The 288,358-nt window shown below is 37.3% G+C and overlaps 5 protein-coding genes, 5 long non-coding RNA genes and 3 other non-coding genes across 17 annotated transcripts; 10 read left to right on the plus strand and 3 right to left on the minus strand.

Annotated features, from left to right (window-relative positions):
- The first annotated feature begins 7,441 nt into the window (after positions 1-7,441).
- Positions 7,442-31,431, plus strand: LOC105446445. 2 transcript variants are annotated; one of them, XR_973752.2, is made up of 3 exons: positions 7,442-8,073; positions 27,614-27,708; positions 31,051-31,431. It is a non-coding gene; the product is annotated as an uncharacterized LOC105446445 (long non-coding RNA). The 2 variants fall into 2 exon arrangements; XR_973753.2 differs by lacking the exon at positions 7,442-8,073 and adding an exon at positions 16,400-17,198.
- Positions 31,432-44,092: 12,661 nt separating this feature from the next.
- On the plus strand, positions 44,093-44,182 carry Mir2003 (microRNA mir-2003). The gene has a single exon (NR_036420.1). It is a non-coding gene; the product is annotated as a microRNA mir-2003 (primary transcript).
- A 13,132-nt stretch (positions 44,183-57,314) lies between these two features.
- On the plus strand, positions 57,315-60,205 carry LOC105442092. Its single transcript, XR_972290.2, has 3 exons — positions 57,315-57,407; positions 58,000-58,193; positions 60,047-60,205. It is a non-coding gene; the product is annotated as an uncharacterized LOC105442092 (long non-coding RNA).
- A 3,459-nt stretch (positions 60,206-63,664) lies between these two features.
- On the plus strand, positions 63,665-63,765 carry Mirlet7 (microRNA let-7). The gene has a single exon (NR_036389.1). It is a non-coding gene; the product is annotated as a microRNA let-7 (primary transcript).
- An 863-nt stretch (positions 63,766-64,628) lies between these two features.
- Mir125 (microRNA mir-125) lies at positions 64,629-64,729 on the plus strand. Its single transcript, NR_036406.1, has one exon. It is a non-coding gene; the product is annotated as a microRNA mir-125 (primary transcript).
- Positions 64,730-74,230: 9,501 nt separating this feature from the next.
- Positions 74,231-86,155, minus strand: LOC575810 (Golgi pH regulator). The gene is made up of 13 exons (XM_030977912.1): positions 85,997-86,155; positions 84,741-84,800; positions 83,605-83,708; positions 82,786-82,892; positions 81,633-81,740; positions 80,986-81,106; positions 80,261-80,341; positions 78,737-78,840; positions 78,124-78,212; positions 76,863-77,051; positions 75,855-75,944; positions 75,220-75,285; positions 74,231-74,593 (listed from the first exon to the last, which is right to left on the minus strand). Exons 1-13 carry the CDS (start codon positions 86,036-86,038, stop codon positions 74,384-74,386), a joined length of 1,371 nt encoding a protein of 456 aa, XP_030833772.1. The 5' UTR covers positions 86,039-86,155; the 3' UTR covers positions 74,231-74,383.
- Positions 86,156-86,628: 473 nt separating this feature from the next.
- On the plus strand, positions 86,629-121,770 carry LOC100889886 (ubiquitin carboxyl-terminal hydrolase 25). Of its 3 annotated transcripts, none has more exons than XM_030977913.1 (22): positions 86,629-86,779; positions 96,685-96,988; positions 97,577-97,721; positions 100,893-101,046; positions 101,911-102,003; positions 102,604-102,747; positions 104,058-104,146; positions 104,607-104,838; positions 108,043-108,170; positions 108,821-108,916; positions 109,909-110,118; positions 110,843-111,183; positions 112,152-112,222; positions 113,024-113,252; positions 114,224-114,384; positions 115,362-115,539; positions 116,394-116,500; positions 117,500-117,681; positions 118,602-118,763; positions 119,531-119,654; positions 120,599-120,788; positions 121,124-121,770. In XM_030977913.1, exons 1-22 carry the CDS (start codon positions 86,735-86,737, stop codon positions 121,309-121,311), a joined length of 3,573 nt encoding a protein of 1,190 aa, XP_030833773.1. In that variant the 5' UTR covers positions 86,629-86,734; the 3' UTR covers positions 121,312-121,770. The 3 variants fall into 3 exon arrangements, with proteins under 3 accessions (XP_030833773.1, XP_030833774.1, XP_030833775.1); XM_030977914.1 differs by having other exon boundaries at positions 115,365-115,539; XM_030977915.1 differs by having other exon boundaries at positions 96,691-96,988.
- Positions 121,771-124,555: 2,785 nt separating this feature from the next.
- Positions 124,556-125,506, plus strand: LOC115921010. The gene is made up of 2 exons (XR_004062674.1): positions 124,556-124,960; positions 125,398-125,506. It is a non-coding gene; the product is annotated as an uncharacterized LOC115921010 (long non-coding RNA).
- A 9,699-nt stretch (positions 125,507-135,205) lies between these two features.
- LOC105441737 lies at positions 135,206-150,727 on the plus strand. Of its 2 annotated transcripts, none has more exons than XM_030977916.1 (9): positions 135,206-135,398; positions 136,455-136,805; positions 137,768-138,109; positions 142,021-142,308; positions 143,239-143,259; positions 145,009-145,329; positions 147,614-147,703; positions 149,077-149,186; positions 150,380-150,727. In XM_030977916.1, the coding sequence occupies exons 1-9, from the start codon at positions 135,344-135,346 to the stop codon at positions 150,617-150,619; spliced, it is 1,818 nt and encodes a 605-aa protein (XP_030833776.1). In that variant the 5' UTR covers positions 135,206-135,343; the 3' UTR covers positions 150,620-150,727. The 2 variants fall into 2 exon arrangements, with proteins under 2 accessions (XP_030833776.1, XP_030833777.1); XM_030977917.1 differs by having other exon boundaries at positions 145,009-145,281.
- Positions 150,728-261,033: 110,306 nt separating this feature from the next.
- On the plus strand, positions 261,034-262,332 carry LOC115921012. The gene is made up of 2 exons (XR_004062675.1): positions 261,034-261,461; positions 261,940-262,332. It is a non-coding gene; the product is annotated as an uncharacterized LOC115921012 (long non-coding RNA).
- A 1,310-nt stretch (positions 262,333-263,642) lies between these two features.
- LOC115921013 lies at positions 263,643-265,580 on the minus strand. Its single transcript, XR_004062676.1, has 3 exons — positions 265,430-265,580; positions 264,866-264,886; positions 263,643-263,703 (listed from the first exon to the last, which is right to left on the minus strand). It is a non-coding gene; the product is annotated as an uncharacterized LOC115921013 (long non-coding RNA).
- A 1,157-nt stretch (positions 265,581-266,737) lies between these two features.
- Positions 266,738-275,831, minus strand: LOC105442103. The gene is made up of 5 exons (XM_030978657.1): positions 275,728-275,831; positions 275,473-275,635; positions 274,876-274,903; positions 267,823-268,170; positions 266,738-267,150 (listed from the first exon to the last, which is right to left on the minus strand). Exons 1-5 carry the CDS (start codon positions 275,829-275,831, stop codon positions 266,807-266,809), a joined length of 987 nt encoding a protein of 328 aa, XP_030834517.1. The 3' UTR covers positions 266,738-266,806.
- A 10-nt stretch (positions 275,832-275,841) lies between these two features.
- LOC105444931 (integumentary mucin C.1-like) lies at positions 275,842-276,213 on the plus strand. The gene has a single exon (XM_011679820.2). The coding sequence runs from the start codon at positions 275,842-275,844 to the stop codon at positions 276,211-276,213; it is 372 nt and encodes a 123-aa protein (XP_011678122.2).
- The last annotated feature ends 12,145 nt before the right edge of the window (positions 276,214-288,358 follow it).

Consider the following 288,358-nt stretch of genomic DNA (forward strand, 5'->3'; position numbering starts at 1 on the left):
GATGATAGAAAATATTCATGCACTCAACAAATGAACACTTATCTAGTATTGTATTGTTTCATTTTGTTTTAATGTGAGGGGACCCCTAAGGAAAATGACCCCACAAGTGGTAAAACGATATATTAATAAATGAATATGAGAAAGTAAAGATACCAGTAATGTAAGTAAATCCATTAATAAATTGCAAGATATTGACCCGTTCTCAAAGGATGCAATATATTTATATTGTCTGCTCTTATGTGTATTAAAATCATGCTTTTTACAAATAACAGTCTCTTCAATCAAAGATGGATGCTCATTTTGTGTAAAGACGAGTTACGTAATCGTTCCATATTGATAACATCTTTGGTCCTATCACAATTCACGATACCAGATTTAGTCACGGATGTCCAAAATATGACGCCACTGCTAGAAATGTCACCCTCATTAACTAGGTCATACGTAATCGCTAATCCTGAAAGGTCGAATCTAATACATTTGACCCCAACGTCTGTCTAGCATGCGTAACGTAAAAGGAGTGCCGTCCTTGAAAAGCCCGCCTCTGAATCGCCGCATCTTACAAGAAAACGCGCGGAAGATTATACACATGTCTACATTGTATTGTCAATGAATCGAATGTTCATGCGTACGATAATGTACGAATAATGTGTCGTTCCATATAGACACGTGGTGGTACGTTGGAGTTCGTCGTCTTTTGGGCTTTGTGACGGCAATTTTTGTTGGGAGAGTTTTGAGGAAAGAGTCATTTTCTAAGGATTTATTGACGGAATAATCATGATTCCAGTGTGAAGTCGCGATGTAAGTATTACATCTGAGTGAGATTTGTGTTCTAATGTCACGTTAATCGAATGGTGTTTCGAAATTCGAGAATGGGTAGGAAATTTGCACACCCATGGCCATGTTAACTTGCAGACAACACTGGACGAGCCATCGGCATCGAAGTGGTATCTTTGAGTGATTTAGCAGTTTGCGATCGAAGTTTATTTTCGTAAAGTTGGGATGAAATTATATTTTGACTTGACTTTTCTATTGTCTAGTGATGTAATAATTGTAATTACAGTTTAAGTACTAAACTGAAGTGAAGTTAAAGAAGGGGGGGGGGGGAGAAACTTTTAGTTTTACTGGTAGTGGTACAGTGGTAGGAAAGCCGCACGCAAATTCGATTCTTGGTAACTTCATTTTCTTTCTGTTTTGTTTATATTTTTATGACAATTCGACATTTGGTAACTGCATTTTCTTTCTGTTTTGTTTATATTGTTATGACAATTCAATATTTGGTATTACTTACTTGGTATACTTGTTAGATTAGCCCTCTTTTTCTCAAGGGAAGGGCTCTCAATTGACTCTTAAAAGTCGCCCCTTTTCTTTCTGTTTTGTTTATATTTTAATGACCACAATATGTGTTGTTTCATACTCAAAATATAGTGACCATGTGACTTGAATTGACTGGTCTTTGAGTTTGAGTTTGACTTTACTAAATTATATTCAAATAAAATAGTAAATTATTATAGACAAAACAGTAGACCCTAAGCCACTAAGTGAATGTTTGCTTCATAAATAGATGGACTCTGTCTCTAGTAATAATTGAATATATTTATTTTATTTTGTAAATAGATTTGATTTTGTTTTGAAGACTTGTCTAGACAAAGTTTGTGATCTTACTTGTTAGATTTTTATCTACAAGACTGCAGATAAACTATTCTAGATCTCTACCTATTTTGTTTTGTAAACTTTTTCAGAAGAGAGACCAGGCCATTGTCAATATGGTGAAAGCAAAAGAAAAGCTTCTAGATCTACATGTAGGTCTAGATAATAAAAGGCCCACTTAAATAGACCCCCTATAAAAGGCTATATATTTATTTTTTCATTTAAAAAAAGAAAAGATTAGATTCTCACTTACAGTAGTCTAGAATATCTAATCTTTCTACAAGTTGTAGAAATATAACTTTGCATGTGACAACTGATATTATAAGTTTTATTTCAATTTTTTTTTAAATCAAAGAAAGCCTTCCTGGAAAATAAATGTTGAGATCTAGACCCTACATGTACATTTATGTCATAATCATAATTATAATCATAATTATAATCATATGCATATTTTCTTTCTTAAATACAACAGATCATGTCCCTTCAACTGTAAATATAGAATAGATCCATTTATAAAATGTACCTTCCCTACTTGTTTTTTTCATTTTTCATGAACCACCCTAATAAAGCCTCTCCAAAAAGATGCAAACTGCTCATTTCTTTGTCCTCTGCTCTAGCTTGTTTTGCACTTTCTTTAGCATTCCAACAGCAAGGCTACACCGTGGTATGCAGTATTTATTTGTACAGGGCTAGGGGATTGGAAGGGGAAAATCAGAGACTGGTGTATCATAACATGTCATATTTGGAGAAATGTGGGACACATTCATTGAATTATCTGGTAACAATCTCCCATCAAGGCATCAATGTTTTTTTGTAAAGAATGCACAGTGATGACATTAGTGAAATATTCTTTTAAGAACATTTTTATTGATTTTATGTTTTGCAACCATTTACAATTTGGATTCCATGTTGATTGTTCTCAATTTCATCTTTATGATAATACCAATAGATATTTGCACTATTCAGTATCCATCATATCATGTGTGTTGCAGTATAGTGCAAGACATGCAATGAGACACAAATAGAAAATTGAATTGGTGATTTGTAAAGCTGATTATAGAATTGAAATTGGATTAATGAAAATGTGAAGAAAAAAATAAAGACAGAAGATACATGTACATATTGTATGTAATGAAATTTATTCAATGTACTTTTTGCCTAATTGGACATTGCATTGTGCAGTACTTTCTCTAATCCTTGTACATGTACATGCTATTTAGATGTTTAGAAAATGTACTTGGTACATAACTTTGCTGAATAGGGCAAGTCGAATTGCCAGATATTGGTATATTTTCTTTGCCAAACTGACACAAACACAGAAAGAAATACAATAACATTTTTGGAAAACATTGAAACATTTGCTGAACTTTCAAGCATATATGTACAGTTCATGTATATGAAAATTTCAAGCACTCAGAAAATAGGACTTAGACATTAAAATCACTCAAACCTTTGGAACATAGGCCAGTAGACACTCTTGGTCTGAATACAATATAAACTTCATGATATAGACTTTAAATACTTGCAAATTAAAACCTTTAACAAAACTGTGAGAACAGTTAGAAATAAAAGAAAGTTTGGTGTCGCTTTTTCATAGCCAAATTAACACACAGCTATAGGTACTTGTCTTTATTTTATAGTACAAATTATGGTAAAAATCAGAAATTTAGGAATATTTTGCAAGTTTTTCAACACCTGTTTTTTCATGTGCATGTCTATCATTATTGTTCTGAATGGAAATGATTTTGATTTTATTTGATACTAAATGATTCTTGTTAATTTGTCACTGATCCAAGAATGACTGAATTTGCCGAATCCATCTACATTTACAGGTTCATGTACATGTACATGTAATGGGGACAAAAGGCAAGATGCTGATCAAGATTTCACAAACTTGTCTGGCGCCATCACTTGACAAGAAACTGGCATCCCAAAGAAAGGTTTCTGAAGAAAAAAACTCTTTCATGAAAATCCCAAAATTAGGGAGAAGTATGTAATTTTGTTCAATACTTGCTTTACCCTTGAAGTCCAAGGTTAGGATATAAGACTCACTGATCTTAAAGTATGGAGATAACTTGCCAGAATAGTACCTCACCTAGCATTTGAACTGGGGTACAGTAGTTGAACAATTTTGAAGGCCTTTTAATGAATTTCTTACTTTTTGAAATATCATTTCATCAGTCTCATGTTTTTAATGCATGTCACAATTTTTTTCCATGACCCAAAAAACTGTTATTTCACTGTTTTGCCCCAATAGCTGTTTTTGTTGTGGCTATTTATTATTGAGTATTTTTCTTATATAATATTTAGTTATCTGGAAACTAGCCCCCAAGTTAGGTCAAGTACCCCCCCCCCCCAAAAAAAAAAAAAAAAAAATTAAACTCCCACCCTATACAATTTGTAAAAAGTGATGTGTTTCTTGTTTGAAAGGTGTCATGTTCTGAAAATAGTATATTAGAAAAAAAGTGGATACACATTGATGAAATGAAATAGTTGTTGATTGACTTTTGATTTTACCAATTGAAAAAAACCTCTTGAGGGGAAAAAAAGAGAGTAAAGAGACCAGTAATAAAGAAAGATAGAATCTATCCAAATGTAAATATCTAACATGTTTTGGCTACCTCTGTAAAGCATGGTTAACAAATTGATTGACTTCTTTTTCTTTTTTGGCAGCTAGGATACAGTTGAGAAGTAAACAAGATTTTTCCCAGTATTTGGAGCAGAGAAACATAGCATGCGTTCAGTCTAGCAGTATTTATTGTATAGCTACATGTATCAGAGAATTGTATACGGTAGCAACATTTTTTCAATTACTAATTACTTTTTTTGTAGTCTTAATGTTGAATAAAGAAACATAACATGATTTATAACCTTTTCAAACAAAAGCTTGATTAAGAATCAGTGTCGTGCTTAAGTCTTACTCTTAACGTCATATCGTACAAATATTGAATAACTTGGCAGGGCTTGTAACAAGCATGCACTGATGATAGGATAGCTGTCATATTGGTTCACCTCTTCAAAATTGGTTTCTTTATGTGACGTTTCTTTACATTTTGTTGTTTTCTAATCTGTACCTGAACATGTAGCTCCTTTCAATACATGTGCATTTGTATGAACATGAGTTGTCATATCAATTTTGTAATAGTCTGAACTGGCTAATTTTGACAATACTATCAGTCTTGGATCCCATAACATGGCTTTTATTATGTCTACACTTATTAGTATCTTATCTTTCCTGCTCCATCTGTATCGAAAGTGTTTTGTAAACCTTCCACCCTGGCACCTCCTTTTGTGTGAGAACAACGTCGCGGATTTATTATGACTTTTTCAAGATGGCAGCCCTAATTATGGGCCTCGCCTCTGCGTAGCTTCCCCCGCCTGCAATCATTTATGACCAGACAATTTCACCCCTCAGCCCCTCCCATACACATCCATGTCCAGACGATTCCCTGACACTTGAGCCGTTTGAAATTAAGGGACCTCGTTCCAGATCGACTTGAGAAATTATAGAAAGCAGCTTCAAGTTTTTATGTCATGAGAGAGGTGACTTGTCATCTTTTCTTTCTTTAATTTTATAAGGAATTGGATATCGAGAATGCTTGATTCGTTACAGTCTATTACAATTATTTTGGTTCGCTTTCTGAAAGTGGCCCCCTGCTACTTCACATGACACATATATTGAAGATGATGAGGGGGAGGGGGGCTATATTCATCGTAGGCAATGGCATAGCTATGGGGGAGCATGGGGCACTTGCCCTGGTTGGCCCTCCGGAAGAGCTCTAAATTTGCTTTGCTGAGGCTACCCCGGGTGAAGAAAGGCCGTAATATTATTCTTAATCTAATTATTGAGATATTGTTGTTATTATTTGTGTGTGTACCAGGCTGCTGTTCATAAATTGAAATGTTATGGGTATGCAGTGCAGGAGGTGGGGGGGGGGGGGGGGGGGGGGAGACCCTTGTGTATTAAAAAAAGTGGCGGTGTTGGATACTTAACTTTGCTTTAACACACCAAAGTACAACATCTCTTCAAACTATTCCCCCTTCCGAATGGCAGCATGGTTTATGCATAACTCAACAAGAGGGGGGGGGGGGGGGGGGGGGTAGTATTCTGCTAAAGTGATGCCCCAAAAATGGAAACAAAAAATGAAATGAACTGAACGAACCTTTACATACACATGTACATTTACATATTAGATGGGTGATTTTATTATTTTGTTTGTGCTATAATTTTTTGTTGCACGATTAATCTTTACCCTTTGTCCAAGTTTTGATTCAATGTCTTTCCCTATTTTTGTTGGGGCTATTGACCCGGTTATAAATGCAAACAATATTTATTGTTGATCTGTTTGTTGTTCATGAAAGTTACAGAAGGTTTGTGTTGTGCTTTTAAATATAAAAAATTATCTCAAATTAGCTGCAATCGACTACTCTCCTTCTTACTTGTATGTTAGCTGGCCATTTATGGAAGCGGGAAGAAATGCTATCAGCATGTAATATATCATGGTATCTTCTCCCAGTTTATAATGAAACCGATATCAAAATGGAAATCATTGTAGATGGAAAAAAAAAAATATAAAGGTCAGAAGCATTGCATAGTAGTGTTGTGAGTGATTAAACCATAGTCTCATTCAGAGACAGAAGGTCAATAAATTACATACAGGTGTACATGTACCTGTATGTCAGAGACCCTTTTATGTACAGTCTGTACACGTATCTTTTTTCTGAATAATTGTTTTTCTATGAAAAACCATGAATAAGTAATGAGATGCATTACCAAAAGCTGTTTTTGTTACTGGTTGTTGATGAACTACACATCGGCTTAACATGATAGTCGTAAAAATGTGATGGTACAAATATAGTTTCAAAAAATGATGGCATTATTTTGCCTCTGATTAAACAAACTTTTGATATAGCTTATATTCCTTTCATGTGCACATGTATGTTTTTTTTTCTTCCAATAAATGTTTTTTTATGAAAAGTCATGAATAAATAATGAGATGCATTACCAACTCTGATACCAAGAGCTGTTTTTTTGCTGGTAAAACACATGGATCGGGTTATAGTCATAAAAATGCGAAGATACAAATATACTTTCAAATTATGATGGCATTATTTTGCCTTGGATTTGAACAACCTTTCAATAAAGCTCATGAATGTCTTGCCTTACAATGTGTCTATTTTTGGTGGAAGTTAAAAGTATACTTATTAAATGTCCTGATACTTTTGTACCATGCTCATGATTATTTACTGTGAAGTTTAGTGCATTTTAAAATCAGACCCAGTGAGGTGGTTGTTCAAGGACTTGGGGAAAGTTTATGAAGACCATAGCCCAGATAAATTTGAACTAAAACATTAACTGTATTTGAGGCAGATGTTTTAATTCTTCTGAAAGTTTTTCTTTGGTTTTGTTCTGTATCATGTAATGAAATAAGGGGGATAATTGTTTGTGTGTGCATGTGGGGGGGGGGGGGGGGGGGGGGGGGAGGTTAGCAGCATCATGGTAATGCCAATAATGATGTTTTGTTTCAGGTTAAGAGATGCCATTCTTTGGATATTCTGGAGAAGGGGAAGGCAAGATTAATACGACAAGGATGTGGCCAGTTTAGGTCAGGTAGGGGGGAAAACAAAATTGTTTTGAAATCAGAGATTCTGAGAGGTAATGTTCAAAAGAAACTTGAATCCCTCTCTTCATCTTAAGATTTCATGCATATGTAACATTGACGATTTGAAAGTAATCGAATATTTCTTTTGCCACGTAGACAACGCGGGCAGCTAACGAACCTACTCGCTTTTTTTTCCTCCATATTTACAGGTGCTTGGATGGGGAATCGTCAACGGCAAAGAACCGCTCCCAAAAGTAAGAAACGCACCATACTGTAGGAAACGCGTGGAGAATCTACAAGAAGTCAAACCGAATTGCAGACAGCACCTCGTAAAAAATCAGTGCGCATGTCGGCTGCCATCTTATCAATACAGAGCTATCCCAGCATGCTTTGTTACGTGTACATGCACTAGCTGGAATGGCGGTCTGGCTTTGGACAATGTGTCTAGGTGCTAATGTGTCTGCATTTCCTCGTTAAAAGTGTCTGAGGGCGGTTTGAATCGGAGGAAGGCAGGAGGGTGAGGCTTACGGACCGATGAGGAGTTTGTGGTGGTGGCGGCCGGGGCTCAGGGCAGGGGCGTGATTCAAGAAAATGAACTGGTCGATGCCGTCGCAATCCGGACATTGCACGTAGGCCGTTGAACAGCCAGAGTACTAGAACAACCCCATGTGCCTTGGCCGAGACGGAGGGAGAGAAGCAGGCCACAGCCAGGCACTCTGATGGGCTGTGCAACAAGGGGGAACCTGGGCCCCAACTGCAGGTCACATGACTTGCCCCGCTGCCATTTACTACGCGGACGTGAAGGGTCAAAGTTCGCGATGAGGTAAGTCGGTGTAAAAAAGACGCATGGCACATGAATGGGGCTATGTGTGAGAAGAATAGGCATCTGAGAGCATGTGGGGTGATGTGATGCCGGATTGCTGCCATTTTTGGCACTATTGTTCCCTCCTTGTATGTGCTGCAAATAAAATCTGACTTTACGATCCCACTCGCTGCTAGTGTTGTGTTGGAGGGCATCCACCTTTATGATCATAAAGTAAGTATTTGTAACCGAGCCATTTGCTGTAGTTGTTGTGAATCCATCATCCCTGTGCAGTCTCCCAAATGATCTTTGCCCGCAAACCTTTTTTTGCCGCCAGGCTGCCAAGTCTCGCCTTATGGCGAACATGGCCGCCATTTTGTTTTTCCGCATTCGAACAGAAGTGATCCAAATTCCAAATTATATAGCATGGTACATGTAGATACCAATATGTAGAGGCACTTATAGAATAATCTTTGCACGTGATGCCAAATGCATGACCAAATCATGAAGGATTTGATTTATTGATAACGCATGGTTAAACGTAATAGTGATATGTCACATGGTTGGGTACATGTCAGTATAATTCCATGTACATTGTACCTGTATAGCCAACCAGTAGCATTAGCCTGAAAGCTCTCGGCTATCAAAGTATAACGGAATAAATTCACCATACCGCATTCACATGTAGCAAGCAGACATTTCTCTTCATCAAGATTGAACAACTTTTTATGTAATTGTGGTCCTCCGTTTACGTGTTTCCAAAAGCGCCTGCATGCTAGTAATTCCATTTAGTTTAGAAAGTTGAATACTGTAGTTATCGGTGTAATTGCCTGGATGAAATATTAATGAGTCAATACATAAATTATTCAAATAGAACAGTCTGTATCAAGGCACTGTATATATTGCTCATAATATTTCATTATACTATGTACATGTATATGTTTTGATTGTTTTTGTGTCTGTCCTTGTGTTTGTGTGTGCATTGCATTTTATAATTTTTTTCTTTCTTTTTTTGAAAATATTTCCCATCAACGTACAGCAACTTGTGATTCTTTCCTTTACACAAATACCAGCCTTGTTTTAACACTGGACCCAAAATCACAGTGAAACTTATTATTGAAGACGTGCTTCGCCAAGTGCACTGTAAGTTTAATGTGGTGATCTCAGTAATTGCTTTATTTCACGCCAGCGTAGCCGCAGACAACTCAGGCTATTTAAAAAGCACCAACTTGGCAGCATATGGTAGACAGAATACTGGTGTTTAGCTCGTCAAGAGTCTTCCTCTTTCAATATTATAACCGTAGCCAAGCGATGATTAACGGGCAATTAATTACCAGCGACAGATATAAAGTACAAGGGCAGAATAGAACAAAAGGCCATCATTAACATGTTGGCACGTGCAGGTGTCTATGCCTGTCATAATGCGGCAAGAAGATCCTTAGAAGCATGTGTATGCGAAAAAAGCTATTAAATTGGCAACATATCCAGACAGCCTAGCCTGTAATGTAAATATAATGAAAAGAACAAAAGATTTTGAAATTTCAATGTGAAGGCCATCGCGTCTTGGCATGAGGATCGAATAACAGGCGTGTGTATTAAAGCGTGACTGCACTACTTGTAGCTACTTGTGCCCTCTATATAGCAAAAATTGCCCAAGCGGTCCCCCATGATCATCTTTTTCTTATGTTAATTAAGAGTTGATTTGATGAGAAAACCAAATTGCCAGTGACCATGCAGGGAGGTATAATCCCTCCTGGCTATTAAAAGTAGTGCAGATAGGCTTTAAAGTAAAATGTACAATATGATATAGCAAATAGGCAGCCTTAAATGAGATTTTATTAAGTAGACTGATGGAAATTGAATTGTTTAACAGTTTCAAATTCATCCAGAAATCTGTCTGTAAATTACAATCTACTTGGGTAGAGAATTTGTGCAAGTACTGTACACGTGAGCAAGAATTGGCAACAAGAATTAACCATTCAAGATTGATATTGAGGTAGTCCTAACTGGGGAGGATTACATTATGCAACCTTTAAATCCAGATCGTTATGTGTGGAGAAAAGTTGAAATGATTAAATTGACAACATGCACACAAGCCCATACAATCATAGAAACCTAAGGGGTGTTTCACAAAGACTAAGATCGACTTTAAGTTGGACTTAACCTTGTTTTTGCTCTCACTTTGTACTGGCATTGGTCTCTCAAGGGACATGCAAATCATGGTGTCAAATCTACAGAATTTACATTTTTTGATAGTTCATTATTGAAGGAAAGATATATCTAAAGGTCAGAATGGTGAGAGTAAACGGTGGCATGAACAGCCTGCCATACTAAAGTCCAACTTAAAGTCGATCTTAGTCCTCGTAAAACACCCCCCCCCCCCAGATGTATAGATCTCTGTGACACAAAAATGTCAACAATTTCACAAAATATTAATAACATTTACATTGTATAAGTACATGTTCGTTGAGTTATGAACATAAATTTCCCTCATTTTGAGTAAAAAATGTATAAAACTATACTTGTCTGTAATCATCTCATGAGTCTCAGACAGATAGCCCAAATGTCTGGTTATTTTGTTGTACATTTTTGCTGCTATCAGTGGGCATTATCTAAAAATAGTTAATCTCTATTTGACATTTGTCTGTTGTATTGTCTCTTTCCCTGCATCAATAGCTACATGTATGCCCCTTCCAGCCTCTATTAATTGTTTTTTCTGCAGAAGAATGCGTAGGCTCCCTTTTTAAGAGGCCCTAATGCAAGTAGTAGAGACAGTATTGTGTTTGTTTTATTTCTTTCTTTCAAAGGAAAAGATTAGGGAAAATAAGTGAAGCTCTGGAAAGATTTGTTTTTGGTTTTGAAATATGTTTCAGTTAAAATGTAATTGATCAGGCCTATGTATTTTAAAGTTTTTCAGCGAGGATATTTTACTTCTTATGATAATCATAATAATTCTGTACTAACATGACGCACAAATCTGCCTGAAAAAGGCACCCTTGGTGCACAATCAATGAATTATAAATCAATGTACTGTAAAAGCGTGAACAATTACCAAGTGTTTAAATTTACAAAAATAACAATTAAAGGGATCCGGTAACTTTGTCTCAGATTCTAAAACAAATCCTGGATTTAGCTCATGATGCAATGATAATTATAAACCTTTAGGTCAGTCAGAAACCCCAGGACTTTTTGAGTCCATGGAAAGGGCAGGGTGTTTCAGGCATGTGGGGGCAGCAACAGAGAATTACCGTCACCCCAAGATCTCATGGACCAGTTCTCTGAACTGGTGTATGTTTCCTGAGCGGAGACCAGGTCTTGAAGGTTTCATCAACTCCATCATGTACATGTAGCTCAGAGCCTGATGTGACTTGATCTTGAACTTGGTAGTTAGTATTTTATTGATCAAGTGTCTGTCTCACTGGGAGCCAGTGTAGTTGTTTTGGCACTGGAGGATTGATGGGGTTTTCTGCCTCCTTCAATGCTGAAGATTCATGTAGCTTTACATGTAACTTCTATAGTAATTGGTAACTTCAAAGAAAATAAAAAATCCTGTTAACATTAAAATTAAGGGACTTTGTAAAAATAGACTTTACCCTCACAAAAAAACCTGCAGTGGTTTATCGGGCCATTTCTGAACAAGCCTCAACAGGATTCCAAATTTAAAACCTGCATCAGACTCTGTGACTAACCCTGACCCTAAACCTATCCTAAAACCCAATTGCAAGCCTAAGCCTAACCCTATATAGTTGTAGCACTTGCAGCGTACAACTCCGGCAACCCAACACTCTCCTGCAGTTGGTTACCGGGCCATTTCTGAACAAGCCTCCAGGGGATTCCAAAACTCCAAACTCTATAACTAATCCTGACTTTAGATTTAACAATCCCTTACCCTGAACCTATCCTAAAATCTAATTGTATCAAACCCTAATCCTTGATAGTTGCAGCACTTGCCGCTGAAGCATTGTTGGATCAACAGCGTACAACTCCTGCAGAGTAATGACAGGGCCTCGAATTGCAGACTGAGTTAGACCTACACTGTCACCTATGTTACGTTGCGTCCAATCAGCAGAAGTGTCGTCCAGATTGGCATGTCATATCAGCTTTCTTGCAATGTTAATTGAAAGGGACACAGCGAGCATCCCAGCATTGGCTGGGGTCCATGTTCTGTGAACTCGCTTGCAAATCTTGGTCACTGACTGAGAGAGAGAGAGAGAGAGAGAGAGAGAGAGAGAGATACCCGATTATAGAACAGTTCTCCAGCACATGTTCAAGAAGAAATGGCAACAATTACCTAAGAACTACACTAACCATAAACCCAATGGAAATCACAACCCAAGCCCTAAACCCATGGTAATTAAGACTACAAATGACCAATGAGATAACACACTTTTTCAGTGTCAAGTTTTATATTGAGGAAGAATCAGGATTCAATGCCAAACAAATTGCTTTCCTGGTCCACCAAACACTTTATCCTAGAATTTTGACCTAGCCCTAACCCAAAACCCAATCTCAATATATACATGTAAGCCCTTGCCCTGTACTTTTATTGAAATGAACCTGTAGGATGTAATACAGGGAGAAAAAAATAAACAGGGACTCGGGGCGAAGTAGTCCCTGAAATGCCCCAAAGAGCCCCAGAAAGTCATAAAAGAGCCCCCCAAACTTTGCATAGAGTTCAATGCAAAACAAAATAAAGAATGTAATTTTAATGCAAGCAAGCTTGAAAAGTAGCCCCCCCCCCCCCCCCCCCCCCCCCCCGATTTGTTAAATATTTGTTTGCCTGATGTAATAGCTAATCACCTTGTTGAGTGCATAAAGATGGCTGCTTGGTCTGGAAAGTAAGACAAAAAATGACCAGTCAGACTTGGAAGATGGTCAGGGACAGTGGTTGACCTAAACCCTAGCCTAAAACCCAAGAGCAACTCAAACACTAGTCCTAGCAAATATAACAGCATCATGATCTTGTTGAGATCAGAAGATGAGTTTTGATCTGGGAAAACGACTAACTGACCAGTCCACTAGAGTCGATGGTCAGTGGATAGTTGTTGACCCAAACCTACTCTAAAACCCCAAAGCAACTCAAACACTAGTCCTAGCAAATATCTCTGAAGCCAAGAGCAAATATCTCAGCATTTTGGCTTTATTGAGAGTAGAAGAAGAAGTTTGGTCTGGGAAAATGAATGTGACTGACCAGTCAGGCTTGGAAGATGGTCAATGAACAGTGGTAGACCTAGTCCTAACCTGAAACATAACTGAGACCATACAGTAGTCCTAGCAGATATATTTGAAGCCAACAGCAAACTTAGAGCATACAAATTAACACTTGGTCTGGAAAATGGACTACCTACAACAAAAGTATGTGGCCAATGTCTTAGATGGGTCAGTTTTCAAGACCAATCAAATTTATTTCCTTTGTCTCACACCATCTTACTCTAGCCTTGCAAACCCATTAAGGCATTAAGTTGACAAATTGGTCTGGAAAACAAGACTATGACTGACCAGTCCAGTGGAGTGGATGGTCAGTGTCAAATCTAGGACAAGGCTATCTAAAGGTCAAGCATAATGCCTCTAATCATGTCTGGCCTTCGCTAGTCTCAGCTTCCAGACCTTTCTATTTCTTTCTCCTTGCTTCTGTTGTTAATGTACATGTTAGAATCCAGACACATGATGTATTGAAACAAATTTCTTGGAAAGCAACATGCCAAGAACCAACATTTGATGAAAAGACTTTTTGTAATTAAGGAATGTAATTAAAAGAAAGTAGTGAAGGAAAGTCAAGATAAATAGAGATTTATACAGAACCCCTTTTTAATTATTTCCAATTCTGAGAATAAAATTGTCTTTTGATAGCTTTGGTTGCTGTGAATTATGAGGCAAAATAAATGTATACATGTATTGCCTATGTTGTGTGTTTGTAAGCCTTGTTTTTCATAGAACAAAGTGCCCTGTTTGTCCCATTGAATAATCCTATGTGTCATTGTCTTGGTAGAAGATGTATGATAAAGTATTCATACCATTTCCACGTTGTGTAATTTTTTTAATTTGATGAAAAATTGATTTGTCCCGATGTACAGTGTGTTTCTTGAGAAAGTAACAATAATGTACTGTACTTCTACTAAAGCTTACATCTTAAAGTATTCATCAAAGGTCTTAATTCAACAAATATACCTTTCATTATTGAGTTACGAAGACCCCCCCCCCCCACCCCCATCAAATTTATAGGGGAATATTAAATCTACATTTCAGCTACAAATGTACATTATCACCAGGCAGGAAGAAGGGTCTGAAAACTAATATGTATTTGAAAAAAGAAAAAAAATTTGAATGGTTTCAGTGTTTCCTATTTAAGAGCCCTGCCTGAAAGGTTGAAGCCAATTCGTGCCGCAATATCTAGTCTTTAGAATTTATTATTGATATTGGGGGTGTATAGTCCCTCGTGGGCATATGTGGGAGGTTTTTTTGTTGGAACTAGAAGCAGAATGTTCTCTTGACATCTTCTCTTTCAAAATGCCTTTTTTTCAAGTACTTAATATTTCATTGACTGTTATGCTTCTCTTTGAACAGAACATTACATTAATATGAAATGGCTTGCATAGATTAGTTTTCTTATCTCTCCAATGCATGTATAATTGCAGTAACATTCATGAATTTGTTTGAAAAAAGCAACTACTCACAAATGGTGTGGGCTTTGTATTGCCATTATACATTACATGGGTGTGGAAATAAATGAATTATTGACAATTTTAAAACATATCCTGGAAGTGGACACAAAACTATAAATTGTATGTCTTTCAGTGGGAGAAGAGGCAATTCCAATTCTTTGTTAAAGATGTTCATGCGTGGGTATATAGTCCTTCGTGAAGAAGGCAACTTGGCGATCACTACAAACACTGAGCCAACGGGTATCACCGGTACGCTCCTGTGCGTACGTCTGTGTGCTGCCCTCTATAAACCCATGCATGAGCAACTTTAAGATTACAAGTTTGTCTTATTAGCGCTTTCTCATTCATTTTTGAAGAGTGGTCTTTGGTCAAATATTCTCTCCTTCCCTGGTTTAGAAGCTTTCTTGTTCTTTGCATTTTGTTATTTTTATCTTTATATGATTGCAAGTTAGGCCAATGTTTTAATGTTCGTCTGATTTTTACATCCTTTATTCCAATTTTGTTGTACGTGTATGTGTGTTTATTATATAGCTAGCCTTTCTTTAAGGATTATGCGAGCAAACCGACCGCCCCTGTGTGGAAAGTGAGGTCAGCCGAGTCTGGATTGTAGACTACAGTGAACATCCCCTTCTAGTCTACCAGTCCAGACTCTGTACAACTGATTTTATTCAATGGGGGAAACTGCATTTAACCTGGTACTCTATACTGTATGTAAGCCTAGCATTTCCAGTACAAATGCTGGTGTCTAGCTTAATGGGTCTGAGAATAGAGACTACCATGGTGCATTGTTGAAAGGCTGGAATGCTCCGTGCTGAAGAGGCCTGCATATTGTACATGTTACCGCGTCAATGTGCATTACATTCACCGCTATGTGTTCTATACCTAAGCCCAGACTGTCGAGTTCAAGTGGAAATAGTCTTGCTCTTCAGCCTCGAATCCACTTATGTCCACTCTACGATATATTCAGACTTGACACGTACACACGTCTGAATAATTGTTAAATTTGTTTTTTTAATTGTGTATAGCTTCCTTTTATATTGTGCCAGCTTGTTCAAACATCCCCCTTACTTGAATAGCCAGCAATGATGGGCATTTTATTGATTTTATTGCCATTGAGAATCGTCAATCCATCATTTTGTTACTGATTTTTTGTCAAAGCTTTGACAATTTTATTGGGTTGTGTGATTTTTTTATTGCCATTTTTAGACTTGACTAAATGGTATTCCGAGCGTTCCGAGGTGGGGCTGTTTTTGTTCAGAGAGCGGCTTGAACATCGGACCTGGCTGGATTGAACTGCAAATACGCATTGTCTCGAGCAGGCAGCGAATATAGACGATTGGCTAGACTATTATTTGACTAGGTGTGTGTCGCACGCGTGTGTGTGTGTGTGTGTGTGTGAGAGAGAGAAAGAGAGGGAGAAAATCCAAGTGCACTTTCGCATGCAGCCAGGCAAGACGGGCTCAATATGTACTCTTTTCCGCTCCCAAGTCCCCAGTTGCATTTTCCATCGTGTTGGCACAGTCAGTGCGTACATACATGTAGATGAATGCTTGCACCAAGCTAGGTAGAGGCCCCTCCAATACTAGTTCATACACAATGTGCACATAGCCTGTGTGATACAGTGAGAGAGAAAGAGAGAGGGAAAGAGAGAGAGAGAGAAAGAAAGAGAAAGAGGGAGAGAGAGATAAACTACTGTGTCTGTAGTGGTAGAGGATTGGTGTAATCCGTCTATACCTGTGTTGAACAGCTACTGAGGATAACTACGGTCTTATACTCTTGGAGTAGGCACCCTAAAATGTTCCCCGCTCGATGGAACATTCAAATTCAGGTCACAACTCCGTCAGGTTAATGCCGCTCTGCTGCTACCCGGCTCTCAGCCTAGGAGTGTGGACCCCCGGATTTGAGTTAGACGTCTGGTGACCTGAGGTCAACTATTAGCATTCAGAGCGTTGCTGCTCAATCTAGCCGAGTCTTTTTCCCCCTCATTCTTTCGTTCTTTCTCGCTCTTTCATCCTCTCTACGTGTCTCTCCTCAATGGGTGCTTCACAACGCAGTCGGAGAGGAACTCGGTTGTTTTCTGCTTCTTGCCCGGCGTAGAAATTGGCGCCCATTTTGGGGGTGGAAGGCGCGTGCTGCCGCCGAGACGATCGCAAGCCAGGTAACATGAATTCTCTGTGAATGTTCTTGTTGACTGCTCATTCAGACTTCTTTGCTGTTGTATCCGTGTGAGCCACATGTGTAGCCAGCGGAGAGTAGTGGTACGGGCGACCCTTTTCTCTCTCTCGTTCTAAGCATGGGGGAGCCGTACATAGCTAGTATACAGCCGTGCTGTACATGAGGATTCAATGTTAGATTACACGGACTACTGCAGCCTGTGATGAATTGCCTATCCTACCTATATGGATCTACATGTACCTATACACGGCCACGTCTAGGACGTTTCTTTTTGCTCGTTCGCCTTGTACAGTGAAAGGCGTCTAGTAGGTGAGGACAAACTGTGACATGAATGAGTTTAGTCTGATACGATGTGCCTTTTTTTTTCTCCCTTTCCCTCTCTCTCTCTCTCTTGAATGTGATAGGACAAAGTTCAGAGACTTAAGGCAACGCAAATTTTGTGTCTGAACATTCTGGTTGCCCGCCATAAAGCAGGGTGTATGGGTCGGCTGGGGTGCAAGCCAGACAGTGTGCTTAGCTTTGTTGAAAAGGAAAATGGCGCTCACGCACACAAGACAGTGGCCATGACGCAAAGCAACAACGCCCTATGAGTATGACATGGCGGGTTTTTGCTCTCGTGACTTGTCGGCGGCGGCGGCGCACACATGGCCTGCGCTCTCTCGTTCGTTTTGCGCCCCCAAATTCATGCTTTGTGAAATGCAGCCTGTATATATCCTTGTCTGTTCACTCGACAATTTTTATTTTTTGTAGGTAAACCACCAATGTGCTCATGTACGTGATTTCATTTAATATTTTTTTTCTTTCTTCGTTCGTCGGCTCTCCATTTGCCACAGAAGGTGTGGCAGATATATCATTCCAAGATGGCGGGCAGAAATTAACATGTCTGAATGTTCCCGAAAGTTAACATTAATGCGCATGTGTCGGAATGTCGTGAGACCGTCTGAAGGTTGCCAATGTCTCGGCACTAGTTGGCGGTGTTCGGTTTTTACGCGAAAGTAAGGACTATATTTCCTACGCCAACGTTTCAGATAGATTATTTGTGGTATCTTGAAAGGAACATATGGATTTGCACATTAATTCAATGACCTGCCTCTTTTTATTCTCATCCCTGACTGCTAAAAAAGGACATTCTGGCTTTTTTATTTTTAAATATTTAAAAAGTGTTCGTCATTTTATATGTACCTCATGTGGGTCAAGAGTCATCGGTTCAATTTCCGCAAACTTTCTTCTTGAAAACAGTTCCTGTTTTTCTTTCAATGGATTTTATCCCGCGAGTTTGGGAGTGCCGCAGTTTCGTGAATAACCGAGGAAGGGACGCAAGCTGCGATCGGCACCTGTACCAATGATTTACGATTTTCGCCACGGTTTCTCTACTTCTCGACTTTTCTTACGGAGAAAAATAAAATATTATTAAATGCGTCGGTGCTGTAAATAGCTGGAACAATTCAAATTCTAAAGTGGATGCCTTCTGAGACTAGGACCTACGCAACATTCGGAAGGTAACATTTGAACGTTAATTACTTTTTACTTCCGTACCAGAGCACATTTTCAAGATTTTCACGGGTACAAAGCCATATTTTAAAGGGAAAATAAGTTTAAAAATCCATTTTAAGGTCTACAGAGGACATTGGACAGTTTCAAAATATATCATTTTCCTTTTTGGGGAAACTACAATTCATTATTCCTTGTTTGAACTGATTTTGTGTTGTAGCCCCCCCCCCCAAAAGAAAAATAAGAGAAAATTTTAATGTTCAAGAAGCAGAAAGGGTAATCTATTAAACAAAAATCTATTAATCTAAAAGTCTGGTGTGAAAATGCTACCAACACTCCTAACAAACCACAAACAAAAAACGTAAACGTAAATCAAGGAATTTGTGTCCCAGCAAACAAAGTGGTAGGGATCGCTACTTATTGTTCTACTTTGAAAGATTCTCTGTACCTTATTTCCAGCTTTGTAACTTAAAATGTGAGGAAAAAATCTCCATGTACAGTTACTTTAAATAAAAAGACTCGTTTTTGTGGAATATGGCGCGAACTTGTCCACGTGGTGCTCAAAATGGCGCCCAAACGCTCCATCGGGGCGACCCACCCGCTCGTAGGTCCCCCGGAAAAAACATGAAGAAACAAGAAAAGAATCGCGAAACGTGGAGGAAGGGAGTTCTTCCATTAGCGAAGCCAGACAGCCAGCTAGCCAGGCGCAGCCACTCTAAGGAGAGAGAGACTAGAGTTGATTCTGCCTGCCTGACTTGTGTGTGTGTGTCTCAGCCTAGGAATATGCAAATGAGGCAAGGCAGTGTGCGTGTCGCTTAGGTCGTGGTGAACATACATGCGGCCGGAACATGTTGGAATGTATGTTGCATTCATATGCTTTCTTCCTCGAGAACTCGGCCTGTCTGTGCAGGGGCTTGCTGTCTATACAGTCTGGGAAAGGGACCCGTCTCTAAAAATGTCTCGGCGCGAGGGGTCGCCCTCCCGATCGTTCGCCCAGTGGATCATGGTCGCTTTATTGCGCCCCTTTTAATCGACTGACTTTACTCTCTGCAATTCACTCCGTGCTTTGTCTTCGAGGTTGCCTGACATAGCAGCTGTGTTTGTAATTGTGAACAATTTAGGTGGGAGGTAACGTTGACTGATTGTAATAATGAATTTAGGCTGACTTACGGGCTACATAATAAGTATTACCCCCCCAAAATGACTTTGATAATAAGTTGTACAGAATTTCTTTCAGATATTAGAATTTTCATAACAAATAAAGATAGGTACAACTGTAAGAAGTGACCAATGATGCAGAAATGTGCATAGGTAATAAATTCAAAATCTTGTGGAGTTAGATAGGGTTTTCAGCACTTGATACTGTGGACCCCCAATTTTCTGCATATTTGGTATTTAAAAAAATAGATCTGCAATTTGTTGAAAGCAAAGTCTGGTGAAGGAGACTACTATATATAGTGTGTGTAGATTTGTTAAAATTATTCTGCTTTCGTACTTTATTTTCTAAATTTTGTTCCCATTTTAAAAGTGATCATGAAATAGAACTTCACAACTGCATCATCACTGGAGCGAGAACAAATTCAAAAGTGCTTGAATATATCACAAAGAGTCTTAACTACAAGACTACCATTATAGGTGTCATGTTTTTACTTCTCTTTTCTGTTTGCTCAAAATAAATTGATATAAGTTGGACCCTGTCCTGCAATAAGTGTTTGTACTGGCTACCATCATGTCTGGGATTCCGACACTGGATATAGCTAGGATTGAGGCGAGGTGGGGGTAAAAAAGGAGAGGTTGGAAAGTCAGTAGTCCCATATGGTGCAATTTGGTGTTACATTCACAATTTGATGCCCATATGATTCCATTTGACTTTTGAAAATTCAGTTAAAATGATTTGATAATGTAAAGAAGAAATCGATATTGAATACAAGGTGAAGATAGATACCAACAAGTGGATTTGTTCAAGACCTCCAAATTGCAATTCTGATTTGCAGTTTCCAGTATCTTGAGTTTTATTTTAATTTAATTTGAATAGGATACTGTGCTTCAATTGAAGTATAGCTCAAATTTTAAATGTCTCTGAGTTAGGCACCCCCAAAGCTCCTGCAATTTATTTCACCCCCCCCCCCCAGAAATGAAATTGATTTTTCCATCTCTAAATGAATGTGTATGACTTGCAACCCAAGTTCATATTCATAAAGTCATAAACATACATTTTTGTTTTGGTGCACCCTGTAGTATTTTTAAAGCCAGACATGTAAACTTTGAACAACAAGCTTCAACGTTTTTGATGTCGTCTGAGGGGGCACGCGAGAGGGGTACTTCCAGCTTTATAACAATGCTTCGCAGGGTCACATGTTACAGGCCGTCAGCACAATCTAGGAGATCGATCGCGCTATGTTCAAGATTGTTGTTGTTTTCCATTTCAGACTCTTCGTTTTTATTTTTAAGCACCTATTTTGTGATAAAGTTTCCTCAGTGAAATTTTGGGATGTACAATCTGATGCAAACCAGAAGAAGGCCTTTTTAAATATGTTAGCTTAATGTTTCAATAAAAATTACAAAATGGCTGCAATAAAGAAAAAGGACAAAATGGATATAGCGACTGGATAAACCTTGTATAGAGACTACCTAACAATGCATTGTCCCATGTGTGCCTTTCTGTGTTTTTGCTATTAGTAAGTTTGAAATCCAAGATCTTACTCAAAATAAATGAGGGCTGAGGGCAATTTTACCCCCTAGGCCCTCTAAAATTAACCTCTGCAGACCTCCTCCAAATAAACATAAATATTTTGTTTATAAATTGAAAATAACCCATGGAGAATACCCCTCCCCCTCCCTCCCACACCCCCACACCCCCACTTCCATACATCCCCTCCCCATCCTCCCACATCCTCCCACACCACTCCCCTTCCCTCCCAAACCCCCTAAAAAAACTGATAAAAATAGGGTTACCAATTTCCCTATAGATTCTTTTCAGGATCTAACATTTTAAACTGATCTAACATTCTACTTTTTCCCAAAGAAATACACTGTACCTGTATTTTACTATTGAGTGATTGTTTCTGTTTACAACATTTACAATATGGACTGATATTTAATCTTTAAAATGAAAGATTCACCTTTAATGCTCTATTTTCCTTAATCAGCTGAGTGTTTTCAGTTTATTCACCCCATTTCATGTCAACAGAAAAAGTTTGCATCATGACATTAAACCTATATAACAAAGGAGGGGTTATTATGCTAGAAATAGCACTGATCTAATGTCTGCTTTATAGCGCTCTAGATATTCTCCTTTGATTATTTGTTATCATTTATCATTATTTTGTTCAATAGAGAGAGGGGATGGGGGCTATATAATTTGTCAATTTGTTTTATTTCTATTATTTATTACCTTGTTTACCCGAGAGAGTAAGAGAAAGGAAGAGAAAGAGACAAGGGGGGGGGGGGGGGGGGGGGGGGGCTAATTCAGCTTGTTTAGCAAGGCTACATTTTTTTGTAAGTGAACACACACCTCTTTACTGGGCAGGTCCAAGCTATTTGGATTGTGACGTACGGGACATTTAGAGACTTTAAACAAGAAATAACAACAGATGAAATTATTTATATGGCTATCTTTTGGTATGAGTCTGTGGCTATTATGGGCTAGTTCATTTGTGGAAAGTTTTAATTCTGACCAATTTTTTAATTAATTTTTAATGTAATTAATGTGCTGCGTGACGTACGGGACGCTGTGGGGGCTAATTCAGCTTGTTCAGCAAGGCTACTTTTTTTTTGTAAGTGAACATACACCTCTTTACTTATAACGGGGGGGGGGGGGGGGGGGGGGGGGGGCTAATTCAGCTTGTTCAGCAAGGCTACTTTTTTTTGTAAGTGAACACACCTCTTTACTTATGACGGGGGGGGGGGGGGGGGGCTGATTCAGCTTGTTCAGCAAGGCTACTTTTTTTGTAAGTGAACACACACCTCTTTACTTATGACTGTTAGGTTACAAGTGAGAAAAAGAGAGAGGGACTGGTTCCTTATGCATTTTTCTAAAAGGTCTGACATAGCAATGAAAAATAACAAAATAACAAAAAAGATATAGGGAAGATTGTTTTAAGTCTGGGACATTGCAATTCCTGAAGATAGGGGCAAGGGTTTAGGGTTATTTTTAAGCTTTTACCTGATTTTATCAGGCTCTTCCCTTTTGTATGACTTCCTGTACTGAACATACAGTACATGTATGTAAATGTGTCTGGCTCTTCTTTCCAGGCTATATGTCACAGAGGTAAATAACTGACTCTAATTAAATCAATTGATTAATTTATAATGCTGAGCATGGGATATGAAAGGGTGAGGGGGGGGGGGGGCGGTTGAGGTGAAGAGAAGTCGTGGGGAATACCCCCTACCAGTAACTTGTACATGAATGTCTTTTCTCTTTGTCAGACTCTCAATAAGTTATTGCTTTTCTAGGCGAGACAGCGATGTGTACACAGAGCTTTTGGTTTCCAAAGCAGAAATGTTGTAATTGACGGTACATGAGCAAACTCCATGCCTCTATGATTATCGACCAACGCGATGTTTGATATTAAACTTAAAGAGAACTAAAAGCGAACGTTGTGATGTGGAAAGAAAAACCAATTCTTTTTCTCACAGATGCAACAAGAAGGAGCTAAATTTTGTCATGAAGATTCTCCTCTTGTATTTTGTCTTCTGAATGCTTTGTAATTATAATATGTAACTAAAATACTTAAGAACCATTCAATCACGTCTTTCTAGGATCTTGATTTCTTATATTTGTGTTTTAAATGTTATTCACAAGCTTTCCAAAGATACTAAAGTTTGTAGTTAACTGTTTCCGACTGATTACCTACTTAGAACAGAGCAAATAAAGGAATAAAAGGGAAAAAGAAGCAGATTTTGTGTGATAGAAACATGCAGAGAGAGAGGGAGAAAGAGAGGGAGAGGCAGAGAGAGAGAGAGAGGCAGAGGGAGGGAGAGATGAGAGAGACACACAGGGATGCCATTTTTCTGGCAAAAGCCTGAAATCAGGCCCTGGCAATTTATTTTCAGCCCATAGTTTAGGTTTTTTACGTGTACAAAATAGCTAATTCTAGGTGATTTTCAGGCCCTCAGATTAATTCTAACTGGCATCCCTTGAGACAGAAAGAGAGAGAGAGAGAGAGAGAGAGAGAGAGAGACGGACGGAGAGAGGCACACAGAGACACACACAGAGAGTGGGATGGTAGAGAGACATGAAGAAAAGAAAAGAAAGCAGGAGAAAAGAAATAATGGGGTTAAGAAATAAGTGACATAAAAGAAAGAAAAGAAAAAAGAAGCCAAAAGAAAACGATAGGAAGGAATGAAGAACAAACGACTGTCAAGTAGGCTATCACAGTATGAGAGGAGCTTAAGTAGAGCATGAACAATCAGGGTTTGTTTGCCCCTAGATTGAAATTGGCCACTCGCTTTATTCTGCTGCGATCGGCCCAGTCTGTCTGCTAGCTTCAGACAATGTCATTACTGGGAGTGATCTCTCCCCTCACTCGGGCCCGTCCCCACAGCCAACCTCTCAACATTTCTCCCAGTGCGCTTGGGTGGGTAGCGGCTGCCGATGCTGGCAGTGGCGACGAGTGGCGTCTTTTTTTAGCATCACCTTTGATCATAGGGGGGCGCTCGTTTTGGGTCCCGTCTTCGTCGGATGAAATGAGGAGGCAATTGATAAACTCCTCTAGAGAATCGGTTGTCTGGTAACCCGTCGTAGATCGTCTGTTTGGAGCCAGAACGACGTTAACTCCGACGTCTTACACAGACTTACAGCCCTTCTGGCTTTGCAATGATGGTATATACCCTGGATGTTTGATGCTTGCTTGAAGCGGAGTTGGGCGATTCTTTAATTGGCTTTATCGTTGATGATGAGATTAAAGATAAGGTTGGGTACTGGACATGCGATTAGGCATACATTGTGAAAGAAACCTGTCTGGAAGCAAAATTTGGGAGATATGGTCGATTATTGCATGAATAAGAACGAGTAAGCACTAGCTTTGAGGATTTGAAACGATCCAAATTATTCAAATTTGACCTGGGATGGTGAAATGAAATATTTCTCAATAAAACTCATCACTTTGCGATAAATTGGGTAATAGAAAATGTGGGACATCTTCATTTTTACCATAATAAAATTGGCCAAGTTTTAGATTGTATGATACCAAATGTGGGACGTCCTCGTTTGCAGTTATGTGTTAGCCCCATTAGGTTTATATATATATATGACCCAATTTACAAATTGATAGCATTTGCAGACTTTTTGATTGTGTAATATGAAATGTAGGACGTCTTAATATTTACAGTTGATGCATAAGAGAGGTACAGGTTATATGAGACAATTTGTTGAGAGCCGCAGGTGCATGAACTATTCTGATAAATGGAAAATATTCATTAACAGTGAAAAAAAAAAGTGTGAGGCCCACCACATTGTGTACTCTACATTCATTGTTGGGATCCAGAAATATATTTTCAACTCACAAATGTTTCATACAAGACATTCACAAAGAGTAATAAGCCTGCTGATAGAGACAAAAGGATCGCTCTCACCAGACAACTTCCAAGTGTATTTGAACCTCCAGAAAAGGGAAGCACAGTAGAAAATTGAAAACTCAAATCAATACATAACAACCAGACAATGGTAGAAATAATTTACAACTTCAAAACACACAGCAGACACCCACAGAGCAGCACAAATTATGAAGAAAAAAAATGTAAATTATAATTTATGATATCGAAACTGATTCATAATCCAGGGTCACTCTTTATTAATTTCTTTCCAGGAAGTTTCAGTATTTTATGTTAAAGCTAGAAAAAACACCTATAAGTTTAGCATTGTTCTCGTCTGTTTTACGCACGATATAAGTACCACAGCTCAAAAATTCATTTCACCATTGTTATCTAAGTTCAGCATTCACTTCAAGCTCACCAAAATACCTGTAAACATTGTTGTCATCTGATTTTGGGTCAGTATTTATACCCAAGATGAAACATACCTTTAAACAATATTCTCGTCTGATTTCAATTCAATGTCAATTCCAAAGCTCTTTTAGTGACAGGATTTTAAACAGTATATTCTCATTTTGCACAATGGCGTCAGTTTATCCAGGGTAGTCATTCTGTGCATTAGAACATTGTTTGACCCGAACTACATGTTGTTGGAAGTTTCAGTTCCAGACTTGTTTGTTGGCAAGTTATTTCTTTGCGTTTCCTCTTGCAGAACATGGTTGCTTAGCACATGCATGCTCTTGAATGTTCTGTGGTAAATTCCACTCACTAACCAAATTCCTCTCACTAACCAAATTCCTGACTTCAACTATTTATCTACCCTAAAAGGCTGAAAGTTTTCCCTAGCTTGTAATAACATGAATATTTAAGTGTATATACAATGTCTGAAATCTGAAAACAGTGCTGATTATGAATTTGTCTTCTTGCAAATAATCAGAATATAATTGCAATAGTATCCGTTCTGTTCAAATTGGAAATATAATCTTTCGGTTGAGAGTGGTGACCTGGAAATTGTAACTGGCATAGGGCCAATCTGGTTTGTTTGCTAGCTTGTCTTCTTCCTTGTTTATTTGTTTGTTTGTTTGTTTGTTTTAGAACTTCAGATAGCTCCCTCTTCTCCCTCTGTCATTCATTTCCTGTGGTGACCGTTTCACAAAGCCTTTTTTCATTGGCAAATGACAAAAATCAGTGACAAATCTGCTGATAACCAATCAGAAGCAAGGATTTCAGTAGCTTATAACAAAAACTGTCATTTGTCTTTGATGACAAGTTTTGTGAAACGCCCCCCCCCTGGTAAAGATGGAAAATAATAAGTGAGCTTTCTTGCTCGCTGTATGTCCATGCCATCATCTGCAAGATGGAGTCGATTTCTTTTCATTTTGGTCGTTTCAAAACTTCTCATTACACATTTATAGTCCCTATACTACACGATCAACCATTCCCAAACAGTCTCCGTCTGGACTCCTTTTTAGAATTTTTTTTATCATTAACAACTGCCACACAAGTACTCTCAGCCTATCATATGCAAGGATTTCAGTAGCTTATAACAGTTATTGTCACTTGTTATCGATAACAAGTCTTGTGAAACAGGGCCCAGAATAATCTCATTACCTGTACTCAATTTGATTTTTAATTGATATTTTAATCGCAGTCTACATGTACTACATGATCAACCATTTCCAGACAGTTTCTTTCCGGACCCTTTTTCATAAAAACTTATCAATAACAAATTGCCGAACATCTACGAAAAATGTCAGCCAATCAAAGATTTCAGTAGCTTATAACACAAGTTTTATGAAACGGGACCCGGAATAATCGCATTACCAGTACCCGATTTGATCTTTAATTGATATTTTGAACGCAGTGGCACCTTCCTCTGCGGACCCTCGGCTTCATTGCAAAATATGTCTAAAGGAAGGAAGCCATAGAGAGCGCATGATGCGCGGGACAGCTGAGTGCTAAAGTGGCTCGCAGGAAAAAACAAGAGTTCGGATCAAAGTCACGGATAGAGGGATGGGCGGATGGAGGAATGGACGGATAGAGAGATAAACGGATGGAGGTACGGATGGATAGATGGATGGACAGTGGGAAGGATGGGCTGAGGGAACGAAGGGTGATGAGAGATTAAGGGAAGGGTCCTTGAAGTCTTCGGATGGTGCTTTGAGAGTTCCATTTAATTGGAAGGATTGCTATTGAGTGTTTTATTTTTATGTTTGAATGATATTGTGGTTGGTATCTTGTGTACAGATGTGGCAGTCAGGCTGGCATACAAATTAATTTGTTCATATTTAACAGCAATTTCATTTGATTTTGTTTGTATTGTACATTGAAACATTTGGGAACCCTTGTTCATTGGAACTGCAATTGTTGAGCACTGCAGATGAAAGTGTAAAAGATGACACTGAATGATTTTTTTATTTTAAAAAACAAATAAATCAGATTACCACATAATGTGACAATCTTCAGCCTTTATTATATGTTTTTTAATCTCTAAATGTATTGTTTGAAGGACCCAACAGAATCCGTTTCAAGAGGACTGAACAAAATCCATTTCAAGAATGGATGATATCCAAAAATGGCAATTGCAACAATAACAATCATTTGTTAAATGACTCTGCTACCATTTTGTAAGCAGTAATGACAATCATTTCTCATTGGTATGTAATGTTTATTTTTTTCTTCCATTTTTTTCTTTCCAGATCTCGATTAACAGCTGGAACCTAATGGAATTTATTGTGGAATAAATCCGGTTTTAATGTCCGTCTTTTTTTTGAACTACCAGTCAAAACAAATGGTAAGTAACTCTTGTACTTTGTAAATATTGCGACAGATGAAGATAGTATTTCACTTCTTTTTTTGTTGGGGGGGGGGGGAGGCTACAACTCAAAATTAGTCTTGATGTCATGGACTGTCCTTATCGGAAGAAGTAATGAAAGGACGAAGGATAAGGAAAACATCTTTAGGTTGCCAATGGTCATGTCCGCATAATGTCTACATAAGAAAACTGTTAATCCATTACCAACAGGAACTGGACCGTAGATCCTGTATTAAGTCTATGGGGATATTAGAATTCAGTAGTCAATGGGTTATGAGGGTGCTCTGAAATTAGCTAAGGGTACAAAAGCTACAGCTGTTTTTTTCCTTCATCAGAGGTGCAAGGTTAGGTTTAGGTTTAGGGTTATGTTAAGGATTAGGTTTAGGGTTGCAAATGAGGTGTTTGGTTTGGTGTAGGGTTAAGGTTAGTTAAAGTGTTAAGGTCCAGGTTTGAAGTTAAGAATATGCTTAGTGTAGGGTTAATCTGTAGGGCTATTATTGTTGGAGGATGTAATACCGGGAGGAGAGATCCGCGGGCTACAGTGAGTCAGTTCGCTTTTCGCCTCCTAGGCACAGGTGACGCCAAATAGATAATAATAATAAAATTTGTAAGAAAGAATACTGTTGATACAAGTTATTTCTAGAACATTTTCCATCTCATGTGAAATGGTGCATGTTTTGGCAAAGATTATGCCTATCATTTTCATGTAGTAGAGCATGCCTTACAACTGTGTAAACTCTGGTAAGAGCTCTGATGCAACATATTCCTGCAACCTTGTTCTTCTCGTTTGTGAAAATGCCCATATTATTGGCAAAGAGGGACTTCCATCTTGTTCATGTCCAAAACTATGACAGCTACCAGTCAGTGGGGAATTCGTCCAGATCTTGACAAGAACCAGGTCTCTGCTCGCACCTCTCTAACCTAGCCTGCCGCCTGAGTTCTACAAAAAACAGATCCTGGATCTTCTTTTACATCAGGGTGGCCTAATTCCATCCTCAATATGGAAGCTAAGATTTCCTAGATGCAAGTTGCTATTGCTGAAATGGCTCAAAGTGTACCCATTATATTTCAGTACCAAAGATGATGTTTCATGTTTCCTTTTGCTTGTGAGTCAGGCTATTAAAACTGGACATGCTTTTTTCTGTTTAAGGGAACCCCCTCAACCCCCCCTCCATCATGCCAATTTACATGTATTTCAATTTTTCACCATAGAGGAGGCAAAATGGCTCTGTTGGAAGTGGAGATTGGAGGGGGGGGGGGGGGGGAGGGGGAGTGGGAGGGTTCAATCTATTAAAAAAAATGGTACCTTTCGTGCTTTGGGCTAGGGGATTTACCCTCAATTACCCTAGTTCCCTAATGGTCTTGCAGCCACTGTTCGCATCACCAGGATGCATGCCGTTTTGTCGGCTCAGCGCCAGAAGGTCTCTGAATTGTATTCATCAATGTACAGTCAACTACCTTCTGGCTATCCATTAAGCATTTGTAGACCCACACCAAACTTGGTCAAACTTGATCAACCAAATACCACACGCACACACGCGTGGGTCACTTTGATAGGATCTATGCAAAGTAAATGGAGCATGTTACCTCAAATTTAAGACAACAATGGGTAATTTTTAGCCCAGATATGGAATCAATGGGGAAATGGTCCAATTTTAGAACACCGAGAATTGTTTTACCACATAGACTTTGTACACTCGTCGTATTTTTATATTGCATTTAGCCCCATTTTGAAGGATAACCTTGTGGTGACATTCATACATGATACATTGAGCACTAGTTATGGCTATGTCGTTCTAGATACTGATCTAGTTATCCCTCTCACCCAACAACGACAGCAAAACAAAATTTAAAAAAACTCAAAATGTGAAAAACAACACAAATACGTTCACCACACTTGATTAATTGGTCACTCCCATGGATGTTGTAGGATATGGAAGAAGATACCTTGGTAGAAAGATGCACCAACTTTTTATGCGCACATGGACTGTGCATGGATATTCTGAAGATTTGTAATGACAGAAAACTGCTGGAGGTAACCAAAGCCTTTTTGGTTTATGTAGGCCTACATGTATACTAATAATTAATAGGGAAGAATTCAATAATGCATCTACATGTAGGCTTGTATACACACTGCAGTTGGTATTGTATACTGTTGATCGCTCAGGCAGATGCAATAAAGTCTGAAACTGGAGAATAGCAAGGGGGGGGGGGTCTGTTGCCAAATCAGGGCTGATTCCACTGTCCTCGACGACGGCAGACATAAGGTCAGAGGTCACGCAGGTCAATACTGGGTCTGGGAGTTGGCCTCTGTTTGAACTTGAGAAGGAAACTTGTTTTGATGTAGACGGTTTTTGTTTCGGAGGCTGCTTGGAGACTGAACAAGGGCTTTTGCAGAACTCTGTTCAACGGTACATGCAGTTTCTTGTCCTAGGTGAGCAAGCTCGCTCTTGTAATTTTAGTTTTGTATGCAATTTAGCATCAGAAAAGATGGATGCTGAGTGCTTTCCTTGAAACATGAACATGTTCTGTGCTCTTGATTTTGTTTTGAATATTAGGAAATCTTTACCCTGGTTTTTAGCAAAGGCAGAGCCATGAGAATTACTTAGACGTTCAGCTTCTAGCAGACATTAAGTTTGTTGTACCAGCAGTAAGATTTTATTTCTTTAACACGGTGGATTCACAATCCACACCACCATCTAGTGACACCAGAGTTGCTTGTACTAGCAGTACGATCTTTTGGTTAAAGACTGCAATCCAATAACATCACATGACTTGGGAGTGTGGTGGTGCCAACCTGCTTTTATGGAAATTATGTTTGGATATTTTCATTTCATTTCTGCCCATCTTGTGGTTGATGGAGAAGTTTTACTATTGGTTTACCATATGGATTATTTTTCTATCCATTTCTCTGGTTGTGTCTCAATATGCAATATACATGTATGTGTTTGTGAATAATTGATCGTACATTTTATTCAGTTGATTGTACTTTGGATGATTTTTGTAATGGCTGTATGATCTTTAGATGCAGACATTGCGACACATGACCTATAATGTCCATGAAAAACTAACGTTTCATTAGATTTCCTGAATGTTTACTCAATTATTAACACCTGTGCTTTTTTTCCTTTATCTTCCAGTGATAGTTTCTAATTTTGTGTTTCTGTTCCTTCTTGCGAATAACTCTTGATGAGCCCAAGACAAAAAGCTTTTATAGTAAGCCTGATTTTGCGGCTATTCGTTGATATTGTAGTACCTTCCAATCATCTTCTCAGTTAACATTTAAAGAATGATATTTCTCACCATTCTCACCTAATTCAGAAGCTCCATCTTGGATCTTAATATCAAGGAATTCTAGGATCTATGTGGATATACTCAGTTAGGACTAGACCAGCATAAAAGGTAAGTTCCCTATAGACCAAAGTTTTTGATTGTTTCTTTTTATATGAGGAATATCCATATCTCTGCTGTCTAAATGGTTGTGAAATCTTCTCTGGCAACATTATTTTACTCCAATCAGATTATTATGTCAAAGGTATAGGGTGATGGGAATGGGCTGCAATTGTTTGTCTTTTATTCTAAGGTTTAAAAAGTTTTAGTTGGGGTAAGGTGTAGGGTAGGTGTAGGTGCTGGTGTTTAGAACTTTGGCTTAGACTTAGGGTTAGGGTCAGGGTAAGGTTAGGGTTTGGGTCAGGGTAAGGTTCGGGTCAGGGTAAGTTTCGGGTTTGGGTCAGTGCTCTAGATTAAATGTACTTGGCTTTCATAGATAAGGTGATCTAGAGTTGAAGCATGGAATTAACACAAAGTGAAGTCACAGATTTGACTGGTGGAGGTAATTGACCGCAAAGTAGTTGACCACAAAGTAATTGACCGCAAAGTAATTTTCACCAGCGCATATGTCATAGAACCCTCCGAATGCACCGGCTGTGGAAGGCTACACTTACTGACATCCCACAGTGACAGACGAAACCATTGTGGATGAGTTGATGAGGTGATGAGTTGCTGAGATATTGCATCCCCCCCCCCCAAGAAACTGAATTAAAAAGTTGTTTTAAATGCGAGTTGCCTTATATTAGAAAATACATAAATTCACCGTTTTGGTAATCAAAAGATTTAAACAAAAATTGCTATTTCCTCACCTTGATTCTATCTTTAATTTATAGGGAAATGGGTATGATTTCAGATTTCAGATTGATTGAAAGCTTAAATTTCAGAATAAATCAAGTTCCATTGCCAATTTGATAATATCCAGGCCACCCATCCATCTCTTAACATATAGTGTGTGATGTCGGGGTAATAACTTCCAAAGCACTGTATTGCAGCGAGAAATGGTACTTCATAATATGATACATCCGTGCTTCGTAGAAGAACAGTATATTTTTTATGTCGTCCGCCCAGTGCCAGAATGGAGTATCTCCTGTTTTAGTATTTCATAGTTAATGTCCTGCTAGCTTCAAACTGTTGATTTTCTATTGTAAAAATTGTGGGAACTGGGAATTCCTTTTTACTATTCCTCGTTCCTTGTCAAGGGGGAAGTTCATACTGGAACTGGGATGGATTTCATGCATTTTATCATTCAGCATTTCCCGGATTGATTCATGTCTAGTGGCTTAGAGCAGAATCAGACTTAAATAATGCTACTACAGTTTATGCCAGTTTCGTTGAGTGTGCTATTGTATGGTAGTAGACGAAGAGAAAACAAAGGGGGAGAAAGTTGTCTTTTTTTACTGATTTGAATGAAATAGCAATGAAAATCATTTCTATATTGCTGAACCCACCTCTCAGGAGATACTGAACATTTACAGGAAAGAAGCCCTTGTTGTGGAAACCTTTTTTTGATGAGAGAGAGAGAGAGAGAGAGAGAGAGAGAGAGAGAGAGAGAGAGAGAGAGAGAGAGAGAGAGAGAGAGAGAGAGAGAGAGAAAGAGAGGTAAATGTAAAAGGTTAGGGTTGGGGGTTGGGGAGGGAGTGGGGTAAGAAGAAAAGTACAATGGGAATTATTTCGGGCCAGTTTTTTTCTTTGTCAGCATGATTGTGTTCACCACTCCCTTAATAGAATCTTGGAGTCAAGCTACTACTAGAGGGAAAAAAATGAGAAAGAGAGAGAGAGGGAGAGAGTGATATTATAATTTTGGTCATAGTTCATGCTGCTTGTTTTCATATAATGCTCTGCCCATAATTACTCCCCAGGTTCTGCTAGAGCCTACCCACTTCAATACCAGTACCTGGGTAATTCCCATTTAGACTAGCAGAAAATATTTTATAGCTATACGAAAATCGTACAGCTATACAATAATTCAATTAGTAATTTTTCTTCTCTTTTTTTCTAAGCTGCATGTCGAATACACGTAGCAAAATACAGGATAATGAAGCGTTATATAAAACGGAGGTTTAAGCGAAAATTTGGAAAGACTAATCTTCTGGTATCGAGGTTCACTTTTAATGTGTTTATCATATTGTAGAAAAACATTAGGACATGGCTGGGCTTAAAATGACTGTGTGCTGAGGGGCAGCCATCTAAGCTGATGCTGAAACATGCTTGCCGATAGTTTCTTCATTTAATGTTTCTTCACAAAATATTTTCTTTTCACTTGTGTATGCCCCTTTGCTATATGATGGTACTTTCTAAGACATTTATTAATACATGGTTCGTATATATTTCCCTGTGTGTGAACAGGCTCCAAGTCTCTTCGTTCCCTGGTCATTTCTGAATCCATCAACGACCCTGAATTACCCACTTGACTCTTCCCACTTAGACCCCAGTAACACTGAGGGAAAAAGAGAAAGGAAAAAAAAAGGAAAAGAAAAAATAAAGGACTACAGACCTTGATCAAACCTGTTTCATGTAAAGCTTCACAGGGAATATTATACGGGGGCTCAGGGCGAAGTAGCCCCCGAAATGCCAAAAAGAGCCCCCTAAAATTGCATAGAGTTCAATGCAAAACAAAATAAAGAGTGTTATTTTCATGCAAGCAAGCTTGAAAGGTAGCCCCCAAAATTTGTAAAGTATTTTTTTCCCCTGAAGCTTCATTATACAGCATTTCGCTACATGTATACAGCATTCAGCTCAAATACTGATTAACTTATTGTATAGCTGTACGAAGAAGGCAGCTTTACTACAAATCAACTCCGAATTGACCAATTCTTGATGATGAGGGGTAATGCAATTTCTTGTTCGGTCCGTGGTCGGTTTGGTGCCAGTCTTGGTGTTGTAACTGCGGTATTACTATTAGGCGCCTTGCTATTAGGCCTACTTGCTAGACCAATGGACCGGACGTTATACCCATGAAGGTTGGCTAAAGGTCATTAGTAAATGCAATTAAAAGCTATAGGCCTATAGGGAAGAGGGACAGAGGGGTGAATATTATAAGTGTTATAGGGTGTCTAGAAAAAAATGGTAGGTTTTGATTTTGGTTTGAAAGGGATCCTAAACTGATAGACTTGACAGCTATAATCTATGCCTGAGTAAGAATTGCTAATGGTCATTAATAAATGCAATTAAACTGTTGACTATTGAACTACTTTCATTGCCATAGGCTTAATACATGCTCCCAGTTTCAGTAGACAATGGATTGAGAGGGACACAGTGAATTCAATAGTCCTTATAGGGTGTCTGAAAATTGGATAGGTTTTAATATTTGGCGAAAAAGGTTCATAAGCTGCTAGCTGGACTTGGCAGCTACTATTATACATTCTGTACCTGTTTTGAATCTTAACCAGTTTTCTTTTTTATGTGACATTTGAAATACTGCCTGCATACCCTGTAAGCAACTGCATTCTATATCAGTTGTTTTGCTGTGACTGGATGAGGTCTGGAATGAAAGACTACTGCACAGCCATACATGCAGCTCCCTATTTTGCAATGAATGACCCCAAGCCCTAGATTTGAAGGGGGGGAAGGGCTGTATTGTTACTCAATTATTGCAACAATGAGCTGTTTGCTGGTATAATAATGACCCCAAAAGGGCTTCATTCAAGGACCCTGATAATGACCCCAGAAGTGACCAGCTGGTCAACAATGAAGTGACCATGAGCAGAAGCCTGACCAGTGCAGGGAGCTGTCATGGGCAGTGTGAAATTCAATCCCATGTTGTCACAGTTATATTCAGACTGGTCAGACTTCATTGGTCTCTCTATTCAGACCTCATTTCATGCTTGTGGGAGCATGAAATGTTTTGACCGAATGCACTCTAGTTTCTACATGTATCTAATGTAAAGTAAGAACTTTTTTATTGGACCAATTTGCTGTGCATGAGTCTACATAACTTTGATGCATGCTACACTTACAGCCTTTTCACACACAGCTACAATTCTATAAACGTGACTAGTATAAATGTGTTTCGAACGTGTTTAAACTAATCACGAGCCTTTCACACACAGAAATTTCGGTGTGATCGTTTCGTGATTAACTACTGCTTGTAAAATGCGCAGTAGTGCCATTGCGCATTGAAGGTCATGTCACATCAATCAAAGCGCATGCTCCATCCAGTTTAAACACGTCTGAAACACGTCTGAAACACGTCTGAAACACGTTTAAACACGAATAACCTTTCACACACAAAATGTCAAGCTCACTAGATACGAACTTCGTATCTGCAGCCTGCTTTTAGGGGTGTATGCATCGCGACTTCGTATCTATCCCAACATCGTATAAACGATGTTCACACTGGGAAATTTTGTCTATAAACATGTTTAAAACTGTTGAGTGATTCTAATCATCTCTAGATACGATGAATTTTAGCTGTGTGTGAAAAGGCTGATAGTCTCTTCAGCATTTCATGCAGGATGGAAGATTGTGGAAACATTTTTATTATTTGAAAACTTCGAATTTACCATTTCAAAGTTGAAGCATATCCAAAATTGAATGACCCCACAATTTCACATATATTCACATACATGTATATTCACAAAGCTTATGAACATGGGAGAGTTTCCACTTTGTGAATTTTAAAATATTTGTTCTCAAATATTGGAGTTGCTTCCTGATAAAGCAAATGTTGTTCTCTTTTTTTAAAGAATACTTGTAATCGTATTGGGGAATATACAGTCGCTGGTACTACCCAAGGATATGTGTCATGACCATGGTATCAAGCTATTGTCTCAGAGGAAAGGAACAATTTTGATTGGACCATGAGAGAGAGAGAGAGAGAGAGAGAGAGGGGTAAAGGAAATTAAGAAAATATGATTTATCAAAAAAAGGATGTATTTCTACAAGAAGTCTGGGAATGCACTACTTTGTTGGGTCTGAAAGGGGTAGACTAGCCTTGTGGTCAGCAATGCTGTGGTTTTTGTGGTCAGTCTGGCCATTGTCCTTGCTAATAGGCTGGACAGTCTGCAGATTAAATCAATGCCATGGCCAGCAGGGCAAGAAGAAGGTCAAGGTCACTTGAGTCCAGCAGGCAAGCAAGTGGTCTAAGACCGCCTAGTCTTTGCTGGTAAACCCTGATTTTCTGGTACTGGCTAGTCCAAGGTATGTGGTCATTTAATGCCCCATGCATTTCCGACTATTGTGTAGTTCTGCATTTAAAATTGACATCATATTCGTCATTTCTCTTCATTTTGTCTCTTCTCTGATCTCTTAGAAGTACAAATAACTTAGTACAGTTATACAACAAATTAAAATCTTGGAGCAGTTCAGTAATGTAAGACACAAACTATCTTGGGTTTGCCCTATTTGTTATACTTCAAGGTGATTCGTTTATTTTAAATTAGGTTGGATATTAAGTATGGGGTTGAGATGGACAGAGATGAAAAAACAACGGAAGTGTGGAAGAAAAGGGAAATATGAGAAAGAGGAGTATCAAGGGAGATGTGTTGTGTGCAATAGTTTGAAAATAAAGCACAATTTTCTTCCTATTTTTCTTTCATTGGGCACCCCAAAACATATTTACAATGGCTATTGATATGCAAAATACAAGTTTATGAGCCAAATGGAAAATTCAAACTTTCCAAAATGCTGCTCTGTTTTACCATGTTTAAAAACAGTTTTAAAAATACCCCGATTTATATTTCAATTTGATAAAATTGAGAAGATATAAAGTAGGTTTGTCTTTCTTAATTTTTAAACTGGTTTCTAAAATCCTGGGAAAACAATGCATCATATGAACCGACAGGTCAATGCGTTCAACACACACTAAGCGGTTTAAATGAAAAGGGGTTAGGAGGGTCTAGAAGCAGAGACTAGGCGTGCCTCTGTGGACTGTTGTTGACTGGTCAAGCCCAGGGGCCTAGATATTAAAAGCAGGAAGTAGGTCACTGGTCATTCAGAGTGCATTGTCCAGGGCAGTAGTAGAAAAACAGCCATAAAATAGATGCTAAACTAGCTACACGTTTGGTGAAACTGCATGGTGTAATAAATAAAAAAAAAAGGTCTTTGCAGCCTGCAGAAAAATATGTATTTTGCTCCATCTCTGACAGTATTGTTGTTGCTTGATATTTTGTTGGGCTTCTTATCATCAGAATTTAGAGGTGACGGCAACCTACATGTACATGTATTTCGGTGTATCTTCAAAAGCATAAATGTAATTTTAGAAATATTTTATTATGTTTCTTACATGTATATCATTGCATTGCAAATTTGCAACAATAGGTTACTACGTGACTTCAATTTGCAGCTATTTTCAATGTTTTCTCTGAATTAAAATTCAATGTTAATAAATAAAAATTTGGTTATACAACAGTTAGTTCATCAGGAGCATAATATGTGTCATTGTATCATTCACAAATGTTTTGTATAACAAGCCTAATTTAATTTCCCCTAAAAATGTTAATGTTTCTGAATTAGTAATAGCTGATCCACTGAAATAGATATGTTCAGTGCAGAGATCATGTGTAATGCATGCACTGTACATGCACAAGTTTTTTCACTCGATGTAGTGTAAGAGTTGAAGAAATAGAAAATTCCCAACACAAAAGCACGGTCAACAGCAGTACAAGGGTCTAGATTTGAAGACTACCATGGATGGTCTGACTCATGTCTGGTCAACCCAGCAGGGAGCCAGAGTGGGAGGTCACAGAACTAGGTCACAGGTCATTGGAAGGTCATTGTGAAAGATGGAATGGCATGGAAAATATCTGGAGAAAATGCAGTCCTGATGTTTTTGCAGATGCATTGTAAAGAGAATGAGCTGTCGATCAAATTTAGATGAACTTACTGCTCCTCTACACCAGTGTATGGTGATTGCTAGAAATATGTTTATTGAATCTAAAGTGTTATTGTATCTTTTATATTTGAAGGAGTACAAATTATAATGCAACAATCACAAATTCCAGCAGAGGGTACAAATCTAAGCATTTAAAACCGACCACATATCTAAGATGTCAATACATTTAATGAGGGTACCAAGCTGGAAGCGGCTACTACATTGTACATGTAGAGTTTGAATGGAGTAAAAAATCAAATAAATTGATATTTTACATGTCGGGGTTATGTTCACGACCACTACTACTAATAATAATAATAATAAGATATTTGTATACCGCAAATTGCAAATTGCCTCTAAGCGGTTTAGAAGAAAATAGCTGATAAGTAAAGGAAACAGAATTTGCATTACAATTTATATCAATTTAAATTACCATTAAAACTTGGTAATGCATGCCCCCCCCCCCCCCCCCCCCCCCCAAAAAAGACAATTTTAATACAAGTGAAGTTTATCCACTGCTTATAGATATAATCTTGCTTCTGGAATTATGTTTTCTTCTTCCCACTCTGGGAGTTAAAGATTGCCGCTTTACCGCTCTGTACCTAGAGTGTCACTTTGTTCACTATTTAAATTATATTTACGTGGTTCATGCAGCCTTTCATTTCTTTTCCTTGAACCTCGATAGTTACATGGTTCGTGCAACCTTTTTTTTCTTTGAAAGTCAATAGTTTTGTTGCATTTCTGTTTATGTTTATCGAATGTGCCATTCCTATGGTAACATTTCCATGTGGGGGTCACTTACACTTTACAGTTAGATTACACGGTTCATGTAACGTTATTCCTCTATTGAACCCCAATAATTGTGTTGCATTTATTTTCAGGAGAACAAGCTATTCTTATGGTTAAACGTTTTCTTATGGGGTCCATTTACAGTTGTGTCGTTGAAAATTCATTGTACCTAATTTTCTTCCCTTGATGCTATGGCAAAAATGAAGTTGTGAAGGCCCATCTTTCCTTGCTGACTATATTGTTGAGATGCAATCTGTCACAGATGAATGAAATCATTCGCACTTTAACAAAAACGTATGCATTAAATTTGGTTACATTACCAAAATACATTGTAGACTATTGCCCCTAATACAATGTATATCACACAGTATTGTACATGTAGGTGGGGATGGGCTAATGACGTTCAATGCAACTGTCTACAGCTGCAGCTGTTGTGTAAAAGATCAAGGGAAAATACCAATGGAATACCTTGAATTCAGACTAGGCAGACAGCCCAGCTCAAGGCATTTGGTTAGTCTGCGACCACAGACTCAATTCTGACATTTAACAATCCCCATGATAACGCCATGGGCCCTAATTTAATCAGTGTCTGGCTGTGTCGTTAGGGGCAGCTACATGTATAGTCTGCCATAGTTATTAATTATTGAATACTTTTTAGTTGTCACTTTTGGGAGCTCATTTTGTATTTGCTTTGTTTAATTGCAGTGAGATTCTATTGGTTTGATTTTTATGTAGGCATATTTGTTTTTGCATTTATTTTCATTTATTAGTAGTAGTAATAATTCAGGTAGTGTTATATGTCTGTTTTCCAGACCTGCTTTTTAAATTGCCATCACCAGGGTACATACTGCTCCTGTCTTTTATTTTGTTTTTAAAATTTCCACTTGTTCATACAGACTGTTAAGTCTACATGCTACAATGGACTCCATTTTAACTTACATCACCCTGACGTAGTTAATGGTTCTATTCTAACGGTTTTGTGTCTGCAAACTAGCATTGCTTGTTTGCTGCATGTTTACCACCAGCCATTGTATTGTGTTCATCCATGCTCTTATCAAATCCTGTTTCAATCTTGCCAGAGTAGTCTCTTCCGCAGCCCCGCTACCCAGGGCGTTTCCCTCGGACTGACTAACATCAAAACCAGTCGACCGACTACCTCAGAATTTCCAATCAGCTGAAAAATGTGATGACTGATTCTTAGAACCTTTAAAATAAAGCCATTGTGGCATAGAATTTTTGGATTTATATTTGCAGAAGGAAGTATTTATGAGCAGAAATAGGAAGTCGGCATTGGTTTGCTGTACATAATTTTTAAAGCAGTGTCCAGTACATATATAACGCATGTCCACCATGTAGCATAGGGCTTCTGGTTGCCGGGTTCATGGAGAGTTCATGGGTCTGTGAGGTAGACTAGCTCATCTCTGTATTTCTGTCTGGGTTGGCTAGCTGACCTAGTTGGGAGAGAGGGCGAGAGGGGAGGGATGGGGAGACAGACAGACAGAGATAACATGTATGAAGAGATGGGTAGAAATAAACATGCAGGGATGAACTAGGAGAAAGGGGGAGAGGGAGAGAGAGAGAGAGAGAGAGAGAGAGAGAGAGAGAGAGAGGGGGGGGGGGGGAGGGAGGCAAGAAAGATGGGCAACATAGCTTCAGAGAGAGAGAAAGAGAGGGGGAGAGAGGGATGGACAGAGATAGCAATACAAACAAAAAACTAGGAGAGAGAGAGAGGGATAGTGGGAGGGAGCAAGGATGAGCGAGGCAAGAGGGGCGACATAGCTTCAGAGAGAGGGAATAAGAAAGAGTGATCTAGAGATTGTGAAAGATAGAAAGAGAAAGTATTCAGTACCGGTATAAGAGCTCAGTTTGCTGTACATTTAAACCATGTCTAGTACATATGCTACATGTCCAGCACTGAGCATAGGGTTTCTGAGATAGAGGTAGAAAGAAAAGGGAGAGTGTTGGAAGAGGGTGGAAGAGGGTGGGAGAGGGAGTAAGGCAGTGGTGGTGGGGGGGGGGGGGGTAATAGGAGGGAGATAGAGATAATGAAAAGGCATGTCAGGTGTCGATATCGACTCCAGACTGAGACACATCCCTAATGCATTGCGGGGTCTATAGTTGTAGGTTGTGTGTTGCCCAGAGTCTGGCAATGCAAAAAACGTGATGGGCCTCGTGCTGTCTGCTAGTGTCTGTGACATATTGAACATTGGTCGAGAGCAATATGAGAGAAAGAGAGAGAGAGAGAGAGAGAGAGAGAAAAGAAAAAGAGAGGGAGAGGGAGGGGGATAGAAAATGGAAAGGACTTGGAAAGGACAAGGACAAGTGTGATAGAGATAGATCGAAACAAATTAATTTGTATAATTAGAAATGAAGGGAGGAAATGAGAGAGAGAGAGAGAGAGAGAGAGATAGAGTGAGAGAGGGAGTGAGAGAGAGAGAGGGAGTGAGAGAGAGAGAGGGGTTTGAACGAAATGAAATGAGATACCATAAAAAAAAGCAGGGAAAATATATTTTGACTACTGGTAAGCTTAATGAAGGTAGGATGGATGAGGTTAATATGATTAACAAACGTTTGGAGAGAGAGAAAGATATTATTAGAGAGGAACCAATTAATATTTCTGTATTTTATGATATTAGAATGCAATACTGGACACACAGTTTAAAGTATGAATCGCTGTCTGTTGATAAAGCTGTACATTTCCAATCATTGCTAACGTGTAATTTAAATGTGATGTTGTATCAATGCGGTAATGTCCATCAAATTTTAGAAAATTATAATTTTGCAGTTTGCAGTTTATTTCAAAGCAAACTAAAGATCTGCAGCTGAGATACATGTAATTGTAATGAAGATAATTTCATTAAATTGAGAGAGTAAAATAGAACAGAAGGAGAGAGAGAGAGACAGATAGATGGGGGGGGGGGGGGGAGGGTTTGGAGTTAGAATTCAAAAGACAGCCAATCGCTAATTTAATTGCTGTCTGGTTTTTATGTACACATAAAACCTTCCCTACCTACCTGCCTGCCTGTCTGTCTGTCTAAGCTCTTCTCATTATGTATAATGTATGCAACCTCCATTCAGCGTTATTGCTAAGCCCTCAGTTCACCATATTGTCTCCTATCATACCATGCTAGTCTACATATCGATACCCGTAATCCACTCCCGTGCCTGAGGCCGGCCGGCAGATTCTCCTACCCAAATATGAATGCTTCAGTTGTATGCAGAGTAACGGAAGCTACTGTAGAAGTTGAAATATTTGCGGTACATTACCTTTCGCAGATTTCGCGCTAAGATCGGTGAGCGCGAATTTTAGAACTCTTGAAAATTTAAGCATGACTTTTTTGAACGGGCTGAATTGCATGCAAAACGAATTTAACAACCTGAGCATATGTTTTCGGGTCACTCCATGCGAAAAATTAATCATGCAAAAATAACAGTGTTTACAGTCATTTATTCATTTTGAAGGAGAAATGGTTGTGTGCATTGTTGTGACATACTAGGATATCAACCATAACAATGTTTGCTCAAATTGAGTTTAAAATAAAATGCATAGCCAGCTTTATACATGTACTTCAGCTTCTTGGCTAATCAATAGTATAGACCAAAATTTCATGTGATGTACATAACACGTGATGTAATGCTGGTATAAAAAGAAACACATTTTAAAGAACACGTTTTTAAGGAAAGATTTTGAAAAGCAGCAACTGAAACAGGAAGGATTCTGTCGGCACAACTTTTAATTCATTGCATTAAAATCTTCCAACAGATGATTTCATCTTCCACGTGTAGTAGAAGATCTCATACCCAATGTTACAGCATAAGCATTGTGACATCATCAGCATTGTGACATCATAGGCATTGTTACATCATAGACATTGTGACATCATGCATATAGGCATTGTGACATCAGGCATTGATGTATTTTTGCCCCAATCTCAAGGAATGACCCGTATATGGGACTCCAAATATGTCTGAGTGTCTGTTCAAGCTCATTAAGTGAAACCAATGGGTAGCTCCAGTCTAGACTAAATTTGCCATTCGATATAGACTAATCCAGCCATTGAACAATTAATTGATCGTTTGACTGATCAAGCCATCATACAATCAATTGCTAAGCTTAGTGTTATGGGGCCCATGCACAGGCAAAAAATGAGTACCCTCCCGAGTTTTATATTACCTTGGATATGTCTAGTTAAAATAGGATAAAGAAAGAAATTGAACTCATTTAATATGAGTTCTACAACCTAACACTAATATTACCTGTAACGCAAAGCTTGATATATTGTACAACATATCGATTGAACATCATGGTACATTGCAACAATGAACATAGCAATCAACTGCTAATTTATCGTTCTGTAACGGGAAGAAACGTTGCTGACATAGTACTTGAAGAAAAAAAATCTTTGGTTTATTTGATATTTGGATTGGTATTGATATCGATTCAATATCTCGAGTATTACATTGCATCTCTTACCCAAAATCCTATGGGATGGCCTTAATTTGAACCACATCGGCCAACTGAAGTTTTAGGAATAGAAATTGCTGGTATTCTGATCTAAAGTCGTATGTTAAATGAAAAAAGATAAAAAGTTGCACATGACATCTCAAATTGGCAACTCTGTCATGTGATCTTCAAGGACTTTGTTTACCGTTTGAGTTTTTTTTTTAACTTGAAATTGGTTAAAATCTTCTTCCTCGAAAAGTTTCATGTTGACTGTACGGAGTCAAAGTTTTGAAAGTCATTTCGAGTTCTCAAGGACTTCTCCCATTGTTTAAGAATGTCAGGAACATCATTTCCTCAAATACGTTCCACTTCAATGTGTGTAGCCAACAAAGTTTGTTGAAGTCATCTTAAATTGGCAACTCGGTCAGATGACGTGCCAAGGTCTTCCTCCATTGTTTTCACACTTGATAATGCCTGGCAGAAAGTTCCTTTCTCCATGAAGTTCCCTATTCAATGTGCGTAAGTCAAATCCTTGTAGTTGTGGAAGGAATTTAAATTGGCAACTCGGTCAGTCATGTGACTTGTCAAGGACTGTTATCCATTGTTTTCTTCCTGAAACTGTCATCCTTTGATCTTGAAAATAACCCGTGTTCAGACTACCTGCTTTTATCGTACAGCTTTATGTTTTATTTTCCTAGTCTGAAAATTGTATTTTGAAACGTCATATAGGGTCATTTTAGGGTCTGTGTACACATTCCCCCTTCCCCGTTAATAATTCATACATTTTGGGGGTCTGAGTAAGAATTTGGGGGCTAGAGTTAAAATTGTGACCATTGTTGGTCCGGTAACTGTGTAGTTAACCCTTGGTTATAATGTCCAATGACTTGATGCGAGATCTATTTGCAGAGATGAGAGTTATACCGTAGTTGCAGAAGAAGTTTTCTTGCAGGTGGGACGGTTGGCGGCAGAGGGACCTTAGCAGACCTGTTGCTGGTTGGCCTAAACCCGTAAGGTCTTAACTTGTGCTGGAGTTACAAGTACACAGGTTATGCCCTTTGGGTAGTAGGCCGGACAGAATACTCATCGGCGATAAAATTTGATTTGATTGCATGCTGCTTTTTTAAAGATTTAATTTTGATTATTTGGTTTATTTTTGTTTTGTGTTCATTATTTTCATTTACTCTTTATTTACATTTCATTTGTCATGATTGACATGACCTAATTGGCTATTTCTGTTGACCACTACAACTGATTTTAATTTTGATATACGTAATATGTTTTCACTGCCACTTCCACTACACTACCATTGCCACCACTACTATTAACACTACCACTGCCATCACCACAACCATCACCACCACCACCACCCCCAGTAATATACCACTACCACCCCCCTCCCCATTACAACCACCATCACCACCACCAAACTACCACTACCACCACCAAACTCCCACTAGCACCGCTACTACCACTACCACTGCTGCTGCTTCTTCTACTACTACTACTACTACTAGTACTACTACTACTACTACTACTACTACTACTACTACTACTACTACTACTACTACTACAATGTACTACTACTACTACTGCTACCGCCACCACCACCACCACCACCACCAGTATTACTACTATGTCTACTACTAATAATACATTTATTACTATCACTACTTCTTCTACTCTCACTTTTACTACTACTACTACTACTACTACGACCACCACCACCACCACCATAATAAAATGACAGGACAGCACTCCTGCTACTATACTTTACTACTTCTACATCTACTTCCTAGAAAATGACTACCACAACTACTTATGATAACAATTAATAAATCCCTTCCCACTCCAAGCTCATTCTTTTCCACTCATACATGTATCCTACTCTTCATCAAAAAATCAATTAGAAAAGTCGTGATCTCTCTGTCTTTGCGAGACGAGGGCTTCATCAACTGGCAAAAGAGCATGTCTGGTTCTTTCAAGCGGGAAATTAAGCACTACCGAAAGCGAAACAGGATTTACTGTGAAATGTATTGCAAGCGAACAATACTCACTTCGATACTCCCATGAATATATTTGTGAAGGCTAGATTTACTTTGCATGACAATATCAATAGGAATTTCGTCCACATGCATTCATGAATTAATCCTAATGTTCTTCAAGATGACCGTTGTGCCAGTATCAGGCAGTATAGTTGTGTAATGTACTTCTTGAATACATGTACATATACTTTATGCTATTATAATCAAGGGACAATGATTCTTAAGGAACTGTATAACAGTTCAGCAGACTTTATGCAAAATTTATGAACAAACTTATTGCGTCAAGAAGGAAAAAATACACAAAATACACCCTACTACAATTTAGAAAACAGCGGAGTATAAATCAAGCTCACAATGTGCCTTTGTGTGAGATTCTTTATTGTGAAAATGTCATAAAAATATCTCAAAATGGAAGTAGAAACAAGTTTTACAATGGCAATTTATTCATGGTATTTCCAATAGCCACCCAGATTTGGGGCACACTTGTACATGTTATGTTTTATACCTCCCCATGTATGGGGAAACGGAACAGAGCGGAACAAAGACCGACAGTACCAACGTGCAACTCCTGGGCTTTCATCCAGATCCAAACCATTCAATCTTTAAAAAAAAATTCTTCAAAGCAATCAGCAAATAACCAATGTACACAACTTTGTTTTGAAATTGTCCTGTAAATTCCTGCTCTTGTCTAGGTAGTCATTGATCTATAGAAATCATGATGAACATTGACATATTCATAATTCATGTGGTATCGAGTAGATCAACATGTTTTTTGCTCTCTCCCACTTCATCTGTTTTTGAGGTTTTTGTGGTTTTTGTGTAATCCTGCATTTATTATTTCCTTTGAAATCAGTGAATACTTTTACCATTAACGTTTTGTTGACATCTGTGAAGAACATTAATGGTTTGTTCAAAATGACTTTTGTAATACCGGTAATTTTAAAAAAGAAAATCAGTTTGTTAAGCCAAGAGGGGCATTGACTCTTGTAAAATGGTAAAAATTAATTCCTTTCTGACTTTTTTTGAGTTGTTGATATCTTTTTAAACCATAGCAGTACAGTGTTTCCTTTTAGCAACATTTTTGCATTATCTTTTGATCTAGAATGCAAAGAATTGCACATTATACATGAGCAGAAAATTCACTAAAAACTTTATAGTCTATTTCCAATAGAGTACAATTTGTAATTTTCTAATGAGATCAATTTAATTGCAACTATTCATTAAAGTCTCTAAATTGGCTACACAGTATGAAATATAAAATCACTTTTTTTTAGTACACATTGGCAATTTTTCTAATGAGATCAATTTAATTGCAACTATTCATTAAAGTCTCTAAATTGGCTACACAGTATGAAATATAAAATCGCTTTTTTTTTTAGTACACATTGGCAATTTTTCGGTTAAATTCTGCAATTTTCATTCACATTGGTTCATTTTAATAAATTTAAACAAAATTATTTTCCAAACTTTGAGAAGGGAAACTGATTGATTTCATTTTGAAAAAGAGGAAACTCTGAACTGCTACGAGTTTAAAAAACAAGTGCATGAGATCTGAAACTATATTAGCCTAGGGTTTTACATTTCACACATTTACCAGGGTCATTTCAAACCAAGTTGTCAAATGTTAAGGACAAATTTCCTTGGGACTTTCCCTCAATATACTCTTCTTTTTAAAAAATATCTTGTTATGCATGCATGATTTTGATTTTCTCTCTTAATGATTGTATTTTATGTTTTTTTTATATGATTTATAATGTACAAGTGGGTTGCCTAAGTCTGACAAACATTTTAAAAGGTCAAAATCAATAAATCTAGACTTCTGATGGATGGCTTTATAAGTCTAAAGTGTCCTGTTCAAATCATCTTTCATTTTTTTTCTTCTTATCTTGAGTAGTCATGGAAACTGTTATGATTCATGGCCCAAATTTGACAGAAAGTAATATTCTCAACACGAAACTATTTTTGAAAAGAACATGGCCAAACAAATATGGATCCTAAAATAAAACGTTCAAAAGAGATCAGAGACTACATGTAAATGTAGAGTCCATTTCAATTTGTCCCTGTAACACAGATGAATCGGATGTGATCTTTACAGTTCCATGAAGCAAAAATATGACTTATGAATTTAAATCGGCCTCCTCAAATTATTTTTTGGTCATTTTTTTTTTATCAATCTCTGCAATTGATATGCCAGATTCCTGCTGTTTTTGTTATTAAGAACTGGGTGCACCCAACTTGTACAGATGTAAATTTTGTTTACAGTTTATTTTGCTTTGTTTACAGTATATTTTGCTTTGTTTACACTTTATTTTTGTTTACAGTTTATTTGTTTTGTTTCAACTCCGTTCCCTGCTGTTCTTCAGTTTTCGCGCATGCTTTTGGTTTTCTGTTTTGTGACCTCGACTTGACCCGTAAGGTCTAAACCTGTGTCAAAGTTCAAAGGCCACAGGTTTTCATCTTGGGGTACAAGTCTGGTGTCGCGTTTATCTGCACTGCATGCCAAAAGTTGAGTTAATTATGTTGTGTTATCATCGTCAGAGGCAACTTCTTTTTGCAGTTTTGTTTTTTAGTTGACCATTTCACAAAGTCATTTAAACATTTGACAGACCTCTAATGTTATTTCACCAATAATTCAGAAGAAAAAAATCCTTTCATCCTATTATTGGATTGTGGTGCATTTTATATGAATAAAAATATAGTCCAATTTGACTTGATAAAGTAGCTTTACAAATTGAATTTTGAATTTTACCAAAACTACAGTGCTTATTTTCAGTGACCTAAATATTTGATCAGAGGTTTGCCTGACACTTCATCAACTACACATGTACTACTTTTGGCTTCAATATTTGAATACTATTTTATGCAAATGCATCAAATTATTTAGAGGATGAGATATCAATTATTGAATGACTTTGTGAGCTGGTCTGTTTTGTGACATTATAAATTTATGATTTATATGAAATATCGTTTACATATTCATTTGTTTAATTTCCTGTTGTTGTAATAGACTAGTTTTTCTTTGCTATGTGATTTGTGGAGTTGATGTATTCCTTAGCAGTATTGAGAGAAGTACAACTGTTCCCTCATTATACCATTTGAAAACCATTGTTTAGTACAGTCCAAGACCCATGTGTGCTAAATTAGAAGAAAAAATGTATTCAACGGGTTCAATTTCCCTCAACTGTGTTTGTTTGGATATTTTTGTGCTGTAAGCATGGTCAAACAAGAGTTTCAATCCTTCTTTCATTTGTGAAAAGAAATCTCTGATAATTTTTGCTGTATCAAAACAATACTCTACAATCTTGCTGTGATATTCTTGCCAGTTAGAACACAAATAAGTCTTAGAAATCAACCATGTATATTTCAACCATGTATATTTCAACCATGTATATTTCTACCATGTATATTTCTACCATGTATATTTCTTCTTAGGATGTCCTTTTAAGTGGGCGACTGTTATGAATACAATTTATCTAGCCTTGTATTCTAATCTCGGCTGTCGTGTCGTTTCCTTGGCCTTGTTGCCGGATGTCTTTGATGCAAAGATCAAAATAGAACGCGAGTGTTGAAGAAGGAACAAGGATTAAAAACAATTGTTATTGTTATTGTTAAAAACTATTGTTATTGTTATATTTATAAAAATAGGGAAATTTGTTGACAGGGAATTACATTATATTATACGTAGGCTGTAACCTGTATCATCAACAGTGATTGTATACATTTCAAACATTGGTACAGTTCTCTTTAATATTTTCTTCATCTCTCCCCACCCATTGAGGGGGCTGTTTATTAGTGCTTTTAGTGAGCGAAATGCCTACATCCCTCTTCAATTTTTTTTATAATGAGTCTGTGATATATCTTGTATCATGTTGTGTAACATTCAGAACATATGCTTATAGAGTAGGCGAGAGTAGGCGAGTAGGTACATTTTATTCATCCGTGCACGATGTCTACACAGCCCCCACGTATCTCTCCTCTATTGTATAGACGCTTCTTCCTCCTCTCATCCTTCCCACTTCATGAATAGGAATTAACTTCCCGCTTTGAATAGCCCGTGCAATCGCCCCCTCATCCTCCCTCTCCCTGCGCAGGTGAAACGAAGTGGAGATGAATAGCCCTGTCTAGACCCCTTTTCACGGGGAACAATAGGCGCGATACTTGGGAGTGGGTTGCAGGGCTATTATTAGGGGAGACTGTGAATGGAGATGGGACTGGTTTACATTGAGGGGGTATTATTTTTGGGTCAGTTTCTTTGGCTAATTGCTCAGTTGAAGGTGAGAACGTGTCATTCATTGGCGGTTCAAGATAAAATAGGACGAGCTATTTCAAGTAACTCGTCTTATTCCGAGTTGTCTGTTCCTAAGGAAACAGTGCATGTACATGTAGACTTACTTCAATACGTTTGATGTACTGTTCAACTTGTCTGTTGAATCAAATACAATTATACCTGTCTATAAAGGCCACCCACTGGACATAGAGAAAGTAGCCACTGTAGACGGTGGCCTTTTTGTCAGGTTCGGCAAAACAACAATATGAGTTTATGAACTTATGCTCAAATTCCACATCAAACGACTCTGTGGTTCTCTCTCTCTCCAGGAGTTGAAATTGTAGCCCTCATTTTGTACACAACAAATGGGGTGAATAAAAACACTGCCAGTTGCAGAATTGAAGTTTGAAAAGAAAAAGTACTGTAATTTTGTCACCATACTTTTAGGAAAGTTGTCAATTTTGATTGTGTAACAACATTTTGGCCCTTTTCTCAGGTTATAAGATTTTCATCATACAAATTCCTGAAACACTTTATAATTATATAGTTTTAACCATATTTTAGCATACACACATGTCGTCCCTATTTTCACGAAGTGACGGTAGTGAGGAAAATCGTGATGCAAAGTGAATGCAATTTTTTTTCACTACCGTCACTTCGTGAAAACAGCGACGATGTATATTTGTGAAAGGCCATCAAATTGACAGTACGTCAAAATCATAATCTTATTGTGATGGACATCCTACTCAAGCTCTGATTTCCTCATAAATAACTATTTCTGTCCTAGCGAAAACTGAGAAAAACATCTGTATGTTACTTGTTATTCATGAAACCACAAGTAATTAACAGAAATTTGAAATACAGGATACCATATATAGCATAATTAGGTTGTTGAAAGACATGAAAACCTAGGGTCATGTGTTCTACCATTTTGACCACATACTGGTAATGCTTTTGACATAATACCAACTACCAAGCCATGCACATGTACTGTACGTGTATGTAAAAATTCACAATCTTTTCTTTAACGTAAATCGTTAGTCGTAAATGAAGATGTTTGTGAGGTTTTGGATCATCAAAATTTGGCAAATTCAGTAATTAACTCAGTATTAATAATGGTGTCAGACAGTGAAAATCACTGTACACCGATATAGGAAAACACACACATGTGCCATTTAAAATTGATCCAAAGTTTATACTATTTTCTAGTTGTATTTTGAATATGATAGCAATTGAAGAGCATTCAATTTCACACAACATTGACTCATGTAAGCCTAAAAGAATGAAAAAGCTCGCAAATCATTCTAGCGGCCCTCTACCATCTCTCTAAGATGCCCCTGTCCGATTACTTCTAAAGAGCGGTGCTAGGACCCTCGACGACAACGGCTTTCTCTCTCTCCTTTCTCCCACCCTCCCTCCCTCCCTCCCCCCCTCCCTCCCCACGCTGGCCTGTCAAAGTGCCTCGACCTGTTATTCTCCCCATCGATCCGTTGTACAAGATGCTCTTTTGTTTCCCTTTGTCTGGCCATGCATATGTCTGGGGTATAGCTAATGCTACGTTGTGTTGTAAATGCCCACGTTTGAAATAAATTCAGTCGGGCGTCCCCTCCATATGAAATGCTAAGCCGAATGCTCAACAAAGTATGATTACATGTATGTAGCTAGTGAATGCAAAATGATGTGGGCTACTGGGATTTTTCTTTTTTCTTTCTATAGTGGCTAAATTCTTTGTGTTTGTTGAATATATTTGATGCAGTCTGTTCAAATTTATTCATTTCTGTTTGATTTTGAGTGAATATTATCTTGTTATATTTTTCTCAAAAGCAATTCTATCCAGTTGGGTGGGGATAGGAGAAGAAAGATGCTTCTACTTTTTGGAAACTTATCAGTTTGTCTTTGGGAGAAGAGAAGAGAAGAGAAGAGAAGAGAAGAGCAGAGCAGAGCAGAGCAGAGCAGAGCAGAGCAGAGAAGAGAAGAGAAGAGAAGAGAAGAGAAGAGAAGAGAAGAGAAGAGAAGAGAAGAGAAGAGAAGAGAAGAGAAGAGAAGAGAAGAGAAGAGGAGAGGAGAGGAGAGGAGAGGAGAGGAGAGGAGAGGAGAGGAGAGGAGAGGAGAGGAGAGGAGAGGAGAGGAGAGGAGAGGAGAGGAGAGGAGAGGAGAGAGCGAATAGAAGAGAAAAAAGAATAAACAGGAGAAAGAGAAGAGGTGAAGATAAGAGATAGAGAGAAGAGGAATTAGGGAGGAAAAAACGAAAGAGAAGAGAAAAGAAGGAGGTAAGACGTTCTCAGTAACTCCTTAATTGAGAGAGAGAATGAAGAGCAAAAATTGATTACTGTACTATCCTACTAAATTGTAATGAAATGGAAGTAGTTAACAAATGTCCAGCCTGAAATTGTTGCCCTAGGAGAACTTCGCCGTCCCCCCCAAACAAAAATTGAAATCAAATTTTTGAAGCTCACACCTTCTTGCAATGAAACCCATTTTACTCGACTAGACAAGCAATTGTTCTTTTGTGGACTATTCCCGACATCTTTGTTCAATTATCCCTTTTTGTGTCATTTTTTATATATTTTTAAAATGTATTAATTCTTTACAAGTACAAGAAAACATTATGCTTTAGTAGTGGCTATGTTATTTATATTAAGATATAAAAAATTCCATATTTTTCAATTCTCCAATGCTGTTTGTCACACCCACATAGGATAGTTAAATGTTCATAGGATTTTGCTGGAATATGCATTAAGATGTAGATTTTCTAGCTCACTGTAGACAGGATAGTTCTGTTAATATCTCAAAGCTACTCTCATATTAATACACTATCTCCCACTGAAATATTTCCAAAGCCTCCCCCTCCCCCCTCCCAAGAATGTAATTGATCTATGCATTTTATACCAGTGAAAGAAATCCTTTAGTTCTGTTCATTGGAACACTTTTTCAATCCTCTCTCTATAGGGGAAAAAAATGATTCCCTTACGTTAGTTTTAATACATTTTTGTTTTGCGCTAGTTCCTTTTAAAAATTCTCCTTTATCGTTGAGCTTTAACTTAAAGCCCCACTGTACTACTTGTAGCTACTTGCCCCCTCTATGTAGAAAACAATGCCTAAGCGGTGCCTGTTGGTCCCCCATGATCCTATTTTTCTTATGTTAATTGAGAGCTGAGTTGTTGACATAGCCACATGTCAGTGACCACGCTGGGTGGTCTAATCCCTCCTGGCCAAACTAGTACAGACAGGCTTTAAAGACCTTTCCATAGCTATCTCAATCAACACTCTCGTATACTTTGATGCACTTTCCTTTCATCATTTGGGTCTGGTTATAATAATAATAATAATAATAATAATAAAAACAGTGGTTGTTAGACTAAGCCGTGATTCAGACTTAAAAAGCAGATGGCACAACTGGTTTCTCCATTCTAAGCATGACATTTTCATTGACCTTCAGCCCATTTTAAGTGAGATATGTCATTGTGGTCGACCTTGTCCCGAATCCTGCGAGACGAGCTTGTACAAATTAATTAAAACGACGCCACCGCATACCATAACGCGACCTATATAATTGGCATGTGCGCATAACGACGACCCAATACAGGCCTAATTTCGTGTGTGAGGTCTGCGAGCTAATTCAATAGTCCTTGAAATTGAAATAGCACAACACTCATTAGACCAACCCACTGTTCTAATTTTACAAACAAGTGTTCTAGTTTTATTTTTTTCCTCTCTCTCTCTTTTTTCATTATTGCCTGCCATTCAGTACATAGGCAATCAGTCCCGTGTCCCATTTATAGTAATTATCAAACCGCCACTAAAGTATGAATGGCATTGGAAATGATTATTTTTCATTATGGTTATGTTATTTTAAGTATGGGGGTATTGTAGCAGTGATTTCTCTATTAAACATGATTGCTGTGTGAGTTTATTTTGATCGAAACAACAAATTCACTGGAAATGATGAGTCCTTCATGTAAATAAAGAATGTTATGCGGACAGTCAAAAGCAAGACTTAATTTATCCCTATCCTATCAGGCATCCCCCAAATAAATGAGGATAGATGCCTTTTCTATTTGACTAAAAGAACAGTAAGTACTAGTAAACCTTCAACTGTAATTTCAAAAGTTCATTAAATCAATTCATTATAAAATATAAATATTTTATTTAAGTGTTTATTATTATTTTGATTGCGTACACTTGTATGTTTCAAATTTTATGGCATTACCTTTACTGGTTGTATTATTATTATTATTTTTTTTTAATTTTATTTATTTATTTATTTATTTATTTTTTTTGGGTGGGGGAGGTGTTTACTTCCAAAATTAGTAGTTAAAATTCTATTCAAATTATAGTCATTTAGACCAGGTGATTCCTCTTCCCTAACAACCAGAATAGAAAACCGAGCAAGTGTTTGTTTAAAGTGTGTTTTGACAGTGTCTGACATCTGTCTATAGACAGAGAGCGGAACAGGTGCATTCATGTTAATAATCAACGATGAAACGTCTGGCCGAACGTTGCCTGTCTTTGGGGCAGAGTGGGTTTTCATTTTAGGTTGAGTTCTGGGAAGAGGTGAACAATAATTTGTGAGCATTATCATTGTTATTATTATGCAAGTGTGGAAGAACATCATTAAAATGCTGTATGCTGTCTGGGATTATTAGACCATGCCCCCCCTTCCCCCTTCCCCCTTCCCCCTTCCCCCTCCCCCCTTCCCCCTCCCCCCTCCCCATGTTCTATGAAGTGAAGAGTTAAATTGTGTGGAGTAGGATTGTGTACTGCTTCATGTGTTCGTAACTATTTTTAGCTGAAAGGGAATATAGTTGAAAAATATTGATTAAGAATGTCAAAACCTTAGTCACCTTTGTTAAAATCCAGAAATATCAGTCTTTCTGGCAGTCTCATCCTTGGTGAGAAAAGAGGTCTATAAATGTCTTGGTCATCAAACCTATTTATGCACACCACACCCTCGATAAAATACTAAAAGAGTATACTGTTCCGTGGTTTTGATCACCACTTTAAAATAGAATGCACTTATTGGCAAAGTCTAGTTCATAAACAAAGTATCACAAGATAGGACAAATAAAAGTAGGATCATCGTTTTCTAATGGAAATCATGAATGATAAAAACGGGGCATGCATTTACATGTACATATGTCATTAATGATATATAATTATCAACTTGACCTCATTTATGTTGGCAAAACCTTTCCAACAATAGGACCATCATTTTTTATCGAGGCGAACAACAACTTTCAAAACGGGTGTGGTGTTACTTGTTGAGATCTTACATATACGATCAGACGAGGAAGCGATTTTGAAAATAGAACGATATGATATGCAGGCAACTCATGTTTCAATCTCAACTATGTACATGATAGCACTTTGTGTTGTGAATAACACTAGTAATGTGATAGTTGATAGAAAACTAGGGCAATTATGAAAGTTTACTTCCTCGTTTATTGACACTCTTAAAGCTAATAACTTGCTTTTGCTATTGGATTTTGATTTTGAGAGAAATTTGTGGACGATGATTCTGCATTGCAGAGCTTTGGGCTAGTTGAAGCAGCAAATTGTGGGCAAACTAATGCAAATTTGCTTGAAAACACATTTATTGGAAATGATTGGCTGGGAATGAAGGGTGGAGAGGGGTAAATTTAAGGAATGAAAGGGGTAAAAATTCGATGACTGAAAGAGAAATAAGGAAAGGATAGACATAAATGCCCTTTCAAATGTCTCCCTGCAAATGCGTTTAATAGGGCTGTAGGTATTGTCTGGTCGCAGGAAAATAATTGAATGTTCAGAACAGAGTGTAAGAACAGATATTAGTTTTTTTTTTTTTGCCGTACCTAAAGTCATTAATCGTCTCCTGTAGTAAAAAGTTTTTATGCTACATGAAATCGTTTTCAGTGTTGTGATTCAGAAAGATACAATTTCACTGCAAGAATCAAGAAAGAGTTAAACCTGGCCCAAAGTTTTTGGACATTTTTAGACCCAAATTGCTCCATTCTCATTTACATACTGGAGTGATAATGACAGTCACAATGATGGTTCCTTGTCATTGCTTCAAAATGAACCCTCCTAACCCCACCCCCACCCCACCCCCACCCTCTTCTCTCTATCTATGCCTTTGTATATCTTGTGACTTTTGACCTATTTCTTTTCCCATCCCCAGACCACTTCAGACTGGACCCTAACGCCCTATCGTCAAGAACGCCGGGAGTGTTGCCTGCTTGAAAGTCACCTTCACTTCACCTTCAAGATGTCGCCGCTGTGTGGGGGAACTCTCTGACAAGGGACTGCTTGAAGGTATGCTTGTTTTAGACGAGTGCCGCATCCTAAAAGGTCAGCCGTCCCTAGCTCATCACCCGCGGCCAAAAGCATTTTGAATTTTCAAGTACGGGCAACAGTTTGCTGTCAATTTCAAGCAGAAATAGTCCACAAACCTGTAAAAAAAAATCTATTTGCAGAAGCTCTTTTTGGTGTTGTATTTATAAGTTCACTTTTCTCATAGTGACATTGAAGTATTTAATTGTTTTTTACTAGAGCTTTTTCCCCCAATTTACCAGAGCACTTTTTTCCAATTACTAGAGCATTTCTGGAGCTTCCGATATTTAAAAAGTGCTCACTGCTCCTGTGTATAATTGCTTTTGCTGGTTTACATTCTAGATACATGTATATGAATAACACATCAGCTATAATTCTCATTGCTTTCTTTCAAATGCATTTTAATGGATACAAGTATAAAATGCATCACAACTTATATTGGAGGGATAATAACATTTCTTTTGTAAGAATATGGAATCGTACTGTATAAAAACAACAGCCTTGCTTTTAGTACGGATTAAATGGGAATGATATCGGCATGGTGAAATGAAAGAAAAATTATTCTGTTTTCATTTTCTGTTTCAAGAATGCAAAGTTGTATCAATAATATCCATTATCTATGTGAGAAAGAGGGATTGCTTTCCCTTTTAAATAAAATTTACTGATGGAATACAGAAATGGTGTGGAGAAAATTGGCAACTATGTAACTGCCTGTAGCCACTTGGTTTATCTCTATCCTGTAATACACAAACTCAATGCTAATAGCATTGGAGCTTGCATAATATAGCATGAATTGGCCGAGTCGGTCGCAGGTTATTTCCTTCTCACTGTAGCGCCACATCTGCGCGAAAATAACCTAATCAATTCAGACGAGACTCAATTAAGAACCAGACTAATTAATCCAAGTTGGAATAGAAAGTGACGGGAATTAATAGCGGCACTTCGGCTTAAAATAAACCCGGAACGAGACGAGAGGAAAGACGGCTTGGCATGAATAATGATGGTTTTAAAGGGTATCTATGGTATTGGCAAGACTCTCAACAATAAGGAAATACACTGTGATGAATCTAATGTGAAACATTATGACATGGGTGAGCGAGTAGTCGACTTGTTTCCTGATTTGCCACAGGATGGGAACTGAAAATCTATTTGAAAATGGTTTGTTTATAGTAACAGGAACATTATTTGTTGATTGATGATAATAATAGAAGATATAGCCCATTCATTTAGCGATAAGGGTAACAATAAAGACACGTTGAAGAGCAAAGTGCTTCAAACTAATTCTCTACCATTCCAATCACGCATACTATCTTGCTTCCCCATAATCTTTGTTGTACATACATTTCCAACTCATATTTATGACAACAATGCTGGCAATTTCTTTCTTCTCATTTATGAGCTACTCAGCTCTATGGAAAAGTTAAATTTTAATCTATTTCTGAATTGTGATAGAATATTCAGAAGTAGTCGTATTAATCCTAATTTCCTCCCCCTTTTCTCTTCCAGTTCATCATAGCTTGCCAACTTACAAGTTGACAAACGTATATTCCAAGATGGCAAGCCAAGAGCTAGAGCTACTTGTACCTGTACATGCATTCTACATAGGAACCGCAGCCCTCGAAGTGACTTCAAGGCAGTGGATAGAATAAGGACTATATCAACAGCGAGCTTGGACTTTCACAGAAGGTGAGAAGGGACATCATTTAATAATCAATCTGCGCCAGAATTATTCACTCGCATCAGTACAGACTCGGTAAAGATTATTTGCAAATCAGGGAAAAATAAACGGGGGCTTGGGGCGAAGTAGCCCCTGAAAATCATAAAAGAGCCCCTCAAAATTTGCATAGAGTTCAATTTAAAACAAATTAAAGAGTGTTATTTTCATGCAAGTAAGTTTGAAAAGTAGCCCCCCAAAAAATTGTTAAATATTTTTTTCCCTGTGGCAAATGTTCGGGGAATCGTCTGTACACAAAGAATATGAAAGTTGATAGCAAATCGGTCCTACCTGTACTTTTGACGACATGGTTTGTGTTTCACGAGTTGTTATTGAACGTAGCTAGAATGGCTTTGTAAAACATGTAGTGAAATCCAAGAAATAGTGTCATGGATTTTGTTTTGTTTTCCATTTGTGGGAGTTCATGGGAAACCCATGGAATTTATTCTTGGAGGAACTGCAGGAACATGATTAAGAATTCTTTCCTTGGCCACTATTTCCTGCTCTTCTCAAGATTTTTGCTTGTGATTAAAGCCATATTTATCTTCTCTCTCAATCCCCAAGATAGTTCCTGTGCCTGGGAAGGACTGGAGGGAAGAAAGGATTAATGGAGGTGAGGGATTATCGGATCTCGGAGGATTAGGAAGAGGACTTACGAAGAGGCGGATGAAAATAGGAATTCTCTTAACGACGGATGCGAGCTTTCTGTGGACCATGAATAGAATACGAAGGCTTGGACAACCAAACGTCAGAAACAGGTAATAATATTCTCCGCACAGCGCACATTGATTTATGTACCTTTAATTAGGCCATTCTTGAAGAACTCTCAGAGGTTAGAATATATTAGCTCGGTGATTTAGTAGGGGAGGTTGAAAATGGGGAATTCCCCAGAATAGGCGGAGCTCGTCTTGGACAAGAATGGATAGATAAAAAAAAAGGTAAAATGCATTTCGAATGCAGCACCTAGTTGTCAGTCGATGTTAATGTATCTTCATGTAGGCCAGTATCAAATGACTTTGTGAGGTAAAAATATCAGCTCTGTGTATAAGGATTACTCAATGAAGGGGAGGAGGAAAAAGGGGAAATCCCTCAACAAAGGACCGGAGCTATAATCTTAGACATTAGGGAAGGGCTAGAATGCTACTTATGATTAAATTATTCAAATATCAAAGAGGTTTATGAGGTGGAAGAGGATTAGCTCTTTAAGAATTACACAAGAGCAGAAGGATGGAAATACGGGATTCACTGAACATCGTTCGAAATGCATTTTAGCTTTTTTAAAAATCTATTCATTCTCGTCCAGGATGTGAAACTTGTCTCTGACAAGGAAGGGCCAGAAATTGATATTAATTAATATTTTTAATGTCACACCCTGAAAAATGTGGATGTACTTTTAACCAGGGCAATATCAGAGAACGTCTGGAGTTTAAAAATTCTTGGCTCTGCAAGAATTGCACAAAGTCGTGGAGAGGAAGAAAATGGGGGAATTTCAGTAATAATAGGAGCTCGATTGTCTTGGACAGGAATAGGACAATCCAGGTTTTTACAAATTTCTTTGATTTTTCCCCCATTTTAGAGGGGGGGGGGGGGGGGGGGGGGGGTATGCCGATCCCCCAAAAAGGAAAAAAATATGCTAAATTGAGGAAATGTTTTTACCAAGCATGTGTTGGCAAAATTGTGCTATACAACTTCATGTGATCATTAATATGAATCTGTGAGTCCTCCTCCACAGTCATATGACTGGGTCATGTGATCGACAGCCTATATGTCAGGTGACATTTCTGGCATTGATATGATGCAAGCTATATGGTAATCATGTGATGATTTGGTGTCATGCCAGCATAGAATATGCTTTCTTTTCCGGTTTCTTGAATCATTCTTAAATGGAATGAACAAACTTATAATGAAACAGAAATGAATCAACCTAATGTAATCAATTAAGAATATCTCTTGGTTTCTATTTATTTTTTTTTCAAAGGAGCCTGTTCTTATCCTCATGGCTTCTCTTTCTTTAGTTATTTCATTGCTTTTTCTCTCTCTCTCTGTCTCTCTCTCTCTCTCTCTCTATTCGCTTGCTTTAAAGCTACACATTAATCCTGTAAAAATGTGCAGTCTTAGGGGGGGGGGGGGCATTGTCAAAATAGGAAGGGGGCACTTTACCCCCCCCCCCCCTGTAAAGTCAAGGAATCTGCCCATTTTTAGATCATCCACTGTTTCCTTCAAGACCTTGAGGCTTTTGACAAGATGAAGACCTTGAATCTAGAATCCCAACAAATATTCCTTTCTATAATTCATAGGAAACCATCATTTTGTCACATCCTCATTTATTATGCAATGTTGCTGTGTGGCACGACATCCAACAGGATTATGTCTTCCATGAATTACCCCACCGTGGGTGTTTATTCCTCATTACCAAGTCAACATCGAAGAATGCAAAATATGTCAACGGATGTGCTCATTAAGATTTATTTAAAACCCCAACAAAAAAATAGGTACATTTGTATTACTTGCTTTGGTAGTGATTATGGTAATAGGTTGACATTGTCTCTTGTATTCATCAATATGTTTACTTATTTTTTCTTTTCCTTTTTCTTTTTGTCTCCTTCCCCAGATCATAGACGTGGGCAGCTGACTGTGAGGGCTGTCGATTCACGGATTACATCGCTCAGATTTGTATCAAACCTCATTTTTCTTTCATCCTGTTGAATAGGAAATGGATTGCATTTTTGAAGAAATGCAGCCATTGTGATTGTGTACCCCCACCCCCTTATCTCTCTCTCTCTCTCTCTCTCTCTCTCTCTCTCTCTCTTTCTCTTTCTCTTTCTCTTTCTCTCTCTCTCTCTCTCTCTCTCTTCTCTCTCTCTCTCTCTCTCTGTGCTATTCCTTTATCTTTACTCTGTGTCTCGTTTCCCAGATGATAGATGTGGGTGGCTCAACTCTCTGCACCTCTATTTTTGGTTGTCTATCTTTATATCTGTCTCTCACTGTCTCTCTCCGTCCTCTGCAAAAAAACATTTTTGTAATCAATCTCTTGCCCTCCCTCCCTTAGTTTCTCACTTTTCTTCCTTTTCTCTCTTTTTCCCCCTTTCTCTCTTCTTCCTTTCTCTTGTTTTCCTTTTCTCTTTTCCTTGCCTTTTCTCCCTCCCTTTTTCTCCCCTCTCTCTTCTCTCTTTCTCTCTCATTTTTGTCTTGCTCATTCCCTCTCTCACCCTGTAATTCAAAAGAAGAGAGAGGGGGAGAGAGAGAATACCTGGACCAAATCATGTCTGCTTCAACTTTGTCTTGCGCTATTTTGGTGAACTCTGGGTGCCCCCGTTCTCTTTCCTCCCGCGCTTCCTCCTCTGCGTCCCTCGGCACTTGTGTTTTTGCCGTTCCTAAACACGTGCATCGGACGCGGCCCAACCCCCGCGTCACAGACTGGGCAAGAAAACAAGGGTAACCCGGGCAACGCAAGTAATCGCAATCGGCTCACCTCAAATAGCCTGCCTCTTCCTTCCTTGAATTTGTCCGATTGCTTGGCGGGGTTTCCTCTCTCATATAGACCACCCTCTCTCAATCCTTGTTTCTTTCTCCCTCTCCAGCACCTCTCTCCTCCCCCCCCCCCCCTCTCTCTCTCTCTCTCTCTCTCTCCATTGTGTCTTGGTTACAAATTCCCCTTCTTTCCTTGCTCTTGTTTTCTCCGCATCATTGTTTCTCTTTCTTTTCAAAAATATTTAATTGTCTCCAACTTATGTAATTTCTGTTTACCCTCTTGCCACTTTCTGCTAATCCATCCCTATTTCCCCACCACCTTTAATCTGGCTCACTTTCTTATTCCCTCCATCTCTCTGTTTTTCTATCCTAACCAACTTGTAAGTTATTTTGCTGTACGTCTATTTTCTTTTCTCTATCTCTCTCTTTCTGTCTCTCTTCCTCCCTCTTTCCTTCCATCCCTTTCTGCATTCTCATCTCTCCTCTAAATTGCTCTTGCTCCCCCTCCTCCTGTCCCCTTCCTTCCCTTCTCCCCTTCTCCCTAACTCTTCTCCCTTTCTTCTCACTCCCTGTCATATATTGTCAATCCCCTACCCTCTCCTTCTCTTCCCCTTTCCCTTTCTCTCTCTCTCCCTCCCCCTCTCTCCCTCCCCCTCTCTCCCTCCCCTCTCTCCCTCCCCCTCTCTCCCTCCCCCTCTCTCCCTCCCCCTCTCTCCCTCTCTCCATCTCCCTCCCCCTCTCTCCCTTCTCTCTCCCTCCCCTATCTCCCTCCCCCTATCTCCCTCCCCCTCTCTCCCTCCTCCTCTCTCCCTCCCCCCTCTCTCTCTCTCCCTCTCTCCCTCCCCCTCTCTCTCTCTCCCTCCCCCTTTCTCCCTCTCTCCCTCCCTCTCTCCCCCTTCTCTCTCCCTCCCCTTCCCCTTTTCCCTTACTCTCATATCTTCTCTACTCCCTACTCTTTCCATCTATCTCCCTTTCTTTCTCTCCCTCTCTCCCCAGGTGAACCCAAAAATTTGTTTTGCTAATCTCACTTTCCTTCCTTTCCCCAGTCACCCATAGGTACTGCTAGTCTTATCAACCAGACACAGTTGGTACACAAATCTGTAATGGGGATATTTAGGTTTCATGACACTTGCTCCGGCAACCGCTGTCACACTAACCAAAATCTCAACACTATACCTAACCCTAACCCTAAACCTAATCCTAAACCGAAACATAGCCTAAACCCCACATGAAACCATAACCCTAACCCTTATACCTTTGACACATGAAGCCTGGGGGCAATTGTTGGAGGAGCACATGCTATAATAATATTTTTTATAAGCAAAACCATTCTTACCAATCTTACGTGGTCATTAAAATACTAGGATTTGAATTCTTTATTAACAAAAGCCTTCTTTTGGACAGCCAGCAATATATATCCTGCAAAACTTCCGGAAAACAAAAAATCACAACTTCTTTTTGAATGTCCATATTCTGGAAATTTGATGCCAGATAATTGAAACACATCATTTTACAAATTCATGAATAATTCTGGTTTGATAAGATATATTGTGAGACATTTGAGGGAGCAAGCCGCAAGCCACAAGCACAAAAATTATTCAAGAGGGCCTATTTTGTTTTTGATTATCACAAACAAAATGGCCGCTCCCTGGGGGGCAGGTGTAGCAGCTAGCCTTCCTGTCTATTGGTAGATGAAATTGATTGTAGACGGCTTTATCTCATATCTCAACGAGACAAAAAGGAATCGAACGGAAAGGGAGAAATCGAGATATGAATTTGTTTGTTTCCTTCACACCTGTCTCCCGCGAGACTGCGAGGGGGCCCTTGACCTTGAGCTAGCCAGTTTCGGTCTCGCTATATTGTCGAGATTCCGATAACAAGAGTTGCGATTCCGATCAGACTTCCGTGATAGATTGGATCTTCCTCATCTAAATTAGAACCATGACCACAGCCAGCAGCCTGTTAACTTGAAAGGGCATGGACCTTTGCGAAGGGGTCATTTTGAAGGCGTTGCCTGAAACGATTAGCTCTTTATATTTCTTGTTAAGGGATGATTTTCATACTAATATACTGATTATTCTAATGAAATCATTTAAGAAATCACTTTTTCACCTAAACCTATGTTAGTGTTGGCCCCTACATAGTTATATCATTAACGGTATACCATATAATATTTTCATTTTGAACATCATTTATTTCCTGTAGAAGTGAAGGAAATTATGAAACGTTAGTTAATCTAAACTTTTGTTTCTAAGTGGCCTAAACATTGTGGAGTGTGTGTGCAGCGCTTTGTAACTGCAAGGAAAAGGCGCTATATCAAATAGCTTTTGGATTGGATTGGATGGTACACATGCTGTAGATATTTGCTGATGTTTGCTTGTTTGTTGTTGGTTTCTTTGCTTTTTTTTTTGCTTTTGCAGATCATCTTTAGATGCAGCACTCACCATGCAGACAGACAGGTGTGACTTCCCAGGTACCACATCTCACCTACCATCTATGTTCCTGGCTGTGCTCCACAGCCTAGAGAAAGGAATCCAGTCTGGTGTATCAAGTAGACAGGTGACCTGATCTTGGCCAACAAGTCCTCTGTTAATCCATTTGAGCCTATAGAGAGACGGGTGGTGTACAGGAGTAAATTCTTACAATGTACATCGGGTGGTAGGTTATGTACTATGGAAATATACTCGACTCGACTGGTGACCAGATCTTCCCTCGTCAAGCCCATGGCTGGTCCATGGGAGTCTGTAAGAAGACTGGTGTACATGAATGGTCCTTACGTGAGGTAGTAGGTTATATAGTTTGGAGATACACTCAATGGCGATAGCTATACAGCCTGCTAGCTTTCCTTGGGCCATTCACAAATCTTCAGTGCGGTAAAAGTGTCTTTGACGCTGTCAGGTTGAACTGCTAGGATGTCCAGTATGTATGAATAGTTTCTTTCATTACATTCTCTCATTTCTGGGTACCATGACAAGGGAACTATCACTCTCATTCTTTTCATTCTCTCCTTCGTTTGTTCTGACCTCTCTTTTTCTCATCACTCTCTCTCTCTCTCCTCTTTCCTCTCACCCGCCCACATCCCCCTCTCTCCCTCCCTCATGCTTTTTCACTTTCCTCTCCCTCTGCTACTCCCCCCTCTTTTCTTGACTGGCTTCTAAGTTTCTCATTTGTATTCATACCGTCACTTTTTATTTTATTCTTATTTACTTTCGCATCCTTGTTTCTGTCTTGCTATTCTCCCTCTGTGTCTTCTCCAACTATGATCTCTCCTTTTCTTCCTTGAAATAGCCATGAACTTTGGCAGCAACCCTGAGCATGTACCGGTATTCTACCATTTCTTTCCAGTCTTCTGTTACGCCTCCTTCCATAACCATCCCCTCCATTTAACATAGTCCTCACATACAGCATTCAGTAGTCTTTCCCCTATCTCTCTCTCTCTTTCTCTCTCTCCTGTATTAACAAGAATCATTCATTCTCTCCTTTGCTTTCTTATATTCCCTTCCCCCGTCTCCTTTCATATTTTTTTCCCCAAGCTATTTCCTCTCATTGGTCAATGCTCTGAACTTTTCCTTACTCTCCGTCTTTTTGTGCTGGAGCCATCATTTCCTCATATCTTCCCATCGATACTTTCCTCTCTCTTCCCCTTCCCTCCCTGCCTCTCTGACCATACTAATTTTCACCATCTCTCAACCCTTCTCAAATGCCCCTCATTGCAGAAAAAAAAAGAGAGACTGCCCCCCAAATCCCTGAGACCCTAACTTGTGATGTGCTTTTATCAAATCACACAGGTTGGTATCTCAGGAATTTGGTGGGCGTGTCATGCCAACGATCTCACTTTCGTTACCTTGGCGATAACCCTTTCTCTTCTCCTTTGATATGTTGGTCGGTTTTAGTCTAAAAAACACATCAAAACATGCAGCTCAAGTGCTGTCAAACTTTGCAATTTACACAGAAATTCATGAAACACGATCATGGCTACTTTAGAAAAATCTTTGCAGTTGTGTCATCAATAATAAAGTTTTTGGATTAAATTTTTTTTAAACAGGATATTTAATTAATATAATTTGTTTTAATTTTTTAATTTGATATAAGTTGTTTTGATTCGTCATGCTTACAAGGTTCAGGGATTCAGGGAGAAATAGTTGATAAACTGGAATGTAGTTTGGTTCCTTGAGCAGTAGGTAGATAGGACAGTCCCATCTGGCTTAAAAGAAATCTGTTGAAATCTTAGCAGCCTGCAAGAGTTTAATCATAAAGTAGGAGATCCATAATCGTGTAATTCCATTTCTAGAGTTATTTTCACGCTCTCTCTCTGGTTTTCGATACTGCGAGATTGATGGGCTGATTGATGAAAGATTCTTATATTTGCAGATCAAGCATGCTATGAATAAGATCAGGAACCAAGCTTAATATCTGTCAAAAATGTACGCCTACATGTATCTGTACAGTCAGCCCAACACAAATTCTCGTAACATACGCCACTTATTTTATTAAGTTACTTCATACATGTACATTCTTGAACAAACGTAGCACTTACTCAATGGGTAAGTATATGATAAGTTGACAGTTTTCCTCAAATTCTCTCGGGCTGATGATGATGTGTTCTTGTTTAATGGATAAAGTGTAAAGTTGTCATACAATTTACCAAAGATTTAGCATATTGTTTACTACTCTGTGTCGTAATGTTACCATACTGTACCTTTAAAGTTATACAGATTGAGTCGGAAACTAACTGTTCACCTCAATGTTTACCATAAGTTTTTTTACAAGGTGTAAATAATTTACTTACCGGTACATATATTGTAATTTGTTCTTATTTATTTGATTCAATGTCACTTTCTGTAATTTGTCAAAAATTTACAGTTTACCACTTAATGTTACCATACTTTACCATAATAAGTTGCAGTTTATTATACTTTACCATGAATGTTACCGTAGGTTATTGTACAGTTTATCTCTTTGTGTCACAAAGTTTACCTTAATTTACCATGGTTTTAACCACAAGGTGTTGTACAGTTTACCACAGTGTTTAACATGTTTTACCATTGTATATAAATTAATATGGTTGAATGGTCTATGTGATAACAAATGCTGATCTATGCCTATGACCTGACACTCTGCACACACGACTGGAGCCAGAGGGGTTAAGTTCTTCAGCTATCGCCAGCAGCTTGACCCAACTCTTAAAGGTGGTCTTTGAATTCTGGTAACACAAACAGCTACTGAAACTTGGAAAACAACACCCAAACAATGTGTCAAGTTTCTCTCGAAATGCATCACCAGAATCAAAGATTGCCTTTAACTCTCTGAATCTCGTATTTTTTGCAGTGTGTGTGTTGAGTGCCAGGATCATAAGGGCTCTAGCAGAATGGTGCAGGCAGACATGGTTGTCATTTAGGCCACTTAGTTGTAAGCAGCATTATTGTATGCCACAAATTTGTAAGCCTCATTATTGTATGCCACATTGGCTGCAAGTCACATTCATATAGTTGTAAGACACATGTTTGTTAGATAATTTGTTGTATGTGGTATCATTTTAAGATACATTGTTATATGCCACATCTTTTGAAAACAAGTTGTATGCCACATTTTGATAATTCTTATTGTTGTAAGGCTCATGGTCTAGGACATAGTCAAATTTTAACATCATTGAGATCTAAATTTCATGAAAAGATCATTACAGTAATTCCTCATAAATACCTCACTAGAATAAAAATTCATCTGTTTTTTGATAACAATTAATGAAAAAACGTTTTCTATTTTTATTTCATTTAAAAAAAAAAACTATTTTGTTTATTTCTTATCAGTTATTCATGATTAGTTGTTTGTGGAAATGATGGATTTTGTATTTCTTTCTGGAGTTAATAAATCTACATACCTGTATTATCATAACAAAGATTGGATGTGTTGTCTTGTTTGCGTCAATTAATGTGGGGATATTGAACAGGCTCAGGGAGATGAAGTGAGAAAGAAGGAGGGGGTGGGAAGAGAGAGAGAGAGAGAGAGGAGAAGTGGTGGGATGAATAAGATAAATGAGAAGATAAAGTGAGAAAGTAGGATGGAGAGAGGGGATAGAGGGAATGGGAAGAGAGAAGTGGGTGGGGATGACTAAGAGTAGATGAAGATAAGGTAAGCAACAAACAAAAATCTAGAGGGGAAGGGAAGAGATTAAAGAAGTGCAATGTGAGCCAGGATAAATGGGACAGTGGGTGGAAGAACAGTGGTAAAGATGAGAATTGAAAGTAAAACGGCTAATGGGAGAGATAGAGGAATGATAATAATAATAATAATAAGATTTCTATATACCGCAAATTGCACAATGCATCTAAGCGGTTTAGAAGGAAAATAGTTGATAAGTAAAGAAGACAGAAATTGCATTAGAAATTGCATCGAATCAATTAACATTAAAAACTTTGCAAATGACGAGAGTGCATGAGCGACGACATGAGAGAGAGAGAGAGAGAGAGAAAGGAGAAAAGAAGTAAATGTACAGTCGACCCTGTCTACAGAGACCGTTTAAAGGAAACGCGAAAAGTGGTCTTTGTAGACAGGTTCCTTTAGTAGGCCTACATGTTTCAATGAGAAACCATTTTTTTAAGGCAAACTAAGATATGGTCTTTGTAGACAGGTGGTCACTAACGCAGGTTTGACTGTATTATGTGAGGGAAAGAAGAGAGGAAGGGTACATGGCTTTAATAGTGGTAAAATGGATAGGAAAGAGAAGGTATGGGAGGGAAAGACAGTGAGGAGGAGGAAATATTGAAGTTGAGAGTCGGGTGGGATAGAGGGGGAAAAAAAAGGGGGGGGGGTTGAAGAAGAGAATGACTCGATTCAAATCCATAAAAACTCACTTTATGAAAGTATAAAATACATATCTACAATTTAGAAAACGGAGAACGCGCACAAAATGGAAAATGTTCAGAAATATACCATTGTTATAAAAAGTTAGTCAATAGAATGAATTGGAGAAACTGCAAATAAAACCGTAAATTTATGTCGAGGTAGTGCCTGTTCTCATACGATACGTGCAAGTTCCACCAATTCATCGCCTATAAAAGATATAACAATAACAAAAACAGTGTGCAAAACGTAGTAGATGGTCTAGAAAGAAAGAAATGAAGTTGTGTATATGCATGGAGCAGAGAATATAAGGTTGATATGGGAAAAAATTAGATGCATGAGAATGCTGGAGAAAGGGAAAGGTACATACAAAGAGACAGAGAATAGGAAAACGGGAAATTAGGAAATAAAGACCAGAAGACAAAAAAAAGGCAAGGTGCACAAAATTGCACATTTAATAATAATTTGGATTTTACTTAAATTCTCTGTATAGGAACAAGAGATGGCGCTAAACCACTCCTAACATGACCGATTGAAAGAACGTTTAAAAGTATACACGAATGAATGAATAAATATTTTAAATATTTTACTGTGTCATTGGATAAAGATATTCCCTGAAGTCTAAAACTTCAAGAACATATAAAATTAATATTCTTATCCACTGCTCACACTATGTACAGTCTGAGGTAAAACGTATTATCTGCGTTTCGGTCTCCAAAAGAGAGGAAAGCTATTTTGACATTAAACAAAAGTGATGGATTAAAAATAACACAAGTTTGGCCCCTCCCCTTCCCCTTCAAGTTCCAGACAATGATTTGAAATGCCATTATTGCTAGGCCGTCTAAGAAGACCGAATAAAGAGGGCCGAATAAAGATTTTAAATAACCCGAACGAATACATGTGCGTCAGTTCTAAGTCATCAAAAGATTAAAGTTTTATTGTTTAACCTCCGCAGACAACAAAGCTGTCTGGCCCTTTTAAAGCCGGGGCTTTAAAGTCTATTTTTAAACATTTTAGAAAGAAAGGGAGCGGGTACAAAATCCATTCACCCATTGTTAGTAAAAATGTATTAATCAAGATTTACAATAGCTCTTTTATCGATGCAAATATGTTTTGCTCTGACGTGCGTGAAATTAGGATAAAAATGCATCCATTTTCAATGTTTTTACCAGCTTTGTTATTGAATTTCTTAGTTTTAGTTCCACAAACCTAGACTAATTCGTGTTGCCTTTTTCTTTTCTTCCACCCCCTGTGTTTTTGATAAATACTTCCTTATCTCATTATTTTCCAATTCTTTTCCCCTCGTTTCACCCACCTCCTGTTTCCTAAGTTTTTTTTTTATCCCAATATTTTCTCATTTCGATTTATATCATAAGGCCTCTTCCTAAGCCTTAGCTTTTTCATCATCCTCATCTTCCCTTTTTCCTCTTCTTCTGCTTGATCTTCTTCTTCATCTTCTTTTTTCTTGCTTTCTACTTTCCTTTTTCTTCTTCTTTTCGTTCTTCTTCTTCTTCTTCTTCTTCTTCTTCTTCTTCTTCTCCTTCTTCTTCTTCTCCTTCTTCTTCTTCTCCTTCTTCTTCTTCTTCTCCTTCTTTTTCTTCTTTTCCTTCTTCTTGTTCTTGTTCTTGTTCTTCTTGTTCTTCTCCTTCTTCTTGTTCTTCTTGTTCTTCTCCTTCTTCTTGTTCTTCTTCTTGTTCTTGTTCTTTTTCTTGTTCTTGTTCTTGTTCTTCTTGTTCTTGTTCTTGTTCTTGTTCTTGTTCTTGTTCTTGTTCTTGTTCTTGTTCTTGTTCTTTATTTTGTTGTTGTCAATTTTCTTCGCCTCCTGAGGCCTATAATCACATTCACATAATTTTGTTTTTCATCCTATGTTCATCTTTAGTTCATATCTTTTCTCCGGTTTCCTGAAATATCTTTCCTTAATTATTTTTCTTGTCCACTTTCTAATTTTCCTCTCATGTGAAAATGTTCTTATTCTCTTCCCCCTTCTCCTCTCTTTTCTTCTGAATACATTTTCCTCATCTATTCCTCTTCCATTCCTCACCTCAGCATTTTCTGCCGAGTGAATCTAATTTCAAGTTTCTCATCTCCTCCTCATTCGTTTCAGCTCGCCTTAACTTTGTATTAGATATTTGTATAATTCTTAAATGTAAACACAAATAAGAATTCGGACACAGCTAAACAACGAAATAAAACAATCATTAATATGATGCTTTTTTAAGATCATTTATTTATTTTACTCTGATTTGAGCAGCTAAGTGCATGCACAAAATTTAATGAGTCTAAATTAAGACAATTGGTGCTGGAATTGATCCATATAGAATTTGTATATCAATGATATATATTGAATGACACCTTGGCCTGATCACACATTTCTCAATTATCTTTTCTTCCATACCATTCTCTTCACAATTACTCCTCTGTTTGTTTCCTTCTGGGAGGGGGGGGGGGGGGGGGGGGGGGGGGGGGGGGGGGGGGGGGGTCAATCCCAACATGACTGGCTACGCACCCGCGTTCAGAAAAGGCATCGAAAGGGTGTCTTTTTTCAACTATACGGCGTCGTCGGCGTTTTCCAAGCACTGGTCGCACACAAAGGGTACCTTTTCAGGTTCACATGTTTCGAAAATTTGAGATACATACGCCATTCAGAAAAGGTGCGATACGCCGTTAGGGTCCATTTCAGAAAAGATGCGATACGCCATTAGGGTCCATGTCAGAGGTTGATGGCCGACACGGGTGGGTAGCACTTGTGTATGAGAGTGACCCCCGGCTTTCCTAACTACTATATCTTCCCTTTCCAGTTCTTCTTCTCCTTCCCGTCACATCATCTCATATTCTTTCTTGACATCCATCATCACCTTCTCATCTCCATGATTCTTTTCTCTTGACATGACCTATGAAACTCAATAATGTATTTAGTCTGTAGCGCGCCACCAACGTAAACAAAGTCACGAAGGGTAATGGTTATCTGTCATCTCATTCGTTCTAATCGAAAAATCAAACGAGTTCCCATAAAAAAAGAAGAAATTGATCCGAAGAACAAGAAAGTGATCAAGCGAGTAGAGTAGCCTAAAAGAAAGTGATCTGACACCGTCCCTACTTATTCGATGCTGTCATAAGAAAAGAGAAAATGATCTGGGCAAAGTTTCACGAAACCGTCTTAAAGTAGATATTCATTGATTTTAAAAACTAACTTAATTTCATTATTGCAAAGTTGAAACTTTGATTCGACAAGGTTATCAAAATTCAATGCTTGGAAACATTCGAAGTAATGATTATTATAAATTATAAAACGCTTAAATAAAGCCCCGGCATAGCACATGAAGAGCTCTCCGAACGCTGCTGAGATGTGTGAGATCACATTATGGACACGTTTTGCACAAGCAGACGATGTCCTATGACATCTCACACATTTCCAGTGCCTGTGTTTTCATCTTCTCCTGAGTTCTTTCTCTTACTTCACTACCGTCAGGCTAAATGTATAATCTATTGCCTCACTCTAAACCCCGCATATGGTTTTATTTTGATGACAAATGCAGCGATACAAACATAAAGGAATCTGTCGCTTGTAAACAAAATAAGACGCCATAGAATATTCAGCTGCACACACCGCGGTATGTTCGGCGTTTCAAAAGGGAACAAATGCCGTCCTTAATATCATTCCGGGGGGTTTTCAATTCGAAAATCTGGTTTCTTTGATTGTTAATTAACCCCTATTCTGTGTATTTACAAGCAAAAGATTTTAGTTATCGGAATCGGGTCATATCCCCTTTTGAATGGTTTGACATGCCATCACATTTATATACACTAAACTCATTATAATTTGACAAATAAAAGCTTTGCATTAGCTCATTCTTTATGGGATGTCGTCTGCTTGGGCAGTATTGGTCCATATAGTGACGTCATTAAAACATCGTTATTTTTCCCGCGAATCTCTCGTATATCCCAGCTGCTATGCAGGTTGTTGTAATAAAATTTTATAAATCACCCGATATTGATTTGACCTAAAGCTTGTACGATGGCCATCTGTTAGCTAACCAGTTTCTAGTCATACATTAGTTGACATATTTGTGATTTTCTTTGAATTTCACCTTTAAGTACAAGTTCACCGACATCCAGTTGAAACGCGTGTATTAATGTATGTTTAACACACGTTTCACTGGGATGTCGGTGAACTTAAATGAACTTAAATGACGGTTTCATGAAACGCTGCCCTGAAGAACAAGAAAGTGATCAAGCGAGTAGCCTAAAAGAAAAGTGATCTGACACCGTCCGTACTTATTCGATGCTGTCAAGCTATGCTTTTGTTTCCTGCTTTCTGATATCTTTTTCTGCCCAGTGAGGGCGTAGCGTGAATTCAGAAGTTGCAGGGGGCACTATCATAATATTGGGGGCAACGACCGAGCTCAGTCAGAAAATGATATGCTTGTTTACAGGGACTCTGATTGTTTTTATTTTTTATTTGGGGGGGGGGGGATGGGACAGAGGAGCATATTGTCCTCTTTTGGGGGGTCCTTTTCCTAATTCTCTATGTTTATATTGGTCTTTTCCACTTTTTTTTCTTAGTCATTCAATTGAAGGAAGTTGGGGGGGGGGGGGGGGGGCCTTAGGCGATTTTGCATTTCTGTATCTACGCCTCTGGTTCTGCCCCTCTGTCTGTCTTTTTCCCATTTCTCTGGGACTCTCTTTAACAAGATGTACTTATTACGGCCGTCACCCCCCATGTTTTCTGATTATCAGGCCTTCTTGATTCTTACACTCTCTCTCTCTCTCTCTCTCACTAACCTCCAACTCTCTGGTCTGTATCTCTGAAAGCAAGAGCTCTGAATTGCCCTGCATATTACAGGTTAACTTTCCATCAGCACATGCAACACAATTTAATCAGCGTTCACTTTGGCTTCCTACCTGGCCCTGCCTCCCCCCCCCCCCCCTCCAGCCACTCAGCCACCTGTACATCGACATGAACAATCTGACTACACCAATTATAAATATCAAATTTCCCTGAAATACAAACAAGAACAAAAACAAAGGAGAATGGGGTTTTGGTTCCTTTTTTTATATTTTTTAAATTTTGCAATGAACAATAACACTACAATATTGCATTATTTATGTACAATCTATCATACTTTTCTAGAGAAATGTGTTATCTGGTATTTGATTTTGTTTGTTAATCCCAAACACATTCAAATTTCGGGGGACCTACCAACAAATGCAACATCAAATGACACATTTTCACAAGGTGCCTCTTCAAATTACACTTAGCATTAAAACCGAGACATACAATAGAGAGGTAGCAACTAAATGATTCATACCCATACTCAATTTTGTAATTTTGTAAGTATGTGAAAAATTGATTTGCCCTGATTTAGGTTTATTTAGAATGTTGCTTATTGAAGCTTACATCTAAACGTTTTCAACACAGGTCCCTATTCAACGAATCCATCTTTCATTCTTGAGCTACAAAAAATACACAAAAACACATCAAATTTACAAATGGTTTGAATGATTATAGAACAATTTCAAGTTGTTCAATACCAAATAAATTATAAAACCAAGGTTTATGGAACTTATGGTAGATTTTTGCATTAAAAAAACAAATATTTTGATTGCCTTGAACTGTTTCATAAATGTACTGAGGAAAAAGAGAGAGAAGAGGGAATGATTTCATTCATCTTCCAACACACAAACCCATGATGATCTTGTTAAACCGACCGCCTCAAATAATCGTTTAACTATTAAGGGATTGGGTATCTTTGCCTCAGATTCTAAACAAAAATTGGACCTTAAAGTAATCAGTAAATGTATGATTAAAAACACTTACAGGGCACACCTGTGGCAATTAAAATTTATGGCACAATGTAAAAACATGATAGTTTTCAGCTGATACATCAATATTCCATTTTTTCAACAACTTTTAAGTCAAAGTATTAGGAATTTTAAAGGGTTGCAAAAGTTGTTAACATTTGTTTCTGCTTGAAAAGAAGAATAAAAAAGAGTATTGGAACTATCTTGGCAAATTTTAAAATCTCTGGAAGAGACAGGAGTGTTTAACCTTGCCAACATACATATTAAACATTGAGCCGACAGTGGAATCAACACCCCAACCCCAATGGTCTGCCCCTGACATAATGGCACCTACTGTACGTTTATTCATTTCTTCCTTTGCCGCTGGTCGAAACAGGCTGGTGCGTTTCAGAATGAACACTTCCAACTCCTCAATCAAGACAAATTGGCAATCAATAATCCATACATATGCTATACATTTGCCACTCTCCACCCAGGTGTAAATGGATACCTGATATGCTTGAGCGCTAGTTACTTTGGCAGCTCGGCTTTAACCAGGGTAATATGTGTAAAGCAGCATGAGCATCAGAGCCTGGCAGTTACCGGCGCCACATAAATATCCATATTTTTATTTGTATTATTATTATACTTGTATTACTTGGTGCAAGGTGGACATGTTTACGAGCTGCGGAAGCATATAAACACCTGTATCTTAAATAATTTAAAAGTATGTGTGAACACTATGAACATTAAAACCTGAGCAACTGCTTTGTGTGTACAAAAAACACTCTAGCCCAGGAAGATTCACACATCAAAGAAGACCGCGCTTCAAAACATTTAAGGGGAACGTCGATCGTCAAGAACCGCCGACGCTCTTCTCCGGTGCCTGCTTGTGCGCGAGGTAGAGGAACGCGATACTGGAGAGGGCGCTGATCAAGAACATGTTGTCGAACCAGCGGTGGTAGAAGTTGAACTGGAGGTCACCGAGGACTTCCGTGATTATCATGCGGTACTGGGGTGGCACGTTCATACGCATCAAGAGTACGGATGATACAAAGTACATGCCCTGAGAGAAACAATATAAATTTTGATTTGATTGATTTGATTTTCTTCTGCATTCATATAAGTACACAATTTTTCGATAACAATATAAAATACAATAAGCATTTTTCTGACAGTGGATCATAAATAAGAAAATATGTATAACAATTGTTACTTAAAATGAAACGAAATGATTAACTGTCATGAATACTCAATTTGATCAAACATTATACAATTATTTGCGGAAGGACTGTCATTGTAAGAAGAATATTGCACTCGTAATTAAGGACAGTGGTCTACGGTGAAAAACCGGAAGAGGGCAACATGGCAAATTTTGCCAGCTTCGGTTTCTTATTCGGAGTAGCATGCAGAATATGGCCTTTTATTTTGCAGCTAAAATGCCTTGTATAGGTAATAATGAATAATATAGAACCCTCTTGTCGTAACACTATGTTTAAAAATATTTGTTAAAATGATAAACTTTTCAAGTTAGCCACCATCTTCAATTATATTGCAGGGTTCAGGGACCTTCAGGGTTCCCAAACCCCTACTGATAATCCTAATTCCACTTCAGAAAATAGTGAAATTCTGGAAGAAATGCCCATAAGATTGCTTGACGTAATTCCTTCGAAAAAATTACACTGTACTCACCATTATCTGAGCGAGTCCGAGGACAATGATGTTGGAAGACTTGGCGCTAGCCATCGTATAGAAAAACTGAACGAGATATAAATTCAAACGATAGGATCAATACATAGACATGAGATGGCATAACATGGAAATTCATATATTGATAAGTGTGACTTTAAACAATGGATTGAAAGTGATTTGCGCTCTTCCTTTGGGCTTCATTCTCCTCTCAACTCTGCTGTGTGTGATTGGGTTTTCACAGACGTGTATCAATCAGATATGATCATTTACGTCTGGGGACCGACCTTTAACGTCACCATCTGAAAGACGTGGCTCAGTTTCGAACCGGGGTCACCTGAGCTGGAATTAAAAATTATGGAAAGCCGTTAGTATCATTGAAAATATTTTGTAAAAGTCATTTGAAAGGCATGAAATGTTGATTCCAATCATTCATATTTTCTGTTATCAAGGAGATTTCTTGTTCTTGATGTGGAATTTATGAAAAGTCTAAAATACTTCAGTTTTTGCTTTGGGAAATATTTAATTTTAAGGCTACAAATGGCTCTCCATAATTTTTAAGTCCAACTTGGAGTTAAGTTCGACTTAGGATCTTTGTGAAACACACCACCCCAGGGGAAATGGAGGAGATAATTTACCTTAGTGAGTTTGATGAGTAAGCCTCTTATCTGAGTAACGATGATGATTCCCACAACAATAAACGAGATTTGCTGAGACCAGAATTTCACCTGGATATGGATCAAATACAGAAAAGGAAAAACAGAAAGGATACCGTTACTAAAATGCAGGAAAATCAAAATCATTTTACAACATGTAAAGAAAACTGTAAGCATTTATGTTTCTCAGATTAACTAATATTAATGATATTACATGAGAGTATCTATTTTGTATATTCCTTTTTTTAAATATAAATGCAATTGTATTATGAAATATGGTGTTTCGAAATGAAATGAGATGTTATCTTTAATTTGACTGTAATTCAGCTGAGGCTGCGATATGATAATAAAACAAACTGAACTGAACGAATGATCAGTTTGTATTTGTAAAGGGCATTTAATAATAATCACAGATTACATTTCCTTGATAAATACAGAATATAAAATGTAATCAGTTGAGGCACTCATGCCTACTTGCTGGCAAAGTAGACTGCCATTTTCACATCTATTAAACATCATTGCAAAATAAACATTTGAAAATATTAGAAAATAATTAAAAAAAGGAAAGAAAATAAGCTTTTTTTCTCTGACAAATCAAGACCATAAAACTTGAGTTTTTTCAGATGAAAATTATTTGATCGTTCATCAGATATCCTAAAGACGTTCTTGTTACAAAGAGTCAAGAAAGTCTGTAACTATTTGAACAAAAAGGTGGTTAATTATCAAAAATAAAGAAGTCATTTCCCTTTTTCAACCTGCCACAAAGGCCATCTCTCTATATTAATATGATCCCTCTTTAGTGCCTACTCAAATTGCATGTCATTAGCTGCAATTTTATTCATTTATTTGTTATTGTGGTGCAGAATGTATTTAGAAAGGCTATCTGTTTACTATACCTCCCCCTCCCCCCCCCCCCCCCACCCAACCCTGTTACCCCTCTGCGGAACAATCATTGATACTGCAATTGGCTTACAGTCATGATAAACTTACATCAAAATCGAACCCCAGCCAACCGACAAAAATTTCAAAGAATTTTGAGATAGGGTCCGTCTTTCCGACCCTGTCAAAGATGATGTTGATGGTACAGATGGTGATCTTCCAGAGGCAGTAGAGTGAGAAGAAGTACCCTGATAAATTGAAGAATTGGCCCTTCAGAGTCTTGGTATACTCAATCCTTTCCTGGAAGAAACGGAATAATACAAAGTATTAATACATTCAAACCTGCTTTAGTGAACACCTGTCTACAAAGACCACATGTCTACAACAAGCACATTTTTTTTTCCCTTGAAAATAGTTCCTCATTGAAACATGTACTAAAGGAACCTGTCTGCAAATACCACTTTTTGTGTTTTCCTTGGGCGGTTGCTGTAGACAGGTTTGACTGTTTAATCATAAATTGATAATATAGTTAACTAAATGATTCATACCCTTACAAAAGTTTTGTAATTATTTTTAATAGGTCTTTGTGAAAAATCAATTTGTCTCGATTTAGGTTTCTTGAGAATGTGGCATATAAATGCTTACATCTAATTCATCCAGTCTACTTGTTATTCTTGAGTTTAAAAAAAAACCTACAAAAAAAATAATATACATATTTAGTTGAGGATGTGTGCATGTATCGTACAAAGCCAAATATATATATATAGCCTCAACAAGAGTCGATAGATAGTTTAGTGAACAAATTAAAACATACATCCTTTGTTTTAAATATAGTGAAACTTTTAATAGATTCTTGTTGATTGATAAAACATGGGGTCATTTTTAGATTGGCCCTGTCCTTATTCGAGTCAAATCTGTTCCAAAGTGGACCACTTTAAAGAGAAGATTGAGTTCTGGGGAGAGGTGAAAAATAAACCGTGAGCATTATCATTGTTATTATGCAAGTTTGGAAAAACATCTTAAAAAGATATTGCCTGAAAAGAATGGCTCTTTAAATGCCTTCATATTCTCAATATGACATGTAACAGCTTAAAAATGAGGACCACATTTATATGCCACATTTTCATGTAGTACTGTAGTCCCATATACATCTTTCTGTGTACAGTGCTTGTTATTTTTACCAAGACTGTGCCAAATTTCTTTAATCACTTTGATGATTCCAGAATCTTGCAGTACACACCAATACTTATAATTATGATAAATGATCAACCTTTTCTGATCGATTCTTTCTTTCTTTCTTTCAATAACATGACCAGAACACAAATTGTTCTTTAAGCTCCAAAAAAATCTAAGTGAACAGCAGAAGACTCACCATAGTGCTATTGAGATCCACAAGCTCAATATAGAGTTGCCGTGACAACTCCTCATAACCCTTGATCTCCTGCTGTAGTTGACTCACATCTGGTTTGATCTCTTTCAAGAAAAAATTCGATTTTTCTGCTTCTATTGAAAGTAAATTATTTCTGGAGTGGACTTGACCTTTAACTTAACATGAGTAGAGTGTGGCTAATGTTGATTGATGCTTATTATTCAATCTGTTTTATCTAAAGGAATGCAGTATCTTTTGAACAAGTCGATGTGTACATCTTTTTAAAGAATGCAAAATTAATAAAAATGCACATAGGTAGATTTATGTCTTGCCAAAGGACATTAGTGCTGCGACAGGGCTTTGAACCCTGTACCACATGGTTCACAGTCTGGAGACTTATCCACTGGACCACAACACCTCTACATCTGTTTTTTTGGTTCTCCCCATCATTTATAAATTAGATAAAACGTACACATGAAACACATAATTTCATTGATTACATAGAAAAACACATGAATTACACTTATATAACAAAATTAATTGTACTTAAAAAAAAACATCATTATCAACATTTTGTTGCATACAACAGATTTGTTCTTTTGATATGAAAGGATACTGGCATTGTTGGATGTTGTGACACTCTTAATCATGCCCCAGATCCCACTTGGTCTAGGAGCTGTCGAAGCCCTCTGCAGTTCATCCCTCTCAGCAATCGCTAATCTGTAACGATTGTATAACAGAGATGAAATACGCTACCAATACAGTGAACCTGTCTATAAAGACCACCGAGGCAGACAAGAAAAGTGGTCTTTATAGGCAGGTGGTCTTTGTAGACAGGTTCCTTTAGTACATGTTTCAATGAGAAACCATTTTCAAGGGAAACAAAAAATGTGGACTTGGTAGACAGGTGGTCTTTCTATACAGGTGGTCATTATATAGCAGGTTTGACTGTAGTACACTGTATGTTCGGAGCAGCAACAGGGAGGTACATGGACAGGCTCTTCTTTGTCCCCTTTCGCTCTCTCTCTCACTCTCTCTTTCTTTCTTTCTCTCTCGCTCTTTCTCTCTCACACTCTATCACTATCTTTTCCTTTCTCTCTCTCCCTCTTTTGTTCTATCCAGGGGTGATAGTGATCACTTAAGTGATAGTGATCACTGTTTTCCCCTCAACCACGCCCCCCTTGAGTAAAAAAAAAAAGAAGAGGATTCGCAGGGAAAAAATGGCATCTAACAACATTCCCCCCTTACGAGTAAGAAAATTGTGGTAAAAAATAGGGCAAAATAGGAAAGAATAGAGAAAATAAGAGGGAAATCGGGGAAAATCAGGATAAAAAAGGGAAGAAATCTTTTTTTTTTTATTTTTTAAATCGGGTTTTTATCAGGCCTGGTTCTATCTCTCTCTCTCACTTCTATTCACACTCTCTTCCTCTCTCTCTTTCTTTCTCTCTCTCTCTTCCTCTCTCCCTTTCTTTTCTCTCTCTGTCTCTCTCTTTCTCTCTCACTCCCCCCCCCCCCTTTTGCTCACTCATGTGCCTGTACTGTACCTCTACTCCATCTTTGACATGCACCCTAGTCTCATTACTCACCAGACTATTTCTCTTTTAATCTTTTGAAATCTCTCGCATAATCTATTCACTCTCTCTATACGCCATCACCCTAAGTTTCTAACCCCCCCCCCCCCCCCCCACCACCACCACCCCCACCTGTCGGCCCCTCTCTCTTTCTTTTTGTTGGTATCCTCTTTAGTATCCCCCTAATTCATATTGAAACTTTGAAAGTATTTGTCTTGGGCACGATTATTGAAGAAATTTACGTCGTACACAAAAGGTGCTCGACTATTGCGAACTTAATGAGACGATATAGTTCACCTGTTTGCTTGTCCAACATAGCAACATCCTCATATCTTACTCACTGAAACCAAATTGTCATAACTCTGTGCACAGATAGCTGTGATAATAATAATAATAATAGTGGGTTCTTGTATAGCGCTCATGTCAGTCAGATTTGACCCTCCTGGCGCTCCTGATTATTACCCTGGCTTTAGCACGGCTGCCATACGGCGCTCTAGCATTTCAAGGAATAAATTCCTACCAGGTACCCATTTACTGTGATTAACTGTGCCCTCTGGTGCTGAGCTTACCTTTTTTTCTTGGTGAGAATCATATCCATGACCTGCATGAACTTGCGATCGTGATTGTGAACGTCTGCTTCCGTAACAGGCCTAGGTGGGAGTTAAATGATGATGATGGTAGGGAATTAGACCACTTGACTAATGTATTGAAATATTAAAACATAGTTGCATTTGATGACAAGAAAGCTCAATAAAAAAGCTCAATAAGATTCGCTTGACATGGGGGCAATACATTTTTATCACCATCATTGCATTATCATCATCACCTACACCACTATTATCAAGATGATGAAGATAATGATGATCATTATCATTTTCAACACCATCATCATCACAATCACCATTATTATCATCACCAATACCACCATCACAGGCCTGCACCATCATCAAGCTGATGATGATGATGATGATGATGATGATGATGATGATGATGATCATTATCATTTTCATCATCATCACCAACATCAAGATGATGATGACAATCTACATTTCCACCGTCATCATCATCATCACCATCAACATCATCATCTTCATCATCATTATCATCATCACCATAGTCATCATCATCATCACCACCACCACCACCACCACCACCATCATCATCATCATCATCATCATCACATCACCATCATCATCACCAGCACCACCATCATCATCATCATCATCACCATCATCATCAACACCATCAACATCACCATCATCAACACCATCAACATCACCATCACCAAACCAACCTTGTAAAGTAGGCCATATAGGTATATGGGCAGTTGACAGCTCCGAATCCTGAGAGAATAGCCGCTAAGGTGACACCAATCACTCCAACTCGACTTATCACTTGCTCGATAGAAAGAATACCTGACAATAATAAAATGTTTACAAAAAGGTGTTAATTAATTACTGAAAGAGGGTAACAAGTCATAAACATGAAGAAAATAAATCTTTCTTTTTTATGTCACATATTGTACCATACAGAAAAATGGCATCTCTTACGAGTCCTTAATTTCCCCCCTTCATTTATTTTGCTTCCACAATCACGCGCCAACACAGTGTAGATATAAGAGGCAGTACTATCGGACTATCATGGTAAATCATTTCTGTGCTGTCTCTGGCAAAAAAAATCCTTTCAAAGAACTAGAAGGTTGAACTTTGCCACTAGTACTACAAACAGCGATGCAGCAGTAGCTTTCTTTGCAAATCTAAAACCAGCCAATGCCACTAGAGATTTATTCTCAATCTTTTCATTTCATTTCATTTAATTCCAATGCACAATGAAACAATGACCTTAACATTATTGAGAACTACTTATTGAATCATTGCCTCATTGAACTGGTCAGTGGGTTAACAAATTATGAGGTTTGCAGTGGAGGGCTTAATGACCTACCATGTTTTGGACTGAGTATTGGAAAAGGATCTCCCAGCTTCCAGAAGAAATAGATGAAGACGAGCCACGCTCCTGCCGTCAAGAAAACGGTCATGCGACGTTTAACAACTATAATAACAAATAATAAAAAACAAAAACGTTACTTATGAAGCGCTTACCACCGAAGTCTCTAAGCGCTATAACCAACAAACAAAATAGACTGATAAACAATTATATATTAAACAAAACAAAGAAGTGCAAATAAACTTACAAATTACAATACATATGGAATACACATCAAAGTAAACAGAGCTAATTAATCATCGAAAGCAATTTTGACTAAATGTGTCTTAAGACTAGTTTTGAATAGGTAAACAGTTTGACAGTTTTTGACAATGAAAACAAAACAAAAATGGGGGGGGGGGGGGGGGGAGAAATAATCAACTATATTGAAACCTGTCTATAAAGACCACCCAATGGTGACAAGAAAAGTGGTCTTTATAGGTAGGTGGTCTTTGAAGACAGGTGCCTATAGTGTATGTTACATTGAGAAACCATTTTCAAGGGCACCAAATAATGTGGTTTTTGTAGACAGGTAGTGACTAAAGCAGGTTTGACTGTATTTATATGGAATAAGCTCATATATGCAGATATGGTAAGCCACTCCCCAATCTCATATTTCTTGAATTTGATGAATTAAAGAATGTTGATAATTCTAAATCTATCTCCGGTGAATCATTTTGCTCTAAAAATGGAGTATTGTGAGGTGAAAATAAGTAATGTGTATGCAGAATAATAATAATAATAATATGGATTTACATAAAACTTTATACAAAATACTATCTCTTAGCACTTTACAGACATTATTAGCCCGGTCAATGGATTCATTCATGCATAATGAGCACCATCTCCACTCCCTGGGAAGCATTCCTACCGTATGGTCACTGAGGGAATATGGCGATTACTCACACAAATGCTTTCGTCATCCTACCAGGACCCCATCTCTCCCCTGGGTAAGGAGTGGCAAATGTAGATTAATGCCTTGCCAAAATTAGTGCCTACCGGTAGTCATTGTCTTTTGTTTGTCTTTTTGTAACTTTCTAACTTAGAAGTGACTGCTGAATCTACCACTAATTCAGTGCGCTCTTATAAAAACTGACTAACATGTACTTACCAAAGGGAACATTGCTGACTAGGAAGTAAGCAATGTAGAACGGGAGTACTACAATGAGTACGAACAGGATAGCATACAGGTCGATGCGCCAGTGGAAGAATCTTGAACTGTGAAATGATCAGAAGAAAGTATGGAGAGAGAGGTAAGGTCTTGGTTGAATAGAGTAAGAACTTTGCATAGTACATTTCTATATGTAAAATGTACAGAGGAAGGAAAAGTAAGATGGAAGAATAGTAGGATAGCATACATGTAGAAAAGGGTAGACTAAAGTAAAATCTAAAATGATGCAAATGTACAGTCCTGCATACAGAGGTTGTATATATTTTCTTTGAGTTTTATCATGTAATAACATCTCAAACATTGCAACAATTTTTTAACACTGCTGGAGAATTACCCCTGGGACAACTTATCTCCTATACCTAGGACCTGTGAGAAAAATGTTCTCTAGACAACTTTGCCCCCCTCCCCTCTGAAGGCTAATAAAGTAGCTCCCCTGCAGGACAAATTGTCCTAGTTTTGGCACACAAGGTTGAAACAGAGGCCAATTTAAAAAGGGGAGGGGTGGGGGGGGGGGGGGTGTGCAGGAGTGCAGTCTTCCTAGAATAATAAAGTGCACTCAGAATACTATTGAAAATGTTCATTTTCGTTTTTAAAATCTTTATTTTTTTTCCTTTTTGTGTGTGTTTGTATCCTACTACAATGTCAAAACTATCTATACTTGAACATGAATCATTCACTTTTTTTCTTACAGTTGATAAGAACTTATAATAACCATTAACAATTAGTAATTATATTCATGAACAAAATCCTGATACTTACTCTGAGTGCAGTACACCGAGAATCTCAAAGATGATGAGCTCAAACAACGTGCAGGAAAGAGCAAAGGTCACAGAAAAGGTCAACTGCACACTCCCATGATGCACCTGCATACAAATCACACCAAAATGTCATTAAGCTTGGGCCAGTGGAATGATATAAATCGTCTAATTTGAGCCACAAAATCATTACCTTATTATACTTCATATACCTCACAAATGTGAAATGTTTTTGTTTGATTTAATAATGATAAATAATAGTGGGTTCTTGCACGGCTGCCATTACGGCGCTCTAGCATTTGAAGGAATTAATTCCTGCCAGGTACCCATCACATCACTTGGGTTGAGTGTTTAGCATTTAACTACCGGTAGTTGTTCTGTCATTTTTTGCAAGTTCTATACTTCTGTTCCTTGGCATATAACTAAGGTGCTTTTCTGTGCTTTTTTTGTTTTTTTTGTTCCACAAGTGCACCTTCAGAATTTGATTTCACTTACACAATCTCATAATGAGTCATATATTAATATTATTATCATTACTTCATTAGATTGAAAATGTATTTTGTTGGGGGTACGCGCTACATACATGTACATGTACCCCCAACAAAATAGTTTTTCCGTCTAATACTTCACATGCTTCACATTTAAACAGAGAGTTGTGAATATATAAAGATTAAATCTGGTTTACAGTCTATAAAATAGATTGTGTACATGTAAAAACACAAAAACACTTTGGTTAAAAATGATACAAGTATATGTACATGCACTTTATGAATCAATGGCAGAAAGTTTTGCAGGTACTTCTAAAGTGCTACAGAAAACATCAAATTTATAAAAATTGCAGGTTTACATATTTGCATATTGAATGCATGAATCATGAACAATTTATCAATCAAAATAATAAGTTTTGTAGTCACTTGAAAAAAAAACATATTAACATTTTTTTAAATTCTAGCTATTTAGGTATAGATATAGCATCAATTTCAAAACAGGTGTATTTTCAATTGTTCACATTGCTTTTTTTGTAACATCAAATGACAAACTTTGACTTGCTTTAAACAAGAGAAGGATGAATTAAACTGAAACCTGAAAGTCTATTTGAGTAAAATAAATTATAGTTAAATTTAGTATAAAGTAGCTCACCTCATAGTTCTTAAACAGCTTGCGCATGAAGAAAATCCAACCACCCAAGAAAAACAATATCTGCATACAATATGAAAAATATAAATATAAAAGAATGAGGATATTAACAATAATGATGATAACCAATGTTATCTAATACCTAGTAGAATCTAATTCATCTTGAGGTAGATCTAATCCTCAAGACTCAGCTCAGTCTGGCGTTCTAAAAAGATATTGTGAGATTTACGACAGGTTTGGATTCGCGGCAAGTCTCTTGTAGAGGAAATTATCATTTGCCATGCCCATGGCAAAGACGTTTTTTTTTCTGAAACACTGACTTAGAGGACAATTTGAGCGACAGCGTCAAGATGTTGTTGATCTTGTACTTATGACGGTTCATTAAAACGACCTCCAACTCTACCCCCCTCATCTACCTTCCGTCGAGTTGGTAGCGGAGCGAGGGCTAGTGTATTTCGGTATCCATTTTAGACCCGTAACTCCGGTGTGCAGATACCGGTACCCTACTAAAACATGCACAAATCAACTAGACCCTGGCCCTAGAGTCTAAATCTTTATCTCTCTCTGTGTTGTTGTCCCTCCGCTTTTTGGAGATCAGCGAGTCCATCCCTCAGGCGCAGCTCAGTCTGGCGTTCTAAAAAGATATTATGTTATGTTTCTTACCTTTTTCTTACGTGTATGAAATTAGTGACCGTAATAATGATCATCAAGTGAATTACTTAGTTACATGTACTGATGTAGACTATTAATGAGGATCTGAGATTACACTCGCTTACTTCACGCACACCCGCATCCCTTCGTCGGTACGGTAGGCAATTGTAAGGTACTTGTGCAGCAGTTTGCCCGCGAAACCTGTGTGAAAGTGTATTAGATCTATAATATCTTTGTTTTTAGGAATACTCCAAAAGAGATAAGAAAATTGACACGAAAACTGGTAAGAAAAATAACTACTTTTAATTCATTACCATTATTTGAACAATTGTTGAAGATTTATTTGATGTTTTGGTATATTTTAATAGGGTATCTCCACGCCGGAGTTACGGGTCAAAATGGATACGAAAGTACACTAGCGTCGCCGAGCCTTACCCTAAGGCCTAACCCCTGCCCTGCCCTTGGCCGACGCTGAACGGGAGCGCCCGGGGCAGTTAGCCCCCAGTGACAAGTCCAGTCGCCTCGGGCTCGGGTACACCGTTAAATAAGTTAGTTAGACCTAATTTCCAGACTGCAATAACATGAATAGGAATTGATTATACAATCACCTGGGTACTGAACATGACAAAAGAGTCAAGAAAAAATGCCATCGTTACAGAGTAGTTTCAGCCTCCAGTCGGAAGAAATCGCAAAGTTATATGCCACATAACATTTCTAAATTTTTACCAGGGCGCAGACATCTTGTTTTGACTAGCCTGCATTAATACTTTTTAGTTTATAACAAAGGATGTGACATATTTTCACATATTTTTCATACAATCACTGGAAGAAAATAAACTTGTTTATTATTCTTTAAACAGATGTTTACATCTAAATGAAATACATTGACAATGGCTTTATTAGTTTCCATACGTGTTCAAAGAGATTTCTAGGTGAAAAATCGTATAAATCAAATTTATTTACTTTATTACAGACTAGTTGACAATTTCTGCTGTTCTAAATTATGGAGCCCTCCCTTCATGCATAAGCAAATATGGTTTTAAAAAGAAGGAAATTAAGTAAAGAAATACAAAATATGTAAACAATACATTTCTTAATTATGAATAAATATATTTTGATCAAATTGGCTCACAAATATATTATATTGATGCATTTTGAGGGAAATATTCACATATTGTGTCTTTCTTTTGAAAAGGAGTGTGTTTTATTTAGTGCATGGTATTTCTTCAATTTAGCTTTACATGTGTAAGAATGCAAATTTGTTGTTGTGCGCTCTATTTTGGGGTATTTTCCCAGCAATGATAATATTGTGAATACTTGCACAAGTGACGGGAACCCCGAGCAAGATGACAGTCGAACAAAATGCAATTCGAAATCAGCAGCTTATAAAGGTAAGTGATCAGAAAAGAAGATATTTGACAGAATTTCAGAGTCTAAAATTGCAATACAGTCCCAAGTGTTGATATCCATGTCAAGTCTTTCATTTGATTTGCCTGTTGCATGTTGCACAAAACTTTCGAGTTATCTAGATCTACATGTATACTATAGTGAGCATTTTAAGATTTTAAGTGATTGCCATACTAAATGTAGTATTTAATGAGTGCAAGGAATGGTAATTACATTGAAAAGATTCTTATTTTCTTTCTCCATAAATAATTTGGCATTAATAAAATGGCAATCTGCAATCATGCAATGCAAAGACAAATGGAAGAAAGAGAGAGAGAGAGAGGAAGGAGATGACAAAGCACTGAGCTTCTTGTTCATGTTGTTTGATTGCTGATCTACAGTAAGGAGGAAAAAATGGAGGGAACTCACCAAGAAGAAAAGGTAGGACTAGGAGGAGGAGGAGGGTGAGAAGAAAAAGGAAGAGAAGAGGAAGAGGAAGTAGAAGAAAAGAAAGAAGAAGAGAAGATGAAGAAGAAGATAAGGTAGAAGAACAATAGGAAAATGAAGAAGAAGAAGAAGAAAGAAGGAGAAAGAAGAAGAAGAAGAGGAGGAGGAGGAGGAGGAGGAGGAGGAGGAGGAGGAGGAGGAGGAAGAGGAAGGAAGAAGAAGAAGAAGAAGAAGAAGAAGAAGAAGAAGAAGAAGAAGAAGAAGAAGAAGAAGAAGAAGAAGAAGAAGAAGAAGAAGAAGAAGAAGAAGAAGAAGAAGAAGAAGAAGAAGAAGAAGAAGAAGAAGAAAGAAGAAGAAGAAGAAGAAGAAGAAGAAGAAGAAGAAGAAGAAGGAGGAGGAGGAGGAGGAAGAAGAAGGAGGAAGAAGGAGGAAGAGTAAGAAGGAGGAAGAGGAAGAGGAAGAAGAAGACAACAAAGAAGAAGATAAAAAATAAAAGAGGGAGGAAAAAAAGTGGAATAAGAAGAACAAGAAGAAGTAGAACTAAAGTAGAAAGAAACATAATAAATGTAGTACTCCTGTATAGACTGGCGTATACTAATATGCTGCAACATGCTGCACTGAATCTGAAGATGTTTAGAGTAATAAAAAGTCCATTTTGAAGAGATGAGTGGAGGTGTTGTAAGATGACACATCTCATAACAATCAAACAGGTACATGTAGTGTAATATTAATAATAGTAGTAAACATTGATAATAGCTACATTTGTATTGCGCACACCAATTCCAAGGGATGCTTGATGTGCCTTCATGAGTTCATGTACACTGTACATAGTAGACTGGCTTTAGCCCAGCTGCCCTACGGCATTAACACATTTTGTACCCGGATGGAGACTGGCAAATGTAGATTAATGTCTTGCCAAAGGACATTAATGCCGCAACGACACGTTATCCGCGACCCATGCTATCCAAATTCTTTAGACATACCATAGCAACTGTACCGATGCTGTCAAGACCTGTGAATTATGTTTCAATATTGTCATTTGTTTTTTTGCGCCTTTGACTTCTATGATGCATGCTAAACGTCTTATGAGGAAACAATTTTTATCATATCATCCTCCTGAGATTGCTTCTAGGATCTGCTAAAAGTGATGATACAAAATTGTATGTGCACTGTACATGCAATTCTGATGATTCATGAAAATAGCAGATTACAGATACACAAATAAAAGATTGATGGTTTCTTCACTTTCTTGTCTCTTTGTTGTAGACGCTTCATTGTTACACTCCTTCTGTTTGTGGAGATGAAATAAAATGAAACAGGGATAAATGAACATTTGCAATTTTGTTGGAGTAGTCTTGCTTGATAAATCACTAATGAATTTTGTTGCTGCTTTCAATTTTTCTTAATTTTCAAAGTTATTCTGATATTTAACACATTCATGTACCTCTTCTTTTATCCACTTCTCAGGAATGATTGGGGGGGGGGGGGCAGGGTAGAAAAAAACAGTTAACATCTAGAAATAAAACCATTTTATATTATAGATATTGATTGATCGCAATGCATTAAATATTATTATTATTATTACTTATACCACGCTTTTCCTACATGGCCCAAAGTGCTTATGTAACAGTAAATGACAATTACATAAATAAATGTAATACAAAAAAAAATCTTACAACTACAAACTGCAAAGAAGATGTGTTTTCAAGGCCTTTCTGTAAGATAATAACTAATGAAGACTGTCCAATTCTAAGTGTTGGATCATTTCAGTACATTGTAAAGCAGATACAGTATTATGTCCTATCGCCGTCTAATGTGCGGGTAACTGCGAGACGGAGAGGATCACTGGCTGACCTCAATGCCCTGGTATACATGTAGGTGTATATAAATTCAAACAGGTATCTAAAATATTGTGGAGCTTGATTATTGAGTATTTTGTAGACAAACATGAGTAATTAAAAAATTGTTCTTTGATTCCATTTAAGCAAATAGAATGAAGAAGTTATAGTCCAAAAAAGAATGTCAGTATGGATATTTCAGGAGAAAAGCTACATGTACATTAGATGTTCAAAGAAAACAAGCTTTAGTGTGACACATGCCTATTCTTTTTTCTTTTTTCATCAGCATCACTTCCATTTTAAAATGGTTTAAAATATGTTCATGTTTAAAACTAGCAATCAAACTCTTATCATTGAGAAATAATTGCCCTGAAAATATGTTCATTTGTTGAAGGACATTGTCTGCACATGTACCGGGTATGCAGGAATGGCCTCTGATGTGACGTCACCAAAACAGTGATATTTTGATGACGTCACATCACATCAATTTTCAGCACATAGCAAATGGGAGAGGACTGGGTAGTCTAATCCCTCCTGGCCAAACTAGTACAGACGGCCTTAAAGTTGCACATCCTTTACATTCAGTTCAGTCTGCAGTGCTATCATGACTGATTCACACAACTTGTATTTAATCTTAATTGACTGAAGTGAATTACGTCTGTTATTTACACCGGAGGCTTGGCCCTGATTACTGTATATTTGTACACAATTTAAAGTTGAAATTGAAAGTTTGGATTTATAAGACCCTGCTCTGACCAGTGTTTTAAAGATATTCAGAAGCAGTGAACATTTTTAGCTCTTGGAAGTTACATGTACTAATATAACTATAAAAGAGCTCTGCTAAGAAATAATGAAATACATGATCAGATTGATGAAACCTCTTTGTAAAAGTATAGCCAACTCCTGTAATATCTGTTCACTGTTTTAATTTACCCATCCAATGTGAAAATTGTGAAATTGTGAAATTGTGAAGTACATGTATGTGTGTACGTACATTATACATCTAAGATACAGGATGTTTGCATGCACACATTAAAATATAATGGTCTCTCTATTTTAAAGTACAGTCTATTTCAAGGTATGATTCCAACAAAATGATCTGCCATGATCATTCAGAATACCAGATGTGATGACTATGTGTAGTCTTCTATTCTAGACCTGTTTTTTACCCCTAAATATACTCCATTTTGTACAAAAGTTTTCTGCATTATTTCTTTGAAGCGTTTTACTGTGTTATGTGAAACCCTACATGTACAAATGTACATTGATAATTGAAATCGCTAATTGGGGGGAGAATCATTACACATAAGAGTCTGATTTTTTAGACTATTGATCTGCTTGCATCAACGATTGAAGGGACTGTATACTGAGACTACATCTTGCCCTGTGAGATGCATGTGTCAGGCCTATTCAGATTCCTGAAATACCTTTCTCCATACATCCCAGTACTATCATCTCTGTACTAGCACAGCAAATGCTCTAGAGGGATGCGATATGTCAGTCAAAATGTTGTCCTGTAGACGCAACTTGGTCCAAGCACTTCAATAGCATCCCTTGTAAATTTGATGTATTCAATGTTTTCATAGCTCAATAATGAAAGGTTGAATTATGGCTTTGTTGAGTACTTCTAGATGTTACATACAGTACAAACTTCAATATGTCACATTCTCAAGAAACATAAATTGGGAAAAATTGATTTTTCACATACCGGGGCACTAAAACAATACAACACTTGGTAAGGGTAGGAATAATTTAGTTGTTAACATGTACAGTACATGTATATGCCACAAATCTAACACGTTTTTAGATTTTAGAGTCTTTATCGATTACAATTAAGTTTTGCATTATATGAAGGAGGACACAATTTCCTCATGGACTGCAATTGCTGAGACTCCTCCTCCTTATTATCTTGGACTTGCATCCTTATCAGATATACAGCCCTTCATCCATTACTCACTGTATGCAGTCCTTAAACGCAAACAGGATGAGAGCAAGCGTTTCCACGTGGGGCGGAGGAGATGGAGTTATGATCACATCCTTTAAGACTGGTCCTGGTCCTGCCCCGCCTCTTTGAATAAGAGTAATTTGTACTGGTATTCATGGAGCGGTGTTCTTATTGTGGACAGATATTGTGGACAGATATTGTGGATCTATGTTTTTCTTAGTGGACTGGAGGTTTGAAAAGATGCAGTTCTTCTTCTTAAAAAGGATGATAGAAAATGTTTCCATTTTGGAGGAGATGGAGTTATGATCGCATCCTTTAAGACTGGTCCTGGTCCTGCCCCTCCTCTTTGAATAAAGTGTAATTTGTACCGGTATTCATGGAGCAGAGTTCTTTTTGTGGACAGATATTGTGGATCTCTGTTTTTCTTAGTGGACTGGAGGTTTGAATAGATGCAGTCCTTCTTCTGAAAACGGGATGATAGAAAGTAATTCCATGCGGAAGGAGATGGAGTTATGATCGCATCCTTTAAGACTGGCCCTGGTCCTGCCCCTCCTCTGTGAATAAAGAGAAATTTGTACCGGTATTCATGGAGCAGTGTTCTTTTTGTGGACAGATACTTTGTGGATCTATATTTTTCTTAGTGGACTGGAAGTTTCAATAGATGCAGTCCTTCTTCTCAAACAGGATGATAGAAAATGTTTCCATGTTGGAGGAGATGGAGTTATGATCGCATCCTTTAAGACTGGTTCTGCTCTGCCTTACTAGATACAGAGTAATCTGTGTCTTTGGAGCTGTGTCCTTTTCGTGATTGGTCTATGCTTTTCTATGTGGAATGGAGTTTTAAACGGATGTAGTCTTGCACAAACAGGATGAGAGAAGGCGTTCCTGCTAAAAGGATGGATGATATTGAGATATGACTACATGTACATGGAAGACTGCATCCTTAGAAATCGTTCCTCCCTTGCCTTTGTGAATAGATGGTCATTTGTATCCTGGAAACCTTCAATGAATACTTTCTGTCTCTTTTAAGAATGATCCTTTTGCTTATACAATTAGGTGCTGATATATATATTTGGAAACATTTCATTATGTTTACATGAATGTACATGTACATGTACATGTACTGTACATGTAACTAAAAAGAATAACAATAGAAAAGAAAAGAAGCGAAACTTTTGTTTTTTCTTGTGTATCCAAGATATTGTGTTCCGGTCGCTCTTGAAAATTTATAAGCAGATTCCAGTAAGATATTCCCTCTCATTTTCTGCCAACATTACAATGAGAGGAAGTAATTAATAATTGTGTTGAGCTTCTGTCTGCAACATTTTTTACGGCGTTGTTGACTTGATATGCGGAAACAATCTGGCTTGTCTCTAGTTCTAATGTTTTTGGATCTTTGCTTCTTCATTTGCTTCAGTTTTGGAATTGTTTTTACAGGGAATTAGTATTGCTTTGTAACATGAATTATTGTAAATCCAATTGGCCTAAAATCCAATGAAAACTTAGTATCGGTAAAAGGTTTGGAATTGTGTCTTATAAGTCTAATTGTTATTTTTATTTGTTAAATTTTATTGTGATAGAGAAATATATGCTTTGGAGAACTGTGAGGTAGAATGTAATCAATTGATGATTGATTTTCAAATTTTAATAAGCTTCTTGACATGGGTGTCGATCTGTCATTGATACCTATTCATCAGGGGGGGATGAATGAATAGATCATCCCCCCCTGATGAATAGGTATTACGTAAGGATCGACACCCATGCTTCTTGATCAAGTCATTCAAGTTCGAGACTTTTAAAAACAGAAATCCCTTTATCAAAACATCTCATAAAGAGGTACATGAAGAGAGACAGAGTGAGGGAGAGAGAGGGAGAGAGAGTTGGCTCAGTCGGTAAAGCGTCTGCCTGTCGAACCAAAGATCCCGGGTTCGACTCCCACCCAGGCGGATGACTGAAGTCTGCGTTGTGTGTTAACGTGCCCCTTCCCTTGTTCATAGACGCAGGTTATGTCAAGTGGAAAACACTCCGTCCCTCGGATAGGCCGTTAAATGGAGGCCCCGTGTCAGGAGAGTCACCACCCTTGCACGTTAAGAACCCATTGCACTATTCGTACAAGAGTAGGGGGAAACCCCGGTGTAATGGTCCACCTGCACACCCCAATCAGGCCGAGTACATGTATACGGCATCTGCAAGAATCTTCAGTATTGAAGGAGGCAGATTATCTTGAAGAAGAAGAAGAAGAAGAAGAGAGAGAGAGACAGAGCGTGAGTGAGGGAGGGAGAGAGAGAGAGAGAGAAAGAGAGAGAGAGAGAGAGAGAGAGAGAGGGGGGGGGGGGGGCCTTTGAAGATTCCAGTTTTTGATTTGTGAATGAATTTTTGACTAGGATAAAATTTCATTTTTTAAATTGCACTTCGGCATATTCTCCTTATAAGCATGATGTTAATGTACCCTGTACTCTCTGCCCCCTCAAAAGAGTAGAAATGAGCATTTAAAGATGAAGTTGAGTTCTGGTTAGGCGATTGCATTGTAAAAGAAACGGTGTGGAATCGACCAGAAAAGGTTGATCATCTAGCATATAAGAATTTGTGTGTATTGCAAGGTTCTGGAATTATCAAAATGATATGAAATTGGCCATGTCTTGGTAAAGTTACAAACACTGTACACAGAAAGATGTATACAGGACTACACGAACACATGGCGTAAAAACCTACCCCCGAGTTTTACGATGTTACATGACATATTTAGAATATGAAGGCATTTGAAGAGCCATGCTTTTCAGGGAACATGTCTTATCTGATGTTCTTCCACACTTGCATAATAAGAATGAAAAAGTTCACAAATTATTTTTCACCTCTTCCCAGAACTCAACCTTCCCCTTTAAGGCTTCCTCCTCTTCATATTTCCGACATAATGCAATTAGTTAATTGGCAAAAGTGTTCATGGTCCTTTCACTTTCTACATCATACTTTTCATTGGTCAACTTTTCTGGGTATGGCTTCTCACTATTAGGGCCCCATTTCACAAAACTTGTCATCAGTGACAAATGTTTGTTATAAGCTAGTAAAATCCTTGCTTCTGATTGGTTATCGGCAGATTTGTCACTGATTTTTGTCATTTGTCATTGAAAAAAGACTTTGTGAAACAGGTCCCAGGATATCCTTCCTCCTGCAGGATAAAAGGTCCAGTACATTTCTATTTTCACTTTCTAGTCTACATTTGGATTAAAGGGATTTGGTATCTTTGTCTCAGATTCTAAATGAAATCCTGGATTTAGCTCATGCTGAAGCCATAATTATAAACCTTTAGGTCAGTCAGGAATCCCATGATGCTTACAAGCTGATCGCCCGTCTGATTATCAAGATATTTTTTATTGGAAAATGGGAATTTCAAAAACTGTTTTCCCAGCAGTTTTTATAACACTATAAAGTCTATTGGGGAAAATGAGTATGGTATAACCGGTCACTCTAGGATTGATACTTTTTTGTGAAGCACTTCATGATCATTTTGAATCACAATTTTTGTTAGGGCTTCAATATTTCACCATATATCAACGACACTGATAACACGTAGGGCCATGCATCTCAAATTCGGCATTGTTAAACAATGCCTTTAAGATTACATTGACTGGGTATCAATTGAACATGTACTTCAAGGAAAAGTTTACATTATTTTGTCTGATTCTTGCAGAGCCTTGCATTTCTGAAGCAGTGGAGGTTGGCCTTTCTCATTTCTTGCATGTTTTCCTTTTTTTGGTAGCATCTGTAGTGAAGGTGATCATTGTTACTCTCTTCCTGTCCAAATTGTTTTTCTTCTTGATGATAATTGCACATTTGATTATCCTCGGTGTACAGGACTGCTTCGCTCAATGAATTTAAACAGCACGATGAGTCTACTCCTCTAGTTATGCTTGTGTTGGAAGAGGATCTTCAATGAGTTACCGGAATATCATCAGATTAAAGTAGTGTACCATCCGGAGTTTTCTTTGTTGAAGCTTTGTTTTTGTGAGGATGTTCATAGTGTACAACTCAGTCTGGGAATGCCATCATCTGTTTAAACACATGCTGTCTAAAGGCTCGTTCAGATATGATGTGGCAAAACCGCGATGTTTTGTTACGATGACATAAAGTGTGATACGTTTTACATTTCTGAATCTTATAACACAGAGTTCAGTGAATACCGGACCGTCTGTGTTGCACACAGTTGCCATTCATTTTACACATAAAAAAAAAAACATGACAGATTTTTTTTGCAGCGGTTTGCTGTGCCATATCTGAACGAGCCTTTATTCCAATGATCCAGATAATGCTGCTTGAAGAACTACTTTGGTTTTCTGTGGATGCCTCAAAGTGAACAGTCTGTGAACTTCTGACTGCTGGTCACCAATTGTCATACCTGTACATGTACATGCTCATAAAGCTATGCCTGTGTGGTAGGATATCCTGCCTCCTTCACTGGACCGGGCCTGTGTAGTGACTCAAGAAAAAGAAGACCTGTATTTAATATGGTGAATGAGTTGTTGGAATTCCTCATTCTGTGAACTTGTGAAAACTGGTCAACTTCACCATGTACATGTATGTACACATGGCCATGGACATGTAACATACTCATCAACTGGATTATCAATCTCAAATAAGTTATCAGGTTTCCTCTTCCCTGGCAACTTGTGAATAGTAGTCAACAAGTTTCATACAAGTCCATCATCTAGACTCTAGAAGAAGAAGAAGATCTGTTTGAGTTGTTGGAATTCCTCATTCTGTGAACTTTTACTACATGGACATGCAACATCAACTGGATTACAGTATATATTTCTTGAATAAGTTATCAGGTTTCCTTTTCTCTGGCAACTTGTGAATAGTATTCAACAAATTTCATACAAGTCCATCATCTAGACTGTAATCTAGACTAATTGAGTAATTGGATTTAAGACTATTGGATCAGTGGACTTGTTGAAGTCGTTTGAAAGCACAATGACAGTTCGCGAGCTCCTACTTGATAAGAATGGGGCTGCTGCTGCAGGGGAAGAGAATTCAACATTTTCCCTGAGGAGAAAGTTTCGCTCCATGAACATGGTAGGTACGACAGCCCCGACAAACCCGGTCTCCTCCACCTGCCCCCTGCCTAAAAGATAAGGAAAATGGGGGCTGAGGTTACCTTTGTATCAATATTCCTGTTTAATCATTGCACTGTATGTTCAATGACGAAAATCTTTTTTAAGCAGTGTCCTTTTTTCCCCCTTTATTTTATAATAGTAGCTCTTGGATTTTGAGAGTTTAGGGCACCACCTTCAAAGCTCTCACTGACATGTACAGCGTGTACATGTACTTGTTTCACGTTGTGTAAAAGGCTTCATAGTTACTGAAGGCTTTTGCAAGGCATATAATGATTGCATGGATTACGATTTGATTTCGGTATAGTGCACATTTCCCATAAATTCTAGCCCAAGTTACTACAGTCTTGGTATTCAGCACTGCACTTGTTTGGCCAGGAGGGATTAGACCTCCATGCATGGTCACTGACCGGTGGTTATCTCATCAACTCAGCTCTCAATTAACATAAGAAAAAGGGCATCATGGGGGACGAATGGTCACTGATTAGGCATTGTTTCCTATATAGAGGGCGCAAGTAGCTATAATTGGGCTTTAACACTTTACCGTTTGTTCTTCTCTGTGTTTTCGCAAGAATCAGGAGACCGCCCTCAACCAGCTGAAGGAGATCACCGGAGTCCAGGACCTGGCCGCTCTGAGGCACGCCTACGAGGCCAGCAACGGCGACATCACCCAGGCCATCACCTTCCTGACCGAGGGCCACGAGGCCACCACAGCAGCAGCCGGAGCAGGGGCAGCAGGAGCAGCGGGGGCGGCCCAGGGGAACCCAAGGCACCATGCTGCCCACCAACCAGTGGCAGTCGCGACTGCAGCAACTGCAGCAGCACAGCCAGCCAATGCTCCGGCCAGCGTGCATGGTCCAAGAAACAGGCCTCAAGGTATGTCAATAGCAGTTCTGGTAAAGTGTTATAAAACAATTTTAAGAAATAGCTTATAGATGATTACCATTACCTTTCATGTATGTACCTTTCCTTTTGCACTTTTGTCATGTACAGTCTATTTAATCTTTTGCACAAGCTGCACTTTGAGCATTTGATTGTCAAATGGATTTGGCGCCTTAGAAATCTTATGTATTATTATTATTAAATTAATGTGAGACCCCAAAAATAGATTGCTAATTACTGTATGGCTGTCTTCACAGAAATAAACTTTGGAAAATTGCCAAATTTCACTTTTGAACCTGTTTATTAAGTTACAGGGTTTTCAAGGTTTTGCTGCACCCATGGTTCAACTTTAATTAAAATGTTACCAAAAAATTTAGGGTGACAGTGAAATTAGCGGTTGATCAAACTTAATAGCAAGTGCTTTGCAATCTATGTCTTGAGGGTGAATCTACTTTTGAAATCAAATCAGACTTTATTTATCATTGATTTCATGCCTTAAGACGTAAACAGACATTTTTTCCACATCTGCTTTATTTTAAAGTTAGCCTTTATCTCTTTTTCTCATTTTCACTGATTTTTCAGGAGAGGACGGTAAGTCGGGTGATGTGATCGACCTGACTCAGGATCGAGACGAGAAAGAGGACCTACAAAGAGCCATAGCACTCAGCCTGCAGGAGACCACACAGGCCAGCATCGGAGTATCGGCAGAGGAGCAAGATATCAGCAGGTAATAACCATTGATATTATAGTCATAGACGTGTAACTTCAGCCATTTTGTCTACAACAGTTTGACACTATGTCATAAACAGGTATGTCAGCTAGAAGGAGAGGCCTCAAACTAACATATGACTATTGAATGAGGAGCAAGATATTAACAGGTAGTATCCATTGATATTGTAGTCATAGACATGTAACTTCAGCCATTTTGTGTGCAACAGTTCAAAAGCATGTCAAATATCTCAGCTAGAAGGAGACAACTCAAACTCACATTCGAGTATCGGCTGAGGACCAAGATATTAACTGGTAATATACATTGCTATTATAGTCATAGACTTGTAACTTCAGCCATATTGTCTGCAACAAGTTGAATGTATGTCATAGATCAAATAGGAGGAGACGACTAAATCCAGCATCAGAGTATCTGTTGAGGAACAAGAGATTAGCAGGTAGTAACCATTGATATTATATTCATAGATGTGTACAACTTCAGACATTTTGTCTGCAACGATCAGAAGAAAATGCCGACAGCCATATCGTCGCACGGCTGGCAGAAGGGCGTTAGCGCGCAAGCGACTTAAAAACTACTTTTCAAATTATTCGCATTTAAAGATTTGTTTTATATTTAAACTGATTTCCATCTCAAAAATGGTTTTAAAAACTTAAAAGACTAATAGAAATGTTTTAACAGAACACGGCCACAAATTTTCTTCGGAAATAAGTCAGTTTTATTAAAGTTTGAGGCAATATAGTGCTATAACGCCCTTCTGCTTAGCGCTTCATTTTTTACCTGAGATCCGAGCTAACGCCCTTCTGCCAGCCAGGCGAGGATATATCTCAGCTTGCAGAAGATGACACAAACTAACATTGGAGTATCAGCTAAGGAGTAAGATATTTAGGGAGTAGTAACCACAGACTTAGTAATAACCTATAGACCTGTAACAAGGTCAAATGCACCATTTTGTCTGCATCAATTAGAATGGAGTAAGGCAAATGTTGCTCTCATCCTAGCATTTGTGTATTGGTAGAAGGGGCAAGATTTCAGCAGGAAATGCAGTAGGAATGACCCTTGCGTAGGTACATGTCTTTGGTCATTTTATTGTGCATTAATGATACATGTATTTCCCTTGATATCTGGTCTGGGCCGTGTTTCATAAAACTTGTTATCAATAACAAATGCTAGTAAATTTCTATTACAAATTTGCTGTTGGCCAATCAAATGCAACAAGCTTGTACCAGTTATGGTACCTTGTTAATGATTTCAAGTTTTATGAGACAAGAATATTTTTAATATCAACTGTAATACAATGTAGAGTGTATGATGGGTTTTGGGTTTGGGGGAGGGGACTACACTGTAGTTTGTCCTGAAAGCCAGTCTGTAGTCTAGGTGTACAGTAGCAAAGGAATTATGACTTGTTGACCCGGTCTAGTCTGTGTGCGATCGGGTCTGGTTTCAGTTAGTCTGGCTTCCAGTCAAAACAATTTATTTCCTCTCCTTTCAATGAACTATGTGACATTGGGTATAGGGTAGGGAGAATATATTTTCATTTTTTGATATCTTTTTAAAATTAATTTTAATAAATTTTCCTGATTTTAGATGGATGGCATTTACTAAACTTTTTAAACATGTGCCAAAAAGTCAGTCTAAAAGGCTGTTCGAAGCAGGATTGCATGTGTACATGTTTGTGATGACAGTGATATAACATTCCTTTGAAATATATCTTCTAGTTTTATGACGTCCTGTCCTCTGATTTTAACCCTTTGAATACCTCGTAACATTATTAGCAGAAACCCATAGAATATGTATAGAGAACTGTACTAAAGAAATTCCATTATGTATTCTCTTATCAGATTTTGGTATACTCTTTTTGTAAGGCAAATGTAATTTTAAAAATACTGGACTTTGCTGAGCAGTGATGTATTTTTATACATTCTGACATACATGTGTGTAAATTAATACAATATTCAACTTTTTTTCTGACCCTGTCAATGTCAACATATTGAAAAGCAAGAGAATACATGCTTAGTCTACAGAGGAAACAAAATGTCGCTTTCCCTTGGAGTCAGACTACCTTCTCGGCTATCTTGTAAAGAATTTGTTTAATGTAGTTCACAAGAGGGTTAAGGTATGCATGTCGTGAAAGTCGATGACACCACACGTGTAACCTTTGCATGATATGAACTATGAAGTAAAAATACTACATCTACTCACGACGTGTCTGCACTAATACCGGTGGAAGCAGTCATTATGCAATCTACGTCTTGTGAAGTGCAGGATGGCAGTTGCAGTGCATGGAAATGCTGTAGTTTTTATTCTTAGAGTGCACAAGACATGGTCCAGTGAAACAAAGATGATATATTTTTAAACATTATTCAGGTCAACCGCCCTCTTGGATACAGTATGGACCAGTGTGCAATGGACAGGTATCGTGTACAAACTGACGAATTGTGATTTTGATAACTTTGTTCAGCATTGCTGTATTCCTTCTCTGCGTCTAGGACTTTGTATTGCATTTTAAACACCTACAATTGACGTATTTTCATGATTATATTGTTTTCTTTTTCCCTGAAGAGTCCAGGGACCCGTTTCACAAAGCCTTTTTTCAATGACAAATGACACAAATCAGTGACAAATCTGCTGATAACCAATCAGAAACAAGGATTTCAGTAGCTTATAACAAAAACTGTCATTTATCACTCATGACAAGTTTTGTGAAATGGGCCCTGGAGAAGAGCATCTGTGATGTTGGCGATTCCTGATTTTTTGTTTCATTGTTTCATTATTTCCTCCATCTTCATAGTTTTAGAATACAGCATTCATTATTATTTAACTACTTATAAAGTTTCAATCATTGTTTTGATCTCTCCTTCATAATGCTAGTGTGGAGCAGAGCACCTCAGGTGTGAACAGATGAATAATACATGATTGCGTTTTATTCATCGTCTTTTTCTCTACTTCAGAGATCGTGAGCTGAGTATACATGATGCAAGACAAGGCAGGAGTAACACAAGATTTATAGATCTCTCAAAGCCCATGATCGGCAGAGGGAAGAATCAGATAGGACAATGTTCTTATCTTCGATTGGTTCTCTCTTCTGCAAAGTTTATAGCAGAGATTGTGCGATGTGAACGGAGGAATTATATTATAACGTTTCAATCATTGTTTTGTTCCCTCTTACAGAGTTCTTGAGCAGAGTATCCGTGATGCAGGGCAAGGCAGGAGTAACACATGGTTTGTCGATCCTCTCAACCCCCACGATCGGCAGAGGGAAAGCGGCTGGCCAGTGGGACTCAAGAATGTGGGCAATACGTGCTGGTTCTCTGCAGTTATACAGGTAAAAAAAACGAAGCCCTTGTTCCGTATGTGTATATCTGTGTTTGTCGGACAACCATTCTACACAAAGCGTTAATCATTCACTTAGTTATCATTGTCAAGTATTTGAATCTTTGCCTTTTAATAGCGTGATACTATGTCCTTTGCCAATTAATTTAATTGACTACTGTCTTTGTCAACATACATGTAGACCGTAGGAGTGTTCTCCTATAGTAAAATTTATTCTGTGCGATACACTTTTTATCTTTGCTTAAGATGGTTTTAGACTGAATTGCCATGGTGCCATTGCTTGTAACTCCAAAGAGAGTATTGTATTTTGCTGATAGTACTGATGAACAGTATTGAATGAAAATTATTTAGAAGACCTTTTAAATGGTGAATGAAGAAAAAAAAAAAAAAAGCAGATACCAAATATTGAAGGTTAATTGAGGACTATATTCTGAACTTTGCCCTGCTGTCATTAATTCTGGCTTTATTTTGGTTGAAGATGGGTGCATTAGAGTTTTAGGTAAGATTTAAGGTTTATTTTATATTTAGTGATTGGTCCATGGACAATAGTGTAGGAAATAATGGTAATAATAATGTCAACTTTTAGAGGGCGCATATCCATTCTAAAAGACTGCTCTAGGCGCTCGGTACAATATCAAAATAATTATACAATACAGAGGACTTCTATTCACTGTAAATAAGACAGGCCCCAAAACAGATCCTTGGGGAACAGCATAATCTTGATACACAGGTTTGAGATTGAGCTACCGATACGGATATACTGGATATTCCTCTTATTGGAGTATGGTCAACATGAAGATTTACTTGTGAATTCCTCATTACATTTGTCTTCATTGTTTTCTTCTTTTACCTTCAGTCGTTATTCCATCTTCCTGCCTTTCGTCAGCTGGTGCTTAACTTCAGTCCTCCACCTGCCAAGGGAACGGGGACAGGAGATGCCAAAAACCATGTAAGTTTTAAATTGCAATAGGTATGAGTCTGCAGTACTTTTTGAGCCATCTTTGCCATCACTTTTTATTTTTGCTCACACTTTTCTATCTTTTCATTTCCCCCCTCTCTCTCTTTCTCTATTCACTTCCAATCTCCTCACACTCTGTCTATTTTTTTTGGGGGGGGGGGGGAGGGGGGAGGGGCCTTCCCCTCTTCCATCCCTCTTTTCCTCCAATCTTCTCTCTTTCTCTCTATCTCTCTCACAATCTTCTCTCTCTCACATTCTCCCAGTCTTTTTTTAACCTGTGTCTCTCAACCTCCCTTTGCACCCCTCTCCCTTTCTCTCTTTCCCTCTCTGCCACTCCATTTATTTCACATATCTTTTCTCTGTATTTTTTTTATACAAATACCTGTTAAAGCTACACATGTTTATTCAACATGTTAATGCATTTGACCCTTTTTCCTTTCATAAATGAGAGACTGTATTAAAATGTATTTTTAAGAATATTTTTGTTAAAGCAGCGATCAAATTTTAAATAATTTTCTGTTCTTTGCTACCCACACCCTCTCTCTTTCATTCTCCCTCCTTGTTTCTCTTTCACTCTCATCCTCCACACAGGTGCATAGGAATCTCTTGTTCATGTCAGAGCTCCGGTCTCTCTTCGCTCTCATGCTGGGTACCAGGAGAAAGTACGTTGACCCTTCCAAGTCCGTCCAGATTCTCAAGGCAGCTTTCAGCGGTGGGGGTGCTGACAACCAACAGGTAATGTCCTAGTAGTTCTACTTTAATATTAGGATGAATATCCACCTGGAATATCACCCCCACCCTCAAAATTAATCCCCTCTTTACAATTATCCCTCTTTGTTCTTATGCTTGGCACCAAGAGAAAGTATGTTGACCCTTCCAAGTCCGTCCAGATTCTCAGGGCAGCTTTCAGTGGCGGGGGTGCTAATAACCAACAGGTAACGCCCAGAAGTTTTACTTACACTGTATCAGGATGAATACCCACCTGGAATATCAGTCCCACCCTAAAAAATTAACCCCTCTCTTTGCAATAACCTCTCTTTGCTTTCGTGCTGGGTACTCAGAGAAAGTCCGTTGACCCTTCCAAGTCCATCCAGATTCTCAGGGCAGCTCTCAGTGGCGGGGGGTGCCAAGGTAGATTTTGTTCACATATGAGGACAACTAATCCCTGGATTATCACCCTAATCCGACCCCCTGCCCCCACAACTCAATCACTGCCTGTGTGGGACAGCTAACCCCCTCACATCCCCTAGACAAATGGCCTCCACCACCTACCCCTTGGACAGTTATTCACTGGACGATTCTATTGTGAAAATAACCCTGAGACAACTCGTTAGGGAATGATTACATTACAGGTAATTGGTCTTGGGTAGGTAGTTTTACCTAGGATATAAGTTGTCAGGGCTAGGTTTATCAATTTTAGATCAATCGCAAGTCCTCCCATCAATTGCAAGTTTGCAGTTTCCTATCTCTTATGTACATGGTTGCAATTGATAACAACTCTTTGTGAGATGGGGCCCTGGTATTAGTCTGCAGGTACAGACCCTAATTAGACACTTTATCAACAAAAAAATCATTGTGCCTTGAGAGAAGTCTAGCCCAGCTACCTACTGGTTGTGTCAGGAGCAGCTACAGTACATGGCCTACGGTAGTCTTATAGTGCAGACTCACTCTTACGACTGACCAGGGTTTGTGCTTGCAGACTACCCTGGTGTCTGGCAAGTCATTCAACTGCTTACTTGTAGTCTAATTGTAAGCAATAATGCTCCTCAGAATTTGTCGCTATTCTTTTCTAAAATATAAAGTATATAAAATATATCTTCGTTATAAAGTGAAAGTGAAAGACATATATCACTATAAAAAATATGAAAACCAGTGGACCCTGTCTTCAAAGGACTTTGACATTAATCATCTTCAATTGCAATTGATAATCAAGTTGGTATAGATTTAAAACGATCAACACTATTAATAAGATGGGCCTTGATTTTATCAATCCTTCAGGAACCTGTCTTAATGTTATTGTTTGTCTTTCTTTCTCTCTTTTCCAGGATGTCAGTGAATTCACGCACAAGCTTCTCGAATGGTTAGAAGATGCCTTCATATTAGACACATCTGGGCATCCCTCACAAGAGGAAGGGTGAGTTACCCCTGTTGACCTGAATGGTTTGATCATGTTCATGTAGAAACTCTACCTGAAATCATCATCATTCAAAAACTGATACAAAGGGTCATATTTTATTTCAGAACTTTCATGAAAGTTGTACGTCTTAAAATTATTTATATACTTCTTTTGTTGGTACAGTGTACTAGAATTTCTGATGTTTTATAGCCCATCACAACATTTGCTTTTGTTTTTTGTGCCAGTTTTCTAGTTTTTGACAACATAAAGGTAGATTTGACAATGTAAAGGTTTTTTTTTTTCCAGTACAGATTCAAATTAGTAGCCAATAGTCTGTATTGAATATATTTGGAATTAAACTGCACATGTCTATATTCATTATGGCAAGTTCATTTCAAGTCCTTTGTGTATTTTGGGGGATTTTTAAGCAATACTTCATCATTCACCGTCATGGTTATTTGCTGTTTATCTCCCGCAGCGCTGACGGAGGATCAAACGTAGCCAAGAACCCCATGCTCGATCTCTTTTACGGCCAGTACAAAGCAGAGGGCATCAACGAGGGCAAAGTATTCAGCAATCTGGAGACCTTTGGACAGTGCCCTCTCCAGATCAACGGCTACCATGATCTTCATCAGAGCCTGGAAGCTTCCATGTCCAAGGCGGAGATCGAGACGGTCAACGGAGATGCAACTTATCTGTCGGCACAAGAGGTCAGAAGGTCATTCAATTAATAATGATACATTATTTGTATGAAGCGCTTAAAGAGAAGATTGAGTTCTGGGAAAAGGTGAAAAATAATTTGTGAGCGTTATCATTGGTATTACCGTATGCAAATATGGAGGAACATCAGATAAACCATGTTCCCTGAAAACATGGCTCTTCATATGCTTTCATATTCTAAATATGACATGTAACATTGTAAAAATTGGGACGGATTTTTTCGCCACGTGTTCGTGTAGTCCCATATACATCTTTCTGTGTACAGTGTTTGTAACTTTACCAAGACTTGACCAAATTTCTTATCATTTCGATGATTCCAGAACCTTGCAATACACACGAATACTTATATGCTAGATGATCAACCTTTTCTGATCGATTCAACACATTTTTTTCACAATGCAATCGCATGACCAGAACTCAACTTTATCTTTAATACTGATGTTTCTAAGCGCAAGAAAAAGAAGAAAGGAAAAGTGAGAGATACCAAAGAAACATGTTAAAAATATTGAATTACAAGTAAACAGCAAAGAAGAATATGACATTACACATAATAATGACTACATCAGAATTAATTAGAATTATGGATAAACCAGATATGGACTCAGAATTATAATATACAACATGAAATATGTGAATGCAACTTACAATAAGCTGGTGTATAAATTATTTTATTCAATATTATAATTATGCATATAAAAATGCATATTATACAAGATTATACAATAGAAATTACACTATATTATTAAACTGTTAGGTAGTATAATTACGCTCAATACATTTAACTTCGGGAGGGGGAGGGTAATCACTGATATGGAAAGAGGTGGGGTTCCAAGAGTGACTTAAATGATTCTAGTGATGGGGCTTCTTGTATATAAATGGGGAGATTATTCCATAACTTGGGGGCAATAACTGTGAATGAGCGGTCTCCGTAGCGTGTCTTGGTGCGAGGTCAGGCAGAAGTTGAAGGTCGGCAGTAGCATGGGAGCGTAGACGTCGAGATTCAGAGGAAGTTGAAGAGGATCAGAGGGGGATGAGGTTCTGTATGTATGAGGGGGCTTGGTTGTGGATAGCTTTGTAGACAAGGAGGAGGATTTTGAAGACAATGTGTTCCTGTATCAGTAGCCAGTGAAGCAACTGGATTTTTGGGGTAATGTTTCAGATTTCTTGGTACGTGTGACTAGTATGGCGGCAGTATTCTGGATGCGTTGAAGGGGTGCAATATGGGATTGGGGTAGACCGGCTAGAAGACAATTACAATAATCGAGGTGAGATGACACAAATACATGGATAAGTTTTTGCGTAGCAGGAATGTCGAGGTAAATTCAGATTCTGCCAATCCTAGCTAATCCCCAAGAAGCTGTCCCGCACTTGTCGCGTATATGTTGAGCAAGGGAGAGGTGGTTGTTGAAAGTCGCACCAACATCTTGTACACATTCAGACTTTTGCAAACATGCTCCAGAAAGATCCAGAGGGGGAAAATCATCAGACTGCTGCCTGAACCTAGAAGATATATAAGTTTCAAGTTGTTGGTTGAAGACCAAGTCTTGACATCACATAAACAATCTGTAAATCTACTAATGGCATCTCTTCTTGCGCCGACATCAGCAAGGTAAAGCTGGGTATCATCTGCGTACATGGCGTGCTGGATGCCATGGTTCGAACTGATCACATTGCAAAGAGGACTAGTATAGAGGATAAATAACACGGGGCCCACTACCGACCCCTGAGGCACTCCCCAAGGGAGAGGAAAGGATTGTGACAGTGACCCCCTCACTGTTACTCTCTGGAAACGACCACTAAGATATGACTTTATCCAATCCAGAGCAGATCCCTTTATGCCGTAGCAGTCTTCGAGCTGGTTGAAGAGAGTTGTGTGGTGCAGGCAATCAAATGCAGTCAGTTCAATCAATTGCTGTGATATGAAAGGATTGCCTCATTCTTCTTTGATGTAGCCTGCTGCAGTAGTTGTCTTTTGTAGTCACTTCTTCCTTGTGCACAGGATTGTCAATTAGACATGCTATTCCAAACAGTGACATCCAGTAATCTTGCACACAAGTTGTTATCAATATTTTAAAATTATAGATAAGTTGACAAATTGGAATGTAAAATAAACATGTTAAGTAATTTTCCTTGATGTATATATTTTGTACAGTCCAGTGGGAAACATGACAGCTTGATATTTGTTTAATTCACAAACACACAATTTCCCTATGAATGCATTTGAATTAAAAAATATATTGTGTGAAATTGCTACTTTGACCCATACATTAGAGACCACTTCTCATATTAAGTAAATATCTGATATCTGTATGAAGTTAATAGTGTAGGCCCCTTTTCACAAAACTTGTCATCAGTGACAAATGACAGTTTTTGTGTTAAGCTAGTGAAGTCCTTGCTGCTGATTGGTTGTCAGCAATTTGTCACTGATTTTTTTCATTTGTCATTGAAAAAAGGCTTTATGAAATGGGTCCCAGAACAAATATGTATTTGGTATTTTGGTATTTATTAACATTTATTTCCTTCTCCACAGTACAATATGAAACACAATGTATATATATATATACATGATATATGTAACAATTATTTCAACATAGAGTATACAGTAAATAAATCAGATACGGAAGGAGGCGAAAACCCGGAAAGCATAGCTTGAGTTGGGAACGCCCATAATAAATTAACACAGTTACCGAAAGAACATTATAGATATAATTATGAAAATTACATTTTATTTAACAGAAAGTTGATAGGAAAGAACAAAAATAGTAAATGGAACAGAGAGAAGAAAAAAAAAAATGAGGAGAGAATTAAGTATAGGAAGGCATGTTCACTTATAAAGAGAAAGTTACCTCAATTGGGCTGTGCATGTGTCTGTGATTACATAATAAAAATAACGAAGTACTACAATTTTAAAATAGACAGCGGGTACATATCATTACAAACAAGCAAAATCATCAAACAAACAACAGCTTTATCCGACAGCATTGTCCTGGGAATATACATATATGGTACTAGCAATAGATACCAATAGACTGAAAACCTTGGCCTTCCCCAAATGATGTAAATATATTCATGTTTGTTCAGGGCCCCATGGAAGACCACTACTTATTGGTGAATGGGCTACCCTGACAAAAGATTAGAAATAAATGAAATGAATAATTTTTTTTCTTCTGTTTTCTTTGTTCTTTTTACTGCAGCACTGGTTTACTAGGTTACCCCATGTTCTCATCTTCGAGCTTTCAAGATTTCAGTTCAACCAGGAGCTTGGAAGGCCTGAGAAGATACACAACCAATTCAAGTTCCCTGCAACACTTTATATGGATAGGTACTTCTTTTATAGTCCGACATGTGTGAAATAGACCACTTTCGTAATGTAACCAAATTTAATAATGTCTTTGTGAAGTGCCTCAATACAAATATTTCATTCACCTGTAATGATTAATTATATTTCAATAGTCAGAATCGAAAATGCATATAATAAGTGTTGTTAGGTAGGGCAAGCAAAGGTTGTTCTACCTTGCAACAACTCATGTATGCAGTTCGCATGCTGACTATTGAAATACAATTATTTGTAACAGATTAATGCAATAATTGGTGTCAAGGCACTCACAAAGACCTATGCATTAGATTTGGTAGCATTACTAAAACCATCTATTACATTTGAGTTTGATAAAAAAGGTGGAAACTTGCAAGACATATATTGCATTCTAAGGTCTCGTTCAGATAGGAAGTGGGAATCAGCGGCAGCTGACCCGCACATAAAGACCACTTTTCATGTTTTACTTGAGCAGTCTTAAAATACAGAAGTTACTGTAGTTACATGAATAGGTAGGAACAGTATTTCAGTTCTGTCTTATTACACTTGAAATGATTCTTAATATGTTAAGATTTTGTCACTCTCTAATCGCCATCTGATTCCTTCCAAAATGTAGTTCCTGATTCTTTACATGTTTTCCTTTTCCTTTTTCTTTGCAGATATATGGATGCTAACCGAGAGATTGTAAGAAAAAAGCGTGAAGAAGTTGCCGTGCTACGTCAGCAGTATAGTGAACTGCAATCTAGACTAGAAAGGTACGACCCAAACTTTATGACTTTAAAGGTATAGACCAGTTTTAGAACCCCACCCCCCCCCCCTCTCAAAAAATAAAATGGAAGCTTTTATTACCAATCATGTGAAAGAATATGTTTTGACTAATACGTGATGATACAAATTTTGCCTGGAAACCGCCTACTAATTGATATATTTGGTAAATTATCATATCTATCCGGCCTGGATAGATATTGCGTAGTCCCATATACATCTTTCTGTGTACAGTGCTTGTAACTTTACCAAGACTGGGCCAAATTTCTTATCATTTTGATAACTCCAGAACCTTGCAGTACACACCAATACCTATATGCTAGATGATCAACCTTTTCTGGATGATTCCACAATTCAATTCAATTCAAATCAATTCAATTCATTTCAGTTCAATTTGATTCCTTTCAATTCAATTCAATTCAATTCAGTTCCAAGTCAATTCAAACTGTAATGGTGGTGCGGGCAGCCATCATCGTATACCAGTGGATACTTGTGCAATAAGAACCCAAAATGTGACTCCTTCATTTCATCCAATCACCTTCTTTTCCATTATCACCCTCCTTTTTATTGGCTCCTGAATAGATTTTTATGCTACGGATCTGGTGCTAAGCGGATGCCTTTACATGACCTTAGAATATATGCAATTAGTAGATCTCCCAAGCAGAGACACTTGGTTAAGTTAAGAAGAGCAAGTCTTGAGGCCTAATAAATACATCTCTGTTCTTCTCCTGGCATCACACCATGCATAATTCTACTCCTCTCTTCTTTCCTGAATAGATTTTTATGCTACGGATCTGGTACTAAGCGGATGCCTCTACACGACGTCCTTCAATACACGTTAGAATATGCAAACAGGGAATCCCCCAAGCAGAGACACTTGGTTAAGATGACCAAGTCTTGAGGCCTAATAAATACATCTCTCTGCTTTTCCTACCATCACACCATATATAATTCCACTTCTTGCCTCTTTCTTCCTGAATAGATTTTTATGCTACGGATCTGGTGCTAAGCGGATGCCTTTACACGACGTCCTCCAATACACGTTAGAATATGCAAACAGCGGGTGCCCTGAGCGGAGGCATCTGGATGGGATGGGGAGTCCCCCTCAAGGAATCTGCAATAACACCTCCGCCTGCGAGGATGTGGAGATGGCGTCGCCTTGTGGATCAGCTAGTAACAGTCCTAGACCTGGGTAAAAGGAAAAGGTTGACCATCTGTAATGAACTATAGCTACTCTCAATGAATATAATTTCTGTCTTTGTTGAACAGATTCAGGGGGATTTACTGTATCTGCCTCAAAATACTGGAGTGATGTACCACTTAGAATTAGGCAGTCTCCATCAGTTATTACCTTCAGAAAGGCATTATAAACACATTTTTTTTGTGCAGTTTGTAGTTGTAAATTTTTTTTTTTTATCATACGTATTTATATAATTTTTATTTTTATTCACTAAGCACTTCGGGCCTTATGGGAAAAGGGTGGTATAAGTAATAATAATAATAATAATTACCAACAATTTGTGTTTTGTGCTCTATAAATTCTGGTTCAGAGTCCTTTATGAATAATTTGATGCATGAGCTGAAAGTACAGCGATTTGTAAATTGTCCTTGGTTTGTTTTTCTGTTATTGGTCATATAGTGTCAATAGATATTAAAATCCTTAATTTGGCAACTTGCAGGAAAGTTCAAAATCCCTTTCTGCCCCTACAACCTCACTGAAAGAAGAGTTTCTATTGATATATAAAATAATGCTTTTCAGATAGACATACATGCCTTTTAATCTGTAGGTGTAGCCAAAAAAGGAAAATGCCAGTGTTGGGCTATTGAAACAATCTACTAAATCCTGTCCTGAATTCAGCTGAATGTTTGTGGGGTAGCAGTATTTATCATCTATGGTTCCAACTTCTCTTTCCTAGCTCATCGCCAAACCTCCAACCCATGGAGCAGCCCTTTGCGCCGCCAAGCCCCACCTCCCTCTCCCTCTCCACATCACCAACAGTGTCTTCCAAGCTACCAAGGTACCAGAAACCGCCTCCGCTCAACCTTCTGGACAAGCCCCCACTAGGTCACGGCGCCGGTGGTGGTACCGCTGGTCACGGCGGCGCTGGGGGTTCCGGTGGCCTGGGTGCCGGTGTGGGGCCTGCAATAAAGGGTGAACTGCCCTCTCCCAAACCTGGACACATCACAGACACAGAGCTAAATATCTTACAAGGGTGCTTGAAGAGGTGGAGGACAGAGGTCATGAGTGAGGTCACAGGTCAGTGATAATTTGCATATCGGTCACAGGTCAGTGCTTATTTGCATATCAGTTGATCTGATGTCAATTCAAGTGTAAGAGTAGGGGAAACCCGGTGTAGTGGTCCACCTGTACATCCCAGTAAGTTATCCCAGGGGGAGGTGCACCAACTACTTAATACTACTACTACTACTACCACTACTACTACTGCTAATGAGAATAATAATGATAATGATAATGATAAGGATATTGTCAGGTATACTACTACTACTACTACTACTACTACTACTACTACTACTACTGTACCACTACTACTTCCACTACCACTACCACCACCACACTACCACTACTACTACTACTACTACTACTACTACTACTACTACTACTACCACTACTACTTCCACTACCACTACTACTTCCACTACCACTACCACCACACTACCACTACTACTACTACTACTACTACTACTACTACTACTACTACTACTACTACTACCACTACTACTTCCACTACCACTACTACTTCCACTACCACCACACTACCACTACCACTACTACTACTACTACTACTACTACTACTACTACTACTACTACTACTACCACTACTACTACCACTACCACTACCACCACCACCACACTACCACTACTACCACTACTACTACTACTACTACTACTACTACTACTACTACTACTACCACTACCACCACACTACCACTACTACCACTACCACTACTACTACTTCTAAAACCCTAACAGTATGTGCCATGGATTACAAAATCATCACTCACAAATTTAAAGAAGAGTCATATTAACTTTTTGTATGGTATTCCTGTAACCCCCCCCCCCCCAGGTCTTTCTTTCTCAATATTACTTTGATTTTTTTTTGAACAAACATAGTGCTTCATTATTATTATGAAAATTTGTTTGTCACTGTATTCATTCTCAATGCATTCTTCAATTTGATTTCATCTTTTCTTCCTGATATCCAGAATTACACCAAGAGATTGCCAAAGTAGATGAAAAGATTCACACGACGTATGAAGAAGTGGAACTCAAATATGTAAGTCTTCTATTTACCCCAGGCCTCTAATACAACTGTCAGATTGGCCGGAAAATCATATGTATCAAAGGGGACTTCATGCTGGTGTACTACAGGTTCATTTATATTGAAGTATCAGCTTCAATTATTAATTCTGTAGAGAGTAATTGCAAGACAGTGCAAATATACTATGTAAATAGAAATATGTAGACTAATTGATGTGCTTTTACATGCATACACAGGCAAGGAGGTTCACTTTGAGATAACTGCCTTGCAGCCTTACTTCTGTACAGCCTCAATACTTCCCCCAATGCTCCTTAATCCTTTACCAATATTTTGTCCGTTTTGGAGCCAGGAGGATGTTGAATCATATACAAGTCAGAGTTAACGCCCTTCTGAATCAGAAGAGAAGATTTATTCAGGAATGATTTTAACCCGTAGGCTACTGAAATGTCTCGCTCCTGTACGCTTACTACAGGAACGACCTGCTCCCCATAGGCTATGGGTTAGTTCTTATAACTAAACATACATTTCTGTGTATGGTAAATAGACAGGTTTACTAACATATTAAAAAATTATGCATACATAAACAAAGGTCGTTCTTGATAACCCGAAAGCTTGCTTAAGGCTTACCCGACATAGCAACAAGTAATGTATCCAGACTGGATTCAAAGTATTGTAATTTCATTTTGATAACAGTTTAATGTAATATAACTCGCCACTATGTCCCCAAGAAAGAGACATCCATAAATTTGAATTTATTTAGTAAACTGGTTTATTGTCAATTATTGTACATTCTATTACTTACGCCCTCCATCACAGCACAAGTACCGCCTTCACGCTGTCCTGGTCCATGAAGGTCAAGCCTTGGCTGGTCACTACTGGTCCTACATCCTCAACCACAAGAGGAACGTCTGGATTAAGTTCAACGACATCGCCGTCACCGAGGTTACGTTTGAGGAGCTAGAGAGAGTGTCGTTAGGAGGGGACGGTAACGCTAGTGCCTATTGCGTCATGTATGTGGAGTCGGGCAACAGAGCGCTCTTTGAAGGTAAGACAGGCATGACAGGCATGACAGTAGTTTAGAAAGACCACATGTTGGTTCATTTCTCGTATTATTTTTCAACAACTTTTCTTCTTAAACTGTGTTGAAGAATGGGCCTTTCCTTGTTTTCCTTGAGTGGTCTTTGTATACAGCTTTCACTATATTGAATTATGAATTGTTGAATTGAATTGGTTTTGTTTATTGCAAAAACACTTCAAAATAAGCAGCTCTCAGGCTGAAAATGTTCAATTAACAAACAAATTTAGAATATAGAGAGAGATAAAAACGTATACAAAAGTAAAATACATATATTATTGTAAGTCAACTTTTGCAGAAATTATTTAGCATTGGTAAGATGAATTCGAAATTGCAAAACAAAGTTATAAATTGAATGTAATAATACACTTTAATGTTGAAAGGAGAGACACTTGTAGATAGATTTCCCCAATAAGCACCAACTATTTTAATCTGTCAATTGTCATTGACCAACAAATTTGTAACTTTACAAATGAGACAGACATTAGGGTTTTCCTCATAGAGATCTCCATACTGAAACAGGTTCAGAATACATGTAATCTCTCAGTGTTTATTGATCACATGATTGGCAACTTTTTCATACAAGGTTTAAAGTGACTCAGTAACATTGTCTCAGATTCTGAAACAAAATCCTGGATTTAGCTCATGCTGCAATCATAATTATAAACCTTTAGGTCAGTCAGGAATCACATGACTTTTACAAGCCGATCGCCTGTCTGATTATCAGATATTTATGATTGGAAATCAAAATTTCGTTTTTTATAACACTTTAGCCTATTGGGGAAAATGAGTATGGTAAGACCGTTCGCTCAAAGATTTTTACTCTATTGAGGCACTTCATGATCATTTTGTAGGGCTTCAATATTACACCATATCACAGAAATTGATAATAATTAGGGCCATGCATCTCAGATTTAAAGCGGACATTGTTTGCTTTGCAGAGGTGCATGCAGAAACGGGTCTCATCAACCTGGAGGATCTGGGAAATGACCTCGGGCAACTGATCGTCGACGACAACCAGAAGTTTGAGGAGGAGCTGAAGCAGTGGGACGAGCAGGTACAGCAACGCCGACAGCAACAACTGCAACTTCAGCTGAAACAGGTAATGGTGGTGGTGGTGATGGTGGCGGTGGTAGTGGTGGTGGTGGGGGTGGTGGTGTTGATGTTGGTGGTGGTGGTGGTGGGGGTGGTGGCGGTGGTGGTGATGATGATGATGATGATATTGATTGTGATGATGGTGGTGGAGATGATGGGTATGATGAGATGAAAATGATGAGGATATTTATCGTGATGGTGATGGTGGGGATGATAATGATTGAATATTAAAAATGGTGATGGGAGTGATGGTACATGTAGTAATAAAGGTGGTGTTATTAGTGATAAATTTAACGATGATGATGACGATGGTGATAAAAATTGTAATGGTGATTAAGTCGATGACCGAGATAGTGATGACAATGGTGACTTCTTCTTCTTCTTCTGTACATGTCGACAGACTTGTTAGTCCATATAAAGGCACGGAAACGAAGCACATGGTCATGGAATAGAGCAATCTTTTAGGAATTGTAGCGCGTGGGACCTAAAGGAATCAATTGATCCTGTGTTGATAACACTATAACACTATCAATTGATGATGATGGTAGTCTTTATCATGCTGCAATTCATCTATGCAGAAGTGATGCAAATGTTAACAACTATGATATCAGTGAAGCCAAAATGATCTTAAATCCTAAAACCATCAACGATTGATGATGGAGCGAGGTTTTGTCACGAGCGATTGGTGATACTAATAACAACCTCTTCCCTCTCTATCAACCCCACCATCACCATCATAATCAATATCATCACCATCATCACCATCATCACCATCATCACCACTACCATCATCATCTTTATCACCACTACCACCACTACCATCATCACAGACAATATCATCATCAAAATTATCATCATTATCATCATCATCATCTCATCATTATCACCATAATCATCATCATCATCCACATCATCACCAGTGGAGGCCAATTTTCTATGTTTTGGATATGAATCAATAAAAGAATCTATCCATTTTTATTTTGGCAGGGAGAGAGAGGGCAGGCCGATGGAGGGGCCAGAGAGAGGGTCACATCGAGGGGAGCCAGCACCACTAACGAGGAGGTCATTGCCGTCGATGATGTTCCTATGAAGGATGAAGAGGAAGCCATGTCGCCGAGACGAGTGCCACCGCTTGCCAACCAGGACAGCATGGAGACAAGTCGTAAGTATATCTGTATTTCAGCATTACGCATGTAGAATGTTAAACTTAAATCTGTACATGTAGAAGTGAACTCTAGGGGTGTTTCACAAAGATCCTAAGTGAAACTTAATTCTAAGTTGGACTTAAACATTATGGAGAGCCATTCGTAGCCTTTAAGTTAAATATAGTCAAAAGCGAAAATTCAAGTATTTTAGACATTTTATAAATTCCACTTTAAAAAAACACAAAATCTCCTTGATAGTAAAAAATATGAATGATTTGAATCACCATTTTATGCCTTTTAAAATAACATTCATGAAATAATTTCATAGATGCTAATGGCTTTCCATAATTGTTAAGTCCAACTTAGAGATAAGTTCAACTCAGGATCTTTGTGAAACACCCCCATATGTCACACAAAGACCCAGACAAACTTTACAATTGACTTCTTCCGTTGATTGAAATGACTGCAGATTACACATGAATAGTTGCTGTTGGGATGATACTACTGAATGGTGACAGTTTTATTAAAGGCACCTGCACAGAAAATGGCTCCACAGTCCATTTTTCACTCCAAAGCTTGAACCAACACTATACCTAAACCTAACCAGGAACATATCCTCAAACCTAATAACAACGTTCACTTTTTTACCTGTAGATTTGATGAAATATATCCAAGAAGCATATGCTGGATCTCAATATGTTTCTTTTAATATGATTTTTGGGAGTAAATTCCTTATCCAAAGAGGGCATAGATTTTGCTTAGTATTGCAAAGTATTGTTATATACAAATGTCTATGTTTGTTTTATAAGATCTCTTCAGTTGGATCATATCCTCATAACTTTACAAAAATCAAACTACTTTTTGTATATAGATCCTGAGACAAGGCCCAAGACTCCAAAGAGTCCTAGAACTCCCAAGAGCCCGGTCTCCGCTGCACCATTCTTTGGTGAAGGAGGTCCAGAGGCTGCTGTGCAGCAGGTGAGTTGACCTTTGACCCTTGATCCTTGATCCTCTTAAGTTTGGTCATACAACACATTTTCTGAAACAATAAATCTGTAATCGATTAACGCCATACCTACCCTAACGCTTACTTTTAACCTGAACTTGAACATGAAAATCAATTGCGTTCCCTTGCATATTGTTTCATGTCTTAATTAAGAGAAGATTTAGTTCTAGTAAGAGTGATTTTCTTTTTGAGCTGTATCATTTCTTGAAATCCATGATGATTTTGATGCTTTGCTGTGACCATCATTGTTGTCCACTTTATAATACAATTTTTACTGAAGACTTGGAGCAATATTTTCACGAGAGATCATTATGAAAGAAAGTAAACATCAATGAATATTGCCAATATACATGTTGGGGGGGGGGGGGGGTTCCATCCCGCCCATGCCCTTATTGGGTTAATGCGTTCTTTATATCAGGGCTCAACTAAAATGGAGAGTCACTGTAAATTTGAATCGATAATAATAATAATAATATTGGGTACTTGTGTAGCTCTCATATCTGTCAGACTTGGCACTCCTGGTGCTCCTGATTATTACCCTGGCTTTAGCACGGCTGCCATTACGGCGCTCTAGTATTGCAAGGAATTAATTCCTGCCAAATACCCATTTATATCACCTGAATTGAGTGTGGCAAATGTAGATCAATGTCTTGCCAAAGGACATTAGTGCCACTGCGGGACTTGAACCGCAGACCTTGAGATTCACAGGTGATGTATCTACTCGACCACGACACCTCTACAAACATCAAACATCCACCTTGTTAAGATCTTGTTTCTTGTGTATCAGTGTTTTTGTGTAGTGTGGTGATCAGTGATGGGTCAAGCTTTGGAGGTAGGAATAGATTTTCTTTTTCCTTACTAGTATTGACTTTTTCTTTTTCATTTTTCCTACAGCGCGTAGAGATTTTAACAAATGTATTATGCGTTTTATAAGAACTGTACTATTATTATTATTATTATTGTTCTTGCAGATGTATGCTCATGAATTGAAGAAGTGCCAGGAGGTGGCCGTGGCTGAGGACCCTCCTGGAACGGATTCAAGGTTAGAGTCCTTTGCCATCTACCTGCTGAGAAACAACGCTGCCAACGGGCTGATGCAGCAGAGCATACTGATACAACTCAAGGAAATGGGACTGGCTTCTGATGATCTTAGGTGAGTCAGCCATAAGGCCTAAAAAAAAAGATGTTGTATTGCCCTTTAGGTGCCAAAACATGGGTCGGTCGGTAAGGATTTTTAATTTTTTTTTACTCCCTCTTTGGGCTGATATTTCTCAGTTTTGAATGCTTTAATTTTTTTTTTTCCTAAAAAAAACGGTTAAAAAGTAAAAAAATTGAAGAGCCGACTGTAGATTTCAATATTTTTGGGTCGGTCGCAAAGGGCGATACAACATCTTTTTGTTAGGCCTACTATTCGGACGGAATGGGATGATGCCCATATTGTTGGTTTTTAAACACACTTCTGGGAAGTGTTTCACAAAGGCTCAGATCAATTTTAAGTTGGACTTAACTATGGCAGGCTGTTTAATGCCACTGGTTGCTCTCACCATCGGTCTCTCAATTATGATCTTTAGAATGTAAATCGTGTAGATTTTTGACAACAATTGGTACTTCCCTTGAGAAACCAATGCCAGGAATGGTTAGAGGAATTAGTGGCATAAATGGCCTGCCATAGTTAAGTCTAACCTAAAGTCGATCTTAGTCTTTGTGAAACCCCCCCCCCCCCTCCCCCTCCCCCCCCCCCCCCTCCCCCCCTCCCTGGGGACATAAAGGGGAAGTAAAGGATTGATCATGAGGATCAATCCTTTACTTAATTACATCTGTTTTTTCACTGTCACTTATCGTCACTCCAGGGATCTCAAGGCAGACAGGAAATAGAATGTTCGCATGTGAATATATTTATTTTAAGGCTACAAATGGCTCTCCATAATTTTTAAGTCCAACTTAGAGTTAAGTTCAACTTAGGATCTTTGTTCAACATCCCCCTGGTCTACCAATTTCTCAGGAGAAAGTGTTGATGGGAGCAAACGCAAAATTGAAAATTTAGAGTTCTTCCTTTTTCTTTGCTTCTTACAGGAGTCAAGCGATAGGGAAGATTGCCCAGAGGAAGCTGGAGAGCGATCAGGCGTATCGGAACGTCCACTCCTTGTTGAAGGCCTGGCAAAGCGATTACAGCACCTTCATCAGGACGGCCTCGTTCTTCAATCAAGGCATTTTGTTATGCCTCCAACAGGGATTGTAAGTAGTCTTCTACTGGAATTTATTTGAGGTCATTGCTGGCATGATGTAGTATGACCGAATAGGCCAATCCTGAAAAAAAACAGAGGCTTGCATGTTTTCATCAAGGAAAGCCTTGAAAGGGTGGGGCAGCTACAGGCAGCAGCAGCCTTCCACTGCCTTGCCTCACCTCCAAATAATCCTCCAAGTTCTCTAATGATGATTACAGTACAGATTTATAGATACCATATGTTTTTTCTGAGAAAGTATAGAGTCCTGAATACTATTATATCCCTGGCTTTAGCTTAGCTTCACAGAGGTTCATTGTCAAACAAAACTTATTCGCGCATATTTACAAAGTATAAAGGTGAAAAGATGAAAATTTCCCCCTATTTGTTTACCAATTATTGGTATTATTATGGTTATCGTTATCATCATTATCATCATCATCATCATCATTATCATCATTTTTTTATTTAAAAAATTATTATTATCATTATTATTATTAATAGTAGTAGTAGTAGGAGGAGTTGAAGTAGTAGTAGTGGTGGTAGTAGTAGTATCATTATCATCAATATTATAGTAGTAGTAGTAGTAGTAGTAGTAGTAGAAGTAGAAATAGTAGGTAGTAGTAGTATTAAGAGTGTTATTATTTTTCTATTATTATATTTGTTATTATTATTACTATTATTGTTCTTGTTATTATTGTCGTTGATATTATTATTATCATTATTATTATTGTTATTATTATTATTATTATTATTATTATCATTGTCATTCCTCTCTAGGTATCAAGAAGCCTTACCCTACTTTGTCCATGCCTGTAAGCTCAACGAAACATTTGATCCGCCAGACACCAGCAAGAGAATGGACAGCAAGCTACTAGAATACTTCAGGAGACATTGTTTAATAGTAAGTCATATGAAAGTATTTCGATCACCAAAATATATTGTACTCTGTATGTTGTTGTTCTTGGTAATAGTTTTATGGCGTTCATACAGTACTGAATATATACACCATATCTTCAGTTATATAAAAAAAAAAATCAGTTATCAGTAAAGAAAACTTAATATAAAAACTAGGAATAATATAATTAATTAACCAATATCGCAATTTATTATGAGTCTCTACATGGTTTACAACTTCGTATGTGCTCTGTTTGTAAAGGATTTCATGTCTTTACACTATATTCTAAATATAAACTTCAAATGTTAATTCTGTAAGGAAGTATGGTAAGTTAAAACATACTCTAAATAAACATAAAATTGAGTTGTATGAGTATGACCAGTCGATATTCCCTATCACGGGATCGCATAGAGTAACCCATTTCATTTGATTTCATTTGTCCATTTATTTCCATCTTCACATAAAAACAAACTTAGGTCATTAAAACATTACACATTTTAAAAAAAATACATGCAATCATACAAATTCATGCAAATATAATACATGTGAGAAGTTTTTAAAAAAAAGTTTCAAAGAGACCAAATTTGTAAAAATATATATTTTATACATTCTAGCAATACATTTATTGATTCTTTCAGCAAATTGGTACACTTGAACATTCCAGTTCTGCAGTAACTTAGGGACAAGTAAATAAGAAAATTATTTCTTGTATTTTTTAGAACTTTCTGTCTCAAAACTTGTCTTCATCTTAGATGTGAAGGAAATAAGGGAGCAGACGGTGTTGTGTCATTATAATACACCACTACATATAGAGGTTTTAATATAATTCATAATGAATGCAGACCTTGGTAAGACTACTTCTTAACCATCATTTTAGAGGTACTGAGACTAATTTTTACTTTGTCGTGCAAAGTACTACAAAGTACCATACTCTGTATGTAATCTTTCAGCAACTCAACGAGCAGTGCGCCACAACCTTTGACGCCGGCGAAGAACAGGAAGCCAGCACTAGCCTGCAGGTGATGAGCGAGCTGGTTGTACCCTGCACAAGTCTGCTGGGATCCAACCCCGGCGACGATGCGCAGGCTGTGGAGGAGATCAGGGGGAGATGGTGCTCGTATCTTGGACATGACCTACCTGGTAAATGCCATGCATATGGTTTTGGTGTGGAATGGGGGAGGGACAGGGAGGAGGAAGGGGGCATGGGGCAGGGGACAGGGGGGAGCTGTAAAAAAAGGGGTAGGGAAAGTCAATATTTGAGTGGCAAGGTTTCATCACCACACTGACAGTATACATGTAATGATAAAGTGGGCTGCAGTCAAACAACTTCAGGGTGGGTTGGGGGGGGGGATAAGGGAATGTGTCCAATTATGCTTATATATTAACTTTTCGACAGATCTTGTGGGAAAAATAACCTGAAGTTCTCTTGCATTTCTGTCCTGCTTCTCATGGATAACATTCTCTGTGTCTTACAGGTAAACTGCAGGACAAGCTCCAAGACCTCTTGTCGCGGCTCCTGGACGGCTCCTCGGACGGTCTGACGGTCAAAACCCCGCCCCTCATCCGCGCCCAACGAACGGTCAACCACAGTCAGCAGTTTAGAAAAAGCATGCAACTCATCAAGAGCTTTGAAGAAGCGGGCCAGGGAGAAGACTCATCATAGCACAGAGCCATCACCAGGGACCCGTTTCACAAAGCCTTTTATCAATGAGAAATGACAAAAGTCAGTGACGAATCTGCTGATGACCAATCAGAAGCAAGCATTTCAGTAGCTTATAACAAAAACTGTCATATGTCACTGATGACAAGTTTCGTGAAACGCCCCCAGGTTCATATATGACGAGTCTGCCAGGGAATTCTTGGTGAATTGTAGATCAATGCAGAACTCTTTTTGATACAGAGCATCCAAGCAGCAGGCAACGGTAGGAGTTGGCACGACAGTGAGTCAAGAAGTTATCCTTGAGTACTTTGCCAGGGAACGCTTGGTGAATTGCAGATCGATGGAGAACTTGTTCTGATACTCAGTATCAAACAAAGCCGAAAGCTATAGGACGGAGCACAGAGCAATGAGGTTTATATTTGACAACTCTGCCAGGGAATTCTTGGTGTATTGTAGATCAATGCAGAACTCTTTGTGATACAGAGCATCGAAGCTGCAAACAAGGGAAGGAGTTGTCAAACAGTGAGCCATGAAGGTTATATTTGACGACTCTGCCAGGGAATTCTTGGTGAATTGTAGATCAATGCAGAACTCTTTGTGATACAGAGCATAGAAGCTGCAAACAAGGGAAGGAGTTGTCAAACAGTGAGCCATGAAGTTTATATTTGACGACTCTGCCAGGGAATTCTTGGTGTATTGTAGATCAATGCAGAACTCTTTGTGATACAGAGCATCGAAGCTGCAAACAAGGGAAGGAGTTGTCAAACAGTGAGCCATGAAGTTTATATTTGACGACTCTGCCAGGGAATTCTTGGTGAATCGTACTATTAAGCACAACAGAGTATCTAAGAAGGCAGGCCAGGAAAGGCATCGTCATAACAAGGAGCCTTCAGGTTCATATTTGACTGGTCTGTAACATAACTGTTGGTCAATCCATTGCTTACAAGAAGTAGGTGATTCCCTTTAAAGCCTGTCTGTACTAGTTTGGCCAGGGGGATTAAACCTCCCTGCAAGGTCATTGGAGAGGTGGTTATCTCATCAAATCAGCTCTCAATTAACACCGATTAGGCATTGTTTGCTATATAGAGGGCGCAAGTGGCTATAAGTAGTGCAGTGGGGATTTAAACTTTTTGGAATAGCAAGAACTAAGCAGTCAACAGGTCTGAATTTTGAAGTTTGAATCCAGGGACCCATTTCACAAAGCCTTTTTTCAATGACAAATGACAAAAAACAGTGACAAATCGGCTTATAACCAATCAGAAGCAAGGATTCAGTAGCTTATAACAAAAACTGTCATTTTTCATTGATGGCAAGTTTTGTGAAACGCCCCCCAGGCAGAGTTCTTTTCAGTACAATGGTATCAGACAAACGAGCAGCAAAATAAACCTTTCAGGGTGAACTCAAGCAAGTTTGTTTCTAGATTGTTATATCTTGAGAGATTTCCAAATGTGTCCTAGGTAAATTTTGGGTCAAGGTTAAACCATTGTTAAGACCAAGCGTTAGAGCAACAAACAGGGAAAGGCCTTGTAAGTAAGAGCCTTTGAGCAGAACCATTTTCCTAAGATAATGAGTTTCAGGTAATGTACATTTTGAGTTCATTCGGTTTGTTGCTTTCTTCTCACTTGGAAAGGACTTTTAATTTCTTTATGATTCTGTTTTTAAAACATTAATGTCAAGAATATGATGATTATATGAAGAGATGCGAAGGCATTTGGATTTGATAGGACCCCATACCAAACTTATCGCCAATTAGTTCAACAGCATTATTGAGCATGGTGCCAACGACCTTCAGGAAATCCATTCTAGGGACATTTCAATAACTTATTGGTTTGCTTATAGAAATGACGTCTGGAATATATGTGAGGTGATTATAAGGATCTCATTTCAATTGTATGAAGATTTTAATTCCAAAAGGAGCTAAATCTATTTTTGACCATTCAGAGAAAAAAGAAATTGTTTACCAGATATTTTGTACAGGCGTCTAAAGGAAAAGTGATATTCGTAATTGCTCCCAAAATTAGCAAAATAATTTTGTTGAAAGACGGTAAAGTGAACAATGTTCTGATATCAATAACTAAATTTTCATCAAAAGTGGATTTAGCTCCTCTCGGAATTAAGCTCTTCATATGTTGCCCTAGGTTATTGAAATTGTCCTTGAGGTGATTTCTATTTATGAAAGTTTTACAGTCATGTTATTGGTGTCAAACAATTCGTATAAAGAGCCAAGAAAAACCAATTTATAAATACAGCTATGTTTCGAATATCACAGCAATGAAGAAATGTGTAATGCGACCTGTTTTCATGTTATAGAGATATCAACTGCTACGAGAGGACTGGCTGTTTTTATACGCTCAAGGGAAATTGACCTCCGCTGCTATCACCCCTCGGCGCGCCACCCACCCAGGCGCGCCTCGGGGTGATAGCAGCGGAGGCAAATTTCCTGAGAGCCAGTACAGAAACAGCCTGTCCTTGAGTATTAAAGCAGTCGATATCCCTTTTATATGCCGAATTCAAAGAAAAATCTACCAAGAATTCTTACCTTATTCTTTTATTGAGTAAAGATTGGTTAAAACATCACAGAAAATCTGATAAACTGTGTGTTTATCACCGCCCCAAAAATGACTGAAATTTTGTTCAGTTGGGAATCACAGACAAAAAGCACTGTATGATGTCCGCGCTTGCTCAAAGAACAGTTTTACACGTAAACCAATGGGTATCGCAGCAAGATTTTATTATTTTCCCGGTAACTGGAATTTTGTCAGTATTTTACTCTTGGACTATTAAAAATGGTTTTGGCATTTTTTGTTCCTTTACGGGAATGGCTAAAATCACGACTGCAATTTCGACCAATCAGATGGCTGGATTTCTTAAGTGAGGTTTATAATAAACAACAACAACACAACAATTGCTACTACCATTTTTTACGACAACAATAACAGAGAAAGGTAGTTGAGATGACAATGTAGGGGCTGATGTTTTTACCAACATGTTTTGTTTGATTAATATGGTGGACTAATGAATATTAATGAGTCAGAATGAATCAGGAGAGCTTAGGTATTTATTCTAGTTCATCGTGACTGTGCCATGGACCAGTGATGGCCTAGTGGTAGAGTCGCTGCCCGGCAAGCAGTAGATGCAGGTTCAAGTCCCGCTGGTTCCAAGATTTTTTCTGACTTGTTTTTCAATGCAGTGCGATCAATCGATCTTATTTACTGGGCGTAAGCCACAAATATGTTTAAATAATTGAAATTTCTCCCAGGAAGCATTACATTTATAAAAAAAAATGTTTGTACTGTAAAATTCAGAATTGTGCCCTTTTCAACAAAATCATACTTAGCTCATCGAATTAGGGTTATTTGGAAATTCTATTCATTGACTACAAAACACTGTAATAAGAATGATTGATTTCTTGGCGGATATAGGAGCATGGCCATGACATATGTTTATAATAGTTTAAAAAACCTGAGTCATTGGTCAAATTTTGAAGCCAATTGAAGTCTTATGCACAATCATAAACCTTGAATGTGTTTATTTTAGTACATACATGTTTTGTAATGATGTCTGGTGCACATGTCTTGTTGTTATTTATTTCTCTATTTATTTCATGTGAGATAACTTCTCGGGTAGCTGGCAGAAGGGCGTTAGCATTCAGGTATGCCATGAAGCCAATTTCTGGTAACTTGCTTCAAGGTTTTTAATCAATCTAAATACATGTTGTACCATTTTGAATCGACAGGGATATCTATATTTATCGACTACCAGTACCAGTAATGAAAAAGTGAAGATATATGGTAACTACCCTAATTTGAGTACTTTTGAATCAAATAAGCAATTAAAAAAAAAAAGTTACAGGCATCTAAATGATAATGACCCAACAGTGCATGTTTGTAGTTGGCAGAACGGCTCAAAACATTTTCTGCCTACGCTCAACAAATTATCTCCCAGGAGTGTATGCGAGCTATTATGTAACATCGTTTCTGCATTGTATTCCACCCAAAATGAACATTTATGTTATTGTATTTTCTACTACACTAATGTCCTTTGGCAAGACATTAATCCCCATTTCCCACTCCCCATTCGAAATGCCAGAGTGCTACATATTTCCCAAAAGCTATGACTGGGGGTAAAAATGATGAAACACCAGGAACGTCACAGCGTGACGGACATGTATGCTAGACCAATAGGCACCCTCAGCAAACAAAATAGTTTGCACTCTTTATTGTTAACATATTTCACATAAACTGTCAATGAAATATAAATCTTAAATAAAATAAAATAATTATTACACTACGATCATCAATTAAGTTTTGAACTTTTCACGCTTGGATGGGTACATTTATTTCACCGTTAGAAGGTCTGATAAAGGCCATTTCCTTTTATACTTGGTCTGATGTGAGCTCTAGAAGGGCTATTAACTTAAAGGTCCTTTTGACATCATTACCCTGATTTCCTTCTGATTGTCATGCCAGGCAACAACACAATAGGCCTGTTTTCATCAGCTCGAGATTACCAAATAACCCGCTATTTTCAGACTCTGGATATTTTCCCTTTGCTCGAAATTGCGTCTTCACCAGACCGATATGTTCATCACAAACTAGCTCAGACGGCACAAATTGGCCCGCTATTTCCTATATGGTGGGATATTTAAAAACACTCCCCAAAACCAAGATTTCTGTGGATTTTTTCTCGACCAAATATCCTACTAATTGCAACTTCGGGCTGATGAGGACGCAAATTAACTAGTAAATTTGCGATCAGGATAGTTGAAGTAGCGGGTTACTTGGCAAACTCGAGCTGATGAGGACAGGCCTAATGCTCTCATAAATGAATTAGACTCTCTCTATCATATTCATTATGACTTTGTTTAGGTCATACTGCTTGAATGAACATCAGTTGACGTTAAGACAGTACAAAAGTGTGTTATGAGGAGTTTAATTTATGAGCGTATAGTAGATATTTCTTCATTAATGATCATAATACTTCAGGTTTATAGGACTATAGAGAATACCAAAACCACATTTGTCACAGTAAATCGTGCATAGTAAGCGATATGGAAATCAGTTCCCTTGCTCCTAGGTGCAACATTATAATAATGATGATAGAGACAAAGGCCAAGGGGTCAGTAACACAAAGACGTAACTCCTTTTTCGCCATTTTGAGAAAAAGTGGTTATGTGTCACAGAGCACTTGAGCCTTAAGGAATTAAGTCTATGTTTCACTAGCCATCGACTTTAATTGGGTTTGGATGGAGTTAAGTCTTTGTGTTTCCTGGAAAGCCCACATTTTTCTGAACATGTTGATATCAAATACTCATTTTGGCAAAATTTGGAGTCGCGTCTTTGTGTCACTGAACCCTCGATATATTATGCTTATAAAGTCTGAGGTTAAGTGTTATGTTAAATTCAAAAGAAATTTATGAACAGAAGCACATTGTTTGTCGTTGACAGGAAGGAGGCACTTCAAATTCACTTCCCCTACGTGATCATAATCTGTAGCAGGGTGTGCAAAAATTAAATGCATTGCATTATTATAGATTTAAAGAGAAGGTTGAGTTCTGGGAAGAGGTGAAAAATAATTTGTGAGCGTTATCATTCTTATTATGCAAGTGTGGAAGAACATCAGATAAGACATGTTCCCTGAAAAGCATGGCTCTTCAAATGCCTTCATATTCTAAATATGTCATGTAACATCGTAAAACTCGGGGGTGGGATTATTATGCCACGTGTTCGTGTAGTCCCATATACATCTTTCTGTGTACAGTGTTTGTAACTTTACCAAGACTTGGCCAAATTTCTTATCATTTTGATGATTCCAGAACCTTGCAATACACACAAATTCTTATATGCTAGATGATCAACCTTTTCTGGTCGATTCCACACCGTTTCTTTCACAATCGCACAACCAGAACTCAACTTCATCTTTAAGAGAAACACTTTCTCTAATTGTAAGAAGGGTTAGCAAGGATGAATTGCTTTGTAAAAGACTTGAGTGAAACACTAAGCAAAGCGGGTGGAAAATTGTATTAAGCCAATACATTATTTCTTTGCATCTAAGTACAGTGCTGTTGCCAAACACAAGTGACAAGATACAAGCTTTCATGTTTTCGTCTGATACCATGTCCTTTAACTTCTTTGTTTATGGCTTTTACTAGCCTACATGCTTAATAATCAAAAGAATACATAAGGCCCAAATAATCACTTCAGAGAAAGCACTTTTATAAATGACCCCAAAATATCCACAGATCTTGTACACATGGAGACGTCCCACTTTGTGCATTTTAGAACAATCACCACGAAAGGATAGGTGCTCCATGAATACCCTTTCGTTCCACTTGTCTATAATGGAATTAACTGCGGGTGCATCAATTCATTAATGATTACATAACCTTCATGAAAACGCATCCAGCAATTGTCTTGATGGGTTTTACAGTTTCGCACAAATGTCCTTTATCTGCCCATGTGCTGATACAGTGTCGTATCTGAATTGGTTAATATGTTTTGGGTATCATTTCATCCCTTTAAATTTTTTTGAAAGAAACTTTGATACTCCAATTAGTGTTAAAGGAAAGAAAATGCATTACTTGCTTGGAGAGTTGGCCTTTTCGCTAGTGATTAAAGAGAGGCTTATTAATACTTTTATACATCGCGTGTAGATAAGTTTAACGTATTCTTATTTCATAAAATGACATGTGGATGTTTTCTATGTAAAGAATTAGTTATAAAAGATGTATGAATGTAATGAATTTTTGGAGAAGATAAAGAATATGTTCTATCCAATTTGTTTCTTTTTGAATAAAACTAAATTGAACTTTATATGTGAATTTTACATTTTATTTAATTTGTGTGAAATTGGCATGAAACCTGGTGATATTATAAATATTTATTCATTGATATTCTGTTTTCATGATTTTTGTTTGCAAATAATCTTAAGGTTGTCAAAGTCTGTATGTATCCTTGATATGGAGATTTCATATTGAAAGAAAGTATGACTTTATTTTGTATTATAATTATAAGCAATTGGATTATATTTGAAACCAGTTCTCAAATAATATCCCCCACTCTTGTTGTAACTAAGACAATGTCCTACTTAAAGTCTATCTGAACTAGTTTAACCAGGAGGGATTATACCTCCCTGTAAGGTCACTGGCAGATGGTTAATACATGTATCTCATCAAATCAGCTCTCAATTAACATAAGAAAAAGGGGACCATGGGAGACCAACGGTCACCGCTTAGGCATTATTTGCTATATAGAGGGCGCACGTAGCTATAAGTAGTGCAGTGGGGCTTTAACGACAACTCAATATTTGTAATTTGACTTCATTTGTTTGCATGTGATAATTACTTTAGAAAGCAATTCAAAGTCCCAATCAAAGACTTCTAAGTGGTTGTAATTTGATTTCATTTGTTTACAATTGATAATTACTTTAGAAACCAAGACAGTCCAATTTAAAGATGAGTTAATAATTGTCATTTGATTACTCTCGTTTACGCGAGGTAATGATGTTAGTTTCCTGCTCTGATGCATACACGAAATGAAGTTTTTTAGTTTAAGTTACGTCATTTCTGAAACCATATAATTATGTTTAGATTTAGAATGCAACTGAATCAAAATGACTGCATGAAATTTTTACCCTATGAGGTTGTACTTAAATATGAAACGATGAGGTACTTGTAGTTTTCCACAAAATGAAAAGAAAAGAAAACAAAGATTATACCGAAACAAAAAACAACAGATATCAATAATATGAATATGAAACCATGTAATTATGTTTATATTTATAATACACTGAATCAAAATGACGATGCATGATATTTTTACCCTATCAGGTTTAACTATAATACGAAACGATGAGGTACTTGTACTCTTTCACAAAATGAAGAAGAGAAAAAAGTAAACCGAAAACAAAATTTACAATAATAAGAATATAACAAAGTAGTAATAGATAATGGGAAATGAAACAACATAATGTAGTTCGGAATAAGAATTGATTTATTTTTGAAATAAATTTTCAACATGAGCCTTTTATGAGTTCGTCCGGCCAGCCCCCCCCCCCCCCCCCCCCTGGATCCGACACTGGGTCCGGCTAAGAGTTTATAGTGATTTCAAGATGTACATTTGCAAACATTCAACCCAAGTGATGTAAATGGGTACCTGTCAGAAATTAATCCCTTGAAATGCTAGAGCGCCGCATTGGCCGCCTTGCTAAAGCCAGGAAATAATCGGGGCAGCGCCTGGAGCGTACGCGTCACGACGTGACGGACATGTGCGCTATATAAAATGTGGTTTAATAACATTTGGAGTGGACTATTAGGCTATTATTATTATATACAGGGGCGTACGCAGGGGGGGGGGGGGGTTCAAACCCCCCTTTGGTATTTTTATGTATGTAACCCCCCTAAAAAAAAAAAACCTAAACCCCCCCCCCCCCCCTCCTTTGGTTTTTTTTTTTTTTTTTTTTTTTTTTTTAAATTATACCCACGGCTAACCTAAATAAGGTGACCTTACCCCCCCCCCCCCCCAACGAAGAAAAATGTCAAATCTTGAAATTTCGAGACCAAAAAAAAAAAAAAAAAGTGTCCGCTTACCCCCCCCCCCCCCCCCCCCCCCCCCGGTTTGGATTTGGTCTGGTGGTATGACCGGGGTATAAGAGTACGTTTGCCAACGCAAGCGTAAAATATCGTCGTATTAAGCGGTGATGTCATTTGATAAAACAGACCATAAAGCTCTCCACAGGTATGAACATTTCAAAATATTTATTGGAGGGGATTTCTTTCGAGACACATTGTAAAGACCAATTTTAAAAGATGTTTACAGTATATCGTTCATACTTTTAAACTAAGTTCTTGGGATATATATTCAAAGCTTTTCAAGGTAAAGAACTGTTCTTGATGCTACATGCTTGGTTAAAGATTGACTAACATAGCAACAATTTATGCATGAAAGGTGAATTTCTTCCATATATTTTAGGAATAACGACATGAAAGAGTGTTTATCCAATTTTACCTTTTGGATCAAATACGAAGCATTGCTAAAAATCCAATATTGAATTTTTAATGGAAGTGAACAAAAAACTCAGATCTACAACAAGAGCTCAAGTTGCTGTGGTATAGTTTATTATTTATCACAGCTCATTTGATTTTCCATTGTATAGAAGAGTGCCAGGTGCGACCATCATCACCACAAAAATGAACCGATTGCCCAACGGGAAAGGACATTGAATAAAAGTGTGTTAAACAACTGTCGGGAATGATGTTTATTTTCCACTACCACCTAAAGTAGTACTTTGTCGCTATTGCAAAAGCATGGTCGATGGGGGCGCTCCATGTGCATGTGTTGAAGGAATCAATGATTGGAACATAAAAAGCTCCTGTTTAAAATGTCAACGCTGGATGACAATTACCTCACCCGTCCTTTTGTTTATCATCTGGGGTGTTTCACAAAGACTAACATCGAATTTAGGTTGGACTTAGTTATGGCAAGCGATTCACGCCACTGTTTGCTCTCACCATTTACTGGTATCTCAATTGGCCTCTCAAGGAACGTACATAATCATGGTCACAAATCTACAGAGCAACAAGCAGCATTAATGGCCTGCCATAGTTATAATCCGACTTAGTCTTTGTGAAACTCTCCCCTGATCTCTTACGGATTAATATAACATGATATGGTAATTGGTGATAATTAGCGACAAAATGCTATTTTCACTATATAATGGAAAATCGATGATGTTTAAATGCCTAATTGTTGCTTACCAAGGCTTTCCTTTTCCTACCACGATATTCTAAGCAAGTAAATGCTAGCAATTAGGAGAAGCGGCAACTTGTGCATGTTGTACTTGCTGACTCCCATGCGTCAGGTACTAGGGTGGTCTATGGGGCACGACGTCAGAGACACAGCATCGCACAAAAATAGATGGAAAACGAACCAGTGCAAAAATTGAGTTGAATAACTCGCGTATGGGTAGCTCCCTCTTGTTTAATTAGCGCAGACAATAACGCAACGTAAATGACACCTCGTGTGTATCGGACGTCAATCCCAATTCATGTCCTACCCCTTGCATAATAATCAACCAAAATACCAAGAACAGTTTTTTTTCCACTTCATGCTTTCATAACCATGCATGTCACCAGAACTATTTCATTCTAATCATCGACATTTCATCATTTTCTTTGCCGCATTCCTTAACGGCACATTGGTGACGACGTAAACGATGATATTCGACCAACATGCGCATATGTCCACTCCAAGCGCAAAGAAGTAGAACTCCTGCGAGACCCGTGCAGACCTGCCGGTAGATTGGAGGATGAAGTAGGTGGTGATTGGCAACCAGGAGACGTAGTACGCTATCGTCATGGCAACAATAGTGCGCAGCGTCTTTAGTTGTGCGGAACGACGTGACAGCGCCGATGCTGCTTTGGCTCTAGCACTGTCACGTGACAGTTGGACGATGCTGCTGCCGGATGACGTTGCAGTATCGGAGCGAAGTCGCGACGGAGTGATCAAGTGGGCGTCAAGTCGTGAGGAAATTGTGGATATCGCGTCCAAAGCTAGGTGGGGTGATCGGCAATCACATGCGACGTTGGAACGGGAACTCTGTAAGCTGTTTCCGCCTGACGTCAAGGTATCGGTTCGAACTCGCGACGGACTTGTCATCTGGGCGTCAATAGTCAGATGCGAAAGCGTTATATCGTCTCGGACACTCATAGGAGACCCATCCAGGCTGCTCCCACGTGACATTATCATATTGGCGTGAAGTCCTTTAGGATGTGTTGAATGTTTGTCCAAAACTTCACTAGAAGGTAGCGAATCACATGTTATGTTGACCCGTGGACTTCGGACACTGCTTGAACATAATGTTGTGGTTCCCACATGAAGTATCGGGGGACCGGTCGACACTTCGTCCGGATTTAGATCACAAGGTGTCAAAGCGTGGTTGATGCTGGAACAAGATGTTTGGACACTGCTTCCACGTGAGCCTGGTGCATTCACGCAAAGCTTTGATCCATCTTTGTGTATGGTACCCAAAGATACGCCAAGCGGTAAATAACATTCTATGGTTTCACGAGAATGCCGAATGCTACTCCCGCAAGATGCTGTAGTATTGGAACGAGGTCGCGACGGACTTGATAAAACTGCGTCAACGGTCGTCTGAGAGGGTGCCAATTGACCCTTAGGATCTACACGCCGACGTTGGCGGAGGGCTGCACGCATCATGCAAGCATTTGCCGTCGTCGACATCAGCAGAGGTACTGCAATGAAGGTAAATAAAACACCGACCCAGGCCAGATCAGAGCCGCGAATTTGAAACGGATTTCCTGCGCATCGCTCGGTATTGGAATGGAACAACGGGAAGCCTTGGATAGGCAGGATAGGAACCATTGGAAGTATGGACAGCACGAGGATGATAGCCAAACCAATCTTCGCCCGTTGAGGTGTCACAATGGTCGGGTAGCGCAGTGGCCAGTTGACCATGAGGCACCGGTCGACGCTGATGCTGCAGAGGATCCAGGCTGATTGGTAGAGGAAGAGGAAATGCCCTCGCAGGAGGACTGCGCATGAGACCTGGTCCAGCGGCCATACACTGCTCGGGCCCATGATGATGCCGTATACTGCACCGCATACCCCAGCAAACATGTTGACAACAGCAAGAGCTTGATAGAAGAACACTGTGGTCATGTCATAAAGATCTTTATTACGTTTGAGAAGAACCAGGATGAATGTATTGCACGACACGACCAGGAACGCCAAAATGACATAGGCCATACACTGGACGACTCGGCGAGCTAAAAGATCCCTCGGCATAGGCTCATCGGTTGTTCCCGTTGTCATCATCGCCATTGTTGAGTTGGAAAATGAAATGTCTTCCATCAAGTCGAATCTCGAAGAGCCTCCTCTGTACATTATATAAAAACTTCAATCAAAACAAATAAGAAGATTTTGTTAACACTTTGTGTCATGCATCTGACCTCCGAGCGTTACGTGTATATCACTTCGCGTGGGGTAATCATACGAAGAGATTCAAGATTATTTGAAATCTTCGCAAAGCTTTTTTGTGTTGCACAAAGCAATCCTTCTGTTAGAACATTACTATTGTATTGTTTCGATCAGCCCGCCTGGCAAACGAGAGACTGTATAATTAAGCACTCGTGACAAAGGAAAGGTTAATTTTATGACTACTAATCAACATACATATCATTGTTTTCTCTCATATGACAGGTTTGCGACCATTCATCATCCCCGAGAAACATCTAATAGAAGATAATGGTTTCACAAACGATGCAAAAATTGTTCCATGAAGTGTCTTTGACGACGATTTGAGTATTCAAATATTCCAAAATTCAGATATTTGTTAATTCCGAGATGTAATTTTTGTTTACTTGTTATACAGAAGGCTGAAAACCCGTGCATCTTAAAAGAACGAATCATACGTCACAATGATTTTCTTTCAGTTACACTCTTGTAACTTATCTATAAGGGCATCATTGCAAAACGAAAAACTCTTCGAAATCAACAAGTGTAGATTACATTCCACAGAAGGGTAGTATTCCCAGAAAGAGCAACTGATCTTCGATGAGACAAAGTACAGTCACTGCATTGCATGTCCTCTGAATAATATGTTAGACATTACATTTTCGCTTGTCTTCAAACTCTCAACGGTAAGAAATGTAAATCCGTACAAGATGCTTTGGTAGAGTGTGAGATGGAGATAGTGAGTTCTTAGGTGTCATTAAAGTCGTCTTGATTAAGGCGCCAGCAGAAAACAAATATAAATCTCACATAATTATGTTTGCTCTCTCGCGCGGGCAAAACAAATCAATCAATACATATTAACACCCGTTTGCCCCGTAGCTTGAGCGCAAAAAACTCTAATCGATTATGTAAACGCTCACCTTTAATCAAAGAAGGTAGTGACATTGATTCTAGACGAAGAAATACAAATTATTCTGTCTCACGAGAAGGGAGTTTTTCAGGATTCATACTTACCGAGCACTCTCTCCCCTATTTAACGCCAAATTATGGGCAATATATGGAGCATTGAACACCATTCATTAGTATTTTTTAAGTTGGCTTTTTAACTCCGGAGCCGTCATTTCGGCGATTCTATTAAGCCCACGTGGTCTTCCTTAATCCCTTACTCTATCTCTCTCTCTCTCTCTCTGTCTCTCTCTCTGTCTCTCGCTCTCTGTCTTCCTCTCCCTCTCTCTCTCTCTCTTTCTCGCCCTCTCTATTTCTTTCTCGTCTCTTCTCTTTGCCATGTAAGGAGTTTTTTTAATGAAAGAACAAAAAAGTATTTATTCCAGGTATTTTTAGTCAGCATTAAACACACACACACATGCAGACACACACGATCCAGAAATATGATACCGTATAATAGTATAATCACACGGCCCATTAACCTCAAATGACAATTCTACTTTCTGTTCTTTTTATCTTGTGATTAATGACCAAAGAAATTAAAGCCTCTCCAAAGTGTTGTGAGCACCAACAATTTGATGGCAAAGTTTCACCTAAATTGTATAATTATAATAAAGAGGATGTCATTTAAGTGATTTGAAAACAAATATATTTGGAGATAAATATTGATGAAAGAATACAAAACTGTCATTTTCTGCATACAGCGCAATACCCCGCAATACCCCCAATATGTTATTCTGTCATCAATATCCATCGTCAAACATATTTTTTTTGAAAACCATTGCAGAAGTGTTTGTTGAATGACATCTTCTTTCAAATTATTACACAATTTAAGTGACATTTTGGCCATAATATTTTTGGCAAATTTGGGGCTCTCAACACTTTAGAAGGACTTTAAGAACAACCGCGATGGTGATCATGTGCTGAGGAAAAGGAAGTGAAACTTCAAACGACATATCCCCTACGTTGTCCTAGCGAGAAGTTTCTCTCTTGTAAATTTGTCATTTTTATACAAATCTGCAGTATCATCAACAAGTTTTAACTTTCCACCATTTGGAAGGCGATAATTATAATCTCTCTCTCATCGAATCGATTTTGTTTCTAACTTGTGCTTAAAGATGTTGAAGTGCGTCTTAAAAACCTTTCTGTGCTTCGTCTTCCTCCATATTTTAGGTAAGAATGATAATCTCTTTTTTTTAACTTTAATGGTAGTATAATGGTTATTATCATTATTATTATTATTATTATTATTATTATTTTTATTATCATTAGAAACGGTATTATAAGTAGTATTATTAGCAGTAGTAGTAGTAGTAGTAGTAGTAGTAGTAGAAGTAGTAGTAAAAGTAGATCTAGAAGTACTAGAAGAAGTAGTAGCAGTAGCAGTAGCTGTAGTAGTAGCAGTAGGAGTAGTAGTAATAGCATTAGTAGTATAAAAATAGTAGGAGTAGGAGTAGTAGTAGTAGTAGTAGTAGTATAAGTAGTAGTAGCATTCATAGTAGTAGGCTAGTAGTATAGTCGTTTTAGTAAGAGGAGAATATTCCTAGTAGCAGAAGTAGTAGGCCTACATAATCTATTTAGTAATATGATAATACAAATAAATAGGAATGATCTGACTAAAATGGAATTGGAAGTGTTGCACTTAAAATAATGAACAATTTCCTATTTAGGCCAACAAAATGAATAGTGGATTTCTTAGCCAGTCCTGTAACTTAATTGTTTCATTGATTTTTGTTAAGTCCTAAAGAAATGTACATTTCCCGCCCCTTCCCCCCCCCCTACTCCGAGAATGGACGGACCCCATGCGTGTTACCAAAATGTCCGGTAAAGGGGTACTTTTCGTGCGACAAAGTCCGGTCCGAGAATTGTAAAACAAAAAGGGGTGTATTAACTTATCACCCGGAGATTGCTTTAAAAAAAAAAGGGGGGGGGGGGTTCTTTTTTTTCTCTCATCTCTTTGGACTCCTGAGAAATTATTTTGAATTTAGGGGGGTACATTGAGCATTTTTCATGATTTAGGGGGGGTCTCCAAGACAGGAAAAGCCCGCGAAAGGGGGTTCGGAAATGTTGGCAGTCCTCAGATAGGGGGTGCTTTTAAAAAGAGGGAACTAGCATATGCGTACCCTAAATAACACTAAGTGGGGGGCCGGGGTACATTTACGTTCGTGAAATTTAGAATTTCATTTACATTTCGTTACTGCTGTTGTTTACCTTGTCGTTTGTTTAAAGGAAGTAACGGCGTAGTTTGTGAACCCGACGTGTTGGTCCAATCAAATGGCGGCGGGACAGCCAGGCTCCAATGCCGCTTTTTAACGACGTCTCTGCTTGGGGGGCGTGTTTCGTGGACGAAAGACGGTCGAGAGAAGATCGTGAACGTAACGGACTGCGGCGCCGGTGACGCCATAACTACATGTCAGGTTCACCGGTCCTCTGGCGGGAAGTACACAGTAGAGGGTTCCAGGTCTGTTGGCGTTACTCTGATAATATTGAACGTGGCACTCGAAGACGATGGCGTGTATGATTGTAAGGCAGTTCTCGTGGACGGTATCATAGAAAAAAGCTTCAGACTCGCTGTCACATGTAAGTTTCTTTGTTCAGCATAACTTGATGGGGTCTACTCGGTATTTATAAGGACCGCTATTGATAAAAGATCGCTATTCATTTAGTCACGCGTTTAGCGTTATGGATAGCGGTCCTTATGAATAGTTTTCCTTATGAATGGCGGTCCTTATGAATAGCAAGGTAAATTGTCTATGGTTTTCTCGCTTATTATAGGGATCGCTATTGATAAAAGACCGCTATCAATTTAGTAAGACGTTGCGGATAGCGGTCCTTATGAATAATGGTCCTTAAGAATGGCGGTCCTTATGAATAGCGAGGTAAATTGTTTGCTCGCCATTTATAAGGGCCACTATTCATGAAAGACCGCTGACCTTACGGATAGCGGTCCTTATGAAAAGTGGTCCTTATGAATGACGGTCATTATGAATAGCAAGGTAAATTGTCAAAGGTTTGCTCGCTATTTATAAGGGCCGCTATTGATAAAAGACCGCTGTTCATTTTGTCACGCGTTATGGATAGCGTTCCTTATGAATAATGGTCCTTACAAAATCTGACATGCTATACAAATAATACACAGCAGTGAGGGCATTAGTACGAATTATCCACACAAAGTACCTTTTGAACGGTCTAAAACGCCAAAGGCGATAGCCGAGGGTGTTTGGACTCTTTCGAAGATACCGAGTGTGGGTAATTTACTAAAAGATCGAACAAAATGATGTATATTATTTGCTTGATAAGATGATGTTTTATTTGTTGTATAAAATAATGATTTATAACATGATTTTACTAATGATCGGTCATTAGTATTTGCTAATGACTGGTCAATAATAAGATTACGTGTTGGTCAAAATAAATGCCTGGTCACGTGTACGCTCTCAACCAATCATTTGATTAGGATCCGTTTCATCACCTTATAATACAGAATAACCTTTCTAGTAACTCTGGTGTATGATGAGCGGTTGCGTATGTTTTTCTATCAGATGTACCCAATGAAATCGCCATCACTGACGTCGTAAAAGCTGTGGAGGTTTCCAATATGAGCACACTCTACGCTGTCGTCGACCGTCCCTACGTCCTGAACTGCACCGTGCCATCCCCTTGCAACCCGCCCGCCAACATAACCTGGTCCTATGGTGACGTCACTGCTGTCGTCTCTGAACAGGCCAATCACAGTAGCGCTCGGGATTCCCCTTTGATGACGTCATCGAAGTCCGTGGAGCTCACCGCAAGCGAGGAAAACACGGCGAAGACGATTTCTTGCATTGCAATGCATTATGGGTTGGCGGCGCCCCTCCAGACGAATGTTATTTTAGAAGTAGGCAGTAAGTATTCACCGTTTGAATTTCGAATTCATGAATTTCAATACTAATCATCCAATAAGTACCATTTATTTCAATGATTCCATCTAAAGCATTAATTATTATCAGTTCACCCTGATATTATGATGGTTTTAATGGAAGCCCAACAATTAAAGAAACAGGTCAGTGAAAGTTTGACCAAACAAACCCGATTAATCAATTCAAATTTGCAACTCTATGACGTATTTTTGCGTTGTCCCCTCCCAATTTTGCTTTGTACTAAAACAAAATAAATTAAATAATTCAATTTTCCGAATTTGTTTGATTATTCATTCACACTAGAAATAATTATTACAAATATGTTTTATTAATCCCCTGATATTATCTCTTCCGTCATCAATAACTATGAAAATTAGATAGATGGAACCCCTTTTCAACAGATCATCCATCCATCCATCCATGATCATAAAAAGGTCAACATTTTCCGAATGCCAATGAGCAGTTGCAACTTTTTTCAATTTCAAATGATCGTTATTTATTAACATGTCACCGCTCATCGACAATGACAAGCCAGGTACAACAAATAACAGGAGAATAAATTTGCACTCTGAACTTTTCTTTCATTATCTATAGGAGAAATTAAAATAAATGTTTTCCTTTTTACTCAATATACAAACCCTCAAGAAAGATTACCGAGAGTCCTTTTCAGGACTCCTCAATCCTCCCTCTCTCTCTCTCTCTCTCTCTCATGGTGCACCCGCAAGCCTACTGTATATCTACATCACCATGCAAGCCGACACTTACAAACAGCATCTATACTGGGATTATACCTTTTTTTTTTTTATAAAGTGTACATAATGGACATTATATTTGACCTCAATGGGGCTCTAGACCTACAATACGCCATTTAAACTGCAATTAAAATGATCTCTAGAATGGTCGCGTTATTAATCGCACTCGACAAAGACTTTCGTCTAGACAGATACGAACAAAGGTCGGCTCTTTAAGTACGCATTAATTATTCTTGTCACTTTAACATTTATGGCCTGTTTACATATGGCGCGGTAAAACAATACCAAAAAAAGGACAGATCCAAGGTGAAATTGATATAAATTAGAACTCATGAATAAGTTTGTGATTCGTATTTCAGAGAAAATAACAAAACTAACGAACAATTACTATCACAACTCAAAGATTCATTAAGGTAAAGGCATAATCGTATTACCAAGGAATTTAAAACAAAAGTAGATATAACCCCCCTTTTTTTAGATTTTCGAAAAGATACAAGAGAAAGAAAGGAACTGTAGTTTTAAAGAAAAGAATTGACCCTGATTCGACAGGTCTGGGTTCTATCATCATCATCTATTATCATTTGATAAGGTCAATTTCTGAAGTATCATTGCATAAGTATTACTAAAGAGTTTTCATATACCGTTATAAAAGGTATTTATATTACATGTATTCGTACTATTAGCAAATGACAGTTTCTATTGTGGTTTCATTATAATAACGACTGGGTATTATGCACGGCTTTCATCTCCTCGACATGAGTGCGTCCAGACAGTAGGAGTGTGTCCATACAGTAGATTATTACCCATTTAGATCTGCCCTTAAAGGTAAAGACCAGTTTTGGAAACGCCCCCTCTCAAAAAATGAAATGGAAGCTCTTATTACCAATCCTGTGAAAGAATATGTTTTGACTAATACGTGATCATACAAATTTTGCCGAGAAACCGCCTACCAATTGATATACTTGGTAAATTATTATATCTATTTGGACCTGATAGATATAAAGCACGTGTGTGGGGGTAGTCCCATGTACATCTTTAGGTGTACAGTGCTTGTAACTTTATCAAGACTTGGCCAAATTCCTTATCATGTTGATGATTCCAGAACACACCAATACTTATATGCTAGATGATCAACCTTTCCTGATCAATTTCTTTCACAATGCAATAGCATGACCATAACTGGTCTTTATCTTTAATGACAACGGTTTCCGTAATAATACCCAATAGATAATTATACAGTTTCGTCTTGTCGATTGTAGTATTTCCAGACAGTAAAATTCTCCTCCGATTCAAATCTGCCTCAAAGGACAGTGTCTATTGGCTTTTAACGTGATGCAAAATTGGCAAATATACACGGCTTATATTTCCTCGAATTTGAGTACGTCCATACAATGGAAATACCCATTTTAAGAAGAGTGCAGTACATGTGATCTTCCGCAATCTTGGATCAATTCACTTTCATTTTGATCATTCAGAATCCTAATGTATCCATCAATTCATATGAACTACATAATCAGGCGCGTTTCTAAACAATTTCTTTCACAATATGAAAGTGAAATTGCCCCGTTTGTCCTTTGATTCAAATGTGATTGATTAGCATTCACAGATTTGTATCCCCCTTCGATTTGATTTGATTTGATTGATAGATTAGTTTCTATAACATGTTCATGTGCATTAGTGTGACATTTACACTTTTCCAATACATAACAACACATTATATAAAAAATGTAAACAAATGAAAAAAGATGATTAAATTAAACGTTTAAAGCACAATCAATAAGAATTACATAAACAAGGTAAAGCAGGGCTACAGTGTAAGCATATTGCTTGATGTTCTTGCAGCCCTTAGTTTATTGATATATTTGGTAATTGACTTGGGGGTGCTTGTATTGCATCTTTTATACTTTTCGAGTGCGTTTGCAGACAAAAATCCATTTGATTCTATGTTAGATTTTCCATGGTTAATGTTACTTTATAATGTTTAGTATCGCAACATATTGAAAGATCAAGACATGTTGTGTAAATATTCAAAAACTGTCACGTTTGAGCAAGCGAGAGGGAGAGAATGAGAGAGAGAGAGAGATAAAGAGGAAGAAAGAGACAGAGAGAGGGAGAGCGAGAGAGAGAGAGAGAGAGAGAGAGAGAGAGATGTGTGTTTGTGTGTGTGTTATGTTTGGGTTGGGATGGGGTGAGGGGAGGGGGTAGCTAAATATAATAGATTATAAGGGACGAAACACACCCAACATGGCTATTTATTCGTATGTTAACAAAATGGAACTATTGGCATAGAAGTATTTAGATCCACCCTCTTGTTCTTTATATTTTCCTTTTTAATATTCATCTGTTCCTTCTTCTTCTTATTCTTCTACTTCCTCTTCTTCTATTTATTCAACTTTTACTATTGCTACTATATTACTACTATTATTTACTACACTGTCATAAGGTCTACACTGTCTACACTGCTCATAAAGGTCGAATATTTTTTTTTTATCCCAATTTACGTAATTATTTTAAAAATAATTTTAAAATAATAGATCTAGATAATAGTATACATTCTCAGATTTTATTGAATAATAATTTGCCAATGTCTGTTTTGCGATACTTTGTTTTGTGATACTATGCTTATCAACTAGGGGAACTACGCCCTTAAGTCATAAATGACAGTAATGAGGATTAATGCCCCACAAAAGGGCACTAATATAGCACATCGACACGGTTTTGATCATGTGGCCTCACAGTTACGAGGCCATTGATTTGTCACTGAACCATGACTGTACGCAGCGGGGGCTGGGGTAGGGGTCAGTTTCTATAAATAATTTAAAAAAAAACAGAAAATGCAATCAATTTTCAATAATTCATTGCATTTTACCCCGGTTCCCAGCATAAAAAAAATCTTCTGTATACCCATGCCTTGAGCTATAATGCATGGATTATCATTCATATTATTATTGTTATCATTAGTGATAATAATTACCATCACTATAATTGTCATTGTAATTATCATCACTATAATTGTCATTGTAATTATCATCACTATGATTGTTATTGTTTTGTTATCATTATTGTTATCATTATAATGATAGTGATAATTATTATTATTATTGATATCATTACTATTGTTTATTATCATTTCCACTCAAACAGGGTTACCAGATAGTCCTTTGAATGCTGAGGACTGGATATCATCCGTGACCGTTGACTCATTTACCGTCACGTGGTCACATAGGTCCTCAGGGGGGAAACCCCAAAGATTCACCGTGACATACTGCGAGGTCGTTAGACCCGAAGAGTGCTCGGAGATTTCCCGGATCGTACAGACTCGTACCAGGATCGAGAATCTTCGGCCATTCACCCTCTACCGCGTCACAGTTAAGAGCCATACCGTATATGGATTCAGCGAAGACAACGAGTTCATTGAAAGATCAACAATACGTAAGCAATATTATTATTCTCTTCCATTCAAATTGGTTATTACTTCACTTTAATTTCTCTGACAATCTTGATTTTATTTATATTTTACATACGTAAGGTTAGGTAGGCGTTGTGCTCACAATATTTGCTGACGCGTAGGCCGATTCATCTGTTGAATTAAATAATTCACATAGGGAAGTTAAATCCCATCTCCGTCTGCCTATTTGTCCCCCACTCCTCTTCCTGCCCCTCTCTCTCTCTCTCTCTCTCTACCCGTCTTTATAGATCTTGCTCTCTTACTGCCTCATCTCCTTCCTTGCCCTCTCCCTCCTACCCACCCCTCTCCCTCCTCTCTCTAACTGTATCACTTATTTCTCTAGCGTACTCTCTTCAATACGCGTCTCCCTGTACCCCATTCTTCCCCTCTCTCTCTCTCTCTCTCTCTCTCCCCCCTCTCTCTCTCTCCCCCCTCTCTCTCTCTCTCTCTCTCTCTTCCTCTCTTTTTATGTATACATGTATTCATGCGTAGTCCATTATCTATAATAAAACAATTCAAACATTTTGTTTAATATTTGTATGAACCACTGTGACTAAATCCTCGTCAAAGGATAGAATTGCCATCGATAAAAACAATTTTGTTTCCATTTGAAATACAAAACTCTCTGAAATTTAACAGGTACAGAAAGGCAAACAGAAAAGGACCCACCCACTCTCCCCCCCCCCCCCCTCTCTCTCTCTCTCTCTCTCTCTCTCAGTCACCGGTTATTGACGAAATTCTACAAATGATCATCACATCCCCAAAACAATTACAAGTCACATGTATCTGAAATGTCGCTGAGACTGAAACTATTTTGTATTTATTGAAAGGAAATAGTCAATTATTGACTTCCTGGCAGAAACCAAATAAAATCGCCCAATAACCGTTAAATATTGTTTCTCTTTCTGTTTTAGCAATGTCTCCTAAAGAACTAGGTAAGTCAGTTGTTTATTGTCTCCTTATAACAATACATAATTTAATCGATTCTCCATGTTTGTGCCAAAGCTATTAAACTGTGGTTATTTGGACTGAAAGTAATGGCAATTATATATGACCTTTATAATTGTCCTTTCGAAGGAAAAGTTGAGGTCTTTCTCGTGTGAAGATGATCATATGATCATGTTACCAGTGTCATATGAAAAAAAAAGAATCCTCTGGAAATGCCCTCATTTTTCGATAAGAATAATAATTTTTTTAAGCCGCGAGCGTGAGTGTGTATGGTCAGGGTACACACATGACGCGGTCAACCTAGTCGTCACGGTAACGATATTTATATTTAAACAGAAAACAAAAATCAAACGCCGCATATTAAAGTGACTCTGGAACATTGTTGAAGGTCGATGAAAAAAAATGCGTAATTTTGTATGAAATGTTACTTATTATATTCCTTCTACTGTACTAACACTCTAACATGCAGACAAAAAACTGAAATACCCTCAAACCACAAAGATATTTATGGTGTTCTTTGAAGGCGTCACTGCGAGACACTCTTACAGTGAATGCTCCCAAACCATTTTTGAATTTTCCCAACCGTACATAAGACAAGCTTTCAAAAATCCTTCGAGACGTTAATGTAAGGATGCTATAAAGAGCCAATGCTTTGTGACGTTTTACATTCACCTAAAATGTATTTAAACTGTTGTAATATAGTTGGGAGAATTGGGGAATTGATCAGTTTTCCCCGATTTTTATCATTAATAATGTTCTTTTTTCACGCGAACTTTCAGATCATCTTTAATTGTATATACATCTAGCATTAAAGCCCCACTGTCCTACTTGTAGCTAATTGCTCCCTCTACATAGAAAACTTCCCCCATCGGTGCCTGTTCGTCCCCCATGATCCTCTTTTTCTTATGTTAGTTGAGAGCTGAGTTAATGAGATAGCCACCTGTCAGTGACCTCGTTGTGTGGTCTAATCCCTTCTAGCCCAGTAGTGTTGACGGTCTTTAAAGTCACTACCTTAGCACCATTTTCTCTCATCTGAAAAATGTTACCAAGTCCCTTTAAGGCTTCGTATCTGAACGAGACGTCAATGTTAATTGACTTTTCGAAAAATGTTTGCTATACCGTGTGAGTCAAAAAAAAGTTTACACCTAGAAAATTGCTAATTATTTTAAAAATCATCTATGAACAGTAAATTATTATACATCTCATGAAAGAGTGTTTTATCCCAAATCATTAGGTATCATTTTTGTGTGATGCCGATACAGTATGTATTATGTTGGGATTAGCGGAGTGTGAGAATGAATTGCATGTATCAAATGAAAAGCATTGCATATGCTTTTTGCTTTTTGCACACATACACGCGCGCACAAATGTTCGTTGATATTTGATATTCGATATTTGATATGTGTGGAAAGATTTTAATTTTGTTAGGGATGTTATTTGGATCGGCAAAGACCGAAGTAATACCCAAATCCCAGTTGTTTTATTCAAACATCACATAAGCAATTTTGGAGCAAGTCGATTTTTGCACTCTAACAAACAATACCTCCTGTTCATCCAAGGGTGAACACATACCACACAAAATGATACTAAATGATTCAGGATAAAACACTCTTTCATAAGATGTATAATAATTTACTGTTCATAGATGATTTTTAAAATAATTAGCAATTTTCTAGGTGTAAACTGTTTTTTTTACTCACACTGTAGTGTAAGGAATATAACCCATTTTATTGCAGGAGTTGAAGGTGTGTACAACAGCCAGCTCGGCCGGGCAGACATCGTCCGAGTAACCAACATCAGCGGCCCGGTTCCCGATGGACTCTGCTTTCAGCTCGTCGACCAGGGCTTCGAACCCTCGGCTGATGCAGCCGACGCAGCGGGCCAGGACTGCGTCAACGTGGGTCAGTACATCGTTTGGCCGCAAGGAAAGTATTGGACGCAGATGGCGCTTGTAGCCTACGGGAACAGCGTGTTCAGCGCAACTTCAAAGATGACTGGAATGGAAGCAGGTAATGATCAGGGACGTTGCGAGGTCATCTTATGCTACGGTCACAAAGGTTCGTACGAACGATAATTTCGTACGAATCTCCCTGTTTTTCCATTGTCTTCCCGAATTTCCATTGTCTGAAAATCGTTCGTACGGCATTCGTAGCAGTACGTAATGTCATTTGTGACCGAGGCTTTAAAGGTACTATGTCCCATTTGCAGGCCAAAAATTGAAAAAGTTAAATTCCAACTGGATTTGAAAGATAATACTAATTTAGAACTTCCCTAAAAAAGGTGGGGCTTGAAAATGTCTTCAAGTGGGAAAATAACGACTATTAGTTGTCAAATCGACTTTAGGGCTATAGAGCCCAAAAGTAATAGTCTTGATTTTCAGACAGTTGTACCGAATGGTCATACGTTTTATGCTGCGCAAAGTTTCAATCAGTTTACTCTTGGCCATCACAAGAAGTGGGTTATTGATGTAGACAAGTGCTCATGTACCCTTTACAACTCTTTTCATGTTATTACCAAAGAAGAAAAAAAGCCAGTCAGTCACTCAGTAGTGTCTGACAGTGAAGTCTAGCAAGTAAACGGGTTTCCTTTCATAATTTGAATGTGAGGACACTGCTAACGTTTAAATTTCACAGATAGGACATAAATGACATATTCATAATTCCTGCAAAGTTCTACAGAATTTGAGGTTGGCTGCAAAAGGGACATAGTACCTTTAAAGATATTCATGCGTGGGTATAATAGTCGTTCATGAAGTGGGCAATTTGGCAATCAGTCCCGATCACTACATAACACTGAGCCAACGGGTATTACGTTCCCGGGCGGACGTCCGTGTGCTGCCCTCCTGTGTGCCCACGCTTGAGCAAAATTATATCACGGGCCAAAGGATTTGTAGCGAGTTAGCTGCAAATTTCATACAACCAAAAAAGAAAAAGAAAACGTGATTACCTAGCTATTTCAATATGCCAATACGACTTTTAATATTTTGTATAATGTTGCTTTTTGTAAAAAACCAGATACGTCATGAATTGTCTTCATAATACACCATTTGTAAGTAAAGAAAACCTCGAAGTTAATTAGAATCATAAAAACGCTTCGAATTTCAGTTAACTTATCAACCAATATAATGAATACATCCACCGTGGTTTCAGGGAAGAGGGGGAGGGGGGAGGGGGGGGGGGGCTTCCCTCTTTTAAATGGAATGTTGGAAACCATATACTTAATATAAACCCTTTTTTCATACAAAATTTGATTGTTGCTGTTGGGCATAAGGGGGGGGGGGTGGACTTACGTCCGTTTATTTAAAAAAAAATAAAAAAATATCCAATTTGACCCGCCCCTTGTTAAAACGTTTCAGCTTGTAGGCTTTCAGTCGTACATGAATATTAGGGGGGGGGGGGGGGGGGGGGGCTTCCCTATTTTAAATGGAATGTTGGAAACCATATACTTAACATAAACCCTTTTTTCATACAAAATTTGATTGTTGCTGTTGGGCATAAGGGGGGGGGGGTGGACTTACGTCCGTTTATTTATTTAAAAAAAAAAAAAATTATCCAATTTAACCCGCCCCTTGTTAAAACGTTTCAGCTTGTAGGCTTTCAGTCGTACATGAATGTTAAAGGGGTGTATCATATGGCAAATACTGGTTAACGCCATCTACGACTTATTTTGGAGAACTGCACGTAAATGAATGGACTTGCGGTCAGCACGCGCTAGCGTTCGCGAAACAGGCCGAAGTTCTCCTCACGCTCCTGCTTCGCGTTTGTTGCACGCACGTGAAAGCTGCGGTCGCGTCGTATATCCGATTTGCCCCGGCGAATCGGGCCAGGGGAAGACACGTGGTCTCATCATGCAGCTACACCTCCTTTAAGAGAAGGTTGAGTTCTGGGAAGAAGTGAAATATTCCCTGAAATGTATCGCTCTTCAAATGCCTTCATATTCTAAATATCATTATGGCATTGTAACATCGTAAAAAAAGGGACGGGATTTTACGCCACGTGTTCGTGTAGTCCCATACACATCTTTATGTGTACAGTGCTTGTAACTTTACCAAGACTAATGGGCCAAATATCTTATCCTTTTGATGATTCAAGAACCTTGCAATACACACCAATACTTATATGCTAGATGATCGACCTTTTCTGATCGATTCCACACCGTTTCTTTCACAATACAATTGCATGACCAGAACTCGACTTTATCTTTAAACACAGACAAAACGGAAAGTTCTCTCAGTATATTATATAGGCATATCCCTTCTCTCTCTCTCTCTCTCTCTCTCTCTCTATCTCTCTCTCTCTCCATCCTTCCCACACACTCTTGGTTCTATATTTGTGTTTACAGGAGTCGGTCTCCCAGTCATCATCGGGGCGTCTGTAGGAGGTTCGGTACTTCTCATCATAATACTGGTCATCATATACATCAGAACAAAGGGTACACTTTACCATTTTTATCACCATTCACTTTTATGCTCCACTGTCGCCGGTCGGCGGCTCATTTTGTTGACGCTTAATAATAAAGTCGAGAGACAGACGACAGAGCCTGACAACTGTTTCGTACTCATGGATTGTCGTAAACTTTATCGTAAATGCTAATTTAGTAATAAATAAGTTTTGTTATCTCATTAAGATATTGTTATTTCTTTTAATTCAACATCGAATTTAGTTATAAATAAGTTTTATTATCTCATTAAGATATTGTTATTTCTTTTAATTCAACATCGAATTTAGTAAAAAATACTTTTTATTAAGTCATTAAGATATTTTTTATTTCTTTTAATTCAACATCGAATAGGTAGTTTTCTTTAGAACACGTCCTGTTTATGATAAGCGTAGTTTTGTATAAGTTGAGTTAAAAACTATTATACACTTTTCCACACCCTAACAGTGTTCAAAGTAATCCAAGTAGTGACTTTTTGTTTCTTTCCTACTTTGTTTCTTTTTTTCCTTCTATTTCTTCTGTTTCCCTTTAACAATTCTCCTTCTTTTATGTCTTCCTATTCCACGTTTTCTTTTTTTCCTTCGTCCTTTTTTTGAGGTGGGGGGTGGGGGGGGGGGGGCTGAGGGAGGGGTTAAATTCTTTCCCCAATTTCCTTTCTTCTTCTTGTTCTCTTTTTTCTTCTTCTTCTTCTTCTTTTTCTTCTTCTTCTTCTTCTTCTTCTTCTTCTTCTTCTTCTTCTATCATGTTTCTCCTTCTCCCTACGCTCCTTCTTACCACGATTTAATTTTGACTTTGTTGTGTGTGGGAGGGGGGAGGAGGGGTTCAGCCCCCTCCCCTCTATCTAGAACTGCCACCGATCATAGTATTATTATATGCTCATTTCAGTTCTTAAAGGGATCCGGTAACTTTGTCTCAGATTCTGAAACAAAATTCTGGATTTAGTTCATGCTGCAATGATAACTATAAACCTTTAGGTCAGTCAGGAACCCCCTTAATTTCACAAGCCGATCGCCTGTCTTATTATCAAGATATTTATGATTGGAATTACAAATTTTCAAAACCGTTTGCCAAACGGTTTTCATAACACTACAGTCTATTGGGGGAAATCGAGTATGGTAAAACCGGTCACTCAAACATTTTTACTTTTTTGAAGCACTTCTTTAGGGCCTCAATATTACACCATATCACATACACTAATAACACGTAGGGCCGTGTATCTCAGATTTAACATTATCAAACGATCCCTTTAAGGGTTGTTCAATATTTTTTCAAAATTTGTCCTCTCCCATTCATAGAATATTATTGGCAGCTTTTGACATCTGTTTAAATATTCGTTGAATCGGATTAATTTTTCCATCAATTTTTAGGTCGCTCTTCTGGAAATGCTAGGGCAAATCGACGACTTCCGGCCCAACCACAGCAGACCCGCCAGCAGCCTGGGCGTGGCCAAAACGTACCCGACGATGAACCACCACCGGTAAATTTATACAATGTACTAAGGGGGAGGGGTTCCCCATATTGAGAAATAGAGAGAGAGAGAAAGAGAGAGAGAGAGAGAGAGAGAGAGAGAAATCCAGATGTATATATATATAGAGAGAGAGAGAGAGAGTGAGAGAGAGAGAGATAAAGAGAGAGAGAGAGAGAGAAATCCAGATGTATATATATATATATATATCTATATAAATATATATATAGAGAGAGAGAGAGAGTTCAAATTCGTCATGTTTTTCAGATATCTCATGGAGATTTTGTGACCCATAACGTTTTAATAACTTTTAATACCTCTTTTTATAAAATGATTGTGACTGTAAAGGTCTATTTTCGATACAGAAGGTTGTGATCTTTCATCACTTTATCATGAAATATTTTAGATTGTTCATTAAACTTCTATGAAGATAGCAACTTTATTCCTTCCAACCAACCTAAATATATTTTGTTTAAATTTTCACTGCTCTATGCCCTCTCTCTACAAAATTGAATGCAAAGGTCAAAATCTTTTCAGTACTCTATTAATCAATCTGCATTATTCTTACAGTGTTTATTAAACTTCTGAGAAATTATTCACTTTATTCATTCAAACCTAAGTATTTTTTAAAAACTTGTTTAGTTCTGTTCACTCTCTGTACAGAATTGAAAGAAAAGGTTGATATCTTCTCAGCACTTTATTAATCAATATGTATAATTCTGTAGATTGTTCATGAAGGAGAGATAAGCTTCATTCATTCCAACTTAAATATATTTCTTTTAAATTCTATTTTCTATGTACTCTCTGTACACAATTGAAAGAAAATACTTCCACGGACCATTTTACAAAAGCACTAAAAAGGACATTACTACCAAAGAATGTAGAATGGATACATAAATCAATGTTTGTGGAGATTGTATATTAAAAAGTATATAGCATAACTTTCACCATACCTACCTAGAACAGATAAGCATGTATGTAGCAATAAGGAGAAAGTAATTGGGGTTATATTTGTTTGTTAAATGAACCGGATGTTGCTCATTATGTTTTTCTTTGTGATACAATATTTTGAAATTCGTATGTTTCGAATGGGTAGTATCATGTAGCTATTGTACTTTTATTTCTTTGTAATTGTTTGAATGGAGATTTAAACTTTGACCTATGAACCTTGATGGGATCTCGCATCTGTCCTCTTTCGTATACAGACATACAGCGGGGTCAAGTACCAAGAGGTGACAGACCCGACTAGAAGCGCCGGCCCTCTGGGGGAGCTCTACACCACGCATCACTCCTACCACCAGGCTCAGGCTCCGCAGGAAGTATCTGGTATCCCGACGCCAGGCTACGGCAACGGACAGTACTATAGCCGTAGCATCACCATGGACAAGAAGACCGCGGCGGCAGAGTTCAGCGACAGATACGGTTACATGGATCCTATTCCGTAGATCCTTCCTTGGAACCACCCGGTCATACCCTTGGTTACCCCGTCACCGTATCTAGGCACCTACCCCCTGGACAACCACACTCGGATAACCACCCCTTAGGATAACCACCCTCTGGACAACTACCCTCTGGATAACTACCCCTAGGACAACTACCCCCCTAGGCAACCACCCTCTAGGACGATTACCGCTCTAGGAAAACATCCTAGAGGGTAGTTGGCCTAGGCGATAGTTGTCCAAGAGGATGGTTATCCTAGGGGTGGTTATCCTAGGGGTGGTTATCCGGAGGGTTGTTGTCCAGGGGGCAGGTGCCCAAGAACCCCCCCCCCCCAGTCACACAAACGGGACATGTCACCGGAGAAATTTCTTTAATATCTTATAAATGGATATTTTCTGCTGAGAAGACAAATGCTTCAACAAGATAAAGGCTCAGATGCTTAAAACTTCTGACAATTCTAAATGTGAACGAAAATATGTAAAAAGTTAGTCTGCATGATTGTAAATGTATGATTCCATTTCTCTTGGCCTGTAGAGAAGATGATTTGGGGGTGATTACCCCCTCCCCTTTTGAACATATGTGTCCTGTGATGAAAAAAAGTAAAATAGCTTTAAACAAATAATGATTGATTAGATAAACTCTGTGGAATCGAATTGTGCCCACACTTTCATTGTCATTTAAGTCTATCTATACAGGAATGATAATGATGAATACAAAATATGAGTACAGTTTATACACTTGGTGCGAGTAAAGCATATTTTAAGTAAATAGTAGATAGTAGGATTATACAGTTATGACAGTGTTGGTATTTTGATAACAAATCGATTATATAAGGCGTAAGATTATGTTTAAAATTTGCCTATGTAATATGTCTAAGGATAATGGGGTTCAAATCACCAATCATTATTAGCACTATATCTTAGAAATCACATTTAATACTCTGCATGTGAAGACACAGGAAGTTACCATGGCAATTTATCACCTTGCAAAGATATGATAATGCTAGGCAGTAAGTTATCTTTATTTTCATTCCTTCTATAAAGCCGAATATTTCTTATTTCTTCGGTTTTATTTTTCTTTAAATTTGAATTTGGCAGTTGTATGACTAATGTGGTTACATACTTTGTATGTGAGCAGCAAGCAGCAATTTTCGTCTATCTGTCTACCTCTCTCTATCTCTCTCTCTCTCTAACACACACAACACACTCACACGCACCTTCTTATAACACTTATTATGACAAAAAATAACTCGAGCCTCGTATCAATGGTTTAGTGAGAAAATGGAACTTAAGGAAATGTCACTTAATGAGTTTCTCTTGGTTTTGGATGACAGGTGCTAAAAGAACGAAATTGAATAAATAAAAGGGCTAAAATATAAATGACGTGTTAGCTATAGAGTATCTGTAATATGTAAAGCTGTGATAAATAACAATAACAACAGCAACAACAATAATAATAATATTAATAGTGGAGCCATGCATAGCGCTCGTGTATGGCATTCCATTATTTATACCCTGGCTTTAGCACATCTGCCTCACAGCACTCGAGCATTTTAAAGAATTTCGATTAAATGTTACCCATTTATCTCAACTGGGTAGAGTGTGGCAAATGTAGATTGATGTTTATGATTCAATCTGTTTAACTTAAAGGAATGCAGTATATTTTGAATAAGTCGATTTGTAGATCTTTTTACGGCATGCGAAAATAAATACAAATGCACATATTTTCCCAACACCCCTCGATATTTTGTTGTATTTCGTTAGTGTGTTGACTCGGAGAGTGTGAATATGAAGTTGTGCGTCTGTATTACCGTGTAGACATAGGACACAAACATAACACATACAAAGGAGATTAAGTGAAAGAAAGAAATTATAATTTGATTCATGCAATTTAAAAGCAAACCGGGTTTAACAAGATATATGATTCAGAGATGCTGTAGAAGAATTGGAGGGGGTAGACATATGGACATGAAACAAATAGAAAAAACGAACAAAAATACTTAAAGGCATCGTTTAACTATGTTCAAGTTTTACAAATTTGAGATGCATGGCCCTACGTGTTATCAGTGTCTGTGGTATTGTGTAATATTGAAGCCCTAACAAACTTGCGCTTCAAAATGATCATGAGGTGCCTCAAAAAGTTAAAATCTTTGAGTGACCGGCTTTACCATATTCATTTCCCCCACTAGACTGTAGTGTTGTAAAAACCGTTGGGAAAACGGTTTTTGAAATTTCGATTTCCAATCATATATTTCTTGATAATCAGACAGGCGATCGGCTTGTAAAAGACATGGGATTCCTGACTGACCTGAATGTTTATAATTATGATTGCAGCATGAGCTAACCCCAGGCTTTTGTTTAGAATCCGAGGCAAAGATACCCGTTCCCTTTAAGACAACTTAAACAAAAAATGCAATTATTTTATATTTATTGTCGGTCACATAGTTCACGTCATGCACGATTTTCTTAAGGGAGTAAAACATACTCCTTTTAAATATTCACATCATATTTAGTTAGGTGTAATAGTATTGGACCTTCGTTAAGCAATTCCAGATCCACAGCTACAGCGTATGCAGATTAAAAATAAAAGACGTTTAAATGGGACATACCACCCTTGCCCCTGACTTCAGTGCCTACAAAGGAGATCACTAAGTCCATGCAAATCTCAAATTGGCAGTTTGGTCACTGGATTATGACATCGTCGCGGATGATAACTCTCCCGTTTGTTGTGTACACAAATATAAGTACTTTCTCCTTTTCTCGTAAGCGCATTCTTCCTTGGGGCACTAAGGAAAGCTATATTATGGAAAGCATGTTATTATGGGTCCTCTATAGAGAAAAGCCCTCCTGAGACTAATGGGAAAGTTGTCAGCCACTACAAAACAGAAACATTACCGATTCAGCAAATTTGAAGAGCCATTTTAGTGATTACAACTTTCGAAAGTTTATAACTTTCTTATCCTGTGTTCGATTTCATTAAATTTTTTACCAGTGTACCCCTCTGATTTTTTTTCTTTCCTCTAGAGCAGTTTGCAATTAAGGTAGGATTTACCTTTAAAGAGAAGGTTGAGTTCTGGGAAGAGGTGAGAAATAATTTGTGAGCGTTGTCATTGTTATTATGCAAGTGTGGAAGAACATCAGATAATACATGTTACCTGAAAAGCATGGCTCTTCAAATGCCTTCATATTCTAATTATGGCATGTAACATCGTAAAAACGGGACGGATTTTTACGCCACGTGTTCGTGTAGTCCCATATACATCTTTCTGTGTACAGTGCTTGTAACTTCACCAAGACTTGGCCAAATTTCCTTACATTTTGATGATTCCAGAACCCTGCAATACACACGAATACTTATATGCTAGATGTTCAACCTTTTCTGGTCGTTTCCAAACCGTTTCTTTCACAATGCAATCGCATGACCAGAACTCGACTTGATCTTTAATGATCAATGAAAAGTAAAGGGCATATTTAAGGTACTAGAACATATATCATAGCCCTCAAGCCCGTCCAAAGTTAGATTGTTAATGCTGACAGAAAGCATAATATGATGAAACTTTTTTCTTCTTCTTCAGAATCTACCTCCGTCCCTGTTTGTTTGAAAAAAAGCATACAACAAAAAGCCTTCGTACACGTACAGGTAATTTGGCAAAGAATGCTGTAATACACAAGGCACATCGTTTTATTAAATTTGTCTTTTTTGGCATTTTGCATGCGGGGTGTACATGATAGAATCCAAATTCACGCATACTTTTCTTTTTTTACGATACACACTGTGGCGGTAAGGCGCCACGAAAAGTGCTTTTTAAAATCATGATATTCCTAAATTATATCAAATGCTATTAATTTTAGTATCCCCAATTTTTTTTTTGGAGGGGGGGGGGGGGGGAGACAAAATAAGAATCCGCATAACCACCACTCTTACATGCTACATGCATGCCCCGCGGGGGGGGGGGGGGGGTGGTGTGCTCAAGTATTAAGAAGAGCGTACATTGGTGTAGGGTCCAGGGGCAAAGCCCCGGCGGGGGTCAAGGTGTGGAGCCCCTTAAAGCTCAGAGTTATTCGGCATTTAATTACGGTCAGATGAGCATCCAGGTGCCCGTCTCAGGGCTCTTGGTGGTGTACAGGGGACGGAGCCCCAGGAGGCTCAGGGATTTTGGCATTTAAATACGGTCAGTTGAGCGAATCACTGGTATCGAATTCGAAATAAACCCGTTTGAATTTTATTTGGAGACAGAAGGGGGGGGGGGGACTGCCTCAAGCCCTCCTATCAGTACGCTACAGATGGTAGTGCTAAAAATGGAGCAACTTAACCAAAGCAAGGTTTCCGATTGTCTTTATTCATCTCTTCGTCGCTATTTTCTAAGCAAGTAAAAGAATACTCCTTTACGACGCAGATAAAACCATGTCATTGTACTTCAAAAGCGCATTTTAAGCTATTGTCCACATAGGGTGACACGACATTTGCTCCTGCGACAATTGCTCCGGGCTTTATTTCGTCTAAGATGTAGGGTTAGGGTTAGGGTTTCAATAGGGTTTTATGTTAGGTTTAGGGTTAGGTTTAGGGTAGGGTATAGTGTTGAATCAAGGGTTGAAGTTAGCCATTCGATTAGTGTATGAAATTTACAGCGGAGCAATTGTCGCCGGAGCAAATGTCATGGAATCCCACATAGATGTTTCTAAGCAAGAAAAAGAATACTCCTTTACGACGCAGATAAAACCATGTCATTGTACTTCAAAAGCGCATTTTAAGCTATTTAGGACCTATCCATGATAATTAGCTCCGTGCTTGTTGCGGGTCGTAAACCCCACGTGAATTTGATATAAGACATTGTAAGGGGAAGATTTTCTGTTTGATATTGCAGTTCTTCTTCTACATATTTGTCTCCAGTCATGATGGATCGTGCATCTCTTGTTTTCCAAACGGCTTGGCTTCTTGTACTCTGTTGTTTTCACGGTAATGTAACTATTCGAATATTTGTCAAGGTTCTTTCTGCTTAAAGGTACTATGTCCCACTTGCAGGCCAAAAAATGAAAAGGTTAAAATTCCAACGTCATTTAAAAAACAATACTAATTTAGAATATCCCTGAAAAAGGGGCCTTGAAAATGTCTTTAAGTGGGAAAATAACGACTTTTATATTTTAGTTGTCGAATCAAATTAAGAGCTAAAGAGCCAGTAAGTAATAGTCTGGCAAGTAAAGAAGCTTCCTTGCATAATTTGAATATTAGGACACTGCTAACGTTTAAATTTCACAGATAGGACATATATGACATATTCATAATTCCTGCAAAGTTCTACATAATTTCATGTTGGCTGCAAAAGGGACATATAGTATCTTTAAGAAGAAAAAAAAGTGGAAAATATAAAAAACAATGATAACTTCATATTGTTCTGAAAGGCAGAGAGAGAGAGAGAGAGTTTAGACAATAGTATATTACACTTTGGATCGGACATAATTATAATAAAACGTTGATTTTCAATGTTTAATCAATGTAAATACAATGTAAATATCACCATAGTTCTGAAGTGTTACGAATGAGTTTTTTGTGTGAATTTTTTTGATTTTTTTTTTTTTTTTTACTGTTGTTTAATGCTTATAATTCATTACATGAATACACAATGGCTGGTATGTAGGTGATCCACATGAATGTCCTAATTAGACAACCTCCATACTAAGAGGGGAAAAAAAAGAAGCAATTATTATTTCCCACTTCTTCGGGTGATTAGAAAATAATATGTAGACCTCTGTACTTTTGCTTTGATATGTAATATGAAAAATGTTGTATTTCTTATCGCATTTCTTTAAGAAATATATCAGATTATAAAAAAGTCTATTTAGTTTTGAGATGTTGTACAATTCGAATAATAATAAATAAGAAAACACTTTGAAAATATTTTCCAAAATCAAAATATTATGATTTTGATTGATAACAACTTCAAAAATCTAAAATGTCAGTCTTTCCGATTTGTAATAGGAATTTGCTAAAACTGTCACCGACCTGTTCGGCTCATATTTCTGCTCCTATTAAAACGAACTTGATATCAGGGTGGACTTTTACTTTAAAGGATTTCATAGCTAATTTTTAAGTTCCTGGCATCAAATGCAATATGCATGGTCATGCAAGTTAAATGAACGTAGTGTGTAAATAATTTTTGCCCATTCTATCCAAGCATCACGTATTTTTTTAAAGGATTCTGAATCAAAATCTATTTAGCGAAAATACAGATTGTGGAATGATTGTCTCCATAGATAGATAGATGATAGGTAAATTGTAATTTATTGCATCTTTCATGAATGGCAGTTGCACAACTGAATTGAACATGAATTACACGAATAGGATATATACATTGTAAAAAACTTACATAACATTTAGTTAAAAATTATTGAAACGTGTTACGTTACTACTGCCTAAATACCATTAACATTTAAAAAACACTTAATGAACATAATTTCTACCAAAGAAAAAAGAAAAAAGGTATAAACATAATCACATGCCAACATAATATGGACTAAGGCAAATTATACAACAGTTCGTCATGTTACAATATTGCAGTTGTGGGTATAGTGGTCAAATAATCAAGGATAGCGGCAAGAGCAGGTGTATGAACATTTAGGCGAGGTGTCAAAAATATCGATACCAGCAGGCTGCCGCCTCACGTATTGCCGCATCGAGGCTGCAATTACGGCCGAAGCCTGGCTGGGGCAATTATTTTTTACTTATTAGCCCAGCCGGCTTGCGCCAGGCTGGGATCTGAGGCTCGGTTTCCATTCAAAAGGCGGCAGCCGGCGCATGCTTTTGAATGCCATTTCCTACCGCCAGCGGTAGCCGGCTGAGCTAATTTAAAAAATGCAGCCAGGACGCACAAGTGCAGTTAGCTGCCGCTGGCTGGTATATTTATTTTTGACGCCTCGCCTTAGTAATATTTGAAATAATTATTCAAATTTAAAAGTAAAAAGCAATTCAATATCATTAACTAAAACCAGTACGATATACGAAATCATTACAAGAATGTACAGGAATCTAGACATTTCAATCATAAATCATTACAATTTATATAAACATAAGCAGATTAACTGTTATTATACAGGCGAATCGCATTTGGAATAGGACTATTTTGTATGCGACTGGTTTTACATTTAAAATCTGGAATTTTCTTTGAATTTCTAAGTGTTCTAAATTGTTTAAATTGATCAGTGAGTGATAATGTTTTTTGAAAGAAAGTAACACATAAATATTGGCGTCTTTCATCTAATCTTTGTATTTGAGATTGTGCAAGTGAAATTGTATAGTTATCATAATCCCTACGAAAAATTATCCGCAACGCTCTCTTTTGTATTCTCTCCCATCTCTCGTTTTGGTTTTGCGTGAGTCCTCCACTCCAAACAGGACTGGCATATTCAAGTAAGGGGCGAACATAACCCACAAAACAGTAATAAGGTCTTCCTTTGGAAGACCATATTTCATCAGAGAACGTAGCATGTATAGTTTGGCACTTGCCCTTTTTTCGATGTCTTTTATGTGAACATCCCACTTTAATTTATTCTGTATAGTAATTCCTAGCAATTTAACCTGACTCACTGTTTTCAACAAACAATTCTCTAAAATTATACTAGTTTGATTAAAGGGTGCCCTAGAGAAACAAATATCCATTTTCAAACATTTTATAGCATTTAATTTCATGTTATTAACATTAGCCCAGACAGAAAGATTGTCAGCAGCTTTCTGCATTTGAGAATCTTGGGCTAGTTTGCGGCACTCGATCATTGTAAGGTCATCAACATATTTAAAAATGTGAATGTTATTATCTATTTGAAAGTCATTAATCATAACTATGAATATTAAAGGACCCCGTTTCATGCCCTGAGGGACACCAGCATTAAAAGTACATGAATCAGACAAAACACCATGGTAACGAACACAATGTGTACGACAAGAAAGGAAGTCAAATATCCAGGTTATTGCTGAGGATCGGACTCCTATTAGATGTAACTTGCTTATAGCGACAGTGTGGTCAATGCGATCAAAAGCTTTCTTAAAGTCAGTTAAAAGAATTGTTGAGGACGTTTTTAGAGATTTCGGCATTTAAATACAAATGATGAAGAATATTAATTAAACAATGATATGTTGACAGACATTTTCTATTTCCAAATTGAAACGGGTCAATTTGTTGTCCAATGTCCTGTGATATCCATTTTGCCATAAAACCTTCAATAACTTTAGCAAAATTATCGGTCAAAGATATCAGCCTTAATTTATCAATACTCGGTGGACTTGTTTGGGGATTGGAACAACAATTGCATGTTTCCAAACATCAGGAACCTTCCCGCAATTAAAGGAGGTGTTGATTATACGAGTCATTGGCTCTGCAAGTTCCACAGAGAACTGGCGGATGAGCCGCGCAGAGATGCCATCTGGGCCACTTGAAGTTGAACTTTTAATTTGAGAAAGAGCTCTGTTTACTTGCCACGGTTGGACTAGCGGAAGACTTTGCGTTGACGGCAAGTATGATGGTAGAGCTGCGAGATCGATTTTTTTTTCAGATCAGAAGAGACGGATACAAAATTATTATTAATGGCATTAGCGATTATGCCACTCTCTTCAGGGTTCACACCTGCAACTGGGATGTTAGGTGAACCTTTGTGCTGTCCTGTAAGAACGCGTATTTCGCGATACCAGCGAGAAGGGTTACTCTTTTTATGTCTCTGAACCCGGTGGTATGATAGAAAACTTACGTTTACGTAATCGCTTCCATAAGGTAGAATTCCCCTGGTCATGTGCAACTTGTCTCCTATGAATTAGTGACTTTATTTCTTCAGTCATCCATGGCTTATCATCACAGTGTATAAATCGGGAAATATTTATCAATTGCATCATTTAAAGTTTTATAAAAAGCATTACATTGTACATTTACATTATCATCAGTTATATTTCAGGCCATTCATAACACGAGAGCCATTGTTCAAATGCTCTTATAGAGCTATCCGGCATAGGTCTTTGAGATATATAACGTGTTGCCTTTTTTGGCACTTTAACTATTGTAATAGGAGACCACAATACTGAATTATGATCGGACATTCCAACAGGAAGCAAATCTGAGGTTTGTTAAAATGACAATATATATTAGTAATAATTTTATCTAGAATGTTATTCCCTCTGGTTGGAGTTTTAACAACTTGGCGGAGGTTGTGATTCGTAAGTAATCCGTCAATATTCATCTGGTTAAAATCACCGAGTATTACTAGGCCTGCATCTGGGTGATTTGTTGTGAAGTCATCAATGGTCGCTATCAGGTGATCAGTTAGCTGTGTTTCAAGATGAACATCAGACTGGGCTTATATTAGAATTCATGTTGGTGGAATGTTTACTATACAGGAACGGGAGGAACCCGTGAAGCCGTGCGTGTTATCTGCCCAACATCTGGAAAATCCCACCAAATTGAAGTCAGCCCGACGTCTACGATGGCCAGACTTCTGGCTGGATTAAATGTTGGTGCCTCTTCAAAGGCGGTAGCTTGCACCGAACAAGGTAAAAAATAGTACGTTTTATATTTGATCAAATTAACATTGATGTTAGAATCAGAATGCCATTGTAACTTTCCATCCTTTTATGGACGAATCATGATGTACTCTTGCACAGGCAGAGAAATGAAGGTCATGAATGGGTCTACTGAGGAAGAAGAAGAAGACTAGAAATGAAGTCGTATTAAAAACGATTTGCATGCATTGGACTATCTATGACTATTTAGAAGAATTTGTTAGAGGTCTGTAGCATCCAGCAAAGTGTAGATAAGAAGACAAAAAGATAGGCATGAAAACGGACCCGAAAAAAACAAAACGGTACCAAGACGGTCACACATATTCACTGTTAAGACAGGCAAGTCCACGGGATTTCGACATCTCCAGTACGACAGCGGCTTTCGAAAAAGGCCGCTGAAGTGTGAGGACTTCGTCACCCATCGGTTTTCCCTGGTCCGTGGGCCTGGGGTCATAGGCGATTTCGGAACACGAATGATTCAATCTAACGTCAACCCTAAGAAGTATCAGACTGTGACGCTAAAACGCGAGAATATGATTTCATGTGTTATATTATAAGCACCTTTATGTGCATGTCGTTCTTTATCTCTTCACTGTAGGTGCCTTGTATAGACTTTTTTCTTTCACCCTTAACAGGTGTTTTTATTACAACAAAATAATCAAACTCACTTACATTTTTATTTAACATAACCACTATAATACTTTACACATACATTTCTATTAATTCAGGTTAATTATACATTTTTCGTTTTTCGTTGTTGACAGAGCTGCGCTAATGTTCAAACGTATCTTACCTCTTTCAAAAGAATATACCCCAATTTTTTTCTTTCATCTTTTCCCTTTTCGTTTCTCAAAATTATCATTTTATATAAGCTCTAAAATGCAATTGAAACAATATCATCAATATTTTTTTCTTAAAAATTGGTTTTTACAAAAGACCAATATAGTCAATATTTACATTATAAACAAACTTTGTCGTTTTCTTTCATTTTTCAAAGAAGGGAATGTTCATTTCACATTAAAAAAAACATGAAATAAATCTCTTCTACAGTTACATGTTTCACAAAATTATATCGGAATTAATAAATCCCCATAAAAACATCATTCTTTTTACAGGAATCAAATTATGAATTGCCTTAATTTTTTTCCCCTTTACATTCATCCAGGCGCGTACACAGGGGGGGTGTTTGGGGGGGTTAAACCCCCCCTTTGGTAATTTTTTGTGTGTAAACCCCCCCTAAATTTCTCTAAAATCCCTCCCCTTTTGGGATTTTCTTTTTTTTTTTTTTATTAAAAAAAAAAAAAAAAAAAAAAAAATCCCATGGTTGACCTTAAAAAGCTGACCTTACCCCCCCCCCAACGGAGCAAAATGTCAAATTTTCAAATTTCGAGACAAAAAAAAAAAAAAGTGTCCTCTTACCCCCCCCCCCCCCCCCCCCCCCCCCCCGCTTATTCAGCGGCTGGCTGAGTCGTTGCGAAATTTTCGGCCCGATTTATAAATGTTAAACCCCCCCCCCCCCCCCTTGAAAAAATCCTGCGTACGCCCCTGCATTCATCAAATATTAAACATTTCAGTTGTTACTGTAAAGAATGCTAATATCTTAGCTATGTGACTGAATATTATAGTGAAGAAATTTGTTGATATGAGTCTGCATTATTATTGTTATAGAGAGCTTAATTTAATTAAAACTTTTTTATAATGTTATAATTTGATTGTAGGACATTGCTATTCGTATAGGGTAGGTGTAGGGAATTGGAGACCCTTAAGCACATTTGCATAATTTACATAAACATGAACAATGTTACACATACAGAAAGTTTTGTATTCTCTTCAGTAACTTCTTCTCTTTATTTGGTAACAAAATTGTGGTCATGATGTAACTGATTAATAAGCTAACAATGATTAATGACGTCATCACCAAAGGTCTCTCATTACCTACATGTGCAGGTAATAAGGGACAGTTACAAATCAAGACATTTTAAGTACAATTTGAATGAAAATAGGATTGTTATAGTTCAAACACTTTTTGAAAGAGATACATGCAGCCAATGAACTTACTGTAATTTTGAAACGATTTTAAAACAATGTGGCATACTTGGGGGTACTCCCAAAAACTGTTTTGTATACAAACAAAGTTTTACAGTCTATATAAACCAGCTCGCTGATCTCACATTTTTATTCATATTGTCCAGAAACCTCGTGAGTCTTCTCATTCTATAACACATCCCAAGTTGGCCACCCAATAATCAAATGTGCATCTTCTTTTTTTAAAATCTTCATATATCAAATTGAAATCCAACTACATTGTACCACATACATCTGTGAATCTTGATGTACACCCCTTCTTTTCTTTTTTTTCTCTCTCTCTCTTTCCCCTTTTACCAACATTTGTTCCACCATATTCGTATTATTATGTATCCATTGAGGGTAGTCATGCTATCAAGCTTGGCTTACTCTGTCAACCCTACTGTTTGATGTTTTCGATTAGATACTTTATTCGACATTATATTCTTTTGAAATGTGTAAAATTTGCAATATTTGTTTGGATATATATTTGTAATAGAGCAAAAGAAAAGAAAATCAAACAGAAATAAATAAATCAAATGTGGCCCAAAATATTTCTGTACATGGACAATTAACCAACCAGCATCGGGTCATTGACTGTCCTCGGCATACTCGACATTCACAACCAACGACCCTCATCTTGGACCTGGTGTCCCCCATTGCCTGCACATATTTCTGATCAGACACCATTCATAATGTGCATTGCAACACCCATTCACAACACACAATGGTCATAAGTTTTCTGTAATGGTTGGCACACTTCATAAACTTCCTTTTAAAACTACTTGTTAAGAGCCACCTCTAAATATCTGCATACACCACAACATTCAGTGAAAATTATGTTTTTATATCAGAGCAAAATTTTACGATTAAAATTGCTTACCTTGGTCAATTTTGCCAATTTTCTCGGAGAAAGAACGCATTTTAATCTTCGAAATGAATTGGATATATGCAGTAGTGTTGTTAAAGGCCACATATGGCTCTATAGCAATATTGAAGCCAACGCAGACAGACAGTGATGTGTTCATGCTTGGTGGTCTCCAATTCCCTGCGGTCTCCAATCCCTGCACCTACCCTATGTATGTATCAGACTCTAGAGTTTCTTTGACTTTGTGTACATTTTTTCTATCATTGTTATCTTTCTGTTTGTATTTTCCTTTTTTTTTAAATACAGCTTCAAGTTTTTGTTGAAATAAAGGTATAATGATAATAATAACAATAATTATTATTGTTATCTTTATTCGTTAGAGCCGTGTCAGAATGGAGGAGCGGACGTTGTTCACCAGGGATACATTTCAGGTTGCGATTGCCCCTACGGTTTCAGTACACGTAACTGCGAATGTAAGTTTGCCTCAACGATGCGTAAACGGTTCTTGTAATACCCTGGTTAACCCTATCGAGACCGGCAACAGACCGGCAACAGACCAGCAAGAGGCCGAAAGAGAATGTTGAGTATGTTTGGAGTCGCATTGGAAATGTAATCGGGTAAAATATATTTGAATGTGAAGGCCTTACGTAAAAGACCCTTTTCAATTCATCTTGTGTAAAATAACGTTTTCCATCGAAATATTCATGTAGTGAACCTGCTGTGAAATAATAATGGGAAAATGATCACAGAGGTTTCTGAAATTGAATATAAATGTTAACACCCCTTCTGTATTATTATTACACATTTCTATTGGTGAAACAATAGAGTTTTAAAATTAATGTCCTAGTTTGGCCAGGCATTAATCTTCATTTGCCACACTCGATCCAGGTGAGGTAAATGGGTACCTGGCAGGGATTAAATTTCTTGAAATGCGGGAGCGCTGTAATGGCAGCTAGGCTTAAACCGGGGTAATAATTAATGCGCCTCGGAATAGAATTTCTAGATAGACGGCGGTATAGAAATGCCTATAATGATCATTATTATTATTTCAGAGACAACTGGTGCCAAAAAGGAAAGTACGCAGCAAATTCAAACGGGAGAATGATAACTCTACACTAAAGCTAATCATTGGCCCTTCTATGTCTAAACGGATATAATGTGAGGCCCATTTTGATAGTTGTTGACTCCATTACATGACAACAAAATATTGTATCCTTTTAAAATATTTATAAACAAAACTGAAACTGTGGCAAAAACCACATTCTAGGCATTCGGACACCTTCAAGATATTAATGAACCATGTGAAGGAAGCTATGTAATAAATACAAATACAATTTTTTTTCCGGAGATAGTTCAAACCTTATCTATCACTAATGAATCTGTAGTTGTTGATCTCGTTAGCAATAGGCTAACTTATTTTTTTTGTTTTACATTCTTCTAAAACTTGCACAGATCAATGCATGGTATTCTATGACTTCAAAGTATCCACAAAGTTTGAACTGAAAGAGTTCGAAAGTTCCAAATCTCGTATTGCCATCAAACACAGAGGACAAGGCGTTTACATTGTTCTAGCCTCTGACAATCGAATTGCGAGGGATAATACGATGGTGGCATTCGGTGAGTCAAGACAAGTCACCGTCACCAATAACATGTAAAACCTTCAAGCTAGTAGACACTGTTCAAAGGTGTGTGTGTGTGTGTGTGTGTGGGTGTGTGTGTGTGTGTGTGCGTGGGTGTGTGTGTGTGTGTGTGTGTATGTGAGGGGGTGGGGTTAACTGATACAACTTTAAAAACTGTCTTCGCTGAAAATCTTACTTCGAATCATTAGGTCAACGCGTCCGGTCCGTTGATCGCGTTACACGACCTTCGCAAAACGAAAGCGGATGATGACACGACCTTTCATAGATTCGCCGTAGGGTTTTCATAAAGTGTCTGGTAATTTGGAAGGGATCATTTATAGAGGAGAGGGTTTTATTTCACATACATTACCCTCGAAATTTCGTGATTGAAGGGCCATGTTTTCTCGAAAGGTCGGGTAACACGACCACCGACCTAGCGCGATGACCCGATGATTCGTATTAAGCCGAACCCGGTGCGTCTTTTAGCCGTGACAAAAATACAACTTAAAAAACTGTCTCCGCTGAAAATCGAACCCGGTGGCTTACTTTGAATCATCAGGTCAACGCGTCCGGTTCGTTGATCGCATTACACGACCTTTGTGAAACGAAAGTGGATGATGACACGACCTTTCGTAGATTTGCCGTAGGGTTTTCACAAAGTGTCGGGTAAATTGGACCTGGTCATTTGTAGAGGAGAGGGTTTTATTTCACATACATTACCCTCGAAATTTCGTGATTGAAGGGCCATGTTTTCTCGAAAGGTCGGGTAACACGACCAAACACCTAGCGCGATAACCCGATGATTCGTAGTAAGCCGAATACGGTACCTCTTTTGGCCGTGAAAATAATGCAACTTTAAAAACTCTCTCCACTGAAAATCGAACCCGGTGGCTTACTTCGAATCATCAGATCAACGCGTCCGGTCCGTAAGGCGAACGAGGTGGTTCTTTTGGCCGTATAAACCTACATGTTGTATTAAGAGGACATCTATATATAACCCTAATGGTACATTAACCATACAGACTGACATTTTACCCTAACCCTTACCCTAAATTCAAAACTATATGACTTATTAAAGTAATGACTTACGAGTAAACCTATTGTTTCTTGGGAGGCTTTTAAGGTTTCTCTGCCTTCAAACGTGCGTAGAGGGCAGTAATTATATTGTTCAGTCGTTAACAGGACACGAAAATGTCCTGCTAGGGACCATGTCTAGTTAATGACTCATTTTGTCACTACATATTTCCGTCTAAAGAGCCTATTGACGCCGTAAGCTATATATTCTTATACACACTGGGATTTTTGCATTATTTGCGGGGGATTGGGAGGGGGGGGGGGGGCGTGGATTAATATTTGTTCGGTGAGGGACATGTCTTTGTTTCCCAAAAGTCCGCGTCTTGAACTCCTACTGAACTTTTCCACTACATCTTTTAATTTTTTGTTTACAGGAATATGTTTAAGTGAAAGTGTACTGACCATTGAGAGGACAGTGTTTGGAGATACTGATCCTAGCATATCTGGATTTTGGTGGGATGGTACGATGCGTTGTGATGGCATCGGTAACAATAGCTACTGGATAGACTTCAAGGATAATTTCTACCAGATGGGCCACATAGGTGAACCAACCCCTATTCTTCAGTGGGAGGATAACCTACAATTTGACATCCGGTATATTGGAGTGTTTCCTTACTTTAATAAAATGCCCGTATACGTGTATTTTGATAGTCCCTGTATAGACTAGGAAGCAGGGCAAGGACAAAGACAAAGATTTGAAAAAGGGAAAAGAAGAAACCAAGGACTGGGGCAGAAATAACACTGGGAGAGAGACGTAAGGTTAGGAGAGGGATGAGAGTAGAGATAACACAAGAACACGATGGATGAAAACCACGCGGTTAGTCCGTACGATTATGTACTATAATGTATATAAATGAGAACTAGCATCAGCCGTGGTAGTTTTCATAAGTAAAGATATGTAATTAGGCTTTGAATGAAGAGTTGAATTCTAAAAGGAACTGAATCCATTTTTGAAACTTCGGAGAAAAAAGAAATTGTTTACCAGATTTTGTACAGGCGTCTATGAAAAATGATATTAAAAGGTGCATTTACTTATAATTGCTCCCAAACATTAGGTAAATAATTTTGTTGAAAGACGGGTACTTAAGTGAAAAATGTTCTGATATGAATAATTAACTCCTTTTGGAATTAAGCTCTTCATATGATGATAATAGGAACGGTTTGAGTTTTGATTTGAAGAAAGGGAGGCTTGGAGAATTTATATTGGGATCATTGAGGGTATTCCCAAATTTCGGACCGGTGAAAGCAACATTATGCTGGGCTAGAAAAGTTTCCATTAATGATACTTTGTTCCTAACTGTGCTGCCACTGATAACTGAGCAGCAGGCTTTTCGAAAAGTAGTGTCAAAATCCTCTGGTACGAGTGGTACCATGTTTTGGCTGAAGCAATAAATGTGAGTGTTATTTCATTCCAAAAACAATTGTTGTTTTTACTGTTAGGTAGTTGAAAAAAAACCAATTAGTTGTAGTCACTGTTTGGTATGTTGGGTTAGGTTAGGTTTTGTAATATACAAAATGGTTACATTTTAAATGGAATGTTATCCTTTTCGTGAAAATTCTACTGTCAATTTATTTGATACTTATCATCATATATATTCCTTCTTGCATTTGGATTGAGTAACCTATGAGTTTTCATTTGCTATCCGAGATATTGAACGACGAATGCTCCTTACGGCTGTGAAATGGTGCAGCGGACATGTGGGCAGAGAGAACTTAGATATAACGAGACAAAAGTAAGAAGGCTGTTCAACATAATCAAAGATTATCTTGTATGGATTGAAACACGAATTTGTGAAAGCCTAGATACATTGCATCATTATAAACAATGAAGCACTAAAGCACGACGCATTATTTAGCTTTCACATGGATTTAAGACAAAAGAAGCACATGCATATGGCCTGACCCACATTTGTTCCATCGGCCTGAACTTGGTAGAGGGCGATTTTACAACACCCTTTGGTGCTCAGACGCCCGTAGCAGGTTTACTATGAATATGATATCATTGGAAAGTAGAAAGTTTACATTTCATTGTGAAATAGATTTCAAAGTCATATTAGTTTTCAATGTTTACTTAGGAGCTACCAAAGGTGGTTACATTTTTATTGATATGCCCTTTGTGTGTGTGTATATACCCATGTATATATATATTTATATGTATAGATATATTGCTTCAAAAGGCTAGGTGAAATACATAAAAAGCCTGGATTGTGTATTCCATCAATTGTTGTGAATCAGTATATTTTCTACTGTTTTCAATTCGAATCACATTGGACATTGTTCCTTTTAGCATTTCAATTCAATTTTCAAAGTATATATATATCTTAATATTGATATATGATTGTTATTCTCGATTATATCATAATATCAGATCCTGGGTGGATTTTTTCAGCTTTATTTTATATAAACATGACAAAGCCGTATATGAACTCGTAATTACGATAACACTAATGTTAATAATGATTATGACAATATTTACAATAATAGTAATAATGATAATATTAATGATGATGATGATCTTCATGATGATAATAATAGTACACATACTAATGATTTATACTTATAATTTAAAAAAAAAGGTAATATACGAATGTTTCAAATGTTATCATTTTGTCCAGTACTGTAAGACACATAACATTCTTGATGTTGTAGCATACAAGTGGTTTGATTGATTTAGTATATTAAAGTATATATGCAGCACTGCAGCACTTGTTTTCAATTAATATTCAGAAGCATTAATACTCACTGAAATTCACTCACACAAAATCTACATGCAGTTGCGCTGTAGTATTTTTCTAGGAACCATTGTTTGATATTTTGTGATTTTTAAAGATGAAGTTGAGTTATGGTCATGCGATTGCATTTTGAGAGAAACGGTGTGGAATCTATCAGAAAAGCTTGATCATCTACCATATAAGTATTCGTGTGTATTGCAAGGTTCTGGACTCATCAAAACGATAAGAAATTTGGCCAAGTCTTGGAAAGTTACAAGCACTGTACACAGAAGGATGTATATGGGTCTACACGAACACGTGGCGTAAAAATCCGTCCCGATGTTTACGATGTTATATGCCTCATTTATAATATGAAGGCATTTGAAGAGCCATGCTTTTCAGGGAACATGTTTTATCTGATGTTCTTCCACCCTTGCATGATAACAATGATACCGCTCACAAATTATTGTTCACCTCTTCCCAGAACTCAACCTTCTCTTTAAGTCGTTATGCAACACGATAGCAACTACTTCTCGAAAAGCAGCCTAAGGAAATTGAAATAGCCTCGTGCGTCACCGATTGAAATGTGCAAACAAGACAATGACGTACTACGACAATTATTCATACGGGGAATTGAAATTACCCTTGAGTTAATTTTTTTAAACTGTTGCGATCGCGTTATTCTTTGTCAATATGTTTAAAATTATGTAAAATGATCAATAAATTCATTCCTTCACTTCAAGAACAAAAATGCATTCCGACGTATTTGCTTATAAGAGGTGTACATGTGTCGCCAGACGCGGATCCAGAGGTCGGGCCGGGCGGGCCGAGCAGGCCTTGCCCCCCCCCCCCCCAAGCAAAACAAAAAAGGAGAGAGAGAGAAGGGAAAGAAGGGAAAGGGAAAGAGGAGAGAAATAGAAAAAAGAAGAGAAAGAAGAAAAGAAAAGAGGGAAGAAGGAGATCAGGGGGGGGCAAAAGGACTTGCCTCCCAGGCTGTTGCCTCCCTCCCCCCCCCCCCATTTCAAAAAATAAAGAGAAGGAAGGAAAGGGAAAGAAAAAAGGGAAATAGGAGATAAAGGAAGCAAAAAAAGAGGAAGAAGAAAAGAAGGGGGATATCAGTTGCAATTTTCCCGCAATCAAAATGTGGATCAGGGGGGGGGGGGGGCAAAAGGCTCTTGCATCACCCCGCCCGTCCCCGCTAACAAAAAAAGAGAGAAGGAAGGAAAAGGAAAAGAGGAGAGCTAAAAGGGAACAAAAAAGAGGAAGAAGAAATCAAAAAGGGAGAAAAGAAGGGGAGAGCAGTTGCGGTTAATCCCGCCAACAATGTGTGGACCTTCCTCCCCCCCCCTCCCCCTAGCAAACCTAAAAGAGAATGAAGAAAGGTAAGGGATATCAGTTGCAAGTAAATAAGTAAATTATACTTTTGTATGCGTTTGTTGGAAAATGACTAATTCCTAAATTTTCAGCCAGGCAAGAAAATGCTTCTTGAGATGCCTACATGTCAGGGCCCGCGGAACGACGGGGATCGGGATCCTCGAGCCCCTCCCCCCCCTCACTTTTTTTGAAAAAGTATATTAAAGAGAACTAGAAAGAAAAAGAGCAAGAAAGAAAAAATAGTTAACTGCCAGTGTCACATGGTATCAAAATAATGCTCATCTGACCGTAATTAAATGCCTAAAATCGCTGAACTTCTGGGGCTCTGCCCCCCCTGGACCCCACCTAGCTAGGGCCCTAAGGCGGACCCCTGAATACTAATCTGACCGTAAATTATTGCCTTATACCCCTGGGCTTTCGGGGGCGGACAAGGTATCAACATATGTTCATCTGACCGCAGGCGCGTAGCCAGAGGGGCGGTGGGGGTAGTCCCCCAAAAAACGCCGGCCGAAAAAAGGTTGGAGTGAAAGGGAAGAGGACGTAGGAAGAAAAGGGAGTAGACAAAGAACATTTTTAAAATTCAGACAAGGATTAAGAGTCGAGAACGGTACAACGAATCGTCTTCTTTCTCTAATAATTTAATAAAACGTCAAAGCTTCCGCGGTTCGCGCAAGAGAGGAGGGGGGGGGGGGGGGGAGGGGGTGGAACTGAATTCAGAAAAGGATTAAGAGTCGAGAATGGTAATAACAATCGTCTTCTTTCTCTAATGAATTAATGAAACGTCAAAGCTTCCGTGCTTCGCGCAGGAGGGGGGGGAACTGTATTTAGACGAAGATTAAGAGTCGATAACGACACAGCGAATCGTCTTCTTTCTCTAATGATTTAATGAAACGCAGAAGCTTTCGCGCTTTGCGCGGGAGGGAAGGGGGGGGGGGACATAATTCAGACGAGGATTTTTTTTTTGGGAACGGTACAACGAATCGTCTTCTTTCTCTAATAATTTATTGAAATGTCAAAGCTTCAGCGCTTCGCTGAGGAGGGAGGGGGAACTCGCCCCTTCCTGCACCCCCCAATTACGTCACTGCTGGTGACCATTACGTACCAATATTTGGCTCGCATATTTTCGAATTTGGGCCCCCCCTAAGAAATCCTGGATCCGCGCCTGTGTGTCGCTACTACATATGTCTGTCTAATAAAGCTGTAAGATGTATAAACCTATACATATCGTTTTTACAATCCGCAAACATTGTCCCCCAATTTCACACCATTTTCTATCATGTCTTACGAAGTCATTATAAAGAGATATCACCGTAAGGTAAAATCACCACTGGAACAAGCGTTTTGTTTAATCTTCGTGTATGATGTGTTACACGTCGGTTTCTACTTGCCTAATGCTTTTGTGGGAACTCTTCTTAAAAGAGAACGCGTGTGAAAATAAATGCACCTTCAAGCTCGAATTCTTTGCAGATTGTACAGTGCGTCCCAGAAAAAACGAAACCGAGAAGTATCGATGTTTTATCATAACTTAATCACAACCATAATTAATGAATGATACATATTTGAAAAGCTTAGAGTCTCCTCTTTCAGATGATGCTACTCACGTGATGCATATGTCACGCATGAGCGATTAAGAGCAATTTAAAGGAAGGAAACCAAAAAGTAATTTGGCGGGCGGTATCTGAATTTCAAAGAAAAATTCATATTTCTAGAAAGTTCATTTTCTGCTCTTTCATATGATACCTCAATCAAGAAAAATGAGCCAGGAATAACAAAGTTCTGTTTGCTTAAAGTAGCCCTTACATTTTCATAATTTTAACAAACGAATTCGTTTTCACTGGGTGCCTGCCGTAGCAAAAAGCAGATTTGACAAAAGACTTAACTCCGTTTCGTTGTCAACGAACGAAGTTAAGTCTTTTGTCAAATCTGCTTTTTAGATTATGTTTAAAATTTGCCTATGTAATATGTCTAAGGATAATGGGGTTCAAATCACCAATCATTATTAGCACTATATCTTAGAAATCACATTTAATACTCTGCATGTGAACACACAGGAAGTTACCATGGCAATTTATCACCTTGCAAAGATATGATAATGCTAGGCAGTAAGTTATCTTTATTTTCATTCCTTGTATAAAGCCGAAAATTACTTATTATTTCGGTTTCTTTTTTTAAAATTTGAATTTGGAAGTTGTATGACTAATGTGGTTACATACGTCTCTCTGTCTACCTCTCTCTATCTCTCCCTCTCTTTCTCTCTCTCTCTATCTAACACACACGACACCCTCACACGCACCTGCTTATAACACTTATTATGACAAAAGTAACTCGAGCCTCGTATCAATGATTTAGTGAGAAAATGGAACTTACGGCAATGTCACTTAATGAGTTTCTTTTGGTTTTGGATGGAAGGTGCAAGACGTTTACTTAAAATTTGAACGACATTGAATAAATCACAGGTATACAAGATAAATGGTGTGTTAGATATAGAGTATCTGTAATATGTAAAGCCAGCCATGCATAGCGCTCATGTCTGGCATTCCATTATTTATACCTTGGCTTTAGCACATCTGCCTCGCAGCACTCGAGCATTTTAAAGAATTTAAATTAAATGTTATCTCCTTAAATCACCTGGAAGAGTGTGGCGAATGTAGATTGATGATTTAATCTGTTTAACTTAAAGAATGCAGCATATTTTGAATTAGTCGATATGTCAATCTTTTTACGGCATGCGAAAATTAATACAAATGCACATATTTTCCCAACATCCCTCGATATTTTGTAGTGTTTCGTATATTCTGTTGAGAGTGTGAACATGAAGTTGTGTGTCTGTATAACCGTGTACACATAGGATACGGAAATTAAACATACACAGAAGATTAAGTGAAAGAAAGAAAATATAATAAGATTTATGCAATTTAACAAGACATATGATTTAGCGATGCTATAGAAGAAGAGGAGAGGGGGGGGGGAGGGGGTGGGTGAACATTTGGACATGAAACAAACAGAAAGAATGAAAACAAAATACTTAAAGGCATCGTTTAACTATATTCAAGTTTTACAAATATGAGATGCATGGCCCTATGTGTTATCAGTGTCTGTGATATGGTGTCATATCGAAGCTCTAAAAAAATGCGCTTCAAAATTATCATGAAGTGCCTAAAAAAGTGAAAATATTTTATTGAACGGCTTTTACTCATTTTCCTCACTAGACTGTAGTGTAATAAAAACCGTTGGGAAAAAGATTTTTACAATTTCGATTTCCAATCATAAATATCTTGATAATCAGACAGGCGATCAGCTTGTAAAAGTCATGGGGTTCCTGACTGACCTAAATGTTTATAATCATGATTGCAGCATGAGCTAAATTCAGGATTTCGTTCAGAATCTGAGGCAAAGATACCGATCCCTTTGAGGCAACGTTTTAAAAAAAATATCCAATGATTTAATATTTACTGTCGGTCACATAGTTTACGTCATGCACGATTTTCTTAAGGGAACAAAACATATTACCTTTAAATATTCATATCATATTCCGTTATGTGTTATAGTATTGGAGCTTCGTAAAGCAATTGCACATCCGCAGCTACAAAGAACGCAGATTAAAAATAAAAGACGTTTAAATGGGACATACCACCCTTTCCCCTGACTTCAGTGCCTACAAAGGAGATCACTAAGTCCATGCAAATCTCAAATTAGCAGTTTGGTCACTGGATTATGTTATTGTCGCGGATGATAACTCTCCCGTTTGTTGTGTACACAAATATAAGTACTTTCTCCTTTTCTCGTAAGTGCATTGTTCCTTGGGGCACTAAGGAAAGCTATATTATGGAAAGCATGTTATTATGGGTCCTCTATAGAGAAAAGCCCTCCTGAGACTAATGGGAAAGTTGTCAGCCACTACAAAACAGAAACATTACCGATTCAGCAAATTTGAAGAGCCATTTTAGTAATTACAACTTTCGAAAGTTTATAACTTTCTTATCCTGTGTACGATTTCATTCAATGTTTTACCAGCGTACCCCTCTGATTTTTTTTCTTTCCTCTAGAGCAGTTTGCAATTAAGGTAGGATTTACCTTTAAAGAGAAGGTTGAGTTCTGGGAAGAGGTGAAAAATAATTTGTGAGCGTATTGTCATTGTTATTATGCAAGTGTGGAAGAACATCAGATAATACATGTTACCTGAAAAGCATGGCTCTTCAAATGCCTTCATATTCTAATGATGGCATGTAACATCGTAAAAACGGGACGGATTTTTACGCCACGTGTTCGTGTAGTCCCATATACATCTTTCTGTGTACAGTGCTTGTAACTTCACCAAGACTTGGCCAAATTTCCTTACATTTTGATGATTCCAGAACCCTGCAGTACACACGAATACTTATATGCTAGATGTTCAACCTTTTCTGGTCGTTTCCAAACCGTTTCTTTCACAATGCAATCGCATGACCAGAACTCGACTTGATCTTTAATGATCAATGAAAAGTAAAGGGCATATTTAAGGTACTAGAACATATATCATGACCCTCAAGCCCGTCCAAAGTTAGATTGTTAATGCTGACAGAAAGCGTAATATGATGAAACTTTTTTCTTCTTCTTCAGAATCTACCTCCGTCCCTGTTTGTTTGAAGAAAAAAAAGCATACAACAAAAAGCCTTTGTACACGTAAAGGTAATTTGGTAACTTACGCAAAGGATGCTGTAATAAACAAGGCACATCGTTTTATTAAATTTGTCTTTTTTGGCATTTTGCATGCGGTAAGGCGCCACGAAAAGTGCTTTTTATAATCATGATATTCCTAAATTATATCAAATGCTATTAATTTTAGTATCCCCAATTTTTTTTTGGAGGGGGGGGGGGAGACAAAATAAGAATCCGCATAACCACCACTCTTACATGCTACATGCATGCCCCGCGGGGGGGGGGGGGGTGGTGTGCTCAAGTATTAAGAAGAGCGTACATTGGTGTAGGGTCCAGGGGCAAAGCCCCGGCGGGGGTCAAGGTGTGGAGCCCCTTAAAGCTCAGAGTTATTCGGCATTTAATTACGGTCAGATGAGCATCCAGGTGCCCGTCTCAGGGCTCTTGGTGGTGTACAGGGGACGGAGCCCCAGGAGGCTCAGGGATTTTGGCATTTAAATACGGTCAGTTGAGCGAATCACTGGTATCGAATTCGAAATAAACCCGTTTGAATTTTATTTGGAGACAGAAGGGGGGGGGGGGGAACTGCCTCAAGCCCTCCTATCAGTACGCTACTGATGGTAGTGCTAAAAATGGAGCAACTTAACCAAAGCAAGGTTTCCGATTGTCTTTATTCATCTCTTCGTCGCTATTTTCTAAGCAAGTAAAAGAATACTCCTTTACGACGCAGATAAAACCATGTCATTGTACTTCAAAAGCGCATTTTAAGCTATTGTCCACATAGATGTTTCTAAGCAAGAAAAAGAATACTCCTTTACGACGCAGATAAAACCATGTCATTGTACTTCAAAAGCGCATTTTAAGCTATTTAGGACCTATCCATGATAATTAGCTCCGTGCTTGTTGCGGGTCGTAAACCCCACGTGAATTTGATATAAGAAATTGTAAGGGGAAGATTTTCTGTTTTATATTGCAGTTCTTCTTCTACATATTTGTCTCCAGTCATGATGGATCGTGCATCTCTTGTTTTCCAAACGGCTTGGCTTCTTGTCCTCTGTTGTTTTCACGGTAATGTATCTATTCGAATATTTGTCAAGGTTATTTCTGCTTAAAGGTACTATGTCCCACTTGCAGGCCAAACAATGAAAAGGTTAAAATTCCAACGTCATTTAAAAAAAAATACTAATTTAGAATATCCCTGAAAAGGGGGCCTTGAAAATGTCTTTAAGTGGGAAAATAACGACTTTTATATTTTAGTTGTCGAATCATATTAAGAGCTAAAGAGCCAGTAAGTAATAGTCTGGCAAGTAAAGAAGTTTCCTTGCATAATTTGAATATTAGGACACTGCTAACGTTTAAATTTCACAGATAGGACATATATGACATATTCATAATTCCTGCAAAGTTCTACATAATTTCATGTTGGCTGCAAAAGGGACATATAGTATCTTTAAGAAGAAAAAAAAGTGGAAAATATAAAAAACAATGATAACTTCATATTGTTCTGAAAGGCAGAGAGAGAGAGTTTAGACAATAGTATATTACACTTTGGATCGGAGATAATTATAATAAAACGTTGATTTTCAATGTTTAATCAATGTAAATACAATGTAAATATCACCATAGTTCTGAAGTGTTACGAATGAGTTTTTTTGTGTGAATTTTTAGATATTTCTTTTTTTACTGTTGTTTAATGCTTATAATTCATTACATAAATACACAATAGCTGGTATGTAGGTTATCCACATGAATGTCCTAATTAGACAACCTCCATACTAAGAGGGGAAAAAAAGAATCAATTATTATTTCCCACTTCTTCGGGTGATTAGAAAATAATATGTAGACCTCTGTACTTTTGCTTTGATATGTAATATGAAAAATGTTGTATTTCTTATCGCATTTCTTTAAGCAATATATCAGATTATAAAAAAAGTCTATTTAGTTTTGAGATGTTGTACAATTCGAATAATAATAAATAAGAAAACACTTTGAAAATATTTTCCAAAATTAAAATATTATGATTTTGATTGATAACAACTTCAAAAATCTAAAATGTCAGTCTTTCCGATTTGTAATAGGAATTTGCTAAAACTGTCACCGGCCTGTTCCGCTCATATTTCTGCTCCTATTAAAACGAACTTGATATCAGGGTGGACTTTTACTTTAAAGGATAAAATGTTCACACGTTGTTCTTCAAATCAGCAAAATAATTTCATTTCGTCTATTGCTACATTGTTGTAATGAAATGTAATATCTCTGATACCAATTCAAATGTTTATGAGCTTTGTCAGAAATTGCACAAAATTACAATTTTGTTCCAAAGCCAATAATTTGGGACCTTTAAACGAGTTACCAGTTAAAGGATTTCATAGCTAATTTTTAAGTTCCTGGAATCAAATGCAATATGCATGGTCATGCAAATTAAATGAACGTAGTGTGTGAATAATTTTTGCCCATTCTATCCAAGCATCACGTATTTTTTTAAAGGATTCTGAATCAAAATCTATTTAGCGAAAATACAGATTGTGGACTGATTGTCTCCATAGATAGATAGATGATAGGTAAATTGTAATTTATTGCATCTTTCATGAATGGCAGTTTCACAACTGAATTGAACATGAATTGCACGAATAGGATATATACATTGTAAAAAACTTACATAACATTTAGTTAAAAATTATTGAAACGTGTTACGTTACTACTGCCTAAATACCATTAACATTTAAAAAACACTTAATGAACATAATTTCTACCAAAGAAAAAAGAAAAAAGGTATAAACATAATCACATGCCAACATAATATGGACTAAGGCAAATTATACAACAGTTCGTCATGTTACAATATTGCAGTTGTGGGTAAAGTGGTCAAATAATCAAGGATAGCGGCAAGAGCAGGTGTATGAACATTTAGTAATATTTGAAATAATTATTCAAATTTAAAAGTAAAAAGCAATTCAATATCATAAACAAAAATCAGTACGATATACGAAATCATTACAAGAATGTACAGGAATCTAGACATTTCAATCATAAATCATTACAATTTATATAAACATGAGCAAATTAACTGTTATTATACAGGCGAATCGCATTTGGAATAGGACTATTTTGCATGCGACTGGTTTTACATTTAAAATCCGGAATTTTCTTTGAATTTCTAAGTGTTCCAGTACAATGTTTTTGTGGGAGAAATTGTTTAAATTGATCAGTGAGTGATAATGTTTTTTGAAAGAAAGTAACACATAAATATTGGCGTCTTTCATCTAATCTTTGTATTTGAGATCGGGTGCAAGTGAAATTGTATAGTTATCATAATCCCTACGAAAAATTATCCGCAACGCTCTCTTTTGTATTCTCTCCAATCTCTCGTTTTGGTTTTGCGTGAGTCCTCCACTCCAAACAGGACTGGCATATTTAAGTAAGGGGCGAACATAACCCACAAAAACAGTAATAAGGTCTTCCTTTGGAAGACCATATTTCATTAGAGAACGTAGCATGTATAGTTTGGCACTTGCCCTTTTTTCGATGTCTTTTATGTGAACATCCCACTTTAATTTATTCTGTATTATTCTATAGTAATTCCTAGCAATTTAACCTGACTCACTGTTTCCAACAAACAGTTCTCTAAAATTATACTAGTTTGATTAAAGGGTGCCCTAGAGAAACAAATATCCATTTTCAAACATTTTATAGGATTTAATTTCATGTTATTAACATTAGCCCAGACAGAAAGATGATCAGCAGCTTCCTGCATTTGAGAATCTTGGGCTAGTTTGCGGCACTCGATCATTGTAAGGTCATCAACATATTTAAAAATGTGAATGTTATTATCTATTTGAAAGTCATTAATCATAACTAAGAATATTAAAGGACCCCGTTTCATGCCCTGAGGGACACCAGCATTAAAAGTACATGAATCAGACAAAACACCACGGTAACGAACACAATGTGTACGACAAGAAAGGAAGTCAAATATCCAAGTTATTGCTGAGGATCGGACCCCTATTAGATGTAACTTGCTTATATCGACAGTGTGGTCAATTCGATCAAAAGCTTTCTTAAAGTCAGTTAAGCGAATTGTTGAGGACGTTTTTAGAGATTTCGGGATTTAAATACAAATGATGAAGAATATTAATTAAACAATGATATGTTGACAGAAATTTTCTATTTCCAAATTGAAACGGGTCAATGTGTTGTCCAATGTCCTGTGATATCCATTTTGCCATAAAACCTTCAATAACTTTAGCAAAATTATCGGTCAAAGATATCGGCCTTAATTTATCAATACTCGGTGGACTTGTTTGGGGATTGGAACAACAATTGCATGTTTCCAAACATCAGGAACCTTCCCGCAATTAAAGGAGGTGTTGATTATACGAGTCAATGGCTCTGCAAGTTCCACAGAGAACTGGCGGATGAGCCGCGCAGAGATGCCATCCGGGCCACTTGAAGTTGAACTTTTAATTTGAGAAAGAGCTCTGTTTACTTGCCACGGTTGGACTAGCGGAAGACTTTGCGTTGACGGCAAGTATGACGGTAGAGCTGCGAGATCGATTTTTTTCAGATCAGAAGAGACAGATACAAAATTATTATTAATGGCATTAGCGATTATGCCACTCTCTTCAGGGTTCACACCTGCAACTGGGATGTTAGGTGAACCTTTGTGCTGTCCTGTAAGAACGCGTATTTCGCGATACCAGCGAGAAGGGTTACTCTTTTTATGTCTCTGAACCCGGTGGTATGATAGAAAACTTTAGCATTTTCAATAGATTATTTAACTTGATTACGTAATCGCTTCCATAAGGTAGAATTCCCCTGGTCATGTGCAACTTGTCTCCTATGAATTAGTGACTTTATTTCTTCAGTCATCCATGGCTTATCATCACAGTGTATAAATCGGGAAATATTTATCAATTGCATCATTTAAAGTTTTATAAAAAGCATTACATTGTACATTTACATTATCATCAGTTATATTTCAGGCCATTCATAACACGAGAGCCATTGTTCAAATGCTCTTATAGAGCTATACGGCATAGGTCTTTGAGATATATAACGTGTTGCCTTTTTTGGCACTTTAAATATTGTAGTAGGAGACCACAATACTGAATTATGATCGGACATTCCAACAGGAAGCAAATCTGAGGTTTGTTAAAATGACAATATATATTAGTAATAATTTTATCTAGAATGTTATTCCGTCTGGTTGGAGTTTTAACAACTTGGCGGAGGTTGTGATTCGTAGGTTAAAATCACCAAGTATTACTAGGCCTGCATCTGGGTAATTTGTTGTGAAGTCATCAATGGTCGCTATCAGGTGATCAGTTAGCTGTGTTTCAAGATGAACATCAGGCTGGGCTTATATTAAAATTCATGTTGGTGGAATGTTTACTATACAGGAACGGGAGGAACCCGTGAAGCCGTGCGTGTTATCTGCCCAACGTCTGGAAAATCCCACCAAATTGAAGTCAGCCCGACCTCTACGATGGCCAGACTTCTGGCTGGATTAAATGTTGGTGCCTCTTCAAAGGCGGTAGCTTGCACCGAACAAGGTAAAAATAGTACGTTTTATATTTGATCAAATTAACATTGATGTTAGAATCAGAATGCCATTGTAACTTTCCATCCTTTTATGGACGAATCATGATGTACTCTTGCACAGGCAGAGAAATGAAGGTCATGAATGGGTCTACTGAGGAAGAAGAAGAAGAAGACTAGAAATGAAGTCGTATTAAAAACGATTTGCATGCATTGGACTATCTATGACTATTTAGAAGAATTTGTTAGAGGTCTGTAGCATCCAGCAAAGTGTAGATAAGAAGACAAAAAGATAGGCATGAACACGGACCCGAAAAAAACAAAACGGTACCTAGACGGTCACATATATTCACCGTTAAGACAGGCAAGTCCACGGGATTTCGACATCTCCAGTACGACAGCGGCTTTCGAAAAAGGCCGCTGAAGTGTGAGGACTTCGTCACCCATCGGTTTTCCCTGGTCCGTGGGCCTGGGGTCATAGGCGATTTCGGAACACGAATGATTCAATCTAACGTCAACCCTAAGAAGTATCAGACTGTGACGCTAAAACGCGAGAATATGATTTCATGTGTTATATTATAAGCACCTTTATGTGCATGTCGTTCTTTATCTCTTCACTGTAGGTGCCTTGTATAGACTTTTTTCTTTCACCCTTAACAGGTGTTTTTATTACAACAAAATAATCAAACTCACTTACATTTTTATTTAACATAACCACTATAATACTTTACACATACATTTCTATTAATTCAGGTTAATTATACATTTTTCGTTTTTCGTTGTTGACAGAGCTGCGCTAATGTTCAAACGTATCTTAACTCTTTCAAAAGAATATACCCCAATTTTTTTCTTTCATCTTTTCCCTTTTCGTTTCTCAAAATTATCATTTTATATAAGCTCTAAAATGCAATTGAAACAATATCATCAATATTTTTTTCTTCAAAATTGGTTTTTACAAAAGACCAATATAGTCAATATTTACATTATACACAAACTTTATCGTTTCCTTTCATTTTTCAAAGAAGGGAATGTTCATTTCACATTAAAAAAACATGAAATAAATCTCTTCTACAGTTACATGTTTCACAAAATTATATCGGAATTAATAAATCCCCATAAAAACATCATTCTTTTTACAGGAATCAAATTATGAATTGCCTTAATTTTTTTTCCCCCTTTACATTAATCAAATATTAAACATTTCAGTTGTTACTGTAAAGAATGCTAATACCTTAGCTATGTGACTGAATATTATAGTGAAGAAATTTGTTGATATGAGTCTGCATTATTATTGTTATAGAGAGCTTAATTTAATTAAAACTTTTTTATAATGTTATAATTTCATTGTAGGACATTGCTATTCGTATAGGGTAGGTGTAGGAAATTGGAGACCCTTAAGCACATTTGCATAATTTACATAAACATGAACAATGTTACACATACAGAAAGTTTTGTATTCTCTTCAGTAACTTCTTCTCTTTATTTGGTAACAAAATTGTGGTCATGATGTAACTGATTAATAAGCTAACAATGATTAATGACGTCATCACCAAAGGTCTCTCATTACCTACATGTGCAGGTAATGAGGGACAGTTACAAATCAAGACATTTTAAGTACAATTTGAATGAAAATAGGATTGTTATAGTTCAAACACTTTTTGAAAGAGATACATGCAGCCAATGAACTTACTGTAATTTTGAAACGATTTTAAAACAATGTGGCCTACTTGGGGGTACTCCCAAAAACTGTTTTGTATACAAACAAAGTTTTACAGTCTATATAAACCAGCTCGCTGATCTCACATTTTTATTCATATTGTCCAGAAACCTCGTGAGTCTTCTCATTCTATAACACATCCCAAGTTGGCCACCCAATAATCAAAAATTAATGTGCATCTTCTTTTTTTAAAATCTTCATATATCAAATTGAAATCCAACTACATTGTACCACATACATCTGTGAATCTTGATGTACACCCCTTCTTTTCTTTTTTTTTCTCTCTCTCTCTTTCCCCTTTTACCAACATTTGTTCCACCATATTCGTATTATTATGTATCCATTGAGGGTAGTCATGCTATCAAGCTTGGCTTACTTTGTCAACCCTACTGTTTGATGTTTTCGATTAGTTACTTTATTCGACATTATATTCTTTTGAAATGTGTAAAATTTGCAATATTTGTTTGGATATATATTTGTAATAGAGCAGAAGAAAAGAAAATCAAACAGAAATAAATAAATCAAATGTGGCCCAAAATATTTCTGTACATGGACAATTAACCAACCAGCATCGGGTCATTGACTGTCCTCGGCATACTCGACATTCACAACCAACGACCCTCATCTTGGACCTGGTGTCCCCCATTGCCTGCACATATTTCTGATCAGACACCATTCATAATGTGCATTGCAACACCCATTCACAACACACAATGGTCATAAGTTTTCTGTAATGGTTGGCACACTTCATAAACTCCCTTTTAAAACTACTTGTTAAGAGCCACCTCTAAATATCTGCATACACCACAACATTCAGTGAAAATTATGTTTTTATATCAGAGCAACATTTTACGATTAAAATTGCTTACCTTGGTCAATTTTGCCAATTTTCTCGGAGAAAGAACGCATTTTAATCTTCGAAATGAATTGGATATATGCAGTAGTGTTGTTAAAGGCCACATATGGCTCTATAGCAATATTGAAGCCAACGCAGACAGACAGTGATGTGTTCATGCTTGGTGGTCTCCAATTCCCTGCGGTCTCCAATCCCTGCACCTACCCTATGTATGTATCAGACTCTAGAGTTTCTTTGACTTTGTGTACATTTTTTCTATCATTGTTATCTTTCTGTTTGTATTTTCCTTTTTTTTAAATACAGCTTCAAGTTTTTGTTGAAATAAAGGTATAATGATAATAATAACAATAATTATTATTGTTATCTTTATTCGTTAGAGCCGTGTCAGAATGGAGGAACGGACGTTGTTCACCAGGGATACATTTCAGGTTGCGATTGCCCCTACGGTTTCAGTACACGTAACTGCGAATGTAAGTTTGCCTCAACGATGCGTAAACGGTTCTTGTAATACCCTGGTTAACCCTATCGAGACCGGCAACAGACCGGCAACAGACCAGCAAGAGGCCGAAAGAGAATGTTGAGTATGTTTGGAGTCGCATTGGAAATGTAATCGGGTAAAATATATTTGAATGTGAAGGCCTTACGTAAAAGACCCTTTTCAATTCATCTTGTGTAAAATAACGTTTTCCATCGAAATATTCATGTAGTGAACCTGCTGTGAAATAATAATGGGAAAATGATCACAGAGGTTTCTGAAATTGAATATAAATGTTAACACCCCTTCTGTATTATTATTACACATTTCTATTGGTGAAACAATAGAGTTTTAAAATTAATGTCCTAGTTTGGCCAGGCATTAATCTTCATTTGCCACACTCGATCCAGGTGAGGTAAATGGGTACCTGGCAGGGATTAATTTTCTTATAATGCGGGAGCGCTGTAATGGCAGCTGGGCTTAAGCCAGGTAATAATTAATGCGCCTCGGAATAGAATTTCTAGATAGACGGCGGTATAGAAATGCCTATAATGATCATTATTATTATTTCAGAGACAACTGGTGCCAAAAAGGAAAGTACGCAGCAAATTCAAACGAGAGAATGATAACTTTACACTAAAGCTAATCATTGGCCCTTCTATGTCTAAACGGATATAATGTGAGGCCCATTTTGATAGTTGTTGACTCCATTACATGACAACAAAATATTGTATCCTTTTAAAATATTAATAAACAAAACTGAAACTGTGGCAAAAACCACATTCTAGGCATTCGGACACCTTCAAGATATTAATGAACCATGTGAAGGAAGCTATGTAATAAATACAAATACAATTTTTTTTCCGGAGATAGTTCAAACCTTATCTATCACTAATGAATCTGTAGTTGTTGATCTCGTTTGCAATAGGCTAACTTATTTTTTTTGTTTTACATTCTTCTAAAACTTGCACAGATCAATGCATGGTATTCTATGACTTCAAAGTATCCGCAAAGTTTGAACTGAAAGAGTTCGAAAGTTCCAGATCTCGTATTGCCATCAAACACAGAGGACAAGGCGTTTACATTGTTCTAGCCTCTGACAATCGAATTGCGAGGGATAATACGATGGTGGCATTCGGTGAGTCAAGACAAGTCACCGTCACCAATAACATGTAAAACCTTCAAGCTAGTAGACACTGTTCGAAGGTGTGTGTGTGTGTGTGTGTGTGTGCGTGGGTGTGCGTGTGTGTGTGTATATGTGGGGGGGGGGAACTGATACAACTTTAAAAACTGTCTCCGCTGAAAATCGAACCCGGTGGCTTATTTCGAATCATCATGTCAACGCGTCCGGTCCGTTGATCGCGTTGCACTACCTTCGGGAAACGAAAGCGGATGATGACACGACCTTTCGTAGATTTGCCGTAGGGTTTTCATAAAGTGTCGGGTAAATTGGACCAGATCATTTGTAGATGAGAGGGGTTTATTTCACATACATTACCATCGACATTTCGTGATTGAAGGGCCATGTTTTCTCGAAAGTTCGGGTAACACGACCACCGACCTAGCGCGATGACCCGATGATTCGTAGTAAGCCGAACCCGGTGGTTCTTTTGGCCGTATAACCCTACATATTGTATTAACAGGACATCTATAATATTAATATTTGTTCTGTGAGGGAAAGGCCTTTGTTTCCCCCAAATTCCCCGTCTTGATCTGCTAAAGAACTTTTTTCACTCCACCTTTTAAATTTTTGTTTACAGGAATATGTTTAGGTGAAAATTTACTGACCATTACGAGGACAGTGTTTGCACTTCCTGATCCTACGGAATCTGGATGTGACGCTACGATGCGTTGTGATGGCATTGGTAACAATAGCTACTGGCTAGACTTCAAGGACAATTTATACCAGATGGGCCACATAGGTAAACCAACCCCTTTTTTTCAGTGGCAGGATAACCTCCAATTTGACATCCGGTATATTGGAGTGTTTCCTCACCATATTAAAGCGCCCACATACGTGTATTTTGATAGTCCCTGTATAGACTAGGAAGCAGGGCAAGGACAAGGACAAAGATTTGAAATAGGGAAAAGATCAAAACAAGGACTGGGGCAGAAATAACACTGGGAGAGAGACGTAAGGTTAGGAGAGGGGTGAGAGTAGAGAGAACAAAAGAACACGATGGATGTAAACTCCACGGTTAGTCCGTACGATTATGTACTATAATGTATATAAATGAGAACTGGCATCAGCCGTGGTAGTATTCATAAGTAAAGAGATGTAATTAGGCTTTCAATGAAGAGTTTAATTCTAGAAGGAGCTGAATCCATTTTTGTAACTTCGGAGAAAAAAGAAATTGTTTACCAGATTTTGTACAGGCGTCTATGGAAAATGATATAAGAAGGTGCATTTACTTATAATTGCTCCCAAACTTTAGGTAAATAATTTTGTTGAAAGACGGGTACTTAAGTGAACAATGTTCTGATATAAATAATTTAGCTCTTTTTGGAATTAAGCTCTTCATATGATGATAATAGGAACGGTTTGAGTTTTTATTTGAAGAAAGGGAGGCTTGGAGAATTTAAAATGGGGTCATTGAGGGTATTCCCAAATTTCGGGCCGGTGGAAGCAACAGTATGCTGGGCTAGAAAAATTGTCATTAAAGATACTTTGTTCCTAACTGTATTGCCACGGATAACTGACAAGCAGGCTTTTCGAAGAGTAGTGTCAAAATCCTCTGGCACCATGTTTGGGCTGAAGCCATGGATGTGAGTGTTATCTCATTCCAAAAACAATTAGTTGTATTCACTGTTAGTTAGTTAAACAGAAAAGGTGTTAATATATCGTCAAACTCAAGCAAAATTCAATGATATTTTCTTTGTTATGATGATTACAATCTTGACTTTATTCGCATCCCTTGTTTAAGGTAACCCTTCTCATTGAATAATACAAAATGGTTACATTTTAATTGGAATGTTATCCTTTTCGTGAAAATTCTACTGTCAATTTATTTGATACTTATCATCATATGTATTCCTTCTTGCATTTGGATTGAGTAAAACGACGAATGCTCCTTACGGCTGTGAAATGGTGCAGCGGACATGTGGGCAGAGAGAACTTAGATATAACGAGACAAAAGTTAGAAGGCTGTTCAACATAATCAAAGATTATCTTGCATGGATTGATGCAAGGATTTGTGACAGCCTAGATACATTGCATCATTATAAACAATGAAGCACGACGCATTATTTAGCTTTCACATGGATTAAAGACAAACAAAGCACATGCATATGGCCTGACCCACATTTGTTCAATCGGCCTAAACTTGGTAGAGGGCGATTTTGACAACACCCTTTGGTGCTCAGACGCCCGTAGCAGGGTTACTATGAATATGAAATCATTGGAAAGTAGAAAGTTTACCTTTCATTGTAAAATAGATTTCAAAGTCATATTGGTTTTCAATTTTTAATTAGGAGCTACCAAAGGTGGTTACACTTTTATTGATATGCACTTTGTGTGTGTAACTATACCCATGTATTCATATATATAGATATATTGCTTCAAAAGGCTAGATGAAATACATAAGAAGCATGGATTGCGTATTTTATCAAACGTTGTGAATAAGTATATTTTCTACTATTTTCAACTTGAATCAAGTTGGACATTGTTCCTTTTAGCATTTTTAATTCAATTTTCAAAGTATAGATATATATTAATATTCATATATGATTGTTATTCTCGTTGATATCATAATATCAGATTCTGTGTAGCTTTTCCAGCTTTATTTTATATAAACATGATAAAGCCGTATATGAACTCGTAATTACGATAACACTTATGTTAAAAATGATTATGACAATATTTACGATAATAATAGTAATAATATTAATGATAATGATGATGATGATGATGATGATGATAATAATAGTTCACATACTAATGATATATACTTATGATAAAAAAACAAGAAGGTAGTATACGAATGTTTTAAATTTAATCATTTTCTCCAGTACTCTAAGACACATAACATTCTGGATTTTGTAGCATACAAGTGGTTTTATTGATTTAGTATATTAAAGTACATACGGAAGACCAGCTTTCCCATGTCGGGTTAGCTGAATGTGGGCTATCCATCGTATTTTATGCATTTTTACTATGTTTTTTATACGAAAATAAATACTACTACTACTACTACTACTAGCACTTTGTTTTCAATTAATATTCAGAAGCATTAATATTCACTGAAATTCACTCACACAAACTCTACATGCAGTTGCGCTGTGGTATTTTTCTAGGAACCATTGTCTGATATTTTGTGATTTTTAAAGATGAAGTTGATTATGGTCATGCGATTGCATTGTGAAAGAAAAGGTTGATCATCTACCATTCTACCATATAAGTATTCGTGTGTATTGCAAGGTTCTGGAAACATCAAAATGATAATAAATTTGGCCAAGTCTTGGAGAGTTACAAGCACTGTACTTAGAAGGATGTATATGGGTCTACACGAACACGTGGCGTAAAAATCCGTCCCGATGTTTACGATGTTATATGCCTCATTTATAATATGAAGGCATTTGAAGAGCCATGCTTTTCAGGGAACATGTTTTATCTGATGTTCTTCCACCCTTGCATGATAACAATGATACCGCTCACAAATTATTGTTCACCTCTTCCCAGAACTCAACCTTCTCTTTAAGTCGTTATGCAACACGATAGCAACTACTTTCAAAAATCACCCTAAGGAATTTGAAATAGCCATGTGCGTCACCGATTGAAATGTGCAAACAAGACAATGACGTACTACGAAAATTATTTCTACGGGGAATTGAAATTAACCTTGAGTTAATTTTTTTAAACTGTTGCGAGCGCATCATTTCTTGTCAATATATTTAATATCATGTAAAATGATCAATACATTCATTCCTTCACTCCAAGAACAAAAATGCATTCCGACGTATGTGCATATGAGACGTGTACATGTGTCGTCACTGTATAATTATTTTCGTCTAACGAAGCTGTAAGATGTAAAATCATCTATGAACAGTAAATTATTATAAATTTAATGAAAGAGTGTTTTATCCCGAATCATTTGATATCATTTTTGTTTGGTATGTGTTCACGCCTGGATGAACAGGTGGCATTGTTTGCGAGAGTGCAAAAATCGACTTGCGCCAAAGTGATGCCAACAGCATGTATCAAATGAAATGCATTGCATATGCTTTTTATAGAAGCAAAGTCACACACGCACACATACACGCGCACAAATGTTCGTTGATATTTTATATTTGATATGTGTGGCATGTTTAATTTTGTTAGGGATGTTATTTGGATCTGCAAAAACCGATTTAATACCCAAATCCAAATTGTTTTATTCAAACATCACATAAGCAACTTTGGCGCAAGTCGATTTTTGCACTCTCGCAAACAATGCACCCTGTTCATTCAAGCGTGAACACATACCACACAAAAATGATACCACATGATTTGGGATAAAACACTCTTTATAATACTCTAAATAATTTACTGTACATAAATGATTTTTACAAAAATTAGCAATTTTCTAGGTGTTACCTTTTTTTTGATTCACACTGTACATTTCGTTTTTCCAATCCGCGAACATTATCCCCCAATTTCATATCCTTTTGCGCGAAATTTCTATCATGTGTTACAAAGTCATGATGAATGGATGTCACTGTAAGGTGAAATCACCACTGGAACAAGCGTTTATTTAAAGATAAACTCCAGTACTGGTAAAAAAAAAGAAATTAATTCTCACAGAATCAAACGAAACTTACACTGAATGTTCAAGATTACAAATAAATGACATGTGCCAAACAATTTTGGAAGAACATGTATACTGGCTGAGTAATGAGCATAGAAAGACAAGGAAACCAAGGTAGTACCATCCCCGACACCATGTGTGTTGTCCCATATATAGCTTTCTATGTGAGTGTTTGTTACTTTACCAAGACTCGATCAAATTTATTATGATTTTGATGACTCCAGAACCTTGCAGTGCACACCAATACTTAAATGCTCCATGATCAACTGTTTCTGATCCTTTCACACCTTTTCTTTCACAATGCAATCGCATTACCAGTACTAAAGTTTATCTTTAATCTTCATGTATGATGTGTTACACGTCAGTTTGTACTTGCCTAATGCTTTTGTGGGAACTCTTCTTAAAAGAGAACGCGTGTGAAAATAAATGCATCTTCAAGCTCGAATTCCTTGCAGTTTGTATTTCTTTAAACAGTGATTATTTAATTGTTGTTCTTTACACCTCTGGCGAGATATTGAACCACACTGCTGTATTTTATGACATTATACTAGATGTATGAATATATACCCACACAAATTAATGTTAAGAATGGAGATGAAATATATTCTCCTGACCTGTGAGTAAAACAAGTATATTGATGTGATGTTGTGCGTATCCGGACAGCTACCCATAGGACAACCACTCCAAGACAACTACCCCCAGAAAACTACACCCGGACAGCTACCCCGAACAACTATCCTAGGAGAATTCGTCCGGGGGTAGTTGTCCTATACGATGGATGGTTGTCGTAAGGGGTAGTTTTAGGGGTAGTTGTCCGGGGGATGTTGTCCTAGGGGGTAATTATCTGGGGTTAGTTGTCCGGGGTAGCTGTAATAGGGGTGGTTGTATGGGGGTAGTTGTCCAGGGGAAGGTTGTCCCGGAGGCGTATTTTTTATTTACACGGCAGCGAGGGGAATTTCTCGATTAATTCCAATGAAACCGCTCGCGAAGAGTCTACACTATACCGAATCGGAGTACGAGTACCTAGTAGACAAGTGCAGTGTATTATAAAGGGAATTGTACTTAACATATAGATCTAGAGGAGTAAACGAAGAAAGACATCAAAAGGAAAACAAGAAAACAAAATTGATTGATGTCTTAAATGCTAAACAGAGACGACAGAATGATATATGCCACACCTGTGACAAATGCCTCGGTCACATATAAACCGGGCCCCGTTTGATTTTCCCTACCCGGCGGCTTGCCGTGGATTTAGAGACCGTACGGGAACCGTCCGATTTTCATTTCTCCGGCATGTGTGGTCACATATTCTGCGACCCCCGGGAGGTGCCCGGTGATGCATGCATAGATTCAAATGAAAATGGTACCTAAATGTACTGGGAGAATAACTCTATCAAGACATATCATGAAACTCATGATTAAATATTAATACTTCAAACAATACAACTTTTAAAAAGTGGGGCATTTTTTCTGACTCACTCTGTATGTGTCCTCTGGTATCCGCACCTCCTGTATTTAAAACTGCGTTATACATTTCGGGATGCCGCCGTTAGGGACCCGCACGGGCAATATTAATTTTAAATGGCCCTCGGACGGCAGACGCCTGTTGCTGTGCATATCACCCGGGGCTCTTGAGGGACCCGTGAGGGCGCCGTAGGGTACACGTACGGAACCCTTGAGCACCGCAAGGCGCCCGTAAAGATTTTTCATGAGAATTGACCCCCAAAATCGTGAGGGGCCCGCCCGGGCACCGTCCGGAGCCCGCATGGGACCCGTAAGGTGCCCTACGGGCCCTTTACAGGCTTTCTACGGCCTCACGGTCAGATAAAAACGCCGGGGGAATTGGGAGCAGCCAACTCAGCACCACGTTGCCCGTACGGCTTAAAAAACTGTCCCGGCGCCCGTAGGAACTTTACGGCAACCGGCCGGACACCGGCCGAAAATTCCCAAAATGTCTGTTTTTACTCGCCGTACGAGCCCCGGAGTGTATATGTGAAAGCCCCAGTACCAACAACACAAGTCATATTCAGCTGTACATCAGATCATCACACTGTACACGCACTACAGACTAGACTCCCCGCGAGCAGTTTCATTGGAATTAATCGAGCTTTTCCCCTCGCTGCCGTGTAAATAAAAAAATACGCGTCCCGGGGGTAGTCTCCTAGAGGGTGGTTGCTCTAGAGGGGTAGTTGTCCTAGGCGGTAGCTGTCCTAGAGGGTGGTTATCCTTGGGGTTGTTATTCGAGGGGTGGTTATATTATATTCTAAGTATTTTGTATGATTACACATATTGGATATTGAAATACTATTGTATAATATTATTAACCTGAACCGATTGAGGGAAGGATTTCTTCGTGCAACACAATTGCTTTTCAAAGTTACCCATTTCCAGTCTTGAACAGTTCCATGATGACAATCCTATACACCTGTATAGATTCCATAGAATAATAATGATAATGTTGCACTGGTATAACTTGGAACATGAAGAGTTTTGGTATAAAACGAGTTAACAAGACTATTTGTCGCAAAGCAGCCCGCCTATTTCACGTCCATAGCATTTTGAAAGTGAGTTGTGATATGGGCAAATACGCGAATGCGGTCAAAACCACTGACTTGATTGAGCTCCTAATAGTCCACTTCCACGTATAGTCTCGAACGGGAGGAAACATATTTTTCCAACACACCTCGATATTTTGTTGTGTTTCGTTAATCTATTGAGAGTGTGAACATGAAGTTGTGCGTCTTTATAACCGTGTAGATATAGGATACAGAAATAAAACATACAAATGAGATTCAGTAAAAGAAAGAAAATATAAAGAGATTCAGGCAATTTAAGCCTATCGGGTTTAACAAAATATATGATTCAGAGATGCTTTATTGACCAAGAGTATTGGAGTCAATTTATGCAAACAAAAGAAGAAGGGGGGGGGGGGTGGACATTTCAAACAAACATAAAGAATACAAACAAATGATTAAACGTATCGTTTAACAATGTTCCAGTTTTACGAATCTGCGATGAATGTCCCTACGTGTTATCAGTGTTTGTGATTTGGAAGCCCTAAAGATGTTCATAAAGTGCCTCAATTAAAGGAAACATCTTGAGTGAACGGTTTTGCCATACTTATTTTCCTCACTAGACTGTAGTGTTATAAAAAACAGTTTAAAAAAAAAAAAATCGATTTCCAATTATAAATATCTTGATAATGAGACATGTGATCGGCTTGTAAAAGTCATGGGATTCCTAACTGACCTAAAGGTTTATAATTATGATTGCAGCACGAGCTAACCCCAGGCTTTTGTTTAGAATCCGAGGCAAAGATACCCTATCCCTTTGAGACAACTTTAAAAAAAAATCCAATGATTTAATATTTACTGTCGGTCAAATAGTTTACGTCATGCACGATTTTCTTAAGGGAACACAACATGTTACCTTTAAATATTCATATCATATTCCGTTAAGTGCTATAGTATTGGAGCTTCGTAAAGCAATTGCACATCCGCAGCTCCAAAGAATGCAGATTAAAAATGAAAGACGTTTAAAAGGGACATACCACCATTGCCCCTGACTTCAGTGCCAACAATAGACTGAGTCTATGCTCATCTCACATTGGCAGTTTGGTCACTGGATTATGACATTGTCGCGGCTGATAACTCTCCCGTTCGTTGTGTACAAAAATAGAATTACTTTATCTTTTTTTCTTCTCAGTGCATTTTTCCTTTGGGCACTCCTTAAGAAATATTATGGAAAGCATATTATTATGGGTCCTCTAAATAGAAAAAGACTCTCCTGAGACTAATGGGAAAGTTGTCAGCCACTACATCGCAGAGACATTACCGATTCAGCAAATTTGAAGAGCCAATATAACTTTCGAAAATTCATAACTTTCTCATCCTTTGTCCGATTTCATTCAATGTTTCACCAGTATACTACTCTGATTATTTTGCTTTCCTCCAGAGCAGTTTGCAATTAAGGTAGGATTTACTTTTAAGGATTTATGAAAAATAAATGGCATATTAAAGGGACTAGAACATATCCAAATTCACGCATACTTCTGTTTTTACGATAAGTGCTATTTATAATTTTGAGATTCCCAAATTATATCCGACTGCTATTAATTTTAGTATCCCCAAATTACGAGTTTGTATACAGGGCATTAAAAACACTCATTGCTTTTTTCTCCCCTAATGGTAGTCAGTGGCGTAATAAGGCAAAGGTGATTTTTTTTTTTAGGGGGGAGGGTGCTCAAGTATTAAGTAGAGCGTAAAAAGCGTAGGGTCCAGGGGCAAAGCCCCGGCCGGTCATGGTGTTGAACCCCTTAAAGCTCAGAGTCCTTCGGCATTTTATTTGGAAACAGAGGGGGGGGGGGGGGGGGGGACTGCGCCCAAGCCCTCTTATCAGTACGCTACTGATAGTAGTGCTATAAATGGACAAAGCAACGTATCCATTTGAGTTCCTTCATCTCTTCGTCGCTTTTTTTGTCCAAACAAACGTTTTTTTATGAAACGTAAAAGATTACTCCTTTGCGACCCAGATTATAACACGTCGTACTTCCTAAGCGTATTTTGAAATATTTAGGACCTGTCTATTATCATTAGCTCCCTGCACGTTGAGGGTCGTAAACCCCACGTGAATTTGATAATAAAAATTGTAGGGGGAAGGTTGTCCGTTTGATATTGCAGTTCTTCTCCTACATATTTGCATCAAGCCTGTATGATTAAGGTCCCAGTCATGATGGATCGTGCATCTCTTGTTTTCCAAACGGCTTTGCTTCTTGCCCTATGTTGTCTTCACGGTAATGTATACATTCGAATATGTTTGCAAGTTCTTTCTGCTTAAGAAAAAATAGTGGAAAACATATAAAGCAATGATAACTTCATATTTTCTGAAAGGCAGAGAGAGAGAGAGAGTTTAGACAATAGTATATTACAATTGGGATCGGATATAATTATAATAAAACGTTAATTTTTAAAGTTTAATCAATGTAAATACAATGTAAATATCACCATAGTTTTGAGTGTTATGAGTGAATTTTGTGTGTGAATTTTTAGATTTTTTTTTTTTACTGTTGTTTAATGCTTATAATTCATTACATGAATACACAATGGCTGGTATGTAGGTTATCTACATGAATGTCCTAATAAGACAACCTGCATACTAAGAGGAAAAGGAAAGAAAAGGAAGCAATTATTATTTCCCACTTCTTCGGATGATTAGAAAATAATATGTAGACTATTGTACTTTTGCTTTGAAATGTAATAAGAAAACTTTTGTACTCCTTATCGCATTTCTTTAAAGCAATATATCAGATTATAAAAAAATCTATTAGCTTTGAGATGTTGTAAAATTCGTATATTAGAAAACACTTTGAAAATATTTTCCAAAATTAAAATATTATGATTTTGATTGATAACAACTTAAAAAATAAAAAATGTCAGTCTTTCAGATTTGTAATCGGAATTTGCTGAAACTTTCACCGACCTGTTCCGCTCATTTTTCTGCTCCTATTAAAACGAACTTGATATCAGGGTGGACTTTTACTTTAAAGGCTGGGGGGGGGGGGGACTGCCCCCAAGCCCTCCTATCAGTATGCTACTGATGGTAGTGCTAGAGATGGACAAAGGAAGGTATCCGTTTTAGTTCCTTCAACTCTTCGTCGCTTTTTTTGTCCAAACAAACGTTTTTTTAAGAAACGTAAAAGATTACTCCTTTGCGACCCAGATTATAACACGTCGTTGTACTTCCTAAGCGTATTTTGAAATATTTAGGACCTGTCTATTATCATAAGCTCCGAACACGTTAATGGTCGTAAACCACACGTGAATTCGATAATAAAAATTGTAGGGGGAAGGTTGATATTGCAGTTCTTCTCCTACATATTTGCATCAAGCCTGTATGATTTAGGTCCCAGTCATGATGGATCGTGCATCTCTTGTTTTCCAAACGGCTTTGCTTCTTGTCCTTTGTTGTCTTCACGGTAATGTATACATTCGAATATGTTTGCAAGTTCTTTCTGCTTAAGAAAAAATAGTGGAAAACATATAAAGCAATGATAACTTCATATTTTCTGAAAGGCAGAGAGAGAGAGTTTAGACAATAGTATATTACAATTTGGATCGGATATAATTATAATAAAACGTTAATTTTCAAAGTTTAATCAATGTAAATACAATGTAAATATCACAAGAGTTTTGAGTGTTATGAGTGAATTTTGTGTGTGAATTTTTAGATTTTTTAGATTTTTTTTATTTTTTTTTACTGTTGTTTAATGCTTGTAATTCATTACATGAATACACAATGGCTGGTATGTAGGTTAATATCCACATGAATGTTCTAATTAGACAACCTCCATACTAAGAGGAAAACAGAAAGAAAAGGAAGCAATTATTATTTCCCACTTCTTCGGGTGATTAGAAAATAATATGTACACTATTGTACTTTTGCTTTGATATGTAATAAGAAAACTTTTGTACTCCTCATCGCACTTCTTTAAAGCAATATATAAGATTATAAAAAAAAAGTCTATTTAGTTTTGAGATGTTGTACAACTTGTATGTAAGAAAACACTTTGAATTTTTTTTCCAAAATTAAAATATTATGATTTTGATTGATAACAACTTAAAAAATAAAAAATGTCAGTCTTTCAGATTTGTAACCGGAATTTGCTAAAACTTTCACCGACCTGTTCCGCTCATTTTTCTGCTCCTATTAAAACGAACTTGATATCAGGGTGGACTTTTACTTTAAAGGGTAACATTTTCGCACGTTGTTCTTCAAATCCGCAAAATAATTTCATTTCGTCTATTGCTACATTGTTGTAATGAAATGAAATATCTCTGATACCGATTCAAATGTTTATGAGCTTTGTCTGAAATTGCACTAAATTACAATTTTTTTCGAAAACAAAAAAAAATTGCGACTTTTAAACGAGTTGACAGTTACAGGATTTTATAGCTTTTTTAAAGTTATTTGCATCAAATGCAATATGCACGGTCATGCAACTTAAATAGACGTAGTGTGTGAATAAATTTTTGCTCATTTTAACCATGCATTACGTATTTTTTTAAAGGATTTTGGATCAAAAATCTATTTAACCAAAGACCAGAATGTGGACTAATTGTCTCCATTAGGCTTATGTTAGAATTCATGTTGGAGGATTTTTTACTATACAGAAACGGGAGGGACTCGTGAAGCCGTGCGTGTTATCTGCCCATCGTCTGGAAAATCCCACCAAATTGAAGTCAGCCCGACATCTACGATGGCCAGACTTCTGGCTGGATTAAATGCTGGTGCCTCTTCAGAGGCGGTAGCTTGCACCGAACAAGGTAACAATATTACGTCTGATATTTGATCTAATTAACGTGGATGTTAGAATCAGAATGCCATTGTAAGTTTCCACCCTTTCATGGACGAATCATGGTGTACTCTTGCACAAGAAGAGTAAGAGGAAGACTAGAACTTAATTCGTATTAAAAACAATATGCATGCATCGGACTATCTAGGACTATCTAGAAGAATTTGTTAGAGATCTGAAGCATCCAGCAAAGTGTAGATAAGAAGACAGAAAGATAGGCATGAAAACGGACTCGAAAAAACAAAACGGTACCTAGACGGGCACACATATTCACCGTTAAGACGGGCAAGTCCACGGGATTTGGACATCTCCACTATAACAACTGCATTCGAAAAAGGCCTCCGAAGTTTGAGGCCTTCGTCACCCATCGGTTGCCCCTGGTCCGTGGGCCTGGGGTCATAGGCGATTTCGAACACGAAGGATTCAATCTGACGATAGGATGCTAAAGACTATGGCCCGTATTCTGAAGTCGTGTCTAACTCCTGTTTAACTAAACAGTTGTCTAAGTTCTGTCTAAGTCCCGTCTTACTTTAGACACGAAGTCGTGTCTAACTTTTTTCGTATTCTGAAGTCGTGTTTAAATAAAGTTAAACACGAAGTCCTGTCTAACTCTAAGTCCTGTTTAACTTTAGACAACTGCGAGGGGTTGTTTAAGTCCTATTTAAAGGCGCGATTCTGCTGCTTTTCAACGTCGGAGGTACACTCTACTTACTGACCCCAAACTTGCGGGGGAGAACGATGGTAGGTGCATCCTCTAAATTTCAAATACGTTTTGCAGGTTTTTTCTCGTGTAGCCTAATTTTTTTTCTCGATAATATTAACTATTTTTATTTACTGGTGACATCTTGGAAATTCCATAATCTATAATAAGCTAACCATTATGTTGGAGAAGTTTCTTTTCTGGTTCTTCAGAGCACTGAGGCACTGATAAGTGATATTATTAGTGTGTTTGTCAATCCAGTGTACACGTACACAGTACATACGTACATAATACATCATCATAGCAGGGGCGTCGACAAAGGGGGCTGTGGGGGTGCGACATCCCCCACCTGTCACGATATTGTCGGTAAAATTGCGCTGCCGTCGGGAAAAAAGAGAAAAGGGGGAGGGAAAAAAAGAGAGGGAAAGGGAAAGAAAAGAAAAAAAAGAAAAGGAAAAGAAAAAAGTAAAGGAAAAGAAAAGAAAGAAAGGAAAAGAAAGAAAAGAGAAGAAAGAAAGAGAAAAAAAAAGAAAAAAAGGGAGGAGAGGAAAGAAAGGAAAAGGAAGAAAAGAAAGAAGAGGGAAAAAAGAAGAAAAAAGAGTAAAAAGGGAAACAAAAGAAATGGGGGGTGAGATGGGAGGTAAGAGTCTGAGAGAGGAGGAGTGGGAGTAAAAGAGAGAAGGGGGTTGTTGGGTGGAGTCGTCTCGTCGAGGGAGCAAGAAAGACACGGGTAAATATGTTGCTGTGTCGGGTCAGCTGTGTCGGTATTCTTGCTCGATCCTCGTGTACTATATCAATGCAGAAGTTTGAAGTCGATGAGATGTATATTGTCGGTCGGCTGACAAGTTTTTTTCCCTACAAACTGTGACTTCTTATCCGCTGTGACGACTTCGAGAGTGACTACAACTACAAGTTTCATTTTCCTTTAATATCAGCTAAAGTAAAACAAATTCGGAGAAACTAAATTCAAACAAGGTTTAAGAGTCAACAACGGTACGACGAATCGTTTTCCTTTCTCTGTATTGTGATGAAAAGCCAAAAATTCCGCGCTTTGCGCGGAAGGGGAAAACTTCATTTAGACGAGTCAAGAACGGTACAACGAATCGTCTTCTTTCTCTAATAATTTAAGGAAACGTCAAAGCTTCCGCGCTTCGCGCGTGAGGCAGAAACTAAATTCAAATGAATAGGGCTTAATAAGAGTTGAAAACGGTACGACGAATCGTCTTCATTTCTCTAATAATTTAAGGAAACGTCAAAGCTTCCGCGCTTCGCGCGAGAAGGGGAAACTGAATTCAGACAAAATTAATAGGGCTTATTAAAGTGTCGAAAACGGTACAACGAATCGTCTTCTTTCTCTCATAATTTAAGGAAACGTCAAAGGGGGGAAACTTCATTCAGACAAGGATTAACAGTCGAGAATGGTACAATAAATCGTCTTCTTTTACTAATAATTTTAGGAAATGTCTAGAGGCCTAAAACCCACACCCCCATAACGAGCGCGCTTCGCGCTCTCTTTAAGTGATTTGCTTGCTCACTACCGCCCCTCGCTCAAATAAGATCCTAGCTCCGCGCCTGCATTCAAATATATAACTATGATGCTGACTAAGTTGACGAAATAATTCGTATATTTATGTCGTCGAGGAAAATGACCATTTGCGCATACGCAAGTACTATAGATAGTCCATAGGAATAACAATTTAGCCTTCGGCCCCAGGTTTATAGGGTTAAATTTGTAAATATTGGACATTTAATTTTGTCGGTAATTGGTGGCTAGTTTTGTCGGTAATCGTTGGCCTCTACACCCCCCCCCCCCACTGAAAAAGTTCTAGCGACGCCCCTGAGTACATGCAGTCTAGTCACTACATCACGATCACATCACCATGGTACCAGCACGCGCACAGCTAGCTGTGCGTGTTAATTTATTTATCCGGTGCGCGCACGCATGCGCATTGGGTCTATCGTCAGAATTATCGCCTACTAGGCATGCGCAGAAGTCGTGATTTTAAAGTTAAACACGACTTAGACAGGACTTAAACAGTTGTTTACTTAGACGAGACTTAGACACGATTTCAGAGTACGAAATTTAGTTAGACATGACTTAGACACGACCTCGAGTCGTGTCTAACTAAACAGTTGTGGCTAAAGTTAGACACGACTTCAGAATACGGGCCTATGCCTACGAAGTTTGAAAGGACAGGGATAGAGGAGAGGACCAGGGAGGTTGGAATGAGTGGACATTGGAAGGGCCCACAAGCACTGCGTGTAACATGAATGTTATTCGAGCATTCAATTCTATTCAATTCAAAATGGTTTATTTCAAATAAAACTTTCATCGCGGCGTTTAGCCGAATACAAAAGTTTACAAACAAAATTAATAACACATAATGTAATATATAACATGGCATAACATGATATATTGAAATTTTAAAATAAATCAGTATAAATACGACAAATAAAGCTCATTGCAACATTGTGGAAACATAAATTAGAAAGAAATCTGAAATAAATAGCATTAAATAGCACTGAAATCATGTGAAAGAAGGACTACAGCAAGCAATAAGCGGTAAACGGAGCAAGTGTTTGTGGTGGAAAAAATCGAGAGTAAAACTGAAAGGTGAGGAGTAACGTTTGCAAATACACTGTAACTTATTGAAATTAAGAGTGGGATAAATTTACAGAGGAAGAGTGTTAAAAGGCTGAGAGGGGAAAAGGTATAGGAAGTAGTAATAGAAAGCGACAATGGAAAAATTCATATAAGAGGATACGGAAAAGAAGGGAAAGGAGGAAGAGGAAGAAGAAGAAGAAGAAGAAGAAGAAGAAACGGAAGGAGGGAAAAAAGAGGAAAAGGAAGTAGAAGAAAGAGAAGACAAAGATAAAAGAGTTAAAAGAGCAAAAGTACAAAACAAAGTGGAAATATACAACCATGCCTAAAGTAGACAAGAGATGGTGGTGAAAGGGGATGATAAGCTATTGTCACATGACAGATTCAGTTGAATTCAATTAAGTTCAATTTGGTAAAACTAGGCTAAAATGGAGTTTAAGAAAATACTTTAAAAATCATGAAACAAATACAATACTTAATTGGTATGAGTGTATACACAGGCAAAGGCAAGCCAATCAAATCAAAAAATGAAGGAAGAAGAATAAGGAGAAGGGAAAGAAGAAAATAAGTCTAGAAATAATGGAAATAAGAAATAAAAGGAGAAAAAAAAAGGAAAAAAGAAGAAGAAGAAAAAGAGGGGTGTCAAAGAACAACAAAGCAAAACAAAAACAAAAAGGTGATGAAATTGCCGAGCCTGAATGGTACGAGAAAAGGAAAATCATTCATCGTTTACTTTGGTTATAAGTGCACGGATGAGGTACGGAATTGGACTATTTTGCATTCGTTTAGTTTTACATCTCAGTTCAGGAATATGGGGTTTACGTCTTAGTGTTCTAGTATTATTTTCCGGAGGGAAATACTGTTTGAATTGATCGGTGTAGAGTAAGGTCTTTTGGAAGAACGACAAGCACAAACTCTTTCTTCTATCAGAGAGAGATTCGATTTTCAATTCATCTAGGACAGTGTCATAAGTTGAGTAACGTGGACTTTATCTAACCTGGTGTTTTGGAAGAAGAAGAAGAAGAATTCCGAACGCGCACGAAAACAAGACATTGTCGAAAAAGTCAATGCATAGAAACATCAGACTGTGACGCTAATACGCGGTATCGGGTGTTCGAGAATATGATTTCATACGTTTATTATCAGCACCTTAGGTGTAGGTTGTCCTTTATCTCTTCACTGTAGGTACCTTGTATAGATACTGTATTCTACTGTGAACAATTATTAAACATTTCAGTTGTTACTGTGAAGAATGTTAATGCCCTATTAAGCTATGTGACTGAATATTACAGTGAAATTTTTTTTTGATATGAGTCTGCATTAATATTGTTATAGTGAGCTTAATTTGTTTAAAGCGGTTTTACAATGTTATAATTTGATTGTAGCACATTGTTATTCATATATATATATATTTATGTTTCAGACTTTGCAGTTTATTTGACTTTATGGACATTTTTTCTATATAATAATAGTTATATTTCTGTTAATATTTTCCTTTATATTTGAAATACAGCTTCAAGTTTTGGTTGAATTAAAGGTATAATGATAAAAATAACAAAAATAACTATTATTGTTATCTTTATTCGTCAGTGCCGTGTCAGAATGGAGGAACGGACGTTGTTCATCAGGGATACATTTCAGGTTGCGATTGTCCCTATGGTTTCGGTACACGTTACTGCGAATGTAAGTTTACCTCAACGATGCGTAAACGGTTCTTGTAATATTGCGGTTAACCCTATCGAGACCGGTAACAGACCGGTAACAGACCGGCAAGAGGCCAAAAGAGAAAATATATTATTTGCAATTGCCCCCAAACTAGCAGATTTTGAGTGTGTTTGGAGTCGCATTGTAACCGGGTAAAGTATTTTTGAATGTGAAGACCTTACGTAAAAGACCCTTATCATTTCATCTTGTGTAAAATAACGTTTTCCGTCGAAAATTCATGTAGTGAACCTGCTGTGAAATAATAATGGGAGAATGATCACAGAGATTTCTAAAATTGAATATAAATGTTAACACCCTTTCTGTATTATTATTACATATTTCTATTGGTAAAACAATGGACAATGTCCTAGTTTGGCCAGGCATTAATCTTCATTTGCCACACTCGATCCAGGTGAGGTAAATGGGTACCTGGCAGGGATTAATTTTCTTATAATGCGGGAGCGCTGTAATGGCAGCTGGGCTTAAGCCAGGTAATAATTAATGCGCCTCGGAATAGAATTTCTAGATAGACGGCCGTATAGAAATGCCTATAATTATCATTATTATTATTTCGGAGACAACTGGTGCCAAAAAGGAAAGTACGCAGCAAATTCAAAATCGAGAATAATAACTCTACACTAAAGCTAATCATTGGCCGTTCTATGTCTAAACGGATATAATGTGAGGCCTATTTTGATAGTTGTTGACTCCATTACATGACACCAAAATATTGTATCCTTTTAACCCTAATAAGGCCGGGGGGGGGGCATTATCCCCTCCACGATTGTTCCGATTGTTCAGGAACGCATATGGATGGCGCCTCGCCGCTCGCTGAATTTTTTCTTTCGAGTTGTGCGCATCTTTTAAAAAAAAAAAAAAAATGAAAATCGGACCTACAGTTACAAAGTCACGTGACCTTTTGTCTTTGCATGTCAGCCCGAAAATCGCTCATTTTTTGTGATTTGTGTACAAAACATGGAAATGTCATTTTTCCTAAAAATAGATCAAACATTGGTTATTGGGTCTTTTTTAAAGTTTAGGTGGTTGTTTTAGGGTCAAAATAATTTAATTGTAGTAAGAAATGAAATAAAACAACAAAAAGAACAAAAATACATAAGTTAACAAACAATGAAATACATAAGAAATTATCAAAACAATAGATAACATAAGGAATAAGCTGGCTCTTCCAAATTGTTTTGTTGTATTATAATTCCAAATGGTCTACTGAATATATGTTGTGAAAAAGAATGCTTAAATATGAATAATATATGATTTATGGGCAAAAATGTCATTTTATGACCCTATTTGCATAAATTACCATAAATATGCAAAACGAGTGAATTTTTCAAAAAATTGAAATTATCATATTATTCTATACACTTCACTTGACATGCGTGCAAATTCTCGCGGAGATCGGCCGTTTCACGGCCGAGATCTTAAGGGGGGAGGGGCCATAATGTCCCCCGGCCGTACTAAGACCTCAAATAGCCCGGCCTTTTTAGGGTTAACATCTTTTTAAAAAACCTGAAACTGTGGCAATAACCACATTCTAGGCATTCGGACACCTTCAAGATATTAATGTACCATGTAAATGAAGCTATGTAATAAAAGCAAATACAATGTTTTTTTCCGGAGATAGATCCTGAATCTTTAGTTGTTGGCCTCGTTAGCAATAGGCTAACTTATTTTTTTTTTGTTTTACATTCTTCTAAAACTTGCACAGATCAATGCATGGTATTCTCTGACAAGAACCACGCAAAGTTTGAACTGAAAGAGTACGAAAGTTCCAGATCTCGTATTGCCATCAAACACAGAGGACAAGGCGTTCTCATTGCTCTAGCCTCTGACAATCGAATTGCGATGGATAATACGATGGTGGCATTCGGTGAGTCAAGACAAGTCACCGTCACCAATAACATGTAAAACCTTCAAGCTAGTAAACACTGTTCGAAGGTGTGTGTGTGTGTATATATATTTGTGTGTGTGTGGCGCAGGGGAGGGGGGGGGGGTTAACTGATACAACTTTAAAAACTGTCTCCGCTGAAAATCTTACTTCGAATCATTAGGTCAACGCGTCCGGTCCGTTGATCGCGTTACACGACCTTCGCAAAACGAAAGCGGATGATGACACGACCTTTCATAGATTCGCCGTAGGGTTTTCATAAAGTGTCTGGTAATTTGGAACGGATCATTTATAGAGGAGATGGTTTTATTTCACATACATTACCTCGAAATTTCGTGATTGAAGGGCCATGTTTTCTCGAAAGGTCGGGTAACACGACCACCGACCTAGCGCGATGACCCGATGATTCGTATTAAGCCGAACCCGGTGCGTCTTTTAGCCGTGACAAAAATACAACTTAAAAAAACTGTCTCCGCTGAAAATCGAACCCGGTGGCTTACTTTGAATCATCAGGTCAACGCGTCCGGGCCGTTGATCGCATTACACGACCTTTGTGAAACGAAAGCGCATGATGACACGACCTTTCGTAGATTTGCCGTATGGTTTTCACAAAGTGTCGGGTAAATTGGACCGGGTCATTTGTAGAGGAGAGGGTTTTATTTCACATACATTACCCTCGAAATTTCGTGATTAAAGGGCCATGTTTTCTCGAAAGGTCGGGTAACACGACCAAAAACCTAGCGCGATAACCCGATGATTCGTAGTAAGCCGAATCCGGTACCTCTTTTGGCCGTGAAAATAATGCAACTTTAAAAACTCTCTCCACTGAAAATCGAACCCGGGGGCTTACTTCGAATCATCAGATCAACGCGTCCGGTCCGTAAGCCGAACCCGGTGGTTCTTTTGGCCGTATAAACCTACATGTTGTATTAAGAGGACATCTATATATAACCCTAATGGTACATTAACCATACAGACTGATATTTTACCCTAACCCTTACCCTAAATTCAAAACTATATGACTTATTAAAGTAATGACTTACGAGTAAACCTATCGTTTCTTGGGAGGCTTTTAAGGTTTCTCTGCCTTCAAACGTACGTAGAGGGCAGTAATTGTATTGTTCAATCGTTAACAGGACACGAAAATGTCCTGCTAGGGACCATGTCTAGTTAATGACTCATTTTGTCACTACATATTTCCGTCTTAAGAGCCTATTGACGCTGTAAGCTATATATTCTTATACACACTTGCATTATTTGCGGGGGGTTGGGAGGGGGGGGGCGTGGATTAATATTTGTTCGGTGAGGGATGTCTTTGTTTCCCAAAAGTCCCCGTCTTGAACTCCTACTGAACTTTTCCACTCCATCTTTTAATTTTTTGTTTACAGGAATATGTTTAAGTGAAAGTGTACTGACCATTAAGAGGACAGTGTTTGGAGATACTGATCCTAGCATATCTGGATTTTGGTGGGATGGTACGATGCGTTGTGATGGCATCGGTAACAATAGCTACTGGATAGACTTCAAGGACAATTTCTACCAGATGGGCCACATAGGTGAACCAACCCCTCTTCTTCAGTGGGAGGATAACCTACAATTTGACATCCGGTATATTGGAGTGTTTCCTTACTTTAATAAAATGCCCTTATTCGTGTATTTTGATAGTCCCTGTATAGACTAGGAAGCAGGGCAAGGACAAGGACAAAGATTTGAAAAAGGGAAAAGAAAAAACAAGGACTGGGGCAGAAATAACACTGGGAGAGAGACGTAAGGTTAGGAGAGGGATGAGAGTAGAGATAATACAAGAACACGATGGATGAAAACCACGCGGTTAGTCCGTACGATTATGTACTATAATGTATATAAATGAGAACTAGCATCAGCCGTGGTAGTTTGCATAAGTAAAGATATGTAATTAGGCTTTGAATGAAGAGTTGAATTCTAAAAGGAACTGAATCCATTTTTGAAACTTCGGAGAAAAAAGAAATTGTTTACCAGATTTTGTACAGGCGTCTATGAAAAATGATATTAGAAGGTGCATTTACTTATAATTGCTCCAAACTTTAGGTAAATAATTTTGTTGAAAGACGGGTACTTAAGTGAAAAATGTTCTGATATAAATAATTAACTCCTTTTGGAATTAAGCTCTTCATATGATGATAATAGGAACGGTTTGAGTTTTGATTTGAAGAAAGGGAGGCTTGGAGAATTTATATTGGGATCATTGAGGGTATTCCCAAATTTCCGACCGGTGAAAGCAACATTATGCTGGGCTAGAAAAGTTTCCATTAATGATACTTTGTTCCTAACTGTGCTGCCACGGATAACTGAGCAGCAGGCTTTTCGAAAAGTAGTGTCAAAATCCTCTGGTACGAGTGGTACCATGTTTTGGCTGAAGCAATAAATGTGAGTGTTATTTCATTCCAAAAACAATTGTTGTATTTACTGTTAGGTAGTTGAAAAAAAAAATAGTTGTAGTCACTGTTTGGTATGTTAGGTTAGGTTAGGTTTTGTAATATACAAAATGGTTACTTTTTAAATGGAATGTTATCCTTTTCGTGAAAATTCTACTGTCAATATATTTGATACTTATCATCATATGTATTCCTTCTTGCATTTGGATTGAGTAACCTATGAGTTTTCATTTGCTATCTGAGATATTAAACGACGAATGCTCCTTACGGCTGTGAAATGGTGCAGCGGACATGTGAGCTGAGAGAACTTAGATATAATGAGACAAAAAGTTAGACGGCTGTTCAAAGTAATGTCCTGTACGGATTGAAACAAGGTTCTGTGAGAGCCTAAATACATTACATCATTATAAACAATGAAGCACTAAAGAACGACGCATTATTTAGCTTTCACATGGATTTAAGACAAAAGAAGCACATGCATATGGCCTGACCCACATTTAATTCCATCGGCCTGAATTTGGTAGAGGGCGATTTTACAACACCCTTTGGTGCTCAGACGTCCGTATAAGGATTACTATGAATATGATATCATTGGAAAGTAGAAAGTTTACCTTTCATTGTGAAATAGATTTCAAAGTCATATTGGTTTTCAATGTTTAGTTAGGAGCTACCAAAGGTGGCTACACTTTTATTGATATGCACTTTGTGTGTGTATATATACCCATGTATATATATTTATATGTATAGATATATTGCTTCAAAAGGCTAGATAAAATACATAAGAAGCATGGATTGTGTATCCCATCAAACGTTTTGAATTAGTATATTTTCTACTATTTTCTATCTGAATCACGTTGGACATTGTTCCTTTTATCATTTTCAATTCAATTTTCAAAGTATAGATATATATTAATATTGATATATTATTGTTATTCTCGTATATATCATAATATCAGATCCTGTGTTGCTTTTTCAGCTTTATTTTCTATAAAAATGATAAAGCCGTATATGAACTTGTAATTACGATAACACTAATGTTAATAATGATTATGACAATATTTACGATAATAATAGTAATATCAATAATGATAAAAATAATGATGATGATGATGATGATGATAATAGTAGTACACATACTAGTGATAAATACTTATGATTACAAAAAATAAGGTAATAATCGAATGTTTTAAATTTAATAATTTTGTCCAGTACTGTAAGGCACATAACATTATTGATGTTGTAGCATCCAAGTGGTTTATTGATTTAGTATATTAAAGTATATCAGTAGCACTTCAGCACTTGTTTTTAATTAATATTCAGAAACATTAAAATGTACTGAAATTCACTCACACAAACTCTACATGTAGTTGCGCTGTAGTATTTTTTTTAGGGGCCATAGTCTGATATGTTGTGATTTGTGTAACACGATAGCAACTAATTTTAGAAAATCAGCCTAAGGAAATTGAAATAGCCTTGTGCGTCAAATATTGATTTTAACCAGGGCGCAATACATTTCTACCAGGGCGCAAAAATTACTCATTCCTACAGTTCGATACTGTGCCCTTACTATCACCCAGGTGATAAAGAGGAAAAGTGCGTTACTGTTGCAACTTTGTAATCCAGATGACATTAAAGTAGTTACTGAGGTAGTAGTAGTCTACTCACAAGACACTTTTATGTTAATCGAGGTGTTCAAACACGTCCAGTATCTCTTCATAGCTGTTGTTTTAATACAGTATGCCTTTAACCAAATGCAACACCTTAACCACAAAACAAACTACGTGTTGGTTTTTAATTGGTTCTCTTTATCTAAAGGCTCTGTCAAAGCTATGATCAGTCTTCATTCCTTTTGTATGCATGAAACATTCCACCCACCTCACCACCCCCCAAAAAGAATATAACAACGCATTAAATAGATACGTCAGCGCCACCAAATAATAAATAAATAATCACCAACAAAATAACTAGATATAGAATCATGAACAGTTTAATGCTTGTATTCACAATCGTCCGCATACATTTTCCAATGCTACTATGTCTTGCTTAAGTATTCGTTAAGTCATCTTAGATATCATGCATTCATAGGCCTACACACACTCATACCAACAAACACAAGCTACATTAATTATAAAAAACGTGTGAAAAAGTGAAACAATTCATATTATTCTAGCTAATGCGATTTGAAAAAGTGCAGTCTGGATTAGAGACAACGTAACTTTTCTATCATGGCGCAAAATTACTCATTTCTACAGTTCCATACTGTGCCCTCACTATAATCCAGGTGATAAAGAGGAACAGTGCGTTACTCTCGCAACTTTGTAATCCAGATGACAAAAGAGTAGTAACTGAGTTAGTAATAGTCTACTCACAAGACACTTTTATGTTAATCGAGGTGTTCAAACACGTCCATTATCTCTTTATAGCTGTTGTTTTAATATAGTAGGCCTTTGACCAAATGGAACACCTTTACTACAAAACAAACTATGTGTTGGTTATTTATTGGTTCTCTTTATCTAAAGGCTCTTTCAAAGCTTTGATCAGTTTTCATTCATTTTGTATGCATGCATGAAGCATTTCACCTACCCCCTCCCCCCTACAAAAAAAATAATATAATATTACACAAATCGATAAGCCAGTGCCACCAAAAAAAAAATAAATAAATAAACATTACCCCCCCAAATAAATAGGGCTTACGTGATTGAATATGGTGAAGTCTGGAATGGAGACAACCTAACGACTACTGTTCTATTAGGGCGCAACAATATTCGATCTTACTGTTCGATACTGTGCCATCACAATAACCCAGGTGGCAAATAGGAACAGCATGATACTGTTGCTACTTTGTAACCTGGGTTACAGAATGTATAATCTAGCACAGTACTAACATGCTACATTAGATCACCTGCTACGGTATCTTACTATAACTGTATTGGTATCGGGGGATTCCACCGCCAGGCTACGGCAACGGGTAGTACTATAGCTGTAGCATCACCATGGACAAGAAGACCGCGGCGGTAGAAGTCAGCGACAGATACGGTTACATGGATCCTATTCCGTAGATCCTTCCTTGGAGCCACCCGGTTCTACCCACGGTTACCCCCGTCACCGTATCCGGACACCATATGGCTCCGAATAGTCTCATTGGACAACGCCCCCTATCGTCAGAGTCTAGCAGCCTAACATGTTAGCCTATGAAATTTTACCCCCCCCCCCCCCCAAAAAAAAAAAAAAAAAAAAAAATCGTTAACAATTCATGTTTTGTTTAAACGAAAGCACATCCACCCCGACGTACGTTGACACCAGCTCTTTTATTGGAACCCTCATGTCCCATGGACCTTTGAAAGTTTACCCACCGTAATTTGGTCAAAGTAGGTCGCCAGCTCACCATTGCCTATATAACACATTTGCATCAAGTCGAACTTTAGACGCAATTTGCCACTCGATTGTAAGGTTAAAAGTCAAGCACACGAAGGATAATAAGCATGAATTATCATAGAACAGTTCATTATGTCCATTTCAGCCAACCCCCCACCGTAATTTTTTTCCATTTAGGATAGGCAAGCATTTTGCCGAGGTAAGTAAAACCATGAATATTCATGAACGCCATGGACTATTCGATTATTATAAATAGAGGGGTGCAATTGTGCACCACATCAAACTCCCCTACTTTAAGTCAAGTATTTCATTGTATTATGTAGTTTGGTAGGTTTATTTTACTAACTGTTTAATTATCAGATATCAATGATAGTTTAAAGATATGGAAAAGGTCCTTGTATTTTATATTTAGCAAAGCAATCTCACATACAAAATCACTATCAAGTGTCGTCTGATTCGCCGATTGCCGTCTGCTATATACGTTCAAGTCACATTTATCTGTGGAGTGTGATGTAGACAGTTTGCTCGTAATTGTAGATTTATGATTAGCCATCTGTCATTATTATTCTGTAATTGTTGACACATATACAATTACCACACACACACGAGCACTCTCACTTCCCCTCCCCAACACACCATTTCCACACACCCGGTTCACCCAATGGCATATACACCCTTCAACATAGTGGAACATTCTAGTTTGGTAGTGCCGTCGAACTAGCTACATTTGTGCTGGCAATGGTTCAGCGAGCGAAATGAGACAACCAGAGCAATATGCTACCCCCTGGACAACCAACTCCGGATAACTACCCTTAGGATAACCACCCTCTAGGACAACTACCCTTAGGACAACTACCCCCTAGGACAACCACCCTCTAGGACGATTACCCCTCCCCTAAGACAACGTCCTAGAGGGTGGTTATCCTATGGGGTAGTTGTCCTAGAAAGTTGTTATCCTAGGGGTGGCTATCCGGTGCATGGTTGTCCAGGAGGTAGGTTTCCAAGAACCACCCCCGTCGCACAAACGAGACTGGCACACAATTGACATTAGATTGAACAAAAAATTGCATGACACCATACTTTGTAGTCCATGGAACCGTTTTAACAAATCTGCTGATAACCAATCAGAAGCAAGGGTTTCACCAGCTTAAATCAAAATCTGTCATTTGGCACTGATGACAACTTAAGTTAAATGGGGCCCTAATTCCGTCCGTTTTTATATATATTTTTTTGTATTCTTCAATCATCTATGTCCTTCTCCATTACATACACACTCCGTGTGGGGGTAAGAATGAACAGACTGTTTTCGTTTTAGCATTGAGGGGTTTATTTTCTCAGCTGATTGGGCGCGCGACACGGAAACAGTCCAAGCAGTGGACAACAGATTCTGCTGAAAATGTAAAAATAAAAACTGTTACATTATAAAATATTGTCACTAGATAATTTCTTTCTCACTTCAATATCAGTATAATAATTCATATGGAACACAGGCCGTTGGTATTTGGTCTTCAATTTATAAGGGGAATAAGGTAAATGAAAAAAGAGCCATGTTTAGCTTCGTCCGTTTTCAACTTTTTCTTGCCCACATCTTAGACGGACATGTCACCGGAGCAATTTCCTTAATTTGAAGTAGCAGAAAATATATGAACAGCAGGATATATCTATTATAACATTGTGGTAACATCTCATGGCAGCTACCCACCAAAAAAACACAAAAAAACTAGACTTTAATTCGTCACTTTGACGAATTAGGTGATACGTAAGCTATTTTTGTATCATGAAAGTGTGCCGATGATGATCTAATGATAATATTCATAAATACGATAATGACGATATTGATGATGAAGATTTTTTGGTTTTAAATGACGATGACCATGATTAAAAGTGGTATAGCGTCCCCTTCAGGTGCTCGATAGAGAATTGTTATATGATTAAACTATTAATTTGCTAAACAATTGCAGAGCCTACCAATCATTGAACTGATATTTCGACGCACTACATACGCAACATAATGAACAAGTCTAGACTGGAATGTAGTATCAATCACCTCCCATAGGCATAAGACGCATATTAAGCAAAAATAAAATGACGTCATCAAATTGGTAATAATCTTGTGAAGAATTGTCTCAGCTACAACATATCAAAATTTAGAAGAAAATTGATCAATATTCGCAGAGATACAATCATTTTCCGTAAATATGTTGACGTCATAATATGCAAATTCGTATTTTGAGTTCCAAGGTCAATATGATTATGTAAAAATATACTTAATGGCCAAATGAGACATGAAATAATATCTCCGACTCATACTCTATCTAAATATGAAGGAAAAAAAATGGCAGTCCTTATTCATCCCGATGTACTTTTTATAGGCATGTTTTTGCCCATTTCTGCTATATAATACATGAGCTAGCACGCACGGATATTTATCTTCAACGGACGCTCATTCCGTTATTAATAGTGATAAAGAGATGAACATGGTCTCAAATTGTTCAGAAAAATATGAGGAATATCCTGTCAAAAAAAATTGAGGGGTAATTATTTTTCGTTCGGCCATGCGAACGAAAACGCGCAAAAATGCGTGTTTTGCGCAATTTTTTATGAAATGTTTATAATGGCCTGAAACATATGCAAAAAAAATTTAAGATGATTTGGAGCAATTTAAAATTTTACGCGCGCGTTAACGCGCAGAAACGCGTACGCGCATTTTTGCGCGCATTCATTGACCTGAAATTGACCGGACGGATATTGATCTTAATCCTGATAATTATAAATGAGAAATTCCTTTCCGTTATGAAGATATGATCATAAGTTGATTTTCACAAAATGGCGCCTGGATGACGTCACGATGATTTTGACTCTCTAAAAAGTCACGCAGTTCTAAGTTAGACTAAGATCTATAATCATGGCAAGTTTCATGATAATGGCTTTATTCAGTCATGAGATATCCTGCGAACAAATTCGAGGAAGAATAATAATAAATAAATAAAAAATAAATAATAACTAGACTTTAATTCGTCACTTAGACGAATTAGGTGATACGTATGATAATGGTTTACATAACGAATAATGCATTACACGATATATTATTTTGCTTCTCCCATTCATATGCTTCTCCCATTATGATCTATTCATATGTCAAGATTAAATTGTGTCTCCTTGATCATCATGGATCTAGGGAAGATAGATTGAAACAATATATGACCTTTGACCCTGTGCAGTAACCAGTTACACATTTGACTCTAATTTACATCATGAAGAACACCTTTTGACGATTTTATCTTATTCAACGAAATGAAAATGTAATTGATAAATGATTAGCATCATTATGATAATGATGATCGTGATGATCATGATCATGATCATGAGCGCGATCATGACATCTTATTGAAAAAATGAGGGTTGATTTAGATAGCATATAATCTCAGCTACAACATACTCAAAAATCAACAAAATCCAAGCCGAAATAACGGCGATATTGCTCGCAAAAGACAGGAATGTAGACTCCATATTTGAGAAAAAGTCATTTCCCATAGGGATTACACGCAAAAAGTAATGGATTAAGTGAAAATAGGGTAATAATAAAGTAAAAAGGGTTATTTATGACATTATTTGCGAATCTACGTGTTTAAATAATCAAAGGAGATGGTACAGTGAAGGTCAAAAGGAAAAAAAAGTGAAAAAAAAGTGTTGGAGACACCCGGACTCGAACCAGGGATCTCGAGGTTGGAAGTCAAGTGCGTTACCGATATACCAAAACATCTCCCATAGCGATTACACGTAAACAGGAAATGGAATTCAGAAATCCTACTTTGCAAGTGAAATATGAGCATGATCCCGGCATCTGATCGAGAAATAAAGGACACATTTGTGATAGCTCATTGTCTCAGCTACAACATATCCAAAGCTCAGCGAAAACAAAGCTAAAACAACGGAGATTTTGCTCGCGAAAGACAGGAGTGTAGAATCCAGTTTTGAGAAAAAGTCATGTCCCATAGAGAATACACGCAAAATGCGAAAAATTGACATGCCTCCTTTAATCGCAAAAATACACCATGATACTTTTGTCAAAAATAAAAATTGTGAACATTACATTTGTAGAAAATTGTCTCAGCTAGAACATATCAAAATTAAAAAGAAAATTGATCCATATTTACAGAGATACAATCAATTTTCCAAAAATATGCTGACGTCATAATATGCAAATTAAAATTTTGAGTTTGGAGGCCATTATGATGACGTCATGAGTTAATTGAGGATCAAATGAGACATGAAATCATATCTCCGACTCATAATCTATCCAAATATGACAAAATATTAGGAGTTTCTATCTATTCTAAAGAGTTACAATGAATTTTATATAGGCATGTTTTTGCCCATGTATTGTGGATAAAGATAACGCAAATCCGCGCGTGCTGTCAACTTTGACGGACGCTCATTGCGTTAAAAAAAGGTGAACAAATTATCAAAATGCTTGGAAAAATGTACCGAATATGATGACAGAAAAAAATCGGCGATTCTATGTTGCAAAATGCCAGTACGCGCGAAAACGCGCGCGCATGCGCGTGTGCGTAATTTTTTTATCAAATGCTCCATATGGCCTGAAACGTATGCAAAAAAAATTTGGGATGATTTAGAGCATTTTTAATTTTTGCGCGCGCGTAAACGCGCGGACGAGCGCGCACGCGCGCATTTACGCACGTTTATTGACCTCAACTTGACCGGACGGATATTGATCTTAATCATGATAAATATGAATGAAAAATTATTATTCGTTATAAAGATATGATCATTAGTTGATTTTCACAAAATGGCGCCTGGATGACGTCACGATGATTTTGAGTCTTTGAAAAGTCACGCAGTTCTAAGTTAGACTAAGATCTATCATCATTGAAAGATTCATAACAATGGCTTCGTTCAGTCTTGAGATATCCTGCGAACAAATTCGAGGAAGAATAATAATAAATAAATAAATAATAAAAATCTTGACGAAATCAAAAGGTGATACGTCTACGTACGTATCACCTAACTAGACTTTAATTCGTCACTTAGACGAATTAGGTGATACGTATGATAATGGTCTACATAACGAATAATGCATTACACGATATATTATTTTGTAAACTGCTTCTCCCATTCATATGCTTCTCCCATTATGATCTATTCATATGTCAAGATTAAATTGTGTCTCCTTGATCATCATGGATCTAGGGAAGATAGATTGAAACAATATATGACCTTCGACCCTGTGCAGTAACCAGTTACACATTTGACTCTAATTTACATCATGAAGAACACCTTTTGACGATTTTTATCTTATTCAAAGAAATGAAAATGTAATTGATAAATGATTATCATCATTATGATAATGATGATCATGATGATCATGATCATGATCATGAGCGCGATCATGACATCTTATTGAAAAAATGAGGGTTGATTTAGATAGCATATAGTCTCAGCTAAAACATACTAAAAAATCAACAAAATCCAAGCCGAAATAACGGCGATATTGCTCGCAAAAGACGGGAATGTAGACTCCAGATTTTAGAAAAAGTCATCTCCCATAGGGATTACACGCAAAAAGTAATGGATTAAGTGAAAATAGGGTAATAATAAAGTAAAAAGGGTTATTTATGACATTATTTGCGAATCTACGTGTTTAAATAATCAAAGGAGATGGTACAGTGAAGGTCAAAAGGAAAAAAAAGTGAGAAAAAAAAAGTGTTGGGGACACCCGGACTCGAACCAGGGATCTCGAGGTTGGAAGTCAAGTGCGTTAACGATATACCAAAACATCTCCCATAGCGATTACACGTAAACGGGAAATGGAATTCAGAAATCCTACTTTGCAAGTGAAATATGAGCATGATATCGGCATCTAATCGAAAAATAAAAGACACACTTTGATAGCTCATTGTCTCAGCTACAACATATCCAAAGCTCAGCGAAAACAAAGCTAAAACAACGGAGATTTTGCTCGCGAAAGACAGGAGTGTAGAATCCAGTTTTGAGAAAAAGTCATGTCCTTTAGAGAATACACGCAAAATGCGTAAAATTGACATGCCTCCTTTAATCGCAAAAATACACCATGATACTTTTGTCAAAAATAAAAATTGTGAATACTACATTTGTAGAAAATTGTCTCAGCTAGAACATATCAAAATTAAAAAGAAAATTGATCCATATTTACAGAGATACAATCAATTTTCCAAAAATATGCTGACGTCATAATATGCAAATTAAAATTTTGAGTTTGGAGGCCATTATGATGACGTCATGAGTTAATTGAGGATCAAATGAGACATGAAATCATATCTCCGACTCATAATCTATCCAAATATGACAAAATATTAGGAGTTTCTATCTATTCTAAAGAGTTACAATGAATTTTATATAGGCATGTTTTTGCCCATGTATTGTGGATAAAGATAACGCAAATCCGCGCGTGCTGTCAACTTTGACGGACGCTCATTGCGTTAAAAAAAGGTGAAAAAATTATCAAAATGCTTGGAAAAATGTACCGAATATGATGACAGAAAAAAATCGGCGATTCTATGTTGCAAAATGCCAGTACGCGCGAAAACGCGCGCGCATGCGCGTGTGCGTAATTTTTTTATCAAATGCTCCATATGGCCTGAAACGTATGCAAAAAAAATTTGGGATGATTTAGAGCATTTTTAATTTTTGCGCGCGCGTAAACGCGCGGACGAGCGCGCACGCGCGCATTTACGCACGTTTATTGACCTCAACTTGACCGGACGGATATTGATCTTAATCATGATAAATATGAATGAAAAATTATTATTCGTTATAAAGATATGATCATTAGTTGATTTTCACAAAATGGCGCCTGGATGACGTCACGATGATTTTGAGTCTTTGAAAAGTCACGCAGTTCTAAGTTAGACTAAGATCTATCATCATTGAAAGATTCATAACAATGGCTTCGTTCAGTCTTGAGATATCCTGCGAACAAATTCGAGGAAGAATAATAATAAATAAATAAATAATAATAAAAATCTTGACGAAATCAAAAGGTGATACGTCTACGTACGTATCACCTAACTAGACTTTAATTCGTCACTTAGACGAATTAGGTGATACGTATGATAATGGTCTACATAACGAATAATGCATTACACGATATATTATTTTGTAAACTGCTTCTCCCATTCATATGCTTCTCCCATTATGATCTATTCATATGTCAAGATTAAATTGTGTCTCCTTGATCATCATGGATCTAGGGAAGATAGATTGAAACAATATATGACCTTCGACCCTGTGCAGTAACCAGTTACACATTTGACTCTAATTTACATCATGAAGAACACCTTTTGACGATTTTTATCTTATTCAAAGAAATGAAAATGTAATTGATAAATGATTATCATCATTATGATAATGATGATCATGATGTTCATGATCATGATCATGAGCGCGATCATGACATCTTATTGAAAAAATGAGGGTTGATTTAGATAGCATATAGTCTCAGCTAAAACATACTAAAAAATCAACAAAATCCAAGCCGAAATAACGGCGATATTGCTCGCAAAAGACGGGAATGTAGACTCCAGATTTTAGAAAAAGTCATCTCCCATAGGGATTACACGCAAAAAGTAATGGATTAAGTGAAAATAGGGTAATAATAAAGTAAAAAGGGTTATTTATGACATTATTTGCGAATCTACGTGTTTAAATAATCAAAGGAGATGGTACAGTGAAGGTCAAAAGGAAAAAAAAGTGAGAAAAAAAAAGTGTTGGGGACACCCGGACTCGAACCAGGGATCTCGAGGTTGGAAGTCAAGTGCGTTAACGATATACCAAAACATCTCCCATAGCGATTACACGTAAACGGGAAATGGAATTCAGAAATCCTACTTTGCAAGTGAAATATGAGCATGATATCGGCATCTAATCGAAAAATAAAAGACACACTTTGATAGCTCATTGTCTCAGCTACAACATATCCAAAGCTCAGCGAAAACAAAGCTAAAACAACGGAGATTTTGCTCGCGAAAGACAGGAGTGTAGAATCCAGTTTTGAGAAAAAGTCATGTCCTATAGAGAATACACGCAAAATGCGTAAAATTGACATGCCTCCTTTAATCGCAAAAATACACCATGATACTTTTGTCAAAAATAAAAATTGTGAATACTACATTTGTAGAAAATTGTCTCAGCTAGAACATATCAAAATTAAAAAGAAAATTGATCAATATTTACAGAGATACAATCCATTTTCCAAAAATATGCTGACGTCATAATATGCAAATTGAAATTTTGAGTTTGGAGGCCATTATGATGACGTCATGAGTTAATTGAGGATAAAATGAGACATGAAATCAAATTTCCGACTCATAATCTATCCAAATATGAAAAAAATATTAGGAGTTTCTATCTATTCTAAAGAGTTACAATGAATTTTATATAGGCATGTTTTTGCCCATGTATTGTGGATAAAGATAACGCAAATCCGCGCGTGCTGTCAACTTTGACAAACGCTCATTGCGTTAATAAAAGGTGAACAACTTATCAAAATGCTTGGAAAAAATGTACCGAATATGATGACAGAAAAAAATCGGCGATTCTAAGTTGCAAAATGCCAGTACGCGCGAAAACGCGCGCGCATGCGCGTGTGCGTAATTTTTTTATCAAATGCTCCATATGGCCTGAAACGTATGCAAAAAAAATTTGGGATGATTTAGAGCATTTTAATTTTTTTCGCGCGCGTAAACGCGCGGACATAAGCGTACGCGCATTTTTGCGCGCATTTATTGACTTGAAATTGACCGGATGGATATTGAGTTTAATCATGATAAATATGAATGAAAAATGGCTTTCCTTTATGAAGATATGATCATAAGTTGATTTTCACAAAATGGCGCCTGGATGACGTCACGATGACCTTGACTGTCTGAAAAGTCACACAGTTCTAAGTTAGACTAAGATCTATCATCATTGAAAGTTTCATGATAATGGCTTTATTCAGTCTTGAGATATCTTGCGAACAAATTCGAGGAAGAATAATAAAAATAAATAATAATAATAAAGAAAAATCTTGACGAAATCAAAAGGTGATACGTTGACTTCGTTACGTATCACCTAATAATAAAAATCTTGACGAAATCAAAAGGTGATACGTATATTTCATACGTATCACCTAAAAATGCAATACATGACTACAATACTATTTTACAGTTATTCCGTTAACAGTTGTAACGTCCGAACCAAATGTAACGTCCGAAACAAAAATACCAATAAAATGATGATAATCCATATTTAAGGGTATCTAGAGTGAATAAATTATTATGAAATAAGTTATTATAAGTCTTAACACAAGTCAAAACACAAATCAGGTCTTTCAAATCCATTAATGTTTTGTAAGCACAAGAATGGTGTTTCGGACATTACACAATTTTATTGTTAACACAAAGTCGACAAATTTCAATTAATTTTCGATCATTTCTGCAAGTTACCATTTTACAATGAACACTCCTGTTAAAAACACTATTTTGATGATTTTATTTAGATTTAACTTTAAACATTTGTAGAAATATGATGCCAAAAATCTAATTATCCGTAAAATATCTAAATTTTCTGCAAAATTGACTTATAAAACATAAAATATTGAAGCCACACTTTGTGATGCAAGGCATGGCTGGCTGCTTCAGAATATCATTAATTGTAATTTATCAGACAAAATCTCAACAAAAGTGACTCATAACAAATATTCAGCCACTTTAACAGCACTTTCTGGTACGCTATTAGCACGTTTCGGACGTTACATTAAACTGTTAGCAGACATTTTCATACTTTAACTAGTTCAAATGAGGGGCAAAGATAGATGTGAGAATAACAAATTTCAATTTTTCAACCTCTCCGTTTGCTATTAACATTGGTGTGTGTTTGCAAATCATGAGGTTTTCATTTTTATAGAGGTTGTTCCAAATGATGTCATATAACCAAAGATTGTATGGTAAATTTACACTATTTGGTAGGTTACAAAACTCGAAATCACCCACTTTAGCAAGACCCAGTGTACATGGTAATGACATGGATACGATACAGGTCTATGATGTTGATAAAATTAAGCAAATTAAAATGTTTTTCTAAAAAATTATGGGAAATATGTATTTTCATCTGAAAATACATTTAAAAAAGGGCACTCAGTACATGTAACTAATCTGTGTAGAAAGGATTACTACTGCCACTATCCAAAACTGGAATTGGCATTTACGCTTAATAATGATAACAATTTATCAAGCAATTATATGATATTGGTTTGCACACTACATGACACACTCATTGGTTGCATACATGTACAATTGATGAACACAAAGGCTTCCAATATAAAACACTAATCAGTAATCAGTATCCGGTACAACATAATGTTCATATGGCTGTTTTTAAGCATTTTTAACTACACGTTCCTGAAAGGAAAAGTATACCTTAAGTAAATTGAGTAGTCGATGAAGACAAACTAGGTATATTTGCAAAACTAATTAAAACTGCACAATTTTTTCAATAAATGGTAAAGAATTTTTTTTCTGCAAACAATTAATGTGACTTAGGATAAATACCTAAAGAAAAGCAATTAACTTAAATAAAGTTATGATGTTAACAGTGTGTAACGTCCGAAACAACAGTGGTGTGACATATAAAAATTATTAGGCAATGCACTGGTTCCCCAATTTTTTTGGATGTATTTAACGTATATCATCATTTGTTATAATAAAATAAGTTTGACCCAAGAAAAAAGCATTTAACCTATTGAAATAAAAACTTGTTATTGTCAAAACCCCAATTTAGAGCTATTTTTCACTTTAAAGGGACACAAAATCTGTATGTTTTTAGATAGAAACTCAAAAATTTGCATGAATAATCTCTGAAACATATTCTTAAAGACCAACATATTTGTTGGTGAAGTAAATAGCAAATGGGTTTTATATCACAGTTATTAGATATGCTATAGTTCACAATAAAATTGTAAAAACTCAAAGTATTCATATCTGGTGAATAAATAAGGAAATAGATTAAGGTCCAAAATTTGCATTTCTCAAAAATATGAATAGTCCTGATCCTAAAAATACATGTTTAAAGTGAGTAAACATAATTTCATTTCGGACCCTATTGTGGACACATTTGGTATATGTTAAAAAAACAGTGCCAAAAGCAAAATTTGGTTTTGATTTCCAAATATAAATATCTTGATAATCAGACAGGCGATCGGCTTGTAAAAGTCATGGGGTTCCTAACTAACCTAAAGGTTTATAATTACCATTGCAGCCTGAGCTAAATCCAGGATTTTGTTTCAGAATCTGAGACAAAGTTACCAGATCCCTTAAAAGGCATTGTTTAACTATGTTCAAGTTTTACAAATCTGAGATGCATGGCCCTACATGTTATCAATGCTTCAAAATGATCCTGAAGTGCCTCCAAAAGTTAAAATCTTTGAGTGACCGGCTTTACCATACCCATCTTCCCACTATACTGTAGTGTAATACAAGCCGTTGGGAAAACAAATTTTGAAATTTCGATTTCAAAATATAAATATCTTGATAATCAGACAGGCGATCAGCTTGTAAAAGTCATGGGATTCCTGACTGACCTAAAGGTTTATAATTATGATTGCAGCATGAGCTAACGCCAGGCTTTGGTTTAGAATTCGAGGCAAAGATACCCGATCCCTTTAAGACAACAAAGGAAAGCTATATTATGGAAAGCATGTTATTATGGGTCCTCTATAGAGAAAAGTCCTCCTGAGACTAATGGGAAAGTTGTCAGCCACTACATTACAGAGACATTACCGAATCAGCAAATTTGAAGAGCCAATATAGTGGTTTCAACTTTCGAAAATTCATAACTTTCTCATTCATTGTCTGATTTCATTCAATGTCTCACCAGCGTACTTCTCTGATTCTTTGTTTTCCTTTAGTCAAGAGCAGTTTGCAATCAAGGTAGGATTTTCCTTTAAGGATTTATGAAAATTAAAAGGCATATTAAAGGGACTAGAACATATCAAAAGGGTATTCAATTGTTCTTGAACGGTGCTACTGCACCGCATGGCCTTCAAGCCCTCCAAAATTTAGATTTCTAATGCTGACAGAAAGCATAATATAATACACCTTTTTTCATCTTCTTCAGAATCTACCTCCGTCACCGCTCATTGAAAATGCAAAGAACAAAAAGCCTTTGCACAGGTAAATAAATAATAATGGTAATAATAATAAGGGTTAGGGTTAGGGTTAGGGTTAGGGTTAGGGTTAGGGTTAGGGTTTACACTAACTAATTTACACTAAGGATGCGCTAATACACAAGGCACATCAGTTCATAAAATTTGTCTTTTTATGGCATTTTGCATGCGGGGGTGTACACAATCATTTCCAAGTTCACGCACACTTCTGTTTTTACGATAAGTGCTATTTATAATTTTGAGATTCCCAAATTATATGCGAATGCTATTAATTTTAGTATCCCCAAATTACGAGTTTGTACACATGGCAATAAAAACACTCATTGCTGTTTTCTCCCCTAATGGTAGTCAGTGGCGTAATAAGCAAACATGTTTTTTTAGGGGGGGGGGAGAAAAATAAAAATCTGCATCCCCACCACTCTTACATGTTACATGCAGGCCCGCAGGAGGGGGGGGGGTGGGTGCTTAAGTATTAAGTAGAGCTTAAATGGCGTAGGGTCCAGGGGCATAGCCCCGGCGGGGATCAAGGTCATTTAATGACGGTCAGATGAGCATATTTGATACCTCATGTGTGACACTGGCAGGTCACTATTCCTTTTTTTCTCCCTTTCTTCTTTCTATATCTCATTAACATATTTTTTAAAGAAAAAAGGGGGAGGGGGGGGGGGGCTATAGCCTCCTGAGCCCCGACGTTCCGTAGGCTCTGATGTATAGGCTTCTAAATAAGCATATCTATTGCCTGACTGTAAATTTGGGAATTTTAAAAAAGGTGAGAAAAAAACTCGAAATATCATGTCAATTCAGCACTATCTGCGAATCACTGGTATCGAATTTGAAATAAACTCCGTTTGAATTTTATTTGGAATCAGAGAGAGAGAGAGGGGGGGGGGGGGGAACTGCCCCAGAGCCCTCCTATCAGTACGCTACTGATGGTAGTGCTAAAAATGGACGAACTTAACCAAAGCAAGGAATCTATTTGAGTTCATTCATCTCTTCGTCGCTTTTTTTGTCCAAACAAACGTTTTTTTAAGAAACGTAAAAGATTACTCCTTTGCGACCCAGATCATAATACGTCGTTGTACTTCCTAAGCGTATTTTGAATTATTTAGGACCTGTCTATTATCATTAACTCCGTGCACGTTGAGGATCGTAAACCCCGAGTGAATTTGATAATAAAAGTTGTAGGGGGAAGGTTGATGTAGCAGTTCTTCTCCTACATATTTGAATCAAGCCTGTATGATTAAGGTCCTAGTCATGATGGATCGTGCATCTCTTTTTTTCCAAACGGCTTTGCTTCTTGTCCTCCATTGTCTTTACGGTAATGTATATATTCGAATATGTTTGCAAGTTCTTTCTGCTTAAGAAAAAATAGTGGAAAATATATGAAGCAATAATAACTTCATATTTTCTGAAAGGCAGAGAGAAAGAAAGAGTTTAGACAATAGTATATTGCACTTTGGATCGGATATAATTATAATAAAATGTTAATTTTCAAAGTATAATCAATGTAAATACAATGTAAATATCACCATAGTTTTGAAGTGTTATGAGTGAATTTTGTGTGTGAATTTTTAGATTTTTTAGATTTTTTTTTGTTACTGTTGTTTAAAGAGAAGGTTGAGTTCTGGGAAGAGGTGAAAAATAATTTGTGAGCATTACTCATTCTTATTATGCAAGTGTGGAAGAACATCAGTTAAGACATGTTCCCTGAAAAGCATGGCTCTTCAAATGCCTTCATATTCTAAATATACATGTAACATCGTAAAAATCGGGGGCCGGCTTTTTACGCCACGTGTTCGTGTAGTCCCATATACATCTTTCTGTGCAAGTGTTTGTAACTTTACCAAGACTTGGCCAAATTTCTTATCATTTTGATGATTCCAGAACCTTGCAATACACACAAATTCTTATATGCTAGATGATCAACCTTTTCTGGTCGATTCCACACCGTTTCTTTCACAATGCAATCGCATGACCAGAACTCAACTTCATCTTTAATGCTTATCATTCATTACATGAATACACAATGGCTGGTATGTAGGTTATCCACATGAATGTTCTAATTAGACAACCTCCATACTAATAGGAAAAAAGAAAGAAAAGGAAGCAATTATTATTTCCCACTTCTTCGGGTGATTAGAAAATAATATGTAGACTATTGTACTTTTCCTTTGATATGTAATAAGAAAACTTTTTTTTACTCCTTATCGCATATCTTTAAAGCAATATATCAGATTATAAAAAAAAAGTCTATTTAGTTTTGAGATGTTGTACAGTTCGTATATAAGAAAACACTTAATTAAAACTTAAAATTAATATATTATGATTTCGATTCATGACAACTTCAAAAATAGAAAATGTCAGTCTTTAAGATTTGTAATAGGAATTTGCTAAAACGTTCACCGACTTGCTCCGCTCATTTTTTCTGCTCCTATGAAGACGTCCTTGATATCAAGGTGGACTTTTCTTTTAGAGGATAAAATATTCACACGTTGTTCTTCAAATCGGCAAAATAATTTCATTTCGTTTATTTCTACATTGTAATGTAATATCGCTGATACCAATTTAAATGTTTATGAGCTTTCTCAGAAATTGCACAAAATTACAATTTTGTTCCAAAACCAATAATTTGGGACCTTTAAACGAGTTACCAGTTACAGGATTTAATAGCTTTATTAAAGTTCTTTGCATCAAATGCAATATGCACGGTCATGCAACTTAAATGAACGTAGTGTGTGAATAATTTTTTGCCCATTCTAACCATGCATCACGTATTTTTTAAAAGGATTTTGGATCAAATCTATTTAACCAAACACCAGACTGTGGACTAATTGTCTCCATTAGGCTTATGTTAGAATTCATGTTGGTGGAATTGTTACTATACAGAAACGGGAGGGACTCGTGAAGCCATGCGTGTTATCTGCCCATCGTCTGGCAAATCCCACCAAATTGAAGTCAGCCTGACCTCTACGATGGCCAAACGTCTGTCTGGACTAAATGGTGGTGCCTTTTCAAAGGCGGTATCTTGCACCGAACAAGGTAAAAATATTACGTTTGATATTTGATCAAATTTACATGGATGTTATAATGAGAATGCAATTGTAAGTTTCCATCCTTTTATGGACGAATCATGGTGTACTCTTGCACAGGCAGAGACATGAAGGTCATGAATGGGTCTACTGAAGAGGAAGAAGAAGAGGGAGACTAGAACTGAATTTGTATTAAAAACGATATGCAATGCATTGGACTATCTAGGAGTATCTAGAAGAATTTGTTAGAGTTCTGTAGCATCCAGCAAAGTGTAGATAAGAAGACAGACAGATAGGCATGAAAATGGACTCGACAAAACAAAACGGTACCTAGACGGTCAAACATATTTACCATAAAGACTGGCAAGTCCACGGGATTTCGTCATCTCCACTACGACAACGGCATTCGAAAAAGGCCACTGAAGTTTGAGGACTTCATCACCCATTGGTTTCCCCTGGTCCGTGGGCCTAGGGTCATAGGCGATTTCGGAACACGAAGGATTCAATCTGACGATAGGACGCTAAAGACTATGCCTACGAAGTTTGAAAAGACAGGGATAGAGTAGAGGACCAGGAAGGTTGGAATGAGTGGACATTGGAAGGGCCCACAAGTACTGCGCGTAAAATAAATGTAATTCGAGAAGAAGAAGAATTCCGAACGCGCACGAAAACAAGACATTGACGAAAACGTCAATGCAAATATCAGACTGTGGCGCTAATACGCCGTATCGGATGTTCGAGAATATGATTTCATACGTTTATTATCAGCACCTTAGGTTCATGTTGTCCTTTATCTCTTCACTGTAGGTGCCTTGCATAGATACTGTATACTATTGTGAACAATTTAAAAAAAATTCAGTTGTTGCTGTGAAGAATGCTAATACCCCTAGCTATGTCACTGAATATTACAGTGAAGAAATTTGTTGATATGAGTCTGCATTATTATTGTTATAGTAAGCTTAATTTGTTTAAAGCGGTTTTACAATGTTATAATTTGATTGTAGCACACTGTTATTGATATATATATTTATGTTTCAGACTTTGTAGTTTCTTTGACTTTATGGACATTTTTTCTATCATAGTTATATTTCTGTTGGTATTTTCCTTTGTATTTGAAATACAGCTTCAAGTTTTGGTTGAATTAAAGGTATAATGATAATAATAACAATAATAACTATTATTGTTATCTTTATTCGTCAGGGCCGTGTCAGAATGGAGGAACGAACGTTGTTCATCAGGGATACATTTCAGGTTGCGATTGCCCCTACGGTTTCAGTACACGTTACTGCGAATGTAAGTTTATCTCAACGATGCGTAAACGGTTCTTGTAATACCCCGGATAACCCTATCGAGACCGGCAACAAACCGGCAACAGACCGGTTACAGACCGGCAAGAGGCCGAAAGAGAATATACATTACTTGCAATTGCCCCAAACTGGTCGAATTTGAGTGTGTTTGGAGTCGCATTGGAAATGTAACCGGGTAAAAAAAAAGTGTGAATGTAAAGGCCTTACGTAAAAGACCCTTATCAATTCATTTTGTGTAAAATAACGTTTTCCATCGAAATTTTCATGTAGTGAAACTGCTGTGGCAAAAACACGATTCTAGTCATCTGACACCTTCAAGATATTAATGTACCATGTAAATGAAGCTATCTAAAAATACAAATAAAATGTTTTTCCTGAGATAGTTCAAACCTTATGTATCACTAATGAATTTTTAGTTGTTGACCTCGTTAGCAGTAGGCTAACTTTTCAGAAATCAATTTTACATTCTTCTAAAACTTGCACAGATCAATGCGGTGGTTTCTATGACATAAAAATACCCTCAACCGTTGACCTGAAAGAGTTCGAAAGTTCCAGATCTCGTATTGCCATCAAACACAGAGGACAAAACGTTTTCATTGTTCTAGCCTCTGACAATAGAATTACGAGGAATAATACGATGGTGGCATTCGGTGAGTCAAGACAAGTCACCGTCAACAATAACATGTAAAACCTTCAAGCTATATATGTGTGTGTTTGTGTGTGTGTGTGTGTGGGGGGGGGGGAGGGGGTTAACTGATACAACTTTAAAAACAGTCTCCGCTGAAAATCTTACTTGGAATCACCAGGTCAACGCGTCCGGTCTGTTGATCGCGTTAAACGACCTTTGTGAAACGAAAGCGGATGATGACACGACCTTTCGTAAATTTGCCGTAGGGTTTTCACAAAGTTTCGGGTAAATTGGACCAGATCATTTGTAGATGAGAGGTGTTTATTTCACATACATTACCCTCGAAATTTCGTGATTGAAGGGCCATGTTTTCTCGAAAGGTCAGGTAACACGACCACCGACCTAGCGCGATGACCCGATGATTGCAAACGTACGTAGAGGGCAGTCATTATATTTTTCAATCGTTAACATGACACGAACATGTCCTGCGAGGGACCATGTCTACTTAATGGCTCATTTTGTCACTACATATTTCCGTCTAATGAGCCTAATGACGCCGTAAGCTATATATTCTTATACACACTGGGATTTTTGCATTATTTGCGGGGTTTTGTGAGGGAAGGTCTTTGTTTCCCAAACTCCCCGTCTTGATCTGCTGATGAACTTTTTCAAATTTAAATTTTTGTTTACAGGAATATGTTTCGGTAAAGATCTACTGACCATTACGAGGACAGTTTTTGAAAAAATTGATCACATCCAATTTTGGTTCGATGGTACGATGCGTTGTGATGGCATCGGCAACAATAGCTACTGGCTAGACTTCAAGGGCAATTTCTACCAGATGGGCCGCATAGGTGAACCAACCCTTCTTCAGTGGCAGGATAACCTACGATTTGACATCCGGTATACTGGAGTGTTTCCTTTGTACGGTAATACAATGCCCACATACGTGTATGTTGATAGTCCCTGTATAGTCTAGGAAGCAGGGCAAGGACAAAGACAAAGATTTGTAAAAGGGAAAAGATAAAATAAGGACTGGGGCAAAAATAACAATGGAAGAGAGACGTAAGGTTAGGAGAGGGGTGAAAACGATGGATGAAAACTCCGCGGTTAGTCCGTACGATTACGTACTATAATGTATATACATGAGAACTAGCATCAGCTGTGGTATCATTCATAAGTAAAGAGATGTAATTAGGCTTTGAATGAAGAGTTTAATTCTAAAAGGAGCTGAATCCATTTTTGAAACTTTGGAGAAAAAAAGAATTATTGTTTACCAGATTTTGTACAGGCGTGTATGGAAAATGATATTAGAAGGTGCATTTACTTATAATTGCTCCCAAACTTTAAGTAAATAATTTTGTTGAAAGACGGGTACTTAAGTGAACAATGTTCTGATATAAATAATTTAGCTCCTTTTGGAATTAAGCTCTTCACATGATGATAATAGGAACGGTTTGAGTTTTGATTGGAAGAAGGGGATGCTTGGAGAATTTATAATGGGATCATTGAGGGTATTTCCAAATTTCGGGCCGGTGAAAGCAACAGTATGCTGGGCTAGAAAAGTTTTAATTAATGATATTTTGTTCCTAACTGTGCTGCCACGGATTACTGAAAAGCAGGCTTTTTGAAAAGTAGTTTCAAAATTGTCTAGTACCATGTTTGGGCTGATGCAATAAATGTGAGTGTTATCTCATTCCAACAAAAATCGCTCAATTAGTTGTATTTACTGTTAGGTAGTTGAAAAGAAAAGGTGTAAATATCGTCAAACTCAAGCAAAATTCAATGACATTTTCTTTGTTATGATGATTACAATCTTCACTTAACTCGCATCCCCTGTTTAAGGTAATCCTTCTCATTGAATAATACAAATTGGTTAACTTTTAATTGGGATGTTATCCTTTTCGTGAAATTCTACTAGTCAATTTGTTTGATACTTATCATCATATGTATTCCTTTTTTGCATTTGGATTGAGTAACCTATGAGTTTTCATTTGCTATCTGAGATATTAAACGACGAATGCTCCTTACGGCTGTGAAATGGTGTAGCGGACATGCAGGGCAGAGATAACTAAGATATAACGAGACAAAAGTTGGAAGGCTGTTCAACATAATCAAAGGTTATCTTGTATGAATTGAAAAAGCCTAGATACATTGCATCATTATAAACAATGAAGCACTAAAGCACGACGCATTATTTAGCTTTCACATGGATTTAAGACAAAGGAAGCATATGGCCTGACCCACATTTGCTCCGTCGGCATGAACTTGGTAGAGGGTGATTTTGACAACACCCTTTGGTGCTCAGACGCCCGTAGCAGGATTACTATGAATATGATATCATTGGAAAGTAGAAAGTTTACCTTTTACTATAAAAATCGATTTCAAAGTCATATTGGTTTGCAATGTTTACTTAGGAGCTACTAAAGGTGGTTACACATTTATTGATATGCACTTTGTGTGTGTCTATATATACCCAAGTATATATATATTTATATGTATAGATATATTGCTTCAAAAGGCTAGATGTAATACATAAGAAGCAAGGATTGTGTATGCCATCAAACGTTGTGAATTAGTATATTTTCTACTATAATTTTCAACTTGAATCACGTTGGACATTGTTCCTTTTAGCATTTTCAATTCAGTTTTCAAAGTATACATATATATTAATATTGATATATGATTGTTATTCTCGTTTATATCATAATATCAGATCCTATGTGGCTTTTTCAGCTTTATTTTATATAAAAATAATAAAGCCGTATATGAACTTGTAATTACGATAAAACTAATGTTAATAATGATTATGACAATATTTACGATAATAATAGTAATAATAATAATAATGATAATAATAATGATGATGATGATGATGATAATGATAGTACACATACTAGTGATAGATACTTATGATTACAAAAAAGAAGGTAATAAAAGAAGGTTTTAAATTTAATCATTTTGTCCAGTACTGTAAGACACATAACATTCTTGATGTTGTAGCATCCAAGTGGTTTTATTGATTTAGTATATTAAAGTATATAAGTATTACTTCAGCACTTGTTTTAAATTAATATTCAGAAACATGAAAACTTAATGAAATTAACTCACACAAACTCTACATGTAGTTACGCTGTAGTATTTTTTTGAAGGACCATTGTCTGATATGTTGTGATTTCTGCAACACGCTATCAACTACTTATCGAAAATCAGCCTATAAAGGAAATTGAAATAGCGTTGTGCGTCAACTATTGATTTTAACCAGGGCGCAATGCATTTCTACCAGGGCTCAAAAATTACTCATTCCTACAGTTCGATACTGTGACCTCACTATCACCTAGGTGATAAAGAGGAACAGTACGTTACTTTTGCAACTTTGTAATCCAGATGACATGAAATTAGTTACTAAGGTAGTAGTAGTCTACTCACAAGACACTTTTATGTTAATCGAGGTGTTCAAACACGTCCAGTATCTCTTTATAGCTGTTGTTTTAATATAGTAGGCCTTTAAAAAATTCAAAACGTTAACCACAAAACAAACTACGTGTTGGTTTTTAATTGGTTCTCTTTATCTAAAGGCTCTGTCAAAGCTATGATCAGTCTTCATTCATTTTGTATGCATGAAGCATTCCACCCACCTCACCACCCCCCAAAAAGAATATAACAACGCATTAAATAGATACGTCAGCGCCACCAAATAATAAATAAATAATCACCAACAAAATAACTAGATAAAGAATCATGAACAGTTTCATGCTTGTATTCACAATCGTCCGCATACATTTTCCAATGCTACTATGTCTTGCTTAAGTATTCGTTAAGTCATCTTAGATATCATGCATTCATAGGCCTACACACACACTCATACCAACAAACACAAGCTACATTAATTATAAAAAAACGTGTGAAAAAGTGAAACAATTCATATTATTCTAGCTAATGCGATTTGAAAAAGTGCAGTCTGGATTAGAGACAATGTAACTTTTCTATCATGGCGCAAAATTACTCATTCCTACAGTTCCATACTGTGCCCTCACTATAATCCAGGTGATAAAGAGGAACAGTGCGTTACTCTCGCAACTTTGTAATCCAGATGACAAAAAAGTAGTAACTGAGTTAGTAATAGTCTACTCACAAGACACTTTTATGTTAATCGAGGTGTTCAAACACGTCCATTATCTCTTTATAGCTGTTGTTTTAATATAGTAGGCCTTTGACCAAATGGAACACCTTTACTACAAAATAAACTATGTGTTGGCTATTTATTGGTTCTCTTTATCTAAAGGCTCTTTCAAAGCTTTGATCAGTTTTCATTCATTTTGTATGCATGCATGAATCATTTCACCTACCCCCTCCCCCCTACAAAAAAAAAGAATACAACATTACACAAATCGATAAGCCAGTGCCACCAAAAAAATAAAAAAATAAACATTACCCCCCCCCCCCCAAATAGATAGGGCTTACTTGATTGAATAAGGTGAAGTCTGGAATGGAGACAACCTAACGACTACTGTTCTATTAGGGCGCAAAAATATTCGATCTTACTGTTCGATACTGTGCCATCACAATAACCCAGGTGGCAAATAGGAACAGCATGATACTGTTGCTACTTTGTAACCTGGGTTACAGAATGTATAATCTAGCACAGTACTAACATGCTACATTAGATCACCTGCTACGGTATCTTACTATAACTGTATTGGTATCGGGGGATTCCGCCGCCAGGCTACGGCAACGGGTAGTACTATAGCTGTAGCATCACCATGGACAAGAAGACCGCGGCGGCAGAAGTCAGCGACAGATACGGTTACATGGATCCTATTCCGTAGATCCTTCCTTGGAGCCACCCGGTTCTACCCATGGTTACCCCCGTCACCGTATCCGGACACCATATGGCTCCGAATAGTCTCATTGGACAACGCCCCCATGTTAGCCTATGAAATTTTACCCCCCCCCCCCCCACCCCCCCCCCCCAAAAAAAAAAAAAAAAAAAAAAAAAAAATCGTTAACAATTCATGTTTTGTTTAAACAAAAGCACATCCACCCCGACGTACGTTGACACCAGCTCTTTTATTGGAACCCTCATGTCCCATGGACCTTTGAAAGTTTACCCACCGTAATTTGGTCAAAGTAGGTCGCCAGCTCACCATTGCCTATATAACACATTTGCATCAAGTCGATCTTTAGACGCAATTTGCCACTCGATTGTAAGGTTAAAAGTCAAGCACACGAAGGATAACAAGCATGAATTATCATAGATCAGTTCATTATGTCCATTTCAGCCAACCCCCACCGTAATTTTTTTTCCCATTTAGGATAGGCAAGCATTTTGCCGAGGTAAGTAAAAACATGAATATTCATGAACGCCATGGACTATTCGATTATTATAAATAGAGGGGTGCAATTGTGCACCACATCAAACTCCCCTACTTTAAGTCAAGTATTTCATTGTATTATGTAGTTTGGTACGTTTATTTTACTAACTGTTTAATTATCAGATATCAATGATAGTTTAAAGATATGGAAAAGGTCCTTGTATTTTATATTGAGCAAAGCAATCTCACATACAAAATCACTATCAAGTGTCGTCTGATTCGCCGATTGCCGTCTGCTATATACGTTCAAGTCACATTTATCTGTGGACTGTGATGTAGACAGTTTGCTCGTATTTGTAGATTTATGATTAGCCATCTGTCATTATTATTCTGTAATTGTTGACACATATACAATTACCACACACACACGAGCACTCTCACTTCCCCTCCCCAACACACCATTTCCACACACCCGGTTCACCCAATGGCATATACACCCTTCAACATAGTGGAACATTCTAGTTTGGTAGTGCCGTCGAACTAGCTACATTTGTGCTGGCAATGGTTCAGCGAGCGAAATGAGACAACCGGAGCAATATGCTACCCCCTGGACAACCAACTCCGGATAACTACCCTTAGGATAACCACCCTCTAGGACAACTACCCTTAGGACAACTACCCCCTAGGACAACCACCCTCTAGGACGATTACCCCTCCCCTAAGACAACGTCCTAGAGGGTGTTATCCTATGGGGTAGTTGTCCTAGAAAGTTGTTATCCTAGGGGTGGCTATCCGGTGCATGGTTGTCCAGGAGGTAGGTTTCCAAGAACCACCCCGTCGCACAAACGAGACTGGCACACAATCGACATTAGATGGAACAAAAAATTGCATGACACCATACTTTGTAGTCCATGGAACCGTTTTAACAAATCTGCTGATAACCAATCAGAAGCAAGGGTTTCACTAGCTTAAATCAAAATCTGTCATTTGGCACTGATGACAACTTAAGTTAAATGGGGCCCTAATTCTGTCCGTTTTTATATATTTTTTGTATTCTTCAATCATCTATGTCCTTCTCCATTACATACATACTCCGTGTGGGGGTAAGAATGAACAGACTGTTTTCGTTTTAGCATTGAGGGGTGTTATTTTCTCAGCTGATTGGGCGCGCGACACGGAAACAGTCCAAGCAGTGGACAACAGATTCTGCTGAAAATGTAAAAATAAAAACTGTTACATTATAAAATATTGTCACTAGATAATTTCTTTCTCACTTCAATATCAGTATAATAATTCATATGGAACACAGGCCGTTGGTATTTGGTCTTCAATTTATAAGGGGAATAAGGTAAATGAAAAAAGAGCCATGTTTAGCTTCGTCCGTTTTCAACTTTTTCTTGCCCACATCTTAGACGGACATGTCACCGGAGCAATTTCCTTAATTTGAAGTAGCAGAAAATATATGAACAGCAGGATATATCTATTATAACATTGTGGTAACATCTCATGGCAGCTACCCACCAAAAAAAAAAAAAAAAAAAAAAATGCAATACATGACTACAATACTATTTTACAGTTATTCCGTTAACAGTTGTAACGTCCGAACCAAATGTAACGTCCGAAACAAAAATACCAATAAAATGATGATAATCCATATTTAAGGGTATCTAGAGTGAATAAATTATTATGAAATAAGTTATTATAAGTCTTAACACAAGTCAAAACACAAATCAGGTCTTTCAAATCCATTAATGTTTTGTAAGCACAAGAATGGTGTTTCGGACATTACACAATTTTATTGTTAACACAAAGTCGACAAATTTCAATTAATTTTCGATCATTTCTGCAAGTTACCATTTTACAATGGACACTCCTGTTAAAAACACTATTTTGATGATTTTATTTAGATTTAAATTTAAACATTTGTAGAAATATGATGCCAAAAATTTAATTATCCGTAAAATATCTAAATTTTCTGCAAAATTGACTTATAAAACATAAAAATATTGAAGCCACACTTTGTGATGCAAGGCATGGCTGGCTGCTTCAGAATATCATTTATTGTAATTTATCAGACAAAATCTCAACAAAAGTGACTCATAACAAATATTCAGCCACTTTAACAGCACTTTCTGGTACGCTGTTAGCACGTTTTAAACGTTACATTAAACTGTTAACAGACATTTTCATACTTTAACTAGTTCAAATGAGGGGCAAAGATAGATGTGAGAATAACAAATTTCAATTTTTCAACCTCTCCGTTTGCTATTAACATTGGTGTGTGTTTGCAAATCATGAGGTTTTCATTTTTATAGAGGTTGTTCCAATTGATGTCATATAACCAAAGATTGTATGGTAAATTTACACTATTTGGTAGGTTACAAAACTCGAAATCATCCACTTTAGCAAGACCCAGTGTACATGGTCATGACATGGATACGATACAGGTCTATGATGTTGATAAAATTAAGCAAATTAAAATGTTTTTCTAAAAAATATGGGAAATATGTATTTTCATCTGAAAATACATTTAAAAAAGGGCACTCAGTACATGTAACTAATCTGTGTAGAAAGGATTACTACTGCCACTATCCAAAACTGGAATTGGCATTTACGCTTAATAAAGATAACAATTTATCAAGCAATTATATGATATTGGTTTGCACACTACATGACACACTCATAGGTTGCATACATGTACAATTGATGAGCACAAAGGCTTCCATTATAAAACACTAATCAGTAATCAGTATCCGATATCTATGATAGAAACCTGTACAACATACTGTTCACATGGCTTTAGATCTGCCAAATTTCCAAATGACAAGAAACTGGATTACCAATTTCTGGGGGTAATTAATAAGCATGAACATGAAAATAAGGTGTAGCTTCTTTAAAATGTATTAATTCATGTTTTTTTTTCTTCATTTGATGAATTACCCTCAAATGTACTAGTCTTATGTACAAATACTTTTTCAAATGCTTGACCCTCCTAATAAAATGTACATGTTAATTATCATTTCATGATCCTAAACATATAGTATCTTCCTCAAATTTATGCAAAAATCTCGGGATGTACAATGAATTAGGATTCTCATATTTCTTATTACTTAAATGGCTGAGGATATTTTTGTATACTTGTATTTGTTAAAAGTATTTTTTTTAATGTTTTGCTTACACTGTACATACTGTACATGTATCCGATAGTGATATTATTGAATGACACACTATATGAATCTAGTTTAAGGCAAAGTACAAAGCAAGTCGATTAAACATCTATGTTGTAAAGTTTGTAGAAATTAATGATCTGATTAAAATGGTAACATCGTGTAACATCCGAAACAAACTATAGCATATATTGTACACTGTTGTTCATAACCTGCAAAAGAGAGTATGTTTGTAAGTGAATTTTCTAGGAGCTGTGTGATGACTACAATTGCTATTAGCTTCATATTTCACTTTGTTCGATCTCATAAGCATTTTTAACTACACGTTCCTGAAAGGAACAGTATACCTTAAGTAAATTGAGTAGTCGTTGAAGACAAACTAGGTATATGTGTCAAACTAATTAAAACTGCACAACTTTTTCAATAAATGTTAAAGAAATATTTTTCTGCAGACAATTAATGTGACTTAGGATAAATACCTAAAGAAAAGCAATTAACTTGAATAAAGTTATGATGTTAACAGTGTGTAACGTCCGAAACAACAGTGGTGTGACATATGAAAATTATTAGGCAATGCACTGGTTCCCTTATTTTTTTTTGGATGTATTTAACGTATATCATCATTTGTTATAATAAAATAAGTTTGACCCAAGAAAAAAGCATTTTACCTATTGAAATAAAAACTTGTTATTGTCAAAAACTTTAAAGGGACACAAAATCTGTATTTTTCAGGATAGAAACTCAAAAATTTGCATGAATAATCTCTGAAACATATTCTTAAAGACCAACATATTTGTTGGTGAATTAAATAGCAAGTGAGTTTTATATCACAGTTATTAGATATGCTATAATTTACAATAAAATTGTAAAAACTCAAGTATTCATATCTGGTGAATAAATAAGGAGATAGATTAAGGTCCAAAATTTGCATTTCTCAAAAATATGAATAGCCCTGATCCTAAAAATACATGTTTAAAGTGAGTAAACATAATTTCATTTCGGACCCTATTGTGGACATATTTGGTATATGTTAACAAAACCAGTGCCAAAAGCAAAATTTGGTTTCGATTTCCAAATATAAATATCTTGATAATCAAGACAAAGCATAATTATTATGGGTCCTCTAAATAAAAAAAATCTCCTGAGACTAATGGGAAAGTTGTCAGCCACTACATCACAGAGACATTACCGAATCAGCAAATTTGAAGAGCCAATATAGTGGTTTCAACTTTCGAAAATTCATAACTTTCTCATCCATTGTCTGATTTCATTCAATGTTTCACCAGTGTACTTCTCTGATTCTTTGCTTTCCTTTAGTCAAGAGCAGTTTGCAATCAAGGTAGGATTTTCCTTTAAGGATTTATGAAAATTAAAGGGCATATTAAAGGGACTAGAACATATCAAAAGGGTGTTAAATTGTTCTTGAACGATGCTACTGCACCGCATGGCCTTCAAGCCCTCCAAAATTTAGATTTCTAATGCTGACAGAAAGCATAATATTATACACCTTTTTTCATCTTCTTCAGAATCTACCTCCGTCACCGCTCATTGAAAATGCAAACAAAAAAAGCCTTTGCACAGGTACATGTAATTTGGTAATTTACACTAAGGATGCGCTAATACACAAGGCACATCAGTTTATAAAATTTGTCTTTTTATGGCATTTTGCATGTGGGGGTGTACACAATAATATCCAAGTTCACGCATACTTCTGTTTTTTACGATAAGTGTTATTTATAATTTTGAGATTCCCAAATTATATTCGAATGCTATTAATTTTAGTATCCCCAAATTACGAGTTTGTACACATGGTAATAAAAACACTCATTGCTGTTTTCTCCCCTAATGGTAGTCAGTGGCGTAATAAGCAAACATGTTTTTTTAGGGGGGGGGGGGGAGAAAAATAAAAATCTGCATCCCCACCACTCTTACATGTTACATGCAGGCCCCGCGAGGGGGGGTGCTTAAGTATTAAGTAGAGCGTAAATGGCGTAGGGTCCAGGGGCAAAGCCCCGGCGGGGATCAAGGTTATTGAATTACGGTCAGATGAGCATATTTGATACCTCATGTGTGACACTGGCAGGTCAATATTCTTTTTTCTCCCTTTCTTCTTTCTATAAAAAAAGGTGAGAAAAAATCTCGAAATATCATGTCAATTCAGCACTATTTGCAATCACTGGTATCGAATTTGAAATAAACTCCGTTTGAATTTTATTTGGAATCAGAGAGAGAGAGAGAGGGGGGGGGGGAGGAACTGCCCCCAAGCCCTCCTATCAGTACGCTACTGATGTTAGTGCTAAAAATGGACGAACTTAACCAAAGCAAGGTATCGATTTGAGTTCATTCATCTCTTCGTCGCTTTTTTTTTGTCCAAACAAACGTTTTTTAAGAAACGTAAAAGATTACTCCTTTGCGACCAAGATCATAATACGTCGTTGTACTTCCTAAGCGTATTTTGATTTATTTAGGACCTATCTTTTATCATTAGCTCCGTGCACATTGAGGATCGTAAACCCCGAGTGAATTTGATAATAAAAGTTGTAGGGGGAAGGTTGATATAGCAGTTCTTCTCCTACATATTTGCATTAAGCCTGTATGATTAAGGTCCTAGTCATGATGGATCGTGCATCTCTTGTTTTCCAAACGGCTTTGCTTCTTGTCCTCCATTGTCTTTACGGTAATGTATATATTCGAATATGTTTGCAAGTTCTTTCTGCTTAAGAAAAAATAGTGGAAAATATATGAAGCAATGATAACTTCATATTTTCTGAAAGGCAGAGAGAAAGAAAAAAAGAGTTTAGACAATAGTATATTAACTTTGGATCGGATATAATTATAATAAAATGTTAATTTTCAAAGTTTAATCAATGTAAATACAATGTAAATATCACCATAGTTTTGAAGTGTTATGAGTGAATTTTGTGTGTGAATTTTTAGATTTTTTAGATTTTTTTTTGTTACTGTTGTTTAATGCTTATCATTCATTACATGAATACCCAATGGCTGGTATGTAGGTTATCCACATGAATGTTCTAATTAGACAACCTCCATACTAAGAGGAAAACAGAAAGAAAAGGAAGCAATTATTATTTCCCACTTCTTCGGGTGATTAGAAAATAATATGTAGACTATTGTACTTTTGCTTTGATATGTAATAAGAAAACTTTTTTTTTACTCCTTATCGCATATCTTTAAAGCAATATATCAGATTATAAAAAAAAGTCTATTTAGTTTTGAGATGTTGTACAGTTCGTATATAAGAAAACACTTTGAAAATATTTTCCAAAATTAATATATTATGATTTCGATTCATGACAACTTCAAAAATAAAAAATGTCAGTCTTTCAGATTTGTAATAGGAATTTGCTGAAACTTTCACCGACTTGCTCCGCTCATTTTTTCTGCTCCTATTAAGACGTCCTCGATATCAGGGTGGACTTTTCTTTTAGAGGATAAAATATTCACACGTTGTTCTTCAAATCGGCAAAATAATTTCATTTCGTCTATTGCTACATTGTAATGTACTATCGCTGATACCAATTCAAAGCTTTCTCAGAAATTGCACAAAATTACAATTTTGTTCCAAACCAATAATTTGGGACCTTTAAACGAGTTACCAGTTACAGGATTTAATAGCTTTATTAAAGTTCTTTGCATCAAATGCAATATGCACGGTCATGCAACTTAAATGAACGTAGTGTGTGAATAATTTTTTGCCCATTCTAATCATGCATCACGTATTTTTTAAAAGGATTTTGGATCAAATCTATTTAACCAAAGACCAGAATGTGGACTAATTGTCTCCATTAGGCTTATGTTAGAATTCATGTTGGTGGAATTGTTACTATACAGAAACGGGAGGGACTCGTGAAGCCATGCGTGTTATATGCCCATCGTCTGGCAAATCCAACCAAATTGAAGTCAGACTGACCTCTACGATGGCCAAACGTCTGTCTGGACTAAATGGTGGTGCCTTTTCAAAGGCGGTATCTTGCACCGAACAAGGTAAAAATATTACGTTTGATATTCGATCAAATTAACATGGATGTTATAATGAGAATTCAATTGTAAGTTTCCATCATGGTGTACTCTTGCACAGGCAGAGACATGAAGGTCATGAATGGGTCTACTGAAGAGGAAGAAGAAGAGGGAGACTAGAACTGAATTTGTATTAAAAACGATATGCAATGCATTGGACTATCTAGGACTATCTAGAAGAATTTGTTAGAGTTCTGTAGCATCCAGCAAAGTGTAGATAAGAAGACAGACAGATAGGCATGAAAATGGACTCGAAAAAACAAAACGGTACCTAGACGGTCAAACATATTTACCGTTAAGACAGGCAAGTCCACGGGATTTCGTCATCTACACTACGACAACGGCATTCGAAAAAGGCCACTGAAGTTTGAGGCCCTGGTCCGTGGGCCTAGGGTCATAGGCGATTTCGGAACACGAAGGATTCAATCTGACGATAGGACGCTAAAGACTATGCCTACGAAGTTTGAAAATACAGGGATAGAGGAGAGGACCAGGAAGGTTGGAATGAGTGGACATTGGAAGGGCCCACAAGCACTGCGCGTAAAATAAATGTAATTCGAGAAGAAGAAGAAGAATTCCAAACGCGCACGAAAACAAGACATTGACGAAAACGTCAATGCAAATATCAGACTGTGGCGCTAATACGCGGTATCGGGTTCGAGGATATGATTTCATACGTTTATTATCAGCACCTTAGGTTCATGTTGTCTTTTATCTCTTCACTGTAGGTGCCTTGCATAGATACTGTATACTACTGTGAACAATTAAAAAAAAATTCAGTTGTTGCTGTGAAGAATGCTAATACCCCTAGCTATATATTACAGTGAAGAAATTCGTTGATATGAGTCTGCATTATTATTGTTATAGTAAGCTTAATTTGTTTAAAGCGGTTTTACAATGTTATAATTTGATTGTAGCACATTGTTATTGATATATATATTTATGTTTCAGACTTTGTAGTTTCTTTGACTTTATGGACATTTTTTCTATCATAGTTATATTTCTGTTGGTATTTTCCTTTGTATTTGAAATACAGCTTCAAGTTTTGGTTGAATTAAAGGTATAATGAGAATAATAACAATAATAACTATTATTGTTATCTTTATTCGTCAGGGCCGTGTCAGAATGGAGGAACGAACGTTGTTCATCAGGGATACATTTCAGGTTGCGATTGCCCCTACGGTTTCAGTACACGTTACTGCGAATGTAAGTTTATCTCAACGATGCGTAAACGGTTCTTGTAATACCCCGAATAACCCTATCGAGACCGGCAACAGACCGGCAACAGACCGGCAAGAGGCCGAAAGAGAATATACATTACTTGCAATTGCCCCAAACTGGTCGACTTTGAGTGTGTTTGGAGTCGCATTGGAAATGTAACCGGGTAAAAAAAAAGTGTGAATGTGAAGGCCTTACGTAAAAGACCCTTATCAATTCATTTTGTGTAAAATAACGTTTTCCATCGACATTTTCATGTAGTGAAACTGCTGTGGCAAAAACACGATTCTAGTCATCCTGACACCTTCAAGATATTAATGTACCATGTAAATGAAGCTATCTAAAAAATACAAATAAAATGTTTTTCCTGAGATAGTTCAAACCTTATGTATCACTAATGAATTTTTAGTTGTTGACCTCGTTAGCAGTAGGCTAACTTTTTAGAAATCAATTTTACATTCTTCTAAAACTTGCACAGATCAATGCGGTGGTTTCTATGACATAAAAATACCCTCAACCGTTGACCTGAAAGAGTTCGAAAGTTCCAGATCTCGTATTGCCATCAAACACAGAGGACAAAGGGTTTTCATTGTTCTAGCCTTTGACAATCGAATTAGGATGGATACTAAGATGGTGGCATTTGGTGAGTCAAAACAAGTCACCGTCACCAATAACATGTAAAACCTTCAAGCTATATATGTGTGTGTTTGTGTGTGTGTGTGGGGGGGGGGGGAGGGTGAGGGGGTTAACTGATACAACTTTAAAAACAGTCTCCGCTGAAAATCTTACTTGGAATCATCAGGTCAACGCGTCCGGTCTGTTGATATCGTTACACGACCTTTGTGAAACGAAAGCGGATGATGACACGACCTTTCGTAAATTTGCCGTAGGGTTTTCACAAAGTTTCGGGTAAATTGGACCAGATCATTTGTAGATGAGAGGTGTTTATTTCACATACATTACCCTCGAAATTTCGTGATTGAAGGGCCATGTTTTCTCGAAAGGTCAGGTAACACGACCACCGACCTAGCGCGATGACCCGATGATTGCAAACGTACGTAGAGGGCAGTAATTATATTGTTCAATCGTTAACAGGACGCGAACATGTCCTGCTAGGGACCATGTCTACTTAATGGCTCATTTTGTCACTACATATTTCCGTCTAATGAGCCTAATGACGCCGTAAGCTATATATTCTTATACACACTGGGATTTTTGCATTATTTGCGGGGTTTTGTGAGGGAAAGGTCTTTGTTTCCCAAACTCCCCGTCTTGATCTGCTGCTGAACTTTTTCAAATTTAAATTTTTGTTTACAGGAATATGTTTCGGTAAAGATCTACTGACCATTACGAGGACAGTTTTTGGAAAAATTGATCTCATCCAATTTCGGTTCGATGGTACGATGCGTTGTGATGGCATCGGCAACAATAGCTACTGGCTAGACTTCAAGGACAATTTCTACCAGATGGGCCGCATAGGTGAATCAACCCCTCTTCTTCGGTGGCAGGATAACCTACAATTTGACATCCGGTATACTGGAGTGTTTCCTTTGTACGGTAATACAATGTCCACATATGTGTATGTTGATAGTCCCTGTATAGTCTAGGAAGCAGGGCAAGGACAAAGACAAAGATTTGTAAAAGGGAAAAGATAAAACAAGGACTGGGGCAAAAATAACAATGGAAGAGAGACGTAAGGTTAGGAGAGGGGTGAAAACGATGGATGAAAACTCCGCGGTTAGTCCGTACGATTACGTACTATAATGTATATACATGAAAACTAGCATCAGCTGTGGTATTATTCATAAGTAAAGAGATTTAATTAGGCTTTGAATGAAGAGTTTAATTCTAAAAGGAGCTGAATCCATTTTTAAAACTTTGGAGAAAAAAGAATTATTGTTTACCAGATTTTGTACAGGCGTCTTTGGAAAATGATATTAGAAGGTGCATTTACTTATAATTGCTCCCAAACTTTAGGTAAATAATTTTGTTGAAAGACGGGTACTTAAGTGAACAATGTTCTGATATAAATAATTTAGCTCCTTTTGGAATTAAGCTCTTCACATGATGATAATAGGAACGGTTTGAGTTTTGATTGGAATAAAGGGAGGCTTGGAGAATTTATAATGGGATCATTGAGGGTATTCCCAAATTTCGGGCCGGTGAAAGCAACAGTATGCTGGGCTAGAAAAGTTTTCATTAATGATACTTTGTTCCTAACTGTGCTGCCACGGATAGCTGAGAAGCAGGCTTTTTGATACTTATCGTCATATGTATTCCTTCTTGCATGTGGATTGAGTAACCTATGAGTTTTTATTTGCTATCTGAGATATTAAACGACGAATGCTCATTACGGGTGTGAAATGGTGCAGCAGACATGTGGGCAGAGAGAACTTTGATATAACGAGACAAAAGTTGGAAAGCTGTTCAACATAATCAAAGGTTATTTTGTGTGGATTGAAACACAGATTTGGTAGAGGGTGATTTTGACAACACCCATTGGTGCTCAGACGCCCGTAGCAGGATTACTATGAATATGATATCATTGGAAAGTAGAAAGTTTACCTTTTACTATAAAATCGATTTCAAAGTCATATTGGTTTGCAATGTTTACTTAGGAGCTATTAAAGGTGGTTACACATTTATTGATATGCACTTTGTGTGTGTTTATATATACCCAAGTATATATATATATTTATATGTATAGATATATTGCTTCAAAAGGCTAGATGTAATACATAAGAAGCAAGGATTGTGTATGCCATCAAACGTTGTGAATTAGTATATTTTCTACTATAACTTTCAACTTGAATCACGTTAGACATTGTTCCTTTTAGCATTTTCAATTCAATTTTCAAAGTATAGATATATATTAATATTGATATATGATTGTTATTCTCGTTTATATCATAATATCAGATCATGTGTGGCTTTTTTCAGCTTTATTTTATATAAACATGATAAAGCCGTATATGAACTCGTAATTGCGATAACACTAATGTTAATAATGATTATGACAATATTTACGATAATGATAGTAATAATAATAATGATATAAATAATGATGATGATGATGTTAATATTAGTAGACATACTACAGATAGATACTTATTATTAAAAAAAAGAAGGTAATATACGAATGTTCTAAATTTAATAATTTTGTCCAGTACTGTAAGACACATAACATTCTTGATGTTGTAGCATACACGTGGTTTTATTGATTCAGTATATTAAAGTATATATGTAGCACTTCAGCACTTGTTTTCAATTAATATTTAGAAGCATCGATACTCACTGAAATTCACTCAAACAAACTCTACATGCAGCTGCGCTGTAGTATTTTTATAGGAACCATTGTCTGATATTTTGTGATTTTTAAAGATGAAGTTGACTTTTAATATGATCATGCGATTGCATTGTGAAAGAAATGGTGTGGAATCGATCAGAAAAGGTTGATCATCTACCATTTAAGTATTCGTGTGTATTGCAAGGTTCTGGAATCATCAAAATGATAAGAAATTTGGCCAAGTCTTGGAAAGTTACAAGCACTGTACACAAAAGGATGTATATGGGACTACACGAACACGTGGCCTAAAACTCCGTCCCGATGTTTACGATGTTACATGCCTCATTTTAGAATATGAAGGCATTTGAAGAGCCATGCTTTTTAGAGAACATGTTTTATCTGATGTTCTTCCACCCTTGCATGATAACGATGATAATGCTCACAAATTATTGTTTACCTCTTCCCAAAACTCAACCTTTTCTTTAACCCGTTCAGCTCGGCATTATTCAGCCTGATAGCCACCTCACAAACGAGATTAAAAATCGAACACGTCGTACCGTGAGACCGCTCAGCGCGCGCCACAATGCGTGTGCGTTCAAGCGGCCAGAGGCTTCGACTAACGGGAACCTAGCGCATGCGCAGATCATTTGCCAATCTGGCTTTGTCATGTCGAGAACACGTTGCACGGCCGTTCTCTGCTGTGCTCCAAGCCTCTCAGTTCTTTCACTGCTCTTTCGTAGGGTTTTCTTCTTCGTTATCTTTTCTTCTTCTTCTTCGATCGCCTCATTCTTATTTTGTTCTTCTTCTTTCTCTTTTTATTTAGATACTCAATTGTATGAGAAAAATACACAATTTATAAGAAATTAAAGATTTGAATGTAAATCTCTGTTGCATCATATTCATATGAAATAATTTATCAGCCTAAATTGACGGTTATAATATTATTTTGTCGGACATTATACTATAGCGAAAAGATATAGACATGATAAAATGAAACTAAAGAAGAATCCAGAATGGGGGAGGGTTGGGGTGAAGGAGAGACAAAATAGAATAATAATGAATAAATACAGTACAGACTATACCGATGTGCCATTTGGAGAGCAAAATAATTAGTTTGTTTTATTTACGTAAAACGCTTTGAGCATGTTTATGCCATATAAATATCAATATGTATGAATATATTGCCAAATTTTGACAATTGTAGTTTGTAAGTATATGTATTGACAAAGTACATACAAATAAAACCGACACAGAAATGTCTGCAAGTATTTGGGACCTATATAGAATGTGCGAAAAGAGCTTTGTCTTTGTCTTTGGCCCATGCATGTTCCCACAGCTGAGTTACGTAAGAGGAACAATGAACGTTGCTGAGCGTACGGGTCGTTGTCATGGCTATAAACTCTGAAGAGCGGAAGTAAGGTAAGGGTATAATTATTGAATAATTGGATGACAGATCTGAGATTATATTATCAACAAAAAAAAGAGAAGAGTATGAATTTACAAATAGTACCAAAAAATAGAAGAAAAAATAAATAAAGTGAAAGGCGTAAATATTCTAAAAAAAGAATGAAACGCCGATAATACCAAACAACAACAACAACAACAACAATGAACTGACTTTGTATTCATGTATAACCCTGGTTTATGTTGTTTTTGGGGAGGGAAGGGTCGTGTTGTTATTGCAGTTGTCGTTGCTGTTTTTTAAATTGTTAAATGGGATCACGTTCCGACATTCTAATAAATAAAAACCATATAACGTAAAGCCAGACTTTACCCTATCTGAAACACTCATTCAAAGACAATGATGCACGATAAAGGAATTGACAAGAATATGTGATAAAGATAAAATGTCACAGACAAATAGATAATTATAAGAAATGATTGTTTCTTTCTCTTTTTCTCTCTGCTTATGTGTCTCTCTCTCTCTCCCTCTATCTCTCACTCGGTCGCTTTCTCTGTCTATCTGCCAATTTTCCGCCGTTTGCTTGTATGCCGGCACCATTCCTTTTTTGAGATAAATTATTATAAAATAATGATGATGTACACACTTTATTATACCTTATATTTATTATAGGGAGCGAAGTGAAAAACGAGCGGCTGATAATGTCTAAATGCAAAGAATATTACTGTACAATAATTATATTTCCAAAGTAAAACTTTTGAATGAAAATCTCTGTTGCAACAAATTGATATAAACACTGTTTATTATGCTATATTGACAATACTATTATACGTCGGACATTATACTTCAGCGAAAAGATATCTATATGATAACAAAAAGGATAGACTAAAGGCGACAAAAATCGGAGCTGGGGTGGGGGGGGGGGGGGAGGATGGTCGGAGAGACAAAATATCATATAAATAAATACAGTACGGACTACGTCCAACTTTCTATCTCACTCGCCCCCTTCCCCCTCCCCTTTCTCTCTCTCTCTCTCTCTCGCTCGTTCTCTCTTTCTCTTTCTATTCCCCCCCCCCTCTCTCTCTCTCTCTATATGTCTCTCTGTCTATCTGGCAATGTCGTTTTCCATCTTCATCTTTTTTATTAAATGTTTTCTATTCCTCCGTTTGCTTGTATGCCGACATCATCTCTTCCTTGAGATTAATTATTATAACGTAATTATCCCTGATGATGTACACATTATACCTTATATTTATTATAGGAAACGAAATAGAGAACGAGCGGCTGATAATGTCGAAATGCGAAGAATATTACTGAACAATAATTATATTTCCAAAGTAAAACTTTTGAATGAAAATTTCTGTTGCATCAAATTGATATAAATTTTTTTTTTAAATGCTATATTTACAATACTATTATACGTCGGACATTATACTTCAGTGAAAAGATATCTATATGATGAAGAAAAAAAAGGGCAAACTAAAGGGTAAAAAAAAAATCGGAGCTGTGGGGGGGGGGGGGTGATCAGAGAGACAAATATTATATAAATAAATACAGTACGGACTACGTCCAACTTTCTATCTCTCCCGCCCCCTAGCTTTCCCCTCCACTATCTCTCTCTCTCCCTCGTTCTCTCTCTCTCTATCTCTCTCTCTTTCCCTCTCTCTCTCTCTCTCTCTCGCTCTCTCTCTATCTTTCTGTCTATCTGGCAATGTCGTTTTCCATCTTCATCTTTTTTATAATGTTTTTTATTCCTCCATTTGCTTGGCTTGTACGCCGGCAGCATCTCTTCCTTGAGATTAATCATTATAACGTAATTATCCCTGATGATATACACATTATATCTATAGGAAACGAAATACAGAACGAGCGGCTGATAATGTCGAAATGAAAAGAACATTACTGAACAACAATTATACCAAGTAAAACTTTTGATTGTAAATCCCTGTTGCATCAAACTCATTGATACAAAAATTGTTTATTATGCTATATTGACGGTCGGATATTATACTTTAGCCCAAAGATATAAACAAAACAAAACAAAAAAATGGAAAGAAAATAATGTTGTCTATTCCGCCATTTGCTTGTATGCCGACATCATCCCTTCCTTGAAATTAATTATTATAACATATCCTTGATGTTATACGTCGGACATTATACTTCAGCAAAAAGATATAATCAAACAAAAAGGAGACCAAAAAAAAAGAAGAAAAAAAAAAGTTGGGGGGGGGGGGGGTGACCGGAGAGACAAATATCATTAAATCATTAAATCATTGTACGCATATTTTATTTGTTTTGTATGTAATGGAAAGAGCTAAATGAATGACAGAGATTAGAACAAAATCATAATTCATCACAATCATCTCTCTCTCTCTCTCTCTTTCTATCTATTTATCTATCTTTCTCTGTCTGTCTCTGTCTGTCTGTCTCTATCCTCCCCCTTCCCTCTCTGAATACGTCAGGAATTTCGTGAAATTGGAATTGTGCTTCAGTGTATTTTATTTCCGTATCGCGTTGTTATGTTTGTTTTTTTGTTTTTTTGAAAGGGTGTGGCTAGTAAGGAGTTAATCGCCGTAGTATTGGTAGTCTTTTATTTATTCGAAAATAAATGATATTGAAAATATAGTAATTCATTATATTACGGAACAATAAAGAAAGAAGTGCAAACAACGTGATAATTCACTTTATTTGTCTTCGTCTCCATCTGTGTCCTTGGTCAACCTATCGTGTCAATAAAACTTAGATAATCCTCGTTTCATGATCAGTTCTGTAGATGGCATGTACATGCATACATGATAATGATAATGATGATGATGATGAAGATGCTTACAATATTGTAATAAAATAGTAATAATAATGATAACAATTATTTTCTTCATCTTGCACTCGCTTTTCTTCATTGCCAGAAAACTTGTTTTATGTTGCCTTGCATTTTTTTCAACAATGGTAGCATCTTTGCCCGGGAAAAGTCTCATATTCGTGGCTTTACCGCCGGAGTTGCTCAAGACAAGAGTAATATTCCGTGGGGAGATAGAGGAAGAGTAAGGGGTCGTTTTTCAGAACATAACATTTGAACATTTCATATGCCCGCTCAAGCCAAGACCGGCTTTAGGTTGATCAAGATATCTTACTTCAACCTGCTCTAAAATTGTTACATGCCCTCGTAAAGGTGTATATTAAGTTAGAAGTTAGAGTGGTTTTTTGTATTGTAATGTAAATTGACCTATTTACGCCTACATCCTCTTCTTTCAAAACGGGAATCTTCCAGAGTAGTTACTTCTTTACATTCTTTTGTTCCCCCTTAGCGTGGGGCAGCTGAGGGAGCCTGGATAAGCCTTTCATAAAAGAGGAGGTCCATACATGAATGATTCGCTAAATTGGTCAAGTTGATAAAATGAAAAGCGTATTGTCATGTAAATACAATGACGTAAAAGATAGCTGTGGAGCCAAAACTTTTGAGACGACAGGCTTTATAGATAACTTATGAAAATATCATCGAATGTCGTTGTTTCATATTCTTCATTTTCTACGTCCGACGAATACTCTTCTTCGCTTGATAAGTCCATTTTATCATATTCATTTTCTGAGTCCGAGTCAAGGTTCGCTTCTCGAGCATCTTCAACGCTAAAAATAGGCTTTCTCCGATGACGAGACATTTTGAGAAACTATCTTACATAGATAAGAAAAGAATTGAGAACTAATTTGTGCAACCAACTATCATGAAAATCAAAAAGCTGAACTAAATAGTAAAACTCCGACACTTTATAGCACGATAGGTAAATAATAACCGACAACCTTGAAACGAAACAATGCGATGGACAATATCGAGACTAGCTAATCTCCCCAATAATAGGTCGGCCCGGTACCCTGTATACGTACGCATGAGTAAACTGAACTGAGATCGCTAGGTCGAACGAGACTGTAATATACTATAAGCTTTTCAATAACCGGCCCGTTACAATGAATAGGCGTCAATGACCATATAAGGCCAAGGCTCATGCATTGAACGGTGTATCCGCGCGTGCCGAGTACAAAGGTACCCAGAGCGAGTGTGGAATTCGCTGCTTGTAAAGTCTTTATGTCCGGCTTACACAGTCCTAGGCATAGTAGACCCAGCTAGCTAGCAGCAGCGAATCCGAAAATCTATCAAAATAACGTAAACTGACTTGCATGTGTTCTATACGAATATCCTGAAAGAGGACTCGTGCATTCTCATGCTAAACTTGTAATAAAACAAAAATTACGCATCTACAGTCGGTAAAAAATGAGATGCATGTAGCCAAAGGTTCAAGGTTTGTATACAGGTAGTTTATATTGTATTTAGAAGGTGAATAGATGTACTTTTCTGCAATAAAAGAAGCCCTTGCTCGGACCCGAGAAATCTCGGTTCCCGTTTGTGAGTACGTACCTCGGGACCCGAGAAATCTCGGTTCCCGAGTTGAACGGGTTAAGTTGTATGCAACACAATAGAAACTACTTTCGAAAAATCAGCCTAAGGAAATTGAAATAGCCTTGTGCGTCACCGATTGTAATATGCAAACATGACAATCACGTACTACGAAAATTATTGATATGGGATATTGAAATTACCCTTGAGCTACTTTTTTTACAGTTGTGGTCGCGTTATTCCTTGTCAATATGTTTTATATTCTGATTGTAAAATGGTCAATAAATTCATTTCTTCACTCCAAAGAACGAAAATGCATTCCGACGTATTTGCAAATGAGAGGTGTACATGTCGTCACTACATATGTCCATCTATATTCTAAGTATCTTGTATGATTTAGACATATTGGATATTCAAATACCATTGTATAATACTATACAACGCCTACGTGGATCCTTGTCATTTGATTGGAGGATTGTTCGTCACATGATATTCAATATAATTATGTTCTATTACACGCGCGTGCATTTTTGGTACTGTTCGCAGTAGTACTTTTCAACGAGCGTGCATTTTTGGTTATATGCAGACTGCGTTCCTCTCTGCCGTGTGCGTATCCCTGTGTATATATGACGCGAAGGCAATCTAAATATAATCGAGAAGGCTTGACTCCAATTTTAAAGACCGTCAATACAACTGGGGCAGAAGGGAATAGACCACACAGCGAGGTCACTGACAGGTGGCTATCTCATTAACTCAGCTCTCAACGGGGGACCAACAGGCACCGATTGGGGAAGTTTTCTATATAGAGGTACCAAGTAGCTACAAGTAGGACAGTGGGGGTTAATTTATCTTTAATATAAGGAGTAAAGCATAATTTGTTGATTAACGTTCTATTAGATATTCTTCGATGTTGTATAAAAGAAATAATGAATATTTTTCATTCGTTTAATAGTTCGAAGATTTTCATGAAGTGAAAGATTAACGTTAATTCAATTCATTCATCTCATGAAAATATTCGCACTATTGAACTCATAACCATTCATTATTTGTATATTATTACCCTGACCCGATTGAGAGAAGGATTGCCTTGTGCAACACACTGGCTTTTCAGAATTACCCATTTCCAGTCTTGAACAGCTTCATGATGATACCTCTTTCAACATCTGAAAAGATTCCATAGAATAATAACAATAATGTTACACCGGAGGCAGTTAGACAATTTTAAAGGAGTATAACTTGGCACATTAAGATGTGTGGTATATAAAGAGTGAACAAGATTATATGTCGTAAGGCAGCCCGCCTGTATCACGCCCGATATAGGTGCGTCCATAGCATTTTGAAAGTGAGCTGTGACATGGGCAAATACGCGTACGCGAGCGCGGCCAAAATCGCTGACTCGATTGCGCTCCAACGTATAGTCTCTAACGGGAGGAAACTGTTTGAAGCTCCATGACATGACCGACCAATCAGAAAGGACTTCCGCTGTTACGACCACCTCTATGTCAATTCGATTGTGGGCACAAAGTGTGCGTCATATGTTTATTGCGCTGATAATTTGTTTCTTTCTGCATCATCAAACACGAGCTTCAAGGTGTAATATTGTTGAGATCAGTCATCATTTAGCAGGAAGAACATCACATCTTAAGGGTTTAGCAAATATCTCGATGACTGAATCATGACAGATAGCTTGTCCTTTTTCACCAATGTAAATACAATTTAAGCTACATTAATTGCATACTTCCCACATTCAACATCCTACTTTCTCTTTACCCCCCCCCTCTCTCTCTCTCTCTCTTTCACTCTTGTTCTTGCTCTCTCTCTCTTCTCATACTCACTCTCTGTGATATCTATGTCCCTCTTTTTTCGCTTCCTTCCATTCTTTTCTCTCAAGCTCACTCCCTCTCTCCCTTTTTGACTCTCTCAAACTCTTTCCTCATTCCGTAGGCTCCCCCACGTCGCTGCACACACAAACACACACACGCACACCTGCACACGCACGCACACTACACACACACACACACACACACACACACACACGATTTAATTCCGGGTTGTGTTCTGTTTTCCCATCAGAGACAATTTGTAAATGAGTACCTTTGTCTGCATCATTGCATCATTAGCTACTGGAAGCTAATACTGTCCATAGTGTCCATAGCCAGCTACCATCGTACCTGATGATCATTCTACAAGTTTGTGTCATGATAACTTGCGGACTATAACGAATCAACGGAGGGAATCATCAACATTCGGCAAATACCAGTTGAGACGTCGCTGATATAACATTTCTTGTTTTGCCGTCCCCATACAAACGTTAAAAGTTACAATATCAACCGAAAAATACCTTTCAAAACGTCGCTGATATAATAGTTTCTGCGTTATGAATCACCATGGTCGTGAACAGCATTGGATAAAGTCTGAGAAATAGATGTATTCTACCCAGTGAAGCCTCATCATTTTTAATGCAGCTGTTCTTTCTCATTTATCATCATCGTCGTCGTCGTCATTATTGATATCGTCATCAGCTAGGAATTTGCACTCTTTCTTTATGTATTGATTAAGGGTGAACTAGTAGAGTGGTTTTGTTGGCAACCTTGATGCTGAGATATTCAGGTAAAGCTTTAGTGCCTGCTGTTGATGAGGTATACAAAGCCGATAAATCGATTCTTCAAGGCAAGACAAAACCTCAAACGCACAAACAATGGGCGAATTTGATATGTGTGAAATGTATAATTTCAGTTTCATTGGTAAGGATGGCGACAAAATAGAACCTTTTGCAGTATTCTGTTTGCTCCAAAATGCTCTTGTCATTATTTTCAATGGATTTACCCTGATAGTGGTTGGCCGTACTAGCGCTAGTTATGATCACGTAACCCAACTTTTCTTCAAAGCATTGTCTTCTACGTATGTGTGCCTCGGGGCATCTTTTTTTGCCCATGTCGCTTGCACCGAAATAGTCCGAATGCACCATGTCGCCTTTAAGCTCAACATCACCATAACCACATCCTTCTTGTTTCTCTCTCTGGGGTTCCTGGCTTGTATTAACGTCAACCGATACATAATGATTGTTCGGCCGTTGAAGTACCATTCGATTGTTACCATCGGAAGAGCTCGGGCAGTGGTTGCAACCATCGCCATACTATCCCTCTCGCTGCTGATTAGCGTCCCAATCCCCAACACTCCCTTTGATGACTTCGCAATAGCGATTGAAAATTGCGACCCGGTTGCCATCCAGGCAATCTCCCTTCGGCTTCGACCCCTGAACGTATCCGTTAGTTTGCTCTTCATAGCGTTTCTAACGGTCACCACGTACACCAACGTCAGAACGTTAGTCATTGCCAATCGATTGAACGTCAGAACAAGAAAACAATTTCGCTATCTAGCTAAGGCTTCAGCGAATCAGGCTACGGTCGAAACAGAGACTTCAGCTTCAGTTTCAACTGCAGTTCCAATGGTAGCAGACATAGGAAGCGAGGCGACGACGAAGGGCCATTCCAAGGAATTGTCAAAGACCAGTAAGATATGTCGAGCGACATACCTAGCTTCAGCTTCAGCGAATCATGCTACGGTCGAAACAGAAACTTCAGCTTCAGTTTTAACTGCAGTTCCAATGGTAGCAGACATAGGAAGCGAGGCGATTACGAAGAGCCACACCAAGGAACTGTCAAAGACCAGTAAGATATGTCGAGCAACCTGGACAGTCTCCCTGATCACTATATCCTTGTACCTAGCTTGGGTTCCGCAAATCGGTATGATGATCTGTCAATTCATTCCAATCTATCCTTCAAAACCCTGGATTTTCACCTCGACCATCTTGGTTCACGGAAATATGTGGTGGACACCGGCTATTTACCTAGGAACCGACAGAAAGTACCGACGAACAGCTAAGGAAATGTTTGGGAAGAAGAAATTACGATTCTCATGGAGTTCTTAAAGAATGTCCGTTACTTCTACGCCGCCTGATGACCTACCTTCGCTTTTAAGCGAAACCGGAATTACTTTCCAGCATAATGTTATGGTAAGGGCAAGGATACATTTGAAATTTTTGGAATAAAGTTTTCATGAGTATCCCAGCTGTTAGCCCTACCAGCGTGAAGGGGGCAGATTAATACATTATTATATTATCGTTGGACCAGAGGGGAAAAAGCATATTACGGAATATGTGACACACTCGCACAAATCTTGTTTTAAATGGTGTATCAAAGTTAGCATTTGTTTTTCCTCATGGTTAGATGTTGCATCACTATGATTATTTAAAGGTAATGTATCGTTAAAGGTAGCGTATCCCTTTTGCAGCCAACGTCAAATTATGTATAGAACTTTGCATGAATTATTAATATGACACGTATGTCCTATTTGTGAAACTTAAACGTTATCAGTGTCTTAGTATTCAAATGTTTGCAAGTCAACCCGTTTATTTTCTAGATTTCACTGTCAGACACTATCGATTGAATGACTGACTTAAAGAGAGATGTAAAAGATATGAGCTTTTGTCTGCATTAATATCCAGCTTCTTGTAACAAGACGTACGACCACACGTTACAAGGGTCTGAAAACCAGAATATTCTACGCAAAAATTTAAGGTGCACGTTTCGAAAATTCCTAACGGTCGATATAATTCCACATAGAGGCAATTACCTGTTCTAATCTGTTGGAGGAGTTTTTAGTTGGTATTTTCTCTTGTATACCATGGGATTTACACAAGTTTATATTTTTAGCCTGCAAAAGGGCACACCCCACCTATCTGGAATTAAAAGAGTAAAAGAACTCGGTATACGTAAGTACTCGACATGATACTAATACTATTAGTAATAATAATGATAATGAAAATTTATATGAATATATAATCAACGCAATGTGCTCACAAGGCGCTTTATTGTTACCCCGGCTCTGCTAGGATACCGTTTTGAGTGCTCAAAGCATTCAAGAAATTTCTTTCTACCTGTACCCATTTGACACCTGGGTGGAGAGTTGAAAATGTAGATTAATGTCTTGCCAAAGAACATTAGTTCCACGGGACTCGAATGTGATCCACCTTCACACGATGTATCCACTAGAGCACGACACCTCTACGTGTCTGTCAAGACTGTCATATAACGTGATTATTTATTTCAATATCAATAATTCTTTTCATCTTATCACCACTGATTCCCTGCACCTTGAAACAATATTTGTAAATGAAACACATTATCGTATATATTCTCCCGGAAGGTGTTTGGGGGTAATTAAAAAATTTCAATGGTGACGCGGAAAAATACCCCTTTACATTCCCACGCCTAATATTCTAGCCAGTAGGCAGACGGAGGACGACGGGGGGGGGGGGGGATTGAAAATGTTAAAACCTAAGGAAGCATGGCAAAAAGAAACAAGTATTCTCTTTCTCCCTTTCTCCTCTTTCTCTATCTCTGTCACATTCTCACTTATTCTCGATCAGTCTCTCTGCCTCTCTCCCCCCCCCTTTTTTTTTTTTTTTTTTTTTTTTTTTTATATCTTTCGCCCCTACTCCCCTTTCTCTCGATCTTTCTTTCGTCTCGATCTCTATGAAGTCTTTCTCTTACCTCATTTGGGATCTTTCTCCCCTTTTTACTCTTCTCTCTCTCTCTCTCGATCTTTCTTTCCCAATCTTGTTGTTCTCTCTCTCCTCTTTCTCTCTCTCTTATCCCCGTCTCTCTCCCTTCCTCCTCTCTGCTGCCTATTTCACCTTTAAACTACTGCGGGGTAGGTCCTAAACTCTTATTGCTCGTCAAGTGTATTGATTGCTTTGTAATACTGTCATTCGAAATTGGTTTCACTGACGAATGGTAAAAAAGGAGCCAACAAAGATGTCATGTAGGATTATTAAAGGAAGCACTTATTTCAGCATGCTGTTATTTAGTAATTAGCACTTAAACCCTGTCATGTCTGTTTTGACAGAGTCATCCTAATTACCGTATAACATTTAATTGGCATAATCACTGCCTGGCCATTTTGATGAAATTTTTTTTAATCCTTATCAGGTAATCTTACTTTTTGCGGAATTGCACGTTTGATAAAACTAATAATAACTAGTTAATGAACAGTTACAACAAAAATTGTCTTTAAAAAGACTGTACACGCACTCATGTCTTCTTTAAAATGATTTGCGGAAGAAATTAGCGAAGTCTAACGGTGTATCGTGTGTAAGGGGCATTATGAGTATAGCTCCGCTTCTATAGATAAGCATGATTACTAAAGTTAATGCCTAAGAGTTCTTGAAGTGTTTCTCAAATATTCCAGACTTCTTATTCACTTTGGTTGCTTTCTTCTCGTCTCTGCACGATCGCTCGTTTCCGCACTTGTAATTATACGCAAAATAGTATGCACCAATTAAAGGAAGCATTTCTAAGTGCACAAGATGGCTTTGCACAATGAGCAATTTCATGTCTTTAATAGTTCCACGACAACCCTTTTAACACCGGTGTTGATCTTGCACTGGACATAGATGAATAATCTTGAAGCCATTGGTGTATCTATCCCATGGTAAATACAATGCGGCACGGGGAGATTATTTGTGTTGGATATAGATAGTTAAAAACAATTTTGATATGATGTACATGTATACTAGATAAGCCATGAAGTTCTTATATCAACACATCATTCATTCGTTAGTGGATACGACTTCATGTCTCAAGCGGAGGGCAAACAAATCGGACAGGTCGAGTGAGAATAATTAGCCAAAGCTACAAGCTTTTCAAAATATACATCAGAGCCTCGACCTATTCTTCGGGTTTAATTCCGTATTAAGCAATGCCACCTTTCCCCGATATAAGACTGCACTTCCACACTAATACCTTGTGTGCTTCACAAACTTCTTACGTTACATGTGCCAGTGAGAAATGTTTGGTTACTTTCGTTTTTCTATAGATAAGTGAAACGTGTGTAACCTCATTTGCAAATAAATTTTATATGAACATGTATTTGTAACGTTGTATGGAAATGTTAAAGTTTACTTGCAAATTTATTTAAGCCTATATGATGATTATTTTGTAATTTGGTATAAATACTATAAATCATGTACAATTTTCTTTATGAGAGAAGAGAATAAAAACCTATGAAAACAAAAATATACAAAGCAATGTTTAGGGTTGAAATTGATTTTGCAATGTTTAGGGTTGAAATTGATTTTGGAATTCGGTTTATATGGAAGGAGTGGGATAGACGTATATTCTAGTGTGAAAGGGCTAAAGTTTGGAATTGCGTTTTAATGCATATAGGAAATGGACTATATACGGACAAATTGCCGGGGCATGTGCAGTTCAACAGTGCTGATGAATCGGCATCCAATTACTCCTCTCCCCCCTCCCTCTCTCTCTCCTTCTCTCTCTCTCTCTCTCTCTCTCTCTCTTCCGTGTTTGTAATGTAGAATATTGTTTAGTTATTATATAAATAAAGATTAGAAAACAATCGGATACCTTTAACATTAAATGTATCGTTAATATGTGTCATAGAACAACTCCGCCCAAATTCCAACTAAAACTAAATTAAGACACACTCTAACCTTGCGGTTTGCATTAACACGGACATTTTATTTTTAAATAAAAATAGGGGTATCAATGCTTGCTCTCTATCTCCCTATTCTTTGGTCTCATTATTTTCTCGTTCTCCCTGCCTTCCCTTTCTCTCTCTCTCTCTCTCTCTCCTCTTTCTCTACCTCCTCTTTCTCTACCTCTCGCCCCTCTCTCCCTGTTATTTCTCTTAATCAATATCGCATCAATTTACAAAATTTAACAAATGGACGTAAAGCAGAGAAAGAGGTCTTACGTTGTTATTTGTTTATAAAAAAAGCAAAAGTAAACTTTATTGTACTCTTTTAAATTCTGGCTCATAAGCTAACGCTGAAACAAAAACAATGATAATTCTAGATTTAATTATATAGACGCAATGTTTTGATACACATTATATTCCCAAACACTTATTACAATGAATAATGTACATAATACGAAGAGATGAAGCGATGGATGTGTCATTTTTCATATCAGTATGTTAATACATAGGAGGAGTGGATTTCGATTTTTGTTGTTGTTGGAGTCCGCATTTATCTTGATTCTGTTATAAACTTACCTCCATATTTCAAGTTTTCAATTATATACATATATATATATATATACAAAATATTCATTTCTATGTGTGTGTATTTCAGTTGTCACTCTTTTTGTAAATGAATTATATTTTATACTGTTATTGTTATTTGAATGTTTTATATTTGATTTATCAATAAATGCAGAAACATCTGCTTAAAAGAAAAAATATGGGATAGCATCATTTTTGAATGAATCCACATCAAATTGTACGGAGGCATCCTCTCTTAAGACATGGTTGAATCCTATTTGAGTTATGGACCTCGCAATATTGAGCGTGTGTTTTCTCTGCAAATAGGTAGTCCCAAACATTACTCCCACTAAAAGTGTATTTCCCCTTCTTTACCTTTAGAACTTTATATAAGTGTCTCTGAAATATCCCATTAACTATTTCTTTACAGGCCGCATTGTATTTGCCATGCAATATATTTACCAAAAGATATTAGATTATTCAACTGTTTTCAGTGCAAGACTCATCTGTACTTGTGTTAAAAGGGATAGAGCAACGTCGATCTGGCGCTGCTCAGTGGCTGCCGGGCTCGCGATCAATTGGGCAAAAAGAATTTCCGTTTCGGAGTGGACTATTAGGCTATTATTATTATTTATTTATTATTATGGAAATGATGGAGCTATAACCAAGACCATAAATGGGCTATTTTGCATAGCAATTTTACAAAGTCTTACAAAGCACAGGCATCCTCCCGTCAATAGACCATTTTCTTTATGTAGTCAAAGTTAATGAATAGAACTTTTTAAATTGCTATTGTTACAAATTACTGAATTCATTTGTTACGAATAATTGTATTTCAATTGTCAACATGCGAGGATGGACAACATTTTTGGTTTGTCCTACCTTAAAATGAAAATCGCATTTTGACTATTGGAATACAATCATTTGTTACAGGTGAATGAAATAATTTGAAACGAGGCACCTAACAAAGATTTATGCACTAGTTTTGAGCATAGTACTAAATTGCCTATTGGTGCTTACTGTTTAGGGCCGATTTGCACGTGTGAGCAACGAGCAAATTGGCACTGATGGCATATCGAAGGTTCATATTTAGAAATCGAAGAATAAATATCGACTAAAAACTGTACAATTATGAAGAAAAAAAAACAATCCTAGACCTATACCACGATCAAAACATTTTGATGTTCAGTGATCCGGGGTAATAATGGAGCGCTTTGAACATATTGCAAGGTGGATTTGTGCGCTATATAGATATCCAATATTATTATTATTATTATAATAATTTCCAAGGAAAGTTTCTCGAAAGCCACCTAATAACTAACCTACAGTATTTGGGTATAGTTGTGGGGATGTGCATGGTTATGTGAGAACGTTTGTGCGCGTGTGTGATTGTGTGTTGCGCGCGTGTGAATGCGTGTTTTTACAGAGCGTATCAGTCACATATTATTCTTGTCCTTGGACTAAACTTCATTATTATTCATTTTTTGTTGGTACTTTAACAACCGAGGCGAACCGTATAATATTAAAGATATATTGGGGGCATTCACACGCTTCCAAAAAGTGTGGTTCGGATCGCGATCAGAATCTCACTTGTTTCGCACACGTTCACACGCAGATACACCCGCATTGCGCTAACCCCTAAAATAGAGCGAAGTCGTATGACCACGTATTAATTTTGCGTGCGGCAATGAAAGACTTAGTAAAAGTGCTGCGTCACTTTGAACATTGTGGGATAGGAAATATCGATATTTTGACTACACTGTTGTTCGCTCGCAGAACGTAAGAGTCTGGTTTCACCTGGAAAAAAAAAATAATGTTGATCTTGATTCAGTAATCAACATATTTTAGATAATTTTAAATCAAGACTGAAAACTCACTTGTTCATATAGTATGTATAGTACAGCATTTACGAGCTCTTGCAGCGCAGTAGAATATATCCACATAGTTATTGTGCTTTAAAAATGAATATTATTTTATTATTATTATTATTATTATTATTATTATTATTATTATTATTATTATTATTATTATTGTTATTATTATTATTATTATTATTATTATTGTTATTATTATTATATTCAAATATCACTAATTATCCTGCCTCTGAATGCCCTTAATGCCACCAACTGAAATGTACAAGTAAGGACAGAGCAGATATTTGCGAACTAGACCATCTCACTCAGCCTTTGTTTTCATGGGGTGATGTAAACGTATTTATCAATCTCGTTCCCCGCCTTGGTCTTGGTGATCTTCCTGCTGTAACTGCTGCCATCTTCGGCCATACCCGAACCTGATGCAGCCTGTGTGGCGCCCTCTGCGTAAGAATGGCGGATGCCGTACATGGCATTCGTTTGGTAACAGTCGTCTGGGACATCATCAACCTCTTGGTAGTGAACTGAAAGGCATGTCTGACAGCCAAAAGGGTAATTAGACTGGTGAATATTTGGCATTTCAATTATATGGTAAAAGAAATGTTCTACGTTAATATATAGATACATAAAACCCCTTAAACAAAAACTCGGTGAAGATGTGAATATGTTCAACAGATCGTAGAAGTCCATGTCGAATCAACACCTGCTAAAGAAATGTTAGAAAAAGGAGGGAGGCAATGATCATATAACTATATATTTGGTTTGCGGTATGTTAACTGTTATCATGCCACAGGGCTAATCCCTATTGTGCCAAGCCCCAAATCCCCCTGTGCCAGGTTGTTTTGGAGATAATCTGATTAACGCCATGGTTCTATGAATAGCGAGTGCAAAACACGCCATGGTTCTATGAATAGCGAGTGCAAAACACACAGCACAGTCCAATGAGTATGAACAATATCTGCTATTACGAATGCTGCATTGCACGCACATGGCACTTAAGCGATATCTCTCTCACATGGACAAAGCAGTATAACGATAGCGAGCATGCATCCTTATGGCAGGCTATGAGTTAATATACCAATATAAATACCCACCTCTCTTTTGTCTAGATCAGTAGTCATACTGCCGGTTGTCTTTGGTTGAGGGGGTAGCCGCATCTTTGACCGTTTACCTTTCCTATTTCCTTGCCCTGAAACCAAAAAAAGAATGATCTAATATACAAATATACACTGTTTTGAGAGGTTCTGGTTAAAACTATGCGCAAGAGTACTATTTGCTGAGGGGCGCAGCAAATGGTACTTTTGGAGTCACCGAGGCCCATAGTTTTAACCAGTACCTCGAATAGAAGGCATGGTATATTTGCTTTATATCCTGCATAAACAAAAATAAAAAAATACTTTTTTTTTCAACTCCCAAATAGTAATCCCAAATAGTACTCTCATAAAGTACTTTCTAAAAAATAGTTCAAATATTTCTGGTCATGTGACGAGCCCTCAACCAATCAAAAGCCAACAAATTTTTGATGCAGGATATAATAACTTTTATTTTATTAGGGTGTCGTGGTTCTTTCACTTGATCCTCAACCCAAGGATTAAAGGTTCGGATCCCTGCCCGGCATTATCATTCTTTGGCAAAACATTAATCCAGAAACTTTCCAACCAACAAAAAATGGCTAACTGGTGATTGCTGGGCTAGTGATAGTTGCAGGGCCTTCAGAAAGTTAATCATCGATGTGATTAGGCTTCCCTAGATTAACAAAAATAGTAGTACGTGTATTTTCATGTTCCTTATTTGTATTATACTTATTTCTATTGCTATTACCAAAATCATTATTATAATTACTATTTTCTCAACGCCCATGAGAATGGCCTCTGTGTTAAATTGACATGCAGACGCCAATTCTTGTTTGCTTCGTAAAGTTTTACCATCGCTGTATAGTGTAATCTTCGATACCAAAATAAATAATTTACCGAGTCCTATATTAGCATTTATAACGTTTTAAGTCAAGCATAAAATATATCAGTAGACGACATTCACGTTACATAATTATTACAATTAGTTTTGCAAAAATCATATCGATCATGTTGATGAAGGTGAAATGAAAACATTATCATTATAGGTATTTACCAAGCAAATATACATATATTCATTATTTATAAAGATTATGTCAGACCCTGTTTATTATCAAGGTATATTCTATTTTTGAGTAAACCAACCTATTTTCTATTTTTGAGTAAGCTTATATTACTTTAAATTGTTGAACCCCTATTTAAAGTGTACCTTTAAACTATGTTTCTATTAAGATCACCTCTCTGGTATATGCTACTGGTGAAACAAAGAGATGGGAACAAAAAGACCCCTATGCTATAGGCCTTGTTTATGTCTTAAACCCAGACCACTTCCTTTATTCGTAGAGTACATAAATAATGAATGACCAGTGGATACACTTACTGGTACCCCTTTGTCTTGGGAATAGGGAATAGTGGGGTTGTTTGCCTGGTTTGGAAGAAAGATTGGCTTTCTCGTTGAGAGCAAGTTTAGACTTCAAGGCAGATAGACGTGTGATGTAACTTCCCCCAGAAGTTACTATGTCGCAGCTTTTTAAGACCTGCCTTGATTTTGTTTCTTAACAGGTAAGCGAACACTCACCTTCCTAAAAGTATATTCATGTTTTATTCTAGTAATTTATAGAGAGATCATAAGATCCTCATGCAATTTGAATGAATTGTACGATACTGTTTAGTGTGATTCTCCTTACGTTGGAAAACCATTGTTATATTTTCATGTGTTTATCCATTAACTTTTGATACAAGATGGTTATGACTAAGTATGAATTAAGATACTACTTTTCACAAGCCAGACCTATTTATAGATATTTCAGTCATTGTAAAATACTTTTGATTAGATAGTTTAGTGATAGCCCAATAACTACTTGTAAGACGATAAATACTCTTGTTGAATTACTGTGTTCCATATAAGGGAGAATTATTATTGATTAAGTAGGAGAGCAAGTTTAGACTTCAAGGCAGATAGACGTGTGATGTAACTTCCCCCAGAAGTTACTATGTCGCAGCTTTTTAAGACCTGCCTTGATTTTGTTTCTTAACAGAGTTTCACCATGGTTCCACCATGGTTCCACTTCCATTTCCCTCGGGACAAGAGTTGGGACTGCTGTCGTTGTTCAGGCAACGCTCTCCGCCTGATCGATGTATTTAGTGCTTATTGACGAACGACTCGTGTTTTATCATTGGTGCTTTATATGAACATCTATACTTTTCTTCTATTCCTTGATATGTTTTCTAATGTATACTGTAGTTTACTTTGCTCCTTTTCTATCATGTATTGTATACCTGTACAACATATTGTAAAGCTTTGCATGTACCTGTTTTTGTAAGAATTGTTTGTTTGAAATCAAGATGCCAGTTGTCACACTGGGAATTTATTATCGGTGTACCTTCGACACTGAATATTAATAAATACCTCTTTGGAATCTTTGGCACAAAATATATGTTTCAGACTTATGTATTTTAATGGATCTCCGTGTTTACTAATCTTAATTAACTGAACCGGCGCAGGCATATAAGGCCTGTGTAACAATTATAAACAGGTAAAGACTTCTTATCAGTTCAATACATGCAGGACAAATTGTTTGTAATAAACATTTCCATTAAAAGCAATTTTCATAATTTAATACTTCTGCCCGGCATGCCTGACATCATTAACGATCTTGATTTTGGTGGCTAAAATGATACGGAAGAAAAAATAATGGAAGAATGATCTTTAGGTTTTCTTACTCTTCTTCATTTTGTAAAGAATAATGCCACCAGCAATGGCGACTAATCCTACTACAATCAGCCCAACAATGAGGCCAGTTCTCCCTGCAAAAAAGGAGAGAAAAAGAAACAAAGACGTAACCTTTTACTCGAGGTTTTCGGAGAAGTTATTTTTTTTCTCAATATTTATTGTGTTTAGCAAAAAAACGACAAAAAAAAAACACACAACAAGAAGCAACAATTTATCTAAATTGTTTGTTATCAAAGGCCCATATAATTGTCATCGCTTTTGCAGTTCTTTGCAAGGGTTAAAAAATATGTCTCCGTCGGGAATGGAACGGCGCTAGTGGTTTTTGCGACACCTGGGCCCCGTCATACAAATAATTGATATCAATCGCAACTATGTACATAAAAGATGGGAGACTGCAAACTTGTGATTGATTGGAGGACTTTGTAAGACGGGGCCCAAATGTGACTGATTGACAGAATGACAGATCTTTAGGCTTCATTAATTAATTCCTTTGTCGCGGGAAAAACATTTTGAACAATCTCAAAGCGTCTAGTGGTTAATGCACAAGCTAAGAATCCGGGTTTTTATAACCCTTTGCACAATTTAAAAAGCTACGCATTAGCAATCTACCAATTCCCTTTGTCTTACATATAACAACAAGTTTATTCATAATAATGACAATAATCATAATAATAATGATAATGTTAATGATCATAATAAATATAAACATGAAACTAATAATAATAATAAGAATTATATCAAGAATAAGGATAAAGAAAACTGTTCGAATAATATAGGCTAAATGTACAACAATATCCTTGCCTTTCGCGGTACCGAAAATCTTCGAGGATTTGCTATAGACATTGTTGCCGTAACTGACTAGTGCCAGATTTTTCGGCGACCATCCGAGCGGTATCAAGATGCTCTCATCAACGCTTACGCAGTCACTGTCTTCCGCTCCAGGGTCGACCGATTTATCCGAGGACGTAAGGACGAGTTGAAAGCAGAGTCCGAGGGGAAGTGGGCCGAGTGCGGTGTCTGGTCGAGATATGTCTACTCTCCCTTCGCCCGGATTGTACACCGACCTGATGCCTGCCAACGAATGAGATTAGTTAGCATGGTGACATATAATAAAACATGACAAACAACAACAATAATTATTGGACGCCCCCCGCCCCCGGAAAAAGAAGGGACAAGAAGAATAAGTACGTAACTAAAATGGGTGGACATAATTGAATTGAAAGGTCCAATGAATATCACAATGGAACTTTTCAAGAGTAGTATATTAAACTTTGATTGCAATGAATAGATACTTGGGGAGTGGATGTCATGACGTAATGGTTCACATTGTCTAAGTATAAAAGAAAATAGATTCAGTATCGAATCTAAACAAGATTGAATTAAACACGTTTATTTAAAATTTCATATAAGATTCACCTTTCTTACAATTTCTGAATATGCAAATGATGATTTAAGAATAAATGGTACATGTAATAGTGAATGTAGTGTCAACATACATTTTATTTACTTATACCATCGATGTGTTGTTATTTACACTGTCGCTTATAAAGGTCGATTTTTTTTACCCCAATTTATGGAATTATTTAAAAAATAATTTAAAAATAATAGATCTAGATAATAGTATACATTCTCAGATTTTATTAAATAACAATTTGCCAATGTGTGTTTTGCGTGACTGCTAAAGCATGTGTATGCTACTATGCTTATCAACTAAGGGACCTATGCCATTGAGTCATAAATGATAGTAATGAGGATTAATGCCCCACAAATGGGCACTAATATAGCACATCGACACGGTTTTGATCCTAGGGCCTCACAGTTACGAGGTCATTGCTTTGTCACTGAACCATGACTGTACGCAGCGGGGGCTAGGGTAGGCGGGCAGTTTCCATAAATAAAAAAACAAAACAGAAAATGCAATAAATTTTCAATAATTTATTGCATTTTACCCCGGTCCCCAACATAAAAAAATCCTCTGGACGGCCATGCATTATGACTCAAGGAATGGGCACACAGAAGACCTTTTTTATGACTTGAGGGCGTAAGTCCCCTAGTTGATAAGCATGGTAGCATACACATGCTTTAGCAGTCCCGCAAAACACACATTGGCAAATTTTTATGCAATAAAATCTGAGAATGTGTACTATTATCTTGATCTATTATTTTTAAATTATTTTTTAAATAATTCCATAAATTGGGGTAAAACTAAAATATTCCAACTCTAAATACATACCCAGTTCGGCTGGAGATGGGGCTAAAAAGAGAAGAGAAAATGCAATTGTTAATTTCCTTCAAAGAATCATAAAATAAATAAACTTTGGCAATCATCCTTTCCGATTTGTTTGAAAATGTGTCGCTGCTTTCAATTTTAGCGTATAAGAACAATAATGAATAGACATGTGTATATCTATACTTTCAGTACTCAGAAATAACTTTATCCAAACAGGTAAAAAGATTTTAAAAAATAGTGACATAATCATAATATGTGTCGACATTCTTCACGAAATATTCTTTCACGGAACTTAGAAAACGTTTTTTCTCGATAAGGGCTAATCCACAAATCGCATATTACATTTGTCCCTTGCTTTACGGTTAGGTTAAGTAGAGGTTGCTATAGGATATAATGTGTCAACAATAATTCTTTATCAAACGACATTTCATCGCTAATGCATTATTTTACATTGTATATTTAAAGGAATGCCTACTAATTTCCATACCGTTTTATTGCTTAATAATAATAGCGATAATATTAACAATGATAGTAATACTAATATTAATGATAATAACAAATAATTACGTTTTGTTGACTGTTCAACGATGTCATTATCCTCACTGAAGCCGAACATATTATGGCTCTTAACTTCGACATTGTAGAACGTAAGAGGCCGAAGATTATCGATCTTGACACGAGTAGTGCCGATTCCGGAAATCTCCGAGCACTGATCGGGTTCAAGAGTTTTACAGTAAACCACGTTGTAAGTTTGAGGATTTCCGCCTGTGGAACTACGAGACCACGTGAGGATGAAGGACTTAGTTGTGACTGACGCAATAACAACGGCAGCATCTTTTGGGCTTTCTGGTAAACCTGTTTTGACATAATTTATGATGATCGATTTCGAAATGAATCAACAATGGGCAATGATTAAATATGTTCTTTTAAAACCGTTTCTTTTAAGATTGTATCTAGATTATAATTATTATGCTATTTATAATGAGGTGTGTATTGTTTAGCAGCCCGTTTTACCAATTCAGAGCTGCCATGTCCTAATGAAGAAATGATTTTCACTATCACAATTCAGAAAAGGAAACGTTTTGGCTAGTTTAATGTCTGTATTTAGGAACACGGACAATTTAGATTACATCAATACATGATTTGAATACTAATACATGTAATTATATTTGCTTATATGGCGCCTAACACTTACTTTATCAGAAGTCTCTAAGCGCTCTACAATAATGCAGCATAATTACCCTGGCTTTAATCATTGCATTAAATATTTAAGATATTACTACATACATGCAGAACAAGTATCTACGATTAAACATAAGGGTGGAGGTCATTATCAACGTTGTGTTGCATTCATCGATATGCATAATTTCAAACTACATGTAGTATTCTTGACGGAAACTGAAAGCATTGGATCATGATTAATATTACTAAGGTACTAATTACGTCCAACATTAATGAGGATCACATTTTTCTGTAGCGCATTTAAAAGGCTATAATGAGGGAAATAATTTGCCTTCATTGTCTGCAGTATTCTTAAAGGGATCCGGTAACGTTGTCTCAGATTCTGAAACAAAATCCTGGATTTAGCTCATGCTGCAATGATAATTATAAACCTTTAGGCCAGCCAGGAACCCCATGACTTTTACAAGCCGATCGCCTGTCTGATTATCAGGATATTTATGATTGGAATTACAAATTTTGAAAACAGGTTTTCATAACACTACAGTCTATTGAGGAAAACGAGTATGGAAAAACCGGTCACTCGAAGATTTTTGCTTTTTTGAGGCACTTCGTGATCAATTTGAAGCACGATTTTTTTAAAGGCTTTAATATTACACCATATCACAGACACTGATAATATGTAGGGCCGTGTATATCACATTTAGCATTGTTAAACAATGCCTTTAACGGAAACTGAAAGCATAGGTTCATATTACTAATTTACTAACGTCCAACATTGAGGGTAATGTTTTTCTGTAGAGCATTTGATAGGCTATAATGGGTTGCTGTGCAGGATATTATTTTGCCTTCGTCCTCTGCAGTTGGGAAAATATCTATCGCCCTGGTTGATGCCATCAGCGGGCCGTCAGATGCAATGCTGTGATTGGACTGTTCACGAACGATGACTCTGACGTCACCAAAGGACCAGGCGATCGTTGCCGATGGGTTAGACGACGGAATAGTACAGTTGAGTCGGTTGTAGTGACCACCCACGACATGCATTATGCTCCTTTCATTGAAAGATGAATTCTTACCGACATCCAGCAGTGAGATAGCAGTGGGACGTCCTGGTTAGAAAGAAATCAAATATTCATTTTGGAAATCGTCAACTTAATCAATAAAGCCATCGAATTGTAATAATCATGTTTGAATTAAGTAATATGGCACTATGTGTGTATGTGTGTGTGTGTGTGTGTGTGAGAGAGAGAGAGAGAGAGAGGGGGAGGGAGAGACAGAGAGGGAGAGAGAGGGAGAGAAAGTAGATTAATTTCCGTGGCAGACGTAGCATGCATAGAATAAAATTGATATGGAAGTACATGTACCTCAAATTCTCTTACACCCTTCCCTCCCCCACACATACTTAAAAAAACCAAAAACAATTGCATCTTATTACCAAAATCATACAAACTTTGGTCACAGCTTTGGTAAACAATAAACCTAAGAAAAATGATAACCTGTAACGGGCCACATTTGTTCAAGACCCGTAACACTAATTGAAACAATTGGCCGATTCCTTAAACTTCGAAGACGACTTCATATTTTTGAATGAAGTCGATAAAAATGATATTTTAATTTAATAAAACTTTACGATTTTATATTTCTAACAGGGCATACATATATATATATATATATATATATAGACATTTGCCTTTATGAAATATCAGTATAAACCCGCTCAAATTTGATTGGGCCAGCAATTCAAAAGTTAGAATAAATTACAGCATGCATTGGAAACTCACTCAAAACTGCTAGCCGGATCCGCGTGATGGAAATACCATTTAGAATAATTGCTTTGCACTCGTAGATCCCATCATCTTCCATCGTCACTCGGCTAACCTGCAAAATGACTCCCGATACCAAATCGCCTCTCACGGAAAACTTCCCTGGTGCAGACGTGACCGAAACGTTGCACGACGTGATCTGGGTGTCTCTGCAGTCCCGGATGAGGACGAATTTGTCGATACCATCTTTGGTCCACGTCAGCCTGTCGAACGTAGCGGCGGAGGAGACGAACTCACACCGAAGTGAAGGTGTTTCGCCGTTGTTCGACGGGACGAGAACATCGTAGGGTCCCGTTGAGACACAAACTGTAAGGATAGTATAAGTATAACAAGAACGTGATCCAATACTTGCTTCAGAGACAGTTAATTGCTTCTGCGAAAGCGACATTTCCTTTTTGCTTATATGGTTAGTATTGAAAATGTGTTTTAGTGCGGTTTAGAGTTGGAACTAGGCCAGGATGTGATACTTCCTATTAAGTTGGGGATTTGACCAATGGAAGGCACATGGTTATGTTGCAGTTGGGGGTTAGGGTTAGGGTTATGTTTAGGTGAACTCACGACCAGCATGCCAACGAAGTGAAGCTGTTTCGCCTTCGTTCACCGGGACAAAAACATATCGTGAGGCCCCGGTGAGGCAAAATCAATTTGGCGATATGGTAGCAATATGATGGTCCAACAGTTTCTCCTACCGGCTACAGTAAAATATCTTCATACTTATCAGAGACCATAGGATTAGGAATACGGTTGAACTTAATCATTCAAAATAATAGTTACATTTATATTGCGCACGTATCCATCCCAGCAGATACTTATGGAACCTACAAAGAAGTGGTATGTTTCAGAATAAGTTCATATGTGTTAGAATAGGTTTAAGAATAGATCTTACCGTGAACTTTAGATGTAATATCATGTAAGTGTAGTTTTTGGTACCGGGTTAATTTGTGAAGTATAGGTTATAATAATAATAATAATAAAGCAATTTTTATATAGCGCATAATAATAAATTTATAGGGCTCTAGGTTCGCCTTCATTTTTAGTCATTTCGTGTTTTGAAACAAATGGGAAAGTGGTCCGGCACTATACATATCAGGGAAATGATTGATTCAGCCATCCGGAGTTCCCATACATTATAGTGATGACAACTTATAAATATAGGCTTTAAACTTTCTTTGGATATTTTTGTCCGATCTGGTAGGCCTACAAACTTTCCATATTTGTGTTTTATCTTTAAGTTGTTTGCTTTTAAGGCTGGAAATTCCTGTTACAAATGTGACAAACATCAGTGTGAAAGCCTTTAGATTCATTTATTGTTAGACGCGGTGAATAATACATGGAATGCATTCCATGGTACAAATACACTATCTACCCAAATACTTACGTAAACAAAACTGGTGCAGTTAAAAATGTTGATCAACTTACCGCTATGTCGTAAGAAAATAATGGACAATAAATTCAGAAGATCTTTTCGTGTCATCTTGTAACATGCTCTCTGCCTTGGCAAGAAGACTAATGTATTTAGCTTCGCAGATCTTACTCGAAACAATGGACATAAGTGGCAACTAACAACGTTTATTACTCTTCTATAAGTCCTCGAAATATGAAACTATAGACGTAATTATTCAGAGTGAGTTATTGCTTTTCCATTTAATGCGACATACGGACACGTGAAATACAATACTGTTATTTTGATCGAAAGAAATATTAATGATCCATCTACGTATTACATTAGCATATCTTTATATAAGTGTATAGTTTAGCCAGGGGCGGCGAATTGTTTTTTATGTGTGTGACGGGGGGGGGGGGAGGGGGGACAGCAAAACGAGGGCCTTTTCTGGAAAAAGGGTCACCTACAAAGAGACACCTCAAAGCGAAAGTTTACCATTTTTAGACATTGGTAGGCCCTTATATCCCTACATTGTAATTTGATTATCAGGGATGATTTCATTGTTTGTTTCTCCCTTTACATGGTCCTATATACTGCTTTAGCATTATACTTTGCAGTTGGATGTGATGATTTGAATATTTATCTGCGAGCGAGTGAAGCGAGTGAACACAACTTTAAAGATTTGTGTGATCCGAGCTCGAAAAATTACATCTAATTGAAGAGCAAAAACAATCCCAAAAGTACTGGAAATATATTAACTTTAAATGCAAGCGATTTTTGGTGATAAGTCGCCTTAAATTAGGAGCACAATACATGGTGAAAAGAAAAGGGAGCACTAATCCAGAGTTAAATGGACACTTTATAAAAAAAGAAAAAGAGCACGTGTCAAAATAAAAATCTGATTTATCAGAGGTGAAAAAAGGGCACTACTCGCACCTGATACGGGCACTCACCAGAGATGGAAAACATTATTATGACATGCCAGTGATTGAATAGGTCATGTTAAAGCTTTTGAAAGTTAACTTATGCTTCACGCTTCAGTATTTCCAGTGTGGAAAGCGATCCAAGGTATTTCAGCTTTAAAAAGACCTTGTTTTAATCCATAAGGTAACCTTCAATTACTTAAACAGCCACCAACTCTTTTTCCCGTGATCTCTCTGCTTGCATGATACCCACAGAAGAGGAAAAGAAACAGCGCCATCCAATCATCAATGATGAACAACTCAAAAAATAGTACAGCCAGGCAGAAATGATTTTTTTTTTTTTTTTTTACATTGGTCAGCCTTAAAACCCACGAACAACAAGCTTGTCTATTTTACCAATTCATATGCAAAAGGTGTAACGTTCGATAGGCATTTGTCTCGAATAGCACATGACAAATCAAAGATCCACTAGCATCAAGGGCGCAAAGGCATTTGGCTCACATTCATTGCTTGAGCCCAGTCTTGGTCCAAAAAGATTTCGACAATATTCTTTGATATGGATACTGCTCAGCCATCGGGTACATCAGATTTAATAATTAAGGTTCATGAAACAGCGTATTAGAAATCATTTGATATGAAATATAATTAATGGTTTCAAAAGTAATATCATTTAAAAATAGATCTTCCGAACTCGGGTATACTTTTTTAACGCACACTGTACACGGTTTCAAAACTACTATTATGACTATTTCTGTCGATCTTGGTTTTTGATTCGGTCGAGTAATAAGTAAAGACAAGGAATATTTGTAGTGCTCATTAAATAAAACCAATTAAGAAGGGATCCATGTCTGAAGATTAAGAAATGTGTATTTCGACTTTGTAGACATATGTGTGGATTCAATATCGGTCAGGAATTTTGTTAAAGCTTATCTGCCGTAGTTTACAGGAGGGATTAGACCACTCTGCAAGGTCACTGGACAGGTGGTTATCTCATCAACTCAGCTCTCAGTTAACATAAGAAAAAGAGGATCATGGGGGACCAATGGTCACCGATTAGGCATTGTTTGATATATAGAGGGCACAAGTAGCTACCAGTAGTGCAGTGGGCCTTTAATTGATTTGTTTTCATTCTCACTAGGTTAGAATGTCGCCCTTGTATGCCTGTTGGATGTTAGCTTCTTGAGTGGTCGGTTTTATGGAGCTCTTCTTAATGTTGGTCTCGTTGGCTTTATCAGTTTTGATATGCATTTGACAAATATGGCTTGATTAGTTTTTATATTTTATTTGACAAAAATGAATACAAAGTATTATTGACTTACTTGACTTAAGCCGTCCACACCATCACTGGGATGTATGATGGCTTCTGTTTCACTATGGCTTGCCACATTTTCCTGTCTTCTGTTAGCCTAGTGGCTTTAGTCAGGGAGTCAACGTGTCTGTTTTTGCAGTCCGCCTTGATGCAGTCTGTCCATCTCTTAGCTGGTCTTCCCCTTCGGCGTTTGCCATGTACATTTCCGTTGAGAAGGATGTGGGGGTATCTTTTTGAATTCATTCGGTTGATATGTCCATATGTATTATTAGTATTATTATTATCACTATCATTATTTTTTATCATGATTATTATCATCATTATTTTCACTATCATTATTTTTTATCATAATTATTATTATCATCATTATTATCACTATCATTATTTTTATCATAATTATTATTATCATAATTATTATCACTACAGACATATTAAATGAATTCATATAAATCGATAAAGTACCGATATAGTCCTTGCATATTTATGAGGTATCTATTGTGTGTAATTGTTGTGATAAAAACAGTTTATTTATGTCAATCATAAACCATATAAATCATTGGTTTGTATATCAAACGAGATCACTTTACAAAGGGGCTTATAAACTATATATTGTGTACCATTTCTTGAGATTAAATCAATACAATATCACAATTTAAATTTTTTAATTTGATAAAGAGAAAGAAAAATAACGTGATATAAAGAGCGAATAAAACTAGCTTGATCTTCATTAGGACACAATGCTTAAAATTTTAATTTGGTAAAGAGAAAGAAAAATAACGTGATATAAAGAGAGAATAAAACTAACTTGATCTTCATTAGGACACAATGCTTCGACTTCAACTTGCTAATTTGTAATGGCAAGGTTTTAGCAAACCCCACTTTTAAGTAAGTGTCGTGCTAATATTTATAAGAGTAAACTACGTTCAATGGAAATGATTAAACAGAACGTTGACATCATTTAATTTACGAACATCAAGATTCAGGTGAAAGCATTGAATTGCGTTGGGTGAAATAAGAATAAGATATCAGGAAGGAAAGAGAGAGAGAGAGAGAGAGAGAGAGAAGGGGGGGGGAGAAAGAAAATGTTCAACATTTTGTTTGAAATCAAATATTCTACTACTACTTTACATCTGCCTCTGCACTTCACGGGAATAATGTGGGGACAACACTGCGACACAGACTGCCATTTTTATGCTCTTCGAAAGTGTTTTCAGCAAAATAATATGGACCCGACGCATCATATAACAATAGCAAGTGGCGTCTCCCCTTCAAGTCACACAGTTTGGCCAACTTGGTTTCAGTTGGTCACAACATGGCGTACGTATATTCCATTTGTTTTTAGCTTGAAAAACAGAACAGTATTCGCCCATAGTCTGTCCCACTCGAACCAGGTTGGTCAAATTCACCTTAAAACTCCCACTTGGTTACAAAGAGGCACTATCATTGTGTTAACATGCCCTATTTTGTTACTTTGAACGCATTTATATGCGTACCATGATCCATATCTATTTAAAATCAATGTATTCTATTTCATCGTCTATCTCGACCTTTTTCTTTAGACTTTCCGTTTGTTTGATAGATGTAGAATAAAAGACTGTAGAGGCAGTGTTGTGTGAGGCTGATTCCGGAAGACGTGGAGCTAGTCAGAATAGGGACTTTTAGATGCGCACGAAGACAATGGGGATTGCTACCATCGACGTCCTTTTAATGCACTGCCTTGAATGGACGTCACACGTTTCAGTCCACGCAAATCTAAAAGTCCCTAATGTTCGCATCCGCCAATCATGTTATCCATCCGGCCTGCTTCTTTCCAGTTTTATGTTAAGATCGAGGATGGAATGACTGACAGATAGGTCGGGCGTCGCTTCGTTCCTTAAATCGCCAGGACCAATCTCTGTATAGTTATCATCAATCTGTGAAAAAGGCCCAGGGCTAGTCCACAATCTGCCCGGTCCTACACACTTGATTCAAGCCGTCGAATATGGCGTAATTATCATCAAACTTATAATTATGCTCACCAGCCCAGCCAGCCGGGCGTCCTAATTTAATGATCACGCCATCATCGGCTGGTAGCAAGTAAGTAGGAAGACTTATAATAGCGCTGGTGTGGTGGAGATGGAAATTAAATAGGCCAGATTATGGACTAGTCCGGGCCTTGCTGCTTGTGCATGGTTTCTTACTACTTGCAGAATACATTTAAGACAAACCTTTATGACGCCATCAACGATAATCACGAATAAGAGAAGAACGATGACTGTATTAGAAGTAGAAGGGTCTGGTGAAAAAAAAGATTTGAGATGACAGGAAAATTTACACTTTTTTTTCAGTGGTTCCATTATAAACTAGATCTGGGGCCTGTTTTACAAACTAAGCCTTTATTCAATGACAAATGACAAAAATCAGTGACAAATCTGCTGATAACCAATCAGAAGCAGGGATTCAATGACTTGACTGAAAAACTATCATTTGTCACTGATGACAAGTTTGGTTAAACGCCCCCCTAGTGGTCAAGTTTATGTTCGAGCAATTATTTCTAATCGTGCCACTACTATTTCTGTGAAATACTTAAAATATTTATGGACAAATAATTGGAAGACTAATCTTGATCTTACGAAAAAAAAGGACATATCCATATGTTATAATGTGTGTGTGTGTGTGCGTGTGTGTGTGTGTTTCTCTGTTTGTTTTATTATTTTTTTCTTTTTTTAAAATAAGCAAATATTATTCGTGATCAATGAACCATTTAACACGACATCAAATATTTCTTAATGTGGAAGGTCATGTTGAATTTGTTCATTTTTTTTTCTTCGTTTTTCCTTTTCTATCACCTGACGTAGATGGCGCTCGTTAAGTTTACAACTTTCCTACTTTTGACCTGTTTTATCGTTGTATTGGTAGCAGCAAAACAAGGTATTTCAAAAATACATTAATCATCTCATGTTTGAAACATTTTGTTTTTGTATGGAGTTGACTAGTTTTGGAGGTATTATAAACCACATTTCCATCCATTTGTTACGTGTTACTTGTTACTTGTAGATGTAATCCCGATGACAGCTATCATACAGCTAAACTGGGATGTCCGTGCAACGTGTTGGCATAGTGGCAGTGCATGAAGTCTATTATTTACAATAAAACGGTGGACGTGCAAGTAAAAACCGAGACATCACGGAGCAGATGATGACAGCCATGATTGACATGCTCCAGTTAATAATAATAATAGTTAACGTTTACAAAAAAGCTTTAAAAACATTTTCTCAGCACATCAAGGGCAATTATAAGTATAATACTAATAATATTAATATATATATATATATATATATACAGAACTATTTGGAATTGATCTGTTTATTTGCTTCTAATCATTCGCAGCAGCTCAGTCTAAACCCATTGCCTACAGGAACCTGGTGGCTCCTGTATGAAAGCCTATGGGAATAAGAGAATTCAGTAATTAACGGGTTAATACCTAACACTCTGTCGCGCAAGCTGTTTCAATTGTTTCAGAATAGCAATAATCACTAAAATAAATCTTGGATTTTGGAAGACATAATATACACAGAATATTTAAAAAGTCATTGAGAAGACATTTCTGTGTATATCGAACAAAAAATCAATGCACTTTTGGTATCTCGATGGTAACGTGAGCTCCCAAATTATACAATCATATAAAGAAACCTACACGTACAAACTTACATCAACATTTAAAACAAAAACGTAACACAGTCGCTTAAATTAAGACTTAAAAAAAAAAATTAAAAAAAGTCGTATTGGAAATTTTAGAAGCCTTGTGCGACATATTTTGAAATTTGCAAACAGTTCAATAAACTAAATATTTTCCGTACAATCATGATTTCTAATAATTAAGCAATTCAAATCTTCCTCAAGTTAATTTCTCGAAATTCCTTGCGCACATGTTTTTTATCATTCATTTTTAATTATATCCAGGTAATATTGAGGAAGTACCCTTCCAACAAAAGAAAAATCGGGATGCTAGCAGTTGCAGCGATAGTGGCATCGATAGTGGTAGCGATAGTAGTAGCAATAGTGGCAGTGATAGTAGTAGCTACAGTGGCAGCAATAATGGCGACGACAGTAGCAGCGATAGTGGCGACGACAGTGGCAGTTCTTCCGAAGAGGGTAAGCCGCCGCCACCACCACCTACAACAACAAAAACAATAACTACTGACAATGCTACAACATCAGTAACACGTCGCACACCTACAACTTTACTTGTCACAACAACACGTCACCTACCTACAACTTTACCTGCAACAACAAGATGGTCGACCACTACTACTGCTGCTCCAACAACGCCTGAATCAACTTCAGTGTACACAACAACGTTGACAACCATTTCTACCACAATGCCATCCACTACTACAACAGTACCGTCTACGACAGATACAACAACCACAACTGATACATCTACAACTGCATTAATTTATACGACATCGACGTCTTTAACAGCTACGACAGAGGTATTAACCACAAATGGTTCAACAGGTGGCACACCTACCACTATGTCTACTGCAAAAATGTACACGGAAGCGCGTACAACAACAACCACTAGAAACCCTGAATGTGGCCGTGGGGATAATCCACCGTGCCCGACTACCGTAACGAAAACTCTCACCACAATCGTTGCATCATCGGCAACAATATCTGTGGCAAGGTTAGCTCACGAGCGCTGGGACACCCGCCCTGTTCAGCACAAGAAAGGAGAGCCAGAGAAATAATGCCGTGTGAACGGGAGGATACACCACCATGTTAAAAACGACACCTTCTGTGGGCCCCGTTTAGACACGACGCAGTAGAGGGCAAATAGTTAAGCTTGTGAACGCGGTGACACCCCGTCCTCGTTAGAAATAGCACGTAGGGTCACACAAAGGATACCGTGTGAACGAGATGATACTCCACCGTGTTAAAACTCATACTTTAAGTGAACGTGATTCAGATACGACGCTGTATAAAGAAAGGAAACTAAGTTAACATGTAACATGTAAAAAACAAGTAAAGAAAGGGCGAACACAAAAAGAAAAACATACATCGACTTTTCCAGCAAACTAAGCTTTATAGTTTAAAGTTACTATGTCCAATTTACAGCCAACATCAAATTCTGTAATAATAATAATAATTATAGGCATTTCTATAGCGCCGTCTATCTAGAAAATGTATTACGAGGCGCATTTATTATTACCCTAGCTTTAGCCTAGCGAGCACTAATTTTGAAAATCGTGCCGGCTGATAATTCGCTCAGGCCTCTCCCCCCCCCCTGGATCCACCACTGGTGTCCAACAATTTGTCACAACATAACTAAAATTTATATTGTGCAAAATGTATCACTCCGGAGAGTCTTTGCATTTTAGAGTACCTAGATAATATGCTTTCCATAATACTCTCATTACCTAATTAGCCTGCTTATACACTCTTTCAATTCAATGGACTTGAATTTCTCTGTGCCTTAACCTGTACAACTATAATTACTTTTACCTCATTTATCTCTAAAAAAATAATTTAAGAGCACTTAAAAAGTTTGTAAAACAAAGGTGTTTTAGTATCATTATAATCATGAAGTTTTTATCGTTATGCACATTATCAAGAAACTAAGGTGTTTACGATTCTATACCATATGGTGTTTTAATTATTATAATAATCAGAAAGGTTTGATTGCCGTGCACTAATCAAGAACCTAAGGTTACCTGTTTACGATTCTATTCCATGCGGTGTTTTAATTATTATGATAATCAGAAAGGTTTGATTGCCGTGCACTAATCAAGAACCTAAGGTTACCTGTTTACAACTCTATTCCATATGGTGTTTTGATTATTATGATAATCAGAAAGGTTTGATTGTCATGCACATAATCAAGAACCCAACGTAACCTGTTTACAATTCTACTATTCCAAGCTTATTGTAGCTTGTTTTATATGCTAAGGAGTATAATCAATCAGTAAGATCGGTACACAAAGCTGCAATACAAGTCAACCTCCACTCCACTAAAGAATAAGATCGTAAAAATAAAGTAGTCTGTATATTCATTACAAAACTAACTTCAAATCGGCAGTCAGAAATGAAATAGATCTATCGAATAAATTATTCCCTGCAATAGAAGAGATACCATGAACTCGGAATTTACTAAAAACCAACAGTCATGGCATCCCGAGGCGGGGGAGGGCAGGGGAGGGCAGGGGAGGGCAGGGGGAGGGGGGGGGGCAGGGCAGGGGAGGGCAGGGGAGGGCAGGGGAGGGCAGGACAGGGGAGGGCAGGCGAGGGCAGGCTAGGGAAGGGGGAGGGGGAGGGGAGGGCAGGGGAGGACAGGGGAGGGCAGGGGAGGGCAGGGGAGGGCAGGGGAAGGGGGAGGGGAGGGCAGGGGAGGGGTAGACGGGTGGAAGGAAAAAAACAAGTCTGGGTAATCATCACCTCCTTTCAGGGCAAATCGCTTCTTGAATGTTTAATCATTTTTTGTTTATGTGTTTGCTTGCTATTGTTGTGTTTTTTTGGGGGGAGGGGGAGGTTGTTTGCTTCTGTAACATATTTTATTTTATACATATTAGATTATATCATAAAATACTTACCCCCCCCCCTTTCTCTCTCTCTCTCTCTCTCTCTCTCTCGCTTTACCTTACTAAAAAGAATAGGGGCAGAAAGAAAATCATCCCCACCCTCCCCCTTCGCTTCGAAAATTTACCTTTGTGTACCTTCACGTCCATGTCAAATATTACAAACTCGTTGGGTTAATTTTTGTCTTTCTTTTTTCTTTTTTTGCTTAACCATTTTGAGATTGCAGTGTTATTCTGTTACACAGAAAGATAGATCGAGTGATAGAGGAAGAAAAAGAAAGACAGAGAGAGAGAGAGTAGTCATTTCAAATGCAAACACGAAATGCATCTGGTCGATGACGGTTTGCAATCAATGAAAGAAAATGCGGTAATTTGAGATAAACAAAACAGTAAATCATCCAGAAAATGACATATCAGTAAGAATTATTTGCCGTTGAGAAGTTTAAATACCTTTCAATATCCAGACAATCATTTGAGATGGTCGATTTAGTTATTTATTTTTTGTTCGTTTTGTTCTGGACTTGTTTGTTTCGTTTTGTTTTTTTATCTAGTTTATATTTTGCAACAATACCGATGTCATTCATGTGTATAAGCATAACAACCAAAATAGACTGCAATTATAGTAGATAGTAGTTATTTTAATATTAAAATGTATAAATACCCTAGGAATCTAAACCTTTCTCACATTAACCTTATTGCAATACATCTAATTTATTACCTTTTTGCTGCTTGTGAAACAGGCAAGTCTCTGCAAAATCTTTGAAAAAAAAAAATTGATTCATCTTAAAGGGACCCCTCCCCTTGATAATGTTGGTTTGAGTGAAAGGTTTAGCACAAAAAAAAACGATTAAAATTAAGAATAATATGACTTTTCTAAAGATGATATCAATCTAACACAAATTGGCAACTCTGTGACATTTCTCTCGAGGTACCCTTCCAATTATCTTTATGCTAAAACAAAATCAAGCACCCTTAATATTATAGTAGCAAATGTGATTTATACAAACCCTGTATGAAAAAAATCTATTCCATCATCAATAACTAAGAAAATGAAATGTTATAAGATATGACAGCTCCAGATCAACCTTCTATATTCTCTTACTCAGTAGAATCATAAATGACACGTATGTGAGGTTGTCGAGATATGGAGATCAATGACAGACAGACAGATCCTGTGAGAGGGACAAGCAAAGAGTCTCTTTATTAGTACTAATATAGTAACCAGGAACTGACACATTACATATCACATAATAATGCTGATAATCATGGAGATCATGCATTCCCCAAAACATGTCATTTTATCAAATATATAACGAGTAAATTTTCCCTTTAAAAACCAATTGCCACCGTACAATGTAACTGAAACTCTGAAAGGGATAGTTGAGTTCTGTTGCAGAGGGCGCTGCACATACTATTTTTTGGTGAGATAATAAAAAACTGAGTGTCAAATTCGAAAGAACATACAATTTAAATGACAAAATCATCTTTGTTTGATCGAAATCGGTTCAGAAACGGCTAAAATGTCCAGAAATATAACAATTTCTAATATTTGTGTACCACCACGAATATTCAATAATTTGAATCAGGTGTTGATGAAACAAAATAGCGCCTTCTACGTTGTATTTCAGCCAATGCCAATGTTGACTTTTTTGCTGGCTTTTTCGTGTTCGTTATATTACGCAAAACCAGCCGGCTCATGTATTGTTATTGTTAATTAATTAGTTAAATAACGGTCACTGTATTTTGTTTTTAAGTGGAGCTGAATCGGTATGATCGTATTGGCTAAATTTCACACATTTTGGGGTCTAAAATTACCTTCATAGCAATTTTAGGTTCTAAAAGGTCACTAGAAATGTCATAGATAAGAATAGAAGCAATAACCATGCACTTTGAAGGCACTTGCGGTCTAAAAACAGAACTAAACTATCCCTTTAACATTAACACAGGTAAATACCTGACCCAAATACTTAAACAAATAACAGTCAATATAAAACTCATATAAAGCAACACATTTGCAAATTTGGATAAACCAACACACCAAGCTAGGTTTAATAACTTTATCATGTGACCTCCATATCACTACTTAATTCTTGTTCAATAAACTATACCTTTAATTTGTATCTAGTAATATTAAGACAATGCAAATATCCTAATAACATGAACTTAAATAGGCTATCCTGGTTTCCCCTTTTTAAAGTAAGCACATATTATAGAATGAATAATGAAACTAACAATATCATAACAATGGAACAAAGACAAAATATCTCTCCTTTTAAATATCAATATATCCCAAGGCCAGAAACATTGATCAATTCTGGAAACTATAAATCTCTTTATATCTGCATCAAATACAACTTTCCTCAACCACTCCAATCCAAATATCTATCTTCCATACTTTCCTTACTTCCAAACAAACTCCAATGATCTCCTGGTCTAACCCTAAACACTGCTCTTACCCCTATTATTCCAGATCAATTTAACATGTAACACCTTTATATCAATCTGCAAAATGAGAAATAAGGTTTACAATGATAGAGGGCGCTAGAAACACACTAATGGCTAAATAGTCAGACAAAGTTCGATCATCACTGTTTGATGTATCATAATCAGTATCCCCTTAGCAACAAACATACAAACAACATGCAATGCTTTTAAACACTCAACTTCTATCATAGGCACTTCTTTTCTATGCTCCCTACCTTTCTCACTGACCTCGTTCCTAAACCAAGACCTATACTCATCACTTTGACTTACTTACTCGCTCGCGATAGGGCGTGGACGCAAATTTGTTACACTTAGGAAATATCAGGATTTACAATAGAAAATCTCCTTTATATCACATATTATTTGGAATATCTAGTGAACACCTACATCGCAAGAAGGAATCACAAAGGTAAGCAGACATTTTGTGGGCAAATTGTTTATACTAACACTGTTAAAAACTATCGAATCTTTTTGAAACTCCCGCCTTTTTGTAGTGGCGCCACGTCACTGCAACCATGGCGGCCTCCGCTCCGGAGCAATTAGGCAACGAAACAGAAGATGATTTTATGACTGTCAGTCCAGGGAAAAAACAATCAGCAAAAAGACGAAGAAAAGAAAGTAGAGAAGTGGAAACACTTAAAATGCACGATACTTCGAATTCGGATAAAGAAAATGATACTTTCTCAACCCCCAAACCACCTGACTTAAAATGCTTTTTAGTCCCAATAGACAAAACGAAAAATCTAAACAATCTGAATCTCCTAGTGATAGCTAAAGCTATACATGCAGTGGTGGGCAATAATCCAGTGGAATTCGTGAAGCATGTAAGGAATGGAATCATGGTAAAGTGTAAAAACTCCAAGCAAATGAGAAGTGTGAAAGAAATTGAAAACATCGGAAATATCCCCGTGAAGGTGGAAGAGTTGAGAAATTGGGTGAAAGGAGTGATATATGGTATCCCCATCGAAATGACAGAACGAGAAATCCAAAATGAACTGACTAAACAGAAAGTGGTGGGGGTTAAAAGAATGATGAGTAGAAGAAATGACAAAAAAGAAAATGGTTCTCAAGGAAGAGAAGACAAAATAAAAGAACCAATTCCCACTAGGAATATCATTCTATCATTTGACAGCACCAACCTCCCCTCTGAAATAACGTTTTGTTACCAATTATTTAAGGTTAAACAATTCTTTCCACCCACACTCAGATGTTTCAAATGCCAACGTTTCGGCCACGGAATAGCACAATGTCAATCCAAGCCCAGATGTGTTCGCTGTGGGGAGACGCACTCCTTCGACGAATGTCCCCACAAAGAAACGCCAAAATGTGTTAATTGTGGAGGCGAACACTCTGCGGCATATTTGGGATGTCAAGAAGCCCAAAAAGCAAAAGAAGTGCAAAGAATCAAAATAGAAAAAAAAGTAAGCTATGCTCAAGCTGCCAAAGTTTGGAAGAATGATCAAGATCAAGCAATGGATACAAACCAAATCCAACACGCTCCTCTTTCACAAGAAAGACAAGCGGTAGACTTTCCGGTACAGATAAACAAACAAACACCCCAGATAAAAGAATCTGAGAAGGAAATTAAAACTTATCCCAAACAACTAAAACAAAGCGAAGGCAGACAACAAAACAGAAATACGAAAGAAAATACTGCACACCAAGATTATTCTGGAACCACGCAGTATGTTCATGAAGGAGGAGAAGTTTGTAAAAATGAGAAAAACTTCGTTGTCAATGCCAGTAATGAAGAAATAATTTCATTTATTGTATATATTCTTGCAAATTTTAATCAAAAGAAAGATAATCCAATAAGCCTGATTGTAGGAGCAGCTCTCAAATTTTTCAATCTCACTAAAGAAATGTTAAATGAACAAAATGTTATTGACCTGGTATTTTAGTCTGTTCGCCTCCGTGACCCTAAATATACTGCAATGGAATGCGCAGGGCATAAATGGTCACGGAGACGAACTGAGACTTCACATTAATAATAGACAAGAAATAATTCATTTAATTTGCGTGCAAGAAACTTGGCTATTAGAAAACGAAAATTTTGATATAAATAATTATGAAGGAGTTTATAGGAATAGAAAAACAGGCATACGAGGTGGATGTGCTATATACTTCCATAATTCGTTAGGACATAACAAAGTTACAGAACATGAAGACATAGAATGTCAAACGGTGAATATATATTTCAATCAATGTATATACACAGTGGTGAACTTTTATAACCCATGTAAAAAGATAACACCACAGATATTGGATAATATAACAAAAAATGCAAAAGAAGCTAAAAGAAAAATTATATTAGGAGACTTTAACGCACATAATACCTTATGGGGTAGTGACAAGACCGACGGAAATGGAAAAATAATCGAAAAATACATGTTGAAACATGATTTTACGATTTGTAACCTTGGGGAAGGTACAAGAATTGACCATAGAACGACAAAGCGTTCAGCATTAGATTTATGCTTTTCATCTCCTAATATTTCCCATAAGATTTCTTGGAGCGTAGAATCTACCACTTTAGGAAGTGATCATTTTCCTATATTGATAGAAATAGGAAATCAAAATGATCTTCCAAAGATTGATCCGGAAGAAATAAATTGGTCACTTGCTAATATTAATTGGGAAACATTCCAACAAGCAAGTGAAGAAGAGATGATAAATATAGACGAACATAATGTAGAAGAAGCTTACATTATATTTGTAGAAACTTTGAATAACATAATGATACGTCTAGGAAAAGTGAAATCAAAAAGAAGACAAAATCCTGTTCCCTGGTGGAACAAGGAATGTTCACAAAGTATAAAAGAAAGAAATCACCTAAGATATCTAGCAGAGAAAAGAAAAACTGGAGAGTATGTAGAAGATTACCTGATAAAGAAAGCAGAAGCACAAAAGATCAAAAGACAAGCAAAACGAGACTATTGGATCACCTATTGTAAGGAAATGACTCGTTTCACATCAATGACAGACATTTGGAATATGATACGTAAAATAGAAAATAGTAAGACTAATAAGAAAAATAAAAACATTAAATCGATAATATACGAAGAGAAAGAAATAATAAATCCTCAAGAGGTTGTAAATGTGATGGCTAATCATTTTGAAAATATTAGTGAGAGTACAATAATAAACAATGAAGCCGAAAATATAGTTAAAGAATATATTATGCAAGAAAATGTAAATGACGATCAAGAACAACGTAGAAATCAGTCTTTGAATCAAAAATTTACTATGCAAGAATTCAATCAAGTCCTGAAAAATCAAAAAGATACAGCACCAGGAAAAGATAAAATTGGATATGAAATCTACAAGAAGTTACCAGTACAGATTAAAAATAAAATGTTAAAAATTATGAATAAGATTTGGGAAAGTGGAAACATCCCCCAACAGTGTAAACACGGAATCTTGATACCGATACTAAAAGCAGGTAAAGATCCACAAAAACCATCATCGTATAGACCAATAACATTAACTCCCATCTTTATAAAGATATTGGAAAAGATGGTTTATAGAAGACTAGATTGGTATTTAGAAAATAAAAGTATTTTTCCGAGCATACAGAGCGGATTCAGAAAAGGAAGAAGCTCTACAGATAATATTATACTACTTGAAAATAGTATTCAGCAAAGCTTAGGGAACCATGAACATACTCTAGTCTGCTTTATAGATGTAACAAAGGCATACGATAAGTTGTGGTACAATGGTTTATTATATAAATTACTCAAATTAGGAGTGAAAGGAAACATGTATACATTTATTCAGAACTTACTACAGAAAAGAACCTTCCAAGTGAGGAATGGACAGACATTATCTAAAATATCTACCCTAGCCAATGGATTACCACAAGGAAGTGCCCTTAGCCCAATTTTATTCAACATTATGATGCATGATATACCATTGGAAAAGGAAGTGAATTTATCATTATTTGCAGATGACTGTGCTATATGGAAATCAGGTAAAAATGAAACGTTTGTTCAAGACAAAGTTCAAACATACCTACATCGGTTAAATGAATGGTTTAAATACTGGGGAATTTCAATATCTCATGAAAAAACAGTTTCGCTTCTATTTACAAATAGTAATAAAAAATGTGAACTGAATCTTGAAGGAGTACCCTTGCCTTTTGTACAGGAGCACAAATTCCTAGGCTTAATGTTTGATAAAAAATTAAGTTGGAGACCACATATTCAGGATATAGTAAAAAGATGTAAAATAAAATTGAATATTTTGAAGAAAATAACTGGTATATCATGGGGAAATGACTCCCACTCTATGCTTATTGTATATAAAGCATTAATACGTTCACTATTTGACTATGGATGTGAAGCATACGATTCAGCTTCAAACTTAGTAAAGAATACGTTGAACTCAGTACAATATCAGGCTTTAAAAATTATAACTGGTGGCCCTATTGGAACTTCATTACAATCCCTGCTTAAAGAAACAGGAGAAGAACCACTAGATATAAGGAGAAAAATGCTGACGAATAGATATTATTTTAAAGTGAAATCTACTCCCGAACACCCAGTCCGAAAATGTACAATCAACTGTTGGCAGTATGAAAATCTTAAAAAAAAGAAAGGAAAAAAGCCCTTTGGTTTTAGAATTCTAAACGAGAAAATAGTTCAAGAATCGGATGAAGTTGAAGAAAACAGACCAATACCATTTCCACCATGGCATTACATTCCACCCACCATCTCCACTGAATTACATACTTTAATCAGCAAGAATGACAACCCACACTATCAAAAAGCCAAATCTTTAGAAGTAATAAACACTAGATATAAAACACACCTACATATATACACAGACGGATCTAAAGATCCTAAAAGAGGCAACGCAGCAGCAGGCTTCTACGTACCAGCGATGAAAATTCATGAACAGAAACGATTACACAATGACACATCGTCATACAGGGCAGAACAAGTAGCCATTATTATGGCATTAGATTGGATTGAAAACTTGAATATTTATGTTGGTATAGTTATTCTTTCAGACTCTCTGAGTACAATAAATGCAATAGAATCGCAGATAAAAGAAAATTTCGTAATAGAAATACTGATAAAAATAACACATCTTCATTATAGAGGTATAAACATAACGCTAGAATGGATCCCATCTCACTGTGGACTAGTAGGGAATGAAGTAGTAGATAGTTTTGCTAAGAGAGCATTAAAGAAAAACATAGAAATTAACAATGATCTTAATGTACAAGAACTGAAATCAATACTGAGTAAAAGAGTACGAGAAATTGGGGAAGATAGATGGAAAACGATAGAATCACCTTTAAAACGATTTGAGAATCATTCATGTATATCAATCAAGGTAAACAGATACAGTGAAGTAATATTACATAGATTGAGAATGGGTGTTCTTCAACTGAACCAACAAAAGGCTAAAGTGGGTTTAAGTGAAACAGAATATTGTGATTATTGTAACATCAGTGAAACAGAAGAACATTTTATATTTTATTGTAATAAGTATATCATTGAACGAGCAATGCTTTTCTCAGATTTAGACACCAAAACAATAGAAGAAACAAAAAGAATACTTTTCAAGTTTTCACAGAAGGCTCAATATGCCATCCTACTATATATCCATAGAACAGGTCGCTTCAAATAAAACAAGAGACCTAATAAGTTTACCTACAAGTAAAGTAAAATAAGCCAAAAGTACTTCTTTCCCCTATCGCTTCTTTAGGAGATTCTCATAAAGAGAATAAAAGGAGGAATAAATAAAGAAATATAATGTATGTAGGTATGTAATATATAGGCCTATATAGGCCATATATAATATTAAATAAAGACGTTAATTTTTCAATTGTTCTATTTTTATGCATTGATACTAACAAAGAGCCCACTTAAATGTTTGCTTACAAATAGTGATAATGTGATAAGATTTGTATATCAATTTACTTGAATGGATTGGAAATTCGGTTTCAGGAGCGCCCCTGTACGATGTGTCTCAATTTATAGTGTTTCTGTGTTTCTGAGTGGTCTAGGCACCGTGCGTTATAAAATTAAAAGATCACTGCGCACGCACGCCGAGTAGCCGAGAAGCCTGTTTCACATCGGGCAAAGCTAGTTTTCCATGCCATCGAAACCGGGCTGACCAGATTAAACTTTTAATAAAAAAAAAAAAAAAAAAAAAAAAAAAGCAGAAACACGAAGTTGCAAACCATCCAGAGACTCCTAAAAAATTGCGTTACTTTTTAATTATATCATTACAAATCTTTATCCTCAGTTTTCTTATTTATAACTGATTTTCCTTATAAAATTAAAAATAATTATGGCGTATATATTCAACATTGAATGAACGCCAATAAACAATTACCCAACAACAACAACATATACTCATCACATAAATTAGAGCGCAATACACCCAATTTGTGTACCGCATTCAACTAATTAGTTTACATGACCATATACTACAATGTAAATGCATATAAGAAATCATAATACTAAGCATCAAACATTTTAACATTGAATCCTCGCTTACGATATAATCATATCAACCCACATGATACATCAAAATAATCACTGAAATCGTTCTGACACATTACATATATGTACATAACGAATATTTAGCATAACAATATTAATATTTACTAAATAAAATTAAAAGTGGTCCATGTTGGGTCAACTCACCTGATGGGGACAAGCAAAGAGTGCCGGCTTGTTTCAGCACTCTGCCCTCAACAGGTTACCAGGCGGGGATCCAGGGGGGGGGGCGGGCCTTGCCCCCCCCCCCCCCGCAAAAGAGAGAGAGAGAGAGAGAGAGTGAAAGAGAGAAGGACAAGAAGGGAAAGGGAAAGAAAGAAGAAGAAGAAGAAAAGAAAAGGGGGAAAATGAAAGGGCCTTGCCTCCCAGCTGTTACCTCCCCCCATCAAAAAATAGAGAGAAGAAAGGAAAGGGAAAGGAAAAAAGAGGAAAAAGAAAAGAAGGGGGATGTCAGTTGCAATTTTCCCGCCAATCCACCCTTGCCCCCAGAAAGGGGGGAAGGAAGGGAAAGAGAAAGAGGAGAGCTAAAAGGGAACAAAAAAGAGAGGAAGAAGAAAAGAAAAGGGTGAAAAGGAGGGGAGAATAGTTGCGATTTATCCCGCTAAAACGTGTGAATCGGGGGTGGGGGGGGGGGGTGGGGCAAAAGGCCCTTGGGTGACCTTAGGTGATGACGTCATTAATCATTGTTATCTTATTGATCAGTTACATCATGACAACAATTTTGATACCAAATAAAGAGAGGAAGTTACTGAAGAGAATACAAAGCTCTCTGTATGTGTAACATTTTTCACGTTTATGTAAATTATGCAAATGTGCTTAAGGGTCTCCAATTCCCCACACCTACCCTATGCTCATCTGAAAATAATTTAATTTATAAAACCCCTGAGCTTCTGGGGGCTCCGCCCCCTGGACCCCACGTCAATTTGTGTCCTGCCAGCGTCAAAAATAAGGTATCAAAATAGCTCATCTGAAAGTAACTTATTGCCCAACACCCCTGAGTTTCCCGTGGCTCTGCCCAATGGACCCCACGCCAATTTGTGACCTGACAGTGTCACAAATAAGGTATCAAAATATGCTCATCTGACGGCAATTTAATGTATAAAACCCCTGAGCTTATGGAGGCTCAAGGTATCAGACCTTAAAGGGAAGGCCCTACTATGTCCCATTTGCAGTCCAACAAAATAAAAGGGTTAAATTTAGAAATAAAAGGGTCTAATTTAGAACTTCCCTCGAAAGAGTTTTAAAATGGCTTGTAGTGGGGTAAACGCGACCATTAGTTGTCAAATCGACTTAAGTGATTGCAGGGGCGTACGCAGGATTTT

Source organism: Strongylocentrotus purpuratus, unplaced genomic scaffold (assembly GCF_000002235.5).
Source record: "Strongylocentrotus purpuratus isolate Spur 01 unplaced genomic scaffold, Spur_5.0 spur5_scaffold_1, whole genome shotgun sequence".
Classification (NCBI taxonomy): Eukaryota; Metazoa; Echinodermata; class Echinoidea; order Camarodonta; family Strongylocentrotidae; genus Strongylocentrotus; species Strongylocentrotus purpuratus.

What these genes read in the sequence shown, in the direction of transcription:
- LOC575810 (XM_030977912.1), bottom strand. Translation starts at nt 86,038, where the DNA reads ATGGCATTTTTTCTTGACTCTTTTGTCATGTTCAGTACCCAG. An exon ending in AATACTCAGTCCAAAACATG is followed by an intron (nt 81,107 to 81,632) that starts GTAGGTCATTAA and finishes TATTATTGTCAG; the next exon opens with GTATTCTTTCTATCGAGCAA. An exon ending in TCGGACTCGCTCAGATAATG is followed by an intron (nt 74,594 to 75,219) that starts GTGAGTACAGTG and finishes TGTTTCTCTCAG; the next exon opens with GGCATGTACTTTGTATCATC.
- LOC100889886 (XM_030977913.1), top strand. Translation starts at nt 86,735, where the DNA reads ATGACAGTCGAACAAAATGCAATTCGAAATCAGCAGCTTATAAAG. An exon ending in CATCCCTCACAAGAGGAAGG is followed by an intron (nt 104,147 to 104,606) that starts GTGAGTTACCCC and finishes TATCTCCCGCAG; the next exon opens with CGCTGACGGAGGATCAAACG. An exon ending in TCTTGGACATGACCTACCTG is followed by an intron (nt 120,789 to 121,123) that starts GTAAATGCCATG and finishes TGTGTCTTACAG; the next exon opens with GTAAACTGCAGGACAAGCTC.
- LOC105441737 (XM_030977916.1), top strand. Translation starts at nt 135,344, where the DNA reads ATGTTGAAGTGCGTCTTAAAAACCTTTCTGTGCTTCGTCTTCCTCCAT. An exon ending in CTTCAGACTCGCTGTCACAT is followed by an intron (nt 136,806 to 137,767) that starts GTAAGTTTCTTT and finishes TTTTTCTATCAG; the next exon opens with ATGTACCCAATGAAATCGCC. An exon ending in CTTATGCTACGGTCACAAAG is followed by an intron (nt 145,330 to 147,613) that starts GTTCGTACGAAC and finishes TTGTGTTTACAG; the next exon opens with GAGTCGGTCTCCCAGTCATC.
- LOC105442103 (XM_030978657.1), bottom strand. Translation starts at nt 275,831, where the DNA reads ATGGTTGTCAACGTTGTTGTGTACACTGAAGTTGATTCAGGCGTTGTT. An exon ending in GCAGGTAAAGTTGTAGGTAG is followed by an intron (nt 275,636 to 275,727) that starts GTGACGTGTTGT and finishes TTGTTGTTGTAG; the next exon opens with GTGGTGGTGGCGGCGGCTTA. An exon ending in ACAGGAGCCACCAGGTTCCT is followed by an intron (nt 268,171 to 274,875) that starts GTAGGCAATGGG and finishes CTATCCTTACAG; the next exon opens with TTTGTGTCTCAACGGGACCC.
- LOC105444931 (XM_011679820.2), top strand. Translation starts at nt 275,842, where the DNA reads ATGCCATCCACTACTACAACAGTACCGTCTACGACAGATACAACAACC.